We start from the raw sequence: 252,608 nt of genomic DNA on the forward strand, positions 1-252,608 counted from the left end.
GGCTCTTTTCGGCGAAGTTACTTGTTTCCATGTACTGTTTTTGTTCTGGAGACGCTGCAAAGGGGCAACTCAAAGGATTTGCTTTCCAGATGCTGTTCAGCACTCACCCTTTGAAAGCGTAGGTTAGTGTATGTATGATTGAGCACCAAAACAAATACAAGTAGTAGTCCGTTTCACGAACCTCTGTGTCTTCTCCAGTAGAGGCGTTGCCTGTATCTTTTAATGGCGTTTGTCATCGTTAACTAGCAGAGACTTCAAAAGAGAGGGTTTCCTGCATTCTGCCCAGAATAAAGCATAGTTAAGTGCATACATAACAACTTTTTCCTTATCTGGGAAATGAAATCGGGGGGGGGGGGGAAGGAAAAAAAACCAAAACCAAAAAAACATACAACCCTACCGTTAAAGTCAGAAGTTTCTTCAGACTTGGTTAACTATCCTTTCACAGTACCTAGCAGCAGCTATTTCAGCATGATAAACCTAACCTAGACAGAAGGTGTTGGCACTGACCACGTTTAAAAATACCTTTATGCCCTACAAAGGGGTAAACCAGTTGATGTGGTTTCCTGGAAGGTTTGCAGGTGTGTACCAAAGCATGTGAAATGCTCGACTAAAAGGGTTATGAATCACTGGAACTTTAGTATTAGCTGCTAATTTCAGTTCTTTATGTCTTTACCCTGCAGTTCATACACAAAAAAACTCGAAAGCAGCAACAAAAACCAGGAAAGGAAAACGTAATCTTTGCGTTTCATATTCGCATCTTTCATCTAGACAAAAGCCTCAAAACCTGTTTGATTAACTTCAGAGGATTTTCTTAATACATAGAGAAATTCCCAAGAAGTTTAGAAATGTTCTTGCTGTAACTGTCTACAGAAGTTAAAAGAAGTTTTTATATTATTCCTACATTTTGATCTCTGAGAAGGCAGGTGACTTTCTAGGAAGTAAATCTCACTGGAAATCTCAGCAGCCTCCAGATACTCTTTGCACTTAGGCCAAACCCAGCAATTTCTCATGTTCCTTCTCCCTAGTAAACCACATAATTTAACTTTTTATTTCAAATAACATTCTTAATAGATGCTGCTTCTTGCCTCTGTTACCCACAGGGTGAAGATGCTATGAAATAGATAACGGTGCTGGCTGAATATGTTTCTTGGTTTCCAAGGTTCTTGTAGTTTAGACAGGAGCTGTCTCGTGGAATTTGAGGAATACCATGCCTTGATTAGTTTGATTGTCATTCATTTCACAGTTAAGTGTCACTCATGGAGGCTGATTGTCTTGCAGTCTCATTTGGTTGCACAGCCATAGGCAGATTACCTTTGGATGCCAGAGTTTCAGTTCATGGTTGTCCTCCCATATGTGAAATCAATTGTGCATAATGTAATAATTTTATAGTAGTGTGCTTACTCCACTGACGTAAAAGAAGCCAGTAAATGAGGGAGATGCACAGTTTACAAAGATTCACAGTTGCTGATAAAAATTATCCACAAGTTTGAGGTCTTAGATGAAAAACTATGATTTTAATTTCAGCAAACGATTTTTTGCAAGTAAAGTGTATTCAGGTTCCTTGTTACCTAATAGAATATTGCTTTCCATTTTTGATCACCCATTTCCTTAAGAGAAAATGCAGCATTTAATATACCTGTGTCTGTTCTGACTGATGTAGTTTCACAGTCAGATGAAGTTTCAGATTATGTAGCAGATGCAGTATTGGTGATCTAGGCAGATGGCTAACAGGCTTTTATTCTCTTCCTAGCAGTGTTTGCAAGCATGTAATCTCTTTTTAAGCCAAGGGAACAGTAGTTTGTACCTGGTTCAAAGAAAAAAAAAAAAAAAAAAAAAAGGAAAGACTTTTAACTTTTATATATGTTTGTAGCTGAAATGTCAGTTTCTCTTAACTGTCTTTTTTTGTTGTGGGTTTGTTGGATGTTTGCATTGTTTCCTACCTGGCATTTGTTTGTGAAGTGAATCTTCGGATATGTAAATATTGACGGCGAAATTGACCAAGGTTATATTTTTTTTAGTGTTAGACATAGGTTGATGTGAACATGAAATTGATCTTATATTCTAATCTCCAGAATAGTAATGTTAATGGAGACAATTCACTGAAACAAGTATATTTTCCGTAAGCCTCTTAGGCTGCACATGTGAATGGACTGATTTGTTAATTAAATGTTACTGTTGTAATGATAGCTTCCCAAATGCAGTTGGTTTGAATATATTTAAGTTCTATGCTTTGAAAAGGACACAAACTACAGTTTTGATAAGAAGGCCCTTGGGCTGTATAGTTAAATGTTCGTGTAAGCTTCGGGACATAAGATTGTTTAACATTCAGTTCTTTTTTCTGGCTTGTAGAATTTTTTAAACATGAGCAAGTGTTACTGTAGTCACTTGACTATTGTGCAAGCAGCTGCAGCTTCTGCTATCTTCTTCATTTAGAAACAATTGTTTTCATCTCTTGATTTAAATTGCTGAGCTTTACTGAACAAAGACAGGATAATATATTAGTGTAAAGTCTTCTAGCATTTTGGTAATTCTTCTTGTATGCAGCACAAGGTGAATGAAAACCTTTTACTTCATTAATTAAAAATACATACAACCAAGAACCTGATTCTTAGTATCAGAATTAGTAGTATGATTATGCTGCAGTATTTGCTTTATGTCAGAAATTGTTAATACTCTTTTATATATATACATATATGCATTTGTATGCACACACACTCCAGAAACAACAAATCCTGAGGACCCTTTCTACTTGAGATTGTGCCAGTTCAAGTGTCTTGTGCCCCAGAACTCTGCTAGTCTTTGGAGGACTTGGTTGCAAGGGTTAGAGATAGCATTTCCCCTTTCTGTCTGCTGTTTTTCTGCCATAGTCACTTCATTTAGATATGTCAGCTGCTTCAATTTAGTCTCCTATATTAACTTTAATGATTGATAAAGGTGCATTTGAAATAATATGTCAGCCTGTGAACTAGTTTGAAGCAAAACAACACACACTTGTCCACCAGCCTAGTACAGGTTTAGTCATCTCTAGCAAACGTTTGGGGAAATAACACCAAACTCTTGCAACTATGTCTGTTAGACTCCATCTGTCAGAGACTTTAGATCAATTTTGCATGACTGTATTTATCAAGAGCTACATCTCAGGGCTGTGATCCAGGAAATGAGAGATCAAACAATCAGCAACTAGCTGAATTAAAAATACTTTTAAACTGCTTTCCCTCTGTATATTTTAGTTTCATTCAGGGACACAGAAGGAATTCTCTATATAAAATGTTTATTCTTTGGAATACTTTGTATTTGTACCAGATATGTAATCTTGAAAAGAATCATGCGTTTTGGATTGCTATAAAAATGAAGGTTCCTAAACATTTTTTCTCCCCATTTATTCTGCTCTTCTTTGGGTGCTAATTTCATCTGAACATATTAGACTCTATTTTATCCCATAACCTGCTCTGTCTGTGTTTTACTTGAATTTTCTTCTTAAAATTTTATTTGCTTTAACACTTTTGACAAAAATTAAAGGGCAGAGTGTGCATTAGGAACAATATTAGGACTAAGAAAACAAAAAATCCTCTAGCAGAGAAGTAAAGATAGCTTTCTGAGCTGCTATTATAACATATGCACTTTGTGCACAAGAATTTCACATCTATTGTTTAGATGTTGGGATAGGAAAAATCCTGTTACTAGCAAAATTATGCCCTAGACAAAGTGTAAAGGTGTCACGTTGAAGTGTCAAGTATCGTATTTAAGGAGCTTAGCTGAGGTAAAGTATTGCATGTCTAACATTCCATGCTGCTTGATTTATACAAGGCTCTAGGGTATATTTAAGGCTTCCTTAAAAACAATATACTTTGTTTATGCTAGATTTTATTTTTTATTTATTTTGTTAGCAAACATACATTTTCTTTTAATGTAGACCAAATAGAATAATGTATTGCTAGAGGGAAAAATAATATGATAGCCACTTAGAACTGAAAAGTTCAGGTAAAAGGAAATTTAGTATGTTTTGTTGGAGATACCAGTGCATGAGGAATCAACCATGCTAAAATTTGTGTAAAAATATCATCACAACTGGGAAAAAGGTAAGAAATAAAAGATTCCTAAAATAATTTTTAATTGGTATTTGTGTTGTCTACACAGGAAGAAAAAAACCCTTGAGATTTAGAAGAAAGAAGAACAGAGGATGTAGCAGGTAACATCTGCTGTTCTTGAAAACAAAATCGTAAAAAGCAGAGTATGACTGTGCTTGATCTTAGTGTGCATTTTTTGTTACTAAGATTTGGAAAACACTAGTTAGCAGTAACTGTACAGCTAGCTAAATATTATTTGGTACATTTTATTAAGACACGGAACTGCAGGTGGATTTCCTGCTTGCATACGCATCTGTGCAAGAGGCTAGGGCTGGGGAAATAAATCTTGTTCTTCCCTTGACTGCAATGCAGATCTGGCTCTGGGAGGGGTTTTTATATCCACACGGCTCAAACACATGGTCAGTGTTCAACCAATAGCTAGCCTTACATCTGGCACTGGATTTGTGTGGCACAAAATGCTTTTTCTGACTGCTAAACATGAAAACATCACACTTTTTTTTTTTTTTCCTGAATTGAATTTGCATACCTTCTTCAGACTGTGATTTATATCAAACATCATTTTAAGTGTTTATCTGGTGTGCACTGTAGCTTCTGTAACAACTGCTTTGCCAACAACTGCTACAGACAGGATTTTTTTAAATACACAGCTACATAGAGAACTCCTCCTGCACTTACTCTCCCAGCTACGCGTAAGCTGCTAGGATCATGCTTTTTGATGTCATGCTACATTTTAAACTGTTTGTAACTTGGACTCCACTAAGAAGTGTTACATTCTCCTGGCAAGTCAGATATTTCTAAAAACATTTAATTTTCTTTACATAATTATTTTATGGTCTGTTGCTGCTGAGAAACATTTTATTCATTTTACAATATTTATTTGAGATTTTTAGATTACTTTGATGCCAACATATGTACGGTTCTTTATATATAGCATGAAACATATGTGAATAAGATTATGTCTCTTAAAAGCTGCCAAAATAAATTCAAATTCCAAAGGGTAATACCACATGTGCTATTACTTGCATTTGGAACATTAAGGCATATCTGTTTTTAAAAAAATCATCACATCTCATAATGAATTCCATACTAGTTTTCTGTTTCCTAACATAGAAATTTTGTATTTAGCTAGAAATAGATATTGCTAAATACAAACTGTTATGCCCTAAAATATGACTGGTTGTAATTTAAATCGATATCATAAGCATTATGATAATTATCAGATAAGTATCTGATAATTCTTTCTCGCTACATTTACAATGATTGTACTGACCAATACCAGGAGTTTAATGGAGGTGCTGCACAAGTAGTATAAAGCTCTCGAGAGTGTCAAGAACCAATCTACTCATTGTGGCTGATTAGACGACTTTAATTGAGAGAAATGTATTGAAGCCGCTGGGAGAATATAGCCAAAGGTGAGGACACTGCAGTTGGTAGTTGGTTATTTGTACATTCAGAGAGCTCAAGTGTATGAAGCGATGTTTTCCATGGAAAATAGTATTCTGATTTAAAAAAGATGCCCTGTAATTACAGAATATTTGCCACAGAAGTGGCTGCACGTGCTTGTTTACCAAACACTGTAGGTCATGTGCAATAAACACAGTTAGAAAATGCTGAGTAGTAGAAGTATTTATGGCAATATATAACCTGATGACATTTCTGCCTTCAGGACACACATGGTTTGAGTTCATTTGCCATATAATTAATCATTTTCTGTGTGTTAATAAGAGGCTAGTAATATGAGCAGATAGATTATGCAAGATATCTAACATAAGGCCAACTATCTAATTCATAAAAATGTATTAGTGTTTAAGGCTGCAGCTTTCAAACAAGTTACATTGTATAAATGAGAACAATTCAGATTTAAAATGTTGCTATTTTGCTTTTGGAAAAATGAAAGCTGACTATTTTTTTGTGGAGTTTCCTCAGAAACCTATCACTCTGGGTGAAATGTAATATAAAAACTATTACTTTTTTTAATGATTACTACCATCACACTGTTGTAGTTGTATCCTCTGCATTTAACATGTATTTCGTCAATATACATTATTCAGATGTCAGAGGACTTGGTTACAGTATCTCATACCAAATATAGTTAAAACGGAGTTTGATTTTGTGGTGTTTAAGGGATTTAATAAACTGTCTAACAATATCCCTAAAGTGTATAAAAACTTCTGGATAAAGGCTTTGGAGTTATGAAATCAGGTTCTTGTCTGATGCACATTCCTTGCACTTTTGTTGGCTGAGGATGAGGCCTACAATCTAAGCAGGCCTAAGTAGTATGCAGATATTATCCATTTTCGTATTCTTTCCGGGTGGCATTTCAGAGACTTGTTACTCAAAACATGTAGATAAATGGGTCTGTTTCCTTCACTTCAATGGGGCCAGCTCAAAGGATCATCACCTCAGATTCTGTGACTGGAGTTGCTTTCGAAGTTTAATCAAACGAGGGCTGCATTGTTTTGAATATTAGCTTTAGTTGCACAACAGGATTTCCAATTATGAAAATAGTTTCTAATATTTTTAGAATCAGTATACAATATTTTATTTGAAAGTCAAGAAAGGTGCCTGTAACTTGTAAATACAGAAAACAGACAGCTGGTCATTACTGTAAATTAAAGTTGCCATTTTACCTGAGCAAGAATTGACAGGTTTTTACGTCCTCGTATGGAAATTGCTAACCCCCCATTACACCTGTTGCTTTTATTCCCTCCTTCTCATGAAGTTAGCTATGGGATTAAATGAATTCTTCTGTTCTGTAGTCCTGTGCCCAAACAAAGCCTCTGTCGTGCCTATTTTTTTAAGTTTAACACCCTCCCAAGAGTTTCAGAAGCAGACTGAGGCAATTATATAGCACATCCCAGTGGAAAACTAGGATTACTGTGTCAGGCCTGGAGCAGTGAGGCAATATTCCAAGCTGACTGCTGGAAAGCACAAATCTTGACCATTATTGCAAAACTTGTGATAGGAACATAGAGAAGAATATTATTAGCCAGTCACAGAGTATTAAATTATACATGACTGCAGCACTGCTGAAACATCAGCCACCAGCCTAAAACTCTTCCATTTTCTGTTGTGTTTACTTCAGTGACAAGAGGTGGATTTTCCTTTTCTAACCTTTGGATTTAAATCTGTAAATATTGATTTTAAAATCTGCCTACAGTCCATCAGTGCAACTTCTGAACCCAAGTCTTTTTTTGGCGTGTGTGTGTGAAATCTCTATCTGCAATCCCATTTGCACTGAAACACAAGCATGCATGTTTCCAAGTGGTTTACATTCATTTTGGTCTCAGGATGCTGAGGGAATTGGCAGTATGTAAGCTGAAAAATGTCTGTATGTGTTTCACCCCGTTATTAAGATTTTGCTTTAGTGGTATTCCAGTAAGAATAGAACATACATTTCAGTCTGCTCTAGCATGACTTCTGTGTGTCTGCAGTAGCAAGCTGCTTTAACGAAAGCTAACTGCTGGACCAAAACAGCTTTTGCTGAACTACTTCTCTGAGAAGGGTAATGAGGACAAGGGAATATTTTGGTCTCTACATACAGTTTCTTTTGGAATGTATGTCTCTCCTACATGCTGCTAGATACTATCTTAGCTTGAGAACCATCCCACAAACCTTCAATTCTTCGTAGCAGAGGCCATGTTCCTTTGTTGTCTGCCTTATGATGATAGTTTGCTAGAACCCATATTATTTACCATTTTATGAATATCACCAGTGCAGAAAGTTTCCTCAGACCTTACCAACATTGTCTCAGGCCTTCCTGAGACTTTCCTGGACACTGCTGCTCTTCTAGAGCTCTGTGAGTGTTCCTACTTCCCCTGAGGACTGTATGGCAAATTTGTTAACACAACACTGTAGGACTGCCACTGTGTTACTTCTAAATCGCATTCAGTCTTTAAAGGTCACAGCCTAGGTAGGGTGATTTGGGAAGAGGAATACACTAGAGTTCTATCTTTGTTGTGACAATCAGCTGTACTTTTACCATTCTGGAAGGAGCTGGGTTAGAGATACACAGAGAATTACTAGTATTTTGAAAAATTCAAGTAATACATAATTGCTCACTGTTACTTCCGGGGGAGTTGGGGGGGGGTGGTGGGGGGGTGGGTGTGTGTGTGGGGGGGAATTGGTGTGTTTCTAATAAAATCTGTCAAAGTGCTGTTTTCATAATGCTGAATTTTGTGGGTTTTGTTGTTTACTTCTGGCAGATTGGTTATGACTTCAGCTATGGTAATTGAGGATGTTTTCCTACATCCTGTGGTTTAACATGTTGGATTGTGAGTTGAAGCAGCTGAAGAGTAGGCCCACATTCCCCTCTCCTTACTATTTTCCGAAAATGGTAACTTCCAGCAGGGGAGGTACCAGACAACAGGCATTGTGCAAATGACTTAAATCTCTGCAGCTGTTGGCTCATTTCTGTTCTGGTGCCACATGTTGTTATCAGTAATTTGTGACATTCATCAAAAGTGGAAAGTGTGTATGTTTTTACATTTTTGTAATGTATGTGCTAGCATTCCAGTTAAGCTAAATGTTAAGGCATTAATGCAGTTTGTTTTATTCTGTGCAATACTGCCCTGGCAATTACTGCTCAACGGGCAGACTTTGTTCAGGAAAAGAAAGTCAAGGTGAGGCACAGCTAGGGAAACAATGTCATCAGCTCCTAGCTAAAATCAGAAAGAACACCTTAATGGTTTTATATTTGTTCTAATTATTTTCTGTTGTTCTTAAAATTTGTATATATAGCATAAGAAAATGATACAAGAAAAGGGGCTTGGTGAACTTAATAGGGGGGGAGATTACAGGAACAAATAAGCTGCTTCTTTTGTTTTCTTTCCATATATATGCTTGTATGCTTGGTGAATTTCAGACTCTGGGCCTTGCTGTGATTGTATTCATAGATAAGGTCATTGGTACTAATTCACCTGGAATTAACATCGAATCAGAGCACACTACAGCAAAATAAACATTTAAGTCCATATTGAGTTTGCTCAAATATTTATGTATTAGGCTAAAAGATTTTCACCAAAGCTTACATCCATTATCCTAGTGGTATGTCCCAGCTCACAAAATTCAGATTCCAAGCTGCATTTTTCCACAATCAGGAAAATAGATTCCACGACCTGTTTAGTTTCCAAGTTTGCTTTCTGATCTCTCAACAGACATTGTCTTTTACTTTGTTTTTACTTATGAGTGAACTGCAGCCTTGCTCTTTTTTTGTATCTTCCCTTGGTAAAGATTGTTCCTTGGTAAAGAAGAAGTCTTTCTTTACAAATAAAATCAAAATTTACTGTGAGTCTTTCTCTTTATATTACATTCCTAAATCACTTAACATTTCTCTTCATTTTGACTGTGTCCAAGTGGGCTGGCAAACTTCAGTGTTAGTTGTAAGAGTACAATTTGCCTTTTATTAATAAAGGTGGCAGTTTATGTGTGGCATAATAGTTGAAGCCATCTCCGCATTGATAGATTGACTAATAAAACAGATCAAGGAGTGTCAGGTTTAAAATCTTGTATGTTTCAGCAGACACCACATGTAAAGCAGATTTATGCCAAACTACACCATCTTTTCATTTATTTGGGATTGGAGATATCAAACCTGAACCCCTTTTGCAAAGGAAGACATTAAATACTTTTGAGATCAATACAATTATATTATCTGAAAGAATATTGATTTCTTGAGTGTGAACTCTTTGGGTTTGTTGTACTAAAGCTCTCATCCAGCCATCTTTGGGATTGGTTAGATATGAAGTTGTAATATAGTTCTCTTACAAGACTCTCTATATGCTAGCATTGAAGAACGATTTGCTAAATTCCTATAAAGGATGAACCTGTCTTGAAACTATTAAGTTAAACACAATGCATTTGTCAAGTCAACCTCTGATAGTGACGTATACATTTGTTTTGTTCCTAAAACAGTTTTTTGCACAATTTAAAGTAGTGGAAATTACTGGTATTATGAAGCCTGGTCTAGCTTTGTGAGGGACTTCTTTTTTTTCCTCCTCATCATTCCACATATAAATACTGAGCAGCTTGGCATAAAGAATGCAGCCTGGGGCATACCCCATAAAACTTACAATGCAATTAAATGAGCAATTTCTACTGGAAATAAAATGGGTATGTTGAGTAGAATATGAATTAAACCAAGCAAGAACAGAGTCAGACAACCTTTCATAGTACTCCAGGCTCTTCAGAAGAACCCTCGGGGTCAGCAGTACCAAATACAGCTGACAGGTCAAGGCCAATCAGTAAAGAAAGATAACCACAGTTTGCAATGAAAAGCAGGTCATTCCAAATTTTGATTAATGTAGTCTCAATGCTTTGGTGTCCACTTGACTGGCTTAGCAAAATAAAGACAGATAGCAGTGGATTAACTCGAACACTTCTTTATTATACCGCATTCCAAGCTTCTCTGCTGCACTCACTAAGACTGGGTTTTCTCCAATTTATGGTCCTTCTTCTCACATTGCTGTCTGTCCTGAATTCTGCAGAATTGACTCAGTTACAAGGGGCTGCCCTGTTGACTATATGCAGGACTACCAGAATGACCTTAAAATAACTCTGGAACAAGGCAAACCCACCACTATGATTAGTTGATGTTGGCAGCGTGTTTATCCTGTAGAGCATATATGGCAAAAAAGTGTCACCTTCCATGACTTTGTTAAAATCTCAAGGGCAACGAACTTGTTTATTGATGGTTTTTGTTACACAAAGCAAAGACTCAAAACCTTTGGCTACAGAGTGAACTTTGCAAGTGTAACTTGCCAGTGGCAGGTATTTGAGAAGTAGGTATTGAGAAGGCAGGTATTTTGAAGTTAGGGTGGTGAGGCCCTGGAATAGGCTGCCCAGGGAGGTTGTGAATGCTCCATCCCTGGCAGTGTTCAAGGCCAGGTTGGACGAAGCCTTGGGTGAGATGGTTTAGTGTGAGGTGTCTCTGCCCATGGCAGGGGGGTTGGAACTAGATGATCTTGACGTCCTTTCCAACCCTAACTATTCTATGATTCTAAGTCCAGGTACAATGAAGAAATGTTGCAGTGTAAACTTTCCTCTTAGGAAAGAAAAAATGTGATCCTAATATGTGTTCCTTAGATAGCATTTTTTGAAGTAGAAGAGAAATAAATATGCTCTCTTATTTGTTCTGCTGTGTTCCAGTTTAAAATTAGCAAGGAAATGCTTGTATACATACTGGCCAAAGTGGGATCAAAATAAGGCTTTACAAAACACAGAATATCTGTATCAGTGGAGGATAAAATTCACTAGCAAATATGAGGCGACTCCAGGAGATTTTAAACACCAAAACAGTTGGATCTAGGTGGGTCCTTCCCATTGCTTTCTGTCTTTCCATTTCCCTTTTTCCTTTTGAAGGTAAGAATTTGTGCCATAGCAGTTTGAATATATATAATTGTGCTCACTAACCGAAGTCCTTCCATGCACAGTCTTCCAAATCAATACATTAGTGAGAAATGGTTGTGTTATTTTAGACAACAGCACTTTCATGAGTGTCAGTGATTATCTTGGAAACACAGGTGCAGTCTGTATGCATAATCCCCTCAGTACTAGAGACTGTATGGGAGCTGCTTTTGCTCTGCTGTACAGCTGGATGGAAGGGTAGTATTTAAAGTGAGCTGAAGACTAGCTGGTACTGCAGTATGCTAATGGCAGAATCTAAGTGGTCTAGATAATAGTGAAAGTGTAGGTAAGTTTCAGCAGTTCCCTGTTGGGTAGGACAGAAATGTCACTATAAAATGATACAGGAGGTGACCTTTTCCAGAGTATTATAATGCTTTTTTTTTTTTCCTGCATAGCTGACGGTACATGTTATTCTGTGGTACTGCTGATATTGTAGTGAAGCAGCTGCAGAGTTTGTGACAGGCATAGCTCTGTTGTTCAAAGTGTACATTATCTTCTCTCTGGTCCTATGGAAGATTGTAAAAAAATTGTAAAAAAGAATATGTGTAACTTTATGAGCTGTCTAATGGTGCCAAGGCCAGAATGGTAGGGTTCTCTTGAGGTGACTGCCATCACTGATACAGAAATCTTGCCTGTCTGTCCCAGCTTTAAGAGTGACTTTGGTTGTACACCTGCAACAAACCTGCACCATAATAGGAGGAAGCTTTATTTTCCTTTTAGGGAGGATTTTCTTATAAAAAAAAGAAATAGATTGGCCACAAATATGATGTATCTGTAAATTAACAGTGCTGTGTTACTGGTATTTTGTGAACATTTTGGGGTTTCTGTGCCCAGCCTGTAAATAAATATAAAATTCATAGGCAGTTTGCAACAGTTGCCTGAATTTTTGCTTTGTTTCTCCTGAGCCTGGGCAGTAGTTGACTAACTTGTAACTCCCTTGCTTTGAATTTTGTGTGTGTCTGAATGTATCGGTGCATGCGCCCATGCCTGTGTGGGGTCAGCCCGCGGTGACTAGTCTGGAAGAATTAGAGCAGAACATGGCAGTGAAGTCTATTGCAGTGTCAGAACCACTGCAGTCAGGGAATGGAAACCGAGGCCCTGCCTCTTAGGGCATTTGTATCCAGCCAGCAGACAATGAAAGCAGCAGGCTCTAATGAGAAAAGGGAAGCCAGTGAAAGAGACAGACTCTGTGAAATTTATTAGCTGGTGCAATAAAGCTGCTTCTTTGGGAATGAACCTGAAGTGGCCTCTGAGTTTATTTGGGATGAAAAGCCCAGTAAGGGAAGCAGTTTATTGGGGTTCATCCTCTTCATAATCCAAGATAATGACCTCTATGGTCTCCCAGCCAGTAGCAAAAACCATCAGGCTCCTATTTGTGCACAGTACCGTTTATTTTCATCTAATAAAAACAACCCCTGAGCCTGTTAACTATTACCCATTTCCCTTTGCAGGATGTATCTTACCAGTCGTCAGTGAGAATATTGCTTTCAGCCTCATTTTAGTTTATAGCCCCAAATATTTCTCGTTTGCTTTGAATAATTGTTTTCTGTTAAAAATTAGGTAGCTGGCTTGTTAATTAGGAAGAGATAAACGAGTCACATCACTACATTTTTAAAACTATGGTGCCAGCTAGTGGTGAGGGATGATAGCGTCTCAAGCTTGACATTTATGTAAGCGTACAGTATATTTTTATTTGCATCATGATAAGGTGACATTAAGTTTTATTTGTCAGTTATCACTACCTCATATCAAAAAAAGGCAAAATAAAATCAGCAGCTGCTGTCATTTCCCAGTCGGATTTTAACTGGGTGTTGTTTATTTGAAACCTTCCTGCCGTTATTGACAGAGTAATTGCATCATTCATCAGGTCATTTGCCAGGGAAGTCTTTTAACCTTTAGTTTCTTGAGTGTGAGCATCAGTTCTGATGCGTTATGAACCTGTAGGTGCCCTTTTGCTTTGCTAGAAAACTGAATTCTGTAAAAAATGCAGTAGAGTTTAGTTGTGAGCAGCAAAAAGCTGTGTAAATGGTTTCTACAACTCGTGAACACCAAGGAGAGCTCTGGTGTGGTCAGTACAGGGAAAACTCTGAATTGATCATACTTACTTGTAACTGATGCACCACACTTAGATGAAAACCCTGTATTTTATTAGCATGTAAGGAAAATCTGAACAATTCATTATTGCATACATTATCTGTGTTCACATAAGCTCACAACAGAAAAATAAGCAACCCTTACAAATATTTATAAAGAAATGTAAGAAATAATTAATATTTTTTATGTTTTTTTGAATAAAGAGTCATTGACAGGCCATCTTTTTTAGTTTAATTAAGCAATAACTGATCTCAGTGAGGTTGTGGAAGGCTCTTGAATACTAATAAATAAAACCAGAAGATGAAGCATTTCTTTCATTAAATAGTAGGAGCTGTTTATAACTCTATTACTTACTACTAAAATCAATTATTATTACTAATACTCTACAAGTAATTTATAACTGAAGGCACACTGAAGGTTGTAAAGCAGAACTTTTCTTTTTAAATGTCAGACATAGCCATGAAGGTCAGCTATTGTGAATAAGGACACCTCAGATGAACACACTTGTAATAATATTTGTGAATATAGATCTCGTGTTAGTGACAGCTGCAGGCAGTAAGCAGGGTTTTCACAGGCTCACTTCCCATCTAATGCTTATGACTGCATTGGTCTAGAAGTACGGGGATGCTTCTAATCCAATGGGATAAAGAAAATTGAATGATTTTTTTTTTTACAAGATTTAATCAACTGATTTAGACACACAAGGAATTTATTTTAAAAAGATGCTTGAAATATTAACCTGTGCAAGAAATAATCTTCTGTTTTTAAAATAAACTGTATTCTAAGAGGTGTGAAAGAATTTCAGGGGCCCATGGTGCGCGTTTGTTTCTTTGCATGTAACTACTTGCAGTATACTGTCATACTTTTATCACATGCTTCCTTTTGGTCCTTTTCCATAGACAGTGTGTTTGCGGCAGATGTGCACTTTCTTTTCTGTTTGTTTTTGGTTTTGTTTTTTGTTGTTTTTTTTTATGTGCTGTTACAACACAGTTGCTTTAATTTAATACTACAGGGAATATTTAAAAAGCCCTATGTCTCTTAAAATATTAAAATGCAAGCATGAATCTTTTAACTGTGGGGTTTATTTCTTTCATGCTCTTTCCTAATTTATTGCTGAAATAATTTGGGATATTCTGAAAATTGGTAGTCTCTTGACATTTCATAACTGTTGATTTAATAAGGTTTTAGTTTTTCAAAGAACTTACCATGTGTTGCTCAGTCATGACAGGCATAAACAATTCTGTGCACACTTTGAATTTGAGACCAACAAGTAGCACTCTCCAGCTTCAGTTTTCTCTTTTTGGGCTTTAAATTAAACAACTGTGCATAAATATTTTATCAGTATGCAACTAAACCACCATATTTATGCTATAGTATTTTATTTTACTTTATTTTCTTTTATTGGAACTCCACTATGAAAAAAAACCCTAAAAAGTCATTTATTCAGACTAATGACTATAATGCTGTCAGCACTGGGGTTACATTTTCAAAGTATTTGATTTCCAAACCTAAAGTGGAGTTCAGTTATTTAAACACAGTGACCAGTATTTATTATGTTCAAATATTCGTTTGGATTGGCAATCCTTTAACTATCATGGTATTGTACTCCAAATGTATTTCGTGTCCAAAATAAATACTTTAAGGAGAAGACAGAAATGATACAAAAAGATTATTTTAAAAACTACTTTTAAAGGTATTTTAAAGGCTTTTTTTTTTTATGTGTTTACCAGATAAGATACAAATTTAGGAGTTTGCTTTCTTTACTACTGTAGAACACATCTTGTTACAATAGCCCTGAGATAATATATACTTAGTGTATTCTAACCTTGATACCCTTGTGCATCTCATAAAAGTCTGTGAAATTGATGCATTTAAAATCTGTATAATAAATTCAACTCAGTGGATTTAGAAACATCCAGATTGTAAGCATAAGCCCTGATTTTAAAATAAGAAAAAAACCTACCTAATTTGAGTTGTCATTTAATTCCTTTGCATCCACTGATGTGTTGGTACTGAATTTTATACTATGACTGATGAAGAGGAAAAAAAGATTCACAATAGTTTTGAAGCCAAAAGGAATGTGTTTGGAAGGCTCTTTGGCAAAAAAAGATGCTTTATTATTTACGAGAAGCTACCACATTTGAGTACCTCGTGGTGGCATCTTTTGCCCTCCTCTCTGGAGCTCTCTGTGGCAAAAGATGTAGTGGCCCAGTATGGGAGTTGGCCACATCTGTCAGGAAACTGCTACAGATGGTTCAGCTCATTAGTGACAGAACTCCTAGCAAACATCATCCAAGAGTATGGGGACCTCACTTGGACTAAATGCTAAGCTTGCCTCCTGTTCAGTGACACTACATTTCTGCAGAATAAGATCCGTAACCGTTTCTATTGGGACTCTGGGTACACTTGAATCTAAACAGTCTGCAATCCTTTTTTATACAAGCATAGCTCACAGTATCTTTTACATTTTGGCTGTATCTCATATTAGTATGCCTCCATAATGATATCAGAACTGTGATGCAATGAACTCTAATGCATTTCTAATATATAACACATTTGTATTTGTAAAACCTTTGCTTTAGTGTCATGTTTATATTGTTATGTGTGCAGTCACTCATGCAGAATTGCTCATCTTACCTTTCTTCTTGTTACTTGGTGTTTCTAGCAATTTCTAGCAAGGTTGTGGCACATTTATGTTAGCGTTGTTAGTAGTAGAGCAATTACAGCAGGTGTGTTTCATAGTTAATTTCTGCAGCAGAGCCAGCAGAGGGAGCACACACATTGGTGGTTTATGATACAGATTAGGGCTAATTTTTATTCCTCTTTTTTGTAAATACATGTATTTCTGTATATGTGGTTATTATGTATGACAACATCGCCAAATGTTTGTGCTCTGGAAGGGCAGTAACTGTGGAGAGAAGCTGAGCAGTCTATTGTTAGCTTTGATTTTATAAATCCTAGCATATATCAATTTGTGTACTGGGAGTAATTCTTTGGACAGAGGGGTTTTTGACCCTGGAGAGAAGAGACTTTCCCCCTCAAACTCCTTTCTATTATAACACAGAATACACTGTCTTTAGAAAAAAACACAACATAAATTTAAGGGCAGGTTAACTTGACTTCACACACTTACAAGGTCAAGCCCTTAATAAATCACTATGTGCATTGTGTGCAGTTCACCTGTGTGAAATAGGCTTGAATACACTGTTCTGGTTTCAGCTGATATTTGGAGATACATTTTGTGTGTATGCAAAATATACTATGCAAAGACTTTTTTGTTACATCTAAATGCATAGACTCTTAGAATGTGCAGTTGCTCTGAAATCATTCTCACATTCATAGTCATTGTGCCTTTGGCCTGCTCCCAAAGTTGACAGGCATTTTACATGAAGAAGTGTTGGGTCAGAAGAGTGGGTTTTTATACAGTCTTACGTGTGTTTAAACAATACAGGGAATTAAGGATTTCTTTGTAAATTATGTTGTTTGCATCATGATTTAAACTTTATTTAAATACTTTTCTTTGTATTTAGCATTATTACACTATGTGCTTGGTTAAGCCAGGAGGGGTTGATTATCATTTAAGTGTTATTTATTTCTATTTTATTAAGCCCCTTTTTACATTCATGTTACAGGTTAATTTATACTTTTATTTCATGCACTACTTGGCTTTACTGATTAATATGCCCCATGGCATTCAATAAAGCCAGGCAGTGGAGGAAATAAGAGTGGTATTAATTTCTAACATTGCTATAAATTTGCCTTAATAAAACTAGCTCAATAACACTGCAGTAGTAATACAATGGATGCTTCCAAATTGTTAGCAAAGATACAACTGAAACACATTTTTTTTTTAATTTAAAAATGCTGTGCTCTCTTTTTTCTAGTGATCAAGTTAGACTACCTGTTATAACACTGAGTGCTCTGAAAAACAGTATATGTTTATCAAAAAGAATTATTGTTTTACTTAGTCAATGAGTTCATTCAGATGCACATAAATCCTTTGATTCCTTTCAAATGTCTTGTGGATTTTCATGCTACTGTTATGTAAAAGACTTCCTAAATCAGATTTTAAAATAGAAAAAATATATATATGTGTGTGTGTATATATATATATAAAATAAAATTCTGGAGTATAAGGGCAAACAGCAAACAAGAAAAATTAGAAAAATGGTTTTTCTTTTTAGTAGTAAAATAACTACTATTGATTTACATTTTCCAATATTTTCCGTTGGTTTACATGTTGGTTTTTAGTAGAGTGAGAAACACAGATGGGATAGGTGAATGTTAATTTTAGGTGTACGAACTACTTGTGCTGGGAATATTTTTGCTATATTTTATTTATTAACTGATAACTATGATAGCTGTATTTTTTTTCAGTCTAGATTGTGAAACCTTTATAGTATGAGATTCCTAAGTATTTTTTTTCATATAACACCTAGCTATAACAAACTTTTTAGTCATGACTGTATTTTTTTCTTGTTGAAACTCATATTAACTGAAGATTTTGCTCAGTAAGGGGGGTTTGGATACAGCTGTTATTTGACCTCAGTGCAAAATGAAAGCATAATAAAAAAAGTTAGCATACAAAAGTCTGAACAAAACCATAGCCCAGAAGGATTGCCATATCTTCAGAGCCTAATCCTGAAAGGTGCATGGAGAAGCCCTTAGTTGTTCCTGAAGCCGGTGGGATATGAGCTTTTTCTGCACTTTGCTGGGTCAGGCCTTAATAAATCACTCAACACATTTTGCAGAGATCACCCACGGGGTGAAAGGCAGCAACTGTTTAGAAGGATTAATATAAACATTATATATCAAATGGAACTTACTTTTACATTCAGGCAGCTATGAAAATAATACTATCATTTTGATAGTTGTATTGGTTAAAATCAGATGGTCAGCCGACTATCTACTATCATTTGATTTTACTAAATAAATGTACTAATATACAATTGCATAATGCATAGGCTGAGGATCTACTGATGTAGATTCAAATTCAAATTTGAGGCTTTATGTAATGGTTTATGCTTGACACGTTTTTCTAAATAGTAACAAAACCTGTAAAATCACCTTATTTACTATCTTATTTATTTTACATATACATCCAGACATACCATTTAGTTTTCTTATATGGTGCTGGTATAGCTTAATTATGTAAAATAATTGTGCAAGTGTTCTGTAACCTTTAAATCATAGAGCCACTGAAGTTAGAAATGGAAATGATCTCACACATGCAGGACACAGCCAGTGCCCTACACATGTAATGTATGGTATGTTGTCTGGGTTAGTCCTCTTGCAGAGTTCCACTTTATCAACTGCTTTCTCAGAAGAGTATTTAGTTTCTAATGGAAAACTAATTGTCTTCCTGTATCAAGCTTTAACTAAGATGTTAGCCAACAATAGGAGTAATGGCATTCACAGACACCTTAGAGTCAGTGTTTTACATTGGGTTATAATCCATCTTACTTTTGGGGGAAATTTGCTAACTGCTGTGTCAAACTGGACTGCTTATTCTAGAATTGTACTTCATGGAAAGCTCCTCTATGTGCCCCTGGAGCAGTGTAAAATTAGGTTAGATAAATAGACCATCAGTTAGATTGTTTGGCAGTTTGGTTTGCCAGAAATGATGAAAATCTGTGCCACGTATTGATATTGGTGATATGTGCTTTCCATCGTTCATTGAGAACAGTAGAAGTCTGGGCTACTCACCAGCTCTCTAAGACATTTGAGGGGTATGTAAAATATACTGAGAATATTTTCATACTGGCACACTTAAGCAGATATGATTACAAAGGAAAATTCACAATTTTTAGTATTTAAGCCCCCAGTGCAAAGCTATAAGGTCTGTTTTGTTGTTGTACCATCCCAGTGAAGCAGAATAAGCTGTGGTGCTTGCAAAACAGAAAAACCTGTGCTTGAGCTGTGCAGCATAACATGTGCAATTAACTATGAGAAGGTCCCTTCAGTTAACAGGGAGATGGCTGAGGCTGGGATGGTTGAGAATCACCAGCCCGATGCTGCCGGTAGGGTACTGAGGGTTACGTCTTTTCCTCTGAGTGTTTTTTTAAAAGCACACTGTTTTGAAGGGATAGCTATAAACTACAAACCCCCCTCCCCATTTCCTGCACTGCACTTAGCTTCATGCAGATGCTGAAGCAAGAACATTTGCTTTTTTTTTTAACTCCAAGTGTCTTTTCTCAGTAGGGATAGGGCTGGTGTTTTGACTTCTTTTGCTCTCCCCCCCCCCCCATCCTTTTTTTTATTTCCCCACCCATAAAGCACACCTGAACACAGAAAATTCTCTACTCTTTGCAGAAGGAAACAGGCACTGGTTTTCTATTCTGCTCTTACACAAAACATTTCTCCTCTTTTAATGTATTTTTATGGAATTATAAGGTGTTGCCTTTATTTTATTGGCTGGCAATAAACATTATTTATTTGTACACCTCCTTCTTCACAGCACAATCCTGGAAGAGGAGCCGTGGTCTAAACATTGTTGTTAGGTTTTGTATTTCCAGCCATGCATTTAAGTGACTTTTGTTTCAGAAGGAATAGATCACTTTTAAGGTGACATTTTCTGGGAACTAGAACCAAAAAATCGAAAACAATGTACCCAACCCCCTGCCTGTATGTACAAGAAGAGCGTAAGCTGAACACAAGAAACAGCCAAACATGGTCACAGGTTCATTAAAATGTTTTCTGGACATCTGAGACAAAAACGTGTGTAATAGGACATATTAGTATGTATGATACATCCTGTATGAAGCGTTTGGAACAGGTGAGCTGTTCCGCTGCCCACACTCACTGGGGATTCGAACGGTGCCTTTACTCGGGTCTTCTCGCAAGCGGCAGATTACATGGAGACGGCAGGACTAGAGGCATCCCTCGCGGAAGAACACCGCTCATCAGCGAGCTCCGCGCGGAGCCCTCCCGCCTCTCCACCGCACCGCCACGTAATGCCGCCAGGGGGCGCCGCCGCCCGCCGCCTGCGCTGAGACGAAGGGCTGGGGGGCGGTGGCGGTGGTGGTGATGCGCGGCTTGTCCGTGTGTGGCGTCCGCCCCGAGATAAAACACGCGGTAGTGCAGCTCTGATAATGTGATCATTACGTGATCACTGTAGTGAAAACGGTGTTGCTGTCTGTTCAGTTCCGCACAGCAGAGCTGCGCCCTGCGCTCTGGGTTCAATAGGGAATCCTTGCATGTGTCACTGCCTGGCAGCCTTTGCAATGACATATTTCTGCAAATAGCCACCGTCTTTATAAAGAGATAGGAAAATAAAGGTGGGGGGTGAGGGAGGAAGGGTATCAAAATGCATATAGCCTTTCCTTATTTGCTTTCACGTATTTGTTTAAAATCCTGCTTAAAAGGCAGATGTGAAGAAATGTCCTACCTTGTAAAATGTTGGAAATAGACCTCAGTTGATGGATTTTGTAGGGATAGTGGTTGAAGTGCAATCCTGAATACACTGGATACAGAGATGAGTTTAGGAACATCTGCCTCTGGTGTTCATGGAAACTCCTTTCTCATGATTGGGGTTGCGGAACTTCACTTTTTTGCCCACTGCTCCTTACATGATAGTAAATAATGATAGTTATAATAATGATGCTGCTGATAATAACAATACTAGTAACAACCAGTATGAAAAGCAGAGCAAACAAAAGGACTTACTACTAGAGAAAATCAGCAGAAACGTTCTGGACACCTCACCTAATCCATTTAACTCACAGGAATAAACCTTATATTTAAAATTCAAGCAAAGCAATCACCCATTTCTTTTTCTCTTCTCCTTTTGACCAAATGCTTGCCAAAAGTCTTTCCTGTTATGGCTCCTTAAGTGGAAGGTTATTTGGAGGTTCCTTAGAGAGTGTGGATGTGATTCGCTGTAGCTTAGCCCAGGTAGAGAGTCCCACTCTAATGGCAAGATGCTCACTATGAATTGCAGAACTATGGCCTGTTTAACTAAAAATCAGCATGCCTGATTTTGTTCGGCCTTCCTGAGATCGATGTTGGGTAACCACACCATTCTTTGTGTTTAAGTAAAATTCTTGTGAAAAAAATACCTGGCATTCATATGATGTATGTATGCATATATATAAAAACAGATACTGGCCAAGGAGCCTGGGGTGGTGCTCTCAGCCTGGGGCTTTTAGAAAAATGATGCAATAGGTCTTACCAAAGGTCTGAATGTCATCTGGGTTAGTATGGACAGTTTGTGTCAACTGTAATTCTATATGTACCTATGATCCCAAGCCATTTTCCTAAAATCCAGCAACTTTTGTGTTTGGATCTTCAAGTTCCTGTTACAGTCCTGCACAATAAATTCAGCTAGGGGATTTAGGGAGAATACAGGGCTTTGTGGCTTCAGAATTCTGTCCAAGGAGATGCATGTGAAAATATTCTCTTTTCTATGGTTATTTTTATCCTGTCCTTTGTTAGAGAAAATATGTAGGAAAAATACATTTCTAAAATGTGTTCCCAACTATAGTAGTTGTTACAAAGCAGTGGCTTTGTTTTTAAAACAAATGTTCTTCCAAACTGCAGCATGTTCTTTTTCTGGCATTTGTTACTTGAAAAGAAAAGATGGGAATGACAGAAGGAAAAGACGGCAAATAGATTACAACAAATGGAGTAACTCTTTCGGAGAAATACACTTTTCACCTCTGGGTGCCACTGTTCAACTGTTTCTTGTGCAGTGACCATCTGCTCAGAAGACCAGCTCTTACTGGAGAAATATTCCCTGAAAGAAACTGTTAAAGAGATACTGCCTATATCCCTGGATAATCAAGAAATGAGTTTCTGATGTATGGATATTAGTTATGCACTGTTCTGATATGGTATTTACAGACTGAACAAGGAAACAGTAAACAGTCCACATTGTTTATTTTAATGGCTGAAGTAGTCTAATGGTTTATAGAAAACTTTTCTTGCCTTTTTAGTTAGAGTTTAATCTCCTTTTTTTTCTTTCCCCCTGTATAAATGAGCACTAGTACAGATTTATTATGTATGTGATTTACTGTAATCATTCTGTTGATTTAAACAAGTTTCACAATATCAACAATAATTTGCTTTATTGCCCACAACCTACTTAATTCAAAAATCTATTGACTGGTATCATTTCTTTTCAACTCCTGTAGGACTATTAATATTCAGAGCAAAATTAATTGCAGTCTGTGTATCCAGCTGTTCCACCAGATTAATTATATTGTGACTATTTCTTCTAGAAACTCAGCCAGGGCAACTCATTGCTAAGTGACACTAGACCTCTTCTCTGAACTGTGCTATGATTTTAATTCTAGTCAAATAAAAATCTTCTAAGAATTAAATCATGTTGTTTAACTCCTGCATTACTCTCAGGCTGTGTTTTGGGCACATTTTCAAAACAATAACAATTGCATTTTAGGTCGTAATGATGTGTACCTCTTGTCATGCAGGCAGGAACACTGCTGCTGCCTTGTCCATACCTTCACCCTAGAAGTGTTCTTCCGGCACATACTAAGTACTATGAAAGCTTTTTCATATCTGCACACAAACAATGGAAAGTTCCGTGATAGCCGTATAAACAGGCGTGGGCTGTATTTATTTCTGCTCAGTTGTTCTATATGTCCTATATATGCATTTGTTTGAAGAGGAAAAATTCAGAGTAAAACATCTGTTAAAAATTAATTTCAGCTTTGTCCCAGATTTGTAGATTTTTTCTATTCAGTTCCATTGGAAAATCCCAAATAAGTAGAGCACTTCAAAATAAAAGAATTTAACTTTATCCTGGGAACACACAGTTCAGGTTTTGGAAAGGGAAATGTATAATAAAATGCAGCTCAAATGAAACTGGTAAAGCTGTAAAATACGTAAGTGGAAACTTTGAGGAAACTGGCAATGAGAAACTGGAAATCAAGCAGTAATTTAAGTTTCGCACAACCACCCTTTGCATGTGTGAGTACAAAGGAGTAACTAGGCACAAATGTGAGTCAGAGCTCTCCTCTCAGGAACTGAAGGGACAGAGATTCCCAGCATCTGTTTCCTTAACTATCACCCAGAGGATACTGGTGGTAAATCACAGTGAGTAAAAATAGAATCAGAAAACTAGCTCAAAACAAATGAGGTACTATATTTTGCAGTATTTTTGCAGTAGATCTGGTATCTAGCTGAGCTTTCATTTGTGTTCAAATTGAATGTGTCAGATTACATTCTCTTCTAAACCAGGGGTTACTAAAATCACAAGCATGGATAATTAGGATGTCCCACAGAATAGCCAGCTAAATTTGATGCCTAAATGGGAAATTTATCCTGCTCATGTATTTTATTGAATACATCAATGTCATTGTTATAGAACAAGATGGCCAAACCCTTTGGTAGTGTTAATCACTGTCCTTTCTAAGTGAATGGGTCTGTGTCGAGTTGAGTCAACTCTGGTCCAGCTAAGAGACTCCAACAGGATGAGTGAGTTTGTATGTGTGAATTATTTTGGGTGCCCCATTGATCTGTACAGAATTTTCATGTCACCAGTGAAGGCTGAAGTAATGATATTTTGCTTTGAAGGGCTCTAGGGATATTTAATTGGAGTGAGTTCTTAATCTGGAAGACGCACAGAGTTGCAAAGAATTCTTGTCAACTGGACCAGTTCTGATTTTATACTTGAACATCAAACATTTAAAATAATATTTTACCAATTTATTAAGTTGGGATGTTTTAAAAAAATGTGAAAGATCAGTGTGAATGTAATGTAACTCTGGGACTTCTGAAGAAAATCCCAACTTCTATTTTAGAAATATATTTATATGTGCAAATAATACAAGATATTTATGGGATCTATAATATTTTAGTAAATAATAGTTACAGATTTCAAGAAATACAGTAGTTTTAATTAATTAGATTTTTAGGTTAAGGAATTGATCGATTAAGTTGTCATTGACAACTGTTAGTAACTACAGTTTCAATATATGCTACTGTCAGGAGAGAATAAATTTTTTATGTCTTTTAGTGTTTTGGCTCCTCATATTTTGAGGATATACCTTTTTAGTCTTGTTTTATTCATCATAAAAGAACATTTAGTTTTATTTCCAACACAATATGTTTGAAGAAAAGACTTTTCTTCTAGAAAAGTTCATCATTTTAGCAGCAGTAGCCCTAAAAAATCTTCTGGTTGAGGAATATTTAATAAAACAATAAAAAGATGACAAAAAAGAGAACAATCATATGCTATAAATACTAAGAACGAGCTACTGTTGGTTAAAAGCTCCCAAGCAGAAAAGAAAAATGTTTTCCAATGAGAATCACCTACCCTAATATCCTCTTGCTGTTACATAGAATCATAGAATGGTTAGGGTTGGAAAGGCATAGAGAGAATTTGATATAAATCAGTATCACAAAGAATGCAATAGCAAATTACCGGTGATGGTGTTCAAGAATATTTGAATTATCTGGATCTCTAATTACATAGAATTTACAATTCTGAAAAAAATTATATTCTAGTGCAGTTCTGAAACTGGCAAACTTAACAGTGTGACTCTTATCTGGCCATAAGTATCTGCTATTTGTAATTCTTTTCATCTTTGCTCTACAGTGCATTTATTCCATGTCCATGTTGTCTAGTTTATCATAGCTACCTTTCTAAAGCAGTTTTCTTTCTTGGCGTTTATAGAGTTTAGAATCTGCATATCGAGGTGAAGAGTACATATTTTAAAAGAAAATATCTAAGCCTCCTTAATACAGTGATGGCCCAGCTCCATTCAGTCCCTTGTGCTTACTTCTATTTGTGACATGATCATTCCTAGTGATTTTTTTCCCAGTAGTATTTGAGTCAGGTAGTGCAGTAAGTGCACCAGCTGCTTCAGGTGCAGATGGCATTTTCCTTGTATGCTTCTCTATGCCATTTGGCATTTGTTTTCCATTTTGTGTGTTGACTCGTTCACTCAGGAGCTCTAGCAACTGGAATACATCTGATTTGTTTATTGAACATCATACATGTTTTGTCTCATATCTGCTGCTGAGAAAAGGTGTGAAAGACCCTGGAGAGACATAAGGCAAACAAAGCACCATGTGAATTAAGTGATGTCAGAATTTTTTTGCTTTCTGTCCCTAGTTTCCTTGATTAAAAATAAATGAAGCACTTTGCCTACATCATATATATTTTTAGTAAAATTGACATATATTAATTACCCAAAACAACCTCCAGTCAAACAATGGCAACAGTTCTTTTTAGCAGTGAGAAGAAAACCCTGAAGAATTTAAGGCCAGTAGTAATTTATGATGTGCGATTTCGTGTAGTTTTCAAAATAGCTATGTTAATCTAAATTATTTTTCTGTGTTTTCTCCCACTGATCATCTATGTATTTGTTAACACATTTATGTATTTATGCTGCATCTTTCACCATTCTAGCTCTATTACTGGAATACAGGATTTTGCTGATTCATTCAGTAATGTTTTGCGACATCCATTTTCACACTGTACTTGGTTAAAAACCCCATATGGCTCTGCATGACTGGGCTGCTCTGCTCATAGCTCCAAAATCAAGAGCTATGAAATTACTAGACTTGTCTGCAGGTTGTTTAGTCACTAGAGGCAAGATTTAATGAAACTGTTGTCTGTTGTATGTAGGAGCCTTTGTAAGCAATGCAGTTCATTATTTCTTGTCCTAAATGAGTGTCTAGACTTCGGAAATATACTGAAGCATTTGTTGAATTAGGTTTGTGTATATACGTATATAATATATATAAAGAAATGTATAAAATATTAACCTTTAATATAAAACTGTATAAACACAAATATGCTATAAACAACTGTGACAGTTTCGGAAAGGTGTGTAGGCTAATGGAAGTGGGATGCAATCTTAATACGAAGTAGAATAATTTCTAGAAATTCAGGTAAAAAAAGCAAGATACCCATTGCTATGAGATGGGTAACAGGGTTAATACCGATGTTAAAGAACTTGCTGACACCCATGCTTTCTTATTGAGTCCTCTGCTGCAGGTAAACAGGAAATGGATTATCCTAAAATTGTGGAAGGACTTTTGTTTGGTTATTAGTAAAGGCAAACACAGTTACTGGTACAAATAAAGCCGTAACCCTTTCAAAGAAGCGGCAGTTTTGCCATGGACTTTCCTGGGAAAATTAAAAAAACAAACCACCAAAATCAAAACCAAAACAAGCAACCAAAGACAAAAACCAGAAGCCGAATCCTGCTCTAAGTTTGATTTCCCTTGGAACTTAGTTTTAAGCTTCCCTTAGATTTGATCTGAATTATTAATACATTTAATCATAAAATAATTAAATTTGCAAATGCGTAGTATTAAATTTCACCTGTGCAGACAAAATGATAAAGGGTGACTACATGCTCTTAACACCAGAGAAACCAAGTGAGGTGGAGCAGGACTTGACTTACCAGTTCACCATTGTTAAGAGAATGTTCTCCTCTGCCCCATGTCACCTTCTTCTCTCCGCACTTCAGTGTGCTTTGCTACTGCTTACCGTGGCAGTTGAAATGCTCAGTCCTTTTGTAACTTAGGATAGTTTTAGAGAGGAATTGTGTGTTGCTGGTAGTGAGTTAAATGGCTTTGCTGAGGCATCAAGTAAGTAAACACCAGAGCTAATAAGAAGGAGCAGACAGGATTGTGCAATCAGATGCAGGAGCTGAGAGAAGGAAGCATGGAGATGTGCAAGGTCGAGGGTAGAGAGGGGAGACAAAATTTCCCTTTTTTGTACTAGGTACAGTTCAAGATTATAGCTTCTCCCATCTAAAACCGACTTCACTGTCACACAAGAGATTCTATAGAAGATAATTATTGTTTTTTAGCAAGCTGATGGAAAGGGTACTTAAAACTTTTGGAGTTACACATTAAAAAATCTGTAGTTGCCTAACACCATCTCCTATAGGCCATATTCAGTTCTGAAGCAGATTTTCTCCTGGCTTCAACTTTTCTGGCAAGTTTTCAAGAATCGGTAGAAATCTTATCCAACTGTGAGGCTTGGCCAGTAGCCAGTATTTTATAGAAATACACATGTAGAAAATGGGAAAAAGAGACTATCTTGAAAAAGGTGCAGCTGGAAGTTGGATCTCTAAAAAGTCCCTCTTCTGAAAGGTAAAGTGGTCCTGTATGAGGTGTTTTCTATTTGGAGATATGAAACTTTGCATTTATATACTTCTTTCATTTTTTAATAGAATTTTAAGTGGTTGCCTTTGAAAAGAAAAGCAGAAAGGTTGCAGTGTGCAATCATTACATTCCTGAGGTATGTTCTTATATCCTCATAGGGTGGTTTTGTACTGTTTCCATTGATTTCAATTACTCCTGCCATGCATGAAGAACGCACACTGGGTGATCACTTAGAAAACTTTGCTTTGAGTGATTTGCCCAGTGTATACAGACTGTGTAAGTCAGCAATAGCATCTAATTCCTTTGGGCAGGTTTCCATTGTCTTATTCAAGAAATCATTCATACTGCTTCACCTGACTTTCAGTTCTTTTAATTACATAGCTTAGCCCACATAGTGTAACAAATATTTCTCGTTGTGGTAAAGAAGATAAAAAGATCTTAAGTGAGAGATGCCAGACATTATAAGAAAGCTTTATGAAACAGCCCAGGCATCATGAGAGTGTTTACTTGTTTCATGGCTGACTGCAAGCATATTAAGTAGAAAATCTGATTTGAGGAGACTTGTGAGGTCCAGAAGGTATTTCTGGAAATATCAGACTCCTGAGTGCCAAAGTTGCACTGCACATGAATTTTCACTGTAGCTGCATATTAAAAATATACCTGCACCCTCTGGCCTTCTGCAGCAAATGAAGCAGTGAAATCTTAAAAGACTTCTGTACAAGAAAGAGAACAGAGCAGCGCTAAACTGTGCAGCCAGATAGGGATCATGTGAAATAATTTATCTAAAGTTCTTTTCTTTCAGTCCTCATCATCTTCTCATGTTCTCAATTGAAATTCTCATTCTCTCTGCTTATCAGGATGCTTCTAGGTGTTACAGTAGTTTTTTATTTAGTTAGGTTTATGGAGAACTTGCAAGTTCAAAACCTTGTTTGGCTATTGAAGGGTGATATTTTCCAGTGAATAACAGCTGGATCTGTGCCTTGTGTACCAAGTTGTATCAATTTGGCTTCTACCTGTAGGCTCTCTCATGAGAACTGTTCATTGTTGATGAAATTGATGTTGGTGGTTTGGAACAGCCTGTAGATGTTATTTCTGTTTGAATTCTGTTTAACTGGTTTTCTGCATGCCTACACAAACTATAAATATCTATTTATTTCAAGCAGTCACAAACAGAATGGGAGGAAATGTTTCTATCCAAAACTTAATCCACAAACAACACTTGGGTCAAACAGTTATTTTTGTCTGGCTATTTATAATGATGAAATGTTATATGAACAGGTCTTGCAGAAGCTGTTTATAGACTAATGGTAGAATCCAGTCCTGATGGAAATATATGGAACTCTGCTGGACATATTCTGTTATAACAGGTCTGGAACTGGGCCATTCAATTCGGTAGATTAGTGCAGGATGTAAATTGGTGTTGAATTTGATTCACTGCAGTTATTAGGGGTGTGAATATGAAGAAAATAGAGTCTTGTGGAAAAAAATATTAACAGCTAAAAACCAAAAGCAATATTTCCATTGGGCATTTCTCCAGTATGTGTTCTACGAAGCGTTAATAATATGCAATTAATTCTCTGAATGCAGCATGTGCACTCTTTTTTATCAGGGTTTTGAACGTTTGTGAGAACAGGATCCTTTCAGCTCTTTACAAGACACTAAAAATTCTGTCTGCTTTTAAGGCTTATGTTCTCCTCCTGGAAGTTTGAAGGAGGATAGACTTCTAATTTTGCCGAGTATACAGGTGACTTGCCCCCCACCTTGTCTCTGATATACATTGCAGATCCAGTTTATACTACTTTAATACCTTATTATAATATATAACTGAACATTTTTGTCATGCACAAGATGTATGTGCAGCAAGTGTATTTATTCGTACATGCCTTTCTTAAGATCAGAAGCCCAATTTCTTCATTCTGTTTAAATCACAGTACAGTTTTTCATTTAGTCTGTCTACAACCATATGCCCCTGTAGTTAACTGGATTGATAAATGCTAAGATGGAGTATTTTGGGGGAAATGGTAGAAATATTGGGAGCAAAATGACTGCACAACTTTTATTTGAGCAAGAACTAGAGGATATGACTATTATGTTATATTGAAGTGTTTGCCTATACAGTCAGTACTCTGTTACTAGGCTCAGAATCTGTCCAATATTATCCAAATTTTTTTTCTTTTCAATGATTACTGCACTATTTTTAATGAAAGGACATAGAACATTTTACAGATATAGAACATTTACAGATAAATAATAATGGGTTTTCTTCTGCTGTGTATTTAAAGCACATTTTCAACAGCTGTGATGAAAAATTGGTTATTTCCTGGCAGTTAACACTCAAGTTTCCCATAGTAAGATTTGTTTTCCTAGAAAACTGATGCCTTGGTACTATAGGATTAAAATTCTAAATCATCTCAATGAAATGCCTGTTTCCATTTTTAATTGTTGAAGTCAGAAAGGGACTAAACCTACATAATTACAAATGGGTTTGGATTGCAATTTAAAGAGAAAATTGTCATCTTAAATAAGTTCAATAACTCCTGGGAGCCAACATAATTTTCAAAAGATAATAACTTTGAACAAAAAAACCCCAACAACCCAACCTCAAGTGATGTATATTTATAAACAGGAAAATGATTTTCAATTGAAGAGTAGTCTCTAGAGATCACTATACTTCCACAGTAAAACAATTCTCAGCTTGAATCCAGTCCAATTTCATAGCTTTCTACTGTCCTAGCATTGTACCCTTATCAGTTAAGATGCTAATTATTTCCCCTTTGACCGTATCATCTGATTCGGATGATATCAAAGCAAACTGAAGTGATTAAACATACAGTTATTGGATGTTTGACGTCATCAAGTGGCAAGGTTCACATTTTCCTCCTGTTCACTTATAATGCTATTGTCAAAGTACAGTAAAAGTCCTTTTGTATTGTGACTTAAATGGTGCCTTTTCTAAAACTGCTGTGCCCACTTACTCCTTTCGGGAAGCAAAGGAGAAAAAATAAACATATGGTGTTATGAATGTGGCTTTTTACACTCTGACTTAACCCTTAGAAAATGAAAAATACAAGGTCAAAAGGTAGTTATGTTAGAAAATATTTACCTGGAATGTGGTATTGATTTTTTTTTTTTTTTTTTGAAGGGAAGGCCAATAGCATATATTTGCAAAACGCGTTCATTAGCTCTAATGGCATGTTTCTAACACCAGTGCTCCAGCAGTCTTCCCCTCTCCCCTGTTTTCATTTTGAATGGTTACAGGAGGTGATCCCGCCTTCTACTTTGCTCTTGTGAGACCCCAGATGGAGTACTGTGTGCAGTTCTGGTGTCCTCAACATAAAAAGGACATGGAACTGTTGGAACAAGTCCAGAGGAGGGCCATGAGGATGATCAGGAGACTGGAGCACCTCCCGTATGAAGATAGGCTGAGAAAGTTGGGGCTGTTCAGCCTGGAGAAGAGAAGGCTGCGTGGAGACCTCATAGCAGCCTTCCAGTATCTGAAGGGGGCCCACAAGGATGCTGGAGAGAGACTCTTCATTAGGGACTGTAGTGATAGGACAGGGGGTGATGGGTTTAAACTTAAGCAGGAGAAGTTCAGGTTGGATATAAGGAAGTTCTTTACTGTGAGGGTAGTGAGGCACTAGAACAGGCTGCCCAAGGAAATGGCAAATGCTCCACCCCTGGCACTGTTCAAAGCCAGGTTGGTCTGGTGTGAGACGCCTCTGCCCATGGCAGGGAGGTTGGAATTCACTGATCTTAAGGTCCTTTCCAACCCAAACCGTTCTATGATTCTATGTCACTAAAGTGTTGTTTTGAAGATCGGAATAATTTTGGAACCTGATGCAAAGCCTATGAAATCAGTAGTTTCTTTTCTTTGATTTTGAAGTGCTCCAGATCAGTAGAAACTTCAGTTTTAAGTCCCATTGAAGTCACAGTACCATCATCAGCCAGAGGCCTTCCCTAGCATTGCTGAAATGTTTTAACACTGATTTGTGGGAGAAACAAACCGCTTACTGAATCAGTCAGAGCACTTCCTGAACATTTTAATTTTACGGGAAAAAGAAAATAGTCGTAGGATATTGAAAACAATAGGCTCAGCAGCTTTTTGCTGGGGGAAGTCTAACAATAATGGACTTTGATTTAAATACTGCTATGCAAAAGTAATTTATCTTTCTTCAGGAAATCTAAGAAAACAAGGAAAATGCTACCAAAGTTTTATCTGATATTTTCCCCACTGTGCTTATAAGGTCAGATTTATGATGCGAGTGTTTGTATCAGACATATAACTGTGAATCTGAAATGTGCTCTTCCTGAATATTACCTTAAAATATTAGAATCATAGAACAGTTAGGGTTGGAAAGGACCTCAAAATCATCTAGTTCCAACCCCCCTGCCATGGGCAGGGACACCTCACACTAAACCATCCCACACAAGGCTTCATCCAACCTGGCCTTGAACACTGCCAGGGATGGAGCACTCACAACCTCCCTGGGCAACCCATTCCAGTATCTCACCACCCTAACAGGAAAGAACTTCTTCCTTATACCCAATCTAAACTTCCCCTGTTAAAGTTTTAACCCGTTACCCCTTGTCCTGTCACCACAGTCCCTGACGAAGAGTCCCTCCCCAGCATCTCTATAGGCCCCCTTCAGATACTGGAAGGCTGCTATGAGGTCCCCACGCAGCCTTCTCTTCTCCAGGCTGAACAGCCCCAACTTCCTCAGCCTGTCTTCATACGGGAGGTGCTCCAGTTCCCTGATCATCCTCGTGGCCCTCCTCTGGACTTGTTCCAACAGTTCCATGTCCTTTTTATGTTGAGGACACCAGAACTGCACACAATACTCCAGGTGAGGCCTCACAAGAGCAGAGTAGAGGGGCAGGATCACCTCCTTTGACTTGCCTGTCACGCTCCTTTTGATGCAGCCCAGGATACGGTTGGCTTTCTGGGCTGCGAGTGCACACTGCCGGCTCATGTTGATTTTCTCATCGACCAGCACCCCCAAGTCCTTCTCTGCAGGGCCGCTCTGAATCTCTTCTTTGCCCAGTCTGTAGCTGTGCCTGGGATTGCTTCGACCCAGGTGTAGGACCTTGCACTTGTCGTGGTTGAACTTCATAATGTTGGCATCAGCCCACCTTACAAGCGTGTCAAGGTCCCTCTGGATGGCATCCCTTCCCTCCAGCGTATCAACCGGACCACACAGCTTGGTGTCATCGGCAAACTTGCTGAGGGCGCACTCAATCCCACTGTCCATGTCAACGATGAAGATGTTAAACAAGACCGGGGTCAACACCGATCCCTGAGGGACACCACTCGTTACTGGTCTCCAGCCAGACATCGAGCCATTGACCACAACTCTTTGTGTGTTGCCATCCAGCCAGTTCTTTACCCACCGAGTGGTCCATCCATCAAATTGATATCTCTCCAATTTAGAGAGAAGGATGTCGTGTGGGACAGTGTCAAACGCTTTGCACAAGTCCAGGTAGATGACATCAACTGCTTTGCCCCTGTCCATCAGTTCTGTAGCCCCATCATAGAAGACCACCAAATTGGTCAGGCAGGATTTCCCCTTAGTGAAGCCATGCTGGCTGTCACCAAGCACCTTGTTGTTTTTCATGTGCCTTAGCATGCTGTCCAGGAGAATGTGCTCCAAGATTTTACCAGGCACAGAGGTGAAACTGACTGGTCTGTAATTCCCCGGGTCTTCCATTTTCCCCTTCTTGAAAATGGGGGTTATATTTCCCTTTTTCCAGTCGTCGGGAACTTCACCTGACTGCCATGATTTTTCAAATATGATGGCCAGTGGCTTAGCAACTTCATTCGCCAGCTCCTTCAGGACCCGCGGATGGATTCCATCAGGTCCCACGGACTTGTGCGCGTTCAGATTTTGAAGATGGTCTCGAACCAGATCCTCTCCTACAGTGGGCCCAAGGTCTTCATTCTCACAGTCCCTGCGTCTACCTTCTAAGACCTGGGTGGTGCAGTCAGAGCCTTTGCCAGTGAAGACCGAGGCAAAGAAGTCATTCAGAACCTCAGCCTTCTCCAAATCCTTTTTTTCTTTTTTTTCCTAAAAAGTAAAACAAAACAACAAAACATCAGCCACAAACAAAACCAAAAAAACCCAAACCAGAAAATAGCCCAACAACCAGAAACAAGTTAGTATCAGGATTTTGTTGACCACATCTGAGGTTATATTCTCTAGAAAAAATGAATTATGTGGAAGAAAGTCCAGAACTATATTACATCTATTTATTAATAAATACTTGTCTGATCTCAGATGAGAGGTGGATCATGTAACAGGTCCTTAGAGGATGATTATACATTTTTATGTTAGAAAATAGTCATAAATTGGCTATAAATATTTAAAATAGTGAATTGTTCTTGAGGAAAAGAGAATTTGGGAACCCTGTCCATATCAGGATCTTCTGCTAATATAAATCAACTAGGTTTTACAAAGGCCTATGTTACATTATGCTGATCAGCTAAAGCAGGCGCTGATTGAAGAACTTTCCTTGGCTGCCAAAAGAGATATAAAATAAAGGGTTTGGTCTTGAGAAGTATAATTAAGGTTTTTTTTGAGAGTAATCTGACATTGCAGAACTGGCATACTCAAATCTTGATATCTGTATCTAACTTAACTTGATTATTAATTTTCATATGCCTGATCTCTCTAAGAACATCAGCTTCTGCTTATCTGTCTCTGGTACTACGTATTAATTAAAAGTTTGCTGTTCATGTTGCTAAAAATGAAATCTCTTAGTAAAAAGTTACATCTTATTGAAAGACTGGGTTTTACAATGGCAGGTGAAATTAGATTATGATAAAAGTAAAGCAAGTAACATGGAAAAAAATATTTCCAGCTTTATATATGCAGATTTTGCTTGTTTATATGCAGTAATTGATTGTTACTATTCAAGAGAGAGATAACTCCATCATAGTAGCCTTATCGTAGCTAGCTCTGTAGGGACATCCGATGAGTGCTGGATAATGGTAAGGTTGAATGAAATATTAGGAATTATTAGGAGAGGAATACAAATTGACCACTGCTAAAACCATTATGCAGATATATCTTCAGTATTTGTTTGCATTTCTGTTGTAAAGTAAGACAATGACAATAAAATAAATAACTAAATATATTACATTTCTTCAGCTAGGAAAATACGTAATGAAGGGAAAAATTTTAAGTTCCTGTAAAATCTTGAGAGACAGAGAAAAGAGGAATAGGGGTCGATTGTTTCTTCTAATACAAAAATGAGGGGCCATGGAAGTTAAGGTACAAGGTGACAGGCTTAAAACAAAGGCAATACATTTTCAAAAACCTTAATTTGGCTGTGAAAATATTTGTAATGGGATATTGGGGAAGCAAAATTTTACTTTGGTTTAGACAGCAGTTAGGTAAATATGTGGGAGAAAAATCCATCAAGGGCTATTAAAGACAGATACTACCTCTAGTTCAGGAAGTCTCTCCCACAGATAGCAATTCTTCCAGGGAGCTGGAAGAATGTCCAGGGAAAGTATGTAATTGCTGTGTTTTAATATTCTTACCTATGCACTTACTTCTAGCTTTTGCTGGAAACGGGATACCAGGCAACCTTTGTTTTGACCTGCCATGGCTATTCTTGTGATATGCCCTGAAAATAGCAAGCATTCGTATTGAATATTTTCCAGTGAAACTCAAAAATAAACATATTTACAGTGGGAATAAGACTTAGTCCACAGAGAACTCGTGGTTCTAAATATTATCTCCAAGGTGCTTCCATGTCTTATAATTAGAAGTTTGTGTATGCTTACATATATATATATAAGTATATGGGTGTGTTTACACACACACATGTGTGTATTCATGCAAATACACATGCATATATTACAGAATTGTCACTGATTTAATTTTCAATTGCATATAATCATAAACATTTGTGCTTCTCTAACAGCATTCATAAAGATGTGCTTAAAATCACAATTTGAGTAGTTCCATTGACTTCAAATAAGCTTTTTTTTTTTTTTTTTGCTGAAGTAGGATATGAGTATGTGCATTGGGCATTATTATTACTAAAGGTAAAGTGACCCACTGTTAGTCACCATTTCCATCTCTTCTTACTATGCTCAATTCTTTTCCTTAGAAGTAAAAAGATATCAAATCAATTTTCAGTTGGAGTTTTCCAAGCATTTCTGGATAATCCTTTTTTTTTTTTGGGCCTATATTGACTGTGCAGTTTTTTTCTTTAGTCCTGGCCAGTTTTATAATCTGATCCAGAAAAACTACTTCTTCAATAAAATCCAATTATTAATCTGCAAGCATAGACTGTGTGTATATATTGCTGCTGTGAGATCATATAGAGATGAGGGCTTCTAGTAAGAATGGTCCTGACATTGAAGAAAAGCTATGAAAGAATATGTAGATGAGCGTTCTGTGAAGAGTTTCAGTATTTTTCAATTAAATTATTTGATATCTCTTAGAAAAGATGTCAGTACAAAAACAAAAAGGAAAACCCCACAAAACTACTGCCTTTTATTCTCTTGGGCTTCTTTGTTCCTCCTGTTCATTTGTTGATGTTGCAGATCAAAATATTTTTCTAAATTTACAAAATCAGTTTCACTGCCACATGCAATAAAAAAAAAAACCCAGTATGAAATATGTAATGTTAAGAATGCATCTTAGGAAATTTTGTTTTAAAAAATCACAGAATACAGAGCTTTAGCAAGCATCTTACATTAAATTAGTGGAATTCTACTTATCAAGAGTTTATTGCCCTACAATTTTCTTTATTTTTTTTTTATTAAGTAATAGATTTGCATTTCTTTAGTTAATACCCAGAAGGCTGAATCTTAGCCGTTTTGTTCAGTTTGGACAGGATTCATACTGTTTCACTTCAGGCACTTTTGTAAAAGTATGGTAGATTACCTCTTTAGAAAAGCACTTCCATGGATTGATTGCTGAAAGAAACTAGACCTAAAGCTGTCTGGAACAAGTAACTTTAAAATTGTTTCTTTTAGGTTTTCTTATGTTGTTTGTTACAACATCAGAGAATCAGATAATGATGTAATGCAATGTATGTGTGTGCAGCAGTATGCATTGCTGATAACAGTATCATGGCATAGCACACCTTGATCCAGTGGTGGATCACAGATGGTGGATACAGTAGACAGGCTTTCAAAAGGAAGCAAGAGTCCTGACAGACCTTAGTCACAAGCCTACTCTATCTTTGTACAAGACAAGGAGATACCATCATATTCATTTCACCAAACTGCCTGTGTAAGACATGCGACTTTATTTCACCTGTCACTGAAACCCAGAATTTCAGTACCAAGCCCATGACAAATTTAAGAGGATGTAACTAAATGATAGTCTAAAATAGTTGCGCATTTATGCAGAAATAAACAAAAGAAAATACTAAATCTTTTTTTGGAGTGGTGGAACAGATGTTGTCTCAATCCAACGCTAGAATCCTTAGGGAAAAAAGTAATCTCCTCTCAAGTAAGTGTGCATCTGCCTACTGCTTCTGCTGCTATGATGGATAGTTACAGGAAATAAACTGACTCAGCAATAATACAATGAATCTCACTACCTTCTCTACTCCTGCTACTTTCTCCTGTTTAGAATTAGTAGATAGATACTCTGATTAAAACCCACTGTCTAGATACAAACTATAACACTGATTAAATGGATTGTTTTTGCCAAGGGAGATGTAGCCGAATTGCCCATTTTTCATTCAAATGTTCAAGCTAAGAGAAGTAGCTTCCAGCTCTAAATATATTGAATCACCATTAACCCAATGAAGAGAGTAGGAACACAGATACACACTTCTTATTAGATGAGCAGAGTTGCTTGTCTGATATGAACAATTAAATGGTGGTGTTTATTTAGATCCTTTTAAAATGAATCTGATTCCACATGACAAGGTGTTGATTAAACTTGCAACAACAAGAATTCATGTTCAAGTATTTGTACAGGTCTAGTCAGGGCCCACTATGCAAACGCTGTGCATAATTAGTTGGTTAAAAAAGAAGAGGCAGAGAGACTCACCAGAAATCAGGCTCACCAGAGTTATTACTTGCTCACAGTTGAATAGAAGCCACTTACCATAGGAATCAGTAATTGAACCCTGTTCATTCCACTCTGTAAAATGATCACTACTTAAAAGTAAAGCAAAAAGCTTTGAGAACAGAAGAAAATGCACATACAATTTAAAAGTGCTGAGTTCTGCTATATGGAATACATATGGGAAGAAAATGTTTTGAAAACATGATAAAATACCTATATTTGTAGCTCTTTTTATTTCTGTTAGTATTCATTTTGGATTTCTTTAGTGCATAGCAACTTACAGCATCTTAAAAGAGAATTAAACAGATGTATTTGTGTTTATTAGTCATGAGGTTTTAATGTAACTCTCCAGATGTATAACAGCTTTAAAATGGATTCATACAGTTTTAAGGCTAAAAGAAATGTTTATGATTATCTGGTTTGACCATAGGCCATTCCCCCTGGTGATTCCTCTTTGACTCAGATGACCTGTGGCTGAACTACAGTAAATTTTATAGAAAGATGGTAGTAACTGAATATGAATAATTTGCACATTTTATATTTCATATAATAATCTTAGAGCAACTTTTATTGTTTCTCCATGCCTGTATATTTCCACTGTGTCTACTGCTGCACATATGAATACACATGAGGTTCAAGGCATACTTCATAATTGTTATTTTATCTATTTGTAGATATTGCAGTTCTTAGCACAGAATAATAACTTATTTGCTCAAACAGAAACAAATCTATGACAAAATAGGTAACAAAATCCCTTTATGCATATAGATTTTGGTCCCACACACTTGATCTCCTCAAAACACTTGACTCCATTAAAGTATTTAAATGGGCGGTGTGCTTTCCAACACTTTTTTTTGATATTTGAATGAATTGACAAACTCTCTGAAAGGAAATCTCTCTTAAAATGGCATAATGTGAAAAAATAAACATACCTTCCTCATATTAAAGAGGATATGGTATAGACACCTGTGACCTTTTATGGACAGCAAAAAATAAATCAATGATGTCATAACCAAACATAAACTGAAGTTATTTGTGTTGAGAATTGTGTGAACAGCAATTTATTTAGCAGTGTTTGAAACTGAGTGTCTTACATTTTCAGTGGTTTTTGTGCTAAATATATCAAATAAGAGGCCTTAGAAATTACTGCAGTTTTCTTTGTCAGAGATACAGCAAGTGAGGAAAATGGAATTCCAGTTGGCAAGATTTTTGTGGGAAAGCATTTTATTAAAATTGTACTGCTCAAATTATAGAATCATAGAACAGTTAGGGTTGGAAAGGACTTCAAGATCATCTAGCTCCAAGCTCCCTGCCATGGGCAGAGAACCTCATACTAAACCGTAACACCCAGGGCTTTATCCAACCTGGCCTTGAACACTGCCAGGGATGGAGCATTCACAGCCTCCCTGGGCAACCCATTCCAGTGCCTCACCACCCTAACAGGAAAGAACTTCTTCATTATACCCAATCTAAACTTCCCCTGTTAAAGTTTTAACCTGTTACCCCTTGTCCTGTCACCAGTCCCTGATGAAGAGTCCCTCCCCAGCATCCCTATAGGCCCCCTTCAGATACTGGAAGGCTGCTATGAGGTCTCCACGTAGCCTTCTCTTCTCCAGGCTGAACAGCCCCAACTTCCTCAGCCTGTCTTCATACGGGAGGTGCTCCAGTCCCCTGATCATCCTCGTGGCCCTCCTCTGGACTTGTTCCAACAGTTCCATGTCCTTTTTATGTTGAGGACACTACAACTACACACAATACTCCAGGTGAGGTGTCACAAGAGCAGAGTAGAGGGGCAGGATCACCTCCTTTGACTTGCCTGTCACGCTCCTTTTGATGCAGCCCAGGATACGGTTGGCTTTCTGGGCTGTGAGTGCACACTGCAGCCGGCTCATGTTCATTTTTTCATCGACCAACACCCCCAAGTCCTTCTCTGCAGGGCCGCTCTGAATCTCTTCTTTGCCCAGTCTGTAGCTGTGCCTGGGATTGCTCCGACCCAGGTGTAGGACCTTGCACTTGTCGTGGTTGAACTTCATAAGGTTGGCATCAGCCCACCTCACAAGCGTGTCAAGGTCCCTCTGGATGGCATCCCTTCCCTCCAGCGTATCAACCAGACCACACAGCTTGGTGTCATCGGCAAACTTGCTAAGGGTGCACTCAATCCCACTGTCCATGTCAGCGATGAAGATGTTAAACAAGACCGGGGTCAACACCGATCCCTGAGGGACACCACTCGTTACCGGTCTCCAGCCAGACATTGAGCCATTGACCACAACTCTTTGTGTGCAGCCATCCAGCCAATTCAGGCCTGTATTTCTTGACCTGGGATAACAGTTACCATTTCATATCTTTTTCACATGTGTGTCTGTGTGTTTATGTGTAAAAGATGCACAGAACAATATGTTCATGAAAATTAATGAAATCCTACTTGTACTGAAGAGAGGATATAACAATTATGGAAAGTGGTATTCTCTTTAAGGATGGAGTTTTAAGAAAGAATCACAATCATGAAAACATGTTACTGCTCTTTACGTAACTGAGAAGAAGTAAAATTTCATGTGGCATCAAAACTAATGATTGACAGTGCCATGTGTGATTTCGATTTTATACTTTTGTGTCACTGATAACTGGGTTTGGGCTTTTTGTTTTGGTTTGGTTTTATATGTATCAACCAGAAAAAAGTTACTAGGTTACCAGTAATATCTAATGCCATCTATTCATAACTAGCTAGCTATTAGCATGGAACATGAATGAATGCATTCTATTTTATGAATGAAGTTCCCAGTAGTGAGGAGATACTTGGAAGCAGCTGTGGTGACAAATGATTTTGGACTAGGTTTTGTCTTTGCTTTTAGACTCTTTAGGATAAGTTCTGTTCAAGTCAGGAGGAGAATATTAACATATATGTTGGAGTCAAGTTGTCCTCTAATGTCTGACTTAAAGATATGAAACCTGCTGCTACAAGGGACAGTAAAAGTCTTCTTCCCTAAGATCAGACCTGTATTTCTTGACCTGGGATAACAGTTGCCATATCATATCTTTTTCACATGTGTGTCTGTGTGTTTATGTGTAAAAGATGCACAGAACAATATGTTTGCGAAAAGTAGTTACATTAATTTAGTGGGGAAAACCTTATACAAACTGACCGTTACTAACTAGTTACACAGTAATCCACAGCACTGAAGAGGGATAATGTTACTTGCATCTTCAAAAAAGAATTTGCATTTCTGCTTCACTAAGAAATCTTTAAGTATTGTGACGGAACAAAAATAATACCTTTTCTTTCCACCACAAGCAGTGAAAAGAGAAATTGCACTAAGTAATGCTTTTTGTATAGCCTCCTGATCTTAGGGCTGTAGATGTATACCTAGCTTGAAATGTTTGTTTTGATTATTGCTTGAAGCAGAGCCTGTTGCAAATTGTATTTCCTTCTGTAGTCATTTTAAGTGAATAAATGCAGAGATCCTAGCACATTTTCCACTGGTACGAAAGGAAGGATGTGCATGGTTAAATTGTGTGTTACCGTGTTACTTTCTGGGGTTTTGGCTGCTCATGATTGTCATTTGTGTTTTTTTGACTAGGCAGCTAATTAACTAAACTTACCATAAATATTTATTGGCATGTGAGTTATATGTGAAATTCAACTCAATCCAAAGGTAAATCTTAAAACTGGGAATGCTTCAGGTCTTAACTGTAAACTCAGCAACAGAGCTTAGCACACAGTGTGTGCTAATCCCACTCTGATTGGAAGCTGTAAATTTTCATTTCATCACCAGTGGGTCAGTTTGAGTTCAGTTACGCTGCAGAATGAAGTCGTTTACATGTTACATTACCACTGCATGCTAACTCATTCTTTTGGTACGGAAGAACTGATTACCAGATGTCATTTACGGAGGTAGAATCTCAATGAATGTGAAAGTCCTGTTTTACTGACAAGACAGAAACACCATTTTGGGAAGTATTTAAGCAGCTAGTTTAGATAATTTCAATTTTAAGATGCATAGTTTAAATTTTAATAATATGAATAATTTTTATTTTAACAATAAATAATAATAATTTAATTTTAAACTGACACTTTAAAAATGTGTGACTACTAACAACATGCTTTTTAAGCATTAGTTTGAAATTCAAGAGCCCCTTGGGTTACTTGTGTGTAACTGAAAATAGATTTTAACCAGTGTGTTTATGGCTGCAAAAATGTGTCTATTAGATTTATTCCTAAAGTGCTATTTGCATTTTATTGAAATGATATGTAGCAAATTTTAAAACCCATGCAAGAAAGACAAATCACTTTCTCAGACTAAAAATGCATCACTGGTGATGCATCATTGTCTTTTATACCTTCGTCATCATATCTCATAACACTAATATGCAAACTTGTGCACTACTCAGAGGGTTTAGTAAATATTATTTTTCAGTGATTTATGACAGTTGCTCTTTTTTGCATGATTCTGCAGAAGACAGATCCTGCCTACCCCTGATGTTATTTAGATCATATCTTTAGTAACAGGAACTAGTTCACATGTAAATAGGAGCTTAACACTAAGCTCGAAGGTGTTGATCAACAATACGAAGTCTAGCTGGAGGCCAGTAACTAGAAGTGCATCCCAGGGGTCAATAGTGGGCCCAATACTGTTGAATGTCATCATTAATGGCTTGGATTATGAGGTAGAGTGTATCCTCTGCAATCTTGCTGGTGACACCAAACAGGGAGGAGTGGCTGATACAGCAAAGGGTTGTGCTGCCATTCAGAGGACCCTAAATTAGGCCGGAGAAATAGGCTAATGGGAACCTCATGAAGTTCAAGATAGGGAGGTACAAACTCCTGCACCTGAGTGGGAATAACCCCACACACCAGTACATGCTGGGGACTGACCATCTGGAAAGCAGCTTTGCAGAAAAGGACCTGGGGATCCTGGCGGACACCAAGTTGAACACAGGCCAGTAATGTGCTGGCTTTCAGCAAAGAAGGCTAAGCGTATCCTGGGGTTCATTAGGAGGTGTCTTACCAGCAGGTCAGGGAGGTGATTCTTCCTCTCCGCTCAGCACCGGTGAGGCCACACCTGGAGTTCATTGTTCAGTTCTGGGCTCCTTTATACAAGAGAGACATGGGCATACTGGAGGGAGTCTAGCAAAGGGCCACTAAGATAATTCTGGGACTGGAACAAAGGCTGAGAGAGCAGGGACTGTTTGGCCTAGAGAAAAGAAGGCTTGGGGAATTTCAGGAGTATACAAAAATATCTGAAGTGAAGTTGTAAAAATGGAACCAGGCTTTTTTTTTGGTGGTGTCTAGTGACAAGAAACAATGGGGACAAAGAAGAGCCCAGGAAACAGGAGGTTTTGCTTAAACATGTGGGTGACTGAGCAGTGGCACAGGTTGCCCAGGGAAGTTGTGGTGTCTCCTTGTTGGAGATACTCAAAAGCCATGTGGACATAGTCCTGGGCAACCTGTTGCAGGTGGCTCTGCTTGAGCAGGGGGGTTGGAAAACATGATCTCCAGAGGTCCCTTTCAACTTTAATCATTCTGTGTGTGAAGTTTAATACCTCTTAAAGTTGAAACTATTCAATTAATATAACTACACAAGATAAAAGCCCTCACTGCCAAAAATGGGTGTAACTTTGCTGAATAACTGTTGCATTGCTTCACCAAGTATTTTGGTAGAACAGTGGGCCACAGAAGGATGTGTTCTGAATGTTCATTGACTTTAATTTTTTGTCTTGTGCCTGGCTTTTTTTTTTTTTTACTCTCCCTTTATTTTTTACTGGCATGACGCTGCCTACTAGTAATAGGAAAGTCAGCAGAGGAATTACAGGCAACGGAGCTAGAAATTACACTTCAAATGGTAGAATTACATTACTGTGATAGCAGTCTCCCTTAGTTGAGGATTATAAATAGTGCCAGCTTAAAGCCATGTGTACCCTAGGTCTGGCTCATGACTATGGTTAAACTGCTGTCTGCTGCTGTTTGAAGTGCTTGAAGACAGCCAGTCACACCCATCCTGGTTTAAAAAAATACAGTGAAGAAAAATAGTTCCAACTTTTCTGTGTTCTCTCTTCTGTCATACTTGGAAACTGGCAGAGATGTACTGAAAATGTTACACTTGCAGAGAATTCATGAATGTCAGCCTTCTGATTTTAATTCTGCCTGTCTGATTCTTGAGTTAGAGAACCTGGAGGCCAGATGCTGCAGGGACGATAGACTTCTTGGCAATAACCCAACTTTGTAAAATGGAGAATGCTCTGCAGAGAATGCTGGAGAGCTGGCGTTCCAAAGTTTGGAATGATTTCATCAATCTATAACTAAAGCATGACCAGTGATAGTTACCGTATACATCTGTTATAGCAAATGAAATTGATTATAGCAGGCAGCTGAAATATTCTAATCAGCGAGTAACTGAAAGAAAAATCTGAAGTTTGAGGGAGGAATGTGTAAGGAGTTAGGTGCTGCTAGGTATTAGCTGGCTTATTGATAGGAAGGCCAGTAAGAGGTTCTTTTTAATAACTTGTCTTGTTTTACAGTTATGAATATCTGTCATTTCATCAGAGCGAGTCATACTTCTGAGGACAGAAGTCACTGTAGAACTGGTACCACACTGTTGAGAGGTGGTAGATGCAAAGTGTACTAGTTGTGATGGTTAGATGTGACTAAATCTCTCAATTTTTGTGAGTACTACTTTAGGCTTTCAGGAAAAAAAACCCACACAATGAATAATCTGAAGATATTTTAAATTAAATTAAAATGTAGAAAGCAGCAATTTAAATGAGCACAAAAATATATGGAGCAGTTTCATTATTGAGGGGTATCTGCCAGGAAAAAATTACGATTTTGCAACTATCGCAAGTCCTTCCCAGGTGTCTATTTCTTTTTTTTTGTATTTATAGGCCAGGGTGAAAATCTAGTTTAACGCACTTTTTAATGGATATTAAAACAATAATAGGCAAAGAAGCAAGCGTATTATAATGAATAGTACAGTAATCCAACTGAATTCAGTACTAGCTATAAATGAATCTATTGAACTTCAGTCAGTACAGCAGGTGTCAAAACAAATGATGAAATAGATGCAGTCCTGTGTCAGAACTTTGAAGGAGCAGCTTCTAAGACCCTGAAAAGCTACTTAGCATTTTAATAGCTGTTTTTATGTACCTAGTGGAGGACACAAGTATCAGTTCTGCTCTGAAATAATTTGCAAAGATAAATAATTTAGTATATGTGGTAAAATCAATCTAATGAAGTTTCTGAGAAGTGCAGAGACTATATAGGTTTCTTTATGGCCCACAACTTAAGTTTCTCAAAATCTCACAGCTGTTGCATGAGCAGTTGTTATTTTCCTTGCTTCCTTCCTTAACAATAGGGTTGCACAGAACTCACGAAGGCTTAGGTAGAACAAACTGCTGAAGAGCACTGATTTCTGAAACTTAAAATAGAATCTTTTAAACTTGTCAAAAGGTACAGATTTGGGAGGTGAGATATTGTTCCCCCAAATGTATACACACCATCTATCTGTACATTGATATGATTTCATTGATGATGGAAGAATGCTTCCATCTCACAAAATAAGCAATCTTTTTAATTTTATTTTTAATGTATTGCCATTTCTTCTGTATTGTCTTCTTTAGGAACTTTGCTCTCTCAGGTTTGTTGTTCCTAAAATTCAGTCAATTAACAGCTCCGTTAGATGCTGATGGCAGTAGGAGTTCCAAAGCAATGGTGATTAGCTGGCATGGTCAGTGACTGAAATTTTTCACTTCTTGCTCCTGCAGAGGGCCATCAGTGGAATGGGGAGATACTCATCTGAAGTGTTGTGGGTCAGCTGAGAGACCACAAACTGCTTTTATGTGTTCATGACTTTCTGGGTTGGGGGGAGCATTCTATTTTGCTTTCTGTGAAGACAGATTGTCAACAAGCAGAAGAAAAGCTCATGTGGCCCAGTCTTTCCATAGTAGGTAGGCTTCAGATTTCTTGTCCTACTTGGACAGTCCTATTTGTAGCTTCTTATTAATCTGGAAAATTCTACTGCTGTGCCTGTCTAACTGGTACTTTCAAAAATACATCAACAAGATCAGCTTGACCCTGACTAGGAAAACCAGCTCCCCATTTGATATATTTGATATATATCATTTGATATATTTGATATATTTTGATATATATCATAGGGGAAAATGCTTAAAAAAATAGTCAATGACATCACTAGTATCTACATTTCATTTACAGAGTCTTTAAAATCCACAACATTTCTTTCCTGACAAGAAATGAGGGAAGTAGCATGTGGCCCAAATCAGAATAGAATTTATTAACTACTTCAGTGGCTTTTAACCTAGAGATGCAGGACTGCTTGATCTTTCGATCAGAATTAGTTAAATTAAAACTATTCAGCTTTTTCTTGTTCTTTTATGTTCTTTTTTTTTTTTTTTTTCCTTATTGACTTAGTAATGTTTGATTACTATCCTATTTTTTTCAAATTATGATTAGGCAATCTTTAGTGTCTTTTTTGTCACTGTATATTGGCAGATTTTGGATACCATTGCAACTTGTGTTTCAAACAAAATAATCACAAAATAAGAACAAATTCAAGGAGGAATTTGCCTTCCTATCAGCTAGTTCTATGTGAAAATTTAGCATAAATATTGACTAACCAAGTTCTTCGTGTCCCCTAGGTACTTACATAAGGGCAAAACTAAACACTTGTGAAAGTTCTGTCTTTCACATACATTGATTTAGAGCATGAGGCCAAGCTGTATTTCTGTAACTACTTTATGAAAATAGTAGGCAGAGTGTCTTACTGAGCTTGGAAGAAGCCCAACAATTTTAAATACCAAAGTACTTCTTAATAATCCTATTGGGACTTTTTATCATGTGCTATACCCTGTGACCTGGGTTGTTATCTTTCCTCTTACCTTTATGCTCAGAATAGAATATAATCAATAAAAAAACTTAATTCCAAGCTAATTTCTTTCCAGTGTCAGTAAGCAGCTCAGCTGTAATTCATTGTCATATCCGTCTTCCATGCCATACCTGTGCAAGTTTAGCAGACAGTCTCCTCTTACAGAGGTTTTGGGAGAAAAAAACCCAAACGAAATCAAAACTGAGAGACTCTACTGGAAATTAATTGGAGCTAATGAATTTTTAAGTGTTCAAATCTTCCACATACATGACTCTTTCAGATAAAAGACCCAGTTGTTTACCCCATACACTCAGAGAAGGATTTCTTTCTTATTAAGTAAAAGGGCGGCATACAAACATCTATTGAATTCAGTGACCACTGACTTTCCCTGAAGAAAAACTGCACTTGGAGCACTATGGACATGAGCATTAAAATAATAATAAAAAACAGGCTGTTGCAATAAATAGTTTTCATTAGCACATCAAAGAACTGCACTCTTCTTCCCTTGCCTGGAGTTTGGCAAACAAGCAAAATGTCAGGAGATCTGCCTTCTGCTTGGCTTGCGTGGGTTGTTTAGTATCATCTTCCTCAGTTCCTGTCTGTAAGTATTGCCTCTTAGGGGTTAATTAATTTTTATAAAAGGAAGTGAGATTTTTGGGTGGAATTCATACTAGGGGTGTAAATTATCAGTACTACTTTTTGGCATCTTGAAAATCTTTATATATAGATTTTATTTTTACTCTTTGCGGACAAAAGTATTTTCCTGTTAGGTACTTTTATGAGTTTCAACGTGTTTGAAACAGATCATGCACAATCATGTGGGATAGGCAAAAAGTTGTGTTTCAGACTTAAGAATCTTAGTTGTGTCACTGATAATGTTAATTTAACACTTGCTTCATTAAATGAAAAGAATTATTTTTTATCTTCTCTGAGTAGGTGATAAAGAATATAGGGGAAGATAATGTGTGGAAACTTTAGTAAGACTCAGTACAGTAGAGACATATAAAATGGCTACAGTGTAATAAAGAAGTGTTAGGGTTAATCCATTGCCATCCATCTTTATTTTCTATTCCACTCCACTGCAACCACAAATATGAACTTGACAGATGTTAGTAAAAGTCTGGATATAATCCAGGCTACACTGCTTGCTGTGAATAGAAAGTTTAAAAGTTTTGGCTCAAAGGCTGCAAGAAGCTGAGGAAAGGCAAAAAAGAAAGAAAAAGAAGAGAACTTGGGCTCTGTGACTGATGGACAAAACACAAATTCAGTTGATGAACTCTAAAATAAGTTCGTATTGAGGAATATCAGGTTGATAAAGCTTTATGAAAATAAGGAACTGGATGGCTTGAGATCTATTATTTGTTGCTATGGCTTATAATGGTGTTGAGAGATATATAATTTATCACTTATTTTACATTATGTGGTGGGACTTTCTATGCTGGGATTGGTCAGCTGAAAAACACAAGTATAATATTAGTGTAATGGACAAGCCTTAGCATTAAGGGATAGAATGTCATAATTCTCATGTAAATAAGAGTCAAGAGTTCAAGTTTCAAAAATCATATTTTAAAATCTGTGCTATGGTCCAGTATTTCATCTTAAGTAAGTGTTTGTGATTGTCAGAATGAGAATAAAAAATATGGTCTTGGAACACAGCTCACCCTCTCTTGCCAAGGAAAGGATAAGCATATTTCGTTCTTTCACCTCCCCAATGCCACTGATTTTTTTGGCTAATGGCGTGGAAAATATATCTACCTTAAGAACACAGGAGTGTCTTTAACAGTTGATCTGTTCAGCAATCTTTAATAATGCTGGCTTTATTCACCGGACTCCTTTCTTACCTATCACATATTGTGATGCTGAGTTCAGGGAAACCTCTATGGTATTAGCAGTATTACAACCTTCCTTAGTTACTCTCTGCAACTTAAAAAGCTGATTCTAACAAAATAATAGTAATAATGCTAGTTTTCTCATCCTTGCTAACATTGTATACTTCTTTGGTTCAGGAAAGCAGGAAAACCTTGGGCTTTGGCCAGAAAATATTCCTATTTTTTTTGCTGATGTGAAGAGCTGGCAGAAAACAGCTTTTGATTTTAACTCAATCTTCACTGCTCTGCAACAAAATGCAAGCTAGGCCTCCTTATAAGTAATATTCTAGAAATGAGGAAATAAAAGCAGTAGAGACTTACATGTTTGTAGTGAACTCCTACATCTTGGCTCTTTCCCATTTGTTTTTGGCTATTTTTCCAGTAATAATGCATCATTGTTATCTGTTCTCATTTATCTGTTACTTAAAAGTCCCTCAGTGTTTAGAGTCACTGGAGCGAAAATCCAGAACTTCATTTTCTGTGTCAATGCTCAATTTTGGCGGAGGCATTTCTTCCATTATTGGTAAGAAAGCAGCTGAAGTAGTCCTACAGACTGCTTAGTTATCCAGGAGAGTAACATCTTTTATGACCAATAGGTATTTTTAGAAGAAAGACAGAATGTTCCTTCAACAGAGCTTGCAGAATTTTTTCCAATAGAACGATGCCTGTTTGATGGAACAAAAATGTTCCACAGGAATGTTCATTCTGTCACAGCTATCAACAGAAAATGGGCAGGGAGGTGAGCTTTGATTTTCTTGCCAGGTTTTGCACCAATCAACCAGCTTGTCAACAGCTGTGTGACCTCTTTTCTAGGCTCTCTTGGTTCTTGACCTGGCAAGCTCTTAAGCTCCGCAGTATCCTATTTCATCACTTGATGGACAGCCAGCTCTTTCTCTGGCTGCTTGTATGGACCACAGACTGGCTTGCTCCTGGCTCATCTAAGCTTCCAAGTATCTTGCTAACTGGCTTTCTTCCCTTCTATTTAGCTCCTCAAATACCATTTCCACAGACTGCCTCATTCCTCATATCCTTGGCATTTGAGATATGGTAACTGTGACTGGCCTGTTGTCCATCTAGCTGGCTCCATGGTGGATAAGTGTCAGAAATCCAGCTGGCTTGCTGTCCAGAAGTTGCTTCCTAGCTCGTTGTCTGTTTATCTGCTATATGGATTCTCTATAAGGCTTGCCATTGCAGGTAGCTAGTTTCTTCTGATGGTGTGGCCTGCTCAGTAGGGTTCTTCGGACTTTTTTTGAATTTTCCTACCACAAAGCATGCAGGGGTTTTTAACTTTAAGGAATGATTAAATGTGATAATTCTTTAAATAAATACTTGCACAGTTTTCACTGAAAAATCCTAAGACTTTGGCTCCCTGTGTTCTTCAGTGAGCAGGATGTTTGTCAAAGGAATACTCTAAATTTAAAAAACTAAAAAGCTCTTATTAAAATGTCTTTCTCCGATGAATTTTTGCAAGACATGAATCAGAGAAGGTGACTACCTTTGCAGAGATAATATGCTATATACCAATTAGATTAACGTTATCTTGAAAAAATACGCTTCTGTTATTTATAGGTTTTATCAATTTATGTGCTGAAAGCAAGGGCAGTGTGAAATACTAAAAGATGATATTTAAGATAATGGAATTTCACTTAAAATATCTTACAACTAAGAATATCATCTAGCAACATTTTAAAAAATGTTTTCTCACTGTGTCTGCTCTATGGAGAGAGAGGTAAACCTATTATTTAGGAACATCATAAAGCCCACTTAGGGCATCACTATTTAGGAAGTTTTGATTTTTAATTTCCCCTGTTTTCTATTCCTTATGCTCCTTTCTGGTACAGATGCTATATTTTATTCCTTTTTCTTGTATTTTGTTTGCTGTTACTTCTCTTATGCCACTTGCCAAATGAGCATCCCATGTGCAAGTTAGCCATCAAAATCAAGACTGTAATTGAAGTTTCTGATTGCATTATTTAAAATGGTAGGCTTTCTTAAAAAAAAGGGGGGGGGGGAAGAAACTACCTTTTCCAGTTACTTGGTTTCAACACCCTCCTCTCTGAAATTAATACTGCTCATAATCTAGTAGTTGTCCTTGCTGCATGGAGAAGTAGGTGGGACTTTATTCTGGCAATAGCTAGGTATTCCCATCACCTCCTCTGCTGACAAATGGTGCTTTATTCTTTTCACATTCTAAAGTTTCAGTAAACCACAGAAATGGGAAACACATGAAAAATTTTATGAAAAAAAGGTAATCTTGCATAATTGTTAAGGGTCTTAAAGAGCATTTGCTGTTCTCAAATGCTCTCAACAGTTTGAAAAATGAGGTGACATTCTTCTGTAGTTGCAGTTAGGAGAGATAAAAGATGTGCTGGCCATACTTAATACTACTGCAGTATTTGTGATAATGTCCTGGGTTCAGAGATATGATGACGGTGAGACTTTATTCTTTCCACTGAAGCAATAAAATGTCTGCTATCAATCGTCTGTCAATACTTCAGTATTTCAGAGTGTTCCCTCCTCCAATGAGAGGTGAAATAGTAACAGAGCACTGGGAATGGACTTCTAGTGACTTCCTGCGCCAGCTAGTATAAAGCTGTTTTTTTCACACTGCTGTTATGTGAGCTCTTTCCTTAAGAAGGAGTACAGAATGAAGCAGAGGAAATCCACACAGAAAGTTACACTTTTGTGTAGCTAAAAAGATGCAGCCTAAGGCAATGAGAGAGCAGTCCTTTGCACAATTGTTTTGAATGTTTATTTAAACAAGATATAAATCTTTTGTAAATGACCCTTCTTCAAAGCCAGCGTTCACCTAATGCAGGCATTGTTTCATATTCTCTCTCCTTTTCCAATGCTTCAAGCTCTTCAATGTGTTCCTCTTTGGCACATGTAAGAAGATGATAAAAACTGACAAATCTCATATCCGTGTTTGAAACTTGGACAACTACAGTGTACTCTTGGTATTTAAAAGCCATTTCCTGTAGGCAGTCAGGCCAAAGGAAGGTATCCAAAGTATACTGCAGAGATTTAAATACTTTGGCTAAGAAAAAGCTAAGTCAAGCCAAAGCAGCATTTGTGTACCTTGTAATTAACATGAAGGCTTTGTACTGTGTGACTAGAAAGTCTCAGCCTGTTCTTTAGCATCATTTAGGTTGGAAAAAGGTGAAACCAAAGCTGTGAAAATGCCTAGGAGTCAGTTATAAACCCCAAACTATTAGGTTGGCTTTGCTGAAAGTTCTGAATGTGACTGCGAGTAATGACTAGTTTTTCTGAAAGGAGTACTACAAATAGTAGTTTTTCTGAATATCTCTGTGAACTGTGACACTTACAGCAACCTTTATATTCTAGGCAATAGTCAAAAGTTATATGCTTTTATATATACAGCATAGGAAGAGAGAAGAGGATGTTATTTACAAATAGAGAGGGAACTGGTTCCTGCTTCTAGAGAAACTGAAAGAATCGTATGCATTTGTCAAACAGAACTGGGAGTTCTCTTCGACTGAGTGGTCTTTGCTGATTTAGCTAGTATTATTTAGCATTATGCAAATATTCACTATTCATGAAGTTTATTATTAATTAATAAGTCATCAGATTTTTCTGGTATCATGCAAGTATTATTACATACTATACCTAGCAGTGAAGTGACAGATGGGAAAAAAAGCTTTACCTAATTAAACTGTAACACTTGGCCTGGCAAGTAGCACTGCAACACTTTACCCAGTTATTCTATGTTTTGGCTCCCTCCCTATGGATTGGAGCTCTGTTCCGTTATTTAAGCTGTCTCTAGGTCTGACCATAGCAGTCTGAAAAAGTTACATCTTCACCACTACAACCTCATCCATGGCCATTTATGAAGCAAAAGAAAGTGTCAGGCAATGTGGGAGGACTTAGAAATAAATTAGAGTATGAAAAAGAATTGCACAAAAGCTGGATGTGGATTTGAGAACATAGATTTATTTGAGGAAGAATTATCCCAGACTTCATTATTTCAGACTTCAGTACAAAAAGCAAACTTGTCATTTAGTTCTTCTGCTTCAAAACTTCTCCTCTGAACCCTTTGGGAGGTATTATATAAAACACTACATAATATTAGCTAAGAGACTTTTAGTTACAGTAAGTTTACACAGCAATTTGAATGCCTGCCAATTTTAGTGTTTCAGCAAAAGTTTTGTCCTTTCCACACCCTTTAAACATCCATAAAGTATTTCAAAGAAAAGAAACAAGTGTAAAGATAATACACTATGTGTGGCATTTCTGATAAAGAAAGGCCTGATTTATGAACCTTTTGCACACAACTCATGTTGACAATTTGTAGACTTAAACCCCTTTTTTCTTTGCTCATGCAATTTCCTTCTGTCTCATAAACAGAGACATGGAGGCAGGTGAAATTGGCTTACACAACTTATATAGTATTCTATCATGACAAACAGGGAGCACATTTATTTTCCTTGAAGGTTCCTAGTGTGATGATTAAAAAAATAACTGGCTTGTGTTCAATCCACGTACAAATATATAAGCACAGAGAAGGTACAATAACCACCTCTTGGGAGAGCCAGTGTTCTCCATTTTTCCGGAGGATACCAGAGTTTGCATCCTCTTAAAGGATCCTGGAAGCAGCAAGAGGCTGGAGCTGAGGTTCCTCTGTCCTGCCATTAGTGGAATTAATCAGAAGAGCAGTGGGGCATGTATGACATCCCAGACAGGTCTTTGGAGTTCTGGGTTAAAGTTTGTTTCTACAGTTTAGCAGAGAGTACCTCTGCACAACTGTTTTGTACGGGCCACGAGTAAAATACGTATTCTTTGCTATTATAGAACTGTATAGTGAAATGAAGCCATCTGCATGATGGATATGCTACATGATGTAAAACTGTCATTAACCTTAACCGCGGCACCATTAAACTGGTCAAAAAACAAGATTATGCAACATTTGGGAATACAATTAATATGTTTAGTAATCTTTATTTAACTAGGAACAACATCTCTCTCAGCTGTAATCTTTTACTAAAGGTATTTGTGTGGCCAAGGGAGTACTTACACTGTCTTGTAACTGCTGTCTTTTGTGTAGTGCCTAAGAGAACAACAGCAAAAATGTAGTTGCAGGGTACCTAGTTTTAAAGTGCAATTCTTAGAAAATAGAGATTGTCACAGTTGAGATGTGTTGTATGATACCTAAATAGATGCTAAATATGTCTGTTCCACTGGAACATGGTAACTTTGCAAGATAGTGGCTGATTTGAAACAAAGTCTTTATCGAGAGACTGTAACAATTCTGCAGGTTTTATGAGCTTTAGTGTAAAGAATCTGTGCACTGAAGAGAGACTAAGTAGACCTTGACACAATTGACCATAGTGGACTACTCTGTCAATAATATCCATACTGAAGTGAAGTTGTTAGTCTGCAGGTTGGAATATCCTGCACCACTCCTTAAAACATTCACCTCCACATTCTCTATTGCTACTACATATTGATAACATGCATATAAAATTCTTTTGTGTGTGTTTTGCAGTGGAAAAACATTATGGACCACTGAGTCTCAGAAGTGTTCACTTGGAACTTCCATTTGATAATAAAACTCCATTTTGCAGGAAAGCCTTCCTAGTCATTATTTTAGATTAATTCAAGACAACATACATAGAATTTTTCATAATCTTCTACTGTGAGATTATTTCATAACAGAATCCAATAAAAATAAAATCATCTTTTCTAAAAGGAATAATAACCTTTCTAGAAAATATAGGATGCAATAAGGTCAGTATATATTCACAAGTGCAAAGACAGAATTAAGGTTGAAAATTTATCATTAACTGGCATAGAAAGTTGGGGCTGTTCAGCCTGGAGAAGAAAAGGCTGCATGGAGACCTCATAGCAGCCTTCCAGTATCTGAAGGGGGCCTACAGGGATGCTGGGAAGGGACCCTTCATTAGGAACTGTAGTAGTAGGACAAGGGGTAACGGATTAAAACTTAAACAGGGGAAGTTTAGATTGGATATAAGGAAGAATTTCTTTACTGTTAGGGTGGTGAGGCACTGGAATGGGTTCCCAAGGAAGCTGTGAATGCTCCATCCCTGGCAGTGTTCAAGGCCAGGTTGGACAGAGCCTTGGGTGAGATGGTTTAGTGTGAGGTGTCCCTGCTTAAGGCAGGGGGGTTGGACCTTAAGGTCCTTTCCAACCCTAACTATTCTATGATTCTATGATAGTATTACTGGATTGTCAGGTATGGTGTACCATACAGTATGTTGCAGTCACTCCTTACTACTTTGAAAAAAAGGCATTTATTATTAACATCAAGCTTGCTACTTTAGTGGGTTTGTCAGAACCTTAAATTTATAGCTAAGTTATCATACGGAAGAAACAAGACTGCAGTTTGGTTTAGTTTAATGTCTGCACTAGAAATTTCATAAGCTTCCTATTCAGAAAAAACAAACATTGCCTGAAAAAGGGCCTGAAATTAGCTTCATGTGTAATACTTCCACTGTTTGCTTTTCAGCTTTGATGAAAACATTGTCTGTTAAATACAGTCTTCTTTCTTTTTAGGCCTTACTCCCATTTTAAGTTTTGAATTTATCTGTGTGTACATAAAAACATCTTTATAGCAACAGGTGGAAAAGTAACAGAAAGTTATTTTGAGGAACTTCTGTGCACCTTGTGCATTGAGAATATCTGAGTTGCAAAATTGTAGTTCACTTTTTTCTTTCTTATGTTTTCTGAGCAAGGGCAAGATGATACGGGTGGTAGCGGGTTGTATTTAAACCACAGAAAACCTGTAGTGTTGCTGGGAATGCAGAATGTATTGTAGGTACTTGACATGACATGACAGTGGCACATGCCTTGTGTCACATCAGTGATGAATCATGCATTATCCTGTTACCTGCTGTGTGCCAGTGAATCCTTTCACCCAGGTATGGTACTGGTGCACTATTTGTGTGCCCAGATGCACAATGAACTCAATTGGCTGGGATTTAAAGACTTGTCTTCTTATTTTGGTTATAAAATGGGAGCCTTCACATTCAAATATTGTGATGGGAATGTAATACATAATAGATGTTCTGTGTTGCTAGTAAAAAAAACCCATTAAAGTTGAAAAATAGTTCTGAGATTTTATTGGAAGCAGCTCCTTTAATTTGCTGCTTTGCTTTCTTCTTTTGATTGGACTTCTGAAATTTTTTATCTTTTCATACAAAGCACACAGATTTATACTCAACTGAATGCAAATTATGTTCAGAAAAAGCTCAGTTTTGCTTGTATTTCCTGGGCCATCTGCACAGTAAACTCAAGAATTGGCAAACTTACAAAACCAGTTGTTTGTCTGAGCTCAGGTCAAAACACTGAAAGTTTGCCTGTGAACATTCTCTGAAATCCAAATGACTTATTATCAGGCTTCCTTTGCTTTTGATCCTCTTGTAGGATGATGTGTTTTCCTAATGATGCAGAATCTCTCATTAACTTCAGGAAACAGGATATAAGGATAAGTCAATTGACTCAATTTATGGGTATAATAAAGAAGGCCCTATTACCTTTGGCAATCAAGGCAAGACAAGGTGAAACACAAAGTTGTAAACTTATTATGACAAATAACAGTATTTACCTGCAAATACAGAGTTAATACACTGTGGTTTTAAAGCAGAATTTGAGGCATTAAAATCTGAAAATAATAGTTGAGGTCTATTGTTTAATCTGTCATCCTACAATATCTCAGAATTTTCAAAGCCAGAAATATCTATTACTAAGGCATGATGAACTGCAATAATTTCTTTAAGTATTTCCTAATGTCTGCTCTGTATCTCCTTTTGGCCTTTCCAAGTCAGTGTTAACAGCTAGGGCTTTTTTTTTTCTTACTTGTAATGTAATTAAAACCAAATTTAGCAGGAGAATAGAAGTTTTGTCTGCTGAAGGCCTGTTAGTTTTTAGGAAGGTGATTGGCAATGTACACAGCTGTTCCTGACAATTATAAAGTTAAAACAGGGGAACAAGGGAAAGAGGCTGAATTTACCAAATATGGTTTCCTTTGTATGTCAGTGGAAAGAAATCACTGGACTGGCTAGATTTCTTCATGCAGTGTTCATAAATAAAAATCCTGTGCACATGCTGCATTACAGAAATCACAGATGAAATTTAATAACTTCCCAGAGAAATCAATTCAATAGATGCTTCCAAACTACAGGGAACACAGTAGCAGGTAAAGAAAACATTGGCAACTGGGATTTAAATTATACTTTTTTGCCTTAACAGGAAAATAAACACTTTTAATTTCAGATGGAATATAGACCAAAACTGGCAGAGAGATGCTGCCTGTACATGCAATTAAAAGTTGCACCTTTTTTATACCTATATGCAACTAAGTTAAAAATTATGAAAAGAGGTCTTGTGCATTAATTAAGTCTCTCATGGTACAAATATTGCCAAAGGAGGAAAATGGGACAGTACTGAAGGAAATGTATGAAGCAAGTTGTCAGTCATTGGTACTACTCCCTAGTACTGGACTACGGTGCTCAGGAACAAGTCTGCGTTGCGCTGCTCTGACTCTGTATGTATCATTATTCTGGGGAATATTTAACACAGGGCCTTAACCACCTTACAGCACTTTCTGTAAGGACAGATGTGTTCATCTGGGTGCCTCCTGTCCAAATTCACTTCAAACAATAATACTTGTTGGTTTTGACTTGTTCAAAATGTCTTCTGTGGTATGACGGAGGGAGCTGATATGCTAGGGAGAATGTGAGTGACCCTTACATACCATTTTTATGTTTGTTTGTAAAGTGCTTTTGAATCTTAAGGAATTATAAGCGCTAAATGCAAGGCATCAGGAACATTATATAAATGTATGTTCATTAGCATTTAAAATTCAGAAACAAATTATTTCCAGTGCCAGCATTTATTATGTTTGGTTACTCAAAAGGCAAAAGTAAAGTAAAGAACTAGCAACACCATTCCCATGCCAAGAAAAACACTGCATTTCAAGACAAGGGGTTAAGGAAGTAGACTCAACATTGTAAACATTTTCACTATCCACTTTGTACGACTGCTGGATAAAATTATCTTGTAAGTCCATTTACCATGTCTCACCTTGCTGTTTCTCCCTTGATATTTGTGCCTACACTTCTGAATAGCTACTGGTTACTAAAGAACTCAAAATAAAATATAACAGCAGAGACAGGGCAGCTGCTGTGTAAGGTAAATGTAATAATGATATTGATGATTCTACTAACTTACTTAGTGAATAAGAATTTATCTTGGGAATAGAGATGAGTTTGTTGTCCATCATTGTTATTTCATTCATCAGCTAGATGTTGCTCTGGCAACTGGTGTGCTATTTGCCTCTCCTGGATTTAGCTTGTTTTTTGGACAGAAAGATTTGCATTTCTTTTGTTTGCTTCTTATACTTGCTGTGAGCAGTAAGGGAAAGGAGACTGCTGCTCTGTGAGGAATCTGAAACTGAACCCTTTCAGCACCTGAAGAGCCAGAAAGCCTCCTGACTCTGTGCCCTACTAGGATTTGCAGTTCTCTGGGAGCAGCCCAGTCTTTAGATTCAGCCGGTTTTGAGTTTTTAAATTTGCAGATGACAAAAACTTCCAGTGGCTGTAGTATCTGAACCTGATCTTTCAAGAGCATTCATGGTGCCTCTTTAAAAATCAGTTTTTAGCTGCTGTTGGAGACCTTGAATAAGGTTTAAGTGCTGCTTGTGATCGAATAATATCCAGAGAGGGAACAGAAATTCATATTTTCCTCCTTGCTCATGTTAATAACTAAGCCTTTTCTGCAATTGATAAGCATATGTTACTCCCATTCCTTTGCTTCATTGACCCTCCTTCTCATTTCAGACCTCATTTGAAACATATTTTCCCTCTCCTGTTGTTTGTTGCTTAACTCCATTACTTAGTTACTAAACACATTTATCGACAAGCACAGAGGGTAATACTGAAGGGCTTGTGAACATGCATGTTTTTATTGCTTTGTCCTCATAGCTACAGCTGAAAAACAATTAAGAAAAAACATATTTTTAGGTATAATATTCTGATGGTCTGCAAGTTAAAGATGTGAAGTTTCATGAATCTTATCAAAATCAATTAATCTTTTTTACATTTAGGTATTTTGCCAACATATTCCCTTTCATCTTCTATGTTTTGAAGACAGCATATTAAAAACCCCTCAAGCTTACTGCCTTTCACCCTGTATGGGAAGTTCAGAATCAGAACTAAAGGCCTAATAAAACACCCTAAACTTCCTGGTAGAGTTTCAGGTGATTTCAGTGAGCTTTGGATAGACTCCTCAGTGGTATCAGCAATATAGGCAATACTCAGGAGGAACAGAATGAAGGCTGGGATTTGGGGAGTCTAAGGATGTTAAGGGAAGTTCAGTGGATGGAATTTAGGGTCTGAGACATCACAGCATTCGATTTGAAAAATCATGGGAAATCACCTTCATAGTGTGAATGTGAGCTTTGGGGGAGAGCTTAGTTATCTAAGAGCAACAAGCGCTCTAAAGGAATTAGTTACGGAAAAGGGACTCAGTAAGTTTCAGGGTATGCATCTTTGTAGAATCTGTGGTTGTGGTTGTGCAGGTATATGGTTCTGTTTGTCTTTTTCAGCCTTTCTGGGGACCCTGTTTTTTTGATCTGTACTCATTAGAGTGGGGCTTTCTTCTGGGAACATCTGCTGGAACAGAGAGGAACAGGCAGCAACACTGTGCCATAAGCTCTCCTGGGCTGCAGTGGCAGGAGCAGTTGGCTGTGAAAGCAAAAGCCATTTGGACTAGGTCCTTATCTCATTAGACACAAAGAAGGTAAGCCGTATGTCACTACAGGCTGTTCCTACTTTGTTACTTGAGTCTTCTGGTCATGTGTAAACAACACAGGAAAGTTTGTAAGCCCTCCCTAGAGAGTGTATCGTTCTCATTTAAGCTAACAGTTGCTTGGTGTGTATATTGGTGATAAGACCATCAGGACAGAACTGAAAATGTATGTAGCAAATGTCAACTTTAGGCATATATGTTTCTTTTTAAAGCTGTATATAAGAAAACCCCCTCAACAGAGGGCGGGTCAACAGATCAACAGATCACAGCAGTGTTTGTAGCAGCTGTAGGTGGTTGCTGAGTAGCCAACATTTATACCTCACAAAGTCAGTGCACACTTGAAAAAGTTCACTGCACATTCATGTGTCACTGCATGTTTTTATGGCCCTGCTGTGCATGCAGAATTGTTTGTTTTCTTCAAATAGAAGATAGCTTGGACCTGACCAGCACTTCATAATAGCATAGACTTGTCTTCTAACATCTGGTTCCTTTCATACTGTAATAGACAAACAGCTAAACATTCAGTGGCTTAATTTCTTTTTCTTTTTTGTAAATCTGAGGCATTCAGACACTTATCAGATCCTGACGGGCTTGCTGGTTTTACTTAGGCAAAATCACTATTGACTTTGAAGCCCATATCAGCTTTGTTTAGCTAATGAGCTCTGACTTGAGAATTTGGCCCCAGATTCCTTTTATAGATAAATCATCTGGAGCTCTCACATAAGCAAACTGACTACTTATGTTTCGAGTATTTTGGGGTTTCCTAGCATGAGGAGCATCACAGAACTGAATGACCTTTCTCACAATCCTTCAATTTCAAATTGGGATTGGGAATTTGAAACAGAGGTTTATACAAAAATGCAATCTTCCTGGCAGGAAAATGCAGTAAGTTCAACAACTGCATACCCAGTAACACTCCCACAGAAACAGATAGCATTAGTGTCAGAATTCAGCAGGGGCACAAATGACAACCAATAGTAGGAAATAGGGCTGTGTGACCAGACCTTTGAGGACTTACATCTGCAAAACATTATCTAACATGTGGGCAGCTACACAGGTGTTATAAAACTGCTGGTGTTGAGGGACTATTTGATTAGCTAATTACCCTTATAAAGGGACAACTTAATCTGTGTAGAACTCCCCCAGCTGAAAACTCATTTTGTCATTCTATTTTCAAATTTTCTCACCACAAATTGCAGTTAATTGGAAATTTAGAAGAAAAGAAAGAAAAAAAGTAAGAAAAAGAGAATCTAATTTGTCAATAAAAAAAAAATCAACTTTTAAAATTCCTCCCTGGTGGTCTGGTATTATTAAATATTCTCCTTGATTTTTTTTTATCTTGGTTTATTGGAGGGAGAAAAACAATTATCTGTAAACGTAATTTTTAATGCATGGTAATAAAAATAAATGGTACAGCTCTGCTGCTACTCACCTAAATCTTCTTCCCTGGTGGTCTAGTGGTATTAAATAATCTGGTCCACATGTATTCATCATTTGCTGACAGGAAAAGGAAAACTTTTTACATTTTATTGTCCACAAAACAAACACAATGTGAGTTAATCAGGTGGGGACGACTTTTCTGAGGGTCACTCAAGAAACAAAAGAAACCTTTTACTTTCCGAGCTGGTGAAATTTTAGCTCTCCTAATTTACATGACAATTAGCATGAAACTAGAAAAGCAGAAATTATTTCCAGAATGCCCTTTGTGTTCAGTTCTATTTTGGACAGATAGTATTTGTTATGGCTTTATTCTTTTCTGCAACAAATTAGCCAAAGTAATGAGTGTTTGCTACAAATTATCTCATTGCTGATGAGTCATTCCTTTGCTTTAGGATATTACTGTCTGGTTTACACTCATGCATAATATTTTTTTATGTAAATCTCACCATGCTTTACTAAATTAGATAAGCAAACATTATCCTTCCTATTGCAAAGACTGATAAACTCATAGGTGATTGTGTGCAGTGTGGACTTGCCTGCAGCTGTGTGGCAATTTTGTGACAAAAGAGGAAAACAGAGCCCCAGTCTCCGCGTTTCCCCCCATCTTACAGTTCTCTAGTACCTTCTGCTTCAAAACCATGAAGATTTTATACTCCAAATGCCCTTAAAAGAAATAAGCTTTTGGCAGTGAGAGTAGAGTCCTCATCAGTTCTTATTCATCTTCTTTTCTGGCATTTGTGCAGTTTTTAAAAACAATGCTGGAGAATTTTCCCCTTGTTTTAAGCAGTGTGATGTCATTGTGTGTTTACTCTCATCTCAGAGAAGAGAGACCAAAAATAGTGATTTTTTGGACAGGGTGTTATATGTATTAATACTGAATTTTGAAAATACAACATTTCTGCACTGTTATGATTTTGGTTTTGGCATAAAGTTTAGTAACATATCTTAGAGATTTATCCGTACTAGCTGATGATTCTTTTCATTTTCTAAAACAATATGTATGATTTACTTATTAAATACAAGGCCATATTATTAACGTATAAATCTCAAGTATTATACAGGGTGTATACTTCATATGACACATTGGGGATGTTGACAGAAACTGCTTCATTTCCTTTGGGTTGTTTTACTTTGATACAGTTTGGACATTGAAAACAGCAGTGGGCAGAAAATGCATTCTGGGTCATTTCACAAAAGCTAGTGCAGGGGCTGCTTTTTCCTAAAAACCCTGTAAATAACAAGACCATAATAGGCTGCTACGAGATGCAATTTTGATCTCATTATGCTGTGAAGGTTTGACAACCCAAGAGAAGTAAAGCACCAGATGGGAATAGATTCCCTATTGCAGTAATGTTAAAAGTAAAAAATTGTTCCAAAGGGTTCACAGCCCATTCTTGGGAAGCACAAATATTTTTGGTTTAAACTAGGAAGATGTGTACATTTGTTTTTAAACATGAATTGCTTTCATCTCAGAGGTATAAAATAATTAACTTCAACTCTGATAAAATCTGTGGCTTGTAATTGAAAACATATGCATTGTGGGACCAGTGGAATGTTTCCAGCCAGGCTGTGTGTGGCAGAAAGGAATCTCTACAGAGCTCAAAGCATTCCTGGTTTTATGGTAAATGTCTCTCTCTCCTCACTGAATTCTTATTAATCAGTTTTATTTACATGGCGTTATAGTGATCTACTGAAGAGTAAAATGTTTTAAAAACATTTTGAAGTAGACATAAGAGTCCTTGAGGGAATAGACTTTAATTTAGCAGTGAGTTCCATTATAAGTGACATTCAGTGATAAAGCTTTAAAAAGCCCCAAACTTCTTATGTATGTATGCATGTATGTATGTATGTATTTATTTTCTACTGATGTTGGAGTGACTTCTTGGAAAACTCCCTCATAGTGGAGTGATGAATGACTTGTGTGGCAATGATAAGAGTATATTTTATTAGCACATAATATTTGTTAACATTAACTACATTGACTATATTATAAAAGGTTTTTTATTAAACCACTGCTCTCTGGGGCATGTAGTTCCCAGGGATAGTAAGATGAACTAGAGTACTGTCTTTGGGGCAAATGTCACACTGTTAAAACTGAAGCTTGAAAACAATTTTTTGGTTTTGTTTAGATCTAAAACCATTACTTGTCTCCAACAAACGTCTTGTTTTTACCAAAATATTACTTTTTATTAAATATTTTATTTAAAAGAAACTGGTATCTTCTAGAGATTGTGAAGTTCTCAGTGACAGTCTGTTGTCATTTTCCCAAAATGGCCAAAGATATTTCATTTATTTCCTAATGTGGTTATCTATAGTACCATAGGGTTGTTTCAGTGTTAATCCCTGTAGCATTCCTCGGAAGACAATCTTTCTGTAGTTACATGGGAAAAAAGTTCAATCTGGGTTACAAAACCTTCATAGGCCAGAAGTAAATGTGTGGTAGCTTGCCTATAGTAACTCCCATGTCACTGTGGCTGCTGTTGCTGTGGAACTATCAGTAGTGTTATAGTTCAAAGCAAGCTCAGATATATGTAGGTGAATCACAGACCTACTTTTAAGCTGTAATGTAGACATGCATTCTGATTTATTTCTAAAATACCACTTACAGTTGTGGTAAGGAGGAGGGTCTACGAATAAAGCACTGATTGCATAAATGAATACCGCAAAAATATTTAACTGTACAACAGCACACAGGCTTTGCAAATACTTAATTAGCCAGAGCATGTTTAAAAAGCACAGTGATAAAAATTTGCATAGACTGTCCCCAAAAATCTTTATGGTAGAATGGTGACTCCGCAGCACAGATCTCTAGCTTAAGATAATTGAGAAACTAGAAGTAACCGTTACAGGTTACTATTTTCTCAGACTTCACCATAACATGAGGTGAGAAAAGCATTTTGTTAATGAATTGTAAATTACAGCAAAGGAATGCAGTGTTTCATTCTCTGTTGCAGGGATGTAGAATACTTCTGGTCCATCTTCTATAAAGCTTTTCTGATTTCAGATGACTCAATTCTCAAATCTGAAATCATTACTCCAGTGTAACAGCTTTCAATACTGGAAGAATAATGTGAGCAACTTCACTCTTTGAAGGTTTTTGTTTATTTGGTTGTCTTTTTTTCCTCCTAAGTCAATCTGAGGTAGAAATTTATCATACAACATTCACTCTGAAGCCACTGAAAAGAGCGTTAGGTGTTCAGTGTTAAGTTTTATGTTTGGCAAAAAGATCTCGACTCTGGTAAATCAGAGATTTCCTAGAATAAAAAAAGGCTTGAATTTCAGGGTAAGAATTCATAGCTAAATCTATGAAAAAGCAGTGTCCTGAGCCCATTCAGCTCCACCCACCAAATCTATTTGAAGCATTACATTTTTGTAAAAGCCAAAATAGATTCTTCACTACAAACAAGCATGCCACCTACCCTTGTGCTAATATGTTCTAAAGTACCAAGAACTTATACACTAATTAGAATGAAAATACTATTATTCTAATGAGCAGGAATCTAAAGGAAGCTAATGGGTGTTCAGTTTGAAACTAACAGAAGGAATCCTTTTCCACACAAAAGAAAGTGAGCAGTGGAATTCCTGAACTCAAGGTTCAGATTTAGTACTGAACATGCAAAAAATTCATTATGATTCAAAAAACTATTAGTTTTCTGAGAGAAAAATATTAAATATGAATTTACTGCTATAGTGCAGAAAGTCCCCAAAGTACAGATTGCCAGGAGATGAAAGACTGTTCTGGAGAAATACCAGTATATGACATATAATCCTTCCAAAGATCCTTATTGGCCATAACAGAAGGTAGGATGGGGGATGAGACAGATGTTGGTATGGCTGTTCTTCTGTTGATACACTGTTGTAATATCATTACTTTGACAGCACTACTGCTTTGTCACAGAGTAATTCTTCTTACAGTTGTTAGTCTGTTTGATATCTGCACTAATATAGAGGACATTGGTCTTCATAGTTAAAGATAAGAATCACAGTAGTCATTATTTATAGGCATTACTTTTATTTCTGTTATTGCCTCCTTATGTGACTTGAGGGAATTCTTCAGCTTGTGTGCCTCTGTTTACCAGATTAAGAAACTGGTTTTGAGTTTTCATTAGCTGAGTGTTAAGATTTTTATTTCTTATTGTGCTTCTTAATTTTCATTTTCATATTTGCATTTATTTTGCAAAGTGGGAGAGCTGTGTAAACACAAGGATGAAGAAGGGTGATACATCCTGGCAAAACATCCCCCTGTAGGGATAAAAAGTGTTTTGGGAAGGGAAACTTCAGTTATCAGCTGTAAATCTGAGGAAAGTATAATTAGCATCTGAAAGCGTTTCAAGCAAAAACAGTTGTATAACATTAACCTAACTGTCATTATGCATTATAGCATTACATTGACATGCTCTTAATCGTATGGAATCAAGACAATGATACATAAATTATTTATCAAAACTTCATGACTTTTAGTCATCTCAGCATATGATACTATAATTCTTCAGGGCAATCATGAATCAAAATGTGAAGTTTCTTGTAGTTTGGATTCTTCTTGAGTGAAGAATATACTTGTGGACATATGACAAGAGAGGAGACTTGCTGCATTAGAAGCTCGGACAGTCTTTGTTTCGAACTCATTGGTGAAGCAGTTTGTGCATGCATGTGTCGTGATTTAAGCCCAGCCAGAACCACACAGCCATTTGCTCACGCTCCCTTCTTTCCCCTTCCCTGTGTGGGTGGGATGAGGAGGAGAATCAAAAGAATGTAAACCCCACAGGTTGAGATAACAGTCTAATAACTAAAGTATAATACAAAACTACTACTACTACTACTACTGATGAGGAGAATAACACAAGGGGAGAAAACATAAAACTAAAAGGCAAAAGGAAAAAAACAGTACGCACAAGTGGTGCACAGTACAATTGCTCACCACCCACTGACCAATACCCAGCCTGACCAGGGCAGTGATCTGCCCTTCTGGGTGACTCCCCCAGTTTATATACTCTGCATGACATGCTGTGGTTTGGAATACCCCTTTGGCTAGTTCGGGTCAGGTGTCCTGTCTCTGCTGCATCGTGACTGCCTGTGTCTGTCCTCACTGGCAGAGCATGAGACTGAAAAGTCCTTGGTCAGGGTAAGCATTACTTAGTGCCAACTGAAGCATCAGTGTGTTATTAGCATTGTTCACAAACTAAAGTCAAAGCACAGCACTGCACTAGCTACTAGAAAGGAGAAAAATAACTGTTACAACTGAAACCAGAATAGCATGGTATCTTTTAGGTGCATAGTTGAATGGGAGCCTTCTGTTCTTTAAAAAGAATCACAGAATAGTTAGGGTTGGAAAGGACCTCAAGATCATCTAGTTCCAACTCCCCTGCCATGGGCAGGGACACCTCACACTAAACCATCCCACACAAGGCTTCATCCAACCTGGCCTTGAACACCGCCAGGGATGGAGCACTCACAACCTCCCTGGGCAACCCATTCCAGTGTCTCACCACCCTAACAGGAAAGAACTTCTTCCTTATACCCAATCTAAACTTCCCCTGTTTAAGTTTTAACCCGTTACCCCTTGTCCTGTCACCACAGTCCCTGACGAAGAGTCCCTCCCCAGCATCCCTATAGACCCCCTTCAGGTACTGGAAGGCTGCTATGAGGTCCCCACGCAGCCTTCTCTTCTCCAGGCTGAACAGCCCCAACTCCCTCAGCCTGTCTTCATACGGGAGGTGCTCCAGTCCCCTGATCATCCTCGTGGCCCTCCTCTGGATTTGTTCCAGCAGTTCCATGTCCTTTTTATGTTGAGGATACCAGAACTGCACACAATACTCCAGGTGAGGCCTCACAAGAGCAGAGTAGAGGGGCAGGATCACCTCCTTCGACCTGCTGGTCACGCTCCTTTTGATGTAGCCCAGGATATCACAGAATCCCAAGGTCATTGATGAAAATATTAAACAGCACCGGTCCCAGCACCGACCCCTGAGGAACTCCACTAGTCACAGACCTCCAGCTAGATTCTGCGCCATTGACCACAACTCTCTGCCTTCTTCCTTTCAACCAGTTCTCGATCCACCTCACTACTTGATCGTCAAGCCCACACTTCCTCAGCTTATCTATGAGGATGCTGTGGGAGACAGTATCAAATGCCTTACTGAAATCAAGAAAAACTACATCTACCGCTCTACCATCATCCCTCCACCTAGTCACTTCCTCATAGAAGGCTATAAGGTTGGTCATACATGACTTCCCCCTCATAAAACCATGTTGGCTGTTCTTCCCCCTCGTCCTTGATATGCCTAGTGATGGAGTCAAGAATAAGTTGTTCCATCACCTTTCCAGGGATGGAGGTAAGGCTGACCGGTCTATAATTACCCGGGTCCTCCTTCTTGCCCTTCTTATAGATTGGTGTGACCTTTGCCATCCGCCAATCCTCAGGCACCTCGCCCGTTTCCCACGACTTACCAAAGATGATGGAAAGTGGCCTAGCAATGACCTCCGCCAGCTCCCTCAGCACCCGTGGGTGCATTCCATCCGGACCCATCGATTTACAGATGTCCAGATTGCATAGCTGATCCCTAACCCAATCCTCATCTACCAAAGCAAACTCCTCCTTTGTCCTGACTCCTTCTGGGGCTATAGAAATCCGGGGCCCTCAGGGAGAGTCTGCAGGAGTAAAGACAGAGGCAAAGAAGGCATTCAGCACCTCTGCCTTCTTTATATCCTCTGTCTCCAGGGCACCCACTTCGTTCAGCAGTGGGCCTATATTGCCTCTTGTGTTAGTTTTATTTGCTATGTATTTGAAGAAGCCCTTTCTATTGTCTTTAACCCGACTAGCAAGATTAATATGGTTGGCTTTCTGGGCTGCGAGCGCACACTGCCAGCTCATGTTCATTTTCTCATCGACCAGCACCGCCAAGTCCTTCTCTGCAGGGCCGCTCTGAATCTCTTCTCTGCCCAACCTTGTAGCTGTGCCTGGGATTGCTCCGACCCAGGTGTAGGACCTTGCACTTGTCATGGTTGAACTTCATAAGGTTGGCATCAGCACACCTTATAAGCATGTCAAGGTCCCTCTGGATGGCATCCCTTCCCTCCAGCGTATCAACCAGACCACACAGCTTGGTGTCATCAGCAAACTTGCTGAGGGCGCACTCAATCCCACTGTCCATGTCAGCGATGAAGATGTTAAACAAGACCGGTCCCAACACCGATCCCTGAGGGACACCACTCGTTACCGGTCTCCAGCCAGACATCGAGCAATTGACCACAACTCTTTGTGTGTGGCCATCCAGCCAGTTCTTTATCCACCGAGTGGTCCATCCTTCAAATTGATATCTCTCCAATTTAGAGAGAAGGATGTCGTGTGGGACAGTGTCAAACGCTTTGCACAAGTCCAGGTAGATGACATCAACTGCTTTACCCTTATCCATCAATTCTGTAGCCCCATCATAGAAGGCCACCAAATTGGTCAGGCAGGATTTCCCCTTAGTGAAGCCATGCTGGCTGTCACCAAGCACCTTGTTGTTTTTCATGTGCCTTAGCATGCCGTCCAGGAGAATGTGCTCCAAGATTTTACCAGGCACAGAGGTGAAACTGACTGGTCTGTAATTCCCTGGGTCTTCCATTTTCCCCTTCTTGAAAATGGGGGTTATATTTCCCTTTTTCCAGTCGTCGGGAACTTCACCTGACTGCCATGATTTTTCAAATATGATGGCCAGTGGCTTAGCAACTTCATTCGCCAGCTCCTTCAGGACCCGCGGATGGATTCCATCAGGTCCCACGGACTTGTGCACGTTCAGATTTTGAAGATGGTCTCGAACCAGATCCTCTCCTACAGTGGGCCCAAAGTCTTCATTCTCACAGTCCCTGCATCTGCCTTCTAAGACCTGGGTGGTGCAGTCAGAGCCTTTGCCAGTAAAGACCGAGGCAAAGAAGTCATTCAGAACCTCAGCCTTCTCCAAATCCTGTGTAGCCAGTTCTCCCAAAAGCTTCCTTAGGGGACCTATTTTGTCCCTAGTCTGTTTTTCATTTGCTACGTACCTGCAGAATCCCTTCCTGAATACAGTTAACATAGAATCACAGAATCATAGACTAGTTAGAGTTGGAAAGGACCTCAAGATCATCCAGTTCCAACCCCCCTGCCATGGACAGGGACACCTCGCACTAAACCATCCCACACAAGGCTTCATCCAACCTGGCCTTGAACACCGCCAGGGATGGAGCACTCACAACCTCCCTGGGCAACCCATTCCAGTGCCTCACCACCCTAACAGGAAAGAATTTCCTCCTTATATCCAATTTAAACTTCCCCTGTTTAAGTTTTAACCCGTTACCCCTTGTCCTGTTACTACAGTCCCTGACGAAGAGTCCCTCCCCAGCATCCCTATAGACCCCCTTCAGGTACTGGAAGGCTGCTATTAGGTCCCCACGCAGCCTTCTCTTCTCCAGGCTGAACAGCCCCAACTTCCTCAGCCTGTCTTCATACGGGAGGTGCTCCAGTCCCCTGATCATCCTCGTGGCCCTGCTCTGGACCTGTTCCAACAGTTCCATGTCCTTTTTATGTTGAGGACACCAGAACTGCACACAATACTCCAGGTGAGGTGTCACAAGAGCAGAGTAGAGGGGCAGGATCACCTCCTTCGACCTGTTGGTCCCGCTTCTTTTGATGCAGCCCAGGATATGGTTGGCTTTCTGGGCTGCGAGCGCACACATTAACATACATTAAGACTTTATCTGTAGCAATGGTAATTTTTTTAAAACAAACAAGTCTGCTGTCTGTGTATATGCTGGAACACATACTCATCCTCAGAACATGACAGAAGTCAAACCTTGTAAGATACACAGAAGCCAGAAAGAAATCTAAATGAATCCCTGTTTGGAAGAGTAATATGAGCTGTGACTCTGAAATGATCCCAGGTTGCAGACCTATGGGTAGGAAAGCTTATACTGCCAGTATCATACTCTGCCCCATTCCAGATCTGGAGGCTGGTGGAGTTGTAATGAGAGGTCTGTGGCTTCAAAGAATGGAAAGCAGCCCTTCTACCCAGTGTAAACGGGTAAGAGCTTAGTCCTTAATACTGGGAGAACATGGTGAGAGTATAATTATTGGGAAGTGACATTCAAGTCATACCATTGACTGCTTACATCCAAGGCTTGCATTATGTCTATCAAGTTGCTGTCTGGACTTGGAAGAAAGGACTGCGTCTGTGAGGTTCCTTGTTGAGAAGAAATTGAAACAATTTCCTGTGGCAGGATTACATTCAGCAGTTGTAACTAATAAAAGCAATCAGCTGACATCATCAGACCACCTTGACATGATTTTCTTAAGCTATAACATAGGTTCAAAATTGAACCTATCGAATACTGTTTTACATTATCCAGATACCTTTCAACAAAAATAGCTTTCAACAGTGCTATACAAGTGCTTTCAAAACCCAGTGCACAAAACCAAATAATTCTGTTAGTATTTGCCTTGTTGTGTTCCACCACAATGGAATTGTTAACTCATCTCTTGTCTGGCTTTTCCGTAAGATGATAAATGTAGTACCCTGTCCTTCTAAGTCTTTCCTAAAATGCCAAAATATTCAAGAATCCCATAAAAATTGTTTTGTCTTTAGAACTAGAGTGAGTTTTACCTTTGGAGTGGTCCTGTGTGACAACTTTGATGCTGTTTCTCAAGGAACTGCTGCGATTTGTATTTCATGCCTTGTCTGTGAAACACTGCTACAATAGCCTCAGAGAAGTGCACAGCCTGTGTTGTAATAATAATGAGGCTGTGTTCCTCAGAAAAGCAGTAGACCATCCTTTTCACACAGGATATTTAGCACGGTCTGAAATAAAACTGATTGCCTTTTGTTACTTAATATTAGTAAATTAATATTAGAAGACAATGTAGTTAAACATTCTTTGTTATGTGAGATTCAAATGAATTCAGATGGAGGTATTGAGAATGAATGGTGAGGACTGGCTGGTTGAGATGAATATAAGTGCTGAATGTATACAATAGCTTTGGGCAGATGGAATGTCATTTTGTATGATCAAAAGGTCATAAAATATGCCAAGGTGTATATATATAATAAAAAGTATTTAACTGATGGGTTGGAAAATGAGCACAGTAATAAAGCGGAGAGAAATCTTCCTAGAGAGAGTAGGATTGCTCTTCCAATCTACTGGCCATTATTTTCTTCCAGTGCAGAGAGCAGAGGCTATGGTGGTGGAACCAGCTAGCTACCTGTTTCCAAGTGTGCATTTGTCTCTGTAGCTGCAGGTCATGTACAGCTCCCACAGCCACCCAGGAGAGCTACTTTGTCCGTGGCTTCTTACCCTCGTTATCCTTACACTGGGCACAAGAGTTGCACTGTGACATTGAATATATATTGGCTTGTTCTACGAGAACCTGCACATCCACACATGTAAATAAGGTGTTTAATGTGAGAGGAAGAGGTGGTTATGGGTACATTTTATGTGCACTGTATGCTTACCCTTGAAGTGTTTTAGCTAAGCTGAGCAATGTTAGACACAGGGTTGATTAGGCATATGGCAGCAGGAGAAGAGGTTTTCTGCATAGTTTTACTTTAACTCCACCTTTTTCCTGCTTCCCTCATCTGCACCTTTATCACATTAAAACGTATCTAAATGCTAGCTGCTCATTAAACAATAAGTATGCCTGTGGCAGTCTATAAGCTTAGGCTGGAGTTTCGGAAGTTCTGGGAGCCCAGCAGCTCCAGCTGATACCAACAGGAATTGCAGGTGCTTTGCACATCTGAAAAATCAGGGCTTGTTTTTTTACCTGTCATAAGTGTGGCTGTATCTGCACTTGGGGAAAGGTGGTAAAAATGCCAAAGCTTGCACTCACATGCAAGTGAAGGACAATCAGTTTTTCATTATGTTTTCAGATGTACACTTAGAATATCAGAGTGAAAATAAAATCCTTTATATTACTTGCAGTTACTTGCAATATATTGAATATATATCAGAACAGATCTGCAGGTTTACAGAGGGCTAGTCCACATAAACCTGCAGCTCATGTCCTGGGGACAGGTCCTTGTGGTGTGGAGCATCTCATTATGTGCTCAGGCACTGGCTGACATAATCCTCCTTGAAGAAATGAAGTTTATAGAGACAATAGAGACAGACAGGTCTGAGATTTCAGCACTTACAAAGGGCATCAAAGCAAATAGAATTTTGAATGCAAAAAGTTGTAAAGTGTTGTGGATGGTGATCCCAGGTGTTAGCAACTTCTTATAAGCATCCAAATTGCTGGTAATATTTTTGGTAACTGGTAGCTATTCCCCACTTCTTTATTCTCCTTTCAGGAAAGTAAGAAAATAGTACTACACAAAATAATAATACTGCCTCATTTCATAGATTTAGCTTTGTCCTTGCTTTTAAAGTAAAATGCATTTGAAGAACTCTAGAGAAAGGCCCACATAGAACTGGAAAAGTCTGTATCTGGAGCCACATGTTGTGTGGAGCATATAAAGAAAAAAATGTATAAGTATTCATTTGCTGAATGAGGTGGGAATCTGTGGAAAAATACTGCATGCAGTCATCTCATTAAAAGCTTTATCACAGAATATATGGAGCTTTCTACTAAACTTTGAGTGTCTAGTTTGCTAATTTAGCATCAGTTTTATGTAGCTGTGTAAATGCCTAACTAGATTACCCATCACAGGGCTTAGTGGGACTGTCCTTGCAGGAAGACAGTAACAGGGTTGTGATCCTGTGAACCAGGACATACACAATGTATAGTAACAGCCCTTTTTTGCCTTCTAGATTGTATATGCAATATTTTTATAAATGCTAAGCTCACTCCAAAGTTAAAAACACCCCCCCACACCTAAACAGAATTAACACTGATTTTGTTTCAGTTAATATGTTTATTTATGAAAGAAACATGTCTGTTACTTATGCAAGCCCATGGGTGCATTTACAAATACCAAACAACACAATTAATAACTTTCGTGTATGACACTGCTAGCCATTGGTTGTGTGAAGAATATGCCCTGCTTTTTTTGAATGCTATCAGAGAAGATGCTAACATTAAAGGCAAAATCTCTTAACAAACAAACCACAAAACCCTCAGCTCATTTTAATAAATTTACGCATAACACATCCTTTAATTATGATGGCCCTTTTGGAAAGAAAAACAAAACCCAAAATCTTGAATTATGATAGTGTTGAAGAAGAGCAAAGGCCTCACAATGTTGCTGAACTGGCAAGTGTTCTGTCCCTTTAAGAATCTAAGTTTGATTGTCCTGGTGCGGGTGCATGCTTCAGAGTGACAGCACTTTAAGTCTGCTTTAAAGGAAAATGATTGAAAAACTGGGACTTCCTTCTGCAGCAAGCTTGCTACATGCTGAAATGCAATCTGTGTTCCCCATCTTGCCAGCAGCAGTGTCAAAATAAATACTCAATATTTCTTAAATATGTTTTGAAGTGCTATGATTAGAGGCAAGTAAGCTGCAATTTTTAGTAAAGATAGTTTAGGACTGAACTGTAGGTTAAAAAGTTTTAAAGAAAGAAAAATAAACAGAAGCATGAATGGTAAAAAGCGAAAGAATACCAAATGAATAATAAAATTTAGTGCCTTTCAATTAACTGCTCAGACAATTAGTATACTAGTATATTATATCATAAAAATCATGTCTATTCATTTTTTGTAGCCATTATATTGACTGTGATTTACTCCCCTCAAATCATTAACAATGCTATTAAAAAGGTGGATGTAGATGAACATTCTCAGTAGTGTGCAGGAAAATAATAGGGTTATGGCTGAGGGTCAAGAATGAAGCTGAAAACTAACAGATTTTAGAGGGCAGAGGTGGGGAACTGATGGGAACAGACACCTGAAAGGGAATGAAATGAGGAGGAAGGAATACAGCAAAAACTGTGATCTCACTGTGCATTTTCTTATAGTATCTGCAATGCTTTTCTGTAAAGATTTCTCTTCCCTAAAATGCTGCAGTTTAATCTTAATCCTGAACAAAACCTTCATTTTATGAAAAGCACAGCCTTTTGGAATCATACAGCTTTTCTTTGCAGTGCAAATCTATGTGTACATCATGAAGATGATAAATATGTGTATGAAGAAGAGTCCTTGGGGGTCTTTTCTGAAGCAACGAAGCATCCTTGTTTCAGGTTACAATGGCAGCTTGAGGGCAGCATTTCCATCCAGAAGAAAATGGCTGTGACTCTTCATAAATAGAGGCCTTCTTGGAAAATTAGATGAAGTGCATCACCAGGAATTTGTTAACCAAAGAGAGAAGAAAAACATCAGCAAAATGAAAATGAACCACTACCACGTAGCTGGGAAAAGGTTACTAGTGGGAATTTCTTTGTCTGAATGGATGTTTTGCTGTATAAATACATGTGTTTTTATCGTTATATTAGTTGCTAGTATTAAAATTGTCATCATAATTCCCTGGTATTTTTCACACCCAAAAATGACAGTCCTTCACACAGCTTAAGGATTCACTGAGTCAGAGTTTTGTGTTAATGTTCCAATCTTATGCTTAGGTACCAGTTAATTAGCCCATGCATTTAAAGTGAGATAATTCTTTCTATATTGTTTTCTTTATGGTTTCAGGTAGAAAGGCTGGGCTGCTACAAAAGAAGCACTAGCAATGCTTTGTGACAGACAAAACATGTCATATTGCAAGGTCCACAATACGTCTTGCATGTTCAGCACCTTTTTATAAACGCGGACTCCACACAAATGCCAGCTGATGGGAGAAAGAAGTGTTAGCCAGGCTAGCAGAGGCATCCTAACTTCCTTGTCTCTGTGAAACAAGGCGGCTGAAGGTTGTGGTCTGCAGCATGGCTGTATGAAGAACTCTCCACCCTCCTTGACTGATACCAATAGCAGCAGAATTGTGAACACTTACAGCCGTTTTATTACACCCATTAGACCAGGCCTAACCACTCACTGGGCATGCTGGGGAGTGTGTTGTCTGCAACTCAGATACCTAAGGAAGCTCATGGGTTTTTAAGTCTAGCAATTATATTACTTGTTTGCAAAGACGGAAGGAAATAGGATGGTACTTTTAGTACTAATTAAACCCCAAGGATAAGTCTTGAATATGAGCAGCAGCTGCTGGTTGCAAGAGCTCCTCATGCTACCTCAGGTCCTGATTCTGGACACTAGAGTCCTTTCTATTGTTCACATCCTGATTCCTGAGTGGAAGTCCAGTAGGACTTTACCCCAACCCAGCAAATATTCCCTAGAGGAAGAATGGGCTCTTGAGTCCCTAGTAAGAGAGAGAGAAAGCTGCAAAATGAAGAATGATTGATAACTCTTTGTGTGCAAGGAGATATATTTCCTCACTATATGGTTGTGGTTTTCTTTGGTTTTGACATGCACAGGTTATATCTCAGTACTTGTTTCCCAGCTCAGGCTCCCTTCACACATACCTGAAGGAATGAAGGCCTTAAGTACCTGATTTTCTCACATTTTCATAGGCTTTGGTATGTGCTTTCAGTAATTTCTTTGAGAAATATTAATTGAACTATTCCTCTGCATTCTGAGCTACAGTGTGCTTATCTCTCCAGGGTCAAAAAACATCATGACTGCCTAGTTATTATTCATTTTAATAACACGCAAAATTATGATGAAATTATGATACATTATTTTTGTACTATTTAAGAGGAAATAATATATCTAGATAGTGTAACCTGACATAACAAGAAGGAAATTTTACAAAATGTTCACCTCCACAAGAGCAAATCATATTTTCAGCATCAGCACCATGATACGATCTCACTCATTGGCTGCTTCCCAGAATGCTGCAAAAGAGCCAGCCACTTCCTTAAATGTCTTTATACAGTGACAGTCTAGAGAGGCACAGATTTTACTGGGTTATCTGGCTCTGAACATGCTCAGATAAGCCAGACAACCAAATGAAGTAATGAATGACTCGATTAAAAAGATCTCCAGAGAAGTACTTTTTGATTTTTAGCATGAATGAGATAATAAATATGTGCTTTGTAATGTAGTTTTCTGTGTTTTGACTGTGTTTCTTTATATGTTAAAAGTACATTAAACCTCAGTTGTCCTCATTCCCTTCTACCACAAGACTTCAGCTGTTTCCTTATTGCCAGCCCACTTGAGTTCTCTTTCTGTACCATCTCCCTTATCTATCTTTTGGCCTTCTGCTGAGTCTGCCTTCTTAAGTGTGCTGGTACAAAGCCTGAACTAATAAACCTGAAGCCCTTTAGTACTGTTGAATAATACTATTTATTAAGCATCATTTGTGTATATTTGTGAGTTCTACACTTTAATTATGTGTTCTGTAAAAGAACTACTTTGTTGTATGGCTGCTGATCATTCCTTGAGAATTTGGGGAATATTCTGTAATCTGTTCTTCATTGAATGCAGATTCAATGCAGTATCAGAACCAGTCTGAAACAAGGCAATTTTGAACTTATCCATTAATATGCTTGTTTCTCTGTAAAAGTTGAGAAAATCACAGTCTTTCTTTCATTACCTGAGATGGTGGTAGCACACGATAATCTTGCAAGCAAAAAGACCCCTTCTGGGAATGAACAACCTTCAGAAACATTGTGTCTCATGTATGAGCCTTATTTTTGTTCTCATTGAAGTCAAAAGCCTTTTTCCGTATGTGATATATTTTAGTTTTATTCTGTTAATAGCAATATGGTATTTGGAAAATCTCCATCAAAGAACAATTCTAGCTCTGTTTAGCACATGCATAATGTCCTAAGTTTTATTTCTTTTTCATTCTTTCATATGGTGTCATATCCAAACATAGTCTGATCTCCCATGCATTATGAACATGAATACTTCTGCTAAAATCTATTAGAAACTCAAGTGAATCTTAGGTAGCAAATGCTGCATAAATATGTGTGTATATTTGAACATTTTATTAGTTGCATAAAAAATATGGGGTAAAGGGATTTTTCTGAAGGTCTTTAAGTTATTTTAACTGTTTATCTGGAACACTTGTTCTATTAGAACTATAATAGTACACATAGATTCTGAGTTAATAGTGGCAGCTTTTTGTCGATTTTCATAATGTGCATTATGTCTCATAACCAGCATAAAATCTCGTTAGTGTATTCTGTATAGGTCACGGATAGGATCTGTTCTGTTCACATAAAAATCCAGATACTGCTCCAAAGAGACTGAAAAGAAGACTTGACAATAGTGAAATAGAAACTTGACAAAAATTCAAAGTGTGTATAAGCAAAGGGAAGAAGCCTAAAAGCATTATTATAATGATCAGAATATCTCAATAGATACAAATACCTTTTGGATCTTTCAATGGTCAGGTAACATCAATATTAAGTATTGAAGTTTGCTTGAAAATAATCTTTTAACAGCAGGTAATAACACTGTTTAGGTTGAGAGGGAGCTCTGGGCTTACTTTAGAGCTCCAGTATTACTGAGGCTGGCATAGTGTCATTATATAATTACATCCAGCTGATTCCTTTGCAGTAATCCCAACATTTGTTCAATAACTCAAACCAGAAAATGACAAAATGGTAGAAGTGCTTATTTCCCCCCTCCCCCTCAACATATATTAAGGCAGCCTTTTCCTGGTTTTTGTGTTTATTTTACCCAAATGCTTGCTATTCTTACCCTAGAAATGCCACTTAATAAAGTTATTTTTAGCTTTGTTTGCTTTCCTCCGCCTTCTCCCAAAAACTGAAGCATACAATTAAAGTACCCTTTTTCATTTATAAACTGGATGGGTACCTTACCATAAGCATGTCCCTTAGTATTAGTATTATTGTTGGCATTTGTTGGGCTATTGCTTGCTTTAATTTATATTTAAATATATTGCATGGTAGCAAGACACATATTTCTTGTTCTCCGCTGTATCTTGAGTCACATTCAGTTAAAGTTCATTCGTGTTTATTCTTGGGATTTTGGCTTGGCCAGAGAGGAGAATTATCCACAGAATTTTAATGTGGACTTCACTGGCTTTTAAAGCTCAGTGACATTTGGAATTAGAAGTTTGATTCTGGTCCACTGCTATTCTTAATTTTACTTTGTTTATTATTGCTACTGTAGCAAATGTGTTTCTGATGCCAAGATTCCAGTTATCCCTGATACCATCAACCTTATTCTTCAATTCTTGGTATGGCAAGAGTGGCCTGAAGCAAGTATCACTTATCGTTACAATTGTAAGATTAATTGTAATGGCAATAGACTGAAACTTCACCCAGAACCATGAATTCAGTTTGTTTAGGGTTGGTCAAAGAATTATACCCTCTGCTTAGATGCCATGCAAATGACTTTTTGAGGGGGTATTTCGCTTTTTTGTATTTGTCTTAAAAAAAAAATAAAAATTCCTGTAATGGATTTTAATATATATAACCAATGCAGTGAAGGTTATTACAAGCATATGTCTTGTCAGGTCCACATACCACAAAGTGTGGCGTGTCTTCACAGGGAGACCACACTAAAAGATAGGGTGATTAAATGGAGAACATTGGAAAAAGTGTAAGGGTATGGAAATAAAAGGGGAAAGTGTTTTCTGGAGGCCAGTAGCACAGCTAGTAATAAAAATCCTACTGTAATACTTCAATACATTTTATTTTAAATGGGAGATTTAATTTTATTTGGATATAGCATAAATCCAGAAAAGCAACTTTAGATTTAAGAGACCAGAAATATGTCAGTCTTTCATAACAAAACAGAGAGTATGGGTAGTTGTTAGTTTAAGGATGAATTGCTATTTTAACTGCTTTCTAGGTGTTGTGAGATTCTGAATAGAGTAAAGCACCTTGTCTTATCTGTGGAGTGGCCTGTTTTCTTCTGGGTATAATATTCCAGGAAAGATTCACTAGGTGCATTCCTTAAACATGACTGTGCATAAAGCATGTGCAGATCAAGGAAAAATAAGTTGCTTCAGACTAATAAGTTAGATCTACAACTTTACTGTTGTTGAGCAGAAATCACCCTGCATATAGGTCTAAACAACTTCATTTGATCAGAACAAATGGTTCTGGAGTGATGGTTTTGAATAGGAAGCCAGGAAATACCCATTTACTTTCTGCTAATTTTAGTAGGGAATGCAGGCCACTGTTCTTCATATATAAAAATACCTAAAATGTATTTTGTTTGGTGAACTGCAGTTAGATGCAACAGACATCACACAGGTGAGTATGTTCCGCCTCTACACATTTTCATATTGAGACCCTGTCTTGTTCTTAAAGCTCTCTGGCTTTTTCGGGAGAATGAGTTTAGTTCCAAGATTGCATTTTATCTAGGCATTCAAATGATGTTTCTCATTGTAGTTCTGGGCTCAGAAGCTCATGAAGGAATGTGACTAATATCTGTCACATGTTGGTCATTCTTTAATCCTCTCCCCAGGGAAGAAGTGTGTGCAATGGAATGTCTTGGTTTGCTAGAGATGTAAGTTTTTATTTTAAAATTCACAAGCTGGTATGTGCTTATTTTAGAGACAGCAATGTCTGAAGAAATATGCCTTGCACTAGGGATGAAATGGCACGAGCTTTGCAGCAGTCCTTGTTCTTTGTGGGAGTTCACTCCATGAGTTTGGATGAGCTGAGGAACATCCATGTTCTGTAGCCAAACAACCATTTGTCGTGGTTGTTTTAGAGGAGTGGAACAGTTAACAGCCTTCCTTGTGGAGCTTAATGTGTTTTACTTATCTTCTCTGGGTCCAGACTGTTTAGGAAATTAATATATGGTAAAATAGTGTGTGGTCATGCTTGAGAAGCCTCTGAATGAGCTACCTCAGAGGCTTTGGAAGAAAAAGAACTTCTGAACCTGATTTGAAATTCAGTTTGAAACAGAAAACAACTTTGGCATGCTTGTACTTACAGTAAACTGAGGGAATTCTGTCACAGACTTCCTTTGTGACCTTTGGCTATCCGGTATCTGGGCCTGCAGACAGCCATCTGCGCACGCAAACCCTGAACGTGGTGCTTCACTCCTTGGCCACAGCCTCTGGCCCAGCATTCAAACAGAAGAGGTAATTTTTGTGGTCAGAGGGGAGAGAATTTTATACGTAAATACACAAAGTATTTTTGTTTGTACTCCTAAGTACTAGTAGTTTTCTGTTGATGCCATTCTTACTACTCCTGTCTGTTGTAGTATGGTGTTAAAGAATGAAAAGTTTTGCAGCATGATGAGAAATAACATTGAGGAGTGCACTACTGTACTCATTGTAGTAATTATGTCTATAAAATTGCTATACAACCTTGTAAATTACTGTAGGATGACTTATAAGTGGTGATAAGTTGTTATAACAAGTCTTTGGTGTGTTAGTATTTTCAGATCAGGTCCATAATTAGCAGAAGGTCCAGAAAGTGTGCTCACATACAGGCAGTGAGTGGAAAGATTTGAAGTCAGAAGGAAAGAATTTTTGGCACTTGCATGCTTACAAGATCAGGTCTATAATGACTACAGTAGGAGAGCTCTGCTTTTATTTATTTTAACAATGTATAAAATATTTTTAATAAATTTAAATTTTACAGAGTTTTTGTATGATGAATGAAGGAGTGGAATGTGCTGTCCTTCTGCTAATTAAAGATTCTCCAATCTATACGGTGTCTCCACCAGCTAAGTAACAGCGGTTAAGTGCTGCTTATTTGAGGATGACAGAATCTGCTGCACATAAAATAGCCCATTTGGAAACAGTGAACTCTTTCCCTCCAAAATGATTTTTGGTGCATTATACATACACAACTGTTTAATAGTCATCTAAAAGAGGGAAAGAAAACAAAAAATACCTATCAAGAACAGACTATGGTTCTATCTGTACGTATACATCTCCAACTTTATAACATAATGCAAATGGGATTTTAGCCAAAATTCATTTAGTGGGGAGTGGAAATGGACTACTAAAATATTGGTACAATTCACCCACTGTATAAATTAAAACTTGATAATATTTAGAAAAATAATATTTTCTAAGGAATTTCAAAATGCAAGGAAAGAACACCTGCACTAAGAATGAAAGGGAAATGTGGTTTACTAGTATAAGTAAAGGCCCCTGATTCTGGAGGCACTTGCAGGAGTAAAGAACTGTGAACATAACAGCAGCTACTGATTTTTTCCATGGTTGATTTTGTTCTAAAGTTTCCATGGATGTGCAAACCTTTGATCCCAGAAATACAAACTCTTATTTTGTTCATAGAAGTAGCTTTATAGATGTTAATGGGGCTACTTACATGAGTAAGACAAGTGTTTGAATAATTTTTCAGGAATCCTTGCCTAGATATTAATGTATAATATGAGCTATTAAGTAATTAATGTGCACTTGTGAATGGTGAAATGCTCCTGCAGTTGCTTAAGATGGTCTCATAAATTTGCTAACACTAATCATGCAGTAATGCAACTAATACACTTAGTTGTCTTCAGGTTTGGGCTGTGGTCTTCAATATAGTGGTAATTCAATAAAATTTTATTTTCGCTTGTGACAGTTTAATGTTTAAACCAATCAGTGTTTAAAAAGTACTCTTAAAAGTGCCTATTTCGTGGTGCTTGCTGGGAGAAAGCCCAGTGGAAGGAAAACGTATCTATAGAAGCAGCTTAGTGAGACCTTACATAAATATTCAAGTGTGCAGTTCTCAGCTGCTGGTTTGATTGCTAAAGGGCTAATGTGAAATCTATGAAGTGCTCATTGGTGGAAACAGACCCAGAATTGTTGCAGGTCCTTCATATTATACTACAGATTCACCCAGTGGACGGTATATGCTAACATGCCAGTGTGAACATGACACTTCATCCAAAATCAGTGCTCAGCTTGACTCTGTGCCTTACACTAGCTTGCCTGTCTGATTTGGATTTCTCTGAAATAAAAAATAAACAGTAAGATTGGGCCAAATCCAGAAATATTCCTTGACTGGGCCTGAATAAGGAGGACCTGAGAACAAGAGGTTTATGTACATTCAAATTCCCATTTGATTTATTTTCTGACATATTTAATTAATTTTGGTTAAACAAGGAGCTGCTGGGCAAACTCAAGTGGAAAAGGAGAATCTATGGATTATGTAAGGAGGGGCTGGCCGCTTGGGAGGAATATAGGACAGTTGTTAGAGGATGTAGGGAGGCAATTAGGACAGCTAAGGCCTCCTTGGAACTCAATCTTGCTAGTTGGGTTAAAGACAATAGAAAGGGCTTCTTCAAATACATAGCAAATAAAACTAACACAAGAGGCAATATAGGCCCACTGCTGAACGAACTGGGTAGCCTGGAGACAGAGGATATAAAGACGGCAGAGGTGCTGAATGCCTTCTTTGCCTCTGTCTTTACTCCTGCAGACTCTCCCCGAGGGCCCCGGATTTCTATAGCCCCAGAAGGAGTCAGGACAAAGGAGGAGTTTGCTTTGGTAGATGAGGATTGGGTTAGGGATCAGCTATGCAAACTGGACATCTGTAAATCGATGGGTCCGGATGGAATGCACCCACGGGTGCTGAGGGAGCTGGCGGAGGTCATTGCTAGGCCACTTTCCATCATCTTTGGTAAGTCGTGGGAAACGGGCGAGGTGCCTGAGGATTGGCGGATGGCAAAGGTCACACCAATCTATAAGAAGGGCAAGAAGGAGGACCCGGGTAATTATAGACCGGTCAGCCTTACCTCCATCCCTGGAAAGGTGATGGAACAACTTATTCTTGACTCCATCACTAGGCATATCAAGGATGAGGGGGAAAAACAGCCAACATGGTTTTATGAGGGGGAAGTCATGTATGACCAACCTTATAGCCTTCTATGAGGAAGTGACTAGGTGGAGGGATGATGGTAGAGCGGTAGATGTAGTTTTTCTTGATTTCAGTAAGGCATTTGATACTGTCTCCCACAGCATCCTCATAGATAAGCTAAAGAAGTGTGGGCTTGACGATCAAGTAGTGAGGTGGATCGAGAACTGGTTGAAAGGAAGAAGGCAGAGAGTTGTGGTCAATGGCGCAGAATCTAGCTGGAGGTCTGTGACTAGTGGAGTTCCTCAGGGGTCGGTGCTGGGACCGGTGCTGTTTAATATTTTCATCAATGACCTGGATGAGGGAACTGAGTGCACCCTCAGCAAGTTTGCTGATGACACAAAACTGGGAGGAGTGGCTGACACACCAGAGGACTGTGCTGCCATTCAGCGAGACCTGGACAGGCTGGAGAGTTAGGCGGGGAGAAACTTGATGAAATTTAACAAGGGCAAGTGTAGAGTCTTGCATCTGGGGAAGAACAACCCCATGTACCAGTACAGGTTGGGGGTTGACCTGCTGGAAAGTAGTGAAGGGGAAAGGGACCTGGGGGTCCTGGTGGATAGGAGGATGACCATGAGCCAGCAATGTGCTCTTGTGGCCAAGAAGGCAAATGGCATCTTAGGGTGCATTAGAAAGGGAGTGGTTAGTAGGTCAAGAGAGGTTCTCCTCCCCCTCTACTCAGCCTTGGTGAGGCCGCATCTGGAATATTGTGTCCAGTTCTGGGCCCCTCTGTTCAAGAAGGACAGGGAATTGCTTGAAGGAGTCCAGCGCAGAGCCACAAAGATGATTAAGGGAGTGGAACATCTCCCTTATGAGGAGAGGCTGAGGGAGCTGGGTCTCTTTAGCTTGGAGAAGAGGAGACTGAGGGGTGACCTCATCAATGTTTACAAATATGTAAAGGGTAGGTGTCAGGATGATGGAGCTAGGCTTTTTTCAGTGATATCCAGTGATAGGACAAGGGGCAATGGGTGTAAACTGGAGCATAGGAAGTTCCACGTTAACATCAGGAAGAACTTCTTTACTGTAAGAGTGACAGAGCACTGGAACAGGTTGCCCAGGGGGGTTGTGGAGTCTCCTACACTGGAGATATTCAAGGCCCGCCTGGACAAGTTCCTGTGTGATGTACTGTAGGTTACCCTGCTCTTGTGGGGGGGTTGGACTAGATGATCTTTTGAGGTCCCTTCCAACCCTTGGGATTCTGTGATTCTGTGATTCTGTAATCCCTGGGATCTATGGAAGCTCTACTGCCAGTTTCACTGGGATTATAGCCCTCTATACTCCTCCTCTTGCTGCCTGGTAGAGTGGCATCAATGAGCTGATTGCTCGTTTTCTGCAGTGACATTCCCATATTATTAGGGACATGAAAGAGGATCTTAAAAACCATACCTAGCTTGAAACTGGTTTGATCTTCAGAAAATGAGTATACATACTTTGTTCCCATCAGGCATTTCTAGTATCCATTTCTCCATAAGAATTCCATGGCTCCACTGTGTGAGGGGGACAGCCTGCCTTATCATGGTCTGTACTAAGTGCTGCAGGGGAATCTCTGCTCCAGTGCCTGGAACACCTCCTGCCCTCCTTCTGCACTGACCTTGGTGTCTGCAGGGCTGTTTCACACAGATTCTCACTCCTCTCTCTGGCTGCCACTGCTGTTGTACAAGTTTGGGGTGGTTTTCCCCCTTTTTAACTGTGTTATCCCACAACAGTCAGTGATGGATTGGCATTGGCCAGTGGTGGGTCCTTCTTGGACCTTCTTGGGTCCTCCATTGAAAGGAGGGGAAGCTTTTAGCAGCATCTCACAGAAGCCATCCCTGTAGCTCCCCCTGCTACCAAACTGTCGCCACACAGATGCAATACAGTTATGTTTTAAACGTGTTGCAAGGTACCAGTTGTGCACTAAGTCCATATATGAAAGTGTAAGACAACAGTTTAACAAAATATTTGAACCCAAAATAACAAAACCCGTAAGAGAAGTTTTGGAGCTTGTCACTGACATAGAATTATCCACATCTGGGCTCTTGACAGGGTACAGCAGGAATTTCTTTAGGAGTTATAAATTAAAGTCATAAAATAAAGTTACTCATATAAAAACAATGAATTGCTGTATTATTAAATAGACCACATTATATAATGCCATATATTTCTAAATGTCTTAAATGTATTACAGGCCATTGTCATTGTTATGGATTTCTCAGACAGCTCAAAACAAGACTAAAGTTCATGAAAATATTTAGTGTTGAAAGTGCAAACAGAAATGACAAATTTTGATTTGATCTACACAAGCATAAATGCAAAATGACCCCGCTATCATTACAGGAATTCTGCTAGATTTACGGTAGCGTAAGATAAGAAACTGGCCCAGGGTAGGCACTTTAGCAATAAAATACATCCATTTCTAGGGTGAAAATATACTGCAATAACAGATACAAGGAAACTAGGGGGAAATCTGTCTGGCAGGGCCACGAATCGCCCTGGGAGAACCTGCTGTCTAGGCTAGCTTTCACAGCACCTGCTTTTGTAAAGAATTGTAAAAGCTTAAATACAAGTGTCACCTGTCAAAAATTTGCCAAAGCAGGAAGGAACAAAATGTATAGCTGTCCAAGCTGTTCTCTATATTGTTTAAATCACTGACATCAATGGAGGGTAGAATTTATAGAAAAAATCTGTGCCTTTTTAGCATACATGTGAAAAGGAGTTGTTTTTGCTTATAATTTGTTTAAAATGGAGTTAGTAGCAATCTTTCTTGGTATTTATTTTTGGTGAAGACCTTGTGCACTTTCATCCTGTATAAAAATCTTAGGAGACAATTTAAAACCTTAGAAAAAGTGCCATCATAGTGATAGTATAAAGGCTTGTTATGTAGTAGGCTCTTGATTCTTATTTGACATCACTGCTGGTCCCAGCCTGTGCCAGGAATCTTCAAGTCTTGTGCACATAGAGAACTGTAATCTTATGGAAAAATTAAAACATTTTTTCATTGAGATCAGAGTCAGATTCTGATTCTAAAATCCTGAAAAATATCCACCTTGCCCTTACTACTGTGGATTTAATTTTAAATTACTGTCTTACTGTCTTTCTACAGAGATAAATGAAAGTACTGGCAAGAACAGGAATACAGTAGTCTGGCTGGCACTCCACTATTGTTCCGGTAGGTGCAACCATCCGGAGCAGACACTTCCAGGATTGATAGCAAACTTCAGTTGTTCAATATGGCTGGCAATACCAGTCCATCTTTAGTGAAAGGCACTATTAATAGCCAGGTAAAAGCATTTGTGTATTAGAAGATTCCAGTTACGGTCATATTGTGTCAGGAAGATGTCAGCGTTCTATCTCGTCCTGCTACTAATGATTGCTAATATACTTCTTGCAGGATAATAGATGAGAAGGGATGGATTACAAAATTCTAAATCAATCAAAGTTTTTGTGATATATTTATAAGCTTTTGTGGCTTGTTAAATCATCAAAACCCTCAGATTGATTTTTACTTTAACAATCAATCCTCTCTACATTTTTTAACATGCAGTCAAGAGTTAAATTTTTGTAACTATAAATATTGAGAGGAGTATTATGACACTAGCAGGAAGATTTATTGCATTCTGATGGAGAGCTGAAAGGATGTATATACTATACCACTGAATTGTCAAGATGCAAAGGTTGATTAGTCAGAAAGAGTTTGTTTTACACAGAGGAAACTCATCTATATGTTCATCACCTGATATGCAGCAGGAATTCATCTGCACAAATGTTTATACTCACAGATGGTCTGATATCAGCCCACACATAGGCTAATGTTTGAGTTTGTATTGAAAATGCTTACAACATTATCTAGGCTGAAGCTATGGCCATACACAGGTAGCTGTCACATCTAAGGCTGTACAGCTCCTCAAATATTCATTTACTGCTTCTGATAAGCAGTAGATGACCCTCAAAGATTCAGGCTTTCTATTCACACATTTACTGAAAAGGTAAGATTCCAAGTGAGGAAGCCTTTTCAGGGAAAAGAGAGCAATTAAGTCTCTGGGTGTAATCCACAGCTAGTGTTTAGGTTTACAGGCAACTTTTCTATTTGAATGCCAGCCAGAAAGTATATAAAAATTTGACAGCTGAGCTTTCGACAGAAGCTCTGCAACTGAGACATATGTAGACCAGGAACAAGACTAAATCTATCAGACACATTGTGTGCAATTAATACAGCTTCCAAAAAAGAACATGTTTTTATTAGGTATATCTCAGTTTACTAAAAAACATGTTTTTATTAGGTATATCTCAGTTTACTATGAAAACTGGTCTGTGCAATATTCAGAAAGAGGAGCACTGTGCACAGTAAACTATACCAGTCCACTGAACTTTGGCTGAGGAAGGAGATTTTGAAAAGTTGGAGCCTGCAGATGATTAGTAGGGATGTTCTTTGGTAGCTCGTACAAGCATCCCATGTAGTTCTACATGATGTTTCCATCACTGGTGCTACCTAAGCCATGCAGAATCTTGCACTTAGGTGGACTGTCTTCAGTGCGCTGTATGCAGTTGGTAAAGTGCCGCAGCAATCTGAGTTGAGGTATATGTCAGGTTTGACGTGTTGACTGCACAAGTATGGCCTGTTCCAATTATGCTGTGAATGTCCTAGCTAAACCACTCTGCTTTAGCTAACACAGTTTACTTGTTAAGTGGAACAGGCAAATAACATATATATGTCCAGTTTATATGTGCTGAGCTAACTATTTGCAGCTGTCTGCACATATCTTTCATCTTAAACCATTTTGATTAGAAAAAAAACTTGCATTATTTTAACAGAACACTTATTAAAAGGATTAAAAATAGGCTAATGACAGATACCAAAATATATTTGTGTATAGGGAGAGGTTAATTTGGTAGATTTATTTCCAGTGGAGCTCCCTAGGGATCCAGGCTTGTTTTGATACAATACTTTTGCCAAAAACCACTGAAAAGCATTAATCGATAAAGTCTGTAGATGAGACAAACATTAGTGAGTTAGTAACAGTAAAGAAAAAGCACAATGGTTAAATGGATCTCAGTGATCTCAGACATGGCCACAGGTTAATTATTATGTTATTAACAATTGCATGTTAGTATCACTATAGATACTATACTGTAGAGACTTCCTATAATATAGCAAGATATGCTATACCTAGAAGTTAAGAACCTAAGCAGTAATTCTGTCATAGAAGAACGTAGTACCTTATGAATATTCAGCTCAATATGAGCTGTCAGTGTTAGCTAAAATAGGCAAGGGGTTCCTTGGCTGTGTGAGAAGAAAAGAACACGCAGCAGTAAGAAGTACAAACAATATTGTCAAGATCACTAATAAGATTGTGCTGTGTTCTGGAGACTACCTTTCAAGAGGTAGATGTGGAAGTGAGTTCAAATGCAAACCATGACAATTATGCAGGTGCTAGAAAACAAGCCTTATTCTTCCAAGGGAAAAAAAACAACAACCAACCAAAAACCAAGGAGTTCTACTTACAGAGCTTCTTAAAGATAAGGTCAAGAAGCACACAGCTACCCTTCCATGGAAAAACTGTGATAATTGGGCTTTTCTGTCCTGCTGACAAAGCATAACAAGATCGAATGGCTGGAAGCTGTGAGAGTAATTAGATGTGGGAACTGCTTGCCAAGTGAGGGGTAGGACTTACTATTACTTAGATTTTTAAAGAAGGGAGATTAGATCTTCTTTAAAAGAAAAAAAAACCAAACAATCCAACTTCAATAAGAAATTCTGATACCTGCATGTTTATAGGGACAGGAATGTGGGAATGGCAGTGAAAATGCATTGCTGAAGGTTTCCAGTTATCTCTTCTTTCCTTGGAGTTTGTAAATCTGAGTTCCTCTTTTTGCGGATTGTAGCAAGAATGGAAATGCTTGCATTGCTTTCTCTGAAATGTTCTTATATTGTTTTGTGACACAGCCAGCTCTGCATTAAGACAGTAGTTATAAAGAGTCCTCAAGCTTCAGAGCTTCAGCAAGTCAAGAAGGAATTTCCCCAGATATCCAATTAAATATATAGATCCAAGGATTTTGTTTGTTTGCAGCTTCCTCTAAAGGAGAGGCTGACCATAACTAGACATAAGACACCAGATAATGAGAGCCAGTGTTCTGAGCTGTACAGAGAAACCTCCTAGATACGGCTCACTTTCTTGCTCACATACTTGTGTTATTCTGACTGCTGTCTGGGAGGGAATACACCTGCAACCCAGATGGCGTAGGCCCTCAATAGTGGAGGCTAGAGTTCATTTTCTGAGATCACTTGGGCACATCTCACCTCATCAGTTTCCTGCCTGTGTTGAAGTTTTGCCTTTTGGACTCTTATTAGTGCCCCTCTACCTTCTGCCTCAGCAAGTAATTTAGTACTCCGTTGGGGTTAAATATTTTGATTTAACTAGAAATTTTGGGAATCATTGTGGGCCGTCTGAATGAAACTTAATGGTTTCTGATTAATAGATGGCCAGCTGGAAGCATCTAATAATTCTTTCTGACTTTGAACTATAAAATTTTGAAATATACATTTTAATGGCTTTAATTTAGGGCTCTTTGCTTAACAGGATTAGAGTTGTGATTCCATTTTCTCCTTAGGTTGTCTTTAAAGACACTCTTAGAACTCTAGTGATTATTATTGTCCCACTAAATACCTCTCTGAAAAATCCTGTGTCCTTCTGCTGAAACTGTCAGCACTGTTTATACTTGGTGAGAAGTGTCAGTAAAGACAGATGTCAAAGCTTCTGCTAGTCAGAGTGAGCTGCAGATTGTGCTTGAGCAAGCTGGGAGGAAGGGGTGTTGGTACACACACAGTACAGCAACATAATACCCTGTGCCAAGGAATAATTCCTTTGGTCATTGTGTGTCATCAGTATGTGAAGTACAAAGGACTCCAGAGTAGCTTCATCACGTTCTCTAGTTTATTAGGGAAGGAGTTCAAAATGTGTGCATTTGGAGCATGAAGACTGGATGAAGACTGTACTGCTTAATCAGAGCCTCATGGCAGCACTGGTTCCTAACATACATGTGATATATGCCAGTATGCTCCATTTACTTTATTACTTTGTAGAGAGGTTTACAGTTTAACCAGTATTAGTGATGAACCTGGAACTACAATGCACTGAGTTTCTTTAGCAGATGCAACAAATGATGTAGTCACATTCAGCTTTGCTCAGAATCCCAAAGGTGTTTTAGTGCAGACAAAGCGCAGTTGGGGTGACTGCTGAACCATTCAGTCTGCTGAAGTATAGGGTCCAGCAGCAGTCAAACACAGTTGACATTTGAAGTTCCCTTGCCCTTTGTGTCATTTTAACTTTGCATTATGCACAAGACTTCGCAATAGCCAAGGGTAATCCTCTGTGACAGATTTTAAAAACAGATGCTCTCTTTTTTTTGTTGACACAAAGATGGAGGAAAAGAGTGAGTGTTGCGTGCAGTGCAGTTTCTGTGTTTATTAGAAAAGTAAAGACAGTGGAAGAAACACTATGAAATTCAGGCATTTTTCGCTACGCTATTAGCCTTGGGTATGAAATTGGCCAACTGTTATAAACTGGTCCCCTGTTTCTCTATAACATACCAATCTGATTTAATACTAAAAGCACAGTTTGGGGGCAAACAGTTCATTCTGCCCAATATTCTGAAACTCATCTTCAGATGCTTTTGGTGAATATATACGGTAATATATTCTGTCTGCACTACAGTTTGTAGATTGAATATAATCTTCCTCACTATATACATGGGAATAAGGCTATTTGTGCAGAACAGTGTTATCTGTTTTCTTTTTCTCAGCCAAAAAGTGTGCTAACCATTTATTATAAACAGAAATGTGATTGCATTTGCTAGACATGAGAAGAATAAAAAATACTGTAAATTTTTGTTTTAATTACACATAAAGTCAGATATGTTTAAAATCTGTGAATACATCGTGAGTTGTTAATAAATTAGTGAAAGTGCAAATTGGTTTTGCAAAGGATTTTCAAGGAGGGAAAGAGCTGCATTTGTCATGATTCCTATAAAGTAATGTGACCACTGGTAGTACTAATATACTTGTCAAGAAAAATCTCCTGTTCACTTGTAACCCCAAAACCTGAGCCCCACAGTCACCCAAGACCTGAGGCCCAGATTGAGTTGTATTGAGGAAACTCCTAGCAATTAATGTGAATTGAAAGTACTACATTGGATGGTTTTTCTTGCTTGAGCAGCTGTTAAATTAACTCCTTAGATACATTTCTGGGTTTGATTTTTGTTTTGGTAAGGGTGTCTGAATTCTTATTCGTATTAAAAATCAAACACGTAGAAAGAATAATGGGCTGCTTTGGGTAAGGCATTTTATCACTGACATTTTCTGAGATTAGAACAGGCTTTTCATACAAAAAAAAAAAAAGTCTAGAAAGTGAAAAAAAACACTGTTTGGATTATTTTTGTTGTTCTCTGCCTCCAGTATCACTGCAATAAACTACAGCTATAATGTGGATGTTTCATTCAGTACACATACATGCTTTATAGAAAACCATTAAGACTTGGTCAGCAAACAAGAGAGGATTTTCTGAAATGCTTCTTCTTTTCCACTGCTTCCTTGTGTTCTGTTGATGAAATATTTTGCAGCCTCCTCACTGTGTAATGAAGTTTTTTGGTTTTTGTTTAAATTGATATACCAACGGAAAAAGAGCATGTAAAAAGGGATCAACTAGAAATCAAGTAAGCTACTTGGCTAGCTGAATGACATTTAGGGTTAACTCAAAATTCTATGTTTCATTCTGTTTTGGCCAACAGCCATGAAAATTTACTTGTGCTTTTATCTGGACTTTGCCTTCTCTCACCTTATGTTTTTAGCTCCAGACTCCCATTAAGGAGTGCACTGTTTTCTGGCTGCTGTACTTTTGTTTAGGCCAAAAGCTTCATCTGGATCTTTCTGCATTTTGCCCCAGGCATTTGTCCCACTTTCCTTTGACAGAAGAATAGAAAGCCACATTTGTAGTATTCCTAAATTAATTATACTTTTCCAGGCTTAAAATACTGTGACAGATCAACAAAACAGTAGCGGAAAACTAATTCCTTCAAAAAATATGAAAAAAGGAAGTTGTGTAAGATGGTGTAATTAATCTTGCAATAAAAATAATTGTTTACAGTTAAAATTAATGTAACATGCATTCCTCAGCAGATAATAAATTATGGGTTTTCTCATTAGCATTTGAATTGATTTCCTCTAATTTCGGAGGAACACATGAGCATGTGACTAGATTAAGTTTAATTGGACTACAGCTGGTGCTGATTGTGTGTGGATAGGGTGGGGGTTTCTGACAGATTTGGTATCTTCCTGCATTGTGTTTCATTGTCTGTTTCTTCCCTTTCAGCTTTTTCTGTGCAGATTATAAGGCACTGTGAGAAGTATTAGAGAATTAAAATGGAGAAGAACTCTTTGATTTGTGAATACAGAAAAATGTAGGTGAAGTATTTATAGAAGGTCTGAGGTGTCAGCTAGCAAGCAGGCTGAAAGCGAGGCAAACATCAATACTTTAGAACTAAACTGCTCTGCAGCATAACATGCAGTTGATACAAACATTACCAGAACAGCATTTGTGAGTCTTACTGCAGCTGAGTAGCTCTCTGCTGTTGCCTCACTAACTGAATATCACTGCTGTCACAGAAGAGTTGACTGAGATCTGTATTATATTCCAGAGCTCAGTATGGTGTTCTAGCTGAAGCTGCGAACTGAAGCAGCTGGGGCAGGAGTACACATTCTTTCTTATTCTCACTGCATAGGCAGTAAACTGTGTCAGAGGACCAGATTTTAAGTAGCATTATTGGAGTTCCTCTCTCAGCATAGCTAGCACAGATTTCTTCTTCCTACAGTGGCCACTAATAGCTGCCTATGAAAGGGTATGAGAATAGGTCAAACGCATAGTGATAATCTGCTCTCTGTTGTAGTCTCCACTGATGTATGGTTCTAGGATTTCATGAAGCAAAGGTGGTATCTTTGTGTTTGATAGTCCTGGATGGATTTTTCTTCCATGAAAATATCTAACAGCTTTTAAAATTTACATTGAATCTTCAGCATTCCCAGCATCCTGTGTTTAATTTTGTGTAGTATAACTGTGCATTTGTTGAACCATTTTCATTTGATGCTTTCTCATTCTTGTATTAGAAAAGATATTTCAGCTTCTTCATACAACTTCTGATTTTTATATTTAGTATTGTTTCTTCTCAGTGGCAGGGCTTTAAGAGCCCTGCTCTGTTTAATCATTTCTGTGTAGAACTCACTCCAAGTCCCAGCTGTCTTTGCTGGCCTTTTCTTTCTATTTTCAACAACTTTTTGAGCTAGACAAGAGTACTCACTCTGGATTCATACAGTGACATAATGATGTTTTTGGCTTTTTTTTTTTTTTTTCTCCATTCCTTTATAAAGGTTCTAAATCCATAGGGAATACCACACTATTCAGGCGCAGGACTACTAAATACAGACAGGCCCAGAGGGCTACCTGTTGAAAAGAGCATCATGCAAGTAATGGACAGAGACATAAGGACTATGCTTCTTGTCTTTTACAAAGATGTTTCACATACTGAGAAGGAAATAGTTTAAAGAATCTGTAGATGACAAAATAAATTCAGTGGAGGAAGTACTGAACTTGGGGCATATGGAGAGGTTATTAATGGGAAAGAAAGGGCCACAAGGTATAATGAAAAGGCAGATGCTAACAGTGAGCAATTTAATAAGAAATGCAGATAGAGAGCCAGACTCACTCACAGAGTAATTCAATTTAGGTCGGCATTTGAGGAAGCGTATGAAGAATGAATTTGGTTCACGCTGTATAATCTTGGTTTTGATTCTCCCAGTCATCTTTTGTCTTCCAGGTGCTTTCCATCACAGCTAGAGATGGAAAACAGTGTTTACTGTTGTTTCGTGCTGTACTTGAAACAAGTAACACATGTGAGGGGAAGTAGAAAGACTGTTTTACAAGTCAAATTTCAATAAAATATTTTAACTAATGGTTCCTCGGATAGTTTTCCAGAACTCTTAAAAATGTGCACTGAGAAGGCAGGCAGAGTTATTTTAAGAATGAGTGGTGGACTAGAAAGCTTTTTATTTGTGACACTTCTTTAGACCTTTCTTCCTAAGCAAAGAAATCCATAGGTTGATTGAACCTGATTGGAATGGTGAGAAAACATGAAAAGACAATATAGAGGATAACCTTACCCAAAAAATCAAGGAAAAAAGAAAGAGTGAAAGATGTCTAGGGTTTTCTTACATTTGGATTGAAGGGTTGCCTACTGTATGAGTTGCTTTTACATATACATTGCAGAGCATAATTGGAAATGTAGCGCTTGCAACTTTTGAAATATTTGGTGCTGTCTAGTGGATATTTTTGGCAGAAATAAGAAGATATCCAAAATAATATGTTTTGCCTTCTCTCTGGAAGGTTGATATTTTAAAGATCGTGTTTCAAAAGCTCATGTCTGAGCTATTTGTCTATGCATGTATGAAGTAAAAAAAAATAAAGAAACTATTTGCCATTCTTGGGGTAAATATCCTGTGCAGAATTAATTTCTCCATTTGAGAGTTTGGCTACTAGTTTATTTTACTAATGTTATACAGTTGTTTTGATGAAACATATATGGCTTTTAAACCTCTGTGAATATTGAGGAATGCAGTTTTACATTTCATCTGAAAGATTATAGCTCCAGCGGTACATTGTATGTTAGCACCATGCTGAGACGTCAGCTTACCACTCATTTGAAAAAAAGAATACCCCCTTCTCAGGAGCTGACACTGACTCTTTCAGATGGGTTTTCCATGGAGTATTTTCTGCCAAATACTGCTCAGGTGCTTGCTAGGTGTTACCTAAAAATCACATTTGTGAGACTTAGCAAGGTTAGAACCCTAGATATTCTGGCTACTGACCAATTTCAGGCTGTGTGTTTCTTGGGATCAGAGCTGCTAAAGTAGTATCTTGTAACAAGGGAAAAAAAAATTCAATATCAAACTACATTTCTTATTTAAACCTACATATAATTCTGTATGTAATTGTAAGTAGCAATGTATTTATGTAAACTATTATTTATTATTTGTATGACTGTAGTGGCTGCAGATTGCATGTGGTGTTTTAGAAGTACTTTTTGAACACTGTGGGTATGAGGTTTACTGTGCGTGCTAAAGAAGGCACGAATACAGGCTAGTTAGTGATCAGTGACACTGGGATGCCCCTTTTAAAAGCAAGGCAAGATTCAAAATAGGGAAGTCAGCAGCAGTGATGCTTTTGCAGTGCTTTACAGAAAAACCCAACTGCTGGCACCGTGCCTGCAGTAGGAATAATATATTTCTTACTGCTTCACCTAAGCATGAAAAATAATTATGCCAGCCTTAAAAATCAAACAGAATGCTGGAAGTAGTTGAGAAGAAAGGAGCAAGAGGAGATAATTGCAAATATGATCAGACCTGTTCTGCATTTTGCTTTTCTGCCTTTTTTCTTTTTTTTTTTTTGTACCTCTCTTGTCTCATCTCCAGCTGTGAGCAGAAAAATTCCATAGTGTAAAGTACAAATGTCCATCTTCTACTTAAGCATTAATTTGGAGAGATGCTAGGAACTGCCCAGCTTCTCAATGTTATTTAAAAAGCATTGCAGGTTTCTAGGGAAACCTAGATTTCTTCTGTAACTGTGGGCTCTAATAGCCTCCAACCCTCACCAAGTTTTTTTCTTCTGTGCTCTTTATATGCCTACATTCTTTTGAATTTTAAGATTTTAGCTAGTCTCAACTAGACTCTTGATTCAGTGGCACATTCTGATCAAGCTATGTAGCACAATTTGAGCGCAGCGCACTGCGCTGTGTGCCATCTCTAATTGGTTGGGCTGTCAGTACAGGTTTTTAGCCTGCTGAGAACTTTCAATTTTCTGTGCTTTATGTGCATTAAATCTCTCACCATCTACAAAATGCCTTCTCTTCCCCCTTACTTTGTGCTGTAGGAGAGCTATAGTCCATAACCTTTGTTTTCAGTTTTATCATAAATTGAAATACACGCACACTTAAATTTTCCTAATAAATAAAGTGCTATGTTGTTCTAAAGCTGCCTTTTCACCTCATTACAGCTCAGCAGAGTGGAGAGTGATGTCATGGTTGACCCAGCACCAGCATGCCCATAAATGATACAGTATGTTCCCCCCTTTACTTCCTGGCTAAAGCACAGGGAAGGAGCTTAATATGAAATTCATGCCGTGATGACAGATTTAAAAGTTGCTACAGACTGTAACAGACAGCAACTGCATTTTGCAGACATACATGACACATACCACTCTCTTGTATTCTTAAGTGATGACATTTTCAGTTTAAAGAGTTATGCTTCTATTGCGTATTATGGCTGTCTGTCTACAAAATTAGGCGGGAGGAGGGAAGGAAAAGACAGGACAGAGAAAACACTGAACTTGATATAGAGCTCTGCTTGGAGAATATGCCAAATATGAATCAGTGGTTGGAGGGGCGGCACACACCGGTTTTCATGAAGACTGCACTTCTGCTCTGTGCCTTTTGGGGGATTTTGACTGTTTGGAGGCAGACAAAGCAGTTGTACTTCATCTGGTGAAATGAGCCCCTCTCACTTTTAACAAGGAGACTCTGAAAACCCAAACGGTGCTAAATTGTAAATCTGCAAGCAGGAAACTAACATGCCAAACTTGAGACACCCTTCTTTGGCTGGGCTTTCCAGGCAATTAAATAAATAGCCATCATGTCGTGTCTCCAGAGCAATAAAACATGCCACAGAGAAGAATTTACAGGGATGGGCCAGGGAGGGTGTTGGCTGATAGGGAGCTCTGATGTTCTCTATTTGCACCCATGTCTTTGCTGGAGAAGCTTCTCATGAAAATAAAGCTCAATTGTAAATATGAGTACTGGTTTATAACCTTGGCATCTTCCTTCACCCTCCGCTGTCTGTTCCTTTCCGCATCTACTCGGTATCACACCATACGTGACAGATAAATAGTCACTCAAATTGATATAAAGCAAAGTTATGCAAATATGTAAGAACGGATTACTAGCGTTGCACTACATTAGAAAACAATGATACTGGCCTCTTAATAGAAGGCATTTCATACTGTTATGGCAGTTTATGCCAAATGGGCAACTTCCTCACTGGAACGCATATCCATTAATTTTCTTCAGGATTCTTAGATGCCTGACCAGGATGTCAGAAAAACTGAAGAGAAAGAATATCCTTGAGAGTTCCTTCACGTTTTGTTCTGAGACACATATATGCAGAAACAGGATTTTATAATTTTTTTAGATGCTGAGCACCCTTAAGAGTTGAAGGAAAACAGCCCCATGCAGAATTATGTCTCTAGCATGGTAGGAGTGCCCAATCTCAAGAGACATGATCAATAAAGCTCATATTTTATGTACCTCAATATTGAGTTTCCATATTTTGATTTAAGGAGCTCCCAGTAACAGAACCCTACAAATTTTCCTGCTCTGCATGAATGAAATGTTGTCATTTGTTCAATTCTCAAGTAATCTATCATGTGAAGTCCTTCCCATATTACTAAACCCAAATCCCCTCACAAAACAAAGGCAAAAGGAGTATAAAGCTTTGCTCCAATAAGATATTAGCTAGTGAAGATCAAAGTCCTTTGCATTAAATCAAAGCAGAATCAAAATTTGAACATTGTTAAATCATCAAGGTTTTGTCTTTCAGGCAAACTTTTTGAGTTTCAAAGGAGTTGGGAATTTTTGACCTTATTAAAATCATGAAGCACTGTGAATTTCATCAAAAGATTGATTCTATGAGATTTCCAGCTTTGGGCCTCAGTTGGGTTTGCTTGCAGAGAGACTGCTAAATCATGTCTGTGTATAAAGATTCAGATCTTCAACACATTACCTGTTGGAAGAGTGATATTTCAAGTATACGACCTCCCTTTCAATATGCCTTACAAACTGGAATTTACATGTCTGAGTAAAAGCTGTGTAAACACCTAAATGTTTGTGAATTTTGAAGAGATGTCACACTATTTTTCTCAGCCAGTCTTAGCTGAAATGTTGTGTTAACAGTTTTGACATAGATGGTAGGGTGTGTGGTTTTCTGTCTTCTGATACAGGTGCCAGATCAGTGGGAACATCATTTTAATTCTTCATTCATTCCAGTTTCCAACATCCATTTCAATTTATCTTTGTCTCTTGCAGAGCCTCACTTAGCTGAGTTGCTCTCATTTGTCCCCTGACCTTTGACTGCTACTGGCTGTGTTGCATACAGGATAAAGAGGGGAAACTGCCATGAGAAAGGTGTCTTCTTTTTTCCATCAATCCCTTAAGGAATTGAGCCTAGTCACTGCAGAAAATGTGAGGATATGTTGTAAGTTTCTAGATTTATTTGCATTCCAAATGGTGTTTGTAGCAATTGCAGTCACTGCAAAGGGTATGAAAAAGTATTATTTAGGAAAGAGTTATTGTATTTTCTGGAGCATCAGATAAGGATGTGTTAGTGCAGATTTCTTCACAGCAGAAAAGTGCATTTTCAGTGAATGTCAGATTTTTGTAAATTACTCTTTTAAACCAGAAAATATTCAATTGCCATAAATTCGCTAGTTTTGTTATTTTGCAACATATGGAGGACGGTTCTAATTATTCAATATTAAGATATTTTAAAATGAAGCATAGCTAACACTGTAAAATGGAAAGAATTAGAAACTATTTAAAACTAGTGGCCTGTTCTCCAAACCTGGAGCATGGATTAGCAGCATGTGGAAAGGGAAATCACCAGGGATGAAGTATTGACCAAGCTAGCAGGTCCTCATCAAATGAAAATGTAACAAACCAGAATGTTATTAATCACCACTTATGTGTGCTTTGAATTGTTTTTTTTCCTAAGCAATATTATTAATTGTGAAATGTAATAGTGTCACTATAGTTCTGAAAAGATGACTGTGATTTTTCTGCCAATTCAGTTGGCATAGTACCAGGCATAGTGCCGTCCTTATCAGCTTAGAGGTAAGAGGCTACGGCTTATGATGAAGCAACATGCAGATCACAGCACAGGGGCTTGCCGACGGGTCCTTTGTCAGTAGAGAGAAGAGAGAAGGAACCAAAACAGTCTGCTACTGTGTCCCAGACCAGCAACACAGTCTTAGAAACCCAAGTTCTAATCTTAGAGTCAGTGGTTACTCATTTGAGCAAGACTTAAGCTTCCTAACCTTATATGTGATTCAACAATTAAGGAAAAAGGACTTTCCTCTCATTTGCCTGTATTTATGAAGCGATACTTGTTTCATAAAGATGCGTGTTTAGCTGCATCAGTGCAACATCTCTAAATAATTGAAGCCTGTTACCCTTCAAAGTGCATTATTTCTCTTTTTTTTTTTTTCCTTCCATGATTCTCACACAACACTTGAATGTTGTCTCTGATCTTTAGCAAGTTGATACAGATCTGTAAGTACAGCAAATTGACAGGAAAAATGCTGAAATCAGGCATGCTCATGTATTTCACTTTAGTACATGAGAGGTACGCCTGATTTGTATGTGGGGATAGAGGGACATGAACTGCCTTGAGATATGTGACTGATGCAGAAGAGTCTAGCATTATCAGTTTGTTTCCAGTCTGTTTTACAGGCAAAGCTGTGGGGGAAAAGTTAATGATCACAAGGTGTGCTTTCCTCTGGAACTCTTCCGCTAATACAGTGCCAATGGTAGGTGCAGTACCAGTCGCAGTGAAACACGGCAGCCTATGTCTGGCTTCAGGAATTCAGGGACCAGGTGGCAACCCAAAATTAACTATGTGCTGTGCTATGCTGTGCATCCTTTCACACCTTCATGTGTTGTTAGCACTGTTTTTGAAAACTAGGAGATGACATGAGTCTCACATTGGCTGCGTGGGAAAAATACAGATTTGGGAAATGAAGAAATAAACAACATGGAAGGGAGAAATACATCACCAAAGAAATATCACTAGTAGAGGCCTCTCTTGCTGTATTAATGTATGTGTAACAGAAAATGACAGACATGATTCTCATTCTGCTTGAAAGGAATGCTTGTACATTATTCTCAAAACTTTCAGTTTTGGTTTTGGCTTTGTGATGGCTATGAAAACTTTGTAACAACATGCTGACAAATTCAGTCTCATTACTTACTTGTATTCCTCTATTGGTCTGTCATTGCCAGTCATTGTGGCTTGGAAAGTGAACTCTTTCAGTAAAGACCCCCTGTGTTTTGCCACACCTGGCACAATTTTCACATTAATGCAATATATAATAAATAACATTGAAGTCTATTAATAGGCAGTATTCAAGTGGATACTCAAACCAGTGAACAGTATTCATGCCAAAAACATCACAAGACAAAAAGTGCACAAGAGATTAGGCTGAAGGCCTCGTTGTCCTTAAGGCAAATGCACATATGATAGATGTTGGAATTATTTTCATGCCAAAGGTGAGCACATTATATATCTAGTATGAGTTTGTAACGTGATATTGCAGAAAAAAAAAGTAGCAAAAAACTGGCTGGTAGGTGCAGAGGCTTTCAGTCAGCTGTAGTGCTGGAATTACCAACAGAAGATTAAAGGCCATGTTCTACTGATGTCTGGCAGTAACTTACTTCACCAACCATGCAATTGGAATGAAGAGGCAAAGTAAATCAGGATAAAGGATAGCAGAAGATGACCATCAATGACAATGCAAAATGTTTGGTTCGGTTTTATGATAAATGGTGTTTACCCAGGAGGAATGGGATAATTTCTTTTTTTAGGGGGAAAAAAAAAAAAAAAAAAAAAGGCTGAGCAACTAAAGACTGGAATTGTATTTGTTAAAATGGCAAAGACGTCTTTAATACGTTTCATACAGGGTCACTGACCTTTGATAACTAAATCTCAATTTAAATTTGCCTGAAGTTATCTGGAAATGGGATGTGGCTTATTTCTGTTATTTAGAGCCGATTGTCCTAACCATCAAAGTATTACAGGGGCTTTGCAAGCCAGGTTGTTATTCCCTCTTTTGACAAGAAGCAGCATCACCTCTTGTAGCTAGCTGCTGTCCGGCAGGCTGGAAGAATTAACATCCTGACAGTGCTCTGACAGAGTTTTCTCAGATTTCAGATGACAACAGAAGTGTTTCTGTACTTACGTAAAATTCTTTCTGCAAGCAGATTTTCTGTTATTTTCCCTTCCCTTCATACAGTATATTTTTTCTCCTTGTGCTGTGTTAAGTTTTGAGTAGAAATTAGCATTAGCCAAAATGTAGAGATTCCAAATAAATCTCTTAGATCCAAAATAGTTTATACAAGGCCCTGAAGTTTTGTGTCTGATCACTATAATAATTAGTCAAACATCATGTTCAACATTCCCGTAAATGAGTGAGCCTAGATTTGGACTGGGTATTAACTCTGTGATTTGAGATGATGCTAATGCTGTTGTACTCTTGTACTCTTTAACATCTGCTGTACTTCAGCTGACTAGTAGATAAAGTGCTATATACACATATGTAGGAGCAAGAGTCATCTGTGAACTAGTCAAAATAAACTGGACAAAAGGTCTTGGTTGTTTTAGGGGAAATGGAGCATATTAATCCCTGTCTTCCCTGGCCTAAAGCTTAATCCCAGAATAACCTTTCAAGCTACTTTCAAGATAAATTATTTTTTGTCATTCTCAAGACTGGAGTCGATGAAGATAATCTTCTACTACAGTTCATGCTGTGCTGACTGTGATTCTGATACAGCATTTGTATATGTACATAGTAAATATATTTGCACTAAATTTCAAATGTATCAAAAATCCATACAATTCATTTTCATCCTGTTACTGTTAGATTTGGGCAGTTTTGAAGTCTTAAATCTGTGATTAATCTTTCAGAATTTGTGGTTTTGAATACTGGTCTAATTCAGAGAATGCTAGACATAATTTTACACCAATGTTTTACTCCCATTTCATTGTGTTGCTTTTTATGTCTTCCCCTTTTAGGACTTCATTTGCTCTCTCTTCACAGATGTTAGAAATGAACAAGACTGTAAGTATATTCAGACTTCTCTCACCCATTTCTTGGGCTTTTGACAATGTGTTTGAGTATATTCTTGACGCTGTGGGGAGACAGCTGTGATTTGCCAAAAATCTTGATACCTTTGTTATCCCTTTTGTCATGGGGGAAAAAGAAAAAGGTTTTGGATTTAGCCAGAACTCTTGTAAGGAGATACTTTCAATGCTTTCAGTTAAGACATGTTTTAAAAATGTTTAAATGGATGACTTCATGCTTCATTTTATGGCATTCCTGGAATACTGTTGCAAATACAATAAACGTTCATTTAATCATGAATACTATGCTAGTTGTCATTTGTGAGACACTGCAATAAAGTCCTCACAAGTTCTAAATGGCCTATTTTATATAGAATACAATATCCTTGAGATATAGTAGTGATGTTCACGTTAAACTCAAAGATTTAAGTTTTAAATTGAAGGGTCTTTCTCTTATTTCACCAGGCACATGACTTCCCATAGAAGTTAATCTCTAAATACACTGAGTCCTCCCATTTTATAACATATTTTATAGGGGAAGATAATTGCTCTTGTGCTGCACTTTGGTCTGATTCTGTTAAGTTTATTCTAGAAACCTGTCATCTATAAAAGCTAACAAGAACATCCACATCTAAATAGTTTTGCTATGGTGGTACTGCCTTTACATAACAAGGGTAGGAGATACAATGCGAGTTTATGCATAGTCTTTGCGACATTTTCCATTTGACATTAGATATTTACATCAGTTCATCAAAATATCTCTTATCAGTCTCCTTATAGTCTCCTTATCAGTCTTCTAAAGATGAGCCAGTAAATAGACATGATTATGGTAATTTAAAAACGAAACATAGTGTAGAGAAAGAAATGATAAATGCATATCGTCTTAATCTTTATGGCTCTAGTAAATGTCATACCTTAGGCTAGACCAAATGCATTTTGAGTTTCCCATGCAAAAATCATTTTCAAAACAAGTCAGTCAACAGGCTTTTCCTTACTCATTACTACTTAGCCTAAAGATCTTAGGAATCTGTTTCTGTTTCATTATCAATTTATTTCTGAGAAATATAATTTTCTTTACCTAGTACTAAAATAATAATTTCCTTCAGTTTGTAACTGGGATGAAAGTAAATTATCTGCTATTTCTGTGAAACTAGTTCCATGCCTAGGTCTTTCATTCTCTGTGATGCTTTTATCTGGAAATTAATACAACAGATAGATACTCCTCAAAGAGTCTCAAAAAGGAGGAGAAAATGGTGTTTTATACTGGAATCAAGCAATCAGCTAGATACTTTAGTTGTCTTTATTTGGAGAGCAGTAAATCTTTTGAGCAAGTGGAATAAACCAGTGAGAATAACTAGGAAGGCATTTAGTGAATTACACAAAGGGTGTGTGGCTTAGACCTTTTCTGGAACGCAGGCTGCAGTTTAGCTGTCGAGGCACTATCATTCTCCTCAAAGGTGAAATGATTTAGAGGCCTAGAGAAACTTAATTTTTCTTGATCACCATGTGCAACCTGGAATTTTAATGGCAGGCATAATTAATTCTTCTGATGTTAATCATCAGGGCTGGGCTCCACAATTATCAGCCTAGTGCAGCTGGGGCATGGTGCAGACATGAAAAATTAGGAAAATGAATCAGTAATAGGGTGGCAGATTTAATCTGCATCATGAAAACAAAGTTAAAAAGAGGGAGATCGAGAGAATTTCAGCTGAAGCTTTTGTGCCAATGAGCACTGACAGAACTGAAAAATGTTGCCGATGTCCAAAGTGATTGGTAATTACCAAGCCATTGAATTTTTTATTGTCAATTTATCATTGCGCCAGAGGTTAAATTTAACATCTTCTTCTAAAGCCATCACTCTAGGAGGAAGGCAAGCTTTGCATCACGTGGCCCAGGAGTCAGTGAAAGGTTAATCAGGTATTCCTTCAGTTTGTGTGTGCTTCCAAATCAGTCTTTCTTTTTTGTGTCCTTTATGCTGCGTACATACCGTGGGGTATTTTCTAATTTATATTACTTGTACATTTCAGAAAAATATTAGATTGCATTCCTCAGCACAGCCTCATCTGCCTTGCTGTGTATTCATAATGCTGTATTTTCATACTTCCCCAGGCATATTTTACACACATTTCAATATGTATATGGAAATTTTATATATACAAGGTAGACATTTCCCACATAAGGAAAACAGATAATCTTAGTGACTGAAAGTAGTGCAGGAATGAAACAAAAATTGTGATATAATTTATTTTGTTGTTGGGTTGTTTTTTTTAATTTTATTTCTAAACTGTGTTATTTGGTTTGCACTTTATTTTTGCTTTGTTCTGAAGCTATGTTGTTTGTGAATGGTCCAGTTTAAGATGAGGGTAATGTTTGGAATGCTAGAAACTGCTTTTGGGCTGAAGGACTGACAGGGAAAGGCTGTTTGCATTTCACACCTTGTACAATGCTGAGTACAGTTTTGGCACTTAGCAAATAAGAAATATTCATTATTCAGAAAGGAAACACACTTTGTTGGTTTTTTTTGATCTTCCCCCCTCAAGAATGTATAATAAATGGTAGAGTCTTTTTTAATGCAAAAGCTATAAAAGGCTGAAAGACAGCATCGAAACATCCTTGTAATAGAAATATATGACAGAAATATACATTCATACGTTAAGGACCAAACTGAGCCCTCACTGAAGTAAGTGAAAATCTGTTCAATGAAAATGTAGAATTTGTGCTTCTCTGATTATGGGGTTGTACCTGCCCTGAAAATTCCAAATGCATATTCTCACATTTATTGATATGTAGCTGTCTTTTGATACAATGCTAAATACAATTTCCATGTACCTAAATTCCTACCTTTATTCTGCTCAGTAATCTCGCTTCCACTTACTATATTTTTTGTGTGAGTGCTTGTTTTAGATTGCAGGCTATGCTCTGATTAAAGGAATCGTATGCATTTTCTATAAATTAAAAATGGAAATGGCCTTTAGGGGAGAGTCAGTAGAGGAATCAATGTGTGCATTAATTACTGCAATTCATTACCCAAATAAACACAAGACTCAGCCTTTTGCTGGATACAAATTTAGGGATATACGATGTTTACAAGAGACAAAGGCTTGTGATCCTGCTCATGTTAATCTACAGATCAAAGTATGTGAGCCTACTCCTAGTGGAGGCTCCTTTGGGGATACCATAGCTGGGATCAATCCCCCCATGCAGGCAGTGAATTATTACTGCTGAATACAAAAGCTGCTCACGTGACATCACTGTCCCCTAACAACAGGGACACTTGCTCCAGATAGTGCTTTAGAAGAGCGTGTTTTCTTGATACCTCACTTTCCTATAATTAAACTCAAATCATAAAGCAATAGCTGCACAATGACACCGATTCCCTTTGTAAACAAAAATATGCTTCAGTTAATAACAAATACTCATTCATTTGAAAAAAAAACCCATGAAAATATAATCTTTAGCTTCCCAGAGGCTTTCTAGAATATAAACAGAAGGTTAGAAAATATACAGCAAATAAAATTATACAGAAAAAAAAACAGTGATTTATTGAAAAGGCTTCATACGCTTCTGAATTACTATCCTTTTTCCTTAAGAATAGACTCGAAGAGTACTGGAAGAATGCAATTTTTCTAACAGCATCTGGATGCCTTTCTTCTTCATATTTTATAGATGTAGGATAAATTACCATACGAAGGTTTGTGTTCAAACCAGGACACAGAGCGTGATTTGAATCTCACTGCATTTTGCAAAGCTGCCATTGTGGGTGCAAGCTCACCCCCAGTCTCAGCAGCTCACAGCAGAACACCAGACTTCTCCTTCTTTCCTGTTGGAGAACTCAGCTATTGTAATGGGATTCTGACCAAAACTGCAACTAATTAAGAATCAATCCAAGACCATTAGTAAGTGGGAGTAAACTAGCCAGTGTTGCATATTTCAGAAGAGTTCACTTTAATGAGATGAGTTCTTGGACAGGGGAACAAAAAACCCACAAGCAGATTAAAGATAGTATAGAGACCTTCTCCAGTTAAACTAAACGACTAATGCTACACAGAAAGATGCTGAACTTGTAGTCCTCTCTAATTGATCTACTTAATGATCTTAAGGAAACTCAAAACAATACTGAATGCAGGTATTAACTGTGTGTTTGCATTCAGTAGCTATTTATAAACATTAGCAATTGTTACATTTCACAGTCTCTTCATCAGAGAAATATATGTTATCTTTTTTTAGACATATTAACCTTAAAACTGTCAAGCCATTTTCTCTGGGCTTTGTACTTCCGCGGCATCTGTTTATCTGCACTGCATTGCCTGCAGATGGTATCTTTAAATTTGTTAAGGGGTTTAGATGCCATATTTTTGACAGCTGTGGTTTTGTCTCAGCACAGAACAAAACTTTGCTAAAAATGCAGTGCTTTGAGGGAATGATTTCATTGTCATTTCATTAGTTGTATCAATTTATCCTCCTGAGCTCTTCCTATTGTGAGTGCTGTTAATGAACTGGTAGCATGTAAATGTAACCGTTTTATGAGAATTAGGAAAAGGCAATATATGGCTGATGGAATTATTAGAGTGGGAATGCTTGCAACTGTATTGAGATAGTCTGATATTAAAGTAGTAAAATCACTATACAGTAAATTGAAAGCACAAACCCAAACAATTTTGTGGTAAGTCCTAAACCTCACAATGACCTCAGCTCATGAGAAACTGCATGGACAAGGTTCTCAGTTTGAGACGAACTGAGCAGAGTGACAAATCTACTGTGAGCCCATTCAAGAAAAAAGTTTATATTCCTGGCATGTGAACATGAATTGGAGACCTCAGTGCAACACCTTTATAGTTGATCCATGTTTCAGATGTTTTGTAGAAGAAGTTAAGAATTTACACAGGAATTACCAGGAACCTTCATTATTTCAAAACACCAGTTAATTTGGCTGCAGGGGACAGAACGTGCTAGAACATCATTCCAGTATGCTTGTTTGAAACATGCGCATCTTGGCTATTTAATTCTTAGTTTTCTACTTTATAGTCTAAATTGTAGTGCTAAACAAAGTGTGCACTCAGTGCAATAGTCTCTTGCAATAAATATCAATCAGAACAATCATAAAGAGGCCAATAAATTTTGGATTATTTATCTTTGTAGGAAAAGTGGGCCCTAACCAGGAGCAGAAGGGTCTCCCTGTGATTGCCATTTACCTTAGTCCTTGCTTTGAATACATGCACTCTTAATACATAGACTGTGTACATCTTGGAAGTGCTGGTTTTAGAAGCTGTATCTTTTCAACCAAGCTTCTTTAGCTTCTGTGGAAAAGGAAATGTGATTTATGTTTGTAATGCCAGCTGACAGTGAGAACAGCAATGAAGGAAAATAGTCTGAGGAGAGAGGAAAAAAGCTTCTTTGAGGTGTCTGAGAATACATCAGGACTGTCTGTTAAACATTTTTTATTTTTTATTTTGAATCTCACTCAGATACTGCATTTTTAGTAACCTCAGATGTAAGTTGACATTTAAAGGGGAAAATGACTGACAGTCAACAGCTGTGAACTTCTTTATTATTAATAAAAGAAGCAAACAAGTAATTTCAGCTCTTTCTTTCCTGTGGGCTGTGTGCTAAGATCTGAGAAGGATAAAAATAGAGAATCCTCCTACTTCCTGGTCAGAGCTTTTGGCTCTTACAGAATAAATGGAATGGAACGAAGTGTCACTTGAATGGAGAAAAGGATGTTTAGAATCAGGACAGGCCAGGAGAGACATGACCAGTATTCCCATGCCAGTGGAGATCCACAGACCAAGTGATAACCCTCAGGCAAGTAAGCCTCAGAACAGCTCCCAGATGCTATAAAAACTATTTCAGAGTAGTTGTGCAGCCATTTCACATTTCATGGGAAGAGAATTCTACTGACCTGACCTGTGCCAAATGACACAAGCAATATCCTTTTTGTTTTCTTTTTTGGTCTTAAGAGGTGATCTGATTTTTTTTTTCCGTTTCTATTCTACCATCACTTAGAAAAGTAAAGCCTCTGCTTGAGCTGGAAGAGCTGGAGCTCTCTTACCACTTCCATCTTCTGGGCTTTATTTTCACTCATTTATAATAAGCTATGAGGCTCTCCTTATGCTCACTTAGGGTCAGCCTGTTCAACATAACAATACTGTTGCAGAACTGTGAGTACTGTCAAGTTCAAGACTCCTTCCCAGATTGTATATGGTGTCCTTTATATTTTAGTTAAGCATAAGTTCTTTATGAGGATTCAGTTTTTGACATCTTCCTGACTATTCACATCCTTCTATGAGAGCAATGGACCTCAAATCAGGGGTGTGTGTATAGTTGGGGGGTTAGGGTTTTTATTTTAAGTTTTGTTTAGGTGTAGGTAATTACAGAATGACAGGGGCTGGGTAAAAAAGCTGATAAGCAACTGGAGATCCTACATCAGGTACGTAATGATGTCTTGTTGGCTAAAATTTCTGATACTATGGAAACTGAGTAAGTCTAAAACATCATTATTTTTATTTTTACTTCTTGGCATGTATTTACTGCTTGCTTTCCCATGCAGTTTGCCAGCAACTTTTTTGCATGACTGCCAGCAATATGGAGACTGCAAGAGTCTACAATTGCCTTTGCCTTCCTTTCAGAAATTCATGAAATGCATTTCACATCCTTCCAAAGAAGATCTTTCTGTCTCTAAATAGGTATTGGAAGAGGTGAAATAGAGTGGGAAGCACAGTTCTTTTCCTTCCTTTTCTTGGATACGTAGCACTTCTTTATTGGTTCTCCTCCAGGATGCATTCCCCAAAGAGAACTCCCCCTTCTGTATTGCAGTGAGAGCCAGTTACTCCCTCAGAGAGGAAGAAGCCAAGGATGGTCAGAACAAAAACCAGACAATGACTTTACTGACAGGGCAAATTCATACAGCACCTGAACCAGGAAAGCGCAGCAGGGTGGTGACAGTAACAGGTCCTATTGATAGACTAGTGATGACCAAGGCAAAAGCAAAATAACAAGTCAAGTTGAAAGTCAGCCTGGGAAAGTCAAGCAACAATTCAGGTGTAGGTCTGGGACAAAGTACACCTGTGATGTACCTCACCCACAAAGAGTGTGTGCCCAGGCCTGAAGCTTCTGAGTCTGTGGGCCGTGGTATGTGGAGGCCCCAGGTGGGGGAATTAAGGCCTACTAGTGCACTCAAGGCTGAGGCAGATCTTTACAGTTTGCATTTCAATCTGTGTTTTTCTCACTTTGTCCAGCCATTGAATTGAATTTTTTTTTCTCTGCCACCAAAAATAAACTTACACAGCATCTCTGCAGTTTCCTATTTGTCCCCTTCTCCTCAGCTCTGCCTTTCTTCACTGGTCTAAGTATTTTATTCACTGGAGGTTTGGATAGAAAACAACATTTATTCTAACAAATCCATGACTCTGTAGCAATTTTGCACTGTGCTGCAGACCATAGGTGCTTGGACCCTCACAGTCCCAGCAAAGGCATTTTTACTTCCCAACTATGACTGCTCATTTTATTAGAGGTGTTTATATAAAAGACTGCAAAGCTTTGTTTTGAAAACCCAGGGTCAGCACTAGCAAAACCTGGGCTCATATACAGTCCTTGACATTCTATTCACTCTTTGCCTATGATGTCCATGATTCTCATATCACTGCTTTTTTCCCCAGTGCTCTGTGACCTTGTTTTACTATCCAACAAAGTAGGAGAGCCAGCAGGATGCTTAATCAGTAACAATCATTTCAAATGAATGTTAACATACCTATTTCCTGTCTGTCCTGCCCTCTTCCCCCACTCCCTTTGGCTATGATTTATTAAAATAATTTTGATTGAGTGCACATGGACCCCTGCCTCCTACTGGAGAGTATCAGATGGGTTCAGCTGTGTGTCATAAGCCTCATTCCTTCAGCAAATATGAGAAACACTGCAGTCTTTTATAGAAACACCTCTAATAAAGTGATTTTTACATATGATATTTAACTAAGTAGGCTAAGTAGGCTAGACCTGACTTCACAAGAGGCAGAGGGCTGAGATAAACCATGCCATGTAAAGGTATGTCCAACTGAGCACTACAAATAAAAAGAGCACATGAGATAAACTGGCAGTTCAGTTAGGCAAAGTCATTACAATAAATCACTCATTCTGACCTTAGAAATTGTGAAAATCTGCAAATGTTGTATGTTTTGTTTCCATAATATGTTCCTGGCACCAAAACACACAGAAGTAATTCATTCACCTCAGAAGCTTGTTTAGCCAAATTGCTTTGCTAGATTGGAGTATGCCCAGTATAAAATATTTAAATGGTTGTAATTTTGATACCAACATAAATACCGCCTGGATGAAGGTCCTTGTCCTGTATTTTGATAAAACCGTGTGGTTTCTGTACCTGTTCAAAGGAAACAGAACTCTATGGGATGTGTGCAGATCACAATGCACAATGGGGGGGCTAAAAAATGAATGCAATGGCCACCAAAGCTATGTATGCCTTTTAGTAAGAATGAGGTCAGTTTGTATGATTGATGGCTTATGTTTGTTATCCTCCTTCAGGTAAAACATTTGCTGCAGGCAGGTTTTCTGCAAAAACTTCAGAACTGAGATTTAAAAATTTTTCTTTTTGCATAATTTCTTTCTCTCTTTCTTTGAGCGAACATAAAAGGGCCCACAGAGCAGTAGTGTATAAAGACAAAGCCAGGCTGAGTATTACATCTTACCAGAGATACACAAGTGTTAGTCAAATGGAGAGATGACAGTGAAATAAGGAAACAATTAAACTTCAATAAAAGAAAATAAGGACTAACATTCCAGTCAGATCTAATCACATTATGTATAGCATAACTTTCAAATTGGAAGTCCATAAAACCCAACCACACCTCAGCCAGTTTGTCTGACATCCGTCCTGTATAATGAGCCAGAGGTTCCTCATGGCGCAACTCCAAGGCAGTTTGAAACCATGTCTGCAGTGGGGATGGCACTGAGCCATGTTTCCAAAGAAGCAGAACAATTTTTCTGGTGGGAAAGGTCAGGCAGTACAGAGCCATGAGGGATGAAATTCCCTTTTTTGGCTTTTTCTCCATTCATATTCCTTCAAATATATTTCTTTTAATAGCAAAATTAGTTCACAAACAGAAAACCTGCCATGAAAACAACATTAAAGATCCATTTGAACTGACAGGCAGCAGGAAATCCAGAACCCAGGCAACCTGGCTTGTGTCATTATAAAACTTAGCAAAGAATTTGATAGGTCACTATTTACCTTTGCTCTGTCCTGTAAGTCTGTCCTCCAACAGACTTTTTAAACTCTTACCTAATACAGATAAAAAGACGATAATGCAATGGATTCTCATTCCCATGTTCTATATTTGATGTGTGCAAGGCATGCATGAATGTAGTAGTTAATTTACATTTATCTTCCATTTTAAATAATAATCTTATTCATAATGCATAAATGGGTTCCATATGCTACTAGACAAATCATTCCTAATTTTCATTATGGAAGCACATATGGGAACTGTGCTCACCCAGGGTGAAATCCTGGCTCCACTGAAGTCAATGGCAAATTTCCCACTAATTTTGCAAGGGCCAAGATTTCACCCTTGATGTGCAGCCACCCTAATAATACAAAGAGCCAATGCTGAGAAATAGCATCCTGCCCTCTTGTTCTGTCTTCTCATACATCAGATAAGTTTGAGCAAGAACTGAGTGATCGCTGAATTAATATAATCCATTCTTGTAAGTTTTCTAGTTTGCATCAAGCTCTTTGCTTGGGATGAGGAATACAGGTTTAATTATAGTAGCCACACAGTTGTCTATAAATGTTACCAGTGCCAGCTATTTCAGAGACTTGCATAGAGAAGTGAAGCAGATCACTGGGAAATGACATAAGAACTAGCTTGCACTGGAGAGGAAGGGCAATGTGCAGCTTTCCAGCAGTAAGAAGCATGTCTTAGGGAAACAGGGTCTGTGGCATCTTCTGTCAAAGTCTGTGGGTCATGATTGGACTGGTCTGAGACAATGATGTTTGACCCACGGCTAATTCTATGTGTCCCATTTTGGACTCTTCAGAAGTGTAGAAGGCGGATTGCAGGCAGCTGAATTTCCTTGCAGTCTGATTTCTTTCCCAGGGGCCCTAACACCATTCTCTATAATACAACAGGAAATGCCCTCTTCATGTGGCTAAAATGCAGTTCACTGGAGGATGGATACATGTCCAGTCATTTGTCATCAGTGCAGATGCTTGGGACACATGAGCATTGTGCAAACGCTCTATGTTATTTGATAAAGAATATCTCTTGTGGCCCATGTGGAGCAATATACTTTGGTCACACTCAGTGAGAACTAGAATAAAGCTCAAATTCCTCTTAATTTCTGTGTTGGATTTACAGTATTCCAACATTCCGTCTTGCACATAGAGATGGGATGCACACTGAGAAGAGCTTCAGTGAAACTGGCTGGATCCCTGTGTTTTATCTTTAGTTAGATCGAGCTTAATATCAGCTATTCCAAAAGAGGATGGCTGATTTCCAAGACTGATCTTGATTCAAACTCCACCATCCCTAAAAATCACACAAGTTGAGCTCTGGAAGCCTTCTGCATATTGAGTGTTTTAAATGTGTGAGAGCAAACTCTCCATTTTCTTGCCAGAGCTAGGAAATAACTGATGTTCTGGCTCACAGAACAAATGAAAATATTTAAACTTTAAAAATCGATCACAAATTAAAAGTAAACATCACTTTGAAATAAAAAAAAAAAAAACAAAACAAATCTTCCAGTAAAGACATCTTGAGTTTTCTGAGTTTTTTGCACCCTTTTAAGTATGGTTCAACTAAGATTCCTGAAGCATTCTGGATAAATTGTAGTTTTGACAAATGAATTTATGATTTGAATTTATGAAAACATGTCACTCAGCCTAATTACTTGTTAAGATCCATTGTTTTGGAGTCCTTTCGCTAGAAAAAGCTTCTCATTAAGCTAATCAGCCAAGTTCTTGGCTGGTGCAATCTGAGCATCTCTACTAGTGTTTCTGGCAAGATCTCTAAAGTCATCACCATCACATCACTGTCTGCTGAAGCAGACATTTTCCATGTGTCAGGACTATGAGATTAGGCATCATGTAACATGTGAGAAGCTGGTTAATGAAGAGCTGGAACAATAAATTATATTAATAACTTGAATTTTAGCTAATTTGTCTCTGCAAGGTATTATTCCACTTTATTTTGCCTGCATTTTTATTTTCAGCACTAGGACATGACAAGTTGTGAATTATGATCTATTCATTCATAGCCAGTTTCAACACAACTGGGTGTGAATTAATACTCCATAATTCATATAGTGGAGTGTCTTATTACAATTATAAAATTTTATTAGAAAATGTTTTTTAATATTTATATTGTTAATTAAATTATGATGAGTCTCATAAATTCTGAACAATTAATTAGGTTGCATTAGGCACTATTCAGATTTCATCTGCTAGCCAATCAAGGTACACAGACTTCTCTATTATTTAATATACTATATAATAATGTTGGCCTATGAGATTTTTCTTTAGTATGTGGAATTTCTTATTCAGATGGACTTTATCAGAAAATTTTCATTACTAATTTGTAACCATAAGGGTCAGTCAAAAGGAAATGTTATTTCCTGTTACAGATGATAATTCACTGAATGTAGGAAAGAGCATTTAACTCTTCATGTAAAAGGTAAGAAACCCCATGACACATAAGCCTTGAGCAATTCAGCAGTGTTGTTTCTGAGGGCAACAGCAGTCTCTTCTGTCTGCTAACTTCCCTAAAGCACTTTGATCTTCCTTATTTTGGCTCTAGCTCTGCGTTTCACCTCCTCTATGTTAAAGTCTCATTCCAGATCTGCTTGTGAAAGCACTTAAACATGTGTGTAGTCAAACATATGCTTCAGTGTCCCATAATTAAAGTGAGATCTGCTGTACTCTCAGGTATATAGAAACTGAAGATGGGAGGCATAGTAGGAATTGTAATTCAAGATAGATATGGATTACATGACATTACTAGGATAAAGATATACCAATTCTGATGACTGTTCATAAAATCAAACACATGCGATCTACATAAATTATATGCAAAGATGCAGCAGCCAGAGTTAGATAATATAAACATAATATAAATAATAGGAAATAATTTAGATCCATTCTGTATCTATGTAAACTTTCTCTTTTTTTTTTTAAATCTCATACATTTTTCTCATTGGTTTTTATGAGAATTTTTATTTTAATTTAATTGCATAAGGTCGTGGATTAATTTAATGCCCATAGAATTTAAATTACTGTGAGTCAGGTAGAGTGAAGACCTGCAGCAATGTACCAATAAGTTACTTCCTCCCCAGCCTTTGCTATTCTTTTGATTACAGATAGCATAAAAGCCCTGTCCCAGGTAGAGATTCTCTGTGCAAGGAATGGAGGGCTGAGTCCTTCAAAGCAAGGATTATGTATGGCAGCATTCTTCCCCATCAGATAGTGCTGTTGTGAGACTGCAGCCAGGGTTGCCTACTGCTGCTTTATTAATAATGGAATGCTCACAGAAATTCCCTGCAAAATTGATTTTTGAACAGTATATAAGAATCTAATGTGAAGTCTTAAAATGTCATTGAAAAATCTGTTTGTAATTTACTTTACCTGTAAGAGCTTACTGCCCCACTATAAACAATTTTATTGTATTTCTCCCCATTAAACAACCATTTTTTTGCATATTTGTTCAGCCTTCTTGCTGTGACATGCCACTGTGAGCTGATAGATAAGTATTTAAAACCATACATGGTCTCTGTTTCTTTTGTTGCCTTTTTCAAATGGCAAGTGGGGATATCATTTTCAGCAGAGTGCAGGTGAGCGGTGTTAATGGTTCATTAACACAGAATGTTGTTAACTGATGAATTGCAAGTGTACTGTTTGGAGAAGAGTGAACATGCTTCTGTGGCTGCAAAAATTGTTCCTTTTTTTAAGCTCTGAAAAAAGACTGCCAAGTACAGAGCAAAGATTCCTAGGGCTGAGGCCCAGAACAGGGGAATAGTTGACCTTCATTTTCACTGTTTCTTTGTAACTTGAATTATTTTACTAAGCATTTGATTTAACCTCCCATTCACTGACCCAAGACTTTATCAATATAATTGCAAGTGTAACTTTACATGCAGCCCTTAATGATGCCATTGATTAATAATATGCATATACAAATAGGCTCCAGGAACTTTTAGCAGTTTTAATAGGCTGAAGATATTTTTTTCTGCCCCATTTCTTTATATCCAAAATGGACCTGAAAATATTGTTGGGGAAGAAATGTATGCTCACCAGCGTATGCTCAGATTTCACAAGTATTCTGCAAATACGTGACGTTTAATTTTCATGTTATTTTTCACTATATCCGGTAATATCACAGTATTTTCAGTGATAGATGACAGAACCCCAAGGGTATGGCCTCCTTGCTTAATAGAGGGCTTCTAGTACTAAAGCATTGCTTGAGCTAGATTGTATAGTTCACTTTTCTGCAGCTGGGCTGTGGCTTTTGACTTCATTGTACCTAACAAACGTGTCAGGATTATGAAATTCCAGAGCTACTCCATATTAAAAGATCAAAGACACGGTTCTGCCAATTAAACCTAAGGGTTTTGTAGGAGTATGAAAGAAATTTTGACAACCCTGTCCAACATGTGCTAGTAGTTGTATGGCTTGGGAGACAGAGATTCCATGAAGCTAAGTTATTTTCTAAAGTGTTTCCAACAGAAGGGTTGAAATTTAATAACTTGTGAAAACATAGGAAAGGCAGGAAAAGGTAGCTGGCTTTATATGCTACTTAACCATAGGCTCTTGATCAGCTGGAGGAAGTTGTTTGTACTGGAGGAAATTGTTTATACTTTTGGATTAATAGCAGAACTTGAACTATGCATGGATTTCCAATTGTCCTTCAGTCAGGGGTAGGCTTTAACACTTGACTACGCCACTACCCATTATACTAGAGAAGTTGTGGCAGTCTGATGAAGTTCCCACTGACTGGAAAAGGGGAGACATATCCCCTGTTTTTAAAAAAGGAAAAAAGGAAGTCCCAGGGAGCTACAAACTCAGCTCTACCCAGCAACACCATGGAGCAGATCCTCCTGGAAACTATGCTAAGGCACATGGAAAATAAGGAGGTGACTGGTGACAGCCAACATGGCTTCACTAAGTGCAGTTAGTGCCTGACAAATTTGATGGCCTTCTATAACGGGGCCACAGGATTGGTGGATAAGGGAAGAAATCATCTACCTGGACTTGTGGAAAGCATTTGACGCTGGCCTGTATGGCATCCTTGTCTCTAAATTGGAGAGGCATGGATTTGATGGACGGACCACTCAGTGGATAAGGAATTGGCTGGATGATAGCACTCAAATTGTTGGAGTCAACAGCTTAATGTCCAGGTAGACACCAGTGACAAGCAGTGTTCCTCAGAGATCACTTTTGGAACCAGCACTGTTCCAACATCTTTGTCAGCTACATGGACAGTGGGACTGATGCAGCCTCAGCAGGTTTGCTGACAACACCAAGCTGTGTGGTGCAGTTGACATGCTGGAGGGAAGGGATGCCATCCAGAGGGACCTGGACAGGCTTGAGAGGTGGGTTAATGTGAACCTCATGAAGTTCAACGAGGCCAAGTGCAAGGTCCTGTACTTGAGTTGGGGCAATCCCAAGTACAAATACAGGCTGAGTGGAGAATGGATTGAGAGCAGCCTTGAGGAGAAAGACTTGAGAGTGCTGGTTGATAAGAAGCTCAACATGAACCAGCAATCTGTGCTTGCAGCCCAGAAAGCCAACAGTATCCTGGGCTGCAATGTAATGTGGGCTGAAGGTGACAGGGCTTGGAGAGGGAAATACATTATGAGAGTGGGTAGTTGGAAGTCTAAACTACTACGTGCCTAAGGAGTAGAAATCCATAGCTAGCACTTGTTCCATAAAGTAATATATATTGTATGAAGACATGAAGATTGCTGAATTTTGGAGACACTGCCTTGAAAAGCAAAGGCTGCATTGGAGCTGAAGATGAAAATGCAGCAGTACATGAGCTCTCTCTGAAATAATCTCTATTAACCTGTGTCCTATGCTGCAATATAATCCTTTCTCTGGCATGTGGGCCAGGACACTGAGTTTGCTTTCTGCTTCTTCATCAACACGTAGCGCTAGCTAATAATGAAATAGGAGTGGGTATGCTACAACTTGGAGATAAATGTCATTTCACATCGCTAACAAAACTTGGGGGACTTGATAATCAGAGGTTATGGCTCAGTATTTTTTATAAGCAATTATGCCATGCAGATCTGTTTCTTGAATTTCTGTAATACAAGAGGATTTGTTTGTGAAACACAAAACTTAGGATTCAGAGTAATTTTTTACCTCTACATTTTTACTGCGTATATTCCTGTCTATCAGAGAAAGCTCTTAACATTTCCTTTCCTTTCTAGTGTAACCTAGGGGAAAAACTAAGATGCATTGGACTGGAACTCAGGAGACTTGAGCTCCATTTGAATGTCTCCCACAGCCTTTTTTGTCCTGGGCAAGTCACCCTTCTATGCCCATTTCTTACCTGTATGTTATGGGGATAGTAATTATTTGCCTCAATTGCCTAATTAGACTATGAGCCTTGGGAATCCAAGCTGTATGAAGCCAGTAGCCAGTACAATGGTATCTTTTTTTTAGTAAGCACTTTTAACATCTCCTGTACCTAAAAATATGTAACAAAAATGCAAAACTCTTGTAGAAATTTGTAGAAAAACTTTCTGTCCTTTGTGAATAGCCTCATGAAAAATATATGGAAGACGTAAAGGGAAAGGATAGTGAACCTATGGAGTTCAACTATGAAAGCCGGAAAACACAGCTTGGAGTTGAGACCTATTGGATTTTTTACCCTGCTACCCTATCCATGAAAACAGTAGCTGTTTTTGCAGAAAAGGAGCAATAAATGCATGAAGTGCTTAGAAGGGATGACCATATGAATTTGCCTTGTATAAATACTGTTAATTTCAAGAGTAGGAGCAAAAAGCTGAAACTTTGCAGGAAGAATGTACGCTATGACTAACTTCATGTGTCTTGGCTTCCTGCACTTAAAGAAATCACTTGGTGAAACTGAGCAGATCTGTTTTGCTTCCTACGATACTTAATAAGCAAGAAAACCTCTAGTGACTGGCTAATCTTACAAAAACTTTATTGTGCTTTCACTATTTAGGGAAAATTTTAAGTTAGCATTAGTATGAAAACCTACAGATGTTAGCTCTTTATCCTTTGTCTAAGATCAGATTTATCTGACTAACCAACATTAAAAATGTGTAAATTTGTGGCAAACACAATGAATCTTGAATATATTAAAGAAACAAACAGATGAACCATCTGGAAACAAGATGTACATCTGAAATAACTATGCCAGTGGCACAATCCAAGCATAATCCCTGGCATAATTTACACAGAGCAACTCTATCAAGAGCCAGAAACTATTCTTTTAGAAGGCACATTATCATTCCACTTGCTGGGTAAATATTGACAAAGGAGTGGCACTTGCTGTAGAAATGTATCTACATCCTGCATTCCCTCTAGGGAAACTTCTGTATTCTAAATTTTCCCTACTATTTTTTTTTTCTTTTGTCTTTTGTAGCCCTTTCCCATCTAAAATGACTGCCATAGGTGTGGCTCTGCAACTACAGGAATCAGTTTGTTAACTTCACACTTATTTTTGATAACTGATAGATACGCATTATAGTGCGTAATTGATTATGCACACAAATGCTTAATATTATGTGAAATAGGACAATTTGATAAGTGGAGAAAATTTGCACATCACCATTAAGTAGACCTTAATTTTGCCATGCACCATTAAAGATTCACACATAATCCATCAGCTTTTCTCTTTCTGCTATCACCTGAAAAGATTTCACATTGTCACATCATCCCACTGGAAACTACTCATGAGGGAAAGTAGTAGATTTTACTGTTATGTGACTAATGCGTTTCAGTTGGGTGTGTTTTCTCATGGCACTGGAATGTTTTGGCAGCCTGCAGTTTCATTGGTAGTGATCACGGAGCAACACAAATTAGATATTGTATTCTTTACATCTTTACATAGCTGGAAAAGGTGAGACACCTCAACAAGCAATGCATCTTGAAGAATGTTTGCAGGGTATTTTGAATGGTGAATATATTGCAAACCTGGATAGAAACTAGGTTGCAGTATATCTTATGAAGTGACTGATTTAAACCCATACCTAATGTATCTTGTAGGTTAGCATTAATTTGACTTGCTGAGTGGATGGAATTTATGGGTATAATGCATTGCACTAGACAAATAAAAACATCCTCCTTCAGTAATAAAGGTGAAGGCAGACTCCATACTGGCAAGCCAAGCACCGTCTTCTAAGCTTTAGCTATGTAATATCCATCTTACTGCTGTGGCACAGTGATGCAACACATTGCAAATGACCCCTGTCAGGAAATACCATTTTGATATTTGACTTCAAGCTTAGATTTCCTTGATTTTTTAAAAAATCTCCATGCAGCATTTGTCTCTTCAACACTGTTCCTATTTTTCTCATCTTTCTCTTCTTCCCATTTTGTAATTGCTCTTAGCATCCTAACTTCCTTCTCCCTCAGGCATTTCAAAAGGTTTTATCACCTTCCTCCTCACTTTTGTTTGTATCTGACTTGGTTCTGTACTACATAACAGCAAGCAACATTAAAATACTTGTGCTGGTACTTACTAGTACATCATGCAAGCACAGTCACAAGTATAGGCTTTGCTCTGGAAAACTTACAGCTTTAATTAGGCTTGCAATTTTAATTATCTTTCCAGAACAAATCTTGGAAATGGACATGGAGAAAAGGAAGAGATTTTCCACACTGGTAGCAGAGTCAGAAATAGAACCCATCTATATCTTTTGACTTATTGCATACTTTGTCATTCTACTGGTACTTCTTTTGCTTCTACTCTCTCCGTAAGGAAATTGGGCTCATTTTGCCATTGAGGAAAAGATGACCTGTTTATTGTGAAGCCTCTTCTACAAAAGTAAGTGCTTGACTTACTGAAATGAAGCTCCATTACACTCAGAGCTAAGCCTGTACCAAAATTCTGGTTGGGACTGTACTCAAATTATGAAGTGTTTGTCTGAAATGTAACCTACTTTGTACCTTGATCCTTCCTCTTCAATAGGAGCTTGAGAACACACTTAAATAATAAGAATAAAATAAAGATGTTTCAGTCTGTGAAAACGGGTTGGATGATGATTTAAACAGGTAAATGAGATTTCCCTTCATTTGTGAGGAAGCTTTATGTATATATCCAAAGATAAAATATGTGTTAAGTATTATTTTTTCCCTTTTTTTCCTTTTATTTTTCACTTTTGGGATTACTTTTTAGAGGTTGGCAAGTGTTTGCTTTTTCCAGATCTGTGGAAATTATGATCTGTGTGTGTGCCTTCACCTGTGAGGTCAGCCAAAGGATTTTGCTGTTGCTGAGACAGATTTCTTTTAAGCTCTAAATACTGCACATCCTAAAAAATTCAAGAAAACTTATATCTTGCAAGAATGACCCAAAGCTTTGTAAATCAAAACAGTGCCTTCCCTCACTAATAATGGAAAACTTTTGGGGTTTTGGCAGTTGAGGTTTGTTTGCTTGGTGTTTTGACCCTGAACACTCTTAAGCCTGAACAATCACATCTACTCGAGTGAGCTAAATGAACATATTCAAGCGAATGAAGTTCCACAAATGCTTAAGAGCTTGCTGGCTAACTTCTTGAAAGATATGCTCGAGTTCAGCCACAAATTACTTGGCTAGACACTGGAATTGCTGGGTGAATTTCTATGGTCTGTGTTTTGCAGCACTTCAGACTAGATGATCACAGTGGTCCCTTCTGACCTTGAAATATGTGGCTTGGGTGCTAACCTATGTTAGCAAAGCCAGAATGAGGAACATCAGAATGTAAGGGGTTAGCATATGAGAATTTGTTCAGTTTTTAATTTTACTTTTAGCATAGACCCTAATCAAAAGAATCAAGTTGTCTGGAAGCCCTGGCAAACTACTTGGCAGTATTAATCACTTGCTCAGTTCAGTGTTAAGGGAAAAAGATATCAGTTAATCAGGGGGATTTTTCCAACCACCTCTCTGAGATTTTCTGAGTCTTCATATTGCCAGTCCTTTAGGGGCTTCTAATGTTAGAGAACCTGCATGGTCTTAGCTCTAGTGTTTACTTCTGAAGGGCTTGCTGTAACAAACAGTATCAAAAATACCTAGGATTTTCCATCTTTAATTTATTACTGTTTGTAATTATAGATGAAGAAACTGAACTTTTTCTTTTGCCCCTTTTTTTTTCTATTAAAACAATTCTGTAATAGTGTTATTTCAAAGAAGAGGTTTTATATTGCTTTTGCCATGAGATGGCTTATTCTGGAGTGCTTACTGGGCACACTTCAACAAAATTCTCTTCTCTTTCTTGAGATACAATGAAAAAATGTGGGGTTTAATTTTTATTTTTAATACACAAGCATTTTAAAGCACATTGCTTAGAAATATATGCCTTGTACAACAATTTATTTTGCTGCCTTTTATTGTGATAAGCATTTAATTGCAACTGAATTTACATGTGTTGAGCTTCCAGTAGAAATTCAAGATATAGCTGTATATCAAGCGGGATATTGACAACCATGCATGTGAGATCCCATTTCATGTTTCTCGACAGTTGCCTATGTAAGGTCCCTTGTTATGTAGCTTATCAGGCAAAGGTATAAGATAGCAATTCACATCCTTGTTTCTTTTTCAGGCTTTTAATTGCTGTTTCTCTAAACTACTCAGAAGAGAAAGGAATAGCACTGGGGTTGTGCAGGCTGAAAGGGTAAAAGTCCATCTCTGTTACACTGGTTTGAAATGCAGAGTAAGAAGTCAGCTTCATTGTAAAAAGTAGAGGATTGACTGCTCTTCTTGCATGGCTGTTCAAGTGGAAAATGCATCCTTCCTCAGCTGTAACTACTATGAGCTGTTAGGGTTTCTCTTTAATATGAATTCAGAATTCATTTTCAGTGCACAAGCATTTTTTTTCTACTTGGTGAACGGGACTGAATACTGCAGATAGAAAGCTGCTAGCATGTGGGTAGACTTATTTATCCAGAGGTGGTATCTGTTGGTGCTAATTTCTGAAGCTGATACTGGTGGCCGTTGTGCAATGTCAGCCCACAAAGAAATTCAAAATCATTGAGAAGCAATCTGTCTAAAGCACTTCTGACAGCTTGTATCTTCCACTTGGATGATTGGCACACTTAAAGGCTGGGCTTGCTGTGGGTTGTATTTCTGCAACATGAAAGACTTACTGCTTTTCCACATTTTACAACTTTTGTCCAGTAGGTTTTGGTGAATAGAAAGTATTGCTGATTGTACAGTGATATACAGAAAGATAAAAAGGATGAGGTGTTATATTTTTACCTGCAGATTGTGGTGAGAAATGATAGATAGGTGAGCTCCTGGTATCCATGTTGTTTCACTGTAGCTCATCCCAGGAATACTATGTCTTAGGCTACAAGAGAGCTCCCTAAATCAAGATGCTGTAGTCAAGAACATAAACCATTTACTTATTGATCAGAACCACGCAGAACTGCTTTAAAAGTCTGTACCTGCATTCACTGAAGTCAATTTCTTTCTTGATCATTTCAGGATCCAGTTCAGGATTCCAAAAAGGGCTGTGCCTAAATGGAACTGTAACCTGAAAACTCAGCCTATATATAGGTACAACTTACATACTGAGAATCTTACTATCTTCCTAAATAGTCTGTTCATTTTCTTATCATTCCCTCTAGCTTTTCCATTTAGGTCTTGCTGAGTTTGGAAATTTCTCCCTCTCTTTTTGGAGGCAAGAAAAGGAATTTTCTGGATTCCCTGTGAATATTTCTGCTTAACATCCCTGATGGTTGGATCCCATTTTCTCACTGATGCACTAGAAGAAGAATGTAATTAACTGCATTATCTCTGCGCAAGAGTTACATAAATCTACTTAGGAGAAGAAGACTCAATAAGGGGATAATTTCCTCCTTTGATATGTCTGACTTCTATTGATTTGAGTGAAAATGTATGTGCATCTTAGACACGATTTACATAGAGAAGGACCTGAACTAAAATTTTTCTGTTGACCTACTATATTAGGTGGAAAAATATGAGACAAACTTTGCTTTTATTAAAGGCCTTTTTTTGCAAATAGCTGGGAAGTACAGGAAAGAAAGTATTCCTTAAAGTGTGTCGTGTTAACAGAGGCTAATTCTGCAAAGGCCTATGACCAGTTGAACAAGGCAAATACAGTAAATTCTTTATTTTTGTAAATAACACAAAGATTTTCCTTTCATTTCCCTGTTTCAAGCATAAAGTAAAATTACTGTAGGAGCAAAAGTAGTGACAAATCATAGGCTATTGTGTGTAATGCTTTTAAAATTAATCAAGTAATCTCTTCAATTTGCAACCCTTCACAAGAAATTAAGAAACATTCTTAAAGTAACATCGTTCTCTTGACATTCTCAGCACTATTTCTCATCACAAATTCTCAGTTATTCCCGAGATTGGCCGGTTTTGTCATTTAACAGATGTGCCTTATCTGTTTTCGTAAAGGAAAGCAGAGTGACACAAAAAGTTTCGTCATCCTGCCTGAAATGAGAGTGTGCCTTGATGCAGGGGTTGTGCATGAGAGGTGTAAAATAGCTCTTAGTGCCATTTCTGGAACACACACATTTTGTGGAGGCTTTTCTGTTTCACTGCTGACAGAAGTGGGAGAGGAGCCCATCATGCCACTGTGCAGGGTGGTGGTGTGCCAAACAGCCCCGTGCTGTTTGCAGCTTCCACCCTTGTCTGCTCTCCTGCAAGAATCACCTTATCTGCTGGACCAATGAGACCATTAATGGAAACCCTGTAGTATGCCATCAGAGCTCAGCTTCTTGATCAATAGTTATTTACTTCTGAGAGGTCAGAGCTTGGCTAATATAGCTGAATAATTTTATTGATAGATAACATAACAATGAAAAATAAAGTTTAAAATAGAAGATGAATGAATTCAGCACTTTCTTCAGGGATGAATATTATTATTTGAAAATTTTAATAGCTGGTGGAATGCTGAAAGGGCAGACAACAGAAGCATTGAATAATTGTCCTAGGACTATAATCAGAATTCCATTATTGACCTCTGCTAATATTCTACTGTAACTGTCTGCTAAATTGGTTCCTTGGGGCTTGAAATATACAGTGATGTTATGAGTTCCTATTGTAAATTGCCACACAGAAAAGTAGCAAGTCTCTGAAATAGTGCTGGCCGTGGTTTGATCAATACTCAATTCTAAGCAGTGCAAGAGGCAACTGTTGCCATAGAAACATTGATGTCACTGAGGTTGAACAGTGGCTCTTACAACAAATCATTTCCTTTGAGCAGTTGTAATTGACTATATGTACAGTTTGCTGTCACCTGAGACTATTTACATCAAGCCAGTAACAGAGCTGCATTAGTTATTCTGGGAGTAAGAGGGTTAGCTCTTCTTTTTGTGACCTTACAAATACCTAGGAGGATGTTGCCATGGCAACCACAGATATAACAGGATGAACATTAAGGTAGCTACATAATGCAGTGGCATTCTTTTGGTGCATGAGAGGTAGTTTTAATAAACTTTACCTAGCCATTGCATCAGATAAACATTACATTAGATATATCTTTGTCGCAACTTCTGAATTCCATAAATGTTACCTTTGGCACAGGTAAAAGCAAGAATCTTTGAAACCAGCTGCAGAACTTGAATGCTACCCATTTTGCACAGAGGTGTTACAGAAACACATTTTTGCAGGATTAGGGAATGAGTTTAGGATGGAGAGCCTTCTTCTGCTTTCAGATGTAATGGTGCATGTTGATCTGCAGATAGTGCTCATTTCAGAATTTGTCTAAATTGCTAAGGTCCGTTTTCTCACGTAGCTAGGTATTATTTGCATGTATTTTTTAAATATAAAGTCAGCCATTTGCTTAAATACCTTTGTGACCTCACATCACAATCTTTTACCTCAATAGAGGTTTTAAAGTAGGTACTATATAAGCTTCTTTAGTGCTTCCCCCATCACATCTGCCTTTGTCCTTTAAATGAGTCCTCTGGAGCCGGTGGAATGTCATTGGGCCTTGCAATGCTAGGCGGTTCCGTGGAAGGGTAAGATCGGGTTGTAAAGCACCTGCAATGCCCAGCAGTACCCAAGCAGTTTAAAGTAAAACCTCAGTAATGCCTAACATAGAAGCTCTCTAAATGCAAATCAATGACCTTGCCATGAAAATACATATTATAGTTCTTTTTAAAAAGAGTGGTATCTGATGTGATACGGTAATTACCCAAAACTGCTACATTCTGTAGTGTAAATATAAATTTAGTGAGTTGTCAGTCAGCCACATAGACCAACACTCTCTGGTACATCAGTAGTAAAAGTACTGTGCATCTGCAAACTACCAAATTCCACATGTAAATAGCTAGCCTCCCTATGCCTGTAATTGCATGTATAATCACTGTTTTCATGTTTTATACTGCAAAAATGTAAAACTAATGATTGTTTATTCTCATAGTAAGATATATAGGCTTGATGGCCTCGTATCATAATTATCGAGGAAACAGATTGTTATGCAGGTTTTTAAAATACAATGCCAATGAACTCTCCTGGCATCTCACACCTGTCACTTCTTTCACAAAATATCATGTGCAAGTGTGAGATCCTGTTTATGGTACTGCATGGTTGAGTCATGGAAATTTGTAGCCACAGGAGATAAAGGCCTCCAAGACCTTTCTTAAAAAAAAAAAAAAAAAAGAAAAATCTACAGCAGTGCAACAGTCAAAAGGTGGGTTTAAATATAATGTTTATAGAAATAGGATATATTTAAAAAGGCTATTTTCATATTCTAGGACATGTCTATCTGGTGACAAGGAAGAAACTCCCCTTAGTCTACCCAGAAAGCATTTCAGGCTTTCTTGGATCTGCTGCTGAAATTTCTTTTTCTGTTTGCTGTTATGGACAAAATCCAGGGGAATTACACCACTGGTACAGCAATTTGTTTACTAGAATAGTTCGGAAAGAGATTAGGCCCATAGGTGTTGCCTGTCTTCAGGTGAAAGAATTATGGCATTTTCTGCTATTTAGAAATACACTTTGAGGTATTTTTTGAAATGCAGTGTGAAATCACAGCTGTAGAATATACAGTGTATAGAAGTAACTGAAAATAAAGTATGTGCTGACATTTTGATTTAGGTGCAATAAAATTAATTTACAGGGAAGAACTGAGACACTGCATTCTTTCCTTGCTTCAGTTTCAAACATGGGTTTCTTTACTTACCCACCCACCTTTTTGTCTAAGGAAGGCTGTATAACTTTTCTGGGGTACAGAGAACAATCTCTAATATTATATCATTTTTGTGAGGACAAGTTAAAAATATGGTGTGCTGAGAGGTAGGCAGAGCGGTGGACATACAAGCAGCAGCAGCAGCACAAGTAGAAAAGGGCTGAGATTCTGCTGTCGTTACAGATATCCTTCTGTACCCTTCATGATTCACTGGCAAAGAAATGCAGACACAGTACTGAAAGCCTCTCTGCTGAAGTGCAGGGCTCGGGACAGGAAGAAGTATTTTATACATTAGAAGTGCTAATGCAGTCCAGGACTGTGAGCTGTGAGTGCAGTATAGCCAAGGGACGGCTCTCAAAGCTTGATGAGCTCTACAAATGTGTGTGTGAAATACTCAGCAGAAAGTCTTAGGTTGCCAGTAGTCTTTGGCCAGCATCGTATATAAACTTTCCATGACCCAAAGAGGCAGCTATGCTCAGTGAGAATGCTGAAAAGGTTGAAACCGAGGGTAGGGTTCTCAGGAGATGGAGGCCTACAGAAGGAGAGCTAAATTCTCAAAGCTGGATCTTACAGTCTTTGTAATGAATTCCCATAGGGTGATTAAAATGAACCCAAACTGAACTTTGTTCAGGACTGTGTTCTCCATCTTGGAAAAGGAACGTAGCAGATAAGTTTTGTTCCTCTCCTTATTTGGGGTCTTTTTGCAGTGAGTATGCTTCATTATCACAACTGTTACTTAATGGCTGCTCTATTAGCTATTGCAAATGTAACACACTTGACCAAATATTTTGTCTTTAAGAAGCTTCGGAAATGTAAAGGTCTTATGGAAAGAAATGAAATTGTTTCCCAAATGTGAATGCAATAGAAAGTCAGTAAGGAATTTTTTCTTTTTTTTTTGTCTCTGGATATCTTTTATAGCCTGGAATTCTGCAAGTTGCTGCTCCCTCTCCTTCTCCATCCCCTTCCCACACCTTAACTTCTATGAATTCAGTATCAATTACTCTTGATGGACTTTGCTATTCAGAAAAGCCAGGATCAGCCCCATTGTCTTCAGTGGAATTTTCTTTTCCTGTTTTGGCACCTTGTTATTCCCAGTACTGGTGTTACATTTCAATTTTGAATTTTTTTTTTTTTTTGTCAGAGATGCAGTCATAAATGTATTACTACATTTATGCTTTTAGGTTGCCATGGTTTAAAGTCTTCCTCTTTCTCCACTCTTTCTTAGGACTTAATTTTCTGTTGATACAGGTTTGGGATTAGATGTGTCATAGATGCGTGTTTAGAAGGGCAGATCTGCAGTGATATGCAAGACTGTCATCCTGCTGGCTGTCACCGGTGGATGGGTCCCCACAGCCATTAGTGGCTGAGAATGTCTGCGCATGAGGAGAGGGAATGAAGGGAAACTGAGAGAGGGTACTGTTCTGTCTGAAAAAGCTCTGTCAGCACAAGATAAAGTCTTAAGACCTTAGTGTGTGCTAAGATGCCCACAAGCTTTTCTATGAATCTTGCATTACTGTGACCCTGATAGTTAAGGCAGCTGCATGTCTTCCCCTGAGTTCCTATTTATCATACCAACTGTTTCAGGGCTACAGTCTTCTGGAAAAGAGATGTGTTTCTCCATGCACTGGAGGAAGAGAAATTTTCTGTGGCCTGGATGCTGCTGAGCAGAAGGTTCTGTTGGGATCCTTGGGTCTGTTCCATTTGCCTGGGCTATGCTTTAAAAAGTAGGAAAGCCACGTGTGTCCTCTGTGTCTGGGATGCTGAGCCATGACTCCTTTAGGTGCTCTGACACATTTTTATGAGGGAAGTGAGCCTGGCACAGCTCAGCATCTACAACCTAGTGCCTTCCCTCAGCCAGTGCTATTTCCTGAGCCCTTGCATCATGCTGTCTGAGCAGGGGCAGAGTGAGGATGTTCATTCAAGGTCTTTTACAGAAGGAAGTTGTGACAGCTGTGATGAATGAGTAAGAAGTTGTGAAGAAGCAAGAATCAGGTGGGGAGGTGAGGAGGCAATGATGGGAATAGTTTCAGACTATTGCAGGCCTGGGGCTGCCTAGCTGTCTAGGACTATGAGAAAGGAGAGCATGTTTTCAGAGCTGGGTCTTAGCTGTCCACAGCACATATTAGTTATGGAGAAATTGGTTGTCTGGCATCTGTTTGCACATTGGCTGTCTAATACAGAGGTAATTACTTTGGTCTTTAGGTATGTCTTATACCAAACTCAGACATCCAGTGGCAAAAACCCCAATGCAGCCAGGTTTTTTGTTGTCAATGCCATTTCTTTTCTGCAGTGCTTTTTTTCTTTTTTTTCCCCCCAAAAGGATTTGCTTTGTATTCTAACTTTGGGTAGCTTTCTGTCAATCTGATGACAAATATAAGTACTTATTATATAAAGCAGTATTCAGTACTTTTGTTAGCACTGGTCATTTCATAAGCTAGCTTTCTTCTCTTCTAATATAAACCATTGTTTGGCAATGGATAATAAATAAATCTTCATATTCAAATTCCTTCTATGCAGTTAATACTAAGATTCATAATGCTTTTTTTGGTTTAAGTATGTAAATCTTTGACTGTGCTATTCTTTTACCAGGGCTATATAACAGCATCTAGGTCTATACTTAAATGAACCTTTCCATTCCAAAATAGGAAGTGCTGACCTCAAAACAGTATGAGTAATGGATATCTTTTCACGGCATACATGATTGACTTTACCAAGGGTGTAGGAAGAAAATACAACAGAAACTATGCACTCCATTTGTCCTTCATGCAGACAAGCATGGAGTTCTTATAGTATTATATATTGCATCTACCTTGGTATCAATATAAGATTATTAGCAGATAATAATTTAAAGTTCATCATGATTAATGTAATTAACAAGCATACAGAAAGCCATAAAGATTCTCCTGCGTTACTGGAAATGCTTTTAGATGCCATTACGGTCTCCACCATTGTGTATCTCATATTTAAGACTGTTCTTTCCTTTAGCTGGAAGCTTCCTTCCTTTACAAAAAGTAGAGGCAGGCTGGAGAGTTCATCTGCCATAAAGCACTTCTGGGCCGGAATACTTATGCAGAGGAAGGAACTTGCTCACTTAAGAAAGTGGTGGGACATGCTGCCTCCTTTCCTGGCCATGCTTATGCTGTTATTAAATAACATAAATAATGATAATAATAAATAATTAATAGCAAATTATACTTAGCACTTATATATGTATTTTATTACCCAAAGGTGGAGTTAGGCCTTATTTGCTCAGGGCAGTAGGCCAATTCTCAGCGTTTAGGTTTGATTTTTGTTAAGAATCAGACTAGCCTAATGCCGTAGTTTAAAAACTACCTCCAAAAGAGCAAAACAAGGGGGCTAGAATAGATTCCATGCTTGTCGTTTAATCTGATGATGTCTAGATTGGCGCCATGTATGTTAAAGGGAAAAATGCACTGTGCTACTGCCACTGTCAGAAAAGAACTTCTAAGAGTAGATGTGAAGATCTGTGTTAGAAGGCAGAGTTGGTCTGGGTTAAATTCAGATTTCCTTGTCTGTGGTTTATTACAGAGATGTTTTGAGTTTAGTGTACTGAATATGAACTATCTCAAAAGAGACTGACTTTAGTTAGGAGAATGATAGTTTTACGTTAGTGGTAGAAAGAGGAAACCTGTCATAAGGACAGTAGTGAAGAAGTAGTAGAAGAATTGTTCTAGCAAGATGGAGGAAGCTCTGTGGATGCATTGAAGGGGTGATTTGCTCAGCTGGGTTATGTTCCCATCGATTAGTGTCTACAAAGAACATGATGGCATCTTTTCTTAAGTACATGTATTTACTTCTATCTTCATCCCTTCCCCAATTCAAGACAAATCGAACAAATCAACTCAAGCAATCTCATGTTTAATCATTCCTGGGCAAACTGGGCAGCCATGCATTCCCACTGTTAAAATACTGCACTGTAGATCTGTTTTGGTGCTATGAATGGCGTTAGAAAAACCACAGCACTAGGTTTTGATACTTTGAGAAAAGCTATGTGTTACGCAGTATAGTTGGACCTGCATCACAGTCTCAGTAATAAATGGTGTTCATGAGGTGCAGGAATACTTGTACAAAGCAAGCAGTGCTCTTTCTGAGACTAGGATGAGATACGCTATTTTGCAGGAGAGAGCCTGTCTGATGTAGAGTAAAGCTTAACACATAACTAATTAGAGAGCAGACTTCTCCCTCCTGAGATTCAGAGGCATTAATTAAAGAAAGAAATTTATTACAACCTGCTCCATTATCTCCAGTCACCTTTACACAGATGAAGACTAAATTCTCTCTCTTTCTAACAGAGTTCTGCCCACAGGACTATAGCAGTTTGGCAGAGACTTTCTGCTTTATGTAGGCAAGCAAAAGAGGATTTAAGAGAGACGGTCCACTTGGTAGATCTACTTTATAAATCATGTTTCTTCTCCATCTACTCGCTGTTTCTGGGTGATGTTTATACTGGGAACCCATGAGTTAACCCTTTTGGAAAAGGGTATTGGCTACTGGTTGATCATCCTGGCAGAGACATCAGAGCAGGTCCCATACTGCTGCAACTGGTATTGACTGGCACCAGGCTCAGGCTGAATGCTTTCCAACACATTGTGTGCATGGCACAGGTGTTGGAGGCTGATGCCTTTGAACTCCATTGTGTCACTCTCATCTGCCTGCCATTGCTGTAGCCCCTTAGAGGGATTACTTTGTTCTCTAGATGAGAAGGGGTCTGCTAGTTTCCAGACGCAGAGGCATATTTTTGTATGTTGAATTGACAGTAGCTCCAGAGCAGAAACAGGTGTCACGCTTGTGAAGGTAATGGTACTGAACACCTCCAGGTTGCAACACAGCAATTCAGTATGGGAAAAGAGCAGGAGAAGCTAAGAATCTTACAGTGAGAATGAAGAAAAAGAAGACACTTGCTAATGATGCAATTCTCTAAAAAAATTATTCTCAAGTATAAAAGCTGGTCAAACATCAGAAAATCTCTTGCTGTCCTCACAGAAAGAGGCTGTTGGCAGAGGGAACACCCTGAAAGTTAATACACAGTTTAGACAACACCTAAGGACTGCCCAATGAACAGAAGAAAAAATATGAGAGAGACTTCATACACAGGGACCAGCCTTCCTGTGTGATTAGCTAGGTCTGGATAGGTCAACTTCCACCAAGTATTTCCAAACAAGCTCTTTATGGTTAATCATAAAGATGAGTCAAAGCTTTTTTACAGGAAGCTAGAAAAGAGGTCTCTTGCTGAGGCCATCCAGAATTCCTCCGAGTCTTGTCAAAAGATCCTTGGCTACCTTACCCTGACAAAAACAAGTTGCACAGAAAGAGGCCCTATTCTAGCTGGGCACGGACAACTAAACAGGAAGTTGTCTCAGCTGTTATGCCTTTGAAACAGCACTGGAGATTGGAGGTAGTGCTTCACGGAGCACGAGGACACTGGAGCAATTGGGATTGGTGCTGGTGTTGAAATTAGCATTGTCCAGACTGCATGAGTGGTGTCTGGCAGTATGGGTACAGAGTTTGCAAACTCCTCACACAGTTGCCCTGTATTCCCATAAAAGACAAGCAGTATTTATCCCCTAACGAAAAGGGACTTCTGGCTAATTCTTTCTATACCAATATTTGCTGTGATGAATAGCAATTTGATTATAGTCAGGTGCGCTGTCTGTAAGAGAGTGTTTTTTCCGCCACTAACTTACCGGTGTTACAGGGAGCTTGCTTTATTAGCTCATTCCTAGTTCATCTAATGAATTTTCAGCTTTCAGAGCCCCTCCGTACATATATTTCACACTGAAAGGGATGGAGAATAGGTTTTAAAATTACAAAAGAAGTAAATAATTCTGAGCAGTGTTGAACCCTGCTGCCTAGGCCTATGCTTTATAGATAATTGTTCATTGATCTGTCTGGTGGGAAGGAACTTCTGGATCTCTTATATCAACATCCTGTTGATTCTGGGAGTTGGGGTTATTTCCCTGTCTCTCTTTTCTCTCCCTCACTGTACATTTTCTAGATTTCTGGTTTTGAGAGAATGCCAAATAATGGGCTAAATAGGTCAAAGACTGTAGGAGAGGAGGAACGTGGATGGAAACTTAAAACAGACACAGGGCCAAGGTAAAGAGCCTTGAGGAAAAGAAAATGTATCTTGCAGTTTCTTTTCAGCTATCGTGTTTAGGATAGGTGAGTGATGGCATAATTAATGAGTAAGCAGGATTACTGTGCTTATGTGATGGCATTTTGTGGAAGCGTGCATTGATATATTGGACAGAGACCGTAAAGTACCTGAAACTGAGCAATTGTATTAACCTTAGGCAAGTTTCTTTTCCAGTCAGAGCTTTTCCCCTGTTCCAAAACACGATGGTGTCTTCTTGCTTTGTGTCCAGTAAAGTGATATTTTTACCATGCTTTCTAACTGAGAGGATAAGTAGGATGCCCAAGAGCTTTGTCTAATCATTTAGCTAATGATCCTGCTCTGTAATATCTGTTCAGGTGTTTAATTCAGTTTAGATTACTACTCTGATAGTCCTTTCTGTCCATTGGTTTTGATAGGATGCACTTCTAAATGCTGCATCCCCTGAAGAGGGAAGGTCTTAGTTCAGCTCTGAATTTACTGACAGTGTCTTATTTTAACTTGTGCCTTAATGTTGGGCATTCAAACCAAATATTAATTTTTAGTTTACATTAAAGTATCTTGAGCTGTACCCCAGATTTCACATGTATGTTTTGTGGGTCAAAATATTTAAAAATAACACAGTTTGTAGCAGAACAGCATATCCAGTTATCTTACTTGTAGGGAGAAAGGAACTGTTATTACTCCGTGCAGTAATCACTGTGGGTCTGTCTAACCTTTTCTGCTGTGCAGGCAAAAAGGCCTCAAACTGTCCCACCCTGAAGCGTTTAAAAAACATAGCTCCATAATATGCTGGAGAGTTTATGCAGTAAAACTATTTAGAAGAACGAGAGAAACCTATGGGCAGATGCAAGAACTGCACTGCATTGTTATTCCTCCAAACCTGAGAGAGAACTTCATGTCTTTAATGCTTAGCTGTCTTATGTATTTGAATACACAGGGACAGACTCTTCGCTAGAAACTTAAAGCACCTTCGCTGGTATGCAGCACTTCATATGTCTTGATGCTTCAGTTTGAAGTGTTTAAAACTGCTGCCACATCACCTGCTGTAGTTTTCTCCAATATCTAAGCACATCAGTTTCTGGTTTATTAACTGCCAGGTTTTCAATCAAGGCAAGATGTTCTAAGTATATTGTGATATATTCATCTATTATGTTCTTTTGAAACTTTTTAGCAAACAAACAAGGCAAAAATAGCTAGACAAGCATGAATGGAAGACTCCCCAGGTCCCCATTTCACCTCTCATTGAAAAGTCATTAAAGCTGTGGCTAGTCAGCAAATCTGAAATCTAGCACCTGTTTGCCAGATAAAAACCAGCTGCACTCTATGTATGTTATTTAACCCATCTGTAATTTGCATACCATATGCAGTACCACTTGTTTAAGTTCATTTGCTTAAGGTGGTTTTGGATATAATGCTTTTATGAAAGATGAAAAGTTGATGATGTAGAGTGAAACTTGTAGTGAGACTTTGTGATATCAGTATCTCGAAGTCATGAGATTACATCAAGGTTGAATTTTTGAGTTGTAGAGTTTTTCTTTCTTTATTTTTCATTTCAACAATCCAACCCACTTTTTTGTTCTAAAAATATATTTCCCCTCTTAGCTTATTTCTTCATTGGCTTTGATTAGGTCATGACTTATTGAGGTGAAATGAATTCTTCTTCTTTTTCTTTCAAAATAATTAGAAAAAGACAAGTTCCCTGGGCAACCCAGTCTTTTGTAATCCTTCTTATTTAGTGCATGTGGGACATTCCTGTGATATGAATTCATTTTAATATTGTTTCTCTTCCTTTAACACAGAGCTGGCATGTAAAACTACTTTCCCTTTTCTGAAAATTATTGTCCTCTGAAGTGTCTGGAATTCTGAAACTGAAGTAACAGAAAATCTTTCTCATCTGCTTTCAACCTACTGGCATTTTCTGCTGTCCTCCGCTTTGTTCACATACGTTGGTGAAAGTCCTATAAAGCTTTTCATAGCCTGTGGTAAGACCAGATTTACATGAGGTTTACTGCAGTGAAAGTCTGAAATGGCATGAAAATATGGACAGTGCAAGAAAATTTACATCCTAGGCCTGTAGTAGACAACAGGAAAGGAGTGGAGTTGAATCTGAATTTCATACTAGGTAGCACAATATTTGACATTCCTCATTATATCCACTGTTACCTTCTGAATATATTTTCATTAAGCTGTAAAAGTACTCATTATAAAATAGTACATTTATTTGTGAGATGCAGTCACAAATGAAGAGCAAGTCATGAGATTAGTAGGATTTTAGTCCTTGGTAGACTTCGATTCAGGTTTTGATTCTGCTATAGACTGACTGTGTGTTCTTGGGTAAGTTGTTTATTTTCTGTGTGGCTAATTTTCATACTGTAATATATATCTATGTATATATATATATATATACATACTAACATTTGTTTTGTCCTTACTCTTACCCACCATGATCAAACTGGTGATACTCTATTACTTATCCTGTACATATGATGCAGGCATAATCTTTAGCCTATGGCATGAGGTTATCTGTCAAACTATAGAAAAATTGCAGAAACTAATCTTGGAAATTCTGAGTGTTTCTTAACACTTTGAATTCCATTTCACTTCCGTGGAAATCTGTGTTATCACACAAGAGGAGGACATGACTGATAAAATTCTAAGAGATCCACAGAAATTATACCACCGGTGCAGTAATTATGACCTGGTAATTATGATCCTGAGAAAATTCATATTGTGCTGGCTTTTCCTCTTTCTTTCCTGGTGCTAAATTACGTTGAACAAACATAAATCCTTTCCTGAAATCTATTTTGCATATAAGGATTACTAAGTGATTACTGCAGAGCTTTGTCAAGAAAGGAAGAAGCAGGTGATCTGCATAGTAGTAAGTTGGTTCATGTGGCAGCTTTGTCATTGAATATGGGCTTGGTGATTCAGCACCATGAAACAAATTCCAGTTTTAATAGGGAATGAGCAATTGCTAGAGGTATGTCTCAGTAACTTTCTGTAGTGGCATAAACTTATGTAAATTAATCTCTGAGGTTGCTCAGCTTATATAAAAATAAACTCCATTTAAACATTTTGTTTCCAAAACCTCATCCTGTTATAATTTATAGCAAATCCTTCTAAAACCTGTGCTAGAAGTAGCAATCATTAGTCCATGCCTATTGCCGTTTTATTTTCATAAGAAAACTTTTGAAAAAGCTTTTCCTGTGTAAAAACCAGTTTCTACTGCATGCAGTTGATTCTTGGTTTTCTTGTACAAGCACAGAATAGTAACTTCTGCTGTGACACTGTTGCTTCCTTAGAAAAGACATTTCAACTACACAGAAGGGCAAAACAAGGTCATTGGCATTCTATATCTAACAGTGAGCTTTAAGAAATAAGTCAGACCTACAGATGGAATGATAGTTTGCCTTGTCATGAGAACACACATCTTCAAAAGGTTCCTGCTTTGGAAAAATAAAGTAAAAACCATAAGGAACCACTTAAGAAGGCTGCATAAATAATTTGCCATTTGTGAGCAATATATGCAAAATGATAGGACTGCAAGGACTGGATTTGATGGAAAAGCTTCTAACCATTTAAACTGCCATCCTGGTGTTTATTACCTGAATCACCTCCGGGAGTCAGATAAACACCTGTGATCTGCTGGTAATTCAGGAAAGGAAGCAGCACTCTGCGTGACCTGCTTTTTTTCTCTCAAGCAGTCATGGTGTAATAAACAGCGTACAGTGATTTGGAACATGCAAAGAATATATTTAGACAAGTTAAGGCTACTACTCTTGGTTTAATGCTTAACAAAGCTAACAGCACAATATAAGTGGTTTAGCACCTCAATATGGTACGCAGAGAAATGGAAGGAGAGCAAAAGACAATAGAAGCTAGTGGTATATGTAAGGCAATTCAGTCATTTGGTTTAAAAATGAGACTAAGTGTTAAACACGTTAAAGAGAAATAGGGGAGAAGCAGGGGTTTCTTTTAACCTATACATTTTTTAAGTTACTACATGACCAGTAAAGTAATAATTTCCTGGAAAGCAATATTTAAACATATCCATCATCATTTACATTTTGGACACGTACTTAAATATTATTGATTATTTGCAATTGTGTGCATCCATGTGTAGGTATATTAAACAAAAAAGTAATGGTAGGGTGTCAGTGATTGGGATAAAGTACAAAAATGGAACTGGAGTCTCTAATTACTGGTTGTTTGGGGTTTGTTGTTTTTGGGTTTTTTTAATTAAGAAAGCCACAAGCAAATTATAGACATCCAGTTTATAGCATTGCAATCTTACAGGCTCACTCTCATGAATATGGTAATTTTTTATTTTATGCCCTCTTGAGATGTCTTGTTAAAAACATTTTATTGGTGATCCTAAAATTCAGTAAATTTGAAGCCCTTGGCACCCTGAAGATAGTTAAAGTTCTTCAAAAAATGTCAGCAATAAATATTTGGCAAATATAAAGAATATGCACATTTTCCCAAGTGGGTGATATATTTTTTCCCCAGTTCTTACAGTCGAGTGATGACACTGCAGTTCAGAATATAAGTGCATATTGATATTTTCTTCCAGCAACTGCATGTGCTGCTTAGAGAGTGCCTCTCCTACTGTTATTTTCGTGCAGACACCTGGAAGTGGTTACATACTCACTCCAGCTTGCAGACTAGTTTTGGAGAGTCAGGTGTATGTATGAGCAAGTGGTCTTTATTTGGAGCAATTAAAATGCTAACATTCTCCTCTCTTGACATGCAATTACTAGGGCTCTGCTGTTCCACTAATTGCTCTTGCTGGGGACATTGGTGAGGAGCCAATGATTTTGATGGGTAGTGGATTATCATTTTTACTCTGCTACCTGAGAAAAAAATCATTTGCAAAATCCCTTGTGTAATTAGCAAGACTCATGATTAATTGTCCTGCAAAATTAGCTTCACTGTTGCTTTTATTTTACTGCTTCAAATATTAATTAATGTTAACTCCTTTCCTTCAGTTCTAGCTTTTGAATATTCAACGTGGCTTTGAAAAATTAGTCAGGGCTTCTACTTACATTAACATGCTGGAGCTTTGATTTCTGAATAAGTATTCTGATTTAAAAGATCACACGTGGGTCATAAATAATTTTTATAGGAGGACAAACAAAGCATCAAAGCATCATGGGAAGGCATTCATGCACTAACTGAAAGTAAATTGTTTCAGTAATGATTCATTCCCCCAGTGCTTTTGGGGAAACATCAGCAAATATGCAAAACACTGCATTGTGCAGGGCAAAACAATTATTTAATGACAGCAATCAATGTATGTATTTTCAAATAAGTAGCACAGTGAAAGAGTTCAAATAATGGTGGACTAATACCATTTTAGTACCAAATTGTCCTTCAGACTTTGAGCAGTTGCAGTATCTACTCTCTGTATTCCTACGAATTGGTGGTTCTTGACGTTTGTTGGTGTAAGGTGGAAAACGTCGAGTGTCTGTACTTCAATGGTGTCTGTCTTAGCACTTTCAAAACTCTTACATGTATAGTGTTGTGACTATGACAGAGTCAGAAGGCACAGAAAGGACCCAGTGGAGACTATTCTTGAGTCACTGGGATGCTGATGGACTGAATTCACTGGGCAGCTCATTAAAACCAGAAACAAGATGTCCTGAGACTCCAAAGAGGCTTAGCTTCTGTTTTAGCTGTTTTCAGTGTGGCAGGTTAGCTCACACAACTCCTCACAAAGGAGCTCTTGTCCAAGATCTGCTGGTCTCTCCCAGTAGCTGTAGCACTGCCTATAGAGCAGTCGCACAACAGTTCCAGGCTTAGTTTTGCCCATGCATCAGTCCTTGCTTTATTTCTCCTCTGTTTTCAGCATGCAGCTAGATGAGTTGCTCCATAATTCATCAGAAGAGCTCTTGCCCTCTAGACGTTCTTCTCATTATGCAATAATCTCACAGTAATCTTGTCATAAAACTCAAAACTGACCACTGGAAAGAGCAGTAGGGGTGAAGGCAGGAGCATGGTATACTGGGCAACATTGCTTCGTTATCAGACATAGCAGGAGAAACAAGTTTGGTGAACTTTGTCTTGCTCTTCTCATTAAAGTGTACAGCTCTTCTGGCAGCTTTTGTCAGACTTTTGTAATGCAGTGCAGGACCTAGAAAGGTATAACTATCTTTTATGGGGTTAGTTACTTCCAGACTTTTGTAACTGAGGAGTGATTTTGGCCTTGAATGCCTGTAAAATGACGTTACAGCCAATATGCTGTTTTTCTCTACAACAGTTCCATTATCCACATCCCCACATATGAAATAACCAAAGAAATCACTTTCTTGTTGCTTGAAAATGAACGCTTGCCCCAAAGCTATGCTGGCAGTTACACCACTGAGCATTCTGCTACTTCCAGAAACTGCCTCTACTCTTTTCATGCCACCTATTTCTGATGGCGCAGCTTGTTTGTGTGAGAGTATATGTATCGCATGGAGAGAAAGCATTCCTCCGTGAAACCACATGGTTGATTTTACTTGCTTTTTGATAAAGTGAATGAGTTATTTTAACTGTTTTTCTAATATTGACCTAGGAAATCAGTGATGGGAAAATAGTGTTACCTTTATAGCTGAAATTAATTAAATATCAGACCTGAATCCGACCTTTGTTTTGGTCACACTGTCCACTGATAGTGAATCCAGAATTCTTTACTAGCTCATTAAAGGCATTGTGTCATCCTTCCTTTTCTATAGCCCTCTTAAATCTCAGCTTTAATGACTGGCTTCAGTGTATGAGCCTTTTGCCCCTCTTAATAGGCTCAGTCATGCCCTTCTCTTCCCTACGTTAAAAAGGCTATTGTGAAGGCATATTAATTCAGAATTTCTGTGGTGCCTCAGGATGTCCTCATAAATGAGTGAAAACCAAGAAATAAATTCCAGTCTGGATCCAAACGTCAGGGTTTTGTTTAGTTGGGTTTTGGGAATCTTTGCATAAATAAAACGTTCTGTGAGTTTTCTGCTGTTCATCTGTAATTGTTTAGTCAGACTAAGGTGCAATGATGAAGCCAGAATTGATTCACATGCTTTTCTAATTTCAGCAGAAAGAGACACATCTAGTAGTGGTTGCAGAGAAGGAATCAGGAACACTTGCAGATGTGCATGTATAGGATGTGTGCAAGAAATATTCTAGTTTTCTCTCCGTCACATGCTCTAAGAAGCCTTTTCTATACAGAAAAGTACTGTCACATATTCAGATTAGAACACATCATTCTTCCTGTGCAATCATAGATATATGGACAATTTTTTCTGCAGTAATAAATGGCCTTTTTGCTCTTAAATATACCATTTTAAAAAGTAACTTACTTAACTGTGTTAAAATCCCTCATATACTGGTATTGTGTTGCAGCAGTCTACCTGAGAATTACTGAGGGATTTGGATCACAGGTGGCATCTGAGGGAAGGAGGCTGTCATGGTTTAAGTCCAGCCAGTAACTCAGAACCACGCAGTTGCTCTCTTACTCCCCCCTTTCCTCCTCATTGGCTCCCGGAGGGTTGGGGAGGAGAATCGAAAGAATGTAACTCCCACGGGTTGAGATAAGAATAGTCCAGTAACTAAGGTATAAGACAAACCACTGCTGCTACCAGCAATAACAATAATGATAGGGGAAATAACAAGGGAAGCAAATACAACCGCTCACCACCCGCCGACTGATACCCAGCCCGACCAAGCAGTGAGCTAGCCCTTCCGGGTAACTGCCCCCAGTTTATATAGTGGGCATGACGTGCTGTGGTATGGAATACCTCTTTGGTCAGTTTGGGTCAGGTGTCCTGTTCCTGCTTCCTCCCGGCTTCCCCTCCTCCCTGGCAGAGCATGAGACTCAGAAAGTCCTTGGTCAGACTAAACATTACTGACCAACAACTAAAAACATCGGTGTTATCAGCACTGTCCTCAGGCTGAGTCAAAACCAAAGCACTGCACCAGCTACTAAGAAGGAGAAAAATGACTGCTGAACCCAGGACAGAGGCTCATTTGGGAATTTAAATAGGAAATATTTCAGACCTGGTCCCCTACTAAAACAGGGGGTTTGATCTACTAAATTGATAGACATTAATGAAGCACAAAAGAGAAGCTGAGATACAGCAATTATGAAGGTTGTAACCTTTGTTTCCACAACTGTCCCATTTACTGGTCAAACATCTGCAGGTGAAAGGTTTTGCTGCAAAATGGAAACAAAAAAAGAGAGATCAGTTAATCTTTAAATGTAAAATGGAGCAAATAGCACCATGCCAGCACAGTCTTCCATATAAGAAGGAATTCATAAATCTCCTGCATCATGACACTACCATATGGAACTCTTCATCTTGCAGTGATGCCCACAGGATTTGTACATGCAGTTTTACCGGAGCAAGTGGCTTCAAGTCCAGAGTCACAGGCACAATGGTCATTATCCAAGTTTCTGTATTTGTGGACAAATGTTTTGAGGTTTTGCAAGGATCTGTATAACTGCAGCTGCTTAGGAAAATTTAAGGGCTTGCAGAATCTGGCTTTAAAAATAAAAAGCAAAAAAAGCCAACCCCTCCATATTCTTTTACTGGGTTTGGGGGGATTTATTCTGGTGTGTTCTTTTTAAATCCATGATTGCATGTAACATCCGTCTTTATTGTTTGACATAAGAATATAGCTTTCCTAGGTGTGGATTCGGCTGTGGTATAGAAAAACAGATGTTTTTGAGAAGGGCAAAGGCAAGTCTGTGTCATGGGGGGTGTGCAGAATTCCAGCCAGCACACAGTTGTATCTGAGCCACCTGCTGCATTACAAACACACTGAATAGCCTTTGGGGAGGCTTGTTTGCTCTTTTCCCCTTACCTTTTCTTCTCTATATGTTTTTCTTTAAAAAGAAAAACAAATCAACCTATAGGCAGAGAATCATGACCTTGATCTTCTCTTCCAGGCTACTTTCCCTTCAGCTTTTTCCACTGATTAGCACTCTTTTAAACGCTAGCCAGAAATGGGATTAGTTTAAGATTTTCACAAACAAAATAAATGACTATTTGATGTGTGGTGAAGGGCAGAGGGAAAGGAAAGATTTTCAAGTGTGTCTCTACCTCTTATGAATCAAATATGGCTTCTTCCTTCAAATTGGCCTCTACCAGGAGGCTAAGCTACCTTGAAGGTTAGCTAAAGCCCTGTCTCGTGCTGAGGTGGATTTACTGGATGATGAATATATTAGTTCAAATTTCAATTGATTCGATGGAAAGATAATGTTGATACCATATTTACTGCTGTGTTTCAGTAGTGCAGGCCGATCATTAGTGTGGATAGTGGCGAAAAAAATAACTTAAAGGTGACACTGTCTGAAATGCAGGAAATGAACAGTGCTTTATAAATAATGTATTTATCCTATTATGTTAATTTTTCAAAATAAGCTTAGAGTTAAGTGTTATGTTCGATCACTTGCTGCATCTATACTAGCATATTATTAGTTTGTTTAGTCACATCTAGAAATATGTTCTTCATATTTGTGGTTGCCAAAGTAAATAGAAATCAATGAAAGTAGCAAAAGTGCTGAAGTCATTTCAATAAGTGAAGAGCTCATTAATTTAAATTTCACACTTGACATTGTTACAGACTAATCATAGAAAATAAGGCATTGACTTCTAAATATGTTCCAAGACATGAAAGTATCCTGCAACTTTATCTTCAAAGTGGCATTGACATTAGAAGGAAAGACCTCTGACTGCAGCAGTTTAGGCAGATGTTAATGATATAGTAAACTTTCTTGAAAGCCTGAAGTCCATTCATATGGATGACATAAGCTTGAGGAGTTAGCAAGCAAGCAGTATTGAGATATTGGGACTAAACATGTTCTGAAACATCAAAAAGCTCTTCCTGCCGTTTTCAAACATCTAAAAATATGTGTGAAGCCTGTTCACAATTTAATGGGAGATATACAGAGAGCTGGGGGTGGTTATACAGGAAATTAGAAAAGCCTCTTCTCATCAGAGTGAAATAAATATGCCACTAAATAAGAAACGTAATTGGAGGGGTGTGTCAGTTCTGTTGATGTCAAGCAGGTGTTCATAAATTAGAATTAAACATTTATAATTGATATTAGTAATAAGAAAGTATTTTAAATTACACTGAAGCGAGATACCTAACTTGTCTCTCTCCCTCCTTTTCCATTTGAAAAAGAGAGGGTTGGAAATGCCATTTCCCCCAGCTATCTTTTCCAGTGTAGACTGGTCTTCTATTCACCTGCTTTCCCATGAACCACTGCATAATGCAGGATGCAATGGAAATAGCTTAGAAGGAAGACTGCATTGCAGTTGCAATGTAGTAAGTAGCTTTAATTGTAGATAATGGGATGCAGGTAGGTAGCATTGAGTTGATTACTGCTGGTTGATAGGTGCAAGGATGCTGTCTCCTTTCTATTTGTTGTCTTATCAGCCTCTTAGTCATGGAGAACTCCCATTCATGGAGAGTGAATGTATTTCATTCTCCTGGCCTTGAGAACATCTGTGTTGCTTGGAATAGTCAAGAGAATTCAGAATTCTTAGCACCCCCAACATAGATGTCGTAAGGGTCATGGCACACAGATCCTTTATTGTCAACCACTTTAAAGAGTTAAGTCAAGTAACTGCTCAGATTTGCTCAGAAGGCAAGCATGCCCCTGTCTAGCATTTAGTCCGCTGTAAATAAGTCACTATAACTGTTGTGAAAATCTTTTCCAATCCAGTATATGAATCATGACTAGGAATTTAAACATGAACCTTGTGGCATGTCCACAATATATTTTAGAGCACAGGTATTTTTTGCTGTTACAGTCTCTTGCTTAACACCGGAAGAAGTCAGTAATAGTGGTAAGAACAGCTTCAGCATGAGAACATGGTGTGTATCTGAATGCACTGCTAGGGTGTCTTAAGTCTAGTATTTACTCAAATCTTTAATAATGGATACACTATTTCCAGATCAAGAAGCAGAGGACGATAAAAATGTACATGGTGTTTAAGTGCATTACTGTGTTACAGCTCTACGTGGCCTATTTTTTCACCTGTTTCCAGTAGAAATTTGGATAAATTATAACAATATGAATTGGATAGCTCAAAATTTTGCCATCAATCTAATTTTATCTATCTAGTACGTATTACTATTGATTTTTGGGTTGGTGATTTTGGGTTGACCTCTTCAGTAACAAAATTTCAATAGCCATTTTGACTTTGGATTTACATGCTTTTTGAACTTAAATTTATGAATAAAACTGTCAGACCCAGTGAGCTAGTGATTGGCTTATCTTTGCTTAGTAGAAATTGAAGCTTCTCAATAGAAGCTGTACATTTTACAAACCTGTCCGGTTCCATTCTGATACGAAATGGGAGCAAAGTGCGTTCCTCTTATTCAGACAATATTTACAATACAGGATTGCATTCAGAAACCAAGCTATTACTGAGAGCCCTCCTATTGAATGGAACAATTGGAAAGGTGGTATACCACATGGCTTAAATCAATGCAAGGTAGTGGTTTGCCTTCCTTTTCGACCAGTGTGCTTTTGGGGAATAAATATCTGTATTGTAATTTGCAACTTACTGTAAGTTTTCCTGATAAATATAAAAAAATCCTCCCTTTTTTTTCTGTGATGTTCTTGTCACTCCTGTTTTCCCTTCAGCATCTTCCAACTAATAGTAAAAAGAAAAACGTTTATAGTAGGAAACTAAAGAAATAGAAATGGTAGTTTAAATATTATGCCAAACATGAGATTTAACTGTTTACTGTTAAATTTACTGTTTATAGTAATAAAACCATTTCATCAGATAATATATCTCTGTGGGGATAAAGCAAAGCAGTTCTGTTCTACCCTTCTGATTGAACACATGGACCTTTTCTGACATTCATGTGGAGTTATGCATGAGATAGTAATTGACTCTGTCCATATTTACACAAGTATATATATTTGTGGCTTCTGTCCTGTGCATCCCTGAAAAAATGTTCTGATCTATGACAGCATTGGGCTTGATAAGGAGAACGAAGGTTGCAATAAGGGTGCCTTGGTCCTCAAATGCTGGCATTACACTATTCCTCTAGTAAGGTAGATGTAAGATTTCACCATGTGGTAGTACTTCTATCCCAAAGTCTGGCTAGTGCAAACTAGTTTTTGTGCCATGTATCAGCTTTGAGCTTTGACAACACATTCTCTGTGCAAAAAGTGTGTGCAACAGCTTCAGTATCTTTAAAATGTGAGTCTGGAATGAAAAAGAGTGATGCAGAATGGGTAGGAATAGAAGCCTTAGAGGAGACAAGATGATCTGAACCATCTGCAAGTGAAGGTAAGCAAACAGCTGCGGCAGGGGGGAGACAGCAGGGAATGGGTGCAATTAGCTTCTGCTTCACATTGGGGAACTATCATTTCATTTTATGGCTTTGTTGACAATCCTCTAATTTTGTTTTTTGTTGTGAATGACATCATCAATACTATTAGATGGAAGAACAGTTCACTAACAGATGGCTTTGTACCATATCCAGTATGGTACCCAGCATATCACCTTATATTTACTTGCTTTCAGTAGTGTATTTTACCTGGAGGAACTTGTGTTTAACTGTTGATCCTGTGTAGCTATCAGTGAGCCATAAGGCAATAAACAAAATTTCAGTAACATTTTGCTAACTAATTAATGAAGTGAATTAACATGTTTTGAATTTACTTGTTCATTTTACTTTTCACTTATCTTTTCAATTTCCTAGAAAGGAAAGGATGGCAGTTCCAATTGAAATGGGGAAAAAGAAAACTATGCCACTGTATGGTGTGCTAGAGAGTAAGCTAAAGCTCTTCTGAGTCACAGAATCACAGAATCACAGAATCCCAAGGGTTGGAAGGGACCTAAAAAGATCATCTAGTCCAACCCCCCTGCAAGAGCAGGGTAACCTACAGTACATCACACAGGAACTTGTCCAGGCGGGCCTTGAATATCTCCAGTGTAGGAGACTCCACAACCCCCCTGGGCAACCTGTTCCAGTGCTCTGTCACTCTTACAGTAAAGAAGTTCTTCCTGATGTTAACGTGGAACTTCCTATGTTCCAGTTTACACCCATTGCCCCTTGTCCTATCACTGGATATCACTGAAAAAAGCCTAGCTCCATCATCCTGACACCTACCCTTTACATATTTGTAAACATTGATGAGGTCACCCCTCAGTCTCCTCTTTTGCAAGCTAAAGAGACCCAGCTCCCTCAGCCTCTCCTCATAAGGGAGATGTTCCACTCCCTTAATCATCTCTGTGGCTCTGCTCTGGACTCCTTCAAGCAATTCCCTGTCCTTCTTGAACAGAGGGGCCCAGAACTGGACGCAATATTCCAGATGCGGCCTCACCAAGGCTGAGTAGAGGGGGAGGAGAACCTCTCTTGACCTACTAACCACTCCCTTTCTAATGCACCCTAAGATGCCATTTGCCTTCTTGGCCACAAGAGCACATTGCTGGCTCATGGTCATCCTCCTATCCACCAGGACCCCCAGGTCCCTTTCCCCTTCACTACTTTCCAGCAGGCCAACCCCCAACTTTCTTTCTCCCCTGTAAATCTGTCCAGGTCACTAATGGTGAAGAAGCTAAGGGTGTCATGTTTTCAGGGCATGCAGTTTTGCCAGTGTATTGGTGGACTTCAAATAGGATGGTGAAAGTCTTGTGTTTAAAGTACAATTAAGGAGAGTCCTCTATTTGTCTGAACTGGTGAGTGAATGAAGACTATATACATACAAACAACCTAAGTACAAATTCATCAGCCTAGTTAACAAGAATCTGCAGGTAAATGGGACACTTCTATACTGAATGTGATAGTACTATATCAGCCTCTTGGCCAAGGAATTCTTAGTAGTATGTGGGATGCTGGAAACAAGGTCAGTGCATAATCTGGGACCAGTGGATGTAAGGGAGGCAGAATGTTTAAAGGGAAATTTAGGTATCCACTGAGTTCTTGGAAATGTATAGAATTCCTAAACTTGAATAAAAATGTTGCTTTACCTCAAGCTCTAGATATTCCAGATGTGGTATATTTTTACTGATGTCATGCAAAAACTAAACTAATATATTCATGAGAACTTATTGACATGTTGGTGGATTTAACTGCACAGACTCCTCCTAAGTAAGAAAGTATATGGAGTTAACAGAGCAAGATTTTTTCAGTACTCGGATGACTTCATTTCCCATGTAAAATTTAATTAAATTGGTTGAGAGAAATACATGTTGATTAGTTTGGGTTAAAAAAAACAGAACAAACAACACTCTAATAGAAGCCAAAGAAGCTGGAACACCAGCCCTGAGGAGCTGTATGGAGTAGATTGATGTCATATGTATCAGAATTCTAAGCAGTGTCCCTACCTCTTTTGATATTTAGTCATGTTTCAGTCTAGTTCCTAAAAGGTTTTCTTTTTTGCTTGTTTTAAATTATGTTTTCCCTGCCAGATGTTTAGACCTGCAGTAAGTCATGCAGCCTCCAGGACAGAGGCCCAAGCTGTGTTAGTGTCCTTCTTCCTCAGCTAGTCCTGATTAGTATCCAGCTGGAGGGTTAAAAGGTTGCTGAGCCTGTTGAAGAAGGTAGAAGATATATAGTCATCATCTAGTTCACTTGCCAAATACGTATCTGAAAATATGATTCTTCTTAAAATAAAAGCTTATGGCAAGCTATGTCTTTCTCAGTATCCAAATGGGAATCTGAAAATAAGACCACCTGGGCACTTAATGTAGGCTTGGTATACTAACTTCAATCATCTTAAAATGAGACTCCAAGGCCTATTATTTTACTACTATTTGACCCATCCTCCTGTTAGGATCTTTACAAAGTCATTAATAATGGTTTGTAAATTCATCATTATGACTGTGTCTAGTACTGTGCCATCATTTGTATTTTTGCAGTGACTTACTGATTTCCCTCTTATTTCCACTTCTTACAACCAGGACAACTAGGATGGGAAGATATTTTGTTTTCTATTCTTTTGACAGTTTAGTGTCTGAATGTTTAGCTTATCTTGTAGTTTATAGGTGATTTTGACACTTAGAGAACACCCTGCTACCTGTATGATCTCACTGTGCAAGTAGTGATGGAACCTTTCCTGTGGAAAATCTGTGCCCAAGGTTTGCTCATCACTAAGGTCTTAAGGCCATATGGTATGCCAAAGTATAACTCTCTCTGGTGATTCTGGCAGAGGTTGCTGTGGGTGGTTGCTCTGGAAATAGATGCTTTGGATGCTCATGAACTGGAGTCTATAAAATTAAGGTCTATATTCATAATCTTTGCATTTACTTTCAGAGTATCACATATTTGTATGTCAAAATTAATATCCTTTTCTTATAGATGGCCTTTTGTAGTGTATATCTAGATCTATCACATGTTTTTTTGATGTTCTATTTAAAACCTAGCAATACACCTAGCTTTGAGGCTTATCAGCTGACAAAAACTCTAAGCTATGGTTCCAGCTGTTTCTGACCATTCTATTCAGTCCAATCATACAGCTTATACTAACAGTTTGATATACTTGGTCTTCTGCACAGAAAAGCTCACAGAGAGGTGCACTGGTTTAGTGACATATTCAGGGTTAACAACTCAGCTCTCAAACCCACAGTACTTGGAGTCAGTGAAAATGCTGCTTAAAGGAGGACTGCACACTTGGGCTTTGTATGAAGCAACTAAGAAAACTATGGTAAGATTAGTAGGATAATTGATTGCTAATAGTATGCTGTATTAGAAACCAAAGGATGGGGGGTCCCTTATGCTGAGGATGTCAGATCTTTGGAAATAGTTGCTACAGTATCTTGTAGATAATTACAGTTTACAATGGCTGAAAAGGTGATGAAGTTCATGGGAGAGACATTCATTGGTGGCTAGTAAATGTGTAAGAACCACCTCTACTTCAGAATATCCCCAAGCTGAAAATAGGAAGAAGCTGGAGAATATGAGAGGGAAGCATGTTTGCCCTCTTATTCTTCTGCAGATGTCTGCTTATGACCTTGGAGGCAGAGTAAAACAGTAGATGGACCTGCTGAGCTGAAGCAGTATGTTTGTTGTGAAACATGGTGAAGCTCTAATAATTAAACCTTTAAATAGAAACATGCTAATAGATTTTCTGATGTACAAAGTGAGAATAAAATGTCTGCCCTGTTGCAAGCTGGGTTTGGTATATTTAAGTTGTTTTCTCACTGATTTTTACAAGATGATAAACCTGCAGATGGAAATTCTTTTAAGCCATAAATACCATGCATGCTGTCATGCCTAGAAGTACAGATAAAGCCAATGGGATGTTAAAAACAGTTGAAGTGCATTCCTTCTCTACCTGGTTCACCCAGATGAAGCTGTCTGCTATCAGTTTGGGCGTACAGTGTTTGACCCTTGCTCATACGTATAAATAAAATAAAGCTTCCATCACTTAGTCACAATGCACTGAATGGCAAATTTGTCCACAGCAGTTGACCTGAAAAGTGGAGGCTTAACCTTACACGGAAGCCTCTGAAGTTTCTTGTGTCTGCTTTATCTCTGTAAACATTCTCCAATGTTTCCCCATCTTATTTCAGACAAGGCTCCTGGGACTCTGTGGTTGCAGACTGGTTCTCTGAATTTTATCTTCTGTTACACTTTTCTTGATTCTGTGTTTTTCCTATTATGTAGGTCTGGAGAAAAATTATGGAGCGACATCCACTGTACTTTTTGCTTGGGTTTGTGCTACTTCTTCTTGACTCATACTCATTTTTTAAAAATATAATTTAATGTATTTCAGGATATGAATTCTATGCAATTTTTTTTATCATGCCACAATATTAGTATTGTCACAGTTCTTTAAGGTTTTCTCATCACAAATCTGAGTAATATAGGTTATAAATTGTATTACCTGGAAGTGCCTGATTGAAATACAAAGTTGTGAGAATATTACTTAGAAGCAATATGTGCATACATTATCTTTTACCGATAATGAGATCAACACAGAGGCACAAGAAATCACTTCCAAAGTGTGAATTCAAAGGCAAAAAAAACCAATTGATGGGCATTCAATTAAGTTTCCTACCTATGGCCTTTGCAGGTTGTCAAGTCTTTACTTTGCATCATACTGAACAGGAGGAGAACAGAGAAGCAGCTTCTGGAGTCAGTGTCTTAAACCTCTACCCTTAAACATTTGCAAAAAGATACATTGTTTCTCCTTATACTTTTTAAAACTCCCCATTGTGTATAGAAATGCCAAGTGCAATTCCATGTTCCGAGTATGTAGAGAGAGTATGCACTGATAATTCTGTTGTAAATCGGGATCGTTGACTGAGCTCCTGTTAGGAGAGAGTTGATATTTTACATTTAGAATGTTATTTATCCAAATATTTTCTATTCACCTGGACAAAGGAGAGAGGAGTGTGATGTACTACAGTACTACAGTGTTCAGTTCTACTGTATAATTTCATTAGTAGAAATGAGACACTCACAGTTTCCTATTTAAATCAAGAGATTAGAATGTTACTGCATTTCTTACATTTATTCAGGAGAAAGAATTTTTTCCTCTATCTGTTTTCTTGTTGTTCTGTAGATCTTTCTTGGGAATTAGGCAACATTTTAAACTACATCCCACAAGCTAAAAGTGAAGGATTCCAAACTAGAAGGCTGAAGAAATCTTGTGTGTTGAGGGCACGTTCCCAACAAATTTCTATACTTACTTTGCTCTCCAGTAAGGGAAAAGGTCAGCCCTAGCTGTTTCCATGGCTGCTTGTTCACATCTAGAAAAAGACTAAACAGACACAGTTATGTTCTTCAGTTCAAGTCTGCAAGATCATGGTGAGGACTTGGAGTAGGGACTTGACTGCTCATCTTGAAGTTCCTATGTTCATCTGCAGCTCCTGTGAGCTGCACTGAATGGAACATGGACAGCTAGGGAAAAGCGTAACTGAATTTCTTCATTTCTTTGGAACACGGAAATATATCACCTCCCTATGTGCGTTTATGACTATCTTGCACATTTCAATGATTATTTTGCCTGTTCATTAGTGTGATTTATTTGCTTATAAGAAGAAAATGACTGTCTGTACTACATACAAGATCTGCACTACTACAGATCAAGGGTCTGTTTTGCCCAGTATCTTGTGTATGCCTGGGAAAGACCAAAAGAACAAATCAAGCATGCAGTGAATATTCCCAGAATATTCTTGCCATATTGCCTCAGGTATGGCTTAACATCTTCCATGAGGATATCTGTCCTTTCTGAACACATGCAAACTTTCTGCAGCCAAGATGTCACCAGGACTAACTGCATTTAAAAAACAGAATGTTGTGTTTACTACAGAAATTACTTAGTTACTGCAGAAGATCTTGGCTTTCAAAGCCATACAGTTCTGAATTATGATCCTACATAGAAAGTTCTGATTTGTCTTTTTGAAGGCTCTGAATTAAAATTCAAAGTCCCCATGGAAGTTAAAGTAGATGTATCACAGAGGCACAGGCCTTCCTGTTCTCTTTTCAACTTGACGAGTCACATCGATGACTTTCAATAAGGTAACGCAGAAGAAGGAGGATCACATTAGAAATCTGCCTCCATCTCTTCCTCCTTGCAGGCACAAGCCCTTGCCTGGGAAACAAATTCTCTCAACTTTAGATAAAGAGGATCGTACACCTTCTGCTGTTGTTCCCAGACATTGTTAATTGTTGTTAATTTCCAACACCTCATTAATTATTTGCTATTAAAGCTGTGAGTGGGGCAAATGCCCTTCACCCATGGATAGTCACAAGAATGGACCATTAATAACTACAAAACTGTTTTACTTTTGAAGTTGAAAGGGAACTTGTATGAAAGTCACTTTGCTTGCAAGAAAAGCCTGATGCAGCATCAGGGTGTCATTTAATAAAGGGCTGGGTATGAACAATGCCTTAACATACAAAAGAAAACAGGGAACAATGATAAAACTGGAGCTGATGTAATCAACAGTTAGAAGTAGCCTCCTCCCCACTGCACTGTCTCATTTAACTCATTTTAAATAGCAATATTTTTATTCAATACATGCTGATGATACTTCTCATATATAAAAGTTTTAAATCCCATAAAGAAAACCTCACTTTGAGCTTTGTTATTTAGTATGCAAAGCAGTACATTAGGCTAGTATTTTTATTATGTTAGGTTTGAGAAGCCTCAGTCAGGACGGAGATTATTAACAAAGGTCGTAGTAAGACACAGTCTCCAATCAAAGAATTCACAGCAAAGATAGAAAAATGGATGAAGGGGGCATCAATATTCCTCAGAAGTATGAATGTGTTCCCTAAGGTGATGCTTAGGAATTGTCCTGTGTCCTAGGAGCTGGGAAAGGATGATCGTTATTTTTATGATAGTAACGTAACAGCCCTTTCCCAGCTTGTGTTCAAAGCTAAGCCTGTCAGAATGGTTTCCACAACAGCAAGGTTTGACCTTCTTAGACAAAATTTTGGCTAAATCTACAGCTACTGTCCAATAACCTCTTCACTGTTGCCTTTGGCTTGTGAGTCTGCTTTACCATAGCCTGCAGCTGTTAGAAATCCATCAGATGTCATTTCAAGGGATTTGCTTATCTTTGACTGTTAGTGCCTGATACTTAGGTGAGGTGAAAAGTTTTAGGGCTGTTATTACCCTCTTTTCTCTGTTCTGGAAAAGGTGCCATCAAATTAATCTTAAAATCTACCCATTTTGCTTCTCTTTTTACCTCTTTTTTACCAGCTTTCACTTTAATCTGGAACATTTGGTCACTCATTGCACAGATATTTGGTAATGGCAGCCCCATGGCTGGCTGAAAATCAGCATCAGATTCTAGCCTGGAACCCAAAATTAGATTATAGGCTGGTTATCTTTCACTGCTTTAGCTGCAGGGACTGAGTAACTGCCAGAGAGGGACAGTAACTTCTGCTGCTGTTGCAACCCAAGTCCAAGTAGAGCTGTGAATCAAAGCCTTTATTTGCCATTGTTCACAGCCTGTTATATTCACTTCAGTTAAGTTTTTTTAATGATATTAATATGTGAGGCAACAAATTGCAGCAGCAGGGAAGTTTACACACAACCCCTCTGTGTCTCTGTTATGGGTTCCACATGTTCTTCAGGGAGTGGGTGGGTTGTAGTTTCAATAATTTGTGCAGAGGAGTAATTTCTTTAGCTTACTCCAAAAAGGTCCATGAAGCAGAGCCAACAGGTCATGTGGGCAAAGACTGAAGAATCCTGTTCACCTAAGCCAAGTTACTTACAGAAATAGTTCCATATACTATCCGTTGCGCAGGAAATCTGAAGCAGAGCCAGGAAATGTTTCAGTGTCTTCCGAGCTATGTCACACCTTTTTAATACCAGAGCTACCTTCCAAAGCCAGATTTTAATTCAATGAGTTGAGCCAGAACTTAAAATTCTCTGACATCCAGCTTACAATCTAGTGAGTGTAGGGGAATCTGGACTGCACCATAGCTGCAGTCTTCCTGATGCTGCAGAATGCTCCTCTGAGAGGAAGATGGGGATTCACAATGTTGTTGGATCTCACCTAAGTGGATTAGTACCTAGGTAGTGCTACTTTTGTCTTTTTTTCTTTGCTCCATGATGTGAAATAATAAAGAAATAAACAGAGACCTAAATCTTTGCTTCTGTGAAAGATGCTAGCCTTGAAGGCTGAAAAGGGCCATTAGGTCATCTCTTTATTTCTATAAATTATAAAATTTTGGCCTTCCTGACATTGTCTCACACCTTTTACTGGATCCTGGGACCTTCTCCATAGCCTTGCTTTGGAGAGATAGAAAGGCAAGACATCCACCATTGTCCTGATTATTTTGCCCCTATAGCTAATAAGCCTCAGTGATTAACAATTCAGCAGTCAAAGATACATATTTTATAAAAAAAAAAAAAAAATAGACTGACTTTGCAAACACTTGAAAGTTACCCTCACAAATACTGACCGCATAATGCAAACTCAAGAGTTACATTAAAGCGCTGAATAATATCGTATAGCCTTGTCTCAAGTTTCACTTTGGAACAGACAAAACCTTCCTGGGAAGTATTTTCACCAGATGCTAGATCTGTAGTTGTTTTAGAAGAGCTGAAGTATAATGAAGTACCTGACCTAAGACTTTTCAAGATAGGAAGTGCCTGGTTGCTGCTAAAGCTTCATTTTTAATTCACTCTTTATTATGGAAGTTGTTCTGTCTGGGAGTTTTAAGCTGTGATCAGGAGCACAGCCAGGACAGATAAGGCACACAAACCTTGCCCTGAAAGCTGACAAACTATCAGAGCTGAGCAGTCAGTTACACAGGAGACAGGTCTCTTTCAGGCACTAGTTCAAGCTGAATATATTCTCAGTCACCTCCAAGACTCACTGAAAATGGAATGCACCAAAATGATATATGTCTTTTAAAAGTTTACAATCTGTGTGCTTACAGGTTATTGTCGGGAGGTAATAAGAAAAGAGAAAACAACAAAGCCTTCCTCTGCACATGTGCATACCAACATTTACAAAGGCTAATACAAACATAAAACCTTGTGTGTATATAATGATAATTACATATTACAGTATTTATTACAGTGGATTTTAGACTTAAAATCCCAAATCAACAGGGTTTAATGAATTAGAGAAATAGAAACCATCTAGACATTCATTTTAATATGTTTTGATGAAAAAACTTCATATTTGGTTTGAAAATTAGTTTTGCGATCCGTTTGGGTTTCTTTATTTTGTGCTGTGCTAATTATTTTCTTGGGTTTTGCAATGACTGACATGTAGTCATTAGTGCTTTGTGTTTACTTTGCTTGCATTGCAATGAAGTTTCTTTGGGAAGGAAACAGTGGACCGTTGCTGCATATGTACATAACATATGTTATGTTATTGTACAGTACCTTGCATGGTGGTCCTAAATGCTCCTCTATATTATTTCAGTATAATTAATGTACAGTCACTAAGTTTATATTTCTCTATTTCTGTTTCTGCTGGAAAGTGGATTAATCCATGAGTCCTGTAAAGTTGATGAAAATTTAATATTAGGCAGTCCTGAGCCTGAAATTTATGTTTATTTTGAATTCCTGTGTTTGGAACATGTAGGTGATGTACTCCTTTATCAGACAGTAATAGGAAACCTTACATTTCTACAGTAAAAAGTAGTGAAACAAAGCAAACAAACAAAAAAAGGAAGCAATTTTCCTGGAGATGAGGCAATGGAGACATACACAAACGTAATAGCTGTGTCTCCAAACAGTATATACACAAATGTGCACCTGTAAATTAAAAGCTTGGTTGCGATGGACCAAAATTTTTTTTTTTCATATTTTAAGGGTATAGTCTTTCTTACGGGTGTATTCTTTTAGCTTTAATCTGATCAGAGAGGGTAAAGGCTGTTTTTCAGTTGCCAGCATGACATTTTCTAATTCTTTATTTGTAAGCAAACCCCTTTTTCCATTGCAAAAGAAAAGCAGAAATCTTGCAACCAGTTTATTTATCTCTCTTCAGGGTCTGGAGGTTAATATCCAATAGCTCATAACATCTTTATTATAATGTGTTTATAATGATTTACTGGAATGATTCCATAGCTACATATCTAATGTCAAAGACTAGATTTGGCATGGTGGAAAATGTCGTATCCTTGGGTAGCTCTAGGGAAAATAAAGCCTCTGCCAGTACTTTCTGTGTAATTCTACTAACTGTAATAAGGATAGGGGTAATTGCATTAATGTCAATTAAACTATTAATAATGCCCATCCTGTCATTCCTAAATATAGCAGTCACTCATACATATTACTGTCGCCTGTAAGGACTGTACGTAAATGAGATCATGGCTTATTTATACTTTGAAATCTGGCTGACAGCCAGTCTTGTATCTCTTGTATAACACCAAAATAGCTATTATTTTGGAGAGAAATAACCTACGCTGCTTGAAGAGGCTGTGTCCTGTAACTGTGATGTTGATCACCTCATGCTAAATACAAGGATCCTATGTAAATTACAGACTCCTAGGATGGCAGCAGGGCGCTCTATCATTTCCATTCATGTCAGAGGAAGCTTGTTTGTGACTGACAAAGATCTTTAGTGATGCTCACAGCATCTCAGTACACCTGAAGAAATGTCATCTCTGTTGATGACTTCAGTTTTCCCATATGATAGGCCATAACTAGTGGTGTGACTGCCCTTGCTAACCATCTGTTGTGGCCTCCAGTATTGGCTGTATTTATGAAATTAATTCTGTTTCTAATACCATTGTTAATTTGTCTTAAGTATGATTAGACAGTTTAAAGACAGAGTCCTGGAATAATGCAAACGGACATGCAATCTCCATAAAATATGCACTGATCTATATTTGATAAAGCAGTTGCTGAAAATTGCTGCAATAGTTTCACAAAATGAACTGCTAGTTGGTGTGTTGTGCAGTGCTTCAAAGATGGTGGTTAAATGTTCAATATCATCAGCTGCAATGTGCAGAAAATCGTCATTAGCAAATTTCAAGGGTTACCAAAGAGGTCACTCTGGGCTGTCCTTCAGGCAAGAGGAGAGAAAAATGTGAGAGGAACCTTTCAGTCAGAGTGCATGACAAATGCGAGGCCATGGCCAGTTCCCACAGGAAGACAGAGAGAAGTACCATGAGCTGCCTACATCAAGGAGCAGGAAAGGAGGCAACAGATGATATGTATGCATTAAGGGCGAGAGGGGAAAGGGAAGTGAGAATGAGACTGGAATTGTTTGTGAACACCTCTGGTATTCTAATGCTGCTCAGCCCCCTACCATCTCCAGAGAGCCTGGAATAAGGTTATAATAAGTGAAGTCATTTTTGTAATAAAGTTGGCTGTAGCTCTAGGCCATAAATCACACATTCAGGTGCTCAAACTTGCACATTTCTCTCTTGCCTCACACTCTCTTTCTATTAATACTTTGATTTGGATGAAAATTTTCCCTGAATACTAAGGCAGGAAGGGTGAAATATTATTTCATCCCTATAGAGAATATGTTTACATATGACTTACTTAGTAGGATTGTTTTCTGTAGAGTAACATCATTTTCTTCTACCAAAGGAAAATAACGTTTCAATGACCCTGCTACTTCCATTTTGTTTTAACTGATTACTGCCACAGAGTTTTAACATCTACAGTTGCTGTGAGTAGCCATTAGGTAGACTGCCCTCTGCAAGTTTGTGTCCTGTAGAGCTGAATCTTACTCGTGACTCAGCTTTCATTTATCCCTTCCTTACTCATTTATTCCTTGGTGAAGTTAAAATATCCCCAGCAATGCATCATTTCTCAAAACCATGTAACACAGCAGAAAAGAAACTGGCATCTTTACAGTTATTAGCATTTTAAGAGCAGCTGAATGCATTGATACCTGCTTTCTCCCTTTTATGTCAAAACTCGTCACCTTTGTTAACTAGGCATATTTGAAACAGCTGTTTAAACCCTCTTCCCTTATTTTAATTTCTTTCATAACTTCTCCCTTTAAGTACAGGTCCAGTAAAAATGGCTTCTTCCTTTAAATAAGGGTCCAACGCAGAATGAGAATGAATGTTGTCATATGAAGTGCATTTCAAATGTAATAAAGCAGAAAGGAGTTCCTGGCCCCTGTGTCAGTTGTAAGAGGGTGCATAGTGCGATCGCTATAGCTCAGTGCCTGCAAAGCAGAAAATGAAGATTGTAAAAACGTCACATAAAGAAAAAATGCACAGTGGATTCGTTTTGCGATGCTCATAATTCAGTAATGCCTTTAAGTAGCTAGAAGAAATATAATAAATGTTTTTCCACAACATTGATCATACTGTATCAGAGGAAATATTAGTGTGCAGGGAGCCATGATTATGCTGGTAGTAATTCTCGGTGCAGAAAACTCCTAGAAGATGGGACCCTTTATAGGCTGAACTTTTATTGGCTGCAGTTATTTACCTTTAAGAATATGCCTAATACACTGTCCTATAACTAAATATTTTTGTGAAAACTCAAACCAGCAACTGTCAATAAATCAGAAACCCTGCTACCACCTTCTACAATTTATGTTTTCCTATGGCCACGCTGATAGGTTCTGAGGTACAAAAAATGACCAACTGACCATGTAAAACAAATTTTCCTGCTCTATTCTAAAATCTGGATTTGGTCTGACAGGTTTATTGTGCATGATCCCATCAAACCATTGTAAGTATCCTTAAGTTGAATGCAGTGTTAGATTAAGCAATAGCATAAAGTACACGGTTACCTGAAGGTTATAAATGAACATACACAGACCACCATGGGCTTTTCTTTTTACTGAAAACCTCACCATAAGTCGCCAAAACGTGTCTGGCCTTCGGGGATGTCACGAGGAGGACAGTACTGATTCCTAGTGCCGGTCTCTTGCTCCTCAAGGTGGCAGGACCTGGTAGTGCTGGCGGGAGGCGTGGATAAGCCCTGCCAGGGGGACAACCGGCTCCAGGACCGGAGGGGACCAGTGAGCCAGCCATGCCGTGCTCTGCTCCAGGGACAGCACATGGGCCCTGGGCTTAAGGAAGGAATTTGGAGGGTACCAAAAGGTTCTTCCGTGGATGCTGAGATGGGCCTTACCCTGCGCTGGAAGAGAAGGGCAGGCTGGTCATGATGTGTGGAGGACTTGTGTGCCAATGCACCTGTTAGTGGCTTCTGGTCTCTGATATATTGTGCTCTCTCTAGACAAGGCACTAAAATATTCATGTTCATTTATCATTAGGCTCCTTTTCAAAAGAGTAGTTGAATATGGTTAAAACTTTAGACAAGGAACTATGCCTATATACTTCCAAAGTACGGCTCACAAGCCAAAAGTAGCACTCCTGCTACATGATTTGATGGGCAAGGGCCTAAATGAGCAAGTTTTCTGTGCTGATCATTGGCTCAAGCCCGGCAGAGCATCTGCTCTCTGAAGATAGGGGTTGGGTTTGTTTGCTTGGTAGGCGGTTTAGGCAAGAGTAATGTGATTGTTCCCCTGAGCAGGTATTCCCTCACCTTGAAACTCTTTTGTTTGATTGCTTTTTCCGGAAACACACACTGTGATTTTTCTTATGTTTAAAATAACAGATTTTTTTTCTTGCTTTGAATTAAAATTCTCCCTCTGTCTCTCATGGGCTAGTACCTTGGGTTAGAGACTAAAGGTCAGTCCTGCACGAGCTGTCCTTGGCTGTATGGGTGCTTTGAGATATGATCGCAGGCAAGTAACTTGAACTTTCTGTGTTTTAGTCTATCTATTCTTATAAGTGATTAAAATCATAAGCACACCTGCCAGCAGTTATCACATGGGACTTAAATAGTAAAAGGAATTTGCCAGGTTGTGTCAAAACAAGGAAATTGTGCAAGACTGAGAAGTATCAAATCATATACTTTTTTAAAAGCAACAGGGGATATTTAATGCTCTTTGTGAAAGAATTACTATGGCAATATTTTATTCTGTATAGTTCTATATATAATGCATACATGCATATTGGCATGGGGGGTGTTTACTTGCATATGAATCTTAGAGTTTTAAATGTGGCAATAAAGAGTGTTACCTTAGTACAAAGTACAGCTGGTGCTATCACTTGAAAGAAACTCAGTACCATGCAGGACAAGGGCAGGATTTTACAGTCCTAAACCAGCAGCCTTAAATGGCAACTGATGCCAAGTTTAGTCACAGAGTCTTGCTTCAGAGGTGAACTCACACTTTGGGTAAGGCATAATCTTATGCCAGCCCTGTGCAGTTCTGCATGCTCTGCAAGCCTCTAAGCCTGGAGCTCAGTGCTATCCTCCACACGGGGGGACTGCCCAAACCCTGCACAGCCCCCTACCAAACACTGTTCAAAAAAGCATTCTGGTTTGTACTCTGGTTAAAATCTGCCATGGACACAATGAGAGGATTTTATAGCAACTCAGGATATATTGCTCTGGTGGTCTGTAGTTAAGATCTAATCTGAAAGCAGCTTGCTACCTTTCAGAAAAAAAAGATGGTTTTTATTTATTTTGTTTTAAATTAGTAATTTTGCTGGATTTCTAGGGGTTATACAAATGTGAGCAGGCTGAGCTGCCACTGGATGGCACTGTTGCATACAGCTGGCAGGGGAAAAGTGCCTCTCAAAGCCTAGAGTTCAAAAACGAGGTTTGGGGCAGTTATTCCTATCTGTGGGTATGGGATTACTGGCCAAGCACACTGTACCAATGCTGCAGTCACACAGCAAGACAGGAGATGTCAAAACCTGTATATTAAAAAATTGCTGTAATATTGTAATACCCCCTAGTAGCTGTCCTAGCACTTGTATGTTCCCTCGCTACACAAAAGATTGCATTTTTATAATAGATTTTGGGGTGTTTAATTTAATTTAATGTATTTTATTTTATTTTTTATGTAAAATTAAATACCAAATTTTCAGGTCCTCTACACGCCATTATCTGCTCACATGAATGGTGAGGATGTTGACTCTATATTGACTCATTGTCAGTTGAGCCTAATTTAAAACCAATTAGACCAAGCCATTTTCGCTACAAATATAAATGGAACTGCCAGCTTTGAAAATAACCTGCATTTTAAAATCGTTTTACTTATTTTATTTTAAATCACAGATGAAATTTTGCATTTAACTGGACTGGCTACTGTATTTGTAGTGGCTACTGTATTTTAGAAAACAATAGAAAATGGGAAGGTCGTTTTTTTCCTCAAATCTTGAGGGAATATGAGGTAGATATTGCCAATCCTAGTTCAGTTCAGTTCTTAACCTCTGAATACTTATGCTTCTATGAGAATGAGCATTTGATATGGGGAAAAAAGAATTTTCTTTTAATTACCTTGAGAAATTGCACATTGGTATGAGTTCAACTGGACTTCTATATTCTTTATTCCCCTTCTTTTTCGTTTTCTTAAATGTTAGAGTACATAAATTGTAGATCAGTTACAATCCTAGATTCTAGCTAAGGGATTTCTTTCTGTTCATGTACGTTATCGCAAAATTATGTTGCCTGCCATCTATGGGATGCTTTGATCCAAAATTTCAGTCATTGTTTCCACATTTAGGGGCTGGAATGAACATCAAAGAAATGGGTGTACTGAATTTACAGAATGCCAAAGCAGTACAATAACATGCAAAGGATATAAGCAAATCCCAAAGGTAAAACGTGCTGCCAAATCTTGCACATAATAGAAGCTCTAAAGTGACAGTCTATCTTTGACAAATGCATAATGCTATCAATGCCAAGGGAAGGAACTAGCATGCTGAAAGGTGAATAAAAGAGTTGGGAACAATTCACTGCATTTACACGTTTCCTCAGTGTGTTTTCACACAACAAGGAAAGCAGATGAGACAAATATATTAGGTAATCATTGGAGAAACCCATAAACCTGCTAAGATTTTTTGCTAACCTGTATATTTCCTTGGCTTATAATGAGTATTTAAGAACAAAACATGATTAGAAACAATTCATATTCTGAAACAAAAAAAAAAATGCATTCTAAGAGGAATGTAAAAAATGGTTTATTCTTTCTTCCTTTGACAAGTTCACATTTAATGCCCATATGGTACTTGCAATATGCTGCTCTCTTTGCTGGTTGATGGATTCCTAAATGCTTCAAATAGTTGCAAAGGCAAGTTAAGGGTTCCATATGTATTCACCAGGTTTTCCACCACTGTGGACTAACAGGGTAATTTAAATGGGTGCTATAATGTAAAAGCATGAAAATCATGGCACAAAAACTATCAATTTATCTTGTAAAAATCTGAAACCTACTTGTTAAATTCATTTTATTTTCCTTTCTTTGAAAACAAAACAAAACCCAAGGCAAATAATAGCTGTAAAACCTGTAACTAAAGGCTTCCTTTCCCACTACGTACAGCACTCAGCAGAGGCAAGGTTCAGGTGATTTAGCAGATCCTAGTGTGTTCTGTAGTGTAGGGGCTTTTCCCAAGACTACATGTTAATAGTGTTCATCAGAGGGAGTTTGACAGAGGCCTGCTGAAGTGCAGCACTCCTGCTGCAGCCAGTCGAATATCCAGAAGAAAGTTCTGCTGTAATAAAACTTCAAAGAGAGAGCAATCGAGGACCTGATCTTCCCCTCTTAGTTTTCTAAGCTGCCCTATCTCTGGCAGCTGAGTAGTCGTCTCCAGTTTTCATATGGCAAGAAAACTACCTCTGGTTAGGTGACTGAAAGCATGGCTGCCACATGCTGCTCAGGTGGTAGGTACGTACAGGATTTTGACCAGGTGATAGCCGTATTCTGGTCATATGATAAAGAAGACTATTCCATCTTTGTCAGTGTCAGCCTTCTGCAGGAAAAAGTGACATATTACTACCTGGGCTGTGGTTCCCATACACCAGCTACTCCAGAGGTCTAAGGAGCAGTTTAATAGACCTAGACAGGGTAGCATTCCTTCTGCTCAGTAAGTGAGGAAAAAGCTTCTGACTGGCATGAGGCAACGTTGAGACTGGAGGGAGTGTTTCCATTGCCTAATTATGTGGATTTTCAGTTGCTGTTGGCTTTGGGGGAGCCCATTAACACCTCAGGGTGCACCATAACTTAGTTACTTGGGCTCTTGAAGCATCCCTCAGAGGCACATATATGGTTTAAAGCTGCCTCTGTCTTGCTGTTCCTCCCCCTTTTCCCTTCCACCCTGAAACTACAGGTTTTCTACTATGCTTTGGTGAAGTTCAGCAAATAATGTAATTCTTTATACATATAACATCCTGGTTTGTGCAAGCAATTAGGAAACTGAATGCCGTGCCCAGATGGGGACCTGATCCTGTATGCCTTGGCTCCAGTCCTGCATTAGATTTGTTGGGAGTGTGACCTACATTCTCTTCCAAAGAAGGCTGCGTAGGAAAGGACATCTGGTTTGGATTGTGGCTGCTAGTAAAACCTCTTATGAAGCAGAGAAAAGAGCTGCAAGTGGTCAGGCAGAGATGCATCTGTTATCATTAAACAGAATACATACAATCACCACTGAAGAAAATAAATACATAATGTAAACTAGATTAGGTGATGTCCAATAAAGAAGGAGGGAATGTGTACTCTTCCGTTTTGTAGCAAAGTATCTGACCCCATGCCAGCCACCTGCTAACATTGAGAACAGACCTGTTCTGACCACAGTAATATTGTGCCTCAGTGATAATGAGCGAAAAGCAAAAACCATCAAAAACTTTGAGGTTCATGGACAGGCAGCCACTTTCACAAAAGGGGAAAAAAAGTTAGGGCAGATAAGTCCCGTCACCTTCAGGACAGTGTTAGCATCTCCTGATTGTCCTTAAAGGCATATTGCTTCCCAGAATTCTGGGTCAAAGTGTCACTATTTCTGCAGCTCAGCTGCTTCATTGATCTCTGTTGCATCCTCCTTTCCTGTCAGAGATATACTGCTGGAACCAATGCTAGACAGATCAAAAGATCAAAAAGTTGCTGGGCAACTGTAAAAGAAGAAAACCATCTTTGAGCCTGGAAGGGGTTAAGGGCTTTAATAATCTAAGAGTTAAGAGGAGAGCTGGCAAAACACCACGTAATAAAATAAACAGCACCAACTTGCACAAGGGTCAAAAAGCTACAAGTAATAGATGTTTATTCATGATAAAATCACAAGAAACAGAACAGCAGGTCACTCATGAGTGTCTTTAACAATCATACTAATGGAAAAATATAAAGAATAAACAAGCAAACCTGAAAATCTCAATAATTGGTTGTAGTTACAGCTGAATTGGCATAACAGAGACTTGGTGGGAGAATTCATGCAGCTGTAGTATTAATATAAAGGATATAGGCTGTTCAGGAAGGAGAAGCAGGTTAAAAGCAAGGGAGGATATCATGTGCTCTGATGTCTAAAATGGAGCTCAAGCATATGCATGATGATAAAGTGGCAGACATAGGCAATCTCACAGTTAGGGTTTACTGCAAAGCATTAAATCTGGAACACCAGATGAAGGACATTTTTTATAATTAAGTAGGAGAATCTTCTAAGGACCTATACTCTATGTGCTTTAAGTATCAAACTGTTGGTAAACGCATGCTGTGGAACACATTGGTCAGCAAATTCTTCGTTGTTGCTGCTTAAAAGGGAAGAACTGAAGATAAATCAAGAGAGTTGAGGGGTTTTTTTTCCTAGAGGCTTTTTTTTCAATTTTTAAGGCACTTCAGATACTCCCTTTCTGGCTTTCCCTTGGCAAAAGGTAAACTTCAGGATTTTTTGGACTTGATGAATACATCCCAGACATCCTCTCAGGTCTAACGATATGTGCATTTTGCTTAAAGCAAGGAAGCAGGGAATTCTCCTTCCCTGTTACACTGTATAGTGAAAACATAGGGACCATGTTTAAAGCTCAGTGAATCATAGAATCATAGAACAGTTAGGGTTGGAAATTACCTTAAGATCTTCTAGTTTTAACCCCCCTGCCACGAACAGGGAGGCCTCATACTTGACCATGTTGCCCAACACTTTGTCCAGCCTGGCCTTGAACACTCCCAGGGGTGGAGCATTTACCACTTCTTTGGGCACCCTGTTCCATTGTTGAAGCTCACTGAATGAAGCTCATTATAATCTGGATTCAGCTCAGCTGCCGAGTCCTTCTGTTTGGGCTTTGAATTCAGAGCCAGACTTCTTTTAGGTTTTACTAGTGCTTATAAGTTCCTGTCTCACTCAGTCAAGTAGTGTTTGTTTCTGATTTTTGTGGACACTGAAAAGACCTAAGTAGATGTTCTATACTTCCCTCTGTGTGAATGGTAAGAAACTGGCGTCTGAGGAATCTACAGGAAATATAGCACTATTCCATTGCAGAACATCAGGAGCAACATCTCTTGGGTGATGTGACTGTGATAGACAACTCACAAGTGCATAGGAAAAGAAGGTAAAGCAGAAAAAGTAGAACAGTTCAGGAAGATAAACTCTTCTGAAGTTCTACAATTAGGAAGTGAGCTCAGGAGAAAATGCTATATGGTGCTGTGACAGCTGAAATATTTTGTACTTTTTACTGGATAATACTCTACTACATGCATTGACAGTAGCAGCTGGCTAGTGTAATTAACAGCAGCTACAAAGGGTAAAACCTCCGCCTAGAATAAATTAAGGGCAGGACAAATGTTTTTAGTTTTTTGACACATTTCTTAATTATCCCAGAATGAAGTTCATTATGTCCACCTCAGACTTGATAGCAATTGTTTAGAGGACATGGGGAAGACCAGTGAGAAGTGTAAAAGTCAAACGTAATACCAGTTCTGTCAGAAAGGGAGAGGAAGAGCAAAGGAATTCTGGCTAGCCATATGCATTTTTATCCAAAGACTTTTTGCCATAATTCATAATTAATTTTTAAGCCTCAAAAGATGAGAATGAAGTAAACAGCAGCCAATATGAATCTGTGAAATTCATCCACTTGATGAGTAGGAATTTGCCAGTAACTAATCATGTCAAATCAATTTTGCTTCCTGTTTTAAGACAGGGTAGCTGGCCACAAGTAAAGTGGAAATATGATAGGTCACTGTGTTGGACGACATTGTCTTGAACAACCATCTCAGCACTGGTTTGAGACCTGTATTACACCAGGTTTTGGGGCACCAAACTCCTAGAAAAACACAAAGTAGTTAGAGTCCAAGGGAGAATAACCAGGTCACAACAATATGACATATATGAAAAATTGGAAGAAGTGTATTGTATTTCCTTCTCTAGAATAAAGAAGACTGATGGGCCATGAGAACAGCCTCTGATTTTATTTACAACAGCCTTTTACAGGAATTATTTGTTCTTTCTGGTAGATAGAACAAATTTGCTCTGGCAAATTTAAATTAGGCTTTAGGAAAAAGCTTTCTGACTGTAAAGATGGCAAAATGGATTTTTTTGAGATGACTGTGAAGTCCTCATCAGTGAAAATGTTTAAGAATGGGTTTAAGAGGAACATCTCTCATAAATTAAACCTGCCTAGAGAGAGGGCAGAGACCTCCCAGGGGAGTCTTATTTTCCAGTGATTCCCAGACACAAAGTCAAATGTCTGTAAGCTGCGGTTTCTGTGCCATCCAAGGTAGGAGTTATTTTTACAGTGAAAGACAGTGTCCATGCTTTACCTACCATGGGTAGCAGCAGCAACTAAGGTGATACACCATCGAGTTAGAAGCTGAAGCACCTAGCCAGGATCCCTGGCAGGCTTGGGTTTTGCTCACACTAACTATCATTAGTCTTTGTCACCTGTATTGCAGTCAGTCTTCTCCCATGAGCATGCAGATTGGTGTTAAACTTTCTTTTTTTTACTAAGTCCTTTACTATCCTTGTGTTTTCTCCATTCCTATGCATCTTTTTACAGTTGATAATGAATAATGATGAAATTTAGCTTAGCAGAAAGTTTTGACTGAATATATAATCTTTTGGAATTATGATCAGAATTTCCAGAGTCCCAGGTAAATCAGAGCATTTGGCTTATCCATTGTTTCAGAATTTATTAGGGAAGTATCTAAATGTTCAAGAACATAAAAATGTACAAATGGGTGTTAGTTGAATGGACGTAGTAAGATTTTTCTGGCATGCAAAGCACAGTATTTATGACTTAATTTAATCGGAGAAGAAAAATATTGAGTAGGTGACGAGGTAAAAATGATGACTGTGTATTATGTTTTTGCCATGCAGCTGAACAAACACATTCAATGACAGACTTTGGCAGGAGCTGCAAAGATGTTCTTGACAATGGCATGAATAAATATTAGGTGCTGTACACAATTCACTGCATTCCAGGCCTTGAGCAAAACCAGGTGAGCTTTGCCTGGAAAATGTGGAAGAAACAATGTAAGAATGTTAGGAAAATGTAAACAACTACAGTATTCTCCCGAGCTGCTTTGCTGTAACATTTTCATTTGCATCAGAAGCAACTCTGTCATTTTTTATCTGCTCTACTTTCATTGCACTTCTAGGAATCAATTAAACTCCCAGTTGCTTTAGAGTTCATGGTAGGCACTTCAATATTACCTAAATGAAGGACTTTATACCTGCTAAACAAAATATACTGGTCAGACTTAATTTCTATTAGTGCAATTACTTTACACAAATATAAAGGAAAATAAATACTTCAAGATTCTTGGTGATCAATACAGAAGCAGAGGGGACGTCACCTAATAATTTAAGCTAGAAAATAAAGGAAATTAGAGATATGCTGTACAACATGGATGTGGGCTATGATAAATAACTAGTAGTAAGACAAAGGCCTGCCAATGTACCTATTAAAAGAATAAATATGACAATTTGGAGGAGAATTTCCATTTACAAATATTTTTCTCAAAGCTGTTTTACAGTTGTACTCTCTTGCTAGAACCTACAGCAGCATGGGTAGCTCAAGCCCAGCTGACTGCTGAGGAGAAAAGAGAGATGGGAACATTCTGCAGCAGTTCTCTACTGTTTATTCTGAGTCCATTGAGTAAAATTTAATTCACGGTTCATCTTCCCATCTTCAGTGTTCAGAGGGGTAGTGACAACAGTACTGCTTTTTCTCCTTGGTTTTGGTAATTTGAGAATATTCTCATTTGGTGTTGCAACAGTGGTTTCCAATAACATCTGATGTTGGTTTTACATTGAGAACAGTTTGCACCTCTGAAAACAGTTCTGTTTTCTACTGGTCTGATTTCAAGTGTCCAGTGTTCATTTCAGAAGTAGTGGTCTTAAGTGTATTCTGTCTGTGTCCCTCCAGAAAGCAATGGGAACAGTCTGACTGGAATCCTAAAGACAAAGCTGATGTGGTCTGATGCTTCTACAAGGGATAAAAATGCCTCTCCTTTTTTATAACATGATATGTTTGTGTGCCTGGGATCCTTCAGGGAGTTCCAGTAAGAACAAGCCTCTAACAAAGAAATCATTGGCATAGCTGGGAAGGAGAGAGACAGTTTATAACACTTCTGCAGTTCCTTTTCTGGAAGAAGTCCCAGGCGTAATTCAGAGCAGCTTCAGACTCCTTGACCATCTATAGCCTCATGGGGATGTTTTAGGATCTAAGGACAGATGTGGTATTAGGCTGTCCAGCCCATAGCTCCCCTTATTCACTTGTTTACCTGTTTTGTGAGGGATGTGGGAGTTTGTGAGGATATATGTCAGCTTCCTGTAAGAACTTCAAAGGGACTGGGCCTGGCACATTTATTAGTGCCTTTTTTTTTTTTTTTTTTTTTTACTGGGAAAAAAAAATTCAGAACAAAGTGAAAATTCATCTTGTAGATTTGGCTTTCTCTCCTTTGTTCCTTTCAGGAATGAAACCAATGGACTCAGAGCCTTAAAACACATACTATATAAAGCATAGCAAACAGCCTATAGTGACGTACTGGTAAAAAAGGCTAAAGACTGTGTTTTTATGTATAGTCTTTGGATGTCAAGATGATAGATACTAAAGGAGTAAAAATAGATCTCCAGTTTAGAACAGTTTGGGTAGCTGAAGATTTATGCTGTATTGCTATCTGTGATTATAATTTCGTGTCTGAATATGTGCCTTTTGGCTTTCTCCTCTAAGTTTGTAGAGATGGTTGTTTTGCTCAAAATGACCAATATACCTTTTCTATGATACCTGTTCCTTAGCTGTTGTCTGCTATTATTAAACAAGTTAAACAATAATTTTCTGGATTAAAAGGCTCCCAGAAAGGCAGATCAGGAGACATGCTGATCTGTTTGCAATTGCATATTGCATGAGGAAAGTGAAGAGTTTAGCCTGAGCCTCGGTTGAGGGGTGACTTCATCAGGCCATTATTGTACCTGTTAGAACCATTTGGTAATGACTGTTGCTAGGGGAAGTTTTTCTGGAGCAAATATGTCTCACCTATGAACATATATGGTTATATTCTTAGGTATGCTTGTGAAGCTAAGAACTTGGGGTTTTGTTTGTTTGTTTGTATTTTTAAAGGCATACACTTTGGGAATTCTAGTCTTAATTACAGTATTTTTGTGAAAAACTTGACAACTTGGGCCCCAGACTCTTAATCAAATAATATAATGTTTGCTTCATTTGTTATGTTAGCTCCGTCTAGAGATCCATCGCTTGTGTCATATCTCACTAGGTTCTTGACAATAGAGAGAGCAGTCTGGGAACATTAGCATCATGTACATGGCATCTATGATTGTCACACATGTGTGTTGGATGCACAGCAAAAGTGTTGCTTTGAGCTACCTCGTCTGAGTTAATTTACATGCTTCACCTGTCTGTTGCTATGCAGGAGGTTTAAGCACAATCAGTCTGAAAGAATTGAGGGGGCTTCTGTGTTTCTGTGTAGAATCACTATTGCAAATCAGCTACAAGAAAAACACTGAAATGTTCCCATATATGAATGTTGGGGCACAGGCTGCTATCCTGTTTCACAAATGATAAATACACTAAATGAATTATTTTTAGAAAGTATAGCAAGAGATCACTAGGCAGTCAGCCAGTTTCAAATCTTGAATATTGACTGTGCAGATCTTTGCCTTTATCCTGTAGTCCTTAACAGCAGAACCTAACAGCATTCAGAGACAAAATTTTGGTTGAATAAAGCTATGGTTCAGCATAAGAATGTTTTCAGGGGTGCAAACTGTTCTCAATGTAAAACCAATAGCAACTTTTATTGGTGTTAATGAAAGTTGTGTTGGTAAGTGAAAAGGTAAGAGACTGAGTGAATAGGAGCAACTCTGACTTAAGAGCCAGAATAAGTGAGCCCTTTGATTAGAGGAGATATGAATACCCTCAGAACTGAAGGGGGCAAGGGACAATTTCTCAGTCGTTTTGCTAAACTTACATCTACCCATGCAATCCAGTTGCTCCTGGAGACATTGCTTAGGCATTGATATTTATCTTGTTTTGTTTCTTATAAATCATCCATGATAATGCTTAAATAAAGTTGGTAGAAGAATAGATGCTTTTTCTAATATTATCTAATCTTGGTTATACTTGTAACCTCAACTTGATAATGGAGAAATAATTTCTAATTATTTTTGTTTTCATAACTATCACAGAAAGCCCTTAAATGGAATTACTTGAATAGTTTAAGCTATTGCACCTGCAGGTACATAACAGTTTCCAGTGGCACAGGCATGTTTCAGAAGATTGTGGCAATCCGCTCTTGATTTCATTGCAGGTTGTTTAAGACTGCAGTTAATAGAATCATAGAATCATAGAACAGTTAGGGTTGGAAAGGACCTCAAGATCATCTAGTTCCAACCCACCTGCCATGGGCAGGGACACCTCACACTAAACCATGTCACCCAAGGCTCTGTCCAACCTGCCCTTGAACACTGCCAGGGATGGAGCATTCACAGCTTCCCTGGGCAACCCATTCCAATGCCTCACCACCCTCACAGTAAAGAACTATTTCCTTATATCCAATCTAAACTTCCCCTGTTTAAGTTTTAACCCATTACCCCTTGTCCTGTCACTATAGTGCCTAATGAATAGTCCCTCCCCAGAATCCCTATAGCCCCTTTCAGATACTTGTAATGAAGCTGGCTCCTTTGATTAACTTTGGTACTGACTGGGATTTAAGTGTGATTACACTACAAGAAAGAAGAATTCTGCATGCTTCCATTTTATTTCTGCAGAGTTAAAGTAATGGTTCAGTTCCTGAAAATACCAGGGCAACTGCTGACCTATAGTCACATCTTTGCTCTTCTAGCCTGAACATTTTTGTGCTGAAGGATTTTGTTCAGTCAATTATTGCATTAAATTCAATAAACTGATTATACCTTATGGTTAATTTGGTCTCATGTTTACAAAACTCCTATAGAAACAATTATTTTGTAGATACTGCTCAGCAATATTATATACATAAATATCAGTAATAACTTTAATTTGTGGTTAGTTAATGATACATGTCTGATCACAGTACTGGAAGGACTATCTCTTGGTCTATCTCTTGTACTCTTTAAGAGGTATGCAAGCAAATAAAAGCTCATAGTTGTATGAATGAAGAAGGAATGGTAGAGATGCAAAAAACATTTCTGGTTGCATTAATACATTAATGCCTCTTTAAGGATTTTTGTCTGAAAAATATTCTGTGATACCTTTAGTATTAAATAAATGAGAACTAAATTTTTATTGCTAAGACAGAAATTTTACAAAACCTGTGGATTCCCATTTTCATGAGTTCCACAATGGTCCAGATGCCCAAGCCATAGAAGAAAACACCCCATTTCTCTAAGCTACTGTACAGTTTCTTGGCAACTGATGATAAACAGATATTGCCTGCTAGGAAATCTTGCTCCTTTTTCTTATTCTAAATGTAGTTGAAATGAAAACCAACACTGTCACCATACAGGCTCCAAAAATAACATATAAAATTATATTTATAATAGAACCTGGGATGCAATATTACAGGAAGCCTTTGGGCTTAACCTTATTGTAGCAAAAAGGTGTAAGAAGTTTTTCAACTCCAAGCAACAATGGCAAAAAAAATTAATTCAGACTCTAGTCATTGCCATAATGCCTGATTTGGCAGTAATTCTTCAAAAACATGGCAGTCTGGAACGATATATTCTGAATATTATAAATTCCTCCATTTGACAGAAATGTCCCTGCAGGTTCCTAAATGACAAATTTAGCTACTGCTTTAGTCTTTGGGAGAATTTCAAAGAGCTGAGTGTCTGAACATCATTCATTTAAAAATTTCACTAGAATTTTATGTTAGTGACTTTGTGTTGCAATTAAAAGAAATTGATACCAGAACAGGTAAAATTATGTTATCCATGTTCTGGAAAAGTTTTTTTCTTCATTCTGAAGTACTGAAAATATTCACCAAACCCATAAGCCACCTCTTTGCTGCTACCTTGAATTCTAACATTCCGATGAAGTTTCCTAGGAGGACACTAGATATTTTAAAATGTGGCAAAACATAGATTTAAAGTTTGAAAAATAAGGCCTAAACAGCCAAGTAATTATTGATTAATAGTACAGTGTAAAGATCCTAAGTACACTGTTCTAGATGGAGCCAAACTCTTGAGAATTTGATTAAATCCTGAATTAACTGCGAAATAAAGTGTGTCAGCATTTGAACTGTATTTTCTTATGGATAAGTGACCTTGAAGAATTATGGAAAACTGAGGAAGTAGCAGAAGATCTCAGTAGACCAGGACTTCCTCGAAAAACTTTTGTTCTCTGTCAAAAGTTTCCCATGCGACTATTTTCATCCTATTCTAAAGGGTAGATTGTGTTCTCATCTTGAAATACAATTTATTGCAAATTTTCCCCAAGAAAAATGACTTAGTTACAGGTGGGTAATTCTATCATGCAACAGTAATTTTTTTTTTGAGGGAAAAGCCTTCAAACCAAAAAAGCAAAACATCATGTTATTGCACTGTAGGAAGAACATACAATTAATAGAACTGTAGAGTAAACAGGTCACCTGCAGCCCTTAAACTAAATAAATTCACCATAAACATGAAAAATTCTGCAGGAAAATAACATTAAATACAGCAATTGTTTGAAGTGCACTCACTGTTCCTGCAGTTCTTTTGTTTAATGAATACATTTCAAACATAAGTATAACACTCGAAGTTTGACTTTACTCTCTCTTTGAATTGCCTTGCAGTTAATGGCAAGGAGGACTTTACTCTTACCTCCCAAGCTCTATATCGCTTCTTCTGTAACTAGATAAATAAATACCTGCTACAGTCTCACATTCTTCTTTTTCAGCAACTGTGCTTAAAGAGTCTCTGACTTCAACTGGTTTCTCCCAATTCACATCCCCCTCTCTAGTTATTTTGATGCAACTCTTTAAAGAGGTATGGGAAACTAGGTGAGGGAGCAGGATTTGATTGAAATATTCCTCTGCGTTTGTCTACTTTTTCAGTGGTATTTTAAATTTAAACCCTTTTCCTTGAACTGCTTCCTGTGTGTCCCTACAAACAGTCGTGGCAGCACAACTGCAAGGGTCGGGCAGGGCAGGAATTAGGGTTGTCAGCAGCAGGAGAGGGAGTTCCTTACACTGGAATTGCTAGCAGAATCATTAGAGATTATAGCTGTACAGCCATCTAAATCAGAAAAAAGACTTGGCACCAGAAACTTGGTTCAAAAAGAAGACAGCAATGATTAATTCACTAGAAGTACAGTGAGATACAAACAGCTCACATCAATGCACCTGTTCCCCACTTTTTGGCACAGTATATAAGAAGAGATTAAATGTTTCTCTCTATACATATATTATCTGGTGGTACATGTGTGTGAGAACACGCATAGGCAAGCAGGCACATGTGCAAGTCTCTTTTTGCCTCCTGGTTACGGTGCTTGGCATGGGAACTGAGCAGAGAGGCCTGGAAGCAGGAAGTGGAGGTGGCTACTAACATGCAAGATGCTGCGGGATCTGGTCCCGTCGACAGCCATCAGAGGAGACTGCTAGAAACACAGGCTTGGGTGTGGGTTTGATTTAAAACATGTATTTGGGTAATTAAACTGACAAAGATTTATTTATTTTGGGGAATGGAACTGTGACACGTTCTGTGAACTTTGATTCTATCTGCTTAATTTTTTGAGATAGAGTTTTGAAACTTGTAAAGCACCCTAACCCCCTTTCCTTTTGCAATATGCATAATGCAAGAAGCTGCTTAGAAACACAAAGATCTCACTCTAGATTTCCCAAATTGGAAATGGAAATATTTAGATTGTAACTCTTTTCTTTGGGTTTATATATGATTTTTACATGAACAGGTTCCTAAAGTTTTAATTATATGTCATTTATTTAAGGTTATATTAATTTCTTTCTAAGTCTTGATAGGAAAAGGTTGATTTAATTGCTTTTCAAGGAGCTGTTCAGTTCATTTGCTATTGTTATGTGGCATGTATCATGTCCCATTTAATTATTTTTGTTTCAGCACAAAAATTATTGTCTGTGTTCTCTGTTAGCTCTCTTGTAGCTGCATGTGTCCAGTGGACACTTTTTTAGTGTCAGTAGATTTGTCTTTAAATTTCTGTGTGAGCTTACGTGAATACAGCAGGGAACAGAAATCCAACCTGTACTTTTTTTCAAAATAGTAATATTTATTATGAAAAGAATTTATTTGACAAGTCATACGCCTACCTAGATCCTACAAGAATGCTCATGTGAGAAACACCTCCTCTCAGCCTGGCTCACAGCATCCCAGGCATCCTTTGGAAGATGTGTTCCATGCTGGCCCAAGCAACTGCCCTGCCTGGTGGAGACATGCAAGCAGCAGGTCTTCCAAGCCACTCTCTTTCCAAAACAGTCAGGTGCCCAGAGTGATTCCAAAGTTTGCTCAGTTTTTTTCTGCCCATTACTTACCACTTTGAATCTTCCAGCTCTGCCCTCTTTGTTCTGTACTTTGCCAACATGCTCCAGGAGTAATAGACATCTGCAACAACCCAGTTCCTTTTGATACTGCCTGAGCAAGGGACTATTCTCATGGGCTGATGGTAACTGTCAAAGGGTGGTTAGCCAGAAGAGCTGAGGGACAGTAAGCAGATTTGATGGGTTTACTGGTGAGCAACAGCTGCTTGAGGACATATGAACCAGCCCTGGGTGTGCTGTGTAGGATGGAGCTGCAGATTTGTTTGTTCCTTTCCATGTAGGCCAAACAGGCAGGCAGCCTCATACAGATGTTGTGAAACTTACTGGTGAATTCACAAAACAAGCTTTTCTCACAGGTGCTTTCCATAGTGCAGCTGCATTCTATCTGCTGCCCACTGGCCTTTGTGAGGAATTTTCTAATTGCTTTTCATCCTAGCCAGCCCTGTACTGCTCTAGAAATTTCCTAAAGACTTTTGATGGATGCTGTAGCCATGTTTACACTACCTGTGCAGTCTCAGCAACACTGTACTGTCTTATGTGAAGTCTATTAGCTCTAACTCAATTCTATGTTTGCTGTCATCTTAATTATTTTTTTCCAAAACTATACATGTTTTCAATAATACAGTGGATTCTCCATGTGTCAGCCCTGTTGACAAAGAATCCCATTTGATTTGCTCTTAGTCTTTATTCATCAGCCACTCTTTTTTTTCCAATTTCCAAACTGGCAAAAAATAAATGAGTTCAGAAATATTACATTGAAGTCCATCAGTGTTGGACTCAGAGTTGAACCAGGGAAGACAGACTTTATAATTCCTAGCTAGACAGACAAGGTAGAAAATAGCTGATAAATGGCTGTTATTGTGTTCTTTTTAGTCACAGAAGACAGAAATATTTTTCTCTAAATGTACTGCTATTATTATTAAGCAATTTAAAAAACAGAATCTTTTCTCCCAAGTTTGAGTTGATACTTCTGTTGGGTTATCATTTTATGTGCTTATGTATGTATGAACTGCAGGTGACTATTCAATAAATCCATTTTTCTTGTCATTAATATTAGAAGATTTCTAACTTCCACTTGCATGCTTTATTTATGATCAAGTTCTTGCAATCAGAAATGTGATCTTTAATAAAATGAAATGTATGTGTCTAATGGAAAGAAGCATTAATCATGCAGAAAGCAACCAATGCACATTTATTTCTTCTTGCCATATTGTCACATTGTATTTCCATAGGTTAATCATGATTTGTAAGTAATATGTAAACGTATTTTCAAGGAAGTGCATTCCTTTAGTGCGCTGTGAGTCCAAATAAACAAGAGTATGTTCAATTCCTGCTCCTATTCAGTGAGAAGGGCAATCCAATGTCCATTTACCTCTGCTTTGTTTCTAGGTATTTCTATTATATTGCATGTTGTGGATACCAAACTGATAGACCTGCAGTTCCTTAGAGGACGCATTTTAAACATCACTACCACAGTGAAGTGATTCCAATTTTCCATAACCTTACTGAAAGTTAGCTCATTCTTTGTAATAATCACTAGTGCTCTCAGAAATGCAAATAAATTACTGGTATTGATATTGCATTTATTTACACTGTTCCATCATGATTAAAACCTACCTCCTGCAAAACAACTAATCTGTGAGTTAGTTTGTTAGTATTCTGCTTATGGCAACTTGGGGTGTTTATTTCTCTGTAAACTCATTTTAGAGCTTACTCTTTTGGCAAAGAACATTTTCAGAACACCAGCCTTTCCACTGAGTGAACTGTTCTGTATTTAAACCATACAAATACAAATCACACAAATGGAAAAGGTGCATTCGTGGCAGAGCTGTAACAGACAAGAAGATGTGAATGAAAAATTACTGAAAAAAGTCTTTGAATAGTTGCATTAATTTCTACAAGAATTAATTGCAGGTATCATTATATCCCTTTTGCACTCACTGTCATCAGCAGCCACTAATCTGTTGAATATCACAGGACCACGCATAAATGTAAAATGCCCTGCACAGATTTCTTTCTGTCCTGGGCTCAATGTGGCATCGCTATGCACAGCTGACTAGGGCTGGCCGTTCAGGATATGGTCAGTTACACTGAGGCAGTGCAGCTCAGCTCTCAAATACTGAACAGTTTGTGTTACCTAAGCAGATGAAAAAAATTAGACAAAGAACTGCTGTGTGCGCTGATGGAGCATTGTCAGGCAGACACAAAGGCTTTCAGTGCCAAACGTGTACAGCAGCCACTGAGTGGGTAAAACAGAGATAATCCCATTGCTTGTTCCTCCTGCTTGTATAGTGTCTGCCACATGCACCATAACATCACCTGGATGTTGGATGAAGCTGTGGAAGCATGAGGTAATCCTGGTGCTGGATGCCCTGCAGGCTTTGGCACAGGAATGGTTTTTATCTGCTGAGCACAATCAACTCTAAAGTCTTTTGAGTATGGCCAGAACTTTAGGCAGAGGTGAAGCCTGAAAACTTAGGCACCCTGAGGTTTTGATGGCTGGGAAACTGGGTGTGAGTGTGGGCAACTGAGGATCTAAATTTTTAACCTGGATGCCTACAATGGCAGCTGGATTCTAGATCCACCTGAATCCCATCCTTAGCCCTTACAGGAAAAGCCCTGAGAACAAAATCCTTAATAGTTGTAAATTGACATAGTACCACTGAGTGTACTGAAGTTCACATAATTTACACTGCATGCACAAGAGCATTTGGCCCTCTGTCCTGAGTTGGAGTCTTCTGCAGCCAAATCAGCACGTAGCCGGTATTAGAGGAAGCCCATTATAGAGGAGCTGTATTCACCCGTGTTCTCTCTCTGGGAGGTCTTTCTCTTGTTCTTTCATGATTTCTGTAGCTGTACCAATGAAGAGCAGAAGTCACTGCCACTTAGAAAATAAGTTGGTTTTGTCCAAAGCTACACAGCAGAAATTCTGGCTGATGAAGCTGTCCTCTGGGCTGGGGACTGTGTGTCTGTGTGAGGAGAGATTTGCAAAGCTATGCAGCTGCCCAGGGGGAATATCTGTGCATTCTAAGGATCTTTCTCCTCCCTTCTTTTTATTTCTCCCTTCCCCACATTTATTTTCTTTGTCTTTCTCTTTCTTATTGAAGGAACTGTTCCTGTTCAGCAGCCTATTCAAGATCCATTCAGGACTGTCACTTAGTGAAATACAGAGCTGCAGGCATTGCAGGACAAACAGAGCTTTTGAATAACTGATAGTTAAAAGGCACTGTTTGGCAGTGCTAATTGTACACAGAGTATTGCCCAGCTGTACTGCTCTATTTATTGACTTGTCATTGTATATATTTTATAAACCTTTGTTGGCCTTGAAAATTTGCTTAGGCTGGTACCCAAAACTCAAAGTTGGTGCCACAATTTTAATTGAAATATGAGAATGTTCCAAACCCTTGCTTCCTTTCAGTATTGTGGTAAATTCCCTGCAAGTAAGAATATTCCCAAGTGGTCTTCTCAAAATGCTGCCTCATATTGCTTCAAATTATGGACCAGAAGTTTTGCATGATTTTATGCAAACTGTCGGGGAAGGACTCTGGTGAAGTAACTACTTTACTTCAGAGAAAAGCCCACGAAACTTTTCCATCATTTTCCTGTCTTTTGATACTAGTTTATGGTAATAATAGCAAGAAAATTCAAAAACATTGAGGAGTGGCTCAGAAACAGACCTCTTTGAGACTGTTAGACATAAGCAAAAAACTCAGACAGTGAGTTTGTCCATGCCTTGAACACAAGATAGTTTTGCTTGCACTTTGCAAGTGAGGCTACTGTTGTGAGTTTGAAGTGACGCTTTGCCATCAATATCCGTCTCCTATGACATATACAGCTGATAGTAAACCAGTAGGAATTTGCTATGTCATGCCTGCATTTATGCATTTTTCCTTCAACTAGAATTTAATTTTTGCAAGATTCCCAGCTTTCCAGAAACTGTGAAAGTGAGTTTAGTGTAGAAAATTTACCCATGTTACTGTACTTCCATGGTTTTTAGAAGTGGTGTACAATAACCCAAATAAGACACGGATTATCGAGGTACCACTGAGATGTACTGGTTATACTGATACAACTACAATGGTATAATTATACCAGTATGGTAATATGAGTAAATTTTCTTGTTTAAACAAGCTTCAAATCAAACCCTTACCATTATTAAATTGTAGTTTTGCATTATAAACAGTAATATTATACAGTTTCAGGTATTAGAAATATTTAGTCTGTCCACAGGGGACCAGAAAAGAATTATACCCTCAGGGTGTATTAGTGCTTTGTTTCTTCTAATTTTAAATGTCTCAAGGGAACTGAGCTTTTGCCATTTCCATAGAGACACTATTTAACAGCTCAGAGATCTTTCTGTCAGGAATACTCACCTTACAGTCTCAAATTTTTCCTATTATGCAAGTTTGGTAGTATTTTTAGCTCCCTTGGATAGCTTTATGTGAGAGAGGTGAAAGGGAAGGAATTAGAGAGAGAGATACCAGAAACAGTGAAGTCTAAGGAAAGCTCTAAGTGATTTCTTCATTTAAAAAAGTCATAGCACTGCAGATTGAATGTTGCTCTCCTCAGCGCCTCTAACAGTTTGAATGGTGTTATGATAAATGTAAACTTAAAAAGATCTTAATGTCAAATGGAGCAGGAATTTTACAGAAACAAGTGCAATTTCTTCTAGAGATAAGAGTAAAATATTGCTTTGAATCACTCTAGTAGATTTCCTCACATAATCTAATATATCTGCTTTAAACCTCAAGAAATTTGTGCTGGTTTATAGACAGTGAGACCTTGCAATGAAATGGAGAAGTGGGAGTTAACTTTAAAAATAGACTGGCTTTCTCCCAAGCAGTGAGTGCTGACAAGTATAACCATATTACTAAAATCACATCAGCAACGTGATATATTAAATAAAAACATGATCGTCTACAGCCAAAGTAGTTTGTATTTTATCCATGAAAAAGCATTGTGTTACATCAATCTGTCCAAAAAATGGGGCACATCAGAAAACAATGTTAAGAAGGCTTTTAAAACACATCATTGAGATTACAGCACCTTTAAAAATAAACAGCACTGAATACCAACACAGGTAAAATGTCATTATGAAACCCAGATCTGAAATTCAACGGCATGCTTTATAGCTTTCCAGTGTGTGATAAAATCTGTTCACCAGATGTACTATCTGTCTCCTGTGTAGCATACTTGAGCATCATCTAGGCCTGAGGCCCATTTATTTCATGTAAATGCCTTCCCTGTGCACACCTTAGGGCACCCTAATTCTCCATTTTATTTCAGGCACTGTACAGGGTACCATCTGGTAGCGTTAAGCTCATCTCATTTTATTGCACTATTGCAGTGGCTATATCCAGCCCTATAGCTTTCTTTCAATGAAGAGAGAGTTCGGTTACTGCCAGCTATTTATTTTTGCCAGAAATAAAGTAGTTTTTAACTATACACATGCACAGTTCACATGTATATCAGTCTCACCTGAAGCACGGGTCACTGCTTTTTATCCCACATGGTTAAAAATAAATAAATGGTGACTTGCTGATATTCAGGTACAGCAGAGTGCTGGGATGGTGTTCTTTCTGTTAGGAGTAAGAGATCTAAATTCTTTTTACTTCTCCAAGTAATGATGTCTTTTTAGTATCTCATTTTTATTGTTTCTATTAAAATGAGCAAAAGATATTGTATCACACCTTAAAAAGGCACCTTGCAGGAATAGCTAAGTATTTAAAGGTAGCAATATACCTCTCAACTGTACTTCATTACAAAGTTCATTTGCTATTTTAGGCCCGAATTTACTTCCATTCATCACATTCCTGCTGTTACCCTCTTGTTTGTTCTTGTAAATTATCGCCATTAAAAAAAAATTACAGGAAACTTCATCCATTTCTCAGTTCTTCATTGTCTGCCATTTTCAATCTTCTCCCTCCTTTTGAGGCTTTGTCACATATCTTAATGGCCTTATTTTTTAAAAAACTCCTTTTTGTGCCAGCGATTTTGTGCTCTTCGTTATTGTTACTTAGATGTCTAACTACCTGCTTGTGCCTACAGACGAGGAAGTTGGAAGCCTAAGTGCCATTAATTGCTCCCACAGTTTTCATGTGCAAAAAGAGAGCCTGGGTTTTCAATCTCTGAATTTTGCTGGCAATAGGTTTGAAGCACATCAGGTTTGAAGTGCAATACTGTTTTCTGTGGTAGAGCCAACTTCTACTTTCCTATAAATTCTTCTGGCTTCAGAATGGCTGCATGCTGATAAGGCAGAGCAAAATTACTGTCTTACCACTCTAAGCTCTACCACTGCTGAAGAGGAAATAAAAAACCCAACTTTTGCTAAATCATGGTGGAAGCATCATGTGAATCACATTTGGCAACAAGTCAGATGTCCTACAACAAAATACACAAGTTTCAGTGTTTCTTAGATGTATGAAATAGATCCCATTCCCAATGTCAATGGCAGCATGAATGAAGAAAAACAAAACAAAACCAACCCAACCTGCTTTTCTCTCCCAGACTTTTTAAAAGCTATTTAAACCACATTTTCATTGCATCCTATTCCCCTAGTGCTTTTTGCGTAGGCAACCTGAGGACCAGATTAAGATTATCTGGGTGCAGCACATCAGCCTCCATCCTTCTTCCGCCTCTGTAACTGTCTCTGGAGCAGTCATTGGGCAGGATATCAGCCTTTTAAGAAGTACGTGTGTCACTCGTGAGCAACTGTTACGTTGGGCAATGCAGGCGGAGCTCAGGCAGTGCAAATTCTCCCAGTCCTCACAGCAAGGAGTGACAATGGCATCTGTCCTTTCTCACCCTGGGCAACAGCAGAGGTTCCCTTCTATTGAAAGACAGAAATGTCCCACTTCTTTCAAGTATGGTTCCAGGCTTTCTGCAGACTGGCTGATGCCATTTTGTGGTACAATTCAGTTCATGTGCCACTCTTCTCAGCTGTGAAAATCTGGATGAAACATTGATGTGACTGAATGCCCCCAGGAGCTGGAAAGTGTCTGTCTTGATCTATCCCCAAACAAGGCAACTGATGAAAGATATTTAAAGAGGGTTAGAAAGTACTGAGTTTAGATAAATATTTAAGTTGCTCACCTCCCATTTCAAGTGTTGGAAATTACTGTCTTTCCATAATCTGCTGCATATGAGAGCAGATGACAGTGGACCTCCTCAGAACTAGTTTTGGCACAGTTCTGGGGAGCAGCACAAACAAACTCATCATAAAAAAAACATTCACTGAATGCATTTTCCCCTTTCTCCTGACTTTCATATTTGTTGATAACTAATGGCCACAGGATGGCATTAATAGCCATGTCTGAAAATGCCACCTTCCAGATAAATAAATTATAACACAATGAAACTCAAAAAAAAAGTGGAGTTATGTTCCTTTGTGTGAATTCTGTATGTTTTGTGTTCACTGTCAATGACATATGTAGGTAGATTCGCTTGGATTAGCTGTCTGCATTGATATAAAGGAAAGGTGAATGAAAAGAATAACTCTATAATCGTGTGTTGTAGGAATATTTTACTGTTTTCTGTCTCAGCTGAGATTGGGAGTACTGGATTGTGACTAAATAAACTGTGATTCTTAGCAGCCATACAAAGTACATTTTTCTGATGGTCTGATTTTCTGATGGTCTGTAAGTCAGTAGAAGTCTCCAGTGAGAAAGTAAGTTCATATTTATTTTCCTGGACAGTTCCATCTCATTTAGCTTTCAAGCCACCTTATTCTGCAGAAATGTTAATGCTAATCTCCTATGTAGACTCATTTCTCCCTTTCACCCCATCAAACAGAACATCCCAATAATTCCAGATATATTCATATGCAAAAGCTAAGTGTCTGAACTTAGCTCTTAGCTCTTAGCCACCATAGGCTTTAGAGGAGCCAGAGCTTAGAAATTCTGGTAGATAGCTGAGTCCTGAGGTTTTCCATATACCAGGAAACTGTGCTTTAAAGAAGGGAAGAGAACTTCAGAGCTGGCAAGGTGTAATAGACAGGTGTGAGTGCAGCAGGGTACCAGACATTATCTGTTGAAGGACTGTAGTCTTAAATATAATTAAGACTGTTCATTTGGCATAACAAAAAGAAAACTTGTGGATTTTTATTGATAAAAATGCAAATGTGATAATTTGAGCTAAAAGGGGAAATGTTACAGCACACACTCATTCCTATTGAATTTATTTTCCATTAGCAAAATGCTAATTAACCATTAATCATTTGATAATGTATATGTAGCAAAAGCAGCTGAAAAGTCAGATTGTCTAAATAAACAGCACAGTAGCCAGTCAAGGTGAAAAATACATTGCTTCTTTATAGAGAAAAGTAGAAATCATTGTTTCCCCTTGCAGAAATTGTAGCTGTGGCATACATACAGCCTTAGTTACGACACCTGAGAGTTACATCTAGCTAGTCAATCTTTTCCTGCAAGTGGCTGCAGTTAAATGGAAGCAACAATAAAACAGACTTATCTGTCTCTGCAATCAGACTGGGAAAAAACTGTCTTGGGATTCATTGGACAGTGGAATTTGAAAGCATCCCATTCTTGCAAAGGTTTCCTCTGGGCTGAAGGATGGCTTCCTAGCGCTAGTGACTTCTGCTCTGAGCTAATTTCTGCTCCACTCCCACTGCACATTTTTGCATGGATAGGCCCCTGGAGTGCTGTGCAGCCAGACCTGCCGGCATTTCCTGTTTATTTCAGTTTCTGGCATGATATTGGATGTAACATCTCAGCCTGGAAGTATATTAAATGAAGTGTGCATGCAAATTACCAGCAAACCATTTTTCCATTTTACAGAAGGTTTGTGTTCAATTGGTTCATTTTGCGAGACTTAGTTCTGTAGGATGGGTTCAGCTTTTTTCCCATTATAAAAAATCCCTAATAACCAGTCCCACACCTGAGACAGTGAAGATTAAAATCAACCATTCTGTAGTATATGAGAAGCAACTATTTTTCATAGGCTTCTTACTGCACATTTGGGATTACAATTTCATATTATGCAAATGCATTTTATGAAACCATAACACAGAAATGTGTACTATTGTTAAGATGCATTTGCAGCCTAGTATGTGAAGTCTCCAAAAGAGCCATTCTGCTGTCTTCTCTCATTGTGTATTATGAATAATAAACAAAACATAGTTAGACAGATTCTGTATTACAGAACAATAATAATAAAAATTGCATCCTGTCATTAATATACATCAACAATGTGTATCCTGGTAGCTCAGAAAGACATCTCAATGTGACTGCATATTAAACAAAAAGTTGTCTAATTCATAGCAGGAACAGGGACCATTTGGGACAGCTCTGTTGTACTTGGAGGGAGGGACAGTAATCAAAATCCTGCTTGTTCTTCTTTCAGCATCACAATGGCATTGTCTTTGTCACTGGAGTCATTGGCTGCATGCTAGTTCCTGTGTATTACCATTATACTCTACAAAATACTAGAAGAGTCCTCAAAAATAGCTGTTCTTGTATTTGTTTTCTAAAGAACTCCAAAGCAGCCTGGCTGCTACTGGAATACCAATGCCTTGGCTAAATGCTAACCTATTGACAGTACCACATTCAACGGTTAGGTTGATGAGGCCATTCTGATGCAGAATCACAATTATATATTACTTCTTCTTAAATTAGTAATGTGAAAGGAAGTAATTTAGCAGCCTTCCCACTTCTGCCTGATTTTTGCACTTTAGGTGCAAATAAAATGTGACTTACAGGTGTGCTCCATTTACAGTTATTTCACAGATCTCAGAACTGTGCAGTGTCAATTTTCCTTTATGCACCTCACAGTCACAGTGGCTAAGGGGAAAAATGTAGCTGTCCTGCTATTCCACAGGTGAAGTCTTTAATAAAGGCACCTTTACAGGTATTCTGGTACTGAATTAGGTTTAGTCTTTCTGATAGAGCTGTTTCCAACGTAATCTTGCCCATATAAGATGAAATATTAGAAAGGCTTTAAAAAAAAGTCTTTTGTAGGTTGAGTTGACCACAAGTTCTGGCTATTACTACTTGAATATAGTTATGTGACATTTAATTAGAACTGCCTTATAACTCTTTATCGTAGCAATCTCTCTGCTTGCAAAGCTGGAAAAAGATTAACTTAATAGCACAGTTCAGTAGAAAAAGCCAAAAGGAATGAGCTCTAGAAAAATATTACTTAAATTCAAGCATCTCTATTTTGAAGATTCCTACAGGTATCAATTAAAGAAAATTTCATGTCTAGATTGCAGTAAAATCATGATATATAAACCTGAGGCAAACAAACACTTGAAACGATGCATTCTGTATAACAAAAATTGCCTATCTATAGAGTTCTTTTTCTTTTTTTTTTCCAACTGAAAAAAATATTTGAAAAGGTAATTTCACCAGACATTTGGAGACTTTGAAGTGCTTTTCTGTCCCTTTGGTTCTTTATGAGTAGGTAATTTTTACCCATGCTCTACTCAACTGAATGTTTATAAGACTGTCTGGTCTCAAAGATGCCAGCTAAAAAAACAGAATTGCCTTAAAATGACTAACATAAGATTTATTCATTTACCCTTTAAGTACCTTGCAACTTATTTCCATTTTTCTCCCTCTAATTTTGCCTCCAGTAAAATCCTAAATTTTTCTCATTTGCTGTGCTATTTTAATTAGTCAATTTTCCCTTATTTGTACAAGTAAGCAGTCTTACAAGTTTGAAGCTGTAAATCATCCATCCATTAAAAACTCTATTTCCTCATATTGCAAGTTCGATTCATTTAGGAAAGAAAAAACCTTGGCATGGAACAGGATTATGCAATGTCATGGACACATTAACATTTGGATCAAAATTTTACATTGTGTCAGCCAGTAAACAGTATAAATGGTTCAGATTTGCAATAAATAATTGTCTATTAATACCTTGGCATGGTGTAGCAAATTAAAGTCTCACTTCAGTAAGCACAGACGTAGGTAAGAGCTGGGGCCTAAAGAAAGCAACTGCCATGCAGCATTAGAGTAGAAAGAGAGCATCATGAAGCTCTACTGTATCTTTCCAGCAATGAGAATAATGTATACAGACTTAAACAGTAATAGACGAACATAGGAAGTGGTAGGTTGTAGACGCATTTAAGTCTAATCAGGCAGGATTTAGAACAATTTGTTTTAGATGGCCTGGCAGACGCTTCCCCTGCAGAAGATTAAGAGAAGCATTTTGAAATACAGCATTGCGTGCTGTTGCATACAGAGCAGAGCTCATAATTCAGGATGATCAGGACATACGATAGGGACCTCCTGGGTCATTATGCTGGGTCCAATCCTGTGGTACTTTAACACCCCCAGAAATCTTACCTATACACTTCTTCCGTTAAGTTGTCGTTATTTTGCAGCTTGCAGGTTGTTGCCAATTGTCTCAAGATTTTAACAAATTTAATTGCCAACTGAAATTTTGTCAAATTACTTCAGTAACTTCCTGCCCCACAGACTGTGAGCAGATGGTCCTGAATGCTCAGTATCTGAAACACAGATTTCTTCAGTTCAGTTTCTTAATGTGGGTTATTCTGTGACTGTTTCAACAAGTAGATATGCTGTTACTTCAGCATGGAAAATCAACACAGAGAGAAGGATGAAAAGAGATTAATTTACAAAATAAAATATATATGAGCAATTAGGTGTTAATAATTATTTCTAGAGCTCCAGTTCACAATATTGTCTCTCAGCTGCCTCTAGCGGTGTCATCCATGAACCATGACTGTTGTTACTCCAGTTTTGAGCATGTTTTTGTTTTTGCATTACCAACTCAGCCCATAATCCTGTAAAACAATCTAGCTTGTCCATACACTAATGGGAAGGCATTAATCAAAACATTGTTCTCTGTTACATTAACTATAGAGCAATATCTCCTTATTTTGTATTTCTTAATAGTTTCTTTGTCTAAGTCTGTTTAAAAATGCAGCTTCAATGTGCAGTAGTACAAGTCTTCCGTGGCGTATGCTTGGTTGGCTCATAATCTCTCTTTTTCTTTGGCACTCTGTGTTCATGTCCTTGGTGTCTGGAGCACGAGTCAGTGGGTTTTTAGGCAGAGTACAAGGACTGTATTTTGTAGGCAAGACAGCTTATTTAAAGTAGGTCCGAAGCTGGTCCTGCTAGCTGCACAAGAGAAGGGCTTAAAAATCTTCCTGAGTGGCAGTTTACAAGCCAAACAAAATGTAATGCTTGTTCTGAGGGAACACAAGAAGGATCTGCTTTCTGCATTGTCTTGTGCAGTGGAACTAGTTAAAAGGGATATAAATGTACCCATGACACCTGATGCCTCCGTGCTTGGGAGCTCCTTGAATAGACTTGAAAGCTTTTTCCCTAGTTCTTCAGCAGCGTTGTGCCTCTGCCCAAACCTCTGAGGCTATTAATAAAAACTTGAAAATCATCCATCTAATAAAATTTGTGTCACTCCTTGAAACAGACCTCTTTAGATAACTAATGATTTGCTCTGTTTGTGCAGCATACTCTGTTGACTTCAGTCCTTGCATAGTTACTGTGAAATAATGCATGCTATTACACGGTTAACCACACTGTAACTTCACTGGAAGCAATGGTAATTACAGAGTAAGTTGTGTTAATCCTCCTGTGCTATTGTTTGATAACTGTATGATTAGCTTGGGTCACCTGTGCAAATCAAAGTTGCTTGGTAATGTTTCTCTTCTCCCTTCTTGTAACAATCAGAAATAAGTTAGAACATTGATGGTATCTCAGCAGGGTACGTGGATCCAGATATGCCAGAGGAATGCATTGTTTTCTATAGGCAACTCCTATGTTTAATGTTATCAGCAAAAAACTGGTTTCAGGGACAGAGGTTAAATGCCTGTATGAGCAGCTGTACTTCCGTTTTTAGCACCCTCATTGAAATAAGGCTTAATATTACACTGAGTAGAATTCATTACCACCCAGTTGCTGTTTAGAGACTTGTGAAATGAATCAGGTGCCCTCAATTCACTTTCAGTCTTATAAGTTATGAATTTTGAGCAAGAAAGACACAAGTCTGGTGAAACAGTGAAATATCTAGAGCAGGATATGAAGTAGGCAATGATTGAGACATCTTATAGCACTCAAAAGACAGGCGAAAGCTGCGGTCAAGCTAATGTTTGTTTCTGTGCAATCACTGCTCAGAGGCTGCAAGTCACAAGAGATGACAAGGTGTGACTTTTTTGCATAAGCAATAAAGTCTACCCACCCAGAGTGTAACACGGAGATAAAAAAGGCTAGGGACATGTCCTGACCTGACATGATTCTCTTTTATACCGACCTGAGTTGCATGCTAGAATATAAAGAATTAATAACACGATACATAACCAATTCGCATCAGTGTTCCAGCAATCTGTGAAGCACTATTTAGGCATGCCTTCCCTGTGACACATTTTCTGTCTCCAATCTATCACAGAGCAAACCCAACATAACAGAAGCACACTTATCAATGTGAACAATATCATCCCGGTGCAGAAATTTTCACAGTTAATTAAAAAAATCAAATATAAGCAGTCCAGCTCCTCACTAAACTAATTAAAAATATAAATATAATAAGCCCTGACTGAGCTTTTGACAGGTCATTAAAAACACAAAAATTGAGTCAAGTACGAGGACTAGTTTCAATACATAATAGAGTGAAATAAAATCGTGAGGCTGAAGTTAAATTAATACTGGTTTTGTTTCCACTGTTCCTCACCTGGTGTCAGTGGCTGAATTTACACAGTGCAGTTCACGGAAGGAAAAGGCCTGAGCAGTTTACTTTGTAAAGTCAAAGATGCCATTTACTGCTTCCTTTTGGCTTTTAAACCTGCTTCCCTGGCAGCATTACCAGCTGCGTGTGTTCCATGCAGTGACTTTTTGACTGCAAGTTTTGATGTAATTTTCAATCCTCTGAAATTATTTCAGCACTCACATGTATCCTTTAGAAATAACTGGTTAGAAGTGGAACAGTGCTTTTGGTGCATCAGCTTAGGGTTCCCAAGCAGGACTAAGATCTAGCAAGCATTTTCCTTGTGGGAGCTTTAATACTGTGAGATAAGGCTGCACCAGGCTGTCATACTGGCATTCCCTGTTTAATATGGGACTCCCTGTCCTGAAGCCACCAATGCTGTATACAGCTTAATTCATACACGGGCTCTTGTCTAGGGTAAATAAATACTTCACTTGCTGAATTACAACAGATCTAACTTCATAAGGTTAGTTTTGTGCTTGGCTGTGAAATACCATTTGTGTGGAATTCTCCAACGTAACTACAAAACCCAAACAAAGCCAAAAAAAGTATGTGTGTAGCTACTGTGAATATTTTTCCTGCTTGCCTTGATTTATCAGCAGTATAATTTCCTTTGAAGGCCATTTCGAGGGGAGCATCTTTAATATTCCCTATATTGTTCGGAGAAAAGTGGGGGGGATGCCATGTACATGAACATGTTGCGTCCTAGCATGTTCCAGCTTTCATTTACTGACATCCCACATATATTCACTTGTATACAATGTCCAAGAATGGTGTGTAATATAGTTTCAGCTGAATTGATTTCCAACACGATTTGACCTGTCTGTAAATTGACATGAGCTCAGTTTCTATGATCTGGACTTGAGGGAGCTTGTTTCCTGGTGTTAGCAAAGGAGATGGGGAATCACAGCTATGGGTGTAGCCGAGAGCCCCTGTGCTGAGCCAAAAGGATGAGGGAGTATCCAACAAGAAGTTCCCCAAAGGATATAGGAGTTTCTGCCTGAAGGCTGGTCTGCTTTAGGAACTCCCCTGCAGCAAGCAAGAATGTGACCTTAGCACAGAGCACTGTAACACCCCTTGGACAGGCCACCCAAGGAACTGCTGTGAAGCGGATAAAATGCTGTAGAGTCACATTCTTGCTCATTCTGATTCCTGCTATGCAAAAGTGCCTTTGAATCTGCCTCCCCAGTACTGAGCTTCCCAGCCCAAAGGAGTCAGGACTGCTAGCGTTTGTCATTGTTGCTGTAGCCCTTAGGGTTTGCCTGTGCTTGTGTGCATACATGTTTCAGAAAGCCAGAGTCCTGCACCAAGCTGTGCCTCGAAAGGAGGGATTAATGCCTAGAAAATATCTTAGTCAAAGAGTTTAGACATGGTTTTATAACTTAGTTAATGGTCTAGTACTGAGAGGCTTGAGAAAACATGGCAAATGAGTATTAATGCTGGATCTTCTTCATTCTCTGTTCTTTTCTACTGCTCTATATCAGATGAGTCTCCTTTTTATCCCTAGCATTAAGTTTTTATCACTTTACTAAAATACTATAAATCAATAAAATAGGGCAGAAAATTGCTTTCTTACATCACTGCACCAACATGCCGCTTGTATGGTCTGGAATGACAATGAGACATCCATCTTTCTGTGGACAAAAATGCCAGTTCCCAGTACAAAATGCCAAGTTTTATATGACTAAAAATATTCCAGACCAAACATTAGCTTCTGCTGAGATGAGAAATGCCTCCTTCACTTTTCTCATTTTTTGAAGATCAAGAGAAAATTCTAATTCTCTAAACACAAAATATTATTAATTATTATTTATAATCTGTCCTAACCCTCTTTTCCTACTCATTCTTCTTCCTGAGAATGTTTCCTTGAATCTTATGCCAAGATCTGTGAAGACCTTTTCTGATTGTTTTGAATTTTTTTTGTTTAATTTTTAAATATACTCACTAGGGGGGATGCTCATAAAATTCAGCCTCAGCCACAATCTGGACTATGGTCTGCCAAGCTCCACATAAATAAATCATCAAGTCATTTTGGCATCTTCTGGGCCAGGAGGAATATCTTCAGGGTAGATTTAGAGACATTGTCCTATAAAGTATGTCCTTTGTGGAGAAAACTATGCAGTAGCTGCTTTAAATCTCAGATATTTGAATTTTTGCAGGTAGCCAGGGCCTCAAAATACAGTGTAAGATGTTTTAATTCCAAAATGACAACTGTATTAATTAGTCTTCCCATCTGCTATCCTAGCAGAAATGAAATAAAATCCCTGAGACCTCAGGGTAATAGGAGCGGGTGATGCTGGAGATGATTTTGTGCTAAAACGCCTGCAGAACACACAGTGAGTAGCCATTTGAGACTTTCTCTTAGCAATATGAATGCTGAAACAGGGCTAAAGCAGCCAAACATTACTCGGCTTTGCACTTTCTAAAGCCAATCTAAACACTGAGACACAAGGCTGCTCCAGCTCCAGATGAGCATGCTGGGGTTGGCCTGACAGCAATGTTGGCCTGTCAGCTGGCGGCACCTCATCCCCCTCTACCTCCCTTACACCATGGGGAAACAGAACCTGGGGTAAGTGGAAAAGAGCAACCGCCTCCTTCCTGCAAAGGCCCTGGGGGTGGCCAGTTGGGCAGGAGCACCACAAAGGACATGTGCCCTGCAGCCCAGGCTCAGAGCCGAGTCGTGGTCTTGGGACCTCCATGCTGGCCAGGATTGATCTCTGCCGCTGGCTCTGAAATGGAGCTTTGTTCACCTACCCCTTGTGGGGGGCATCTAAAACAAGGACATGTAAATCAGATAATAATCAAGGGTAAGCAAGCTCTAGCTGGTTTGTTAAGAGGAGACCTTGGGCCATGGTTCTGTCTGCCATTCACAGGTCACTGAAATCAATGGAGTTTTGCCTGCAATTACACCCCAGGGAATCTGGATCATTTTATTTGGACTGTGGGAAGTTACTGAACAATAACATGGAGGCAAATTTCCTCATTTTAGGTTTTGCTACAATCCCCAACTTGGGCCAGGTTCATCCGCAAGTTCTAAACCATTGGTGGTGCCTAAAAATACTGAAGGGGTTTGAGTAGGCAGCAGGGAGAAGTCAGGCAAAAATTAGTATCTTCAGCTGAGATTATCTGAGTGTTCCTTCCTTAGTAAGAACTGCAAAGAGACAGGAGTTTGAACTTCCTCAGATCATTTGGAGAGTGAAACAAACATTCATGAGTTCCCAGCTGTTGCCTATGATGGAACCAGAAACAGAGTGACAAATCCAGGATGGCACCCATCCTCAGGAAAAGAGGGAGTTGCAGCTGGACCACTGACTGCTTGAAGGAACTTCCCTGTCTAAATTAACTTCTGAAATGCAGAGGAGAGTCTTAGCTGCAAAAAAATATGGATTTTGGGAATGATCAAATCTTAGGTGCTGTGATTTGGCCCATTGTAAAGTAGCAATGACCCCCTGAAAACATTAAAGCTGAAAATCAAAAAGCCAGGGAGTTTCAGCTCGTGTCTTCTCACAAAAATATTTTACTAAAACTATACTTCCTGCCGATGATACTGACCAGAGGTGTTTTAGGTGATCTTTTGAAGATCACTTACCTATTTTGACTGGTCTGATGTGTTTGAAAATTCAACAGTGAATGAAGCACCAGATACTCTTTCTGGATTACACTGAAATTAAATTTTGGGGGGTTGGAACAGTGACACAAGGTAATTAGTGTACATGCTGTTGGCACCATAGTCTTTGTATGTATTTCTGAGTTGAAAAGAGGCACTCAGAAATACATACCAGGCAGTTACAGGTTAAGGATCATTTACATAAATTAGCAAATTTGCAAATGAATTCATCTAGTGAAAAGTAAGACACGGGACACTGCATTTTAATAATTGACATTCCACATGAAATGCAATGTTCTTGAGGAGGAAATTGAGCTCCAGGTTGCTATTAGAACCAGCGGAGCAGCAAGAGCTGGAAAGAAATGCCATCTCATATTATGTGAGTTACTGCTTCTGCATAACAACTATCTTCTATTCTGATAGACTTTGTTTTAATAAAACTAGTATTAGGATTTTTACGGAAGAAAAATCCAGTCATCAACAACATCGGTCAGGAAACAAAAACATAAGAAATCTTTGTGATCTGGTTCTAACAGTCAGCTAGTAATTCATTATGCTCTAAAGTAATCTTTCTTCTTGTGTTGTATTTGGCAGCCAAATCACCTTACCAGTTATACCAGTTATACCAGGTACTTACAAGCTTACCCCAAAGTATACAACACTGACAGAAAATTATAAATTATCTAATTTTTTTGTTCCCTGTCACAACATAGGTTAAATTGCAAAATAAAGATAAGTGATCCACTTAGCTGCTTCCTGCTGTCCTGATCAGTTTAAGAACACATTATGTTACAAATATTGTTCTTGATACGAAAGTAATGACTTTCATAAGGTGCTAGTCAGTCATTCAAAGTCACAATACTTCCATTGTATGCCATAAATACAAATTATATGCTCACAGAGAGCTGAAAGCAAATCTGTCCCTAGTAATGTTTCTTAGTATAATTTAAAGATTAACTTAAAGTGAACCAAATTATTCTCTCAGTGATACACTTTTTCTGAGATTACATAGAGTAAGCATGTCATTTTGGTGAATGCCAGTGAAATTTCTCCTCCTGTAATATTCCTAAATAATGATGAGTGTTTGTCCTTAATCTGACTACAACCCTGACATCATCCATAGGGAATACTGTGTTAAACTTCCTGAACTGAAAAGATAAAGCAATTGCTGCCTGCATACAATGTTTGGCATCTGGTTGTCCTAATGTCCTTTTTACTTCTGTATTTATACAAGCTATTCCAGCAACATGGACAAGCTAAGTTCTCTTCCCTTTTGTTTCTTCCCCTTGTTTAGGAACCTGAGACATTTTAATTCCTGAATAGCTTGAGAAGTCCCTCCAAATGAATCAGCTGCATTAATAATATTTATTTTTTCAAATGATTCAACTGCTTGAAATATGGACAACAAGATCCTTAACTATAACGAGCTCAGATTCAATAAATGAATAGGCTGACATCCTTTCTCTTCAGTATTTTGACACACACATACAGGTAGAGCAAGTGCGTCTAGAGCAAGTACATTTACAGATTACAGTGATGCCCTTATAAGCAAAACTTACTGCCCTCAGAGGCACAGGAACAAATTTCTGTAACTCTCCTGACCTTTGGTATAAGGTCTTACTGAGAAGTATTATCCTGTACTGATTACCAGACTGAATGAAGGAAGCTTGCATTTTTAACTTCATTCTTCATGACACAAAAATACCTGTCACATATTAATGGGAACAATCATATGGTAGAATTATTTTGCAATAAAGAAGAAAGAAGGCAGCTCTTGGACATTTTTCTCAACTCAGAATATGCTTTCCCCACCAAAACAGCACTGTAACCAACGTCAGATAGTCCCCTGCACTGTAACCCATGTGGAGTAGTCAATAGGCTTTGCAGAAGTCCATTGCTTCACCAAACAAGACTTTACCTTTAAGAGTGCAGTAACAGTGCGAATGCCTTTTCACCAGAGTGTCACTGATGGATATGAGCAGCTTTTCATGTATGCATGCTGCAAACTCTTTATATTTTTACATTCTAATAACAGTGAACAGCATAAATTATCTCTAATTCTTGATTCTGCGAGGAAGCAGCCATCTGGTCTAATACCACTGTGACAGTGATATAAGACTGAACACTCTGTGCTTGGTCTGCTGCACAGAAAAGGACAATAGGACATATTTTAAAATGTCAGGATACATCAGAACCATATTCAGGAAAGTTTGCATTTATGAAAATTGATAGTATTGGAGATATATCATGATGCAGATGTAATCATGGCTGCTGGTATGGTGAATTAAATTAAGAGCTGATTTGAATTTTTCTAATTAAAGATGTGTTATTCCTTCTCTCCTCATGTTTTCTCTTTTGGTAAAAGAAGCTTATTAAAGAATTTTCAGGAAAGCTTTACAATTGAAAGGGTTAAAGCTTCAGCAAAAACCCCTCGTGTCAGTGGGATTTTGACTGTCTCAGTGCAGTATTCAATGGGCATTTGTTTGTATACCAAAATAATTGCTGATGTTTGCATGACTGTTGTTTGAACTAGATAGACTTGGTAATAAGCATACCCAGGTACTACAGAGTAGGACAGCATTTAGGCACAGCAGCTTAGCAGAGCTGAGAGAGTGCCCTAGAGAGCTCTCTCATCTGCCTGCTTTCAACGCCTAAAATACATGCACTAAAAAATAAAGGACGGGCAAAAGAAAAAGAATTTGACTTATGCGGGAGTCAGCATACTTTAAGCTAACATGTATTGGATCAAAACCTATCAACTCATGCTTTGCCCCAGCAAATTAACTTCAGCTTTGCTTTAGTGCTTAGTTCTGTAAGAAGCTCGTTTATGTAACATCTCGTTTAAAGTTTTCTTAATAACACCAAATATTTTTCAAGTCTTCAAGACATCAGGAACATAAGAATATCGTTTATAGGCATCACATAGAATGTATCCCCGTCATTAGCCTTGATGGCTTTAAGAAACTTACTGTATTATTTTAAAAATAGACATGAAATAGTTCTTTTCACAGCATGAATAGTAGTTAACCTACAGAGGTCAAAGAGTTAAATACTGTAATGGGATTTTTAAAGGACTTCTTAATTTTATGACCAATAATATAATTTGTAATTTTACGTACTAGGAGGGGGCCATCAAATTCATACTCCAGGGTGTCAGCTGATCACAGGGATAAGAAACAGTCCTCTCATCCCTTTTTGCCATGTAGGACATTGTGTAATTAGCCAGCTGCTTTCTTTGAAGCACCTAACATAGGCCACTGGTGAAGGCAGAATTCTGAGCTTGAAGGATAATTGATCCAATCTGGCTTGGTAACTCTATGTTCACTTGTCTGCTCTTAAAATAGATTTTCTTCAGATCAAAGATGGGGCATTTTTGAGTTTTTCATTTTGGTTCCTGCTTACAAGCACGCCAGAGGTATACATTACATGATTTTTTTTCAGAAAGCAGTCCTTCTGGAGCTTGTGTTGGCATATTTACTGGTTAGACTTGTCCAGTGCTGTGACTACCTCTAAGGGTGTATAGTATAAAGAAATATTACTTGCAGGACATTTCTCTTTAATGCTATATGCCAGTTTTGCAAACTCATGTTCTCAGATGTTAAGGGATATATGTATTGTTCAATCCTTCTTGCCAGTTCACCTTCTCACGACCATAACATCCCTTAAGTGCTGGAATTCCGCTTTCAGAGACACTTTCTTAGAGGCAAATGCAAACATAGTATGATTCATGAAGGGGAAAGGAAGATAAACAAAAGCAAAGGACAGTGATCTTAGACCAGCTCCTGCCTTTGCGGGGACAATCTCCTATGATACTTCTGTTTCACAGCACCAGAAATGGTGTAAGCTTTATGCTGTAAGCAAAGAAAGCACATCTTCAGTATGGAAAAGTGTGTGAAGATAGATCTGGCATTATTTTACACACTAAATTCCTGAGAAAAAAATGCAGGCTTTTGCTGGAATCTTGCATTTGTGTGAAGGAAGAGGGAAACTGTGTGCCAGTGATGGAAATGGCCAGCACCTGCATGGGTAGTTAGAGGTTTTCCAAAGATGGATGGGAATTGAATGGATTTATCTTTGCCTAGAGCTTTATATCAGAGCATGAGTGAAGAAAAAAGGAATGTTGGCTTACAATGATGATAAAGTTTCTGCAGATATTTAATTTTCCCTGTTAACTTTCAGATAGATCATGTGAAAGGCAAAATTTATAAAGATTATTTCCTTATGGGTTACAATCCTGACTGGTTATAATATTCTAAATTCACACAGACAATAAGAAAATTTATAAATTCAGTTAACGTTTTGTTCTATGCCATAAACGTGTAAAGAAACCAACTAACACACTAGTCTTCACTCTTGTTGCTTTGCTGTTTCAGAACCAAGGTAAAAGCTAATCAAACCAGTTGGGACCTGTGAAATCCTAAGCTTGAGCCACATCCCATTTCTGGCAGAAAAAGCAGAAGCAATACTAGTTCCCCAAATCCCTATCAAATGGTTGCAATATAGAAATTTTTTAAGTGCTATCTTGGAAGCTAGGACTAGAGATAAAATGGATAAGAGCTTGTGCTCGTCCCTCCTCTCTATATATTCTTCGACACTGCCATCAGTTTCCTGTGTGTATATGTTGAAATCTATTTCCGAAGAGCTGTTTTGAGTTTCTTTTCTCCTCCCACGTTTTAAACAAGGATTCTCTGTGACCAGTCAGTGCACCCAAAGGTACGCCCAAGCTTTTCTAGGTCAGCATTGCTGCAGAGAGACATAGGAGAAGCCATAGACACCTTCTAGTGCTTCCTCTGCTAGTTCCTGACCACCCTGTGAGCCCATTCAAAACACTGAACTAGCAGAAAACTAACTTGGCAAGAAAAAACGGATCATTTTTACCCAGTTTGTGAACTGAATGATGTTACAGAACACACGGAGGTGGAGGGGTGGAAATGGGGGAAACTAGTGGGGTGTTTAACAGTCTCTTCTGTTGACAGTAAGTTTCATCATTCCAGCCATGGTGTTTAGCATGACCCAAGATATCTGGAAATGGAGAAGAGCAGTTACTGTTAAATAGCATTACGTTCAAGATTTTGCGCTTTCATCTCATCAGGATTAAGACAAAGAAGGTCATGGCTGGTCTGATCCCCCACTTCCCTTTCCTCTTTTCCCTTGAAAAGTCAAAGCTAGTACACTAACTTGTACCTGCACTCTGTGCTGAGCTTCCATTCAGTCAGAGAGGCAATGAATGCAACAGTGAGCCTTTTGGATGAGATACCAAGCCAAGGTCTTGGCTCTTTAAATAGAATCAAACTACATCTGGACCAAGACTCTCCAACATCTGTTAATCAGACTCAGGAAATGCTAATGAGATGAGAGTTTTCAGCAGAAGTACTGCTAACAGGTCTCTGTGTAACCAGGAGAGGTCTGCATTATTGGTCATCTATGAGCTCTTCTACATCTGGACAGAAGTTGCATGTGTTCAGTAGCACAAGTTCATGGATAATAATGAACTAAAAACTGGCAGTCTTTTCTCTATCTGGGCAGTGCAAAATAGCCTGTATGCGCTGTTAGTTAGAATTTCCAGAGGTTTTGTTGCAGAAAAGCAAAGCATCGCCCATATAAAATAATGTCATTGAGTAATTTGTGCAATCTGTATATTGTAGAGGGAATTTGAACTTTCTTGTTGAAAAGTCATCACTGTAGTAGTTGGACTATTAATTCTCATGTGTTATTTCTTTCTTAGAAACATGAGACAATAAGAAAGACAAAGAAAAGAAAGGAAGAAAGGAAAGGAAAAGGAAGGAAGAAATGAACGAATGAACAAACAAAAGAAGGAAGGAAGGAAAGAAAGAAGGAGCAGGAGCTAAAGAAAAAGAGAAGGAGAGGAGAGAAGGAGAGAAGGAGAGAAGGAAGGAAGGAAGGAAGGAGAGAAGGAAGGAAGGAAGGAAGGAAGGAAGGAAGGAAGGAAGGAAGGAAGGAAGGAAGGAAGGAAGGAAGGAAGGAAGGAAGGAAGGAAGAAAGAAAAATGAAAGAAAGGAAGAAAGAAGGAAAGGAAGGAAGGAAGGAAGGAAGGAAGGAAGGAAGGAAGGAAAATGAAACAAAGAAAGAAAAATGAAAGAAAGGAAGAAAGAAGGAAAGGAAGGAATGAAGGAAGGAATGAAGGAAGGAAGGAAGGAAGGAAGGAAGGAAGGAAGGAAGGAAGGAAGGAAGGAAGGAAGGAAGGAAGGAAGGAAGGAAGGAAAGGAAAGAGAAGGAAGGGAAAGAGAAGGAAAAAAGGAAGGAAGGAAGGGAAGGGAACAAGGGAAGGGAGAAGAAAAGAGAGAAAGAAACAGAACGAGAGAGAGAGAATAAGAGAGGAAAAGAGAATTCCAGTATACTTTCTGGTAGAATATTCAGTAAATTACTCATTTGAGTACCAGAGGAAGCACGTGGAGGATAATTACTCAAGAACAAGCCAGATGCTGCAACATTACTGTGAGCCAGAGGAAGAAGACTATGAAATACTGTGGACATCTGCACACATCAGGATAACTAAGAAGAAAGGTAGGTGACCATTTACTTCTATGATACCTATTTCATTTTAAAAGATTGAAAATGGTGAGGGTTTTGAATCAGAAATACAAATGACGCATTTTTCTATGATACCCTGATGTGTTGCTAGCAAGTGTTTTCTGGTCAATCAATCACTCACTCAAGTAGTCAAAAATCTTTAACCACATAAAAATCTACTGGGAACAAGTTTTATTTACAATGGTGACCTGGCCAAGAAAGCTCACAAACAGCAATATGTAACAACACTTACAGACATACAATCACTGTTGTATATTACTAGAAAGCTCCCAAACATATCACAAGGCATAAATCAATTATATAAAATACCACAAACATCAAATAAACCAATAAAAGAGGGAAGGTCATAACATGACCAGACATGTCATGAATAACCGCCACAAACATCAGCCAGTGATTCATCCACAGTATGAATAAAAAGCCAAAAGATGTACAAGCAATTCCTTGTTAGATCCTTTTGTGTTCTGCTAGAAATGTGTTACTGTCTTTTGATGTTGTCTGGTTTACAGTATTACTTCTATTTATATTTCACTAAGGGTATAAATTATTTTTAAGTCTATGTTAATTAAAATTGGATAGTTTTGTTTGTTATATAAATGTGGATTTTAGCCTGTAAGTTTTGCTTAATAATTCATTGCATGTATTTCCATGCTTGCTTGTAATCAGTAATACTTTGCATTTAGCAATATAGTTCATAATATTATTATAGTTTGGTCTACTAAAAGAAATTAGACATAGAACACAATGGGAGGCATAGTTTGGTATCACTGTCATTGTCATGTGTGTATGTCCCCTCCACCGCTGCCCTTGATTATGAACATAATTCAAAAGTCACTAAGATTTGAAGAACACTATCTCCAGGTAATTGACAGCTCTTAGAATCTGCACCGCTGTTTGTATATTAGCACCAAAGAGCTTATATAAAACCATCATTAGGCTTGGTCTTTAGAGAGCTGAGAGCTTATACATAGAACAGCATATCTGTTATGATTAAATGTTGTGATTACAATCAGTCCATTTTTTTTAACTGCCAGATTGTGGCTTTCTTAGTGTTCATGTCTGTATGTCATATTACCAGAAGTCCATGTTAAATGCCTACCAGTCTGGAGTGTCCTATTCCTCGACACTTGCAACTGGAATATACGCTTACATTTTTGCAAGAGGCATAAAAGTTTAACCTTCACAAATTCTGGTTCATTTGTGAGTGTTTGACACATAGTTTTCAGGTTGCATTCAAAGCAGCAGAATCTGTTTGAATGAAATTTTAGGAAATAAATAGTATAGAATATGCTAAGTTTCACTTTCTTAGTACTCCTAATTAGTCAACATTAATATAATGTAAGTAGGCATTACCTTTAATCAAACTTGACAGAAAATTAGATAGCATGTCTCATCAGATCCTGTTCCCAAAATGGACATTTATGAGCAACTCACTGTTTTCAAGGTGGTGATGATATTGTCCACCATTTACACTCTAGTAAGGTTCAGCTGGTGAGACATCAGCAGGACAAACCTGCCTGCCAACTTGGAAACAAAAGCATTTTATTTCTGAAAATGAGATTTGCATTGAAAACTCATTTATAGCTGAATTGAATGTAACTGAAATGAGAAAGCAGGTGAAAACACTTGGTTTATTTATATACATCATGTTTTAGATATGACGCTTGTTCTGAAATACAGAATAAATAGATCATTGATACTCCAACCCAGTTCCCCTGCTTTTAAACTGATGATATTGGCTAAAAATCAGGCGACCATCATTTCAGATGAGTCATTTTTACTTCATTTATAACATATGCACTTAGAAGCAAGTTCTGCACATTAAAAAAAGAAAATCCAACCCTTTCAAGCATGCATTTCTCAGATACAGACCCAGCCAGTGTATGCTAACGCCAGGCAATTTGTTTTGCAGCATGTCACATAATTCTCTTTTTTTTTACACCCAATATCTATGATTAAGAAATGTAATACATACTAGGAAAGTCTTAGATAATTTACACGGTGCATTAAAGTGTTTTGCATGAGAATATAGTATGATGCAGACAGCAGAAGAATTATGTCTTTCATTAAAAGGTTTGCAACTCAGTGTGCTATGATATAACTATAGCAGTTTTTCTGTCTCAGTGAAGGTTTTTTATTTTAAACACTGCCTTGAAAACCAAGGGATGCATATGCAGTAGCACCACTTTAGCTATATGTTTTAACTTAATATCACCTCTTAGTAATTACACACTGTCAGTTTACCTGCTGTCCCAGGGTTATGGGTGAACAGCCATGCTGTCACTGTTCTTCATCTCTCTGAATCTTGATGTAAGCAGTAAAATAAGATGGCATTTTTTCATTATTTAACGTTTTAAAAAAATCCTAGTTCAAAGCCTGTTTGAAGCAGTTCATCAAGGATGATATACATTAAGGTCAGGATTAAAAGAAAACCAATTACAGGGAAGAAATATGATTTTTGCCACAGCTCCTTTATGTGCAAATTAGGATGTGTATTTGCTGCTTAATTTAGAAAGCACCAAAGGACAACTTACAGGGATGTAGGGTAGCCTTTGGAGAAGTTCAGCATTTGTGCTTCCTGGGGAATGTAAGCAGGGAAGAGCCTGTAAGAGAATGTAAGCCCAGAAGGCTTGTGTTCAGGGTAAAACCTGGTCATTGCTCAGCATGGTTTGCGCTATCTGGAAAAACATTTCAGGTGTAGACTAGCAGCTTGGAAGCTTCTCTGGCTTGGAGTAATCTCCAGATCTGACAGTTCTGCATCTTATTCATACCTTCACTGTGCTGCTGACAGAACTAAAGGCAAAGCTTTAGGCTGATACAGCATTTTGATGGTGTCTGACTTTAAGAATGATTTGCAGGGTAGAAAGGCTTCAGCTCTTCGGTCCTTGGGGTCTATTTCAGAGACATTACGAACCATGCTCTCTCTCTGATGTCTCTTCTGTCTCTGAGAAGATGTCTTCTCTCTCTGCCATCCACTGACATTAAGAACAACCTGCTGTGGTAGTTTCTAGCTGTTTTCTCTTTCTTACATTGTCTTTTCATCACTTGTCTACATCATTTTGGGTTCACTGGTTCTTCATATTTTGACACTAAATATTTGCTTGGAATATGTAGCTATGAAGCTGTTCTTTCTTTCCGTGTCAAAAATCTGCTGCTATATTTTCAGGATAAAATAATGGATTGTACTTCTTTGTAACATCCAGGTATCACAACTGTCATTTTATTGAGCCTTTATCTCTGCATATAGATCAGGGTGATAGGTAGTTGTTTCATACCCTCCCCAGCTCCACCTAGGTCTAAGTATTTAAAACATCAGCAGGTAAGTAGGGATATTTTGTTCCCTGTTCAGTGCACTATTATTACTATTTAGCTTGTGGTGCTTTAAACATAAAACATATTTGAGCTTCTGGCGCAGATAGGAATGGTAACACCTATCTAAGGTAATTAAAATTAAACTATAAAATGCAGGAGATTGAGTTTCAGTATATAATCATTAATATTAGCTCTTCTAATAACTAATACCATTTTAGCTAAGTGGTAAAAAAACACTGCAATGTCTAGCACTCAAACATAGCTCCTCTGTTTTGCTGTTTCTGACTAATATAACTCACAGACTTAATAAATCCAAGGCATTTAAAGGATTTTTCCATAAGATATTCTGTTTGTGTGTGGGCTTCAGTGAAATTTGTCAAGCTGTATTTAAAAACAAATTAAAGAAGCAGTAAATCTTTTGTTGTTTGGCCAAAGCTTACTTATACTTTGGTGCGGAAGAATAATAATGTTCTACTGTGAGTGCAAACCTGCCAGCACTGAGAATCTGTATATCCTCCCAAGACCTTGTTCATAAACATAAGAAAACTCAGCATGACTTGTCCTGCACTGACACATGACCTTAAATGGGTTTTATTTCTTCCATATCCACCTCCCCACAGACTGTGGCAGGTTAGAGTCACAGCCCATAGGACTTGGGCAGCAATGTGTTCCCAGAGAGCAGAAGAAAAGCTCAAGGGACGTAGATCAGTAACTACCCGCATGCAACACAGTGTGCTCAGATTAATTATAGCAATATGCAAATTCTTTACTACTGTAATGGCTTTTAAGGTGTGGGTATCTGGATGCCTTTTAATCCTACAAATCCTCAATTCATTGATACCATGCATCAAGTGCTATTTTTGTCATGTTCTTCCTGCTGTGCTGAATTCCAGACCCCTGTAGTGGGGTCCATGGCCCTCACTTGCTGTCTAGTTAATAATTTGCTGCATGAATTACAAACCATCTCCCAGATGCTCTGAAAAAAGTGAGAGTGACACTGACTCACCTTTTGAAAATGTGGTGTATTGAGCTAAGAGTGAAAACTCGTATTATGGCAGTTGGTGTGTCCTGGGGGCAGGAGAACTCACAGTGGGCTGTTGCTGCTATTCAAGGAATGGCCTTATGGAAATTTATTAATTTCATATCCAGTTAGCTCAGATGAATAGTAAATCTTCTATCTAGTCAATTGTCCTTCAGCTCAGATGTTTCGGGCAAGTGAGCCACAGCTGATACTTTACCTGGCGTAACTGTCCCAGGAGCAGGGCTATCTCTTGAAGTCACTGATCAAAAATTAAGGTCAACCAAAGGAAAGGTCTCCATGGATCTTCCTGGTTTCATCTCTGACACACAGTGTCATAGTAATGCCAAGTATCTTGCTCTGCAGCACATTCGCATGTGGTCAATAAACCCTTACGTGCTGTGACTTTCAGCACTAAAGATTGCTCACAGCAAAAGCCACTGGCAGCTGAATTTATGTATGAAGTCGTACATGCTACTAATCACTCCTCCTCTCTCATGCCAAATTTATTGGAAACTTCTAATTTTAATATCAATCTACATTAAGTCAACAGCTGTGAAACAGAGGTCATAGTGTCTGTTTACCTCAAATTGATAGGAGAACAGGTGCTTCACAGAAAGTACTGTATTGGTAAGGACCATAGGCATAGACATGACAAAATGAAGACCTCTGTCTTCAGAACATGCTTTGAATAGTGCGTAGGAAATCATTCATGGGACCAAACACTGGCAATAAGGGAAAACCTGATGATTCAAAAGCTTCTTATTTAGTGGTCACTGCTCATCCTGTATATTAAGTATTACTGCATCCAGGAACTTCAGAAAAATGTGGAATTTGTGCCAAATGTAGCATGCAGTCATGTAATTAAAGATTGGTCAGGAGCATACATGCAAGTGATTTGAATTAGGTTGGTATGGACTTCCCTTATTTTAGCATCTCTTTGGCCTGCTTGGCTTTGTAACATTATTAATGTTCTCTCAGCATAGCTGTGGTGCAAAATCATAGGAGTCATTAAACTGAGAGGGCAAGATGCTTTAAGGTGTATAATCTATCAACATTTTCAGGCCAAATTTATATGATGGTATTTGCCATCTGAGACAATGTGTATAGGGTCAAATTGTTACTTGTTGCAGAGATCTAAATGGGCATGAAAAAATGTACTTTTTCTCAGGATCAGGGAATCCTGTGTGTGTGATTGGGAATTATTTTATATTTTTGTTTGTTTATACTGACGTGTACAACTTCTGGTGGCCTGGCTTCTTCGCTCTGACATCACAAAAATTCAGAAGTGAGATGGGCAACCCAAAGGATATCTCAGGTTTACTAAGCCTGCATCCTAAGGGCATAAAACATGACATTTTTCTCTCCAGAATAACTATCCTTTTCGTGGATAAAGACTTGCATCTTTAAGAGATACTGTTTATCCACAGACAGCCATCTTCTATAAGAAGCTGTATGTGTTCTTATAACACAATATGGATATACCCTGAATGACATTCAATGACATTCTGTTTACATCCTCAGCTAAGCATTCCCTACAATTAAAATATGAAGTATTAGAAGTTTTCTTTCTTATGCCAGTTAATAGAAGGTACATATAATACAAAGTACATGAATATCACTGAATGGAGGGGTCTGTTACCTGCCTAGTGCCAGCAACACCCGTGCAGTTCAATTGATATTGCAAGTGGTTTTCTCCTTAAAGCTGTAGACCGTTATGAAATGTCAGGCTTCCTGCTGGTGCTCTAAGATGGGAACCAGTTGCAGAGACTGGAACAAGTAATATAGCTAGCCTTGCTTACAGCAGCACTACCTGAAGTGTTTGGGTTTTTTTACCAAGCATTAGTCACTAAGGTCACCTAAACCGAGTTTCTGCCATCAGTAAAATGCTGAAACAGAGTTGAAGATAAAGTGAAAAAGTGAAAAGAGACAGCTTCTCTTTTCATTTGAAAAGATTTCCGAGTTAATATGTTACTTAAATATAATGTGTCCAATGCTATTCTAATTTAAAATAATCTAACCCAAAGTGACTCAAGTTTCTAGTGTTGCATATGCTCCTTCAGCTGGTGCAGAGATGTCATTGTCATTGTGTGACAAGTAGGTGCTCAGTAACAGTTTTGCTCTGTACTTCATTGCTGTCAAGCTTCTACACGTGAAGAACTGCAGAATAGATGTTTAGTTTGCCTTTGTGTCTAGAATTGACATATTAATTCGGGCTGTAAATTATAGAAACATGCAAATTGTCCAGTATAACACCATTAGATATACTGAGCTCCACAGCTTCCAGTTATCTCAATTTTTATAAATAGAAGAACTGTTTTCAAGTGTCAGGGAAAATTATATACTGTCTCAAAAACTTTGTCTTCAAGGAATAGTCAGTGAGAGCAGTAAAGGACACAGTTCTTTCATTATACGAACAGCTTTCGAAAATTATTTGCAGTACCTCCTGTTGTCATGACAAGAAAGAAGTGAGTCTATTTCTGACAGTTAACAATGTCTCTTGGATCCTGAGCACTGTACTCTGAGGTCCTGAAGGTTCTTAAGGTATCTTAATGTACTTGGCTAGTTTGAAAACCGGAACAAAAAAGATTGATAATGTAATAGTTCTACCCCTCAGCTTCATAGCTTGCACATGAATTTGCATGCCCAGGAAGACTCCCCTAATAGCTGCCTTACATCCCTAAGGAACTCAAAATATGCTGTTAGAATTTGGTCTTCTATTTATAGGACATTTTCGTAATCTCAGGAATGAATAAGCTGCTCTCTACAAATATAAATAAATAAATAAATAGATAATGAATAACGCTTATTGTTAAGATTTACATTCACATAAACAAGGTCAAAGACTATTTATGTTAACATCTTTTCCCAATGATATTACAGGATGATGATTGTTGCTATGTGATCATGCATAAACATGGCTTGTTTAAAGCCAGTGGGAGTATTTGACATCAATAACCTGATGATGTTAATTGCTTTAGCAGTAATTAACTTCTTTGTTAGACTTGTTTTCAAAAATTAATCCTTACCTTTGTAAAATTTTGTTGGTATTTCCAAACTATCCATTGTACCATGTGAACTGAGAAGGTATTGTAGCAACCCAAAATATCTGAGTCCTACAACAGGGGCTTAATCTTAGAACTGCCAGCCCAAGTTAACAGCTTCTGGAAAACTAGTGGAAGTAGGGTTCTAGTAACTACGCTGGTAGTCCCACAGTAAATATACCTGCCTGTTCATGTGATCATGCCCTTAGACTATTTGATTAACATATTAATTAGAGCTGTCGAATGAGGTTGTTATGAGGTTAATGTACATTTTCTATTACTGCAGAAATAAAATTCCAGAACACTAATCCACTAATTCCAATACACTAAGGTGGGTAGCAGAATTCCCATGAAGTTCAACAGAGTTAAGGATTTATCCATATCCTTAATCTCCAAATGAGAGTTTAACTGTAATCGCTGACACCACCTACAGAGATGAAAAGTACCTCAGTGCTTTTTTGCCATATACTTAAAACTTTTATTCAAAACATGCTGATTATAATTGAAATATGTTCTTTCATAAATTGATTTTACCCCACTCCCATTTATGCGTCTGTTCCAACAGCAATGTACAGGCCCATTACCAAATGAACAATCTCTAGGCACCCTGTAATAAATTTTACACATTTCTAATCTTTTAACATTTCTGGCACTGCTTTCTTTAATTTTGAGTAACACAAGTTTTGCCCATATTTTAAAGTAACGTGGCTAATTTACTAAAAGTGTAGAATGAACACAATTTAAATTTACTTAAAGAGGGGCAGAGAAAGAGTATATTTTATGTTAACATCTTTTTTTCCAATGATATTACAAGGTACCGAATGTAGCTGTGTGATCGTGCATAAACATGACCCTTCCAAAAGAGGCTTTTCTTCTTCCAAAAGAAGCAGTCCCTACTAGCGAAATTATAGGAGCTTTCATGGCCAACAGTATCAAGTAATAATTGCAACTTTATCAGGGTGTTCTCAAGTAAGTGCTGTCAGTGCCTGAATCTGGTGATAAATTGCATTGATCGTGTAGGTTACAGAACCCCTATCAGTATCAAAGGAAAGACATTATAGTTTGACAGTGGTGTCTCCATTGTCAGCTTCTGGAAGTATTGTACTGCACTACACTGAATGGCTCATTTAGTAACTGTTTATAAATTAAACAACCAGAAAAAAATATTCCTAGCAACTTAGAATGCTTGAGAGAATTTTTAGAACACTTAAAGAGACACATCAAATTAGGCAAAAGTTTGAACTCTGGGTATTGCGCCAGTGTTGGCCAATGTTATTCCAAATAACAACTTGGTAAATGTGCATTTTAGAAAGCAATATTAGGCTCATACTTTTTGGAACACCATTTGTATGGGAGGGTAGCATGCTGCATATGTCGTGGTCAGTTAATAGGAGTTACAGAGGAGTTTCCACAAGCTGTGTGGAAACCCTGGCTGCAAAACTGTCAGGATTTTTTCATATTATACCAAGATCGTGTATTCACTTCTTACCTGTGAGTGTTTTAGGATTGCTGTAAATCTTTGAGTTGGAACCCACAGTTCTAATATTGAATTTGAATGGTATATCAGTAGACTGTCACACTGGATGCTGCTATATACAGGTAAAACGCTTTATTAATTTTAAACAAGAGATTGAATTCACAGTAAAGTCAGAGCCACCCCATGGGCTAGACAGGTAATGTTCTTAAGCCTTAAGGAAGTCTTTTGTCACCTCTTCATTTGAGCAGCTAGCTAAAATTTTGATTTTTTTAAAGTTATTCTTAGGAGGAAAATTAATGATCAAGTCAGAAATTTTAATTTAGAAACTTCTACTTTCTTAGTATGACAACATAATTTATAAGAACATGATGGAAAAAGAGTTTTAGTTTAAAAGTAGAATGAAGTGAGAGTAGGTATTGCCATTAGTCTAGGAACATTTTTTCCTTCCGCACTCAATATCGACATGTACAGAATATACTGTTATGCATCCAAATCTGTGACTAGAAATTTACTCTTTATATGGAAAAATCCAATATCCATATCTTTGCCCTTCTTGTGCCTAATAAACAGGATAAGTTTTGTGTATTTTGATACAGCTTCACTCCACCCCCTTTTTTAATTGATTCTGCTCTGAGTCTTAAGAAATGTGTGGCTTGGTCCTCAGCCCCATCTTAGCCAGCTTCAATGAAGAAAGCTAGGAATTCAAAATAAAGTGTCTCATAGGTTATGTCTGCTAACAAATTTCCACTAATTGACATCAAACTGGTTAATTTCCATATAATAAGTGTTGATTGATTCAAGGACTTGACTTAGCTGGCCAAGACTGTCCTTACAATGATCACTTATGGGCTACCTTTTTGGAACACAGTGGAATATTTAAGTTCTTGCCAGATTTCAAGGATGCTGGGAGTTGGAACAATGTTTTTAATCTTGGCTACTAATTACGTGGCAAAGGTATAAACTGGGCTTTGCAAATCATTATTTCCATTAGAAAGGTGTTGGAAGCAATTCCACTGAGGACTTCCCTCCTATTTATGCAGCTGTTATTCCCATGGGAGGAGGCCATTGCAGTCGTGGCTGAAACATGGGCTTCTGTTCTGTTTCCACAGCACTTGGAAGAAAAACAAAACAGGACTAATGAAAAACACACACGGGAAATGCTTTATTATTTCATCATACTCACCTACTGAGATCTGGCACCACTCTGTGTTTAGGAAGAACTTCTCCCACCCTCTCTCTCTCGCGCGCAGTGTGGTTGTATAAGGCTGACACTCTGTCATTTCCTGTCAGATCATTTCAGAGGAATTTGCTCTTATTTCCTCCCAGCCTCATCCCCTCCTCCCAGCCTCAGCCTTGGCTGCATGCCCCAGCAGCCATGCTGTGTTTACTTAACCGCATGGAGCGTTGGGCTGCCTCAGCTAGAAATACTGGGGCAACGCGCACACACGCACATCGTGAGCTCACTCACAGGAGTTCACATTTACACTCAGGAAACAGAGAACAATTCTTTTGTGAAGAAAACACGCAAGGTCCAAAGCCAGACCTTATGCAGGGTCTCTGTACACTGTAGGTAGGTGAGCTCTACATTTTTTCACTAGATGTGGACAAAAAGAACGCTTTTTTTTTTTTTTGGCCCACTAGTGTCTCAGCAAATTCTCTTGGAAAATGCATTTTTGATCATTTCACATGTTCAAATTAAGGTATATTATGAACATATTTGTGTAGTATGGCATTCATAGTACATGACTACCAGTTAGTTTGACATTCAAGTAATCTGTTAGGATTAGCCAAAAATGTCTTGCTCCAATATATGTACCCACAGCACCACTAGTAGTTTTTCTGCTTTGGCATACCTGTAACAGACTGGATAGATTAGCGAAAATGGCCGTGCTTTATAAATGGTGTAAAACTATTTTAGCACCCAACAATGGTGTGAAAATAAACCATGCAGAAACAGGACATTTATACTTGAATGATGTGTGAGCTTTTCAGTGGGTAAAGTGGTCACAGTTCATTGTTTAAAAAAAGTAGTCTTAAGTCACTAATAATCTCCACACCAAGATTTATGGCAATGAAAAAAAAAGAACTAAGTAAACTATCTGACTGAGAAGTCCTTTCTTCCTTCCCTGGCAGCATAGTATTTGTTTAAATGCTCTTTGGAGAAGGCCAATTAAAATAATTTTGCCAGAAGTCTGGGAGATTGCTAAATCCAACACCAGCTCAGTGCTCTTGATCTGGAATGACAACTTGTTTCCTAATATAAACTGGGAGTTTCTTAGTGATACAGAAAATCAGAAGTTAGAGAGAGAAATATCTCCCTCTGACCTAGTTATAACAATAGCCATTATTTTGAGTAGCAGTCATAAAATAAATTATAGATGACATTTTATGACAACATTTAAGTTTTATTTAATATTATTGCTGATATTTATTTAATTTGAAGCTAATGGGCTACCTGCCAGGCCAAAGCAAGAATGAATACTTTCCATTCCACTTATGATAGACTTTTCATGTCCAGAATACTGTCAAAGTTTAGAACAAAATAATGCAATCACGATCTGTGTAAGACATTCCTTATTCTCATTAGCTGGAGTTTATGTTTAATACATGACCTTTCATAATCCAACACAATATCAGGCAAACGGCTGCAGTTTTTCATTTTATGATCCATGTCCTTTTTGCTTTCTCAGTTCCATTGCACACTTAGTAAAGAGAAATAATTGTTACAAACAAGAAAATAGCAGGTTTTATTTCTATTTTCTGAATATCCTCAGTATTGAGCCTTAAAATCTAATATTAATGCAACTTTTAGAATTTGCCGGCTTCCTATCTTATGAAATGGGACTTAGATAAATCCTCAATTCCCAAGCTAAAATTAACTCACAGCATTAGAAAGTTTGCCTGTATGTCTGCAAGTATGCTATTAATTTTGCAAAGTAGCTATGTCAGGTAGGCACAGGTCTTTCTTCAGTAAACCAGTCTACCAAATAAGATACTTTAATTTTCCTGAGTAATCATGGCAGAATTATAAGCACATTTTCTATCTTTTTTTCCAATTTGAATTATTTTTTTCTTAATTTAGAGGTACTCTCATGGACAGCTCTTTGTTTGTTATGGCGACCATCACTATATCCTTTTAGCTTTCTTGAGTTTCTTTATATTCCTATATTTCTAGGTCCTTCATAGTGATGACTGTCCAAAACAAGTAATCTCAGTGAAAATATTTCAAACCAAAAAGAGTAGCTTGCTATCCATAGTAATTCATAGTATGGAAAATTTATCACAAATGTTAACATCTCATCTGAACACGGTCCTGCTCACAACCACCAACATTTTCTTAACACCAAAGATTTTCTTAAATTTTACTCATTACTTAAATGTATTCAGGAATTCTTTCTAACTCTGGTGAGTTTACTAGGTAGAATTTCCTTGAAGAAGTCATTACATGGTGCTCAAATTCTGAGTTATGTTTCTTAGAGGTGATAGGGCAGGGCGTAATACTAGCATTGACATTTTATGAGTTCTGTCATGAGCTGTATGGTCTCACTGTCTGCTCTTGAAATACTGAGTTTCTTTCTTGATGGAGCAATCTGTGAGAAGAAGAAAACTGGTGATTGGTATCACTGGTCAAAGCGATTACAACACAGAATATTAGGATGTTTGAGTCCACTGTCCTACTGCAAAGCAAGAGAATCCGTGCCATTTTTAACATTATAAGTTTAACACATTTTATTATTTTAAGATTAGCATCTACAGCATCTACAACAACAGAAAAAATGGAATATTGCTCTACTGGGAATACTTTCTGTGATCTAGTGTTTTCCAAGGGAATGTTATGAGACAGAGGGATGAATTTCATATTTATTTTGATGCACAGTCTGTAGATGAAATTTGGGATTGTAGTGCTATGTTACATGCATTTTACTATGATTCTAAAAGCTTAGTCAGTATGTATCTCCATGTATAGGGCACAAAGGAACTCAGTTGTTCACCTAAAGGTGACCTAAGAGTCCAAAATATTTCTCTTCTGAATTCACGTACATAAATAAGAGGGACTGTTACACCTGACAGTAAACACAAGTAGAATTATTTTTAAAACACACACCTTGACAAAGATTTAAAGGAAGTGAAAATGCATATTTGGGCAGCAATGTTGAAGTTATATGCATGGGAAGAAAATAGAAAAACTGCTCTCTCCTATGTAAATAATCCTAAACCTGGACAACAAAGCAATATAATGATTTTAATAGTATAGTCTGAGTCCAGTCATCGAGCTGAGCTCTGCCCCATATGTGTGCTGAGGTCCTCCTGTAAGCGTGATAGTGGCCAGCTGGAGAAGGGATGGAGTGTTCACTTTCTGAGTAATGCCAGTGGGAATGAGGTGTGACTGGAGATGGAGATAACTGTTGGGGTGGTCAGGAGCAGCATACCTATGTGGATGAGGTCCCACATACTCTTAGAACAATTTTGTCTGTATAAACTGGATTTACATACTTCAGTACTCCTAAGGAAGATACTTAAAACACATTTCTATAAGCCTCAAGGAGTTATAAGTGAAAATACAGAATATGTAGCACAAAAATCAGGATTATGAGATCACTAAGTCCACAGAAAGCAATGCCACCTATACTGCTACCAGAGCACTTGCAGAGACAATGTTCTGTCTAGAGAACGAACCCAAAGACACCTCACACGTTCTTTCTAGCCCTTATAAAGAATTATAGGAAATATAATAGCTCAATGTGAGTTTAATCAAGGTATGACATTTTTGCAAGTTGAAGTTCTGGATGGGCACAAAGCAGTATTTAGCTTTGAGGATTTTGCAAATGCCACCTCACACTTCAGAGAGAGGGTCTCTGGAGAAAAGAGGCCCAGTGAAGACGATGTGTTACCAAAACCTGCAGGCAGCAGTGACCGAGACTCTAAGTCAGGAGAGATGCAGCTGTCTAATTAATCCTCTTCAGATTAGTATTCACAACATTTTGCCAAAGCTGAATATCAGAATTTGAATTATTTATTTTTATTTGTAAGTGCCGACTGTACGATAAGTACCACAAAAGACAAAGCCCCTGTTTTGAGAGGATTCCAAAAGAGGATTCCATTTCTTTTTTCTGGAGTTTGGCCCAAAGCCCATTAGTGGCCAAATTGTGATACAGTCCTAGACATAATGACATGATGTGCTCATTTTCCTCTGAGAAAGATGACTGACTATAATGCTTATGAAGAATTTCTCTATTACATTGGGACATATATTCAGGGCCACATGTCATTTGCGTGCATTCGGTATTTTTCAGTGTTGAGGTACTTGGTGTTGAGGTACCTGACTTTTGCTGGTAATATTCACATGTGTAAAACTCACCAGGAAGTAATTAGGAACACAAGATTAAATCTTGATCCCATTGGAGTTAAGAGGAATTTTGAATTAGAAGTTTACAATACCTAGATCTTGTTAGGCAAGGAGTAGTCAGCTTTTTGTTTTTCTGCCTATTTGTGCTACCTGTTCCAAACCCTACAGCTGTACTATATAACTCTCTTTTGCCAACTCATTAAAAGTAAGCTTTCAAAGAAACTTTATCATAACTGTTATGTAACCTAAAATTTCACATTATTTCTTGATCTGATTTTTCGACTTTGAACCCATCTTTTTAACTAAAAAATTAAATCAGAATTTTGCTGAGCAAATAATATGAGAGCTCCTTCTTGTTCTTTCTCATAAATTGGCGGTTTAATCTAATTCCACAGAAATGGAAGTAATAGAGAATGAGTTTTTACAGGAAATTCAGTTACATACTTATCTTTAGAAGACATAGTAAACTGCTGTTGCCTTCCTAGTAAAATTTTTAGTGCACATACATTAGCAGGTATGTGTCATCCGTGCCTTTAACTGGGAAAAGTGGTGGATACTTTTAATGTGTTTTACTTCATTGGATTTGAATAAGGTCTTGTTTTTGTGAAATCTGGCTTGAATTCAAGTTAAAACATTGTTTGCTTTCTTTTTTTGTCTTCCTGCCCTTAACTATTCCTTTGCAGTGTGAAAATACCACAGCCTATGGTTGATGTCTTCATCACAGTGGAATGCTTTTAAACTTAATGAAGAGTTGCAATAAATCAGTACGCTTCATTCTGCTTTCTATCATCAACACATACATACTTTCTTAGGTATTAATCCCCTCAGAGATTATTAGGAGTCAATAAGACATGTTAAAAATAATTACTGTTAAATTTGAAAAGGATTGGACCCGGTAGCGTAGCTGGTAGCTATCTTGTCTCCCAGTGAAACAATATGTGTACATGATCCATTTCTGAATTATTCAGAAAAAAATAAAAATAAAATCCATAGCATATGGCATTTAGCCTCAGCCTTGCTTTAGGATGCTAAAGTTAAGCATGTGCCTTTTGTGCGGAACTGGGGCCTTAACTGGATGACCTGTTCAAGCAAGGACTTTATGTTATCCTGTGTTTGCCTGGCATCTCCTACAAAGCACCCAGATACTGCAGGACTCTGTAATGATCACAAAAATATCATGTTGATTTTTATTATTCTTATGCTTCTTAGCTCTAGATGATGTAAAATACTACAAGGGTGGGGCTTTTCACCCCTTTGGTTGATGGTTTGAAACTTTTTACCCAAAACCCACAGTCTATCAGGGCCATAAGGGCGCTGATGGCCTGTCTGTCCCTGCCCAGGCTGCAGCCCAGGAGCCCACGCCAGCCCCCCAGGGTCAGCCCCTACCCCAGAAATGCCACAGAAGGGCCAGTCTCCAGCTCTCCATGCACCCCACGGTGCCGGGCTCTTGCACAGGCCCACATCAGAGGCAGCTCCACTCATTTTGTGCACCACCCGCACAGCTGTACACAACTGGTCTGTTTGCAAGTAAGTATGTCTTATTGTGGCTGTGTATCACTGCTCAGGGCTCTCCAAGTCAGTCTGAGAAACTGCTTCAGAGAGGGATGCTCCACATCTCATCAGGTACAAAAAATAGGAATGAAAAATTAAGATTTGAATCAAAAGTTCTCCAAGTTCAGGGAAGTAAACACCAGGCTTTGGGCTTAAACTATTTGTTCCTATCTCTATGGTTGTGCAAAAACAAATCAAGTGGCTTGGTCTCTTATTAGCTGCAGCCTTTGCAGAAATGAAAAGCTGAATCTGCTAGGAGCAAGGAACTGTGCGAGTGATTCTGCAGCTATGGTAACTTCTAAATTTGCAGTTATAATAATCTTGAAAAGGCTTTGGTCATTTTCTGGTCAAACACGCAAGTTAATTCCTTTACTATTTGAGTTTGGTTCTCCTTTTTTTTTTCTGCCAACATAGTTAAATCCCAATTAAATGCACTGTATCTGAAACATGGCTTTTTAAATACTGAGAACGATGGGTAGGGCAGATTGTTAATATTTTGCTTCAGGTTTTGCTGTTTAAAGATAACAATGAAACTAATAAAGGGGCAAGATATTTGTGAAAGCAGTACAAAAAGCCAAACAATGAGAGTGTATTCATTATGACTGAGAAATTTCCAGTATATTTGCTTATAGGGTTGTCCCTAACCAAGGTTACTGGCTTATTAAGGAGGTTACTATGGAAACAGTGAAACAGGGTTTCACAGATTTCTTGATTGCCTTTCTCAGTTAGGTGTTATTATATTCCTTGTTGGAAAATAAACTACACAATCTCTCCAAATAAACAAGTCTCTCTTTGTGTGTAATAGGTATTTAAGATTGTAAATAACTTCTTGATATCTTACAGCATGTCAGAAGTCCATTTAATGGTTTATGTTCCATGAGGATACAACCTATTTTATGAGATTTTTTTGTCTAGAAATGTCACCTTTATTGACAGCGAATTGTTAGTATTCAGTTTTTCTGTATTTGGGCCCTGAGTAATAAACCTGTAGTAGAAGGACACCTGACTGATGGACAGCATTAGATAGAAAATATTTGAATAAAGCTTGACTTAAAAGCATTTTTAAAAAGAATAATAAAATCTTAAAATAGCTGTTTATAAAAAATTTTTCATGTGGTCATGGTTTAACCCCAGCTGGCAACTAAGCCCCACACTGCCATGTTCCACCCATGAAATGGGGTCATCCTCAGCAGATTCTGCAGGAGTTCAGCTAATGTCCTTATAATGTCCCATAGTGCTGTGCTTTCTTCACTGGAGGCAGATGCTTTTGAGGTCAGATCAAAAGGCCCAAGTCAGTAGCTTTGTGCTTTGGCTGTCAAGTCATGGCCTTAGGATTTCACTTAATTGGAAGCAACTTTTTGTAGCTGTCCTGGTTAAGAAGGAATGCTCAAAATATGATTTTACAGTAACACATACATTTTGATAAAGTGTTGAGACAGCCTCTACTGAAATCCACAGTTCACTGTTGTATTCCCAATCTGAGCAGACTTTGCTCCTTCTTTCATAGAAAGAAAATACAGGCTATAAGCATGCAGGACTGCATCAGCATGGTTTGGAGTCAGTTTCTGATATTAGATTTTTGTCTAGCACTATTATCTACAGTGACTCTGGAATCACATGGCATCAAGACAGTCAAGCAGTGGAGCAGGTGGGCCAGATGCTGTGTAGGCTCCATCCATAAAGGTTTCAAAACCGGACCAGATATGTTCCTGAGTAACTTGGCCTGACCTCAGAATAGATCCTGCTTTGAACAGAAGGTTACAATAGAAACCTGCTGAGATCTCTTTCAACCCTTCATTATCTTATGATTTTATATTTCTGGAGGAAACCCTCCCAAACTGGACATGAGCAGGGTATCAGGCTACAGCTTCAGATGTCTGGTCCACTCACTTTTCCCTACTTGGATTTCAAAAGTCCTCTAAAAGATGGATAGACCTTTGAGCAGGTCACTCCTCTCAGGACTTTTGAGTACTGCTCCAGAAAAGAAGGGCTGCTTGAAGTCCTTCGAGATATGAAAATCTGCAACATTAGTGTTAGAGTAGACCCACAATGTTTCAGGTTTTTCCCTCAGCCATGGGTGCTTCCTATAGTTTTAAAAGGAAGCTGAGAAAGCTTGCTGCATTTCAAAGAGATTGGATCTATGCTGCAGAAGATTTGGAACTTCTCAGTGGGTTAATATTACTTCGATTATGATTGGGAGTCATGTTGTCTGCCCAGTACAGCAGACTGGAATTAAAAGCACTTCTTCATGTGAGGGAATACTCAGCAAAAACTTTGCCCTAATTGTCTTAGCTTTGAAATGCCAACCCATGAATTTTTCTTTTGCAGATGTACAATGTAATACACAGGCTAAAAGATTTATAATTGTCTCTGCTATAAATATATGGCATCTATTTGTTATGTTTTGCCTTCAACTTAACCATTTTTCTCTAAAATACATCCAAATCAACATCTAAGTTCATTTTGGGGTTAGAAGATTCACACTTTGTATATGTTAACATAGAGATACACTGATAACCTGAAAGTTTTACAATTAGAGCTTGACTCTCTTTCTGTGGGCACTGAACCAGATCAGCTGCATTGGTTCACTGCCCAGTGATTTTCACACTGAAGTACATAAGTTGCATGTTCATTAAAGACAGGAGAGAACAATCTGCTGGCTTTGTGTAAATTCACCATCAATTTACATTGAAACATGGGACTTTGCCACTAGCTTGCTATTTGTTTTTATACAGAGATAGTTGTGTATGTAAGTGCTGACTATACCAAACAATCACATTATTGTAATGCTTAAATTGCTCCTAGAGGCCTATTTTAGCCTGATAAAAATTATAAATGAATAAATTAAACTGCGTTTCAATATTCAGCATTTTACTACTTCTAATAATTTAGGAGTTGATTTCCTTTGTCTCTTTTATTAATGTATTTATAGTGCACAAAGAATATGCAGAGGTTTAATTACTTTTTTCTTTCCAGTGCTTACAGAAATTTGAAGTCTGCATTGGACCAAATTCACTCTCGAAACAGGATATAACTTAAGATTTACCTTTGCTGGTGTCTGCAGGGAAAGGACTTGAACCTACTGCAGTCGTCCTGTTTTCTCACTCAGTTTAAGTCTTTTAAGAAGCTGAACTGAAAATTTTTGAAGTATTAAGTAGTCCTTCCGGGTGTCTAACAGAATTGGATCAATTTTTTGAGGAATACAAATAAGAAAATTTATTAGGTGTGGATTGCTGTCTTAGGCGCAAAAAGGACAGAACTGAAAAAGAAACAGTTTGTCAAAACTAGCTTTGTCGGAAATATATACAGCACAAGCTACAGAAACTTCTTGTGCTACAGAGCAGAATAAGTGCTGAAAGGTTACCCCTTATCACAGACATCATTTAAACCCATCTTTTATAGTGCCATAGGTACACACTTTGCACACTTTACAGGGTTATAAAAAGTCAAGGTACTTACCCTAGTGGGTTTACAACCCACAACCATGTGCTTAAGTACTTTGATGGATCGGGCCCTTGACAAGAACAAACTCACAGTAAGATGAGGTAAGAATGGTACTGAGGGGGGACTGACATGAGGTCATTAAATGGGAAGCAGTGACATTGTATAAATAACCTGGGTGAGAGAGGGTGTCTGCCTCAGAGGCCCACATCTAGGGGACAGTCCTGCAGCACTCCAGGCACTCCAGACACATCTTTTTTCTTTCAAGTATCTTTTGCTGTTGAAAAGTGCAAGGCTTCTTGGAGGAAGCATGTGTCAAAATGTGAAGGAAGAAGAAGTGTGTTAGGTGAACGGGGAAATACCTAGCTCAAGAAGGTTAAACACTGAAGAAATAGGAAAACTAGACAGCTGAAAAGGGAAAAAAGTCATTAAAATGACATATTTAGTGATTTTTCAGATATTACTGGGAAGAACTAATGCAGACCCAGTAAAGTTTTTCATTGAGCAGACTGCGGAATTGACAGTACTGGTTCTGCCCTGATTGCAAAGGGAAAAAACCTGGGCATCTTTTACCTGTGCTTCCAAACACAGTAATACACTTTCCAACAATGGTCTTTGTCATACAATCAGGTTTTAAGACAAATAAAATAAAAATAAGACAAATACAAGAGTAAAGGGGAAAGTTAGCAATCACTGAGAAAGACATTTTCCCTGTGTGCCAGGACGGCCACAGCATGAATTGTGTGCTGACCAGCCCTTCTTCACACTGGGGAGAGATAACATCCTAGACAGCAAATGGGCTTTTCACAGATGTGCTCTCAAACCAGACCTGTGTCTCTCCAACTTCATCCTTCTGAAACCAAAATACCAAGATCAGCTGTATTTGTTTCTTGATAAAATTTATGCCTTAGCATTGAACAGTAAAGACACTAACATTTGGGTGAAATTATTCTGCAACTGTTTTCTCCAGCTGGCAATTAATCTCCTGGAATTTCTCAGGTAAGATGCTGAAAACAATAGGAATGTCACTTTTTGTGATACAGGTATTTAATAAAATGGGGCTGATCTGTGATGGAGATTTCCACATGTACCTAAATAAATCAAAGTGAAGAATAAATGACTACAAGCTTCACTATACAGTCCATCGGGCATCCCAAACCCACATGTGACCAGTCCCTTGTGCTGTTACCTCATGAGAGTTGGGGACCCAGAATTGTTGGAACAGCCTCTACAAGTAAATTATAGAAAAGAAAGAAAGTAGGAAAACCAGCATAATCAAATCATGTGCACTGCATTTCATACCACCAGAACAAAAAGTGCTTTCAATCATACAGCAAGTGAATGATGGATATATGTATCGGACTTTGTCAGAGTCCTATGCCTGCTTACAGAGCCATTAACCAATTTGCTCGTTGAAACCATAGCTGCTGAAGTAAAGCCTTAATTCAAAGCAGATCAATTCCCAAATCTTCTGGCTGTAAGTCCCAGGTGAGTAACTATCTCTTAATAACAGAAGAGATCTGGTGTCTAGATTTTTTAAGGTAATACATTGAGGAAACATAAGAGTGAAATGGCCAGCTGTCCAGTGTAACTCTTCCTCCTGAACACTCTTGCCTTTGTAGGTACCTTATCTTCTATAAAATAGGGAACTATTCACTGTTTTGAAAGCATATTACTTAACACAAATGCAATTCAGAGATTGTAATGGCCCTAGCACAAGTAATAAAGATCATTTACTCATGACTGGAGCATTTTCAGATCTCCAAGCCTGGCAGCTTACCAAAAGAGGCTTCCCAGTTACATGGAAACCAAGAGCAGAGCTAAATCTTAATATGCTATCTGATTGGCATCCCAGTGTATGACTGAAACCCTTGGAGCACATCAAATTGTGCCAAGAGATCAGGGGGCAAAAATATATCCTGTTCCTAACCATAGTCTTGCAACATGTGTGGACTCTTTAGACCTCAGGGGAGGCCTAAAAGATACATCTGCAAAGCTGAAACCATTGCCCTTCAGAAGATGTGTTGGCACAGTGTTTCAGTAAGATTCTTCCCATTCTATTAAGGTATGTATCTCATAAAGGTGATGATGAAAAGTGATTGATAGCCATAGTCAGAGAGAAATGGTGTAAATCCAGCTTTTCTGCATCATTGTGAAGGTTTGCATGGGCACACACCACAGAGGCTCTCAGGCCAGCTTAAGTGACCTTGATGACACTCACCTGGGCAATGCAGAAGATGAACACAGCTTTAAACCTGTGGCAAACTTTCAGGTGCTTGAAACATTACAGTCAGTTACACAAGGGAAGAAAGAGGTAGTAGCGGCCAGGAAAAGAGCAGTGTCAGAAGAGCACACGATAAAGCAAAGTATCCCCACATGGTTGAGCATCATCTGTGGGACCAAATTCAGCACTGGCAGCTTGTGGAGCTCGGTCTGCATTCATTGTGTATATTGATTATCAGACCTGTAACTCTCAGTTTCCAGATCAGCTGCATGACAGATTGATGTTAATTGCTGGTTATTTTGTTTACTGTAATCTCAGTCAATATTAGATTTTAATTTTTTTTTTTTCCTGAAGCTAAATTTAATCCCCCTGTATCATTGAGGGAAAAGGCCACAAGGCTTCCTGCTGGTAAGGGTTATTCCTTGTCACGCCATTGCAAGAGACATTAACGAAAAGCCATTGGCTCTGAAGCTCCTGCTCTCTCAATGCCTCTTAGCACTTGTGTCCTTTCTTAGTTACATCTCTGCAGCAGACCATTTGCACTCTTAGCCAGTTTTCATATAGCTGGTTCCTAGGATTTGTATACCCCCCCATCCCCATTTGCTGCATGTCCAAGAGGCCTAATACTTCCAGAAAATTCATCAAATGATATAGAAAGATTTTCAGGCAGTTCTTGTTCCAAAGAAAGGTGCAGAATTTCACAGAAGCAGCAGGCAATTTAGATAAATTAAAATAAAAGATCGTTTGTGAGTGATATCCAATAGAGGAAATACACATAGTGAACAGAAAGCAGAAAGAAAACAGATTTAATATCTCTTTGCCAGCAAAGGACTGTAACTTCAAACCTTAATTAAACTAAATGCATGACTGAATTAAATATATTGTTCTGAATGATCCTCCAGGTCAATGAAATTATTAACTGATTGATCTGCAAAGTAGGACAGGTGATGAATCAACACAAATTTACTCAGTTTTCACTCCACCCCCCCAGTGTAATTTGTTCTCGACAAACTGGGTAAGTAGATAAAAATGGATAAGTCATTCTGCTGATAGCCTGTGAAAGTGCTCCTTCTATTTGTGCTAATAGCGCCTAGATGTTTCTCAGATTAATGCCAGGGCCTTTTTTTTCCCATTTGTATTTTGGGGATGTTAAAGAGGGAGAGAGTGTAAATGACTGCAAGAAAATAAGTAGATCCCAGAGGTTTTATTCAGGTAACCTAACCTGTAAAGTGCAAAGAAGGGTATGGTTACGGTACAAGCATCCTGTTTTTCAACATACCATAGATCCAGCCCATTCAGTTAGTTACTATTTAGAGGTTCAGAAGCTCCTCCAGAGAATCAAATATTGTATGACTGTACTTTTAATAGTTGATCAAGCCAAAAAGAAACCCCAGCAAGCCCCCAAACCAAATATTCCTACACACCCTGAAAAAGATGAGACACAAAGGAGAATTAAATCTATATTTGCAATATTTCCATTGCTTTTCTGCTAGCCACAATTATGTTTCTGTAATCAAATAGAAAGTGAAAGAAAACATATAGCAATGCCTGATGCCGTAAATAATGCATGAGTGGCTGTCTGAAACAGTGAAAAACAGGCCAGTTTTGTGAAATGTAGTCCTGTAATGCTGCCAAAGACAACGTCTGCCTAGATTATCTGTGTTGTAAGGGTTGGCTGTGTAGTCACCTGGGGACACGTTAAACTGTACTCTTGAAGGTCTTAAAAGTGTTCACGTGCTTTAGATCATAAATCAGCATCTTTTGATCACTTATTCACCTACTTTCTTGGTCTCTAAGCCTGTCAAATTTCAAAAGGTAAGTAGGGACTGGAAAAGAAAATAACTTTTAAGTAAGGCATATGCCAGAAATGATGACATTTGTGAGTTTTGTTCTTCCTTGTGAATTGACACAAACTGACAATTAATTAGGGAGAACTGTAAAATGCAACTAGTGGTGTCATTCTCTAGATTGAGGTTTAAGGCCACTGGGGTCACTTATGATCTCAGATTTATTTTCAAAATGACAGAATGATTTAAGAATGTTGTGTTTTATTTTCCAAAGCAAGCCTTTCCTGTAACGAGGTTTAGGCTGCAAGGTCTCTTTTGGAAATACACTTACGCACCTTACTGCATTTTAGGGTACATAAATGTGGGTTTCATATCTTTAAAGCAAAGTGAATTTGGGTGCCAAAATGCCTTCAAATCTTTTACTCTAACAAGCTCTTGAGGCCAAAAATTTAAGCTTAAAAGCCACTTCTTTTTTAAGGATTTTCCCTCTTCACGTGCTTATGATAGTATTCATTTCCAGTGGAATTCGTTGGGTGCATTAACACGGCTAAACAAGTGCATTTTCAAGTTCTACATTCTACAGATTCTGCTTTGCAGAAAAATGCAACAAAAAACATTCCTTATGTTTTCTTTGCAGAATAATCAGTCATATTTATTTGCATTGGAAAATTTGTTTAATAATACTGCCTGTCTGCTAAGATAGGGGATGGCACATCTGTTTAGCACGCTGAATGTGAGTTCATGCTGTTAGGTGAAAGCCAGTGCTCAGTCACTGGCATCCTACAATAAATGTGGGACAGCAAAGGGAAAAACTGTAGTTCTCACCGCTTCCTGGTGGTATCAAAAGCCTGTTTTTTCTGACAGAGGAAACAAGACAACTTTGGCCACAAACCTGCCTGCATGGGCAGAGCCCTCCATCCCATATCTGCAGTGTATCATTTGAGAAAGGTTTAGCAATTAAATAATCTGTTCCTCTCAGTAACAGAAGAGGACATGAGTGGCTAGAGGGTGTGGATTTGAGGCAGCTGAGCAGATAGGAGTCATGGGGCAAGAACATGGGAAGGTGCTGCTCTCCAGGCCCTGCATCTGTACAGCCAGGAGACACTGCAGACACTGCTGATGTGAGAACTGTGTAGGAACACTGTATGGATTGACCTATGAGTACTAACTGCTTGGCCATAAGAGCCCATAGACTGTTGGAAAATGCATGAAATATATGATGGAAAAATTAGCTGTATACCAAAACTGAAAACTGTGCTTGACTCCTGAAAGACTGCAATTTACTCACTGGGAAAACAAATAGTCTTGAAAGTCAATTCAGTCCTACTTTTTGTTTTGCTTAAAACTCAGGTTGAGTATGGTAAGTACAGGGTTTTTTCTTTGGGGTTTTTTTTATAATTCCCTGTTTCTCTGCTGTTAGACCATAGCCTTTTCAGTGCTTCTTGAAGGCTGTTTTCAGCAGTTAAGCTAGAAACAAAATAAAAGTGCACTGCTTTTTCTGGGCAACTCATCAAAACTGATCTCACACTAGTAAGGGTTTCAGAAATTGGTCCTGCTCCTTGGTGTGTGTACATAAACTGCCTCTTGGTGAAAAGGGCTGTGTGACATTTAGTTAAATGAGATTGATTGCATTAGATTATACAGATTCAATTAAATCATCTGTTATTCTGAAAGCAACGAATTCACACTGTTCATTAGCAATGTGAAAAACGGATGTTGTATCTGCCTTCCTTTATAACTTGCTCTGTTATAGTCTACCAGGACATGCTGAGCTGTAGCATAGTACATTGATTTGGATAACATCAAATAATAAAATTCATCTTTATCTATTCTGTTCTTCTATGGAGATTTAAGCCCTTCCACAGAAGCCAGAATGCTAAGGAGGCAGATCTATTTTGATGGTTTTCCTTAACTACCATCCTTTGCATCTGCAAGCAAAAATTTCAAAGGAAAACTATTGTTCCAACAGCCACTAGAAGCAACATATCAGAAAAGACCCATGCAATTGCTCTGCCGTTCAGTTCCAAACTGCCTTGATCAATCCCCTCCAAGCACCGGCATGGGGACCAAACGAAGCAAACAATTGTCAGTCAACAGTACATCATCCTCAGTGGTACTTGTGATATCAAAGCAAACCAAAGCCTACAAAGCCACATGAGGGTAGAATAAGGATGAGACTTTGACTTTACTCCTGTAGCAAACTGACCAGTACCAGAAACTACTCCCCACAGTGGATCTTGGAGTGTTTCACAACCATGCAAGCTTTCCAGAGATACCCATTATTACAAAGAAAACACAATTCTTTTGTCTGATACAAAATCATCTTCCATATCCAGTAAATGAGTCTTTCCTGTATGGATTCAATGGGCTAAAATCCTCTATAGTGAAATTTTATGAGTCATTTAAAGGAAAAATACCTCTTCTGTTTGCCCTTCAGGGTCATGTAAGTGATCCTTCTGGGGGTATTGTATCTAACATGCTTCTGTCTCTATTATGTGATTGTGGAATACATGGGGTCCAACCAGTGTCTGCTCAGAGGCATAACCTGAATCTTAGAAGTGTTTCTTCATACTGTAGATAAAGTAATTGCAAGTGCCTTGATAAGGAAGGTGATTGTAGCTGTGACTGAGCATACTGCCAGTAGCTCTTTATTAAGCCATAAGACAGCACACTAATCCTCCTTAATCTTGGATAAACTCAACACTTACTTTCCTGGTGATGGTAACAATCATTTGGAGCTCTTGCGGCATTTCAGTGTCATACTCCAAATGGGAAACCAATTAACTCTTTGCTTTGATGGTAGTATATAAGTCTATATTATTAATTTAAACCTTACTGAGTATGGATTGCCACACACAGTTAGCTTTAAGATGCATGCTGAATCAGGCTCCAGCAAGTACACAGGCTGAGTCCTCTTATTTACAGCCTTAATGCAGTCAATTAAAATGTGATCAAACTATAAATCACATTCATGCATTTTGTTTACTTTTCTATGAAAAAACCTGCAACAGCTTGATTTCATGAATTCTTCTGGGGATCAGGTAACTCAGAATCTTGAAAGCAAATCTTGATCATATTTTTAGAGCAATGAATATAAATTATTAATTTATCTTTTCTTCCTCTTTTATTTTTTTTTTAACCCAGTTCCTTAGAATAAATGCTCAGTATAGTAAAATGGAACTCTGATGTTTAGAGCCCTGGTGTATATCAACTCTTACTACCTTTTCATATAACGTGAAGTGCAGCAATCATTCTGTGGTGTCAAAAACTGTTTGGGCTGTAAGACAGATGGGACTTTCAAAATGAAATGTACCTATGACTGTTTGCTACTATATATATAAAACGTCTCATTTAGTCTCATCTGTGATTTTCCAAGAGGAAAATGTTGCCACAAGTAATTTATCTCAGTCCTGCAAGTTCGGATCACTGAATGACCACCTCCAAACAGGTCTAGCAATTGTGTTTCTTTTTTTTTTTTTTTTTAACAAAACTGGCTTTTTGTCTAATTTATCATGAACATTTTCATGCTCTTTTAAAAACAAGCAAACACAATTAAAATAACTATCCCATAACACAGAAACAAACAAATATTTCCTTTTTATTCCAGGTTTTGTTGGTTGGTGGGAGGTTTTTTCAGACCTTAGTTTATCAAGGGATATGTGTAACTTTAAGCCCTGGAGTTAAATTGATCAATGTAGTACAAGGCATATATAAAAGTGCAAGAATATATATTTCAATATATAAAAACTCAAGAAGGTCTTTGGCCAATAGGACAGATGCTTGACTACCCCAACAGCTGCCCAGTTGAAGCGAGAAGGAAGGAAAGGAAGACAAGGGTTATTGTATCTGAGATCAGTCTAAAAGGAGACTTTTTCAGAGTTACTAATCTAAGGAGTGAATCTTCTATATTCCTTGATACAGCAGCTTCAGCAAGTAATTTTGCTGTTAACTCTTTTTGTATTGGAGATAAGCAAGGGAGTTTTGAATCTACAACATACATAAGAGACATTTACTCCTTTCAGGAGAAAATGAACTTTGCCATTCATGTAACAAAGTCAAACAATAAGGACTAGATTAAAGGAAGAAATATTAAAGCCTTTTTTTTTTTTTCCTTTTTTAATTTAAGCACTGACTATTTTATGACAAAGTGAAATTCTTCTTCTGTGTACTAATTCATTTAAATGCTTTAAATCACTTACTGACTTTTTGCAGAGTATAAGGCTGGTTTGCTAGAGCACATGGCTGCAATGCCCAATTCTTAGTCGTGTGAAACACAGGAGTCTTAAAAACCAAACAGAATACTGGAAGCAAATAAATACTACAAGGGCTTGCAATGCATCCCCTATATTGTAGTTTGCATGAGAATTTGCATGAGTTTGCAGTGCTCTTTTACGCATGGTAGATTTTGTGGTGTTTATAAACATTTTAATGAATTACGATGGTCCTCCTGTAAAACAGCAATTTTGCTTTTTTAAATTATCTTGTATCTACTGTGTTCTCTGCTCTCTGCATCCCTCTTCCTGGAGCTGCCATTGTGGTTTGTATTTCAGGTTGGCATTTGTTCTGTATGTTTGTATTTAAACAGAAATTTCAGTACATTTTCCCACATACTTTTTTAATTATTGTGTGAAGCTTTCCTCCTATGTTGATGCTTTCTCTTAGAATTTTAAATGCAGTAAGCCAACAAACGGTGCATAATCCTAACTAAACTGCCTTTCTAACACTGTGAGGGCAGAAAAGGCTCTGACTATAAAAGCATCTTTGCTGTTACTGGGAGGAAAAAAAAACACTGATGGAAAATACCTATGAGGAAAAGAACAGCATTCCCAAGAGCTAATTAAGAAGAATGTCCTACTCTCTACCTCCAGCCGCCAGCCCCAGCCGCTTATGCTCATGGAAAGCCGCACTCTGATTTCAGCAGGAACACCAGTTTGGCAGCAGTGCTAGCACCACATGAACAGGGTGAGGCAGCGCTCTGAGAGCAAGGTACGAAGATCAGGGTATTGAGAGCTCTGGTCCCAGGTCTGACAGTACAAAACTACCACTGGGGCCAGTTGTAGAGGACTGGAGCTGAAACAGCAAGCTAAGCATCAGGAGGACAAATCATCTTACAAATGACAATTTCCAGTGGTAGAAGATTCTCAAATAGTGATTAAAAGCTGTAAATAGTGTTTCAGAGCCAAAGTAACAACAGTGCTATGTTTACTTCTTGGTGGTACAAGTTTTTCTAAGTACCATTTTGGAAAAGGGTATTTTACAATGGTTAAACCACAATCAAAAATCAAAATAATTTCAGGCCCAATTAGTGAATTTCTGGCTTGAGGAAGAGTGGCATTACAGAAACATGTCATCCCCTTCCCCTATGCCGGTTTTCTATGATTCCCAAGCTGTTCTTTCTCTTTGCCTTTGAGCCCGTGCCCCCTGCACTGTGCGCACGCCCCACCACAAAGCACACTGTTACAGGCCAAGGTCACGTTTCTGCAAAGGTCACAGGGTCACCAGAATTCACATTTCTTTATAGCCACATGTCATTTCTCTCCTGACATGGAAAAAGTAATTAGCTTTCCCCATACACCCCCATACTGAGAACAGAGTTCTTCATTTCCTTTGAGAGGAAGGGTGCCGCTTCCTTTCTTTACTGGGTGAACATCAGCAAATGAAAATCATTACTGGGTTCACTCAATATATTTGTCAGGAGATATTTTAGCTGGGTTCTTTTTTTAAGTGAAGGGAAATTCCTTTCACAGGACATTGCCTCACAAATGCTCAATCTGATATTCAGAGGGAAAATGAAGCTGAAAATGATGGTTTTCACCCCAGTTGAGGTAGGAACTCTTTTAAGGACACATTCCGTAAGAAGCAGGGCAATTTCCATTACATGACTAGTTCCATTTATTTTTGCACAAGTATCTGGGAACATACAGACCAAGGTTAAAGCCTTTTGCACTGTTTTCAACCAAAACCATTATCCAGACTTCTTTCCCTTTCTCTAGGACCTTCTCTTCCTACCAAACCAGTCATCTTCCATTGCCACCTCAACCTGCTACAGACCAAATAAATTTGGAAGCAAAAATCCTGATTCTTCCCAACTCTAGCCATTATTCTATGTCTTAACAAGTGTTCAGCTCTATGTAAATGGCAGTGGGGATGTTCTTACCATGGGGCTCAAATACAAGCTGTTCATTAATCACCATAATCTACCTTTGGTATTCTTATGATGTGAAAGTTTGACTACATCCACTCCATTGTATTGACAGATTATCAGCAGATAGGTAGAGTTTCTCTGACTCAGACGTTTTCTCCTTCCTTACTGGAAAAATGTGAGTCTCTAAATCTACGCATGTATAGATGAACATCAGAAGTCATTAGCAGTACGTCCTTGGCATAAATTTCAGAAGGATGAGGCAATCACCCTGTGTCTCTTTCTTATTTTCTTTGACTAGTTGTCTTTTTATTTCCTGTGAGGTGGTCTTTACTAGAGTAGTATTACATATAATAAAGGCAAATTTACATCATGGAAGATCCTAAAGAGTTTGCACATTTAGGATGTTAAGAGTGGAGTCCATATTGTTATATTATGCTAACAATCCTCATGAATGTCTTCTAGCACTGCTGTACAATACCTTCTGTCATTTGAATTGTGCACAGGCTTTCACAGATAACTAGGATGTTTTCTTCCATTGGTTGAAAAGCCATAACTTCCCATCTCACCTACAATTTGTCATTTGAGATATGGCTATTTTCACCTTTCAGGAATGGTCTCTTTAGCCATAATAAGACAGGGTACTGTTCATCCAGGTTATACTAAGAAATTAATGTCAGTGTCATTGACCAAAATTCTTAGCTTAGTTACTCCACAAAATTTACTTCATTTCTTTAAGCAGAACTAGTCTAATTTACACACAGAGCAGAACCAATCATGTTTACTGTTGATGCTATTAACTCAGGGCTGTTAAAAGCCCTAGTCAGAACCCTGTTGTGCTTGGTGCTTCTTACCACACTGATGCATAACACCTGATTCATGACAGCTTAGTAGTAAAGTCTCTGATGAAGCAGACATGTACACCTGCACTACATTTATCACTTCCCTATGTAAAAATCATTGTGACTATTTCCACAGGCAAAGTTGAGCAAGCACTCATTTGCCTCAAGCTGGTTGTGGGTTAGTGACAGTGCAGAGGAGAAGAGAATGATCAGCACATCAGTGCAGAAATGATGCACCTGTTTGATACGCTGAGGTGGTTAAGTAAGCATCAGTAGTGACTTCTAAGCATGAGCATGTCATCATCACTGACATTCTTAGGGGTCAGGATAAAATACCTTTGTCTTGGACTTTAAGAACTGAATTCAGTTTTCATATTTGGTACAATAGCTTTACAAAGGGAGGATTAATTTTTTTAATTGTGTGTTTTCCTGTAGCAATGGAGCATTACACTACAAGTGCATTACAGCTACAGAGATTTCCCTTCTTCCTGGCTATAAAGACAAGGACTGCTGAGACTTCTTCCCTTCTCAAAGAAATGGGTATTTTCAGCTAGATTACCAGTCTTACTCCTCTCCTTCCCACCACTCCTGCACAGACACAAAGATTTAAACTTTGCAGGACCTTATCCTACCTCATGTTTTGGCCTCTGCCTGATCAATACTTGCTTTTGTGAGGTGTTTGAGGGATTGCACATCAAAAATGCAGATATGCTGGAATAAACATGCTAATCAACTATTACGAACTGCAGTAAGAAATGGACTGAAAGCTGTTGATTTAATTCATTATTTCCCAAAATTCCCTGATTTCACTATGTCACTATCCTCCATGATTTGCTTTCTATAAAACAGGTTCAGGTAGCAGAATGGAGAGTCTGAGTTTTCCTAACTTATGTAATAAGTCAGGAATAATTTAAATAAAATCAGTAGTTCCATGGTCTGGAAGCACAAGCAGAATAGAACTATTGACAGTTTGGGCTTTTAGGTGTGCAAATGCAACTCTAAGAACATAGAAAGAAGTCAATGCAGTGTAAAATCAGCTTTGCCATATAGTTGGCTGAACTGTTGAAGATCTACATGAGACATTAAAATCAAGCAGCACCATACTGAGAATTATTAACTTTAAGAATCTCAGATCTATTATTTCAGATCCAGATAAAACCAGCTTTCCAAGAGCTGAAAGCAATTAAGTTTCTATACCTTACTATGAAGTAGAATTGTGTACAAAAATGCTCCCTTCTGCAAGTTTAAACTTGGTATTTTGCTTATAATCATACTGAGAAAATATATTCAGTCTTGCTTTGCAGAGGAACTGGGGATGAGAAGGGAAAACAGAATTCCTTATTTCTTCTATTGCAGCCAAAGCTTCCCACAGTATAATTTATGGAAGCAAAAGAACTGCTCAAAATAGATGGGTCCACAGTAACCAGGGAGCCCACTGCTCAGTGCTGTTCAGGATTATCTTATCCTTCCTATTTGGAACAAGGACACAGAGCAAGAGGCGTTTGCCAGATCCTACGTTGTAAGGGCAGCTTCACCACCAAGAACACAATTGTTAAGTCCAGATTTAGACATGTTTCTTCATACTATTATCTCCCCCTTCCCAAGTTAATTTCATTGATTTCAGTAAGGAGGAATAATAGAGTGAAATGCTGCTTGGCATTAACAAGTAGCATGCAACCTGAATTCTAGATCCTCTGCTTTTAATAGAGCTACTTAGTTTTGTCTTACACAACTGCTTTAAAAATTCTGACAGCTGTGCTTTGCCTTCTGTGTCTTTCAAAAGGCAGAGTGCTAAGCTAGCTGGAGAAAATGCTTCACAAATCTGACATGTTCAAACTATCCGCATCAAGAGATAACTTTTTTATCTTCAATTTATTCTGCAAAAAGACTCTGGGGGGCTTGTTTCAAAAAATGAAAAATGGGCCAGCAGAAATGGCGGTGTACAGCTCCTATTTATCTGGTTTACAGCTATCAGTTTGATTGCTAGTGTAGCACTGGAGAAACTAGATGCTTTCTTGAGCATGGTATAACAAACATTCTATTAATACAAAGTGAAAATAAGTTAAAAGCAGAAAGATAAGCCTGATGCCAGATATTTTCTTTTATGGACAGTAAAAGATTTGACTCCTGAGATCTCTTGAATTTAGCTGCAGAGGATACTGTTCCTGTGACAAGGAAAGCAGAGTGGGCTTTCAGTCACTGTAGCTCACACCTAGATATATTAATGTAGCCTCCAGTTGATGCTGGTGTGTGTGCATGCAGCTGGCTCTGCACTGTAGGGCCAGAGGAGTGAGCATGCCGCTTGCTCTGCTGCCCAGGCAGGGGCAGGGGTGAGGACAGCTTCTGCTCACACAGCAGTGCTCTCTTTTCCCAAGCTTCCTTAGGCTAAATCAAATACATTTCTAATGGACTGTTACCTGAATTATCTCATAAAAAATTCAACGTGTTCTAGGCACCAGAAGCACAATTAAAAAGTCTTCTCTAATAGAAAATCAGGTATTTTTAACAGCCCATTTCTTTGATCACAACAGTTAATTTAACCACTGCTGTCTGCTTCACATGGGCTGTGATCATTGAAGCTGTTCTATTTTCTGAGCAAAATGGGAAGTGCACGTAGGTACTTCTGCTTCTGTTACAGACACGTTGGAACAGCTTGGGCAGAACTCAAATCTGTCTGATGATCAAATTACGAACCAGCAATAACAGGATAAAGAAACATGTTTGATGCGTTATTGAAGTGAAGTGAGAGCAAGGGCAGTCATTAGAAGTTGTGTGTATCCTGTCCTGCTACAGCTTTTAGAAAATCAGAGATCACTGAAAGTTTGTTAGACAACTAATGCTTTTATGGCTTTTTTTTTTTTTTCTCAACACCAGTTGTGTTTAAGGAATTGCTATCAGAAACAATCAGTGGAGACTTAAACAAACTCCAAAAGCAGCAAGTAAAAGAGGAATTTTATGATATTTGAAAATTTCTCCTTTGTGCTTCAAACTCTAGACTGCACACATGGTGCCTTCAGGACACCAACTGAGAATAAAGCTGCTTTCAGAGGCAGTAAGTGATTTCATTCTATTAATGTCCAGGTGATTTGTGGTGCCCATTACTGCATCACTAATGTGATGGCAAACATTTCCTGGGCATGCCATGTTTTCAATGTTCTGCAGAACATAGTCAGCTCAAGTGCTTTTACAGTGCCTGATTGGAAAAGACAGCCCCTGGGGTTCATTCTTTTCATCAGTCAAATACTAATTCTGAAACAAAAGGGGATCTTTTCATTTCCAAAGATGCTGAAATAAAACTAGTGTAAGGCAGCAGAAGGACAGAGTAAAAGAACCTACAAAGCAGGTGTATAAGTCAATAGAACAGTCACAGAAATATTCTATATACCATTCATTTCATATAACTTTTGTCATATGTTTCTTCCTCATTCTTCTTAGTTGAAAAAGCAAGTCAATATTTAAAGTTGTGTATGCGTATATTTGTGTGTCACTTTGTATGTTAGAAAAGGCAAGGGCAAAACAAAGAGGCTTATACTTTGAGTGGAAAATTGAGATCTTGGCAAATATACACTAATATGCCATCTGCAGACAGCACCTTCAAAGATGTCACTTGACCTCCTCCAGGGAAAGTGAGTCAAACTTCATCTGTCTAAAGCTGAATAAACGGTGGGGCTAACCAATCAAAGGGCATCTCTTCTTCATTGTTTGCTCAATGGAGAGAACAAGCAAGTTATGCTGAAAAGAGGCAGCTGGCTGCCTGAATCACAGCTTTCTCCACAGCTCCCAACTCCAGCAAGCACTGGGACACCTTGCATGACAGCATCTCATCGCTGTCCATCACCAGGATAAGCGCAGGCAGGGAGAGCAGACCTGAAGAGTAGGAACTCTGTGTCTCAGACTCTGCACACGCAGTGGTGTTAGTGCTAAGGGTGTTAGTGCTAAGGAAAGTGGCATGGTCTGCAGAAGATAACTAGGTGTATGTTGGCTTGAAAAGTCACAGTCAAAGGAGACACAGCTCCTGAGAACTGAACAGCTGGAGAAGCCTGGTTGTGCAGCAGGGCAGGCAGGAGAGATAGATACCTTGCATCTGCCTGTAATGCATGGCGCTGATTCAGAAGGCTCTGTTTCCTTGGAGTGTATAGTGAAAGCTCCACGTAGGCCAGTGTGTTGTGTTTCCTGAGATTTCTACAGGAGTGTAGGCTGCAACTGCAGGTAACACACAGACTCTGAATGAAATTCTGGAGCATGATGGAACCATGTAAAGGAATAAACACAACTGCAGGTCACGGAACAATCCCGCTAAATCACTGTATTTCTCCTAATGCCTTACACTACAGTTGCTTCCTACTAACAACGAAACTAAGATTTGGTTTGTGGATTTAGTGATACAGAGGAAGTAGCTATTGAAGAGCTAGAATAATTATCTAAACCAACATGATTTGAGAATGGAAATATTACCACTTTATAAACTCAGTCAAGATTTGGATTCTGTGTAAACCAAGAGAAACTTTAAAGAGGATGATAGGGTAAAATCAATATTGATTATTAGGAGTAAAAGTGCTATAATTGAGGCCATAAAACCTTTTAAGATCCAGCTAAAATTTTCCAGTAAAGCTACAATAAATTATTCCTAAAGAAGTAGAATATTTGCATGGAATTCAATGTCATTATATCAGAGCCTATTTAATGAAAAAAAGGAGTAAAAAGAGTATTACTAATTCTGGCATGAAGCTATTATGAGAGGAAGATTAGCACAGTTATTTTGGCAAGTTACCTTTTTCTACTAATATTTCATTGCATTACACAAGAATCTACTTTTAAAATTTCTACATGCTTTTAAGATCTCACTTTTCATTGCTGCTTGTTTTCCTGCTTCTTAGACCTTTCAGATCTGACATATTAGCTCCCTTATTATAGCCCAGCAAGAGCAAGCCCTTTTAATTTATGGTGCACCCTAATTTTTATAATCTGATATCAGTACAGGCTGTAAATCTTTTTAATGATAAAATAAATGGAAATCTAACATGGCATTTTTGTCATCACTTCTTTCATAGTTTTTATCTAGTTTTTTTTAGAGTTGAGGTAAGTAGAATTATGCAAAGGAATAAAATCAAATAATACTGTGAATCTACGTTTACAGTCTTTGGGAGGCAACTCACTTATGCATTATTACAGTTTTGCCCCCAAAATATGTTGAAGGTCATGGATTTAACTGTATTGGTTCTTTGTTGTTCAGTGGAAGTATATCCCAGAACTTTTAACTGCTAACAAATGAGGAAGCAGCTATAACTAAAACAGCTTATATTTTTCACTTACATACAGTCAAAAGTTTGCTATTGCTTCCCCAAACACAAACTTTTTGATTATGCTTGCTGCAAATCAGATAATGCAAAATCAGATCTTTTACGCATGGAGGGGGAAATATCCAGAAATTAAAGCTGAAGGTGACCACAATATTCTGATGGTTCAGGGGTGCTTCCTCCTGCAGACTGACCGTTCAACTATAAGGGATATCTGTAGGTTTCTATGTCAACATGAAGGCTTTAGTTTAACCTAGAAAGCCTTGTGCCGCCTGAGATCCAGATGTTTGAAAGACTGCTTCTCCTATCTTTGTGCTGTAAGATCAGTGAAAGCTCCTCTGCACAAAGGAGAAGAGGCCCCAAGCTGAGCTGAGCGTGACTTCTGAACCTTCACTTCTAAGTTTCATTTGAAATAGCTTGATTCTCATGGGCTTCATAGGACAGGGCAAAACTTTTTTCTTCAGTATGAGCTGTTGATGATGTTAGATGGACTGTTAGTTTAGTTGTCAGGAATTGTCCTAGTTTGGTGAGTTGTGCTTACAAATAGTATTTGATGCAGGCTTTTTCTTGTTACAATATGTAGATCATATGATTAATATTTACATTCACTTCAGAGAATTCCACTGTGCAAAGGCAGTTATCACAGTGGTTGGTTTATGTTGCATTAAACTTCAGATGCGTAAGAGTCCTCTGAAGGAGCATTTTAGTACAATGTGGGTGTATCCAGCCCTGGATGTGAGGAATTCCAGCCAAAGACCTGGGCTGCTTTATGGTGGTATTAGCTCTCTGCATCTCATGAATGCCTCTGCTTGTGTAGAAGGCTGTTAACCAGCCATGCCATGATGTACCATGTAAGCTGGTGTGGCCTCACCCCAGAGAAATATTGGACATGAACTACCTCCCAGTGCACCCACAAAAGCTTTTCCCTGTATGCTGCTCTCTGCTTAAAGAGCAGCAGCTATTCTATTGTACTAGATTTCTTACTCTGTGATGAGCAGTGACTTCTGAAATGTGTGATCTGGGGATGGAGGTGCTCATCACTATGCAGGAAAGGGTTCCTGTAGGATCATCTGTTGGACTTAAGAGTGACATTTGTGGGAGCAAAGCCTTTGTCTGAATGCAGAGCCTTGCTGCAGATGGATCTGCACATGGGAATTTCTCACCACAGCATGCCAAGAGCATGGAATTTTTTACATCAGGTTCTTGTGGTTTTGCACCACGAGGTTTGAGCCTAACATGGTTCGGGAAAAAAGTCAGGATGGGAAACTGGTGGGTGGGTTTCATTAAATTAATTGGTGGTAAGGCAGCCTTCTGCTCTGCAACTCCTGCCATCTGGAACACACTTTCTTTATCTCTCTACCTCATTGACTCTCAATCTAATTTCAAATCTCAGCTGAAAACATCTCTCTTCTCCTGTGCATTATACCCTGTAATTTTTCTTTCCTGTTATTATTTCTTATTTATCTCTAACGTATTTTCAGATGGAGTGTAAGAGTTATCACACAACATTAAGTGATGCAGCACTGTTACTCTGATCTGCATCAGGCCAACTAGCTGCAGTGAGCATTTTTCCCACTAGGATATTAATAGATTTAAATTACCCAAATGCATGTCAATTGTGTCACTTAATATGTACATTTCAATTGTTGTTTTAATGCATGATTCTGTGGGAGGCTTTATTACTTTTAGTTGCAGTATCCTCTCTTTCTTCAAGCAGTTGTCTTGAGCAAATTAGAAACTATTATGAGTGTTAAGCACTCCAAACACTACTGTATTCTATATGTCTGTTGTTTATAATGGTGTATCTTTACAACACTTTAGGTCATGCACATATCCTAAAATAGCATTAATCTGACAAATTTAGGTAGCTCAGATTGTAAAGCTAGTAGGCTTCAGCACTCAGTGTAAAGGTACCCTTACAAAGAGGGTTGGTGGTGTGTTGATGATGGCACTTACATGCTGCAGAACTTTTCAACCAGAACACATGGGAATTGGAGGTGGAGACAGGAAGGAGGTGAAAACAAGTATTCATGTTGTGCCACATAATAAATCAACTGTCTCACATTAAACTAGGGTATCTGTAAGAAGGCAGCTTCCTAATGGCTGCTAAAACTGCAATAAATGTTATTCCAGTATTAAAAAACCTAGATTACAGAACAGTTTGTTGATCTCCAGATAGGCCAGATCCTGAGTGGTGGTCATCTGAGTGCCTAACAGGCATCGCTCTGATGGGGATTTGGTGTTATGAGTATGTGAAGGAGTCAAAGCAGCAAGTTTATAGGGAGAAGTGACATTTTATTAGAGTGACTGCCATCACTGAGGGAAAAAAAAAAGACACTCAAACTTCAGAGTGCATAAATCCTCCTCCTGGTCTGAAATAGAAACAGTAAATGTCAAAGAGCAATAGCTCATACCATGCCCACATTGCTTCTTTCTTGGGAGACTTGTGGTCTCTCAGGAGACTGTCCTGTAGATACCGCAGCATAGAGATGGCCCCATGGGTTTCTCTTGCCCTTGATCATGGCTCTTCCTTCCCCCCATGATAGGATACGGTGATTTTCTGTAACTGTAACTTCATGGTAGGCAGTGAAAGTTCACCCCCTGCCCTTACTTAATTCAGATCTACCACAAAACTGAGCCATTCAACTTGAGCTAAGGTCTTCCACCTTGGAAACAAGGACAGAATTGAATGGCTTCTCTAATAATATCAGTGATAAGAAGATTTAGTTTAAAAGAAAGTGTGCGTGCAAAGCCCACCTGTATCCCTTTGTCTCCCAGAGATAATGGTAACTTCTAGGAAGACCTTCCTTGAAAGTGTCAAGGTATATGAGCTTATTACTAAATGGGCTGTGAACAGATGTTAGGACATTTTGTTATTTCTGTATAAAGTCGTCTTTGTGTGAGACCCATGAATGTGTTTCCTAATCTGGGACTGTCCCAAGCAGTTCAAGACATGTGGTAAGGTAATGTGGAGTGGACTGAAATCACTGATCATAAACCATCTTGAAAAGGAAAATATGTGTGTTTACTGCCAGAGATTACTGAGAGTAAAAACCTGTTTTAAATCAAGAACTGGAGCCATTTCAATTCCTTAAACTAGCTTTGGTTTAGCCTGGAAGTTAGCACTGCGTCTAAATCTAAAGCATCAGATTTAGCCCTCTGTAAAAGCAAAGTAACATCATAATTGAAGTATAATCTTGTTTATGTACTTCTAAAACATGGCCATCGAAACCGTAGGATTATACCTTTTATGTCATACACTTATTTGCTAAATTCATATAACATGCTAATAGCAATTGGGGGCCCAGTCCTACCAGATTTTACACACCCCCTGCTCTATATTTGAGTTGACTCAAATCAGAATTGAGGGCTCTACCTTGCTAAGCTTCAGGGTCCGTTGCAATTTTCTTCTCTATTGTGCTTTTGAACCTTTTATCTGCAGAAGGTACAAAAAAAGACCGCAACAGGCAGATGTCACCTTTAGAGTGCAGTCATCTTGGAAGGTAGCTATTCTTTTAAAAGTTTGCTGCCTGAGCTCCTTAATTATTTCTAAGCCTTTCGTTTAGATCTCCTTATAGAAGCCAATGGATTTCTGAGAATACTGCACACAAAGCTGTTAATTAGCCTCCCGATCATCCCCAATCGAGGCAACATTGCAAGTTCTATTTTATGGAGCATTATTTTAGTAATGTTTTGTCATTGCCATTTCCTAATACTTAGAAGCGCTTCAGTCAATAACTGTGGGGATATGTCTGCTGTGAAGAGACATCTGTTTACTCAATAGATTTTTTATTTAATTTTTAATAGAGCTTTTCTAATTTTGCTTGACCATTTGTTGTTAATGTATTTATAATGATTACAGTAGCTGTAATTCTTACCAAATGATTTTTCAAAATCTATAAATATTATTTATTAAAAGATAAAAAGTCAATATTTCTTGTAGCAGCCATTACAAAAAAAAAAAAAATCAGCTGTTGCAAAATGAAATAAATATATTTCATGCCTGTACTACAACAGATCAAAAAGATAAACCTAAAGAAGCACCTTTGATACCAATATATTTATTTTAACTATCTACTCAAATAACAGAGTAGAATTTGGCCCTTACTGTACTCTGCTGCAGCACAGTAGAATTTCTGCACTGCATATCAAATAAACACTAGATGTCATAGTTTGGGGTTTTTTAAATCTATAAAAATGAAGCTGATTATATCAGTTTTATAAAACATTGAGATACAAGGAGGCAGATTCCGCTGTCTGCCAGCCTGTTCAGTGGTTAGATCAGTGGTTTACAAGAAGGTATAGGACAAATTCTGATGCCAATTATACATTTGTGCAGTTGGAGTAAGTCTAAGGAAGTTAGTGCAATTTAAAACTGCAAATACATATAGGCTCAAAATCAATTTCTTCACTTACCTGCCAAAATTGAGTTCTGAGTTTGACATACACAGCACTTTTTCCATCTAAAGAATTCACAGCACTTTACAAAGGTGAATTAATATTATCCCCAGTTAAAAAGCTGAAAGACTAAGACAGACAAGTGTGTTGGGCAGAATCCACAGCAGACTGGGCTAGAGACTGAAGATGCCATTTTTTCAGGTCCAGGGGATAGATTTTTTTCTTTGCTCCTGTACCTGAATTCCAAAGGAATGCTGAGAAGATTAGGAAGAACTACCTATAATAATGGGAGTGTTATCCTTTCTTTCTTAGCATGCTGCTTTTTATCCAAGAGAATAAGTGTGTGCCTTATATTCACCCAAGTGTTTCATTTTATAGATAACATGTCCCGATAGTTATTCCCCAGGTGCTGAGCTCACAGCTTCTAGTTGGTTAGTGATGAACTACAGCCTAGTTTGGCTTAATTACTAGGCATTATGCAGGTAAATTTAATTTTGCCCTGAGTGAACTTGTACTCCTGGGCCCTGTTCTGTCAGCAGAACCAGCTGGGAAGCAGGAGTCTCATGGACACCTACTTGTTGTGAACTAATGGAAAGTCCAACAGGGGCTGCTATTTCTTGCTATGCAAATCCCATAATTTCTACCCAGGATGTGGCCAGTCCCCTCCGAAAGCTGTCAGAAAAGGGCAACCTCATAGTGATTTTACCTTGGAGAGTGCATTTACTTACATCAGGCTGTTCTTAGGTGAAGATTTCCCCATCCTATGTGACATTTTGGTTAGGAGACCTGAGACATTCCTCTCCTTTTTTAAAATTCCCAAACTGCTACCCGTGACTGAGGCCTCTTTACCTGGCCTCTTTAAAACACCAGTCTACTTGGTTGTGCTGAGCCCACCTGTTGAATGGTCCAACACTTGTTAAGGTATAAAGCACAGCTTTACAAGACAAGTTCATGTAGATTAGCATTACAGTTTCATATATGAACACCAATCCACATGTCTGATTGTGGTATGTTTTATTTCTGGTAATTTCACTTGCTATTTTTGTGTACTAGTCAAGCTTTTCCAGTTGGATGCTAATTTGATTATTCCCATATTAAAAAGGAATTTAGATTTATATTCAACAAAGCTGTAATGAAAACTGTTGTTTCTGGCCATGGTAGTTATGCCATAGAGCAACAACATCAGGATCTCCATAACAACATCTGAGTAATCCTCAGACAATTTGTGTACAATAGAAAATGTCTTTCTCTAGTCATATACCAGCCTTAGCAAACCCCAGCTGCCCTGACTCAGAGAACACCTATTACCAGCATAGGTGGTCTGCATTAGATAGCTGACTATCCAGGGAAAACAGAATATACCTTCTATTTTATTTTAATGCACACTAACAGATGCATTAAAAAAACATAGCCTAAGATCTAATAGCCTTCCATGTGGAAAAATAAAAACACATACCTAGTATTTCTGAAATTATACCAAAATAAATACTAACAACAACCTTAAGATAGATAGTCACCACTGCACTTGGTTAAGCCATTCTTGCTTAACGTGTGCTACCAAATTCTAAAACATAGTAAGAAAAAGACACCGAATTTGTCTGAGGACTGCTTTAGGCTGGTGGAGAAGCACTGAACAGTGACTAGCAGGTGATCCAGGAACAGATCTAGGTAAAGGTGAAGCAGAAGAGCAAGCAGGGCAGTAAAAGGGGAGAGGCTTGACAGGGCCAGGAGAAGTAACAGCAGAATCTGTGGCAGTGCAAGTTCACAGCTCTGCAGGAAGGGCTGAAAGAGGAACATCCATTGCACATTTTTATGAATTCATCCATGCTCACATCCTGTTGCATTTTTCTCTGTGATCCTTTTTTGCATTTGATTTGCCCTGACATGAAGGCAGCTGTATGTACAGACCTTCACAGTAACTTTGATTCCCTCAAACTAGGAGTCAAGGAAAGGATTAGAATTATAAGTCATTCTGTTACTAAAGCCAAGTACAGCTCAACTATTTAGTCTCTTGCCAATATTAATCCAACAATTGAATCATTCTTGGAAAATTGCTAAGTCATTACAAGAGATAGATATGACTGGAACCTAATCAGCCTGCGGAAGAACAACAAGCAGAGAAAAGGATTTGGTTTGGGTTTGCTCAGCTGAAACAGGGAACACTGAAACAGGGAACACAGGGAACATAACACACTGAAAGCAAGACACCAACCATATTTACTGGGGTGGAAATACTTGGTCAAAGTGGTGAGAAAGAGAAAGAATTTCACAAGAACTAAAACTACTCAACAGATTCAGTATTGACATATGATGAGGTGTTATTTTGAAGAAAGCAAAAACACACTAAAATAAACTAAAATTAAAATAAATAAAATAAAATAAAATCAATTGCAGAACCACAGAAGTGAAGGGCAAGATAAATTCTGAGACACTTTTCATGATCATGACTTTTGTCATTAAGTTAGACGCAGACCGAAAAAACAATGGAAAATGGAGCATAGGCTTTTGTTACTTTGCGAGGAAGTTATCCGATGTTATCTTTAGTAATCCTGAGAAAATCAAAGATGATTTCAGTTAGCTATTGTTTGTTGCAAGGTTTATGAGATAATATAATTAATCTCTAGACAATAACTAATTATTACTGATTACTGAGAAATAAGTCAACAAAGATATTTTCCTGTTTACATTCTTATCAGACTGTATCAAGACCATCTGTATTTTCAAGTCCTTTATCCCAAGGGATAAATAATTTGTGTTGTTCATTGAGTATACGCATGCAAACATGTCATTTGGATTTGATGCACGTTTACAAAGTGAGAGCTAGACAACTTAAATGGAAAACAAGCCTTAATATACAGGAAGAAAAGCTTAAACATGCAGTCACAGCAGATAGAAAAGTAAATACTTCAGTGATATGATTCTGCAAAACTATTGTACTGATTGTACTGCATCAGTGTTTGGAACTGGGTTTATTTTGGATTCTAGGTGTTATCATTTCTATTTGCTGCTGATATTTTTGCAGATGTCCACCCCGAGAGTGTGGGGGTTGTTTGTGCACACGTGTGTGTGTCTGTGTGCATTCATGTGAGAGAACTGTTTTGCTCACAGCAGTCACAAATTGCCAAAGCTGTAGAATTCAGCTGGATCTGGGAAGGGAATGAACAGCTATATAAATTGACATTGAAAATTTCAGAGCATGGTTATGCTTAAAGACTCAAAGGTGATGAATGGCAATAGGCTTGCTTTCTGTGGCCCCCAAGTGCCGTCAGCAAACAGACTGGTCTCATTTCCACTTCCTTGAGTCTCCACTCCTTCAGACACTACTCTTTGCTGAGCCTTTTGCCACAACTGGAATGATTTTGCCCTTCCCAGCAGGCTGGGATTCTCAAACTCCGAGCTCATTTCCTCTCTGCTGCTGTTTTCACATCCCACCCTTGTGCCTTTGCTCTCACATATTGCTGGAATGATGGTGGTAGTGATGTGAATACTTGCTAGTGCAGCTCTGGGCTGTTGGGTTGGTTGTTGGGGTTTTTTTTTTTTTTTCCTTCCTTTCCTATCCCTGATTTTCCTGGCTTCAGAAACGGATGGTTCAGGAAAAGGCAGGGCGTGCTGCGGGACAGATGCGCGGGAAGAGAGGTTTCTTTGTAAAGGCAGGCAGAGCTACCAGGGGACAAGCCTTGCCCCACCTCGCGCCAGCCAGGAGCTGCACCTTCCCTGAGCACACAGGACTCTCCCCACTTCCCTTTAACCTTCGGAAATGACATCCTCATCCTGCAAGTCAGCACAGTGCCCAGGCTTCACTTTACAAAAGACACTGCAAAATCATTTTCAAGCACTGCGCTGTTCCCCTTGCAAGAGTAAGAACTATGAGAGGCCTCTGAAGGTTACTAAGCTCTCATTTATTTTTGCTCTGCCTGTGGCTTTACTGTGATTTTTTTTTTTATGGCTACATTTCAGATTTTTCAAAGTCTACGAGCATAATAGGGTCTGCCATCTTTTGGCACCACCCAGTACAAAATGGTAGTTAATATACTGCTCTGACTGGACTGGAGACTGTCTCTACACATGTCTTTGTGTATAACAGACCCTCGTGCCCATGGGGATGCAATCATGGCTCTCTAGGAGCCAGCAGAAATTGCTTGTTTGTATCTGCTGATCTTTGATTTGATGACAGTGTTCGTCTGTTTAATGAAATCACAGTGTCTGTGAAGCCTAGATACAAAATGGCTAAATCTTTTCACCTTCATAGTGCCTAAAATATAAAACCTATTGCCAAGTTGTGCCTTGTATGTGCTACATTCTGTTGAAAACACAGCTAATTGAAACAGAGTGAAATACCCTTTTTAGCTGGTGGAGCAATATGGCTCAGTTGAGTAAAAACCCTTGGAGGGCTAGTGGGAGATTATGTGTCCTGAAGAAGTAACAGGCTTCCTTGTGGCAGTGAGAGCTAGTGTGCTGATCACTGCAAAGGCTTGATTAATGGAGTGATTAAAGCAGCAGAGGGTTAGTGCTCTGGCAGCTGGGGCATAGGAAATGGGCATGGAAACTACTGGGAGAGGGGAAATACACAGCTCCAGAATCACAGTTCTGACTTGCCCTAGCAAACACTTTGATGTTGGAGGTGGGGAAGGATGAAACACATCAGGCAAGAAGAAAAAAAGACCCTCCCACCCCCCCTTTTCCCCTTCCCCCCTTCCCAGCCTTATGCTTACAAGGGAAAGCCCCTGACTTTTGGCTCACTTAGCAAAAGGCAATAAAGCTTCCTATTACGAGGCTTTCTCTGATGTATCGTAACTGGTCTCAGGCTCCAGAAATCTGATCCCTTGGAACAAAACTTACAGTAGATGCTAACAGAGTCTGTAGCCCAGCAATAGTACACACAATGCCCTGTATGGGCCCAGAAAAACTTCTAATCCAGTCACATCCTTTATTCTTCATCTTTCCAACTCACTGGCCTGTTTCTTTTTCCTAAGTTACTCCACTTCCAAACAGAGGTGAGCCAAACTCAGACTGCTTGTGCTCAAGGAATGAATTTCCCCAAAGCTACAGGCTGAGAGCCAGCTTCTTTCTTTGGGTCTTTTGCAACGGCAACAGATCTGTGAGCTTGATTGAGTTGGTCCCATTAAAGATAAGAATCATCTGCAGAGCTGGAACCTGCATCTGGAGTCAAAATTCCCAGGGCTCAAAGGGTTTAGATCAGATGTCTGGGAATGGAGGCCTCCTTCTTCGCCTTAGACATTTGATCTAAAAAAACTTCAAACTTGTAACTCCTTTCAGATTAACCTCAGCTGTGAGAGGCCTGGGGTCCCACATTCTTGGCTTACTAGTATGACTTCTCCATGCCACAGTTGATTAGAAATACTTTTTTATTAACTTTCGGCTCCTGCCTCGTGCATGAAGGTTAATAGCCAAGAATATCCTTAGAGAAGGTACCTTGTATTTAATAAACGAAGACCAGGATGAGGCATGAAAAGGGGAATAAAATTCACCATCAGTCCACTAGAGGGTAGCTCCCCTCAGATGACAGCTGAAAGCCTTCAGCCCAGCCCCAGACACAGCGTGCTGAGCTCGCCTGTACTCTGCTTGACGTGACAAAGCGGCATTAATGGCCTTTCTCTGCTCCTGTTACTCTCGGTGAGCTTCAATTTCTGATTTCATAACCACAACAAAAGCATCAAAATTCTATGATGGCTCTCCTAGAGAAAGATAGGAAAATTAGCACCCAAGAATGGCATGCCTCTGAGACAGTTAGACCTTTAAACAATAGCACATGGCCACTAAACAATGGCATTTTAATATATAACCTGAATTAATGTTTAAGTCCCCCAATTTTATATCCCTGGTATATTATTTATGGTATTTGTGGGTGACAAACATTGATATGAAGCGGATAGTTCGTGTACATTGTGTGGGAAGCATTTACGTTATATATAATGCATAAAGAAATCCACACAGGCTTCAGCATGCCAGCTGTTTCTGTTTATGACACTGAGTTACTCATGAAATCCAGGAAGACATTTTGTAGTAAAATACGCTACCTGCTTGCTTTTAAACTGCTGGAGCTGTCTGTCCAGCTAGGTAAGTAATTAAGGGAGCAATGTGAAATTCAGTATCGCATTTCAGTCCACCTTTTCCCTTTCTTGTAAGAGGAGCCAGGAACTAGAGAAAAATATGACTCTCAGAGGCTGTTTAGGTGTTGCCATCGTATGTACAGAAGGTAAAGAGAATGATAATATGCCTTTCCTGTCTGTAATCGTGTTCACTGTAGCAAACCTTCCTGCTTGTTACAGTAGAGTAAATGGGGTGTTTAATTTGGGATTCAGTGTAGTCTGGAGTCAAGGTGCAGCAGTTTTATTGCAGAATACAATTTTATTGGAGGCTGAAGATTTAAATTCCACTATACATACATATATACATGGAAGCTCTGCTTTGCAAATACAAGCCAATACACGCACAGAGAGTTCCTGTATGTTAAACACACTGTCTGATTTCTCAGTTTGAAGGAACCAAGGAGTTATGACATATTTCACCATTTGCTAACACACTGAAAAACCTCGCCAGAAATGGAGTCTCCTCCAGCCATTGAGAAAAGAAAACACGCGTATTCGAAAGGAGCAAGTGCTATTTTTCATTTCCTCTTTAGATTTTTGACAGTATCTGCAATGTCTCCAGTTCGTCACCCCCAGAAAGAAGCTTTTGGGGTTGGAAAATGTTTTCTTTGTTTAGCTTTTCTCCAGCAAACAGCAGCGTAGCCCACCCCCTTCCCTCAGAGAGGTGTTCAGATTGTGTGATCTTTTCTCCTTTATTTAGCCTACATCTTAAGATAGAAGTCTTTCAATAGAATGATTTTCTGGCAAGGCCACAATATGATGTATATATTTGGAAATCAAATTATTTAGAATTATGGCCATGTCATCGAAATAAGCCATTCTGAAATGCACTGCTAGCTCTCCAAACAGATTGTATGGGGAAAATTGGATAACACTTGGCTCGGGCGCTTAAAAGTCGGAACAATCAAAGCACTGGGGACCGTTTCATTTCATTCTCGTCAAAACAGCGGCGCACCTCGACCCACGCGGGGGGTGCGGGCGGCGGGGACCCGCGGGGACCCCCAGCGCCGGCCCCCTTTCGGCCCCGCTCCCTGGCCGCGCCGCCGCCGCCGCCAGGGGGCGCCGCCGCTTTGGGACGTCTGTCCGCTCCTCCGGTTCATCCCGAAGGGTTCCGGGGGATAAATAACATGGGAGCAGGAATCGTGGCGCGGACAGGGTGTTTAACAGAAACCGTAACGCTTCTGCGTACCCCGCCACAATAAACCTGCCTTTAAGAGCTTGTTATTCCTAGATTTAATAGCTTAGCCTTTTTTTTCCTCCTTTTTTTCTATATACAACCCTTGCAAACCAAAGAGAGAAAAATAGTATTGTTGGGTAGACCATAAATACTGTTGCTGTGGATCTCTTTTATCCGGGGGAAGTTACACATAGGCTCTCAACTGCTAGCATATTTCCGTATCATCCACAGTTACTGGCACACTGTGAAGCTGCTTTCTCCAGCACGCAACAGTAGCTGCTTACCTGAGTGGAAGGAAATTATTTCTTCACAGGCAAAAGAGGATGCTTTTCCTGCTGTGGGTAATCACAGGCAATTTCCATCTCGTTAGCATTTTCCGAACCTTCTTTGTGATGCTCTTTGATAGCTAGCTAGTGGTAGCCCAAGGTCACTGCCTGCTTTGGCTGCTATTTTGCCAGCAACAAATTTACACTGAAGCGTGGGATCAACTGTTTGCATCCAATTATTAAAATAAATAAATAAATAAATAGGCTGAACACATCCCTTATGAAAGAGAGATACTGACAGTCCAAGTGTTAACTCCTTTATTCGCATGTGCACATAGCTTTAGAATGAGCTAACGCCTAGATCTTGCCAATGACCTCAACCTTGATCTGGAGGGACCATTTACTCACGAGTAAAACATTCATTCTCCATACAAACTGGTCCTGGGACTACCGCCTATGTGACATTTGGTCCTTCATTAATAAACACATAAGACACAAGATGACTGTGATTCTGTCCTCTCACCATTTGGGGTTGTGTGTCATGCACACAGCGCTGTGGCCACTCCTGAGGAACTTTAAATTAGAAATCAGCATTTAGGGGCTTTGTAGATCTCACAGAGGAATTATGGGCAGTCCTGAGGCAACCAGGGGCAGTGAAAGCACAGAGAGACAGGCACAAAAGCAAGCCCCGGCGAGAGAAGATGGCCTTTTTTAGTGGGGCTGAGGGCATTTTCCATGACCACACGAGTTCATCGCAGGTCTCTGCTCATCTAAATCATGGGAACCACCATTTTGCAGTCCATACTCAACAGCGGTAAAATGGTGGTTGAGAAGGGCTTGCACACCCGGCTCAGCACCAGGGTTCCGCTGCTCACTCAACAGCCAGCTCTTTTTTTAATCCTTATGAAATGGCAATAGATTTTAGATTAGGAATGAGACAGGAAATGAGGGGAAAATCCTACGTGCATCTGGAAAACACACAGGGTAAAAATTAACCTTCAGGCTCAAAGAAAACAACGTATGCATACATGTGGAAGCAGCCTCTGTGTGAATTTTCTAATAACTAAGGTGTATCCTTACCTTTAAAACTGTAACTTTAAGAAGGTTTAACACAATGTGCACTGTTGTGATGCTGCAGAAGCCAATGAAGTGTTCTAAAAAATAAAACCATCTAGCAGAAATAATTGGTTTCGACTCCAAGCAGGAATTAGCCTGCCACTGCACATGATGAACCTTGCTTTGTAAGAAGGGGACTTTTTAATATGATGATTTGGCAATTTGGAGGGATGGTTCTTTTCATTTTAACAGGCCTCTGCTTAGTGTATGTCCCCTTGGGGATGTAATGAAGGTTAACAACTTACACGTGGGGAGAAGGGATTTTAGTGATTAGGGAAATTGTAGGCTCCAGTTTATGTGAGCGTGTATGTGACACAGAGGGAGAGAAAGATTCCTCCCCATTTCAGACACTGCTGCACAAAATGTGTGAAATGTGAAACATTTCTGGGGGAAAGCCATATGTAATAGAGAGAGCAGTCCACCAGAGGCTGAGCTGAATGGCAAATACTGGCCTCTGGCCTCTTCACTGGTGTCAGATCAGGTGTCAGAACAGAGAGGAAGAGTTCACTTCCAACAGTGCATCAGCAGAGTCTGATGATCTTGCCAAAAATCTTGCCTTGACAAAATGATGTAGGTCACGTATTGGGCTCGAGCAGTCACAACTGGCAACTCAGAGAGGCAGAACTTAACCTCGTTCTTGTCTCTAATCCAGTAATGCTTTTCCATCAAACTTCCTTCATACTCCGTGTAAACTGAGTTGAGAGCTCAGAGGAAACTCCAGCTGAATTTTTCACTGTAATGTTTCACTTTATAAGATTTGTTATTAAATTACTTTATAACTGATTTGGTATTAAGCAGCAAATCAGAAATCTGCTTTCAACCAAAACCAGCTGTCCACTTACATTTCTGTGCATTCTTGACCCAGTGTGACAATTACCAAGGGAAAAACATCCCTTTGCAATATTGAATGCAGTCCTGCGCCTGGACATTCAGCAATAATCATTGGCCTATATAACTTAAACAAGAGCAGTTTGTTAGCCTAATAAATCCAGGATTTGGGCTGAGAAATAAAGGTGCTGTCAATAACCCTTTAGCCTGATAATAGGAAGGGGATTATGTAATTATTCTGTCAAAAAATTAGGTTGCATGCTTTTAATTGGCATCATATCCTGTCATGAGTCTGTAGGGTTTAAATCACAGTCCACCATGTTCAAGTGAGAAGGAAACCTAATAGTAAATCCTTTCATCCCAGAGCCTGTAGGTTTTTTATGTGAAGTCCTAATTTCTGCTAAAATGCTTCCAAAGAAAGACAACAGGAAACAGTAAACATGGCAACACCACAAATATACTTTTCTGATGCACTATTTCTGTCAGCGTTCAAAGAATAAGTTGTACGGGCTGGAAAGGAAACTGCTGTATCATTAAAACCCAAGCAGGCTCAAACAGCCACCCTTTTGTAAAATGGCCCCCCTCCCCACCATCTCTCATAAATCTTGTTTCAAACTGAGCTAAAGCCATGGATTGACTTTGCCTCTTGCAGTAATGGCTTGAAACTGTTGTGCATCACAGTTCTGTGTTCAAAGGGAATCAGGAGTATTTAAAACCAACTTCTGGTGCAGGATGCAATTATAACTGACAGCCAGATGTCTGCCCTGTCTGGTACAGCAAGCCTAGAAGAGATTGCAGATGGTCTTGAGACCTTTGGATCTAAACAGTGCGTCCAAGTGAGTGATACACAGATAAACAACAATACCACAAATCACTGACACCAGCCGAGGGGTTGCTGGTACTGATAAAGATTTGAGATGTCGGGAAGCGGCTGACCCTTCCACCCTCCCCTGTCTTTATTTTTAACTGTGCCAAAAACAAAGTATGTTAGTGGAAAAGGATTCAGCCCACAAAGTGTGTTTATATATCCACTGCCAGAAGTTCATCTTGTGAGGAAAGTCTCGTAAGTAGCTATTTAGCTTACAAAAAAACTGGACTGTAGTGAAAGGTATTTGGTATTTTGATTAAACTACATGTCTGTAGCAAGTTCTATAAAACAGGGTGTTCCCCCAGGTGTATTACCTACTGAAAACATTTTTAGCGGACTAACACTAAATATGGACCCTCTTCTCTCCAGTCTGAATGTATTGTTATGCATAAGAGGCACTGCTTTGGTGTCAAAGTATGTTTCATGTACCACTTGCAGGAATTTTTAGAGATCTCTCCCTCCACACAGCATCCTACTTCATGCGTCTTCTGTGAGGCACGCACATAGACCTACTGACTAGTGAGCACAGGCTTACATGGGAGTACACTGATGACTGTACAAAGCTATTTTGGGAAATAGCAGAAGCCACTTATCTTCATATCCTTTACTAATATTAACTGTGAAACCAACCAACTCAAAGGCTTTAGAAGTAACTGAAAAGCTTTCATTGATTTCCATGGGCTGTGGATGAGGCCCTACCTGGCTCTGGTGACATTTTTAAAAGAATGTACTGTTAAAGTAATATACATTCATCGTATCACACTGTTAGCCCATAGGGCAATGGCTGAAGAGTGTTTGGACAGTAGCAATTTGAAGCAGTGAAGATACTCAAATAATGTGAACAAAACACAAGCCAATTTTTCAGACACTTAAAAAATAAGCATTTTATATGATTTGCCCTTACAATCGCCTTTTTCCTGCGATATTGTTACTGTCTTTTTAAAATATCTGATATCTGATACAAACTTTATCTACTTTGAATTATCTTGTGTTCTGTAACAGGATTTTGTAAATTTATTAAAAAATAAAAGAACAGAAGCTGTCCAGGAGACATCTTTTTCTGACATCCCACTGAGGAAATTCACTGCATCACTTTATCACAGGTCTTCAGTGTGTCACAAAGACAGGTCTATGCAATATCATTAGAATGAGAGATAAGGGACTCCATAATACAAAGATGTCATCAGAGATGGGAAGATTCCGATTTTGAAAGAGGACCCCATTCCAAATATCAGGCTTGAAGGATTTAGTATCTTGAAACATTTTTCCGGTTGGTTCAATGTCATTGTGATATGTCACTTAAATCATAGCAACCTGATGTGCAAAGTTGTCCTGCCAGATGAATTCCCAAAACGTTTGTTCCCAGAAGACTCCTTTAAGTTAGTCTAAAAACCAACCAAACCCTTGCCTGTTCCTTGAGCCAAGCTCACTCTATGGACTTCATGGAGAAGGATGTCCAAACCCTTTCTTTGTAGACTCCATTCTCTCACTAGTCCTCCTGTTTGATATTCCCACAGCAGGCACTACTTGTTTGGACGTCGCCATTGAGGTTCTACTGCATCTGACCTGTTCAATGCATACTGCTGTAAACTTTTCACTTTATGGGAAATAATTTTGCAAAACCACATTGTTCCTACCCTACAGGCATGTGAGACTGCCCTAAGGTGTGTGAACAATCTGAATGAGCAACCAGAAATGCTGCTTTTCACTGAAGTTTCTATAAAATGTCTTGGCCACATTCAACAGTGAAAGTGGCAACTTGCCCTGCAAAGTCGCTGCAGCAGCAGCAAGGCTGGGCAGTGGAGCACCAGTTCAGGCACTGTTGCAGTACACCACAGGCTGTGGTGCAGACATGCCCTAGCACACTTTCCAGCCAAGAGGAAAGGCTCAAGCTTATGCTACACACCAAGAAACTGCTGTAGAAGTGTTAAAGCATTGCAAAGCACATCTTCTTTTAAGTGTGAATGAAGATAAAGGCCCTAGAATTCCCCAAGATAAATAAAGAGTTGCCAAGAGTATGTGTGTGAGAGGAAAGGCTGCCAGGTTTGAATCTTCTGTGAAAAGCCAGAGGGAGTGACCTAGGGCTTAGTGATGGCCATATTTTGGCCAGCGTTGAAGTCTGGGGAATAATTCAGAGAGGCTTAGGAAAGCCTCTAGAGCCTTCTTTAAATCAAACTAGCACATGAACAAGTGCTGAGTTTTAAGCATTCCAACTTCTTCTTCAATTTTGTCATTTTAATAAGCTTTGAATGGTCACATAGCCCAAATCCATTTTGATGTGCTGAATTTTATTTTGTTTGTAATAATTTTTTAAGCCAATGATTACCATGTAATATTATGTGTGGGACCCTTCTTGGAGACAGTCTTTATTTACATGAGAAACTTCTAAAGAGCTACTGCCGGTATAACGTATTCATTGTTACAGCACTTCTAAATGGTATTTTAAGATCCTGGTAATTCTCTTCGATATGGGAGATATAAATATCTCCTCACCCTTGCCTCAGAGTGCATCAGGAAAGCAATGCACACAGATCAAGAGGGAGAAAAAGCCTGCAAATCGTTTCTGTCCTCCCTCTTCCCTGCAAACCAGCCATCCCAGCAGCGTGGCTGGGACTATGCAAGGAGAGAGGGAGAAGCAACGTGGTCTGAGAGACCAGGGTGGACTGCAGATAGTGTTCATAATGCTTCCTTAAAGGCAAGCATTAGTTGGGTCAAAAAGATGGTGCTTGAAATGGCCCCTGTCCCCAGGCAGCCAGAAGATAACAGAGCTGCCTCTCCAACCCGGAGCAAAAGGGAGAAGAGAGCCATTCACCCAGGCTTCACCGGCTGCTGTGCAGGCACTGCTCCCAAAATCCCTGACTCCCTGTCACCTGCACCACACTGGGTCACATCTGACACCCAGCTTAATTCTTCTACCATAGCTGCTTCTGGCATCCACTTGCCCGTGAGACCTGTGTGTTATGTATCCTCCCCGCGGAGGCTCATTCTAAACCACACCATGTTTTACACAGGAGGGTACAGGCAGTTTGCTGTATGAGACTTCATGCTGCCTTGACTACCATGCTTAAGGGCTAGGCTGGTAACCTGGGGAGTATGAATTCATCTTCCTCCTTTGCCATTATATCTGCAAAACCTTGGAGGTATCATTTAAACTCACAAGGATATCTTAGGCAGGTAAGTATGCAGATCCCGTGAGAACAAAACAGTGAGTGGGATTTCCCTAGGGACCTAAATACCTTCAAGCTGAGTGCCTCAGTTTCTTCTCTGAAAAACGGTTATAAAGAGAATTCTGTACTCTGCAAGTTGCAAGATGATGTCCTGAGTTAGTAATCAGAGCAGCACTTGGGCAGCCAGTGACTTCCTGGTGGCTCTGGAAGCACCCTTGCCTTGTTTGTCACTCATGCCAATGCCTCACTTGCAGAAGTCATGGGACAGGTACAGGGGTGTTAGTTAGCAAAACAGCCCCTAATCCCCACGTGTTCAGCAGGATGAGCACAGCAGTTTGGTAGGATTTTCCAATGCAAGGTGAGAACTTCTGCTGTTTGGCTTGCTGTTTATAATTCCTCTGGCTAAGAATTGCATCTCGGGTTCTTTGTAGTTATTCTGAGTCGGGTGTTTCGAGGCAGTCATGTTAGATTCTGTTTCAGTATTATTATGGTTACCATTAATAAAGTTTTCTCCATAAGTTACCAGGAAACAGGCAGTAAAGAAATATTAACACTTTCTTGAGAACTAGTAATGAGTGACAAGAGATATATATGTAGTGCAAGTAAAGGAAAAGAAAAATGGGACTAAGCCAAAATAAGAAAGAGCATTAAATGATTCCATAACTACCACTCATCTTAAGAACTTGAGCAACATTGGATTATAAATGATAACTACATTCCTAAACTAGAAAGCAAATCCCAGGCTCTGTCTTGAGCACTGTGAATGCTATCCTTTTCTGGTCTCAGCCATAAACCCCATAGTTGGGAGCTACTGCTATCTCCCCAGGAAGAGTGTCTGGGCTTTCAAAATTACCACAGTCATCAGAGGAATTTGGGAGCCAGTCTGTACTTCAGATTAGAGTTCAGAAAGTAAATCCAAGGACGTGGGTAGTATTGAGTTAGATAGGAGTTTCATTGATTGAATAATCTATAGCTGCAGAAAGTACAGCTATTTTTCTACCAAATTTCACTTATCTGACTTCCTTCTGAGGAAAGGTTTTATAGAGTACATCTATCAGTTTGGACACAGAGGCACAGTGCTCATTGGTGTATGTCCATTAAACTATAATAAAACTACAATGCAGGTAGCATTTCAGCTGTCTTATTTCTATATACTTTAAGTTGATATCATTATCTTCATGCACTTTCATTCTTTTATACATCTGCAGCATACTAATCCCTGTAGCAGATGACCACATGTGAAAGAAAAGGCTGGAGTTTTGATAGAAATGTGTGTTTTTCTCTATTTGAGGGCCTAGTCAGGAGCTCCGGCCTCACTCCCAAGCCACAGACCCCACCCCAGACTTCAGGAATTTTACTAAAAATTCATGAGATGAGTTAAACTTTGCTGTTATTTTCTCTCTTCCCTTGAGCTCCCTGGAGTGCCCTTACTGGAAGACCCCATCAGCTAGGTGTTAGGCACTCATCGGGGAGGTGGCAGATGTGGGCTCCAGTCCATGCTTGAATTTGGTTAGATGCTTCATTGGTTAAATAATCTGTAGCATGCTTGCATATATATACTTCAGTCATTTCTAAATTTGCTCTTTCTCTCAGAACAACAGCAAGTGCTCCTCTTCCAAGGTTAACAGTTTCCAGTCCATCACTTCTTTCACCCCATGATTTCATCCTGCAGGTCTCCAGTTTGATGGCTGTTAAAGGTTTAAGGAGTTTAAATTGACCTTGTCCTGCAAACTTATGATTTACAGTAGATTATATTGTTCTGGAAAAACGAAACTTCTGTTCTGAAGCTAAACTGCATTTAATGATTTATGTTCCTTCTCCTAGGCCGGGTTCTGGTGTATTTACTAACACTGTACATTATTTTAACTCCTCCAGAAGCCCCATTGATTTTGGAGGCACTCTTCCAAGGCGGGGCGGATTCCCAATATGAATAAATATACCAACATATGGTCCATGAATATGTTGTCATGATTTCGAAGATGAATTCTTTGATCACTTCTAACCTTGTCTTCAGGTCTGTTTGTAAGGTCCTGGCAAATTATTCAAATACATTTGAAAAATACACAGATAGTACCTGCTTTCTTTAAAAGAAATCCCTATTGGCAGTATCACAAGATACTTTGGAATACACTACATGTGTTTGTGCTGGGAGGAAGAAGTCCTTGTTCTACTTTGGTAATTGTGAAATACATCTACTTGCAATCTTCAATGGGGCAGGTTTTAAATCACAGTGAATTAAACAATTGTAGAATGATGAAGGAATCTCTTTCTGGTGTCCCTGTGAAGCTTGAAAGCTTGGAACAATGTGTGTTAAAGAGACAAGACTGGCACTGAAGTGTTCCTGGTAGCATCACTGCCTTTTGTCTTTTTTGGCATGCTCTTTAGGAAACAGCAGAATAAAAAAAAATACTTAACTGAACACGGCAAATTTAATTATAAAATAAAG

The 252,608-nt window shown here is 38.4% G+C and overlaps 1 long non-coding RNA gene across 2 annotated transcripts; it reads left to right on the forward strand.

Annotated features, from left to right (window-relative positions):
* Positions 1-4,155: 4,155 nt before the first annotated feature.
* Positions 4,156-196,080, forward strand: LOC136011098 (uncharacterized). Of its 2 annotated transcripts, none has more exons than XR_010611203.1 (3): positions 4,156-4,189; positions 101,272-101,317; positions 195,924-196,080. It is a non-coding gene; the product is annotated as an uncharacterized LOC136011098 (long non-coding RNA). The 2 variants fall into 2 exon arrangements; XR_010611202.1 differs by lacking the exon at positions 195,924-196,080 and adding an exon at positions 188,840-188,914.
* Positions 196,081-252,608: the final 56,528 nt, after the last annotated feature.

Source organism: Lathamus discolor, chromosome 3 (genome assembly GCF_037157495.1).
Source record: "Lathamus discolor isolate bLatDis1 chromosome 3, bLatDis1.hap1, whole genome shotgun sequence".
In the NCBI taxonomy this organism is placed as follows: domain Eukaryota; kingdom Metazoa; phylum Chordata; class Aves; order Psittaciformes; family Psittacidae; genus Lathamus; species Lathamus discolor.